The sequence below is a fragment of the Castor canadensis genome, chromosome 8 (assembly GCF_047511655.1).
Source record: "Castor canadensis chromosome 8, mCasCan1.hap1v2, whole genome shotgun sequence".
Taxonomy (NCBI): domain Eukaryota; kingdom Metazoa; phylum Chordata; class Mammalia; order Rodentia; family Castoridae; genus Castor; species Castor canadensis.
In genome coordinates, this window is record NC_133393.1 from 14,749,973 (window position 1) to 14,990,085 (window position 240,113).

Below are 240,113 nucleotides of genomic sequence, written 5' to 3' on the forward strand. Positions count from 1 at the left end.
CAGGCTGTTTCTGGGGTTGGGTTTTCCTGGGGTGGGGGAAGATACCCATCTAAACTTCAGCAGAGGGTAGTGCCAACATATGGAACAAAGGCCAAGAGCACAGCCCTCCTACATCTCCTTTCTCCCTCCCACTCAAACATCTGTTCTTACTAACACTTCCTGTTCCTGTTTGTCACTTTCGCCCTCAGGATGTGTGCTTGGTCCAAAGCCAGCCCCTATCCACCCACCAGGTAACCACATCTCTGGGGAAGGGAGGTGACTCACCTGGGAATAATGTCAACACCAGCCACAAGTGTCACACTTATCAGCTACTGTCACACCTCTCAATGACACCACTGGGATATTATTAGCCCTCTTTACCATAGATGAAGAGGTTAGACTCAGAGCAATTCAGTCACTGGCAGCAACTTGAGTTGGGGTCAAGCCACAGACCTGCCAGGCTCCAAAAGATGTCAGTCATCTTTCCACTCAGCACTCAGGGTATGGGGGCCAGAAAAAGGGGAAGAATCTCAGGGGAGTGAAAAGAAAACCAGGAAAACTTAACCAGAAGAACCAAAATACACAACATGGCACCTGATAGGCCACCACCTGTGTAACCACGAAGAAATCATACATACCCATGTGCTCAGCTATTCAAGAAGAGCTCTGAAGGGGCATGGACCAGCAAGAGTTGTTTCTGGGATGGAAAAGACATGACTGGAGAAGTGGCATGAGGAGGATGACTTAGCTTTCACTGCGTACCCATGTTCCCGTTCGGCACTGTCCTCTTATTGTATGAAGTATTTAAAACAGTATCCAGCACATAGGTAAGTGTTACATAAATGTAAGCATTATTCTCAGGAGCCAAGACAGGGATGATCACAAATGTGAGGCCTACCTGGGCCCTGTCTCAAGTAAAATTTTAAAAAGGCCTGGACAAGGGGAGGGGGGCTGGGGGCATGATTCAAGTTGTACAGCATCTGCCTAGCAAGCGTGAGTTCAATCCCTGGTACCACAAAATAAATAAATAAATAAATAAAGGCCTGGGGTATAGTTCAGGAATACTGTATTTGCCTAGCATGCATAAGGCCCTGGGTTTAATCCCCTGTACCACAAAAATAAATAAACAAGCAAGCAAACAAAAACAAAAACCACTACCAAACCAAAAAAGAAGTAACCACTATATAAATGTAAACTAGATTTTTATTACTTTTTATTTATTTTTTTGTTTCCTTTTGAAGGACTGAAGGACGGACTGCAGGAGGTCCCAAAAGGTGGTAAGTGGTCAAGGAGACACTTCTCCTCCCTGGGAAACGCCCATTTGCATCTGAAAGGCATCTCTGCCATCAGGCAATGCAAAAAGGCTATAAAACCCCACTCCCCATCCTAGCCCACAGGATCACAGGTTTCCGGGTCCCCCTGCATTCCCCAATATGCAGTCTTTCTCTTCTCTTTTCTCCAACTAAATTCTCTACAAATAAAATCTTTCTGACCTCCGCTGTTAGAATTTGTCTGTGCTTTCATTCTCAGAGCAGGCTCAAGAACCCTGAGCACCTGAAATTCCTGCACGTGTCATCTACGGACATGGCTGGAGGGGTCTGACACTTAGCCGCCTTTGGAGCCTCAGGGCGGGTCAGGAAGTTGCATCTCCAGCCTTTGGGTGACACCGGGGAGTACCCTGGCCAGAACACCTTTTTCGGCTTGAAGACAAACATTCCTTTCCACTGGCTGTTTTTGGACCTCCCCTTCAGCTTGTCAGATCTTGAAAGAGAGAGTTAGCGTTTAAGGAGAGGAAAAAAGAAAAAGCCTCGGTGCACTGAAGTTGGGTTCCGCCCACATAGCATTGGCAGTGTGGCATAATTCCCCACCTGGCGTCCGAGTTTCCTCAGATTGCCTGCCATACAGCTGTAGTAGGCTCAGAGCTTTTCCTCAGTTTCCCAAAGGAGAAACCCTCCTTAACAAGACAGAGAGAGAGGGAGAAAAGGTCGACCTGAGAGTTCCACAGTAGCTAGGCCGTGGTGGGGGGGCTCTCCTGGAAAATAGACTCGACTGGAGTGCTGGACGATCATGGTCACATTCCTAGGCAACCTTTCCCAGTTTGGCACAACCTATACCGACCTCAGGTGACGGCTGGTCCCTTTGTGCGTCGCCAAATATGATGCACAGATGACATGCGCAAGAATTTCAGGTGCTCAGGGTTCTTGAGTCTGCTCTGAGAATGAACACACAGACAGACTCTAACAGCAGAGGTCAGAAAGATTTTATTTGTAGAGAATTTAGTTGGAGAAAAGAGAAGAGAAAGACTGCATATTGGAGAATGCAGGGGGACCCGGAAACCGGTGATCCCGTGGGCCAGGGTGGGGAGTGGGTTTTATAGCCTTTTTGCATTGCCTGATGGCAGAGATGCCTTTCAGATGCAAACAGGCGTTTCCCAGGGAGGAGAAGTGTCTCCTTGACCACTTATCACCTTTTGGGACCTCCTGCAGTCCGTCCTTCAGTCCCTCACTTTTTTTTTGTTTGTACTGGGGTTTGAACTCAGGGCCTTGTACTTGCTAAGCAGTTGCTCTACCACCCCAGCCTTTTTTTTTTTTTTTTTTGAGACAGACTTTTGCTATGTAGCTCAAACTGGCCTAGAACTCATGATCCTCTTGCCTCTGTCCCCTGAGTGCTGGGATTACAGATGTGAGCCATCAGGCCTGACTAGATTATTATTTAATAATCACATAAAATTGTTTTGGGGGTGAGATCCTGGGAGGGAGGGAGGGAGGGAGAGAGAGAGAGCTGAGCTAGGGGACATGGAATTGCCAGTGGGTCCAACACAGTCCAGGTGCTTGGGCAAGATGGCTGTGTAGGCAGGACTTGTCCAGGAGAGACTGCTGGACGTTGCTGGCCAGCTGGGCGCTCCCAGGATCTCAAGAGGGTGCAGGCCTCCCTGGATAACTGGGAGCACACTCTGACAAGACCCCGGAGTCCCAGACCATTCCGTGAAGCCAGAGGAAGACTTCATGCGAGGTCACATCCTGCCACACAATCCCACAGTGCAGGAGGACACACTAGGAGACAGTGTTTCAGAGAGCAGAGCAGGACCAGCATTAGGCTTATCCAGGGTAGGTCCACGTCCTCGTCCTCTGGGTTGGCTGAATGACCTCCCAGAGAGCTGCAGCTGGCCTTGTCACCGGGGTGATCAAGACAAGGCTCAGGTACCACTGTCTCTGATGACTCTGGGGGCAGAATTGTGCACTAGTGGAGGCTGGAAGGAGTAAAATTCAGGCTTGCTTATGATGTGTGTCTCTTTTGGCCTTTGGTACTGTTCCATGGAGACGGACCTCCACTTAGGACAGAATGTAGCACCTGTGGAAGGTACTGAAGGAAAAGTGCTTTGCTTCTTGTCTTTGGGTTGTGAGGAGAGGGTGACTGAGGGAGGAGACAGCTTCTGGCACTAGAGAGGGGATGATAGGGCACAGATAGGGGGAGCAGTTAGATGGTTTTCTCCTCCCTGTGAGACCTGTGAAGCCCTGAGTTTCAGAAGTCGCTCACTTTGCATACATGCACACTAGGGCAATTTCCGACGGGAAGGACCAGTTGGTTCCAGGCCCTCTCCAGGTGAGTCAGATAAGAGACCCAACTTTCTCCAAAGGTACTTGGTTAAGAGTAAGGCACTGTTAAAGCTTTGTGGAACGTTGTTAGAGCACTGCTGAATGTTGCTTAATCACTGTTAACGATAAGCCTACTATAAGCAGCCCCTTTTAATATTTATTTTTCCCTTAAGAAGCTAAGATGAAGCCTGCACTTGTGGCTCACATCTGTAATCCTAGCTACTTGGGAGGCTGAGGTCAGAAGGATCTTGGTTCAAGGCCAGGGTAAATAGTTTGAGAGACCCCCATGTCCAAAAAAATAATCAAATAAAATGGAATGGAGATGTGGCCCAAGCGGTAGAGTGCCTGTTTTGCAAGTATGAAGCCCTGAGTTCATACCCCATGGGAAAAAAACAAAACAAAACACTGTGTCAGGGGCCAGGATGAACTGACCCCCTAATTGACGGCCTGGTGTTCTGGCTGCCTTGAGCAAAGGGCTGGTGTACTGCCCTCATGCCAGCAACGGCTGCTTTGAACACTCCACAAATGACATGAGGAAGTTCCATGGCAAGTAGGGCTGTTTGCTGTGACAAGGACAGTGGAGAAAGCTGTGTTCAGGAAACATCTTGGCTCACTCCTCAGCAGGGCTGCAATGTTGGGGTCCTTGTATCACACCATGGGAAAGCTCACCTCTGTCATACTTACAAAAATGCAAAATAAAGCTATTCTGAAATAACATTTTTTACTTACCAGATTGGCAAAAGTTTAAGACACATTGATGTTGGCTGCAGTGTGGGGAAACAGGCTCTTTTCTCTGCTGGAAGGAGGCTGACTTGATATAACCCCTACAGAGGGCATTTGGCAATAGCTGCCATCTTACTCCATTCAGGCTGCTAGAACAAAGTGCCACACACTGGGTGGCCTGCAGACAACAGAAATTGACTTCTCACAGTTCTGGAGGCTGAGAAGCCCAAGATCAAGGTGGACTCAGTGTTTAGTGAGGACTTGCTTTCTGCTTCATAGACGGTGCCATTTCTCTGTGTCCTATATGGGAGAAGAAGCTGAGCACTTCTTAGGAGCATTTTTTTCTCCGTGCTGGGGATTGAACTCAAGGTGTCACACATTTTAGGCAAGTGCTTCCTGTGGGTTTTTTTACTGTTACTGTTGTTTTGAGACAGTGTCTTGCTATATAGTCCAGGCTAACCTGGAACTCACTACATAGCTCAGGCTGGCCTAGAACTCATGATCCTTCTGCTTCTGCCCTCCAAGTGTTGGGATTGGAGGAGGGTACCACTAGGTCTGTCTGGGGCCTTTTTCATAACGACACTAACATCATTCATGAAGGCACTAATCTCCTGACCTAATCACCTCCCAAAAGGCCCTATCTCCTAATACCATCACCATGGCATTTAGGATCTTAACTCAGATTTGGGGGAACACAAACATTTAGACATATACATGTTACGTATATGATGGGCTAGGAATTCTGCATCTAAGGAGTTGACCTCCAGATGGTGTCATGTCATTACAGCAATATTCGTGGGAAATATTTCAATTTCTCTAAATAGAGAGCGGGTAATAAATTAGGACAAGACATAGAATGCGCTACTCACAAGCCACTAAAACAGGTGAAGACGGCCTCGATTTCCTAGGAATGACCTCCAAGGGATAGTAAGTACAGAGAAAGCAAGTGCAAAGAGTGTATGCATAAATGCTAACATTTATGTAAAACAAAGAAAAAAATGTAGGCATGCCCAGAATGCTTCTGGAGGACACTTCAGAAACTGGTGTCGCAGGTCACATGTCACCTTTCTCTCTGAGAAAGGCTTTGTCTCCTCAAGGCCCGGGGAGGAGACCCATGCAAGGCCTGAGCCATGCAAGAAGCTTGTCACTTTGGCCTACTGTGCTCTGTTAGGGGAGAGCAGGGCCATGCCCTTGGAAGTTTGGTCACCTCACTCAAGTTGCTTAGTTTCTAAGTCTCTATTTCTTCTTCTGTTCAGCAACAACAATAATGGTACTACTAAGAAGTGAGGTGGTCCATGTGCAGTGGGGTAACCGCACTGAGCTCATGAGGCTACTGTGAGGATGGAGTTGTGTGAAGCCCTTAGCACAGTGCGTGGCACACAGCAAGTGCTTTGTAAATGGATTCGTTCCAAAGTACATCTTGGTTTCGGATCAAATCACCAACTCCTCAGTGAGGCAAATGAGACCCTTGGATCTCTCTTGAGCTTTCATTCCCATTCAGACCTCACCACTCCTGTCTACTCTAAGTTCTCTCTTCTCCCTGCTTACAAAGCCCTTCCTTTGCTTGGTTTGGTTAACTTCAAGTTCAAATTGTCACTAGCCCTGAAATGCTCTACATGAGGTCCCAGGCAAGAAACAGTCTGTGCTTCTTCCTCTAAGGTGCTGCAGCACGTGGGTGCACCTCTGTGGGGGTCATCACTTGTTCACATGGTGAATTTGACCCATCCAGCACATGCACACACTTGTTTTAAAAAGAGGAGTAAGAGAAGACATTCAACTCCACTCAAAAAAAAAAAAAAAAAAGCACAACAAAATACCATTTTCTACCTATCAGACTAGCACAGTTCCACAAGTCCCACGACACTGAGGTGGCAAGGAAGCAGGCACTTGGCGGGAGTGCAAACTGGAACATACAATGAGAACTGGGTGATGTTGGTCCACACTTAGTAGGCACAGATAGAAAATGATGTCTGCACAGAGCTGCTCATTACACCGAAGGCTAGAACTAGCAGCAGGCTGGGAACCACTAAGTTAGAGACTAATAGGTAAGTTAGAGTAGACCCTGCACTGCAGCACTGTGCACCCATGAAACAGACAGAAATTCTTTATTGTTGACATGGAAGACACACTGGCCAGTGGGGAAAAGCACAGTGAGTTTATATAGTATCTATCATGGTGTGCAAAGAGGAGGAAATATAAGCATTTGCATTTGGTGCACAGAACACATACAACCCCATTGATGGGCACATACCTGTGGCCACCAGACACAAGGCCTGAGATTCTAAGAAACAGGGGAGGAGGGAGATGCTCAGTTTTTGCTTATATCTTTTCTGTCTTTTAAATTTTACACTATGTACATTTATTACCTATTGAAAATTAAATAATCACTATATACATATATTATCTACTCAAAATTAAATAAAGTAACTTTTTAACGAAGAAGAGTATAACAGCTAGTCATCAAACAGAGATGAGGGATAGCACTGAGAGTGGGGGAAATACCTTGACTTTGTTTCCAGGAGTGAGAGGGTCCATGAAAATCTTTACCCTCAGGCCAGCTGCCCACCCAAGTGTTAAACACTTGTTTCAGTATGAGCCTGAATAAAACAGAATGATAAACCTGCTGTCAGTGGCCAAGGAAAATTCATGAGTGAAAGCATAATAAAATCCAAAAGAAATAGATTAGAATTTGGGGCCCCAAGGGAATCTTTCACCACAGCAAATAACTGACAAGGCTCAGGCTGCTCCTCTTCTACCCACAAAGCTACTATGAAGAGCCTCTGAGGCTCTGACCTCTGGGCTGGGGGTATAGCTCAGTGGTACAGCACACACCTAGTGTGCATGAGGCCCTGGGTTCCATCGCAAGCACCACAAAATGGAAAAATAATTAGGAAAAGCCTCTGGAAGCTGGGTGTAGTGACACTCACCTGTAATCCCAATACATCGGAGGTTGAAGCAGGGGGATCGTGAGTTCTAGGCCAGCTTGGGCTACATAGCAAGAGCCTGTTTCAAAATAACAAAACAGGCAGGGCAAGGTGGCTCGTGCCTATAATCCCAGCTACTCAGAGGCAAGATCAAGAGGATCATGGATCAAGGCCAACCTAGGCAAAAACTTTGTAAGACCCCAAATAAACCCAGCGTGGTGGTGTGCACCTGTTACGAGAGAGACACTGGTAGGAGGATCACGGTCTGAGGCTGGCCCTGAGCAAAAAATGTGGGACCCAGCTGAGGGCCAGTGACTCATTCTTACAGTCCTAGCTTCTTGGGAGCTAAGTCCTGGAGGATCATGGTTCCAGACCACCCCAGGGCAAAAAAAAAAAAAAAAATTCTTGCGGACTGGAGGTGTAGCTCAAGGGGCAGAGCGCCTGTTTTGCAGGCATGTAGCCCTGAGTTCAAACCCTAGTACAGCTAAAAAGAAAAAAAAGCTTCTGGACACCATCATGACCCCTCCCAGTAAAGGAGGGTGAAGGGGGTCCTGAACCAGACTGACCAGAGAAAGCTGCAGGAAGGCCCACCAGCTCCAACCACCACTTTCCTGGAGCAACACTGATTCAGAGCTGGCAGAAACATCACGAACCCCTGCCTTAGCTGGAGTACAACCTGAGGACCAATGACACTGAGAGAAGCTCCAGCCTTTCAAGGGAGAAGGCTGGCCACAGCTGACACCACATTGGCCTCAAAAGAGATGTTACAGGAAGGATCCAAGAGCCACAGGGTCCAAGGCAGAGTCCTCTGGGCTGGCCAGCGTCAACCTCACCCCTCCTGCCCCACCTCTGTTACTCACCTTTTTCCAGCCTCACTTGCTAACCCCACCCATGTAGCTCAGCACTGGCCTCAGGCTGGAGTCCTGCAGACCAGCCCTCTATTGAGAGCTGCCTCCCTCTATCTTGCTCAGTGAGTCAGAACAGGTTCCTGTGTTTGTCTGTCTCCCTGACTACCAGCTGCCTCCTGGGGGAAGGGCGAGGGTGGCATCCAGGTATTCTGAGCTCGGGTTTCCTCTCCTTGGTATAGGGCTCAGGCTGTGGTGAGTTATCACACTCAGCTGGCTGTCTAGGGCCAAAACCAATCTCCCCCAGTTTCAGGATGGCTAAGTGCCCCTCTGACAAGTCGCCATCGCCATATGCTAAATTATAGGCAGAACTGACTGTAAGGGAAACAGTGGCACCCATACCCCCTTCCAGCCAGAATCCTCCAAAGCTCACTCCCGTCAGTCCCTTGCTACCCAGCTCCCTCTGAGAGACATCCAAAGCCCCTGTCCTTTGGAGGAAATCCCTTTATTAAGTCTTCCTTAAACTACCCAGCCCACTTACACTATCACTTTCCTTTCAGGGCTTAAAGTCACCACCTGACATTCCATGTCCGTTATGAGCTGTCTGTACCAAACAGACCACAAGCACAGGAGGACAGGGACTTGCCACACTCCCACTCTGTCTCACTATCTGCATCAGCACCCGCATCAGCACAAGTTGAGTGTTAGTTGAATTAGTGACTGGAGAAGGGAAGGGAGGAGGATGCAGGGGCTGGAAGGATGGGCAAGATGTTGGCTGCTCAAGTGCAGGCCTGGGGAGCAGTGCAAGGCAGGAAGCCCCTGCTGTCGTCCCACCTGGGCACCTGTAATGGTTTGGATTTTGCTTTCTTTGTATGGCTTCCCAGTGGAATGGATTCTCTGGAGGCCTGGACCGTGTTTGTCTTGTTCTCTATGGTATCCTTTGAGTTGGCACAGTGCCTGGCATACACAGAAGGCACAAAATCCGTATTTGTTGAAGTAATGAAAGGAAAATGAGTTATCCAAAAGCAACAGTGATTTGGCAGAGGACCTCGACAGCCAGGTTGGGCAGTCTGAATGTGGAGTGGAAAGCAGTGGGAAGGACCTGTGGGTCCTACAGCAGGGAAGAGAATGGAAAAATGAGAGCTCACAAGAGGACAAAGCTGGCAACAAATACAGACTAGGGCAGAGCAGGGAGGCCATGTAGCCATTTAGGCGAGGCAGCATCAGACCAGGGAGGAAGAAGAGGGAGGGGACAGAATTTGGCAGCTGTCTACATACAGATGAATAAGACCACCCTGAGTGTTTTGTCCAGGGGATGGGAGGGGGAGAGGATGCTGTCAAGCCTGTCCTGGCCCAAGGAAAGAACTTGAGGAGTGGCTGCTGTCATCCTGTTTCTAACCTCTGTTTGAAGTGGGAAAGTTATGGAGTGGAAGTGGTTGACAGGAAAGGTTAAGCAAATTAAGTCCGGCCATGTTGTTTTGAGAGTATAACCAGAGAGCTCGGTGCAGAGCGAACTACAGACAGCTGCATGCCAAGGCCTCCTGGGATGTGATGGCTAGAGGCAGAGGAGCAGAGGAACCATCTTCCGGGCAGAGATGGGAGTGGTTGGGACCCTCCACAGCTGAACGGACTAGAGGCAAGAGCCAGCAAGGAAAAGGAACAAAAGGAAGGAGTACAACAATAAGAAAAGGTGGGCAGTGCCATGGAAGCCAGGAAAAACCTTGAAGAAGGAAAGGGCAGCCAACACATTCATATGGCAGAGGCATAAGCTGGGTTGGACCCCACTGAGGGACCAGATCCCTGACTGTGGGTCTCCGGGACTGACTTCAGAGCCAATGATGCCGAAGTCGGGCGGTTCAGTGTGGGTGCAGGGCCTGGCTGCCTGTCCTAACGAGGCATTCCTGGGCACATGCCCTCAAACTCATTTATGACAGATTGCCAATTGTCTCACAAATCCATTCTTTCCTTCTTTTTTCTCTCCTTTAATCATTTTTACATTTACTTATATGTGTATACCTTGTTTGTGCCAACCTCCCGTCCTCCCCCATTTCCTTCTTTCCATGGTGAAAAAGCTCCCAAATTTTACCTAGACCCAGAGCCACTCAGCTGAAGGCCACGTTTCTTTGCTTCCCTAGGCAGCGCCCCATGACCAGGGTGATAGTTTCTAGGTCTTGCTCTCAGGAGGAAGGTCGAAGTTCTCCTTTACACACAGCTCTGGTCTCCCTCTTCCCCATGGCTGAAATGTGTACCCAGCAGATGGTAACTTCCACCTTCTACCCTGTGAATTCAAGCAGCACCGCAGTGATAGAGGTAAAAGTCACCATGCCAGCCTGCACCGTTCAAAGAGGCACACATTTCTGACTTAAGCCACCCTACACTGGGGTATGCAGTCTCTTATGTGAGCATGTTGTTTAAGCCAGTAGAGAGGCCACCTTACATCAGCTCAACAGTGGCTCAGCACTCCCTGCCAGGGAGGCCCCTGGCTTTTCCCTTGACATGGTTCTCACTCTTCATGTACCAGGCAATGTTAGTTTCCTTAATTATCTGTCATAAATGGGTCTAAATCCTCCATGAAAGAATGAGTAAGAGCCAAGTTACTGACTGCCCTGGACTTCTGGGTCCTCACCTATAACTGGGTTCAATGAGAACCCTGACTTTTAGGGTATCTGTGAGGGTTCCCGGAGTTGGTATGTATAAAACAGAACAGTGGCTGGAACCAGTATCAGCCTTTATGAGGCTGGTTGTGTGGTTCAGTGTTAGGGTCCTTACCTAGCATGCATGAGACCCTGAGTTCCATCCCTAGCTAAATACACAGACCCTGAGTTCCATCCCTAGCTAAATACACACACACACACACACACACACACACACACACCCGTCAACCCGTACAAATGTAATTCAGTGAAGGAAGTGTAGCTTGTCAACAACTAGGGCTGGATCAATTGACATCCACAGGGAAAAAAACTAACTCAAATGGATCAGAAATAAAAGCAAAACACAGATCAATAAAAACTTTAGAAAAGAATACAGAAGAAAATCTCTAAGACCTAGGGCTTGGTGAAGAAATTTTAGATAATACCAAAAACACAATCCATCAGACTCATCAAATTTAAAAGGTTTTGCTCTGCAAAAGACCTTGTGAGGAAGAATAAGACAAGCTATGGGTTGTGAGAAAGTAATTGCAAAAAAAAAAAAAAATATATATATATATATATCCAACAGGGTTCTTGAATATGGAATGAAAAATCTCAAAACAATCCATTGGGAGGCTGAGGCAAGAGGATTGCGTGAGCCCAGGAGTCTGAGGATAGGCTGGGACCCTAGAGGGGAGAGGAAGAGGGGAAGGGGGGGGAAGAGGAGAGGGGAAAATAAAAGGAAAAAATGGGTAAAACAACAAAAACCCACAAACAGATGTCACCCGGAGGATATACAGATAGCAAATAAGCACCCAGAAAGATGCCCAATATCATTAGCCATTAGCAAAAAGCAAACTAAGATCATAAGATATTGCTACATACCTATCAGAATGACTAAAATAAAAAAGTCAACTCCAGATCTTGGTGAGGATGTGGAAAAACTGGGTCACTCAGACACTGCTGGTGGGCAGATGCTCCAGAAAAATAGTTCATCAATTTCTTATAAAACTAAACATGCAGCCACCATAGGATGCAAGTGCATTCTTGGGTAATTGTACAGAGAAAAGAAAACTTATGTTCACGTAGCACCTGCACACAAGTGTCCACAGCAGTTTTATTCATAAAAGCCCCAAGCTGGAAACATGTGAGTGATGACACAAATTGTGTCAAACTGTGGTGCGCCCACACCATGGGATGCTGCTGCAATATAAAGAACCGAACAATTGATAGAACGACCTAGATGGATTTCAAGTGAGTTATATGGAGTGAAAAAAGTCAAGCTCAAAAGGTCACATACTTTATGATTCCACTTGTAAGACATTCTTTAAGTAGGAGAGCCAAGAAGTTACTAGGAGTTAGGAAGAGGGGGCAGATGTGGTTATAAAGAGAAAGTGTGAGGGAGAACTATGGTGATGTAATTGTTCTGCCTTGTGATGGTGGCTACAGGAATGTGTGACAAAACTGTACACACACGCGTGCCTCAAGGAGTGAAATCTGAATGAGTTCTGTGGATTGTACCAATGCCATTATCCTGGCTTTGATTATTGTACTCGTTATGTAGGACACCATCACTGGGGGAAGCTGGGTGACAGGTACAAAGGACCTCTCCATACATTATTCTGTGAATCTGTAATTATTTCAAAATTAAAATTTAAAGATCTATCAGAGCTGTATACTGATATACTTATAGATTAAATGACGCAAGACTGGGATTTGCTTTGAAAAATACTCCAAGGGTCTAAGACGTAGCTAAGTTGTAAAGTACTGCTTCTGCCTGCTCATATGGTCAGTATGCACGAAGCACAAAGCCCTGGGTTTGATCCCTAGCACCAGAAAAGAGAGAAAAAGAAAAATATAAAGAAAAAAAAAAAGGGAGAAGAAAACTACTCCAAGGAAGAAGAAATAAAGGGGGAGAAGCTGAAATAGAACTAACAAAATGGTATGTGTTGAAGCTGAGTGAGGGATGTAGAGGGTTCACATACGTCCTAATTTTGTGTTTAATAATTTCTAATATAAAAGTTCCTAGGAACTTAGTTCAACAGAACGACTAAATCTGTTTATCTGCAGGTGGTCTTATGTATTGCTGTAATTTTTTTTAACACAAATTAAGTTCAAAGCTTACAAAGTTTTTATTATGAATTTTTATTATGGGCCTTTCATAAATCACACTTTTAACTAAGTCTGTTTGCTACTTTTTCCCTCCAAGAAGTCCCCCAAAATTATAAAAAATAGAAATTTATAAATACACACTGAGAGTTATGCAGTTTCTATACAATGACAGCAGTCAGGTCACTGTTCCAAGTTGTCCATTTCCCAGCGCCTCCATGCAGAACAGAGCCACAGCCATGCAGCCTCCGAGAATCAAGGGCACTTGTCCCTGGGCACAAGGCAGTTGATGGCGTTTGCTTTGGATAGTGATGGTGACTGAGGAGTGATGACTGCTCCAGTGGCAGTGAGAGCTATCTGTCATACAGGACCCTGGGACTGTATTTCAACTGAACCGGCCACAAAATCTCCAAGAGCAATCACAACTCTGGGGGTCCACACAAGTCAGTCTTCCTGCTTTTAACTGGAAGTTTAATGTTACTATAAACCCAAGAAACTCCCATTTGGTCCAGAGTTGGGGAATCCAATTTTCTTATGAACACCTGCTCTGCAGCTCCCAACATGCAGCTTTTTTCTTTCAGGCAATGGCACTTAGTGTCCTAGAGAATAGAGAAGCCAGAGGAACACAGAGCCTCCTGCCAAGTCACCTACTTTTTCCAGTTTCCAAGTTTACCAAGGGAACAGAAGAGTATGAGGTGACCATGGTAGCCCAATGTGGGTGAAGAACAGTTAAGGGCTGGTGGAGTGACTCAAGTGGTAAAGCGCCTGCCTAGCAAGCAAGCAAGAGGCTGGGTTCAACCTCCAGTGCTGCCAAAAAAAAGTTAAATATGGATCTCAGAATTCCAGCTCAGGGAGCAACTTTGCTCATCCTGTGTCAACTTCCAGGTGTTGCTGTTCTTTTCTTCCTTGGATTTGGTTTTAAAATCTCTTCCTTCCAAGACCAGCCAAAGGGTAACAGCTTGCCTGACATCTTCCTTTAAAAACTCACTTCCTGGTTTGCTGGACACATCAAGAACAAAGTCTTCTCTATCAAGAGGTGAAGAGGTGGGACAGATTGAGACCTGCTGCTTCGAGGATACTCAGCTCAGCCCGCCGGCTCCTCTCAGCCCACTTCTGCCAGCAGGTGGGAACATGGCTTGTACCCATCCAAGTCTTCCAGCACACCAACCAGGATGCTCAGCCCTGAAGGTCCCACCCATAACCCACCACGTCCTTTTCATACTCTATCAAGTCACGGCTCAATGAATCCAACATTCCAGGTTCTTGTCAGGGAAAACCTGTTTCCCCAGATGGAGGCAAGTCTTGGTAGATCGAAACACATTTCACAGAGGGATGATAAATAATAAATCTCATTCCCTGCTTTGGGAAGCTTTTATCAAATGCTTGTCAAGAGAATCAGCACTACCTGACATGACACTGTCCTACACATGAACAAGCTGTTCCTGCCAGTCCAGATCAAAGCTGCTTGGTGTGGGCCTCCTGTTTCCTACATGATTAGGGAGTACAAAGTAACTTTCCATCAGTTCAACAGAGCCTGGAATCCGGAAGGAGAAAAATAAGGAGGTTCTGGGTTGATAAATCAGTGCCACAATTGTTTGAGAGTCAATAAAAGGGATCCGACAGCTTGAAAGGTATTTCACTGAGCAAAGCAGAAAAGAACGCTTTTTCCTGCCACCTTCCCTAGTCTTCCAGATTTCAAAGGAATCCATTTTGTGATTAAAAAAAAAAAGTCACCAGTGACCCACACCCTAGTCTACAGCAATGTAGCCTGGTTGATTAAGAAAGTCTCATCATTAGCATCATATCTTCCTCAGCCCACACATCCAGGCAAAATAAGTAATCTTAATAGAAGGTTTGCTATAAAATCATGCTGGATCACACACTGCAGCCCGGGCTTGGCCACAGGAGATCACGCTTTCCTCTTCCCTCCAGTGGCTTTAACTCTCCCAGGAGGGTTGTGCCCACGTCCCTTATGGGCCAAGCTGCTTTCTCAGCTCACGAGAGGGACCTAGAAAGAAGAACCACGGAGGCTGCCTATGGGTCCCCGCCTGCTCTCCTCCTAGGAGAGGCCAGCTCCAGGGCTGGGAAGGTTGCCCCTGGGCTGCAGGATACTCATGCACCAAGAAACTTGAGGTGTGTGTGAGAGCCAAGTAAGGAGAGGCAAAAGGAAAATGCTTCCTCTCACCAGAGCAGTGCTCCCCCGGGTTCACCCCCATGGGTGAGCCTCTCCTGCCAAGCAGCAGACGAGTTGGCTGGAGCAGGCTCTGGACCCTAGGCTCCACTCACTTCTTCCTGCGGATCTTGGGCTTTTTCACTGGTCGCAGGTAGGGGTTATCGATGATGCTCTCCTCCCCGTTCCGGCTTCCTGACAAGGAGGGGTTCTGCTGCAGGACAGAAGTATTCTCCTTCTCAGCTCCAGAATCATCCTTTGAGCAAAAGCCGAAATAAAGCAAAATACCAACAGCATGAGGCAAGAGATGGTGCCCTTAATAAGAAGTACCATTAGCATCTCTTTCACTGAGAAATTGGAAGGTGGGAGCCACCTTCTTCCCAGTGTTCCTATCTTTGCCCCAGATGCAATGAGGCCCAGGCAGTGGCTGGCCATGGCTGGAAGATGAGAGTGTCAGCTTTGATAAATGGAGGACAGAACAGAGTTCTTAGGCTTTTGATAGTGGGACATGCAGAGTTAAAAATAATGGAGACCTGGGAATGGCAGGGAGGAAACCTTGTCCAATGGGAGAGAAAGAAGGGAGGTAACCCTGGATGCCTTGCAGGACAGAGAGACACAGGGCCAAAACAAATCACTGGCACAGTTCACAGACCTAAACTAACATAAATCCTAACATATTCTTCCCAAAGTCTCTCATTTCTGGTACCTGCAATAAAAGTACCAGCAACCAAATTCTAGCCTAGATCAGAAACTTCCTGCATCCTGAGGTCCCAGTAGGGCAAAGCAGAGTCTGCAGGTACCAAACTGTGCACGTCACCTCTACTGCCTATCGTCAAACCCGAAATAAGAGTCTTTCTTCTTTATTTTTGAGGAAAATGTAATTTTGAAGAAATGCTCAGTTCACATATATTCAGTATGATCCTAATTTTCTTAAAATCATAACTGTGTGCATAAAAAAAAAGCAGTATGTCAAAAAATTTAAAACTGTCCTGGGAGTGTGAGCAACTGGTTTTCCTTTTCTCATTGATATGCTTCTCTATTTTCCAAGTTCCTTAAAGCAAATAGCGAGCAGTGGCCACAGGGGCCAGGGCTATCACACCAAAAACAACACAGAAGCTCAGGCTCAGTGGTCATGGGTGGTGCCCCTTGTGACCACTTGTGACGTACCAGCGGTTCCATCAGGGGACGAAGACATTGAGATTCCCCTTCTGCGACTGGTGGCAAAGGAGGATGCATTGTCCCCAACCAGGAGCTGCTGCTGTTACCACAGGCAGGATGAGGGGAACAGCTGGCACAAAATGAATGGCAGATTCCCCCCAAGGGACAGCTGGCCTAGGGTGTGCAGTAGTCTCCCACTGACTGGATCCATTGTTTGCCTGCCCTGGGATCATCCAGAAAGGTACCAAGGGTCCCTCCATTCAACAACTTAAGTCCCACAAAGTAGGATGACAGGTTTCTCTTACAAAAAGTGCTTGTGGAAATGCCATTTTCTTGTCCTCTCAGCAACAGGCAGCCTTGAGATGGGGAATAGCAGCGGGGAGCAGATGGAAGCAAAACATCTAGCTGACCCAGAGATTTACAGAAAGGGAGCAGCAGAGTCTGCAGCAGTTACTTGGGCCTGCAAAGGCCGGACCCAGGCAAAGCCCATGAGTGCTACCAACCCCTCCAGCCTCATGGCTGTCAATACCAGTAACCCTGAGTCCATTTCCAGCCCTCACCTTTCCTGACCTCTAGCTCATGCAGCTAACTTGACACCTTGACATCTCCATACAGGCAGCTCACACTTAATGTATGTACCTCAGCTGAACACAGGCCTGCCAGCTTTTCCCCAAGCCCACTGCATCTCAGGTGACACAATGCCATCCCGCCAGTGGACTGAGCCTTCGAACTCAGCAGCCCTGCTTGCTTCTTTTCTTTCTGACACCCACTCCATTCTGTTAGGACATCTTCTTGTCCTTACCTTCAAAATCAGCAGAATCTGATCACTTCCACCACCCAACTGTGACCATTCCAATGGGACCCACTGCCATCTCTTGCCTGGACTACAGCTTCTTAGTGGATTTCCCTCTCTGGTCCATTCCCATCACAGCAATCAAAATGAAGCTTTCAGAAGTTCAGAAATGTCTCTCCTAGTTCAGAAATGTCTCTCCTTGGCTCCACACCTCCTATGACTCCCACCTCACCTAGCAGACAAGACCCTATGTGGATTGGCCCTTCTTCCCTCCTCTCCTCCCTCCCTCCATCCCAGCCACTTGCTGTTCCTCAGGCCCTATGTACTGGCCACTCCCTCTGTCTGAACACTCTTCCCCAGATATCCACACAGCTCACCCCATCTCCTTCAAGTCGTGCTCTGGTATGACCTCAGTGTGACCTACCCTCAGCGTTCTATTCAAAACCAAAACCTACTGGGTTTTTCTGGTTTTTGTTTTTTGTTCTTTTTCTTTTTTGGTGAGACTGGGGTTTGAACTGAAGGCTTTCGCACTTATAAAGCAGGTGCTCTACCCCTTGAGCCACACCTCCAGTCCTGAAACCTTCTGTTTCTGCCCCTAGCAGTAATGACTCATTTATATATTATGTCTGTTTCCTTTCTTCACTGCCAGGTAGAAGCTCCTGAAAGACAAAGGTTTTGTTTTGTTCTCTGTTTTATCCCACACATCCAGATCAGTATCTGGAATATACCAGGTGCTAAATAAGCATCTGTTGAGTGAAGGATTTATGTATTTTTCATAAAAGAATCAAAGTTTAGACACTTAGATTGTCGCACAAGGCAGATAGTTCAAATCAACGAGGAAACTTCTATTATACACTAATTCAAAATGAGCTCCTTTATGTTCAAGTACAAGGAGAAACTAGAACTAAGTTAAATGAAGTACTCCTAGCAACAGTTTCTGAGAGATGCATTGTCATCAATAGATAAAAGAATAATTTAAAATATAGATCATTTAATTTACTGTAACAATATCTGTAAATGCCAGAGACAGAAAACAACCCAAGTGTCCCCAGGGGACTAGTTAAATCACTCCATTCACACAGGGAGTACTACGAGGCTGTGAGGAGTGCAGAAGTTCGTTATATACAGATGTAGAGTGATCGCCAGGATATGGACAGCCGTAAGGAGAAAGAACAAGGAGAGGACCTTTGTGACTTTCTATGTTTAGAACAATAAAACCTCCTATGTCTCTAGAAGGATACACAAAAGACTGCTGAGACAGTTGCTCTGTGGGAGGGAAAGTGGATGACAGGGAGCAAGACGGGAGACAGAACTGTCATCACACATCTTTTTGCATAATCTGAATTTTAAAACATACAATTATATTTCCCAGGCCAACAAAATAACATTAACAAGATCGAAAGGCTGGATATAAACTATTGTTAGAGTCTTTGTCTTGGAGTGTTTTTATTTCACTTTGTACAGAAGAGCATGTGGTCACACAGCCTGCAACAGCAAGGGAGGGAAAAATGAGTGCTGTCAGCTGCCTGCTTCCAGGCACCTGATGTACATAGGCTCATTTTATCTCAGGCTCTCCTATTCCCATGCCCAGTGTTCCTACCTGATCTGTGCTTGTGCAGACCCAGGCTCAGATGGTAGGTGATTCAGTCATATAAAACAGCTGGCAAGAAGCACAGCCCGCATTTGAAGCCAGGCCAGTTTGACTCCAAGGGTCAGGTCTTCTCACTTTTGCTGTCTATAAACCTGGGACAACTTCTTATATCCAGGGGTCCTTAAGGAGCCTTGATGTACTTACCAACATGACCTCGCCTTACACCATTACCTGGATCATTAGGTGACACATCCATGATTGAGTTCTCTGACTATTCTGTCCTTACAAAGGTCTGGTGATGTTTGCTTAGCGTAGAAGATTCATCCTTCTCTTTTCATGCTTTTTTTTTTTTTTTTGTGGTGGTGCTGGGTTTGAACTCAGGGCCTCATACTTGCTAGGTAGGCATTCTATCACTTGAGCTATGCCCCCAGCCCTAATTCATCTTTCTCACAGGTGTACATCAACTTCATCCATAACCCAATCATCACATCTGAGTCCAAAACAGAAGTGTAGAATGACAACCTCCTCTGCATTAAGGCCATGTGCTCCCAGACTAATTCTGGAAGGACTAATTCAATAGTCAGGCATGGGGGTACAGGCCTATAATCCCAGCCATTAGGAGGCTGAGACAGGAGGATCATGAGTTGGAAACCAGTCTGGGAGTTCCAGGCCAGCCTGAGCTACATAGTGAGACCCTATCTCAAAGAAACATGTGTGTTCAAGCAAGGAAGGCCTTTAGCAAATGCTGGAGACACATGGTGTGGGCATGCTCCACCTGCAAACTAAAATGCTATCTTGTCATCACAGGATGACAAGAGGACACTCAGTTCAACTTCAGCCACTAAAGCACTGTCCAGCCAGGGCTGATTTTAAAGGAGGCTGAATATAAGAGCCTGACTCTAAGGACCTTGGGAGCCTTAAGGCAGTACAGCTTCCAGCAGCTCAGGATTCTTTCTCTCAAGACACAGGAACAGGGTGGGGTTTTATCCTTTCACTTGCTGAGCATGACACTGCCATAACCAGAAAAGAACGTTGAGCCTAAAACTAGCTCCAACCTACATATCACACACCCACCTCTGTCTCTGAGTACACCATACACAGGGTATGGAAAAGCTCACAATACAGCAGTCCCCCAATTCAGGCACTGGATCTCATTCCTTCTCACCTACCAAAGGACATAATTCCAAAATATTTCGTCTCTCCCGCATTAGTTTCCCTGAGTACCAGATCACTCCCATCAACACAGACACATTATTTCTTTCATCTTAAAAAGTTAAAAAACAAAACCCATTAAAATACCTCTCCAAATTCCTCAGTGCCCCCCTGCTTTGGTCACTGCTCCATCTCTCTCCTCTTTTTACAGAAAAGCTCCTTGAAATAATTGTCCATACAAGTGCTGTTCAACAGAACATTCTTCATGGTGGAAATGTTCTGTGTCTGCGTGGCCCAGTAGAGTGGCCACCAGCCCTAGGTGGCTAAGGAGACTCAGGAACTGGCTTTTAGTTTTACTTCAGTTAACGTAAATTTAAAGAGTCACTCATGGCTAGGGGCTACTGTAATGGCCAGCACAAGTCCATACTCACGAGCTCTCTACTGCCATTCTGAGATTTCACTCCTGGCCCTGGCCCTCGTTCCTATTGGAACTTCTCTCATCAAGGTCACAAGTTACATTTATGCTACCAAATATAAAGTCCATTTCTCAGTCTTCCTATTACTGGAACTAACTGCGGCTTAGGACACTATCGAGGGCTCTCTTGAAGTCCTCCCTTTCTTCGACCCCGGAACACGCCTCTCCCACTTCTCCCTCTCTGGCTGAGCCTTCTTGTCTCTTCCACGTCCACACAGTGCACCTCTTTTCTTTAATCCTCACTCCCTCCTGGGAGGGTTCATCCTCTCAGGGTCTCAAGTACTATCTGCATGCTGAGGATTCCCTCTAGCCCTAACTGATCCTCAAAGACCAACTAGTGGACCCAGTATTCCCTATGTGGTGAAGGCAACTTCATCTTCCCTGCTGTTCAGGCGAAGAACCTTGCAGTTACCTCATTCAGTCTCCCACACATCTCATGCCTGCTCCATCAGTTGGTTCTGCTCTGAGAGAACCTAGAATCTGACCAAATAATCTTTGCTCCTACTCCATCTCTCAGCTTAGCTACAGTCTCCTAGTTGGTGTCTGCTTCTGCTTCTGCCCTGCCCTCCGTGATCTATCCTCAACATGCCAGCCTCACTGATCCTATGAAGGCTACATCAGGGCCTGACTCTTCACTGCTCAACATCTCCCTGGCTTCCACCTTCCCACGCAGAAGCCAAGGTGTTTTACGTAAGTCATGGGACCTGTAAGGTCTGGCTTCCTATGAGCTCTCTGACTCTGTTACTCTCTCCATTGTGCATGCTACTCTGGCCATGCTGGTGTCCTGGGTGTTCTTCAACACAATAGACGAGCTCCCACCTTGGGTCTTTGCACCTCCTGTTTCCACTCCCTGGAAAGCACTACTCCCAGGTATGTGCAGGCCTTGGTCCGTTCAGGTCTTTACTCAAATATCACCTTCTAATCTTGCTTCTCTTTAGCCCCATCCGACTCCTATCTAGGAGAATTCTAGGGAATTTTATCTATTACTAGCTCCCTAGCACCTGGAACTATGCCTGGCACTGGAAGGTGACAATTCAACATCTGTTGAATGAATGAGTGAATCCCTAGATCACAAATGTGTCTTTCAAGCTGGAGATAATACCTGGGTCTTCATGGGCCCATCATGCAAGTACCTAACATACAGCCAGAGACCTGGTGTAGGTCATTCCAATTTCCAGGAGGAGGAGCAGAGGGCAGGGTGGGCTAGCACTGGGGTGCTGGGATAGGCAGAAGGGGCACCCACCGTGCTGATATGAAGAGCAAGGTTCTCCGTGTCCGTCTGCTCATCCTGCTCTGAGGAATCCGTCTCTTCCATTTGTTGCATCTCCAGCTCAGAGGGAAGAAGGGCTGTGAGGTAGGGGATGGTGAAGGGTCTAGCAGCGATCACTGGGGAGTTGGAAGAGAGGTGTGATTCCACTGTCACGGAGTCCTCGAAGCTGCCCTAGAACCTTATGGCAATCAGAAAGCAGTTCCCAAAGACGACAGTGGCCCATGTGCTTCAAGTACTTACACCACGGGCCTGGCGAGGTCTAAGTGATCTAAAGCACAGGCTTACCTGTGCTCTCCTCAATCCTCACTCCACCCTGCTAAGTATGCACAAGTATCTCCCCCATGTGACACAGGAGGAAACTGAGGCACAGAGGGCTGGCTTTCTCAAGCACATAGGGATTTCTCAAGCACAGTGGGATTTGAACTCAGGCAATTAGACTTCAGAGACCCCTTTAGTAAGTAAGACTGAAATCAGATGGAACTGGGGCTATACAGAATCCCAGCAATGCATTGGCTTTGTTAAGGTCTATTAATACCTCAAGCCTCATTTCTACAGTAGGGATACTGATCTTCTCAGCTTGAAGAACTTAAGCCCAGAAGGGCACCAGTGGCTCACACTTGTAATGCTAACTTCTCAGAAGGCCGAGATCAAGAGGATTGCAGTTCAAAGTCAGCCCTGGGCAAGTGGTTCATAAGACCCAACACAAAAAATGGCTGGTGGAGTGAGTCAAGCAAGGATGAGGTCCTGCCTAGCAAGGATGAGGCCCTGAGTTCAAACTCCAGTACCACCAAAAAGAAAAAAAAGCCAAAAGGCTGAACAGTTCTAGTAAATGAGAGTTTCAGCTCTTCCAAAGAATGATGAGGATAAGAAGAAATCATTTAAAAACAATAATAATTAGTATGCTAGGCTCGGTGGGCATCCACAGAGCCAGCTAGAGTCCAGGAGTTTGAAGCCAGCCTGAGGAACACAGAGAGGCCCCATCTCTAAATAAATACTTAAAAAATAATAGCAATCAAATGACAGTCTCAATGGTACTTCTATGGCCAAATGGAATTGTTGGAAGATACTTTTTTTTTTTTTTTTGCAGTACTCGGGGTTGAACTCAGGGCCTTAAGCTTAATGCTGTGCTACTTGAGCCACTCTGCCAGCCCCTTTCTGAGATAGGGTCTTGCTGTATGCCTGGGCCAGCCTAGACCACAGTCCTCCTATCTATGCTTCCCATGTTGCTGAGATGACAGGCACATACCACTGTATCCAGACACTGACAAGGGGTCTCACCAACTTTTTGCCTAGTCTAGCCTCAAACTGTGATCCTCCTGATCTCTACCTCTCAAGTAGCTACAATTATAAGCTGAGCCACCATTCTTGACCTAAAATTATTTTCAGTATAGTCAGGCAGCCAGAAGGAGCTAGATTTGAATTCTGCGCATGACCTCAAGCTAGCTGCTTCATTTCTCTTATGAGCCTCAGCTTCCTGCAAAGGTGGTGATGATGACAGGTCCTACCTCACAGGCTCCTGAAAAGACTGAATGAATTGATATATGGGAAGTGATTAGCATGGGGCCTGGCACTTGGTGACTAAAGGCTGCTATCATTCAAGGGCTAGGCACACAGACGGGCATCGGGTAGGGGCTTGCTGAACAGACTCACTACCCAAACCAACCTCCCTGTTCGCCTCTGCATGACCTGAGATGGGGAGATGAGTAACTTGGTCAGCACTGTGCAACACTGTTGAGATGCAAAGTTAAATAAGACATGACCTGTGAAAGGACTTGGTGATTAGCAACTGGCCCTAGATGCCCATGTCAATGTCCCTTCTGACCTGAGCTGCCACTTTTGTAGGATATTCTCTGATGCTGAGGGTTCGGTCACCTTTGAGGTAACCTAAATTCCGTGTGGCTAGAGCAGCCGATCCCACAAAGGTCATTTGTGCTTTAATATCATTACTTAGGGACTGGCTCCCTAAGTAATTTGGATTTGGAAAAAGAGCCAGGAATCCAAAGAATAAGTGAAAATAAGAGGAAAAACAAAGGCTTATTCACCTCTCCCTCCAGGCTGAGAGAAAGGGAAGATTGTGTGATTATCACAAGTGCAAGACAGAGTCCCCAGAGGCAGACAACTCACGTGGGAATGTGCTGACGTCATCCTTAAAGAGACTTTGGGTCTCCCCTGTTTTGGCCATGAATCTAGTGAGTGCCCGCTCCACGTCACGCCTCTGGGATGCAGCCTTCTCCCGCAGGACCTGGTAGTTGGACACAGGCTCTCGGTATGTCTAGGAAGGAAACAGTGAAGACACTTGGGTGAGCAGAGGCACCCTTCTGCTTTCCTCAGGTCCCTGCTTTGCTGTAGCTGGGTCCTCCCACCCACTAACATGACTTACTACCATTATGTAGCTTTGAGATCTCCAAAGAGCAGCAGAAGGGCAGAAAGAAGGGCCAGGCGTGGAGGCTCATACCTGTAATCCTAGCTACTTGGGAGGCGGAGACCAGGAAATCATAATTGGATGCCAGCCCAGGCAAAAAGTTTATCAAGACCCTGTCTCAATTAATAAGCAAGGTATGGCGGTCAGTGTGCCTGTCCCAGTTATGAAGGAGGCTGTGGATAGGAGGATTTCAATGTGAGGATGACCCTCAGCAAAAACTTGAGACCATACCTGAAAAAACTAAAGCGAAAAGGGTTGGGGGGCATGGCTCTCAAGTGGTAGAGATTCTGCCCAGAAGTTCCAGGCCCTGAATTCAATTCCTAGTACCACCCCAAAAAAATGACGTAAGTACAAAAATATTTATTTTTAATCATAAAAATTAAGAAATGAGCCAAGTGCTGGTGGCTCATAGCATCACACCTGCAATCCTAGCTACTCCTAGCAGAGATCAGGAGGATCATGGTTCAAAGCCAGCCCCAGGCAAATAGTTCACAAGACCCTATCTCAAAAAAACCCACCACAAAAAAAGGGCTGGAAGAGTGGCTCAAGTGGTAAGAGTGCCTGCCTAGCAATCGAGAGGCCCTGAGTTCAAACCCCAGTACAGTCAGAAAGAAAAAAAATTTTTAAATGTGCGAAGATTTCTAAAATTGACCCTGGCCTTTGTTCCACTCCCATAACGGTTGATCTCAGGTGTGAGATACACCCTCAAGGAAGATGGGAGTCCCCCAGGGAACCATGACAGGGACCTCTGGTTCCATCTGTATAGTGTGATATTGCAGAATATACCATCTGGTTTTCCTAAATTAAACCTCTCCAAATGGACACACTGTTCCAAAACACAAATATAAACTAAAGATAATATTGTAAGTGTAAGCAAACCAAAAATGACAGGATGTCACCCCTCCTTCTAATTATGAGCTTGGTGACAATCATGTTATCGAGTGAAAAACAACTGAGATTTAATCAGAATGAGAAGTTAAGTCAACTTTTTTTGCAATACCAGGAATTGAACCCAGGGTTTTGCATGTGCTAGGCAACAGCTCTACATCCCCAGTCCTAGTCAAAACATTTTAAACTGAAATAGCAAAGATGACATTTTAATAATGAACAAAAAAGTAACAATTCTCATGATAAAGAGACAGAGTTTTTAAAGGAGGCACTCGGAAACATGCCCACTGTTGTCACTGTCAACTGAATTGTGTCACCTATACAGTCCCTATATCTACACTTACACATAGAAACAGAATGTTCTGAAATGTCTAAAATCTTCTCAAAATGAAAATTGGATTTTGAACATACTTGTTAAAAACATTAAAAGGCAAGGTTCTGTAATTATTTCTATGACATGTGACATTCAGTAACTTGGAAATTTAATAGAAATTCTCAATGAAATAACTTGAATAACTGGTAAAAAAGAATTTGAAAATCTTAGTTTTTTTAAATTTGCTTTTTTTTTGCAGTACTGGGGATCAAACCCAGGGTCTCACACATGCCTGGCAAATGCTCTGAGTTATATTCCCAAACCCCAGATTTTTCATTTATTAAGGGCAGTCAATGATGTTACAAGTCTTTGTAATGTACCTTTTTCAACTATGAGAGCCATTAAAGAATCAAAATAAACCATCTCAGAATCAAACCTCCAACTCACTATTTCACTAAGTATTAAACCAAGATTTCAAAAGGAAAAGGAGAGGCAATAACAAGGCTCCCACTAAAAAGGTTACAGGTTTCCTGAGCTTTTAATAAGGGTGAAACTATCTTTTAATGTACATTATTTTGCACAAGGTTAAATTGTAACATCCATATAAACAAGCAAACATAAACAGGCTATTTTTACTGCCAGGATACACTACAAAGAGAAAATGTTCTGGGTTGAACTGTATCTCCATGAGAACTCTTAGATATGGTGAAGTTTCAGCCCCTAGCACCTCTCAGTATGACCATATTTGGAAACAGGGTCATTGCAGATGTAAGAAGTTATAATGAAGTCATGCTGGAGTAAGGTAGGTTCCTAAGGTAGGTTCCTAATCCAATAGAATTGGTGTCCTTATAGGGAAAAAGAGCTTCAGAGAGCACACTATGTGAGGACACAAGACTTTAGCATTGCATCTACAAGCCAAGAGATGCTCAGGAATGCTGGCAAACTCTAGGAAGCTCAGAAGACGCAAGGAAAAGGGCTGGCAGAGTGGCTCAAGTGGTAGAGCGCCTACCTAACAAGCAGGAGGTCCTGAGTTCAAAGTCCAGCACCACAAAAAAAATTAATAAAATGTTAAAAGAGGCAAGGAAGGATCCCCTACAGGTGTCAGGGGAGCACAACCCTGCTGCACCTTGATTTGGACTTCTGGCTTCTAGAGCTGAGGCAATACATTCTGTTGCTCTTTTTTGGGGGGGAGGGGGAGGCAGTGCTGGGGATTAAACCCATGGCTTCTACCAGTTAGGCCATGCCCAACCCCATTTCTGTAGTTTAAAGTCACCTAGTTTGTAGCACTTTGCTGTGGCACTCCCAGGACAGTATGAGAGACTGTAAGTCCAGGGCAATGGAGGGCTGTGTTTATTAGACAGGCAGTCATGTGTTCCTTTTTTTTGAGACAAGGTCTTGATATGTAGCTCCGCTGATCTCAAACTTGTAATTCTACTACCTCAGTCTAGCAAATGCTGGGATTACAGGCATGCTCTGCCATGCCTGGCCTTCCTAAGTATATTTTAAGAAAATTGGGGGAGATATTTAAATTTTCTCCCCAATTTCAAAAATAACTCTTTGAGCTGGGGATATAGCTCAGTGGTAGAGTGCTTGCCTAGCATATGCAAGGCCTTGGGTTCAATCCCCAGCACTCAGGAAAAAAATGCAAAACTTTTTCTATTATGGAAAAACCAAGAAAACACACACAAAGTAGCTATGACTACCAACCATCTCACCAAGGATTACCATGAGGGAAAAAAAAAAGAATTATTATGAACATGTTGTAAAATATCTTTCCAGGTTTATTTCTGTGTAGCTAAGTACTTTTGTGTCTTGGTGGAACAGGCAATTTCTGGCTTCAATTTCTTTGTTAACTATATTTTTGTTGACAAGCTTGAGAACATAATTCTCACTTGTCAAACTGCTTCTCAACAGGGAAAGATACTTGTGAGTTCTGAACTACCCTTTAACTAAGAACCTTCTGGACTCCAGTCTGATGGTCAGTAGCAACAGGCTGTGCTTTACAGCAGTCACAGTCCCTAGGGTGGCCCCATCACTCACCGGAGTTTTGATATAAGTGTGGGGATCCGGGAACTCAGGAAAATGGCTGGGGATGTGTGGTGGGTGGGGTCGGTTCTGCCCTGCAGTGAGGGCCTTGGGGGTCACTGGTTGATTGGTCACTGGAGCTGCAACAGAATCACAACTGGTTACTTGTCCACCAAGGCCCTGGTTTCTACAGATTCTCCTTTTCTCACTGAAACACAATTTTATAAATGGCAGGCACTTCGTATTTCTGGCAATAAAAAGCCTTCGATGGCATAAGGGCCTAAAGAGGTCATCCTCACAATGTCCAGCCCTGATGGATGACCTTGACTGATGTTCCCATCTATAATAATCTACCCACAATCCTCCAAGGAGGGTGTCTGTGACCAAGGTCACTACATAAAAGAGCACACTAAAGAACTGAGGATGGCAGATGGGCTGCTAAATCTCTTTTTAGAGACTCCAGGGCCTGCATAGAGCATATACTCAGCATGCAGAAGGCCCTGTGTTCAATCCCCAACACACACACACACACACACAAATTGTTCAGAGACTCCACATAATAAAAAGATTGAGGGGGAAGTGAGGGCTTACCAATTACAAGAAGAGATTGAAAATGGCACCTTTCACTGCTACTCTAAGAAGGGAGTTCTTTAAGAGATGGCAATGTGAAAAAATGACTTTAAAAAAAATATCCAGTGAATTCTTTTCAAGTCCTACACACCCAAACTAGTTAGCCTTGCTCACCTTAAGGATGTTTTATCTAAGGCAGTCAAAGTTTTCAGGTGAAGGGCTACACAGTAAATATTTCAGATTTTGCAAGCCACACAGTATCTGCCACAACTAAATTCTGCCATCATAACAGAAAAGCAATCATAGATAATAAGTAAATATGGCTGTGTTCCAATGAAACTTTATTTACAAAATAAAAAAACTTTATTTACAGTGGGCCGCATTTGGCTCATAGGGTTTAGCAACCCTTGATCTAAAGAAGAACAAGAACTTTCATGTTCTTCAGGCAGTGCCATTTGTTCTTCAGGGCTTAAGCACAAAAACCACAGCAGTGTCTCAGAGCTGGTTTACTTTCCTAGTAACTGCACTGCTCATACTAATTCTCTCAGCCAGATAAAGATTAGACTATAGGAAGCCCCAAAGATTGGAAGGGAACCTGCAACAAGAAAATAGCTGCCAATCTGATCCTTGCCCAATTCAACCACTAATTCACTCTACCAGCATTAACTGAGCACTTTCTGAGTGCCTCAGTGCAATGTCACTTACGGGCAGTGATAACCATCCTCTGAGACCGTTTTGCATAAGCAGGGAGAGTGTCCACGTTAAAACCTAAGAAACAAGAAAGCAGAACACTGGACATTGAACATGGAAAGGGGAGTTATAGTGTGGAAAAAGAGCTTAACCTCCCAACTCAGCCACCACACTGCCCCTCAAAAAAAGCCCCACCAGAATCCCCCAACAGGGAATTAGGAGGTCTCTGAAATGGGCTCAGAGTCACCGTGTTCTGATAACTCCCTCCCAAAAGGGGTTCAGGAACACTCAGCAGACATGGCTAGTCCCTCAGGACCCTATCTTGGCTGCATGGAAGAACTAGAAATTAGAGGTATACTTACCCATCTCAACCAGTGTGACCACAATATCCGACAGTGTGGGCTGGGTCCTGGCTGTGTGCTCACAGTAAGACTTGGCACTTCTCCCAATTTCTGAAATGTCTACGAGGGGATCAAAGGCATAGGGTCTTACTCACAGTTCCTCAAGAGTTAAACACAGAATAACCATGGGAGCCAGCAATTCCATTCTATATGAATTGAAAGCAGAGACTCAGACAGATACTTGTACACTCATGTTTGCCACAGCATTATCTGCAAAAGGTGGAAACAAGGGTTCAGTGGCAGAAAGCTTGTTGAGCATGCACCAGGCCCTGGATTCAATCAGCAGCCCTTCCAATTTTGTTTTTGATTAAGTGGAAACAAACTACTGTCCACTGACAGATGTTTGTTTGTTTTTGCAGTACTAGGGTTTGAACTCAGGGCCTCGAACTTGCTAGACAGGCATTCTACCACATAAGCCACACCCCAGCCCTATCCACTGATAGAAGAGTAAACAAATTGTGGCATAGACATATACAATGGAGTATTACTCGGCCTTCAAAAGAAACGAAATTCTTCAAAAGGAAATCCACATGAGTGAACTCTGAAACATTAGGCTAAGTGAAATAAAGTAGACACAAAAAGACAAATATTTTAAAATGCCACTTATATGAGGTACCCAGAAAAAGCAAATTCATAGAGGCAGAAAGTAGATTAGCAATTTCTAGGGACTGGGGGGAAGACAAAATGGGGAGTTACTGTTTATGGGTACAAAGTTTCTACCTGGAACTATGAAAAGGTTCTGGGTGTGGGTAGTGTGCAATGCTTGCACACACTGTGACTGTACTTAACAGGCACTTTGAATTGTGCACTAAAATTGGTTAAGGTGAAAATGTTGTTATGTGTACCTCCCCCCGCCACGCGCGCGCGCGCGCACGCGCGCACACACACACACACACACCAAAAAGTCTTATTCTGTGGTGGGCAATTTTTGATTCTTCTGCCTACAGCTGAGCCTCTACTACTCAGTCCTCCAGGAAAAAGGACAGTATTTAAGATGAAGTTTATAAAGTGTGCATGAGGCCCAGAGTTCCAGCCCAACACAACAAAAGGCCTAAGTATAAAGATAGGACCCTTTCAGGTTGATGGGCAATAACTGGTCCAGGGTGACTTGGCCAGTTCTTTGGTGGATGTGCATTGCAGTTCAACATCTCCCTCTGTCCAAGCCTTTCTGCTTCTTCCTTTTGTAAGTGTTGATCCAGAGAACAGATGATTTACTTAGCTCACACTCTCAGAAGCTTCATTCATCAAAGCAGGGAGGGCATGGCAGAGAAGAGCAGTTCACATTATGGCAAGCAGGAAACTAAGAAAAGGTCTTGCTTGTTTTTCTTTCTCCCTCCCTCTCTCCTTCCTTTCTTTCTGAGACAGTCTCACCTAGGCTAGCCTCAATCAATCTGCCTTAGCCTCCCAAATGCTGTAATTACAGGTATGTACCACCATGCTCAGAAGACATTTTAGATTATTTTTGGCAGTATTGGGGTTTGAACTCAGGGCCTTGTACTTGCTAGGCAGGCAGTCTACCACTTGAGACACACCCTAAGCCCGCCAATATTTTCTTTTCAATGTGTTTTTTTCTCTTCTATAAAACTTAGTCACCTTCATATTTTGTATCACACGATATAGCATTTCCTTACGCAATGGGATATCATCTATTTCATGAGAATTAGTCTTGAAACTTCTATAGAAGCATAAGTCCTTTGAGAAAAAAGCAGAACTGCGGTAAGAGCACCAATGAAGTCAAGCGCTTACAACCTCCCCCGCATATACTTTTACATATACTTCTCTTACTCACATCCACCAGGAACAAATTATTATTCTATTTCACAACTGAGTGACTGGTCTAGGCCATTAAATGTCAGAGCAATGATTTATCATAACCCAGGGCTGTTGATTCTAAAGGCTGTAAATTACTTTCCTATGCTCATTTTTGTTGTTGTTGTCAATTCTCTCTAACATCACACACAGAGCAGTAACGGATGTCGGGGCTGACTCTAGGAAGGCCAAGTGTTTCCTGTACTCACAGCTCTGCAGCATCTCTGTCAGCGTTTCCACGGATGCCTTCTCAGCGCTCTCAAACCCCGCCTCCGTCAACAAGGAGCTCACAACCACTTGCAGGGTTCTCCTCCGTGCTAGATGGTAGTTATCGGCAGGGTTGGTAGACTGTTTACTTCCTGATCTCTGTCAACCAGAAGCCCGGAGAGGAAAAAAAGACTTTCAGCCACAGGACAAGGAGGAGATCACAGAGCTAACACATCACGAATGGCAAGCAAAACTTCTTTTGCTAGACTGCATAAGGAAGTTTTTCATCACTGCATAATGTTTAGACTTACAGATATCAGCCAACTGGAAATAACTGAGCACCCAGGATTGCCTAAATAGACATTTCTGCAGACCTAAAACGCTCCAACAGGATAAATGGCTGTTTTCTCACTTTCTACTTTAGCAGATTCTCAGAATGCATAGCTGAAGAAACAAGCATAATGGGATTGAACTAATACATTTACTTTTCAGGAAAAAAAAGGCTCTCTCGTTCCTCCCATCTCCACACCATTCACTAATAACGAAAATTAAAACTAACAACACACGATGCCTAGAGCAAAAGACAAACACCACGGAAATATAGAGAAGCTAAATATTTTGAAACGGGAATCCCTCCCAACTTTGGACGACCAATAAGAGGGTAAAAAAGGCCTATTCGGACCAATGAGAAGGTGTTCCGGGTTCCCACCCCAACAAGGAACGAACCAATCAGGTCACAGGTCCACCAACTTAGAGGAGGCCGCCGCCAAGTCCCTGGGGGGGGTGGGGGGAGCGTATGGTTTGAAGGACCTTCTTCCACTCGGAGCTTATGGTGGGTATAGATTTCTGGGTATGAGCTCATTGCCCAGGCTAAAGGAAAGTTAAAGAATGCCCAAACTTGGTTTTGGCCCCGCGCCTCACGCCCTTACCGTTCCGGAGCCGCTGGCCCCAGCCGTCGTGTCGGCCATCTTGCTCTGTCGTAGTGCGCGTGAGCGCGGGGCAGGGTGGGACTTGTAGTCGCGGGGCGGAGAGGCGGCGAGGGGTGGGGCGACGCGTTTTGGACCGGGTTTCCGAAGCCCAGCGGGGTTGGTGGTGGGACGTAGGCTGACCCGCTTCACGTGATCTTTTGTGTGCTAAGTTTTGTTGAAGTTTTCGGTGCAGTTGGGAATGGGCTAGGAAAGTGCAATGTCGGTTTCACTGAATTAAAAGAAACCTAGTTTGACGCGAAATCCTTTCTCATAAAGAGCGCACTCCTGGAAGGACCCTGGAGGTCGTCTACATTCGCAGAGGTTTGGAAACTTGTCTGATTATTTCTCACACCTGGCTGAGCCAGCTCAGTCACAGTGACCTCAGTCTCTGAGAGAGGGGCTTGATACTGTTAACAAGTTCCCGGGTGATTCCTCTGAGCGGGTAATTTGGGGAAACCCTGGAGCATCCAACCTCTTGATTTTGTGCGGATGGCCCCGCATCGATGGCCTACTTGGCCACCTGGTCGGGTCTCCCAGTGCATTTTTCTTCAATCCGCCAGTGTCTGCAAGGTGAGCGTGAGGCTTGTCTATTGCGTCTGCCGGGCTGCCTGCGGTTTTGTCACTTGCCCATCAGCCCATTTGAACTAGGGACTCCACGGGGACCGCGAAGAGGTGGGGGTGGGGTGTGCCTGGCAGGACGCAATCGCGGGGTTTGAATCCTTAACACTTGCCAGCTGTAGGACTTTGGACACATTGCCTGTTCTCACCGTGCCTCGGTTTTCCCTCGTGGTAATGGGAAATGAGATAGCCCAGTCTGTTATGGTGCCTGACGTGTTGTAGTTTAAATCACGCCTGGTGTTGTTTACTTCCTAGTAGCGCGTGCAAGAGTAGCAGCAGCCCTCGTGCGCACACCTGAGTCCCCGCAGGTCCCCACCAGCTCACCTGGGGGACCTGGGGCGGGGTCTGCAGGCGGCGGGTGGGGTGGGGTGGGGTGACTCCCAAGGAGCCGCTCGGCCACGCCAAGGGGTGTCCGGGACCAGACCTGGGCTGAGCCCAGCAGCCAGCCCCTTTGTCTCCCCCGCCCCTTCTTCCCCACTTCCTGCCCAGCTTTCAGCTCCGGTCCGCGGCGCGGCGCCGACTTTGTAAACACGTCGCGCCTGCGGGGGTGGACACTGCTCTGTTTGGGAGCCTGGGGAGGGATGCATTTGGCTCCCCACGGCTGGTGGTCGCGACCACCCGCGCTACCCCAAGACCGAAGCCCAGGCGGCAGACAGAGCGTCTGCGGCCACGATCCGTGCTCCGGGGACTCGCCTGCCAAGAGGTAGGCTTGGGGGCTGGAGAAGCCAGGCTGGACGGGCTGTCGGCGCCCCCGCCCCCTTTGTCTTCAGTTTAGTCAAAGCCCAGGCTGGAGACCTGGAGTTGGGGGTCAGAAGTGGGTGGGTTAAGCGGGTCGCCGCGTCCTCATCACCTCACCGCTGGCCCCCCAAGCTCAAGTTTACTTTCTCCCCGAGTGTGCTTTTCCACCTGGAGTTAAAGGACGGAGAAGTCACCCAAAGCCTGGGGCTCTCTAAGCGTGTACACATCAGCACAGCCTACCCCCAAAAGCTGACGTGGAAGCCGGAGGGGTCTTCACTTGTTATCTCAGCCATAAGATGGGAGGCAAGGAGCCGAGCTGACCAGCGTGGGGTTCAGCTGCCAGCCAGGGCCCAGGAGAGAGGCCAGAGAACAGGGCTCGGCGTTGTCCCTCTGCAGAGTCTGCTGGTACACAAGTGATGGTCTTCACCTCCTGTGTCTCTTAAGTGTGGACAAGGGAAGTAAATGAAGAAGTTGAGTGCTGTTACTAAGTATTCTTTTGCGTTGATTGAGCGTTAACTAAGTGCTTGGTTGGCGCTGTGTGGGATGCTGAGAGTACAGGTAGCGGGTCACAACCAGACAGACAGAGATAAGGTGCTAAGGGCTCTGGCTGGAGAGGCTTCAGAGAGAAAGAGACATCTGGGCTGGGTTCTGGAGGATCCATAGTTCACCAGGCAGAGAAGTTGGTGGGAAGTCTCTGGGAGCACTTACTCCTCTCAGCTGGACTGAACACCAACTGTTAGCTGGACACTGGAATCTGTGGGTGACCCAGAAACAATTGCTGTTCTCTTTCACCTACTGACTAGAGGTGGGAATGAGCAGGATGAATTCTGGGAAAGATGTGTTGTTGTTGCACTGGTTCCCAACATCCCAGGAGTTCCCACTTGAGTGCAGCTGGGAAGGTCCACTTGGGAGTAATGTGACAGTCTACACCATCGTGGATGCCCACTTCCCATCCAGGACTCTGGGACTGTTTTCTCTACTCATCACCTCAGATGGGTTTGGGACCAGAGGTGAGTGGAGAAGTGGCTCTGCCATTGGGTCCCAAAGGTTCTTCTGTAGTTTTCTCTCTGGCTCCTTTGGAGACATGATTAGTGACAGTGTATGAACTCATTTAACACTGTTCGCCCTGGTCATACTCTTATCTGTAGATGTTGGGAACATAATGGCATGAACAAGTCAGAGCTTCTTCCCCCCGTGACTTGAAGTTGAAAGCATCTCTGATTATCCCAGCAGTCTCACAGTCTGTGCTCAGTACTTGAACATGACCCTCCGTGGTCTCAAGCCTTCTCCTTCCTGTTCTCTTCCATAAAGGCTTGGAAGGCTGACTGATGGTTATATAGCACTGCTAAGTGATTTATATGTAGCATCTCCCTTAATCCTCCTGATAGCGCTGTGAAATACCAGTCGGATCACCTCCATTTTATAGGCGAGGATATTTCCTAAAGAGAGAGCAAGACGTACTGGCAGAGCTGAGATCTAAACCCAGCTCACTTGACTTAGGAGGCCCTGTTTATTCTTGTGGTGGTGGTGGTGGTAGTGTGCCAGGCTGCAGAGTGTGGACTTTAGTCTAAGAATAAGGGGAGACTATTGAGTTTCAGCAAAATAGTAACATGGTTAGTCGTGCTTCTCAAGAAGGTGGCTCCAACAGCAGTGTAGGCGGGTGAGGTGGCAGGAGAGACTGGCACTCTGGAGACAAGGTAGGAAGCACGTGGTAAGAAATGCAACAGTAGCCAGGCACCTGTGGCTTACACCTGTGATCCTAGCTACTCAGGAGGCAGAGATCAGGAGGCTGACAGTTCAAAGCCAGCCTCGGTAAGACCCTATCTGGAAAATACCCAACACAAAAAAGGGGCTGGTGGAGTGGCTCAAGAGGTAGAGCGCCTGTCTAGCAAGCACGAGGCCCTGAGTTCAAACCCCAGTACCACCAAAAAACCCAAAAATACTAAAGAGAGTTCATGGGCCTCATGATACTGTGTCTTGGATGTTGCAGATGGAGTTAGGGGAGCTTGGGCGCTGGGCGCTGTATTGTTTACAGAGACCCCAGCAGGCTTTCTCAGGATTGTAGGGACTGCACAGAGCTGGTACCTTTTCCTGAGCCTGAGGGTCATGTGTGCGTGTGTGTGTGTTCAGAACAAACCAAGGTTAGATGTGAGAAATACCTTCTCATCGTGGATGGGAAGGGCTTGGATCTGGGGGTGTGGGAAATTAAGACACCCATTTTGTTGTGCAGATGGGCTAAAGGTGTGCCTTAAGTGGTAGAGTACCTGGTTTGCAAGCGGGCAGCCCTGAGTTCAAACATCAGCACCACTAAAAAAAAAAAAATAATAATAAAAATGTTTAAACCCCACAAGATTAGCAGAGACCTCACATTCTAGATTGCAAGAGGAACATCCCAGCTTGGTTGCTGAGTAAACAAGCTAGTCTAGGAGTGGGAACAAGTTGAAGGTGGTCACCACCTGCTTTGTCCAAAGCTGCCCTGCCCTGGGGCCTGCAGGCAGGCTAGGACAATGCCTGTGATGTGAGCCAGCCTTAGGACAGTTCCCCTGAACTCCAGCAATTTTTCTACCTCCTTTCTGAAACTCTCAGTTGCTCTCAGAGGCCCTCTGCACAGGTTTGGGGAGGCCCCAGGCAGGTCCCTCTGCCTACCTGTCTTTGAGAGAGAGGTGTGTTGTTGATGCTGGAGATTGAGGGGGAAAGAAAGAACAGTGCACCAGGTACATAGCAGGTTAGCAGGATGTGAAAGTTCAGAACTATACAGACAGCCATCAGGCTGCCCCTCTGCTCTCACCCCACACCTTCTTCCCTGCTTCTAGGTTGGGGTACTGTGGAACTTTTGGCATGCCCCCTGTCCCCTTCCTTGGCTGTGAAGAACAGGTTGTACTCTACAGAAACCACAAGAGGAAGTTCAGAGAGGGTTAGGGGTGGGGGAAGTTCTGGGGCTGCAGCCAAGTTTCCCTCTCCCTGCAGAGTGGTAGATTTGTTTATCTTGCACACAAAGACATTTAAATTTTAAATCCTCTGAGTTTCAAAGAGCTGGCATTGCCAGAGCCAGTACTGCTGTGGCCAAGTGCCCCCTGCCAGTTGTGGGACTGATTTTCCCAATTGGGAAAAGGGAATCCCAGAAAGGTTCCGGTTCCTTTTCTGTCTCTCTCTCTCTCTCTCTCTCTCTCTCTCTCTCTCTCTCTCTGTCTCTTCACCTTTCTCTTCCCCAAAGTACTCCCTTTAAACTCAGAGAAATGTGGCTATAATGGCCACTTAGGAGTTGACCAGTGCTGCCAGGAACTGTCTTAAGTGTTTCATCCTCCGTAACCTCATTTGGTACTCACCATAACTCCAGGTAGTAAATACTTCTATCTCCAGTTTACCAGATGAAGAAACTGAAGTTCAGAAAGGCTAAGAAACTTGCCCAAGATCACACAGCTAGAAAGTGATGGCATTCAAAATTGAACATGGATCTATCTGAATTCAAAGTCTGATCTTTACTTCTAAATTAACTCCCAATAATGGAGGCTGAGAGCTGAAGATGTTCTTAAAGCAGTGCTGCAGTGTAGGAAGAGATTCCTTGGAAGTGAATATATTGGAGGGAGGGAGGGAGGTAGGGGGGGAGAGAGAGAGAGAGAGAGAGAGAGAGAGAGAGAGAGAGAGAGAGAGACACCAAAATCCCAAGTGAAAAAAAAAAAAAAGAAATAGATGCAGTGAGTGAAAGGTTGAGGTCAGGCTCTGGAGGGCTCAAGGAAAAGAGCAGATGTTGTCTTCAAATATTTGAGAGGTTGCTCCAAGAGACCCTGAGGAAGGGAGTGGGGAGACTGGTGGGAGCAGATTTCTAAAAAGCATTAGAACTTTCTAACGAATAACTGCCTAATCCCTGTCTGAAGAAAGGAGTCCCAACTAGAGCATGTTCTAAGAGGGGCCTCTGCCAGCTAGAAGAACTCAGAGCACCTTCTGGAAACTTCTGCTGTAACCTTTTACCTACTGTCCTCTTGGTCCCTCAGTGCCCTTCAGTCCCTGGCCCACGATGGTCCCTGTCTGTCCACCAGGTGGAGTTGTTGCCCAAGATGTCAGCTCCAGAGCCCTGGACTGGGTGAAGAACACCAGCTGGTCTTTCCACCCTGTTCCTAGCTGTTTACACACCAGGGCCCAGCAGCGCCTCCATAAAATGTGTTCTTAGCACTTGGGCCAGTGTGTGCAGGCCTCCGCTTCTTTCCTTGGGACATGGCCCTCCCATTCCTCTTTCCCCTCCTGACCTTCCTTTGCCCTTGTGACAGAAGGCAAGGGCAGTGTCCTTGTGGGCACCACAGGGCACCTAATGTGGAGTGGCATTTCCTACCTTCAAAGGGCACAGCACCTGTGCCGTCGCCTGTAAGGGACCTCAGAAGTCCCACCTCTCTGACCAGTTCTCCCTCCCTGGGCCTCTTGAGATTAGAGAGCAGAGGCTCCTGGATGTCTAGAAATGTGTATGTGAGAGTATGTGTGTGTGGGGGTGTGTGTGTTGGTGAATGTGTGTGTGTGTGTGTGTGAGTGTGGTGTGTGTGTGGTGTTTGTGTGTGTGTGTGTGTGTGGTGTGAGTGTGGTGTGTGTGATGTGTGTGTGTGTGTGTGTGTGTGTGTGGTGTTTGTGTGTGTGTGTGTGTGGTGTGAGTGTGGTGTGTGTGTGTGTGTGTGTGTGATGTGTGTGAGTGTGGTGTGTGTGATGTGTGTGAGTGTGATGTGTGTGTGTGTGTGTGTGTGTGTGTGTGTGTGTGTGTTTGCTGGTTCCTCCTTTGTTGACCCAGATCTCATTGCTGCCCTTCAGACTCTTAGGAAGAGATCGCAGAGCCAGTGGGCTACAGGGCCACAGCAGACAGAACCTAGAATGAGCAAAGACAGAGAGTACCACAAACCTTTGGCCATAGGGCATCAGAGAGAGGCTATAACTAATAGTTGGAAGAACTTAGTAATACACGGGATCTCCTGAAGAGCCTTAGGTGGCAGGACACCCACTTTACAGATGAGCAAACCAAGGCACTGCGAGGGTAAGCAGCTTGCTTCCATTCACACAACTGAGCTCAAAGTCTCACTTGGCCATTCAGCTGTAACGTTTGTGCACCTAGCCACTCACCTGCGCCCTCACGTGGAGTGATAGAGAGCCTGTGCTCTCTACCCTACTTTGTCCTGGCTCGGCTCCTTTCCGACCATGGGAAGCAATTTCTTCATCTGGAGTCCCTCCCTCACCAGGTCACTGTGAGAATTCACAATGGCTAATATTAGTTGAACGCCTAATGCCTACTGTATAATAAATAGCATTTTTCCTCACAGCCTAACAAGGAAAACTTTTTTTTTTCCCCAGTGCTGGAGATCAAGCTCAGGGTCTTACATGTGCCAAGCAAATGCTCTACCACTGAGCTACACCCCCAGCAAGAGGGCGCCTTTATAGATGAGGAAACTGAGGCACTAGGAGGTTGCACAACGTCTAAGGGGCTGAGGTTTCAGAGCCTACCTGGCACTTGACTTACAGTACAAGGCCCTGCCGAGTGCCAGACAGGTCACAAGTCCTTACGAATGACAGCTGCTGTCGCCATCACCACCATCGTTATATTTCTTTGGTGTGAGCATGGGGCTATCCAAAACCAAAGGGGTCTGGTTTATTTCTTCACCCTCCCACCTGTGATTCCATTTCACCCTGTTTCTTCTAGAGTAAAAATAGGCCCACAAGTTCTGGCCTGTGGTGAGACAGTTGGACAGAATCGTGGAAGTTGGGGCAGTCCCAGAAACTCCCGGTTCTGGCCCCAGTGTTTTCTGCTCCAAGTCACCCTCCCTCTTGTTCTCTGTTCTCCTTCCTCTCAGCTGCTCCTCCCTGCCCCTCCCCTGGGCTCCCTTAGTTCTGGGAAAGGAATTTGGGCCAGGGGCCTCAGACAGATGCAGACCTTCAGCTCCAACTTGGGCTCCAGCTGGAGGAGGAGAGGGCTGGCCAGGGGAAGGGAGGATGGGCACCTGTGCCCCCTTCCTGGGGTCCGCCTGTCCCAGGAAGGCATCTGTCTGTTAGTCACAGAATCTTTCTTAAGCTTCAGTGTGTTAAGCTCACTGTGCTGGGAGCCTGGAATCCACCGTGAATAAACCCAGGGGAGGTTTTATTCTTCTCTGGCAAGTGGATAGCTCCAAGCTGGCTTTGGGTGATGGAGGGGAGTGCTGTGTCCTCCTAGCAATGGCCCCTGAGATTCAAGGCAGCCTCTTCCTTCCTCCCAGCTCCATTCTCTCTTCCCAAGTGGTGTCTACCATAACCCCATGGACTTGGAGTCTCTTCAAATGTTGTCTGTTCTTTCCACAGTGGGATGGGTCTTGGGCTCACAGACTTTCAGATGTATTGGGTGGCAGAGCATAGACCAGGGCACAGAACATTCTTGCTTCTGCAGACCCTCTCTTCTTTCCTTCCTTCTTACCTTCTTTCTTTCTTTCCCTCCCTCCTTCCTTCTTTCCCTCCCTCCTTCCTTCCTTCTTTTCTCCCTCTCTTGTTCCCTTCCTGCCTCCCTCCCACCCATCCTCCCTCCCTCCCTTCTTTCCTTGTTTCCTTCCTTCCTATCAGCTGGTACCTGCTGGTTGTAGGGGCAGCTCCATCTTTTCTGTGAACTGACTTGGCTTCTACCTCTAAGACCAGATAAATTTTTCTCTCGGATCTCTTGACCTCCAAGGAGACAAGGTATTTCAGCCTGGGCCAAATTGGGTTCCAGTGCAAAACTCTGTACAACCACTAGACTTGAGCTTGGGTGGTCCTGCCCTGCCTCTTCCCTGACGTGGCTGCTGGGAGTCACGCTTGGCATAACTTCTGGGAATCCACTGTATGGATTTTTCTCTCAACTCTCATTTCTCCCGAGATACATGGCAGCCAAGGTGTCACTGAAATAGCAAATCTTTGTACAATGCTTCTCTGTGTTATACGTGTCTCCTTATCCTGTACACCACTTCTTAGCTCATTCCTCACAAGAATCCCGGGGTTTCCTTACTTTACAAATGGAGAAACTGAGGCACTGAGATGAAGTAATTTGCCCAAGTCCTATAGCTGGTCAGTGTTGAGAGCATGGTGGCTGCAAGACCTCTGGCTGTCCTGTGGCCGACTCTTCGTGTACATAGCGTGTACACACGGTGTGTGTTTGTACCCACCCACCAGGGGAAGTGGGAGTTGACAGCAGGTTCACAGACTGGTAGGGCCCCGACCTGTGTCTATGAGTGACACACACATATCCCTAGACTTATGATGGGTGTAGACGCCAAGTCCCCACAGGCGTCCCAAGGCATCCTTGGGTCTTAGCATTCCTGGCCAGAGCTTCAGGATTGCCCACTCAGTCAAGCAAGATGGAAGGGAAGGAGCAAAGATGGGCCAGCCCTGCCCCAGCAGGCAGGTCAGGACCCAGGAAGCAGGGGTGGGTAGTGGTGAGTGTGAGCTTTGCTAGGTGGGGCTAGGGTGCTGACCAATCTGCGGAGCCCAGGATGAATCAGCCCGACCACAGCCTCCCAACTGCAGCGATGGCACAAATGAGCTTTTCCTCCACCTCCCATCCAATGCTTATTTTCTTTTCCTTGCTGTCCCCCAAGACAGCTTTGGCAGGGCTGTGGCCCCAGGGTAGTAGCCAAGGGTCCAACTCTGGAACTGGTGGGTAAGTGGGATCCTGGAGCTGGACCAGTGACCTTGGCCTTCAAGATGTGCAACAGCCTTGCCCAGAGTGGATGCCTCTATCCTGTCCAGAGGACAGGAATGCATAGGACTAGGTGTACACAACTGGTACAGTCATCCAACAACACCTGTATGCTCTTGTCTATTCTTCATGTACAGGAGGGTTATGTTTTATGCAGTATTGGATTCGAAGTCAGTGTAAAAACAAACCAGACATTAAAACCACTACTAAAAGCCTCCTTAAGCTGCCCATACGCCACTGTGTACGTGTCTGATGCCCCCATCTCTAAGGATCTCCAGCATGGCCAGTTTTCACGGGGACAGGTGGCGCGGTCTTTGGTTGAGCATTAAGTCAAGCCCAGGCCTAGGGAGCACATTGCATGAATGCTGCACCCATTTCTATGGCTGCCTAGCATCTCCTGTGGTTGCATCTGTGACATGAAGTGTGCACATTTGGGAATTCGGTATGTATGCTCTCAAGGTCCAGCTGGGCCACCGGAAAGGTTTGTGTGACAGTTCTGTGTGACTCTAGAGGAAGGAGAGGTTACTTTGGGACAATATTGGACAGGTTAACCAGGAATTTCCTCTCAAAGGTGCCATTTGAAGAAACAGAGGATGTCTTTTCTTTTCTTTTTTCTTTCTGTTGGTGCTAGTGGAGTTTGAGCTCAGGACTTCGCTCTTGCTAGGCAGGCGCTCTGCCACTTGAGCCATTCTATCGGCCCCGTACTGGAGTTTTGACCTTGGCCTTGTGCCATCCCACTTGAGCCACACTCCCCAGCCCTTTCTGCTATCATTATTTTTGGGATAGGCTGTCACATTTATGCCCCGGCTGATGTGGACCTTGATCCTCCTATTTCTGCTTCCTGTATAACTGGGATGGCAGGCATCCACTACCATACCCGGATATTGGTTGATATGAGGTCTCACAAACTTTTTGCCTGGGCTGGCTTTGAACTGCAATCTTCTTGATCTCTGCCTCCCAGGTAGCTAAGATTACAGGTGTAAGCCATCATGCCCAGCTTCTCACTTTTTGAAATAGTTTGCAAAAGCCCAGCAGAGAGGTAAAACATGAGGAAGGTAAGGAAAGATAAAAGGACAAAGAGACCTTTAACATCCTTAAAAATTACTGAGGTTGGCTGGCAGAGTGGCTCAAGGGGTGGAGCAGCTGCCTAGCAAGCACAAGGCTCTGAGTTCAAACTCTTGTACTACCAAAAAAAAAAAATTACTGGGATTCCCAAAGAAATTTTGATTTTTTTAGGCTATATCTATTGGTATTAAATTTCTCTTAAAAATTAAGTATGAAAAAAATTAAAATATTTATTAATTCCTTTAAAATAACAATAAGAAACTCACTGCTTGTTAACCTAAGCAGCATATTTTTAAAATAAAACAATAACTATTTAAAAAAAATAATGAGACGTGTAGCCTTGGTTTACATTTTTCCAAATCTGTTTAAATGCCTGATTTAATTGACGGCAGCTGGGTGGCCATAGCTGCTTCTGCTTCAGCCTGTGGCACTATGTGGTTTTGGTTGTTGTAGACAAAGAAAATCTGGTCTCAGATATGTCATTGGAAAAGGCTGGGCTTGTGGACTGGGCTGGAGGACAGCTGACCCAGTGGGACATAAAAGTGGAAAGAAGCTGAGTGGAGCCAGGTGCTGGTGGCTCACACCTGTAATCCCAGCTACTTGGGAGGCTGAGATCAGGAGGATCAAGGTTCAAGGCCAGCCTGGGTAAATAGTTCACAAAACCACCTCTTCAAAATAATCAGAGCAAAATGAACTAGAGGCATGGCACAAGTGGTAGAGTGCCTGCTTTGCAAGCTTGGAGCCCTGAGTTCAAATCCCAGTCCCACCAAAAAGAGGGGGGAGCAGTGAGAGAGAAGAAACTGAGCAGGGGAGTTTGGACTTTAGTAGGTAATAGGGAGCCATTGAAGGCTTTTGAGCAAACAAGTGGCATGATCAGAGCTGTTCAAAGATGATTGCTAGGGCAGGAGTAGAATAATACAGCTGGCAAGGGAAAATCAACATGAAATTATGAAAAGGAACAACACTGGTAGAAGTAGAAACAAGGGGGTGATTTGGCACGGTATTGGAGGTAGAGGCAAGGAACTTAGAAACTGGTCGGAGTGGGAAGAGCCCTCTGCCCTCCCCTCCGGGAGGCACCGTGCATACTTGTGCAGTGAAGTGTATGGCCTGTATACTTCGAGGCTCGCATTCCTCTTCCCCTGCTAGGCTGTGTGCTCCGGAGGTGCTTGGCAAATGTATGCACAGGAAGCAGGGGTGACCACTGAGCTTTTCGGCATGGGGGCCTGGAGAGTGTGGGGAGCGGTCACAGAAACTCCTGAAGCAGGAGGAGCAGATAAGCAGTCTTCATTAAGTAAAGGATAGAGAAAGGAGTGGTGTTGTCATCATGGGAGGATCTGGAAATACACCATTCTCTTTGGCAGGAAAGTGTGGTTTTCTAGGTACTAAAGATTCAGGGAGAAGAATCAAAAACAGCTAGGAGACATGGCTTCATTCTTTAGTCCCAAGTAACTCAAGTTCAATTTTCAAAACTAGAAATGTTTTAACCCGTCTCATCCACACACATACAGATGCACATATATAAACCAAACAAGGGCTGAGGTGTGCCTCAAGAAAATAGGGCTTGCCTAGCAAGTGAGACCTTGGATTCAATCCCCAAGACCACAAAATAAATAAAAATAAACCAAACAAGTTCACTAAGCATACTTACTCTTGCTACAGAGGATGTATTTTGTTTTTTTAAAGACAGGGTCTCATAGCTCAAGCTAGCCTTGAACTCACTCATGATCATCCTGCCTCAGCCTCCCGAGTAGCTGGGATTACATGTATGTGTGCCACCACACTCCAAATGTACTTTTCATATTGTAGAATCTACTCTGTGGTTTCATTGTAAAACTTATTGGTCAAGATTAGCTTGGCCAGCCAGGCGCTGGTGGCTCACGCCTATAATCCCAGCTACTCAGGAGGCAGTGATCAGGAGGATCTTGGTTCAAAGCCAGCCCAGGAAAACAGTTTGTGAGACCCTATCTTAAAAAGCCATCACAAAAAGGGCCAGTAGAGTGGCTCAAGGTGCAGGCCATAAGTTCATCCCCAGTACTAAAACAAACAAACAAACAAACAAAAGATTAGCTTGCTGTTTTCATGAGCCAGGAAAGCATCCTGACGTGCAATTTGAAAGAGAGTAAGTTGGGGAGGAAGCAGTAACTCAAGGGTCTGTTAGCCACAGAATGGACTGTGTGATGTAAAGTGAAGGGAGTTCACTGGGAGATGATGGGGAACTCAGAGGCTCTTCAGGAAGGCTGGAGAAGGTGGCTCAGAAGTGGTCAGAAACTGGCAGTGCTGGAGGGTGGAGAGAGCGACTTCCCAGGAGGTGAGAGCACTTGACCCATCACCTCTGCCCCGCTGGGCTTGGTGGGAACAGATGGGTATGCATGGTCAGGTCAGGGAGCATGGCTCGTAGATTTATAGCAAAGGAGAGGGATGCCCCCAGGAGAAAGTGGCAGTGCAGTTGGAGAGGTGACTGGACCCTCAGCCAAAAAAAGGAAGAGTTTACCAAAGGCAACAGGATGTAGGCACGTCAAAAGAAAATCTAACTTGAGTGGTGATGTTATACTGCAGTGAATCCCAATGGGCATGTTTGTGGAAAGCTCTCCCTTCAGGAAATAGTTTGGCCATGGATATCAAAATCTAAAATCCAGTGCCTTAGGGATTCCACTTTCCAGGCTCTGACCTAACTAAAAGATTCTAGCAGGGCATTGTGGTACATGCCTGTAATTCCAGCAGTCAGGAGGTGGAAGCAGAATAATCATGAAGCCAACCTGGGCAGCACATAGTGAGATACTGTTTCCAAAAACCAAGGGCTGGGAGCCTAGTGGTATGGCTTGAGTAATAGAGCACCTGTCTAGCAAGCTTGAGGCCCTGAGTTCAACTCCCAGTACCACCAAAAACTAAACTCAATGGCAGAGTGCTTATTTAGCATGCACAAGGCCGTGGGTTCAGTCTCAATGCTGCAAAAAAGAAAGAAAAGGGGTCCTTCATGTAGCAAAAGCTTAATCCATGATGATTTGCATCAACTTTATTTTTTTGTGTGTGATGCTGGGGGTTCATCGATGTTTTCTGTGACAATCAGCTGTGGAACAACTGCAGCACCTTACAACAGAGCATGGTTAAGCAAACTGCAACATATATATATACACACACATACATATATATGTGTGCCTATGTATATACACACACATATATAGTATACATATATGATGGAATATTAGACAGCCATTAAAAATGTCAGACCAGGCCACATAGTGAGAACCTTGCCTCAAAAAAAGTCAGTTGCAAAAATGTATGGTAAAGTGAAATACTTCTGTGGAATGTTAAGTGAGAGATCAGGATGCAGAATTGCATATATAATATGTTTATGACGAGATATTTTGTATACGCCACAGAGAGAAAGAAAAGACTAGAAGGAAATGTGCCAAAATGTTGACAGTGATTGTTTTTTTTGGAGTAATAAAACTAAGGAAGATTTTTCCCCATATTTTTCTCCCTTGTTTAATATGTTCCGGTTGTATAAGAAACTGGAAACCAGAAAACCTCTGGTACATCACATTTCCATGGGTTACAGAACAGCAGTGTCACTACTTTGGTGGCGTCTCTTCAGAGAAAACAGTACTAAGCACAAAGCTGACAGTGAGGGCACCACTAGGTCCCAGGACAGAGCCTGGTGGGGCCTGGAGGTCACAGCTGCCTCTGCCCCAAGCTATCATCTGAACCAGCACTATCTGTCAGCTCTTGAAATCCTGTGGCACCAGTAAAACTGTGACCTACCCAGGCAACTCTGGGGTGACCAACTTAAGTGTCATGGCACGTGGGGTGGTGGAGTCGCCCCGTGAGGACCAGCTCGGGTGAGGACCAGCTGGGCTGAGGACCAGCTTGCCTATGGAGGGTACAGAGTGGGACTGAGGGGACAACCATTGCTCCATGAGTTGTGGGTTCCCTTGTCTCTTTGAGCAGCCTGGAGCGGGAAGGGTGGGGGGCTGAGCGGGGAGAGCAGGAAGCTGCGTCCCACAATGTCTGCCTCCTCAGCTCAGCAACAGAGGAGAAGGTGGAGTCTGGATTGGGTCCCGAGATAAGGAACATGCAGCAGCTGATGGGAGATCAAAATAAGCAGCTGTGCCCCCAGGAGAACGACTCCACATTCCGTTCTCTGATCCCACCCCAATTCCCACTTCTCCCCAGTGCGCCCCACCCCCACACGTGCGCACTCAGCATCCCCATCAGCTGTGGGGCCTCCCCTCTGGCCTTGGCTTGGCTGCCTTAGGCTGCCTTCCTACACACCAGGCCCTCTAATCAGAGGCTCCGAGGCTGCTCTCCAGCTGTCTGGAAGGAGTGAGGACTCTAGACAGGTGGCCGGAGGTAGATGGAAACGGACCTCTTCCACGGCCAGCCTCCACCTGCCAGGCTGGGCCACCCTCAGACTGTCCCCAGGGTTAACCAGAAAGGCCTGGGAATGGAGAATGGCCAGGCTGCTGTGATGAGTCTGGGGAAACGGAGGCAGGTCCTGGGGCGTGGTCGAGGAGAAGGTTGGAGTGGTCCTGAAGGCTGGGTCTGCAAACATCTGGCCAGTTCACTGTGAGTGGGCCCTGTCTTCCAGGACCTCATGGTCCAGTAGGGAAAACAGCAGGTCGAAGCTGTGCCTCCTGAGCTGGCTTATGGAGGCTTGTTCTCCAGCATAGTGTCTAAAGGCACCCCAGCTTCAGGGAGCCCTGCATGGTTCCAGGTCTCCTGGGGGTCCCCATCCGTGCCCAAGGTGCCCTGACTATCTTCTATATCTGCCAGCCTGGAGTTTAAAGCCTAAGAGCTAGAAAGACCAAATGCTCGCCTGGGGCTGGCCCAGCCGGAGGCCACCAGGGATAGTAATGAGCACCCCTTCTTCTGTGCCACCCCCGTACCAGTTCCAACTGAGCAGCAAGCCTCAACCAGACCTGGGCACTGAGGGCCTTGCGCTGGGTTGCACCGTGGAGGGGCTCCATGTCCTGGAGGTGTGGAGACTCCAGGGATGGGACTCTCTCTTCCTAAGTTTGTGCATGGCCTCCGGCCCAGTACACAGGATCAAATCCACGGGGCAGAGCCTGGGTGTTTGCCCTGAGGTACATTGGGCATCTTTGCCCTTGGTGAGAGGACGGTTGAAAGAAGGAGCCCCCCCATCCCCAGTGCTGGGTGAGAGGATTGTGGGGGTCTCAGTAACCCCATAGTCTGTAACTGCTGGCAACCTGGCATAGGCCTATGTCGTGGTAATTAAATGACTCGCTTGAGGCCCCCAAGGCCCTCTAATGTCCCACACCTCCAGCATTCTGCTGAACATGTCCTCACTTATATAGCACCCCGCCCCCCTCCAGCCGGCAGACTCCATAAATGAATGCTCAGAGCAGTCAGGACTATCTACTCAATTTGCAAGCCTCTGTTCAAAAATCAAGAATTTCAAAGCTGTTGAGAAATAGGGGTACAGGTCAATAGAGAGAGGTGTCCTCTATTTACTCTTTCTCTTTAATCTGATGAAAGAGTGAGAGATCATAGTGGAAACCCCTTTTTAAAAAAATTTTTATGTCTTAGTTAAATTCACTCCCTCCACCATTTTCCTTTGTCTCCCTCTTCCCCTCCCCCCAGTGAAATCCCCTTGAACAATCAATATACACGTTAAAAAAGAAGGACAGGGAGGTAAAGCAGGTCCTGCCTGAGGGTGGGGACTGGGTGGGGAGGGTAAACAAGAGAGTGAATATGGGGGGTGTACTTCGTGTATGTGTATGTGTGGAAAAGGAATAATGAAACCTGTTGAAATTGTTCTAAGAAGAGTGGGGGGAGGAGACCGGAGAATCATGGGATGAATCTAATTAAAATACATTGAAAACACATATGTAAATGTCACAATGAAACTCTATGCAACTACTATATATGCTAATTAGAATGTAAAAAAGTAAGAATTTCAAGATGGCTGTGACACAGCATTGAGTCAAGTGTGAGATCCTTTTGAGTATGGGGCCTAAGGAGACTGCACAGGTCACAGGCCCATGAAGCCATCCCTGGGGACAACTAACACTTGCTGTATCACAGACACTGGTCTTTCTTTACCCGCCTTTGGCAGTACTGGGGTTTGAACTTAGGGTCTCCTGCTTGCTTAGGCAGGAGCACTACAACTTGGGTCACTCTGCCAGCACTTTTTGTGTTAGTTATTTTTGAGACAGGTCTTGTTTCTGCTCCTGCCACCAGGGACCTTGATCCTTGTATCTGTCCTTCCCCAAATAGGTGAGAAGTCAGATGTGTGTCACTGAGCCCACATTGGTTGAGAACTTTTTGCCCAGGCTGACCTCAAGCCTCAATCCTCCAGATCTGTGCCTCCCAAGTAGCTAGGATTGCAGGCGTGGGCCATGATGTCTGGCCTCATTTCTTCTTAACAGCCTTAGTATCCCTACTGTGTAGACAAGGAAGCAGAGACTTGAGTCACCTAGCTTGCTGGGGATAGAAGCCAGTCTGCCTGTCTCCAGAGCCAGAGATTCCTCTCACCCTCTACCCCAGGACAACTCCATCCTGTAGGGGCAGAGAAGCAGCTGCTCTCCGCAGCAACTTCTCTGCCAACTTCTTCTGCCATCTCAGTGGCAGGAAGGAAGATGAGGCAAGAAGCAGCAGCTGCCAGTGTGGCAACAGGGTTGTGGTGGTGGTGAAAGTGGCCAACACAGGCAGAAGCCCTGGGCGGGGACAAGAGTGAGATGGGCTCAGGGATTGTCAGAGCTGCAGGCAGCTGATAGACAACACAGCTGTGTCCTCCACCCTCTCACCCAGTGTGGGCATCGCTGAACCCTCTCCTGTCCTCTCCCTCCCCTGATGTCACCTCCAGCTCTGCCTTTCTCTTCCTCTTTATGGTCACAGTTTCCTCTCTCCAACTCTCTGTCCCACTCCCTTCCTGGCCACTTTCTATTGGGGAAATCGTTCAGGTCTCTTCTGCAGCTGTGTGTGTCACATTTCCAAAAGTTGTTTCCAGGGTAAGAAAATGGCAGTAGTTCAGTGAGCACCTACTGTGTGCAGGGCACGCAGCTAGGGGTTTAACAATGTGTAATTTTAATTCTTTCTGCAAGCCTGGTAACAGTTACTGTTACCTCCATTTTATAAAGGAGGGAACCAGAGATGGGAAAAGCTAAAAGATTTGCTCAGAGTTACATGGCTGATGAGTCGTGGGGAGGAGTCTTGGGCTCAGATCTGAAGCCCAGTTCTCTGCCCTGTGTCCCTCACCTCCTTCCCCATAAGACAGGGTTGGCCTAACCAAGTGCACTAGTTTCCTGAGCAAGAAAGAGAGAGTTTGTGAAAAGATCTATTTTAAGGAAGGATAATTGCATTTTGGGAGGGAGGGAGAGATTCGCCTCTGGCTCAGTTTGATGTTAGGTGGGGTGGGGATGGACAGTGTCTTGTCTACCTGGCAGGTTCTGGCTGGCACTTGGGAAGCAGACGTGATGGTGTCAGAAAGGGACATGGGTGAGGAAGAAGGCCCCTCTCACATTCCTGTACTGTCATCTTGACACCAGAGAATGGACTGAGGGCTTGGGGTGGGGCTCAGCAGTAGATTGTGTGCTTAGCAGGCGTGCGTGAGGCTCTGGGTTCAATTCCCAGCACCAGAATTACAATAAATCCACTGGAACAGGCCTTAGGGGGAAGCTGAGCTGCTGTAACAGAGATCCCAAGGTTAGTTTAACAAAATGGAAATTTGCGGCTGGTGGCTCACACCTGTAATCCTAGCTATTTAAGAGGCAAAGATCAGGAGGATCATGGTTCGAAGCTGTATCTCAAAAATACCCAACACAGAAAGGCTGGCAGAATGGCTTAAGGGGTACAGTACCTGTGTAGCACGCATGAGGCACTGAGTTCAAACCCCAGTACCACCAAAAAAAAAAAAAAAAAAGTAAATTTTCCACATGCAAGTTCTGCAGGTGACCTGACCCCTTAACAGTGCAAGGATCCAACTTCTCCTGTGGCCTGGTATGAAAGGGCCGCATCCCACTGTCCCCTGAGGCCACCTTGCAACCATAGGGAAAGGGGAAGGAAGAAGAAAGAAGAGGCACCCCCAAGTAGGGGTAATGGATTTTTTTGGGGGGTAGCAATGTTTGCCATGGTATCTAGACGGGAAGGGGCCAGGGGAGCCCATATCACGTGGTATGGAACCTCTGGGGCAAGCCTGTTCTTGAATGGACTCCCTTAGGGCAGTGTGGCCAAAATCCTATCTTCTAATGCCCTTTCCCTGTGGACTTCCTCCTCTCTGGTCAAAGGTAAAGGGTTTGAGTCTCCTTTGCCCTGACCAGAGGTCCCTCACAGGTCATTATGGAGCACCTGTCCTAGGAGGAACAACCTCACACTCAAGGTCCATCCTGAGGAGTCCCTGCTGTCCTGGGGTGTTGCAGATGCTGACAGGCCGTGTTCTGGGTCCAGCCCTGAGCCATTCACACACTCAGTCAACCACGCGGTGTCTGTTTATTGAATACCTACCATGGGTGTGGGCACAAAGGAAAGAACAAGACAGGCGTGCTCCCTTACATCATGGAACTTATGAGCCCTCAGTTTTCCCTGTCCCCTCCCTCTCTGCCAAGAGGACAAACCAGGCCATCATAGCTCTGAGAGAGCTATGTGGCTCAGAGCTGGACAGGTCCAAAGGGAGCCTAGGAGAGCAGGTATCCAGCTCCAAGCTGAGGGCCTGTCATCCTGTAGCACAGTGTGGGACAATGCTGGTGGGGTGGCTATTGGAATGAGTGTTGGAGTTGTGGCGTTGCATTTTTCTCCTACTAGACGTAGGACCTGATTTTCCTTGCAGTGAGGTTTGTGACCTCGTATGGGCCTAGGGGAGAAAGCCCTCTCTAACCCATCCAACCCTATCTGTCCTCCAGTGTCCCAGGCTGGGTGGGATCCCCCATAACTCCAGGGTACCAACTGCACCTCTATATTTTAGGGTGGAAAGGGGAAATCTGTGAGGGACCTTCTGTGAGGATTTTGGGCCTCAGCTTCCTGGGCCCTTCTTGACTTTGCTGAAAGAGAGGCCCCACACCCTCCCCTCCTCAGAGAGCTGCCCCAGCTCTCCATTTTCTCTCACAGAATATTCCAGACCCTCCTTCTGCTTGTGTGCCTTGACCCCTCTCACACAACCCTCACTCTGTTCCTGAGACTCAGGCTCTGCCTGCCTCCCGCTTGGACTTCTGAGTGGCCTTCCAGGATCACTTCCCGCTCTCTTGCTACTGAGTAGCGCCATTGGTGCAGCTAAGGAGAAAGGCCTTCCTCAAGCTTCTTTGGTTCTGCCACATGGCAGTCCTGTGATCCAGCCTGCTTCCCTGTGGCTCAGTGCCCTTATGGGTGGAATAGTAGGTAGCTTCTACCCTACAGGGCCATCAGGAGAGTTGCGTGAGTCGTTGGGAAGCTTCACACACCCAGCTCACCACAGTGCCTGGCCCAGAGCACTGTCACGGAAGTCTTAGGTTATTGTCATGGTATAGGTGTTTGCCATTGTGGTGAAGACCTTGGCAACAGTTTTATGCCCTACTCCCTAAACCCTAGGAATCCAGGCAAAATACGTAAGAAAAACCTTCGACATACGCATGTCATCTCTGCAGCTAAAATGGTCAGTAGGAGGCTTGGGCCCTCACTTTTAGCGCTGGACTTCACACCTGGCAGGTGTACAGTACAGCAGATGGTGGGTGGTAGGCTGGTGAATAGATACAGATGGTCACTCACAAGTATCTAGACAGGGTTGTCCAAGCTATTCTGATACACAAGCACAGCCCAGTTCTCATTGTGTGCTGTAGTCTTGTTTTGCACAGTCACCAGGACACTGAGCTGGGGAATACTGAACCATGGCTCCTAGGCCACATGCAGGGCTGGGATCCTGTGAGCTTCTGGTCACAGCATTGTCATCGAGTGATAATAATCATCTTGCTTTTTGTGTGTTTTTGTTTAGACACCTTGCTTAAAATGTGTTGTTGACTCCCTAATATTGAACTCATGGCCAAAGAACTATAATGCTTCCTGAACAAAGCTCATTAGACATATTTTCCCTGGAAGGTACATACAGTCATCTTGCTTGTAGAAACCTAAACTAGCTCATCCTCTGTGCTTGGGGGCCATTTTCACCAAAGAAGTCTAGAAAGGCCACACGTGCAGAAGAGGTGGCACTCACCAGACTGGGCAAAGGACACTTGTTCAACACGAGGGCTGAGCTCAGCCTCTGCTGGGAGCATGTGTGTTGTATGACTCCAGTTCTGTGCATGTCTGCAAATGACCATGAAGCACCTCAAGTATTGATTTGGGGGTTACAAGTAAATTTTAACAATTAGGTGAATTTGCAAATGTAACCAGGATCAATTGTACATCACATGGGTGGAGTCCTTGCTGCCTACGGATGTTCCTCCCCCCAGTCCTACCCCAGTTCAGAAATCTTAAGGATTGACTGCCCAGCCCAGCAGGGGGCTCCCCTCCACAGTGCTCCTGCCATGCCACTGATTGACTCTTTGCATATTTCCCCCAGTGGGATGGGCGGTAAATATTGCTGGCCAGGCCTGCGCTGGAGGAGGTGTGAGGAACCCTTGTCCTGCCTCTCCTCTGCACCCTCCCCCCCGCCCCCTGCTTCCCCACTGCACACAGGGCCTCCCTAGTAAGTCAGACCCACACATGCGTAAAGGGAGGTGGGGATGACACGAGCAGGCAGCCACCTGTGACTTCTTTAGGTCAAGTGCACCTGGGGAAGACCCCCCCCAGCGGTTTGGGGCAGCCTGTTTTGGTCTGATTTTTATTTACCCCTCACAGAGGAAGTAAATAAATAGCTCTTTGTGTGTCTTGGTGGATATGCATGTGCCAGACCGTATGTGCCTGTTGTACGCCGTTAAAAACCATGACCCAGCCCTAGAGGAAGTGGTAACAAAACGATTGTTTGTTTTATTTTCCACTTACTCTTAAATCTCTTTCCCACCTCCACCTTTTTTTTTTTTTTTTTTAATGTGTTCTGAGAGGTTTTCTTTGCCAGCCTGGGATCTGCTTGTTTCGTCACTCACTCACTGTGGTATGCACTGAACCATCATAGTGTTAGATGTGAGTGAACATAGAAGATATACTAAAAGAAAATAAGCCAGGGGAAGGGGGCTTTGGCCTTTGGATTCAGGCTGACTCAGTTGGAATCCTCAGAACTGCTAACTAACTAGATGACCATGGGTACCTCACTCTAGCTTGTGAGACTCAGGCTAAGTGTCGCATCTCACAGAATTGTTTCAGGGGCAAAAGATGGTAGGATGATGATTTGCTTAGGGTCAGCACTCAGTACTTATTACTTTCATTCTTTAAGAGAGCATTGGGGGCCAGGGAGAGGTACAGCTCATGGTAGAGTGCATGCTTAGCATGCATGAGGCCCTAGGTTCAATTCCCAGTACCAGGAAAAAAGAAAAAAGATGGTAATGTGGCATACGGTTTGAGATTCTCTTCTGCCTCTCCTCCCTCTCCCTCCTCCCTGCTCCAGTGACTGCCAGCCAACCTAAGCCCATGTGAAATACCTGCTTGGATTTAAATGTATTTCCATAGCTCAGAAGCCTCCTGGGACCTGTCTAATAAGTTCAACTTCTTCTAGTGTTCTAGTTCTCCTAGGATCTGGGCTTAACCTACCTTACTGGGCATTTTTCCCACTATAAACCAGAGTACCTGATAGATCTTCCTGCCTCCATGACTTTGTGTTTGTCCCCGCTGCCAGGGGTGCCCTTTATCCAGCCCTGTCCATTCCTATCCATCCAAACATGACCACTCTTCAAAAGTCGGGCTGAAATCCATTTAGCTGCTCCCCCCACATATCCCACCTCCTTGGTGACAGTTCCTGGTGTGTATTATTGTCCTTCCTGGACTGAGCTGCTGGAGGACAGGTACCTGGTAGGAAGGATGACTGCCCTATGCCTGACTCCTTTGGGCCCAGCCCTTGTTCCAATACAGTCCATCACTGTGTGTGATGGTCCCTCAATAAATGTCTTCTCAGAAGAGAAGACAGCAAACACGAGGTCTTGGACTACAAAGGGGAACAAGGAAAGTAAGGGTGGGACAGGAAGGATGCAAGAGGCTTCATGGAGAGTTGAATGGTGTTTGGAGGTGAGTAGGTGAAGCTGGGAATATTGGGAGACAGAGACAGACGCAGAGCAGGAGCCATGACCATTCTGACAGAGCAGGGACTCTCACTCCACCTCCCCACCATGTATGTGTCTAGATCTGGGAGGACATGGAGGATGGAGGCCTGAAGTAGGTACAGCTGTGGACAAGGTCCCTCTGGATAGGAGCAAGGGAAGACAGAGAGCAGCCAAGATGCTTCAGAGGCTGGAAGAGTAGAGCTGGAGAAACTTGTGTTTCATTCTTTAAGTTTTTTTTAATCATAGAAATGGGCTGGGGATGTCGCTCAGTGACAGAATGCTTTCCTAGGGTGTTTGAGACCCTGGGTTCAATCCCTAGCATTGCAAACAGAAAAGAAAAAAGAAAAACATAAGACAAATACCTACTCATTATAGAAATTTGGACCATTGGGAAAAATTAGAAAAATCATTCAGCACTCTTACCACTCAAGGACAGACCTGGTTTGCCTTTGTGTTTTTCTTCTGGCCTTACTTGTTTACTTTCTCTTTTTTGGGGCACTGAGGTTTGAACTCAGAGCCTTGAGCTTGCTAGCAGGTATTCTACCACTTGAGCTATGCCCCTTGCCCCTGGCCTTATATTTTTATTTTTTAAATAATTGTTAATTTTTAAATTAATTAAATTGCATAACAAAATGATAATTATAAAAGCAAAGCAAACTTTTTGTTTGTGGTACTGAGTTTGAACTTAGGGCTTCACGCTGGCTAGGCAGTGGCTACCAGTTGAGCCACTCTGCCAGCAATACAAACTTCTTTTTGTAAAAACACATTAAAGAAAAGTGAAAATTTTGCATAACCTCCAAGTCCCAACCCCCAGGGAAAACCAGTAGTTAAGACCTGGTATAGGTTCTTCTGAACTCTTTTTTTTTTTTTTTTTTTGCTGTGTATATACACTCATCATTCTATTCCTTTAAAAATTTTTTATTAGCACCTGTTAGTTGTACAGGGTGATTTCATTGTGACACTTACATATATGCTTACAATGTATTTTAATAAATTTGCCCCCTCCATCATTCTCTCTAACCCCGCCCCTCACCGTTTTATTCTTTTAAAACAGAGTTGCAGAATACTGTTCACATGCAATCATTTTTCTTTTTATAGAGTTAGGATTAGTTTGCATATCCAATGTTACATTTCCCTTTTTTAAACATAGCTCTTTAAATGCTACGTAAATTTACTTAAGTATCTGACCTTATGCAAAATGGATCCATACAAGTCATGCACGATACACATATGCTTATAGACTGCAATTTATAACAGCTATTTGAAAATGTGATTTGCCTGGAAACACAAAAATATATTATTTGTACATTTTAGAACATAACTGAGATGTCACATTGATTAATCAAAATGATTTGAAAACCTTAGCATAGTGGTAAAGTGATTGCCTAGCATGTCCAGCATTGCAAAACAAATGGATAAATAAATAAAAATTAACCTTAGAACTGGACTCATGGTGACTCATACCTATAATCCTAGAACTCAGAGGATCAAGCATTCCAAGCCAGCAAGGGGTATATAGATATATGTATATATATATATATATAATATATATATAGTGAGTTCAAGGCCAGCCTGACCTACATGGTAAGACCTGTCTCGAAAAACTAAGCACTAGTGATGTAGCTCAGTGGTAGGGCATTTACGTAGTACACACAAGGTCTAAGGTTCAATCCCCAGAGCTGCAAAACAAACAAACAAAAAAAACCCTTAATATTTAAATATCTATTTATAGTAGTAAGTAGTGGAACTACCTTTTCAAATTTTGTTTTGGGTAAATAAAACTACAGGAAAAAGGATTCTTAGATCTCTTAAGTGAAATAAAAATGGCCATTCAAGTAAACATTTCACTGTTCACTATAAAATGCTAGTTATTTTTGAAAAAAAAATTCCAAGCTTTTGTATTCTATCTGCATAATACTTTAATAAATTGGCTTTTAGATTTTTTTTAAGCTTGTGTAATATTCTGGACATTTTGTTCCATCATTGCACTTTCCACAGATATTTCCTAAGTCTTGTGCTAGGCCCAAGAGACAAAATGCCTGACTTCTGGAGCTCCCAGGCTGCTTGGGTCCCTGACACCTGACCAGTGTCCACTTCAAGTGATGCACAGCAGTAATGATCTGTGCTGAGTGGTGGAAGCTCTGGGGACTTGGGGCAATTGGGAGTACAGTCAGGGAAGGCTTTGAAGCACACACATTTGTGCTGGAGCTACAAGGACAAGCAGGAGCTCCCGGATGTAGAGGCTGGAGGACAGTGTGTAGGGCAGCCAGCCACAATGTGACTCATTATCAGCCGTCCCCCTGGCTCTGGTGGTTTGTTTCTGCTTTGCCTTCAGAGATGACAGATTCTGCAAACAAGGCCTCCAGCTGTTTATCAGGGGCCCTCCCAGGCCCAAGTGCCAGGGGCGCCCACCACTCCCTGTTAGAAAGACTGTAGGGCCCTGATTAGGTTGACAGCTGAGGCAAGGGACCCGGGCGGGGGTGGGGGAACTGGAAACCACAGAGAGGAGCAGAGGTGGAGAAGAGGTGGCCTGCAGGGGAGAACCCAGGCAAGAGACAGAAACAGACCTGGCCCCTGTGGGCTGCCAGGGCGTGTCCTGCCCTTCTCTGTCTGGTGAGTCCCCGTGACTCCTCTCATTCATCTGACATTTCCTGACAGCATCGCTCAGGATTAATTTCTCTCCTTTGCTCACTCTGTAAGTCAACAGGATGTACTTGAAAGAACGTGAACTTTGGAGTCAAGAATAGTAGGTAGCTAACATTTACCAAGCATTTAACCGTGCTAAGTACCATGATGAATGTTTTGAATCTGTTTTCTCACTTAATATCTCCCAACTGTCAATGAGTTGTAGAGGAGGAAACGGAAGGGAAGAGGGATTAGTAAACTTGATGTATCATAACAGATTCAAACCCCTAGGCTCAGTTCCCTCACTTATATCACAGTATTGGAAATATCTTTTTATGTTGATCAAAGGATACAAAATTTCAGTTGTGCAGCTGGTAACTATAGTTAATAACAATGTATAGTGTACTCAAAGGTTGCTAAGAAAGCCGAGTGCAGGTGGCTCATGCCTTTTATCAATCCCTAGCTACTCAGGAGGCAGAGATCGGAGGATTGCAGGTTCAAAGCCACCTTTGGGCAAATAGTTCTGAAGACCCCCCACCACAAAAAAAAAAAAAAACCAAAAAACTCAAAAAACCAACTCAAAAACAATTGCTAAGAGTAGATTTTAAATGTTCTCACTACAAAAAAACAATGTGCTGGTGGCCTAGCTCAAATGGCAGAGTGCCTGCTTCCAGAGTAAGGCTCTGAGCTAAAACCCTGGTATTGCCAATGTGAGGTAAGGTATGTGTTAATTAGCTCGATTTAACTATGCCACCACATTTGCATATTTTAAAACATGTTATAAACCATATTATATATGATTTTGTCAGTTACAAAATAAACGATCATTTTATAAGAACAGAAGATAATATCTGTTTCCAGGGAAGTTGTGGGAACTAGTGAGGTCATGGCCATTAAGCACCTGGCTCATAGTAATTAGTCAATAAATGTCACCTCTTCCCCCGGTCCCCATTGTGGCCCACTCCACCTCTCTTGCTCGCTCTGTATCACCGTTTTTTTGGGTGGAGCTGCTTTGAATTTCTGACGCACAACAGAGTAGTTAAAGGCACATGGGCTAGACTGCCTGGGTTCAAAATGCTGGCTCAGATCCATACTAAGTTTGTGGCCTCGAGCCAGTTTCTTAATCTCTCTGGGCTTTACTTTCTCCACTTCCAGTATGGGGATCACATTCCCCTCTCTGAAGGATGATGGTAGGATTAAAATGAGTATGTGTGTGTGTGTTTCTACTGATTGTAACTGGTCTGGGGACTTTTTCAGGGCACAGTCAATTTTAGGAAGGGGTCTCACCTGGGTTCCCACTGATCTCATAAGACCATGTGTAGTTGAGTGGTCCCAGTAATGATATGGTAACAAGGATGACCAGTACCCATATATACTAGGATTCTTCTTACTGCAAGAGAAATCCTTGCTTACAGAAACTTTGAAAAATATAAAGAAGAGGATTGGGGGAGTGTCTTAAGTAGCGTGTGAGGCCACGAGTTCAATCTGTAGTATTGAAAAAAAATTATATACATATATGTGAAAATGAACCACAGTTTCACTACTCAATCAATCACTGTTGACATTGTGGAATTTTCTCTCTGCTATTTTTCTTTTCTTTTTAGTGGTGGGACTGGGGTTTGGAATCATGGCTTCATGTTTGCAAAGGAGGCACCCCTCCACTTGAGCCACACCTCCAGTCCATTTTTCTCTGGTCATTTTGAAGATGGGATTTCTTGATTGGGCTAGCCTTGAATCATGAACCTCTCAATCTCAGCCTCCCAAGTAGCTAGGATTACACACATGAGCCACCAGCACCTGGCTCCCTCTGGTATTTTCCTATGTAGACAGCTTTTCTCCTATTTGTGGGATCCTGTGCTGTAGTACAGTTTTATATCCCCCACTGCCCTGCATGCACATGAGATGAGCGATTTCCAGTGCCATTAAAATGGCCTTTTAAAAGGAAGTTAGAGATGAGCTAGTGGCGTGATTCAAGCTGTAGAACGCCTGCCTAGCAAGCATGCAAGCCCTGAATTCAAACCCACTACCTCCACGTGCACACCAACAGAAAGAGGGTTAGAGTGGCAGGCACCATGGCTCATGCCTATAATCCTAGCTACTCAGGAGGCAGAGATTGGGAGGACTGAGGTTTGAGGCCAGCCCAGTCAAATAGTTGACAAGACCCTATCTTGAAAGTACCCAACATAAAAAAGGGCTGGCGGACTGTTTCAAGTGGTAAGAGTGCCTGCCTAGCAAACACAAGGCCCTGAGTTCAAACCCCAGTACTGCTAATATATATGTAGCTTATTAATAGGTAATAAGAACTATGGATAAAACAAAATACAGAACTGGGCAAGGAGAATTGTACTGAGAAAGGAACAATTTGATTTTTAAATAAGGTGACCAATGTCAACTCCAGTGAGAAGGCAGGGGACTGGAAGGGTGTGGTTCTCTGGGAGTGTGTGTGACAAAGAGCCCAGCAAAGATCCTGGGGAAAGTGCCGAGCATACATCGTCTTTGTACGAACGGCTTGGCACTGGGAGCAGACATGTTGGTGGAGAGAGCCAGGAATTAGACCCCAATAGGCAGAAGCAAGGATGAAAATTTAATATAAAACCCAATAAGAACAAAGCTTGCTCTGAAGTCAATAAAAAGTCTTCTGCAAAGCAAGTCGCCTCACATTCCCTGTTAGTGAACTGAGTGTGAATGGTGAATAAATGGCACACATACACAATAGGTGAGATGTGGTTTCACAGTACTCAGTTTTTCAGCATTTGTTTAGGGAATGTCTAAGCTGTGCCCCAAAGTCTTAATTCCGCCCTAGGCCATGTGAACAGCTCCTCCTGTTCCTCTCCCCTGTGCTCTCCGGGTGTCAGGCTGGAGGGACATTGGCAATCTGGCACATGTTCAGGGAACAGTAACTAAGATCACTGGGGCCAGGTGATGTAATCAGAAGACAGGACAGAAAGATGGGCCTTAGCTCCGTACGTGAAGGGATGTTCTCGTGGTCTGAACTGACCGGTGATGGAAGGTTGTGAGAGGGGTCGCTTTTCCATCTCCAAAGTGATTAAGAAGAGCCTGGATTCACTTGTGAGGATTCAGTGACCCTAAGAGACTTGGGGTAAGCCTGGGAGAGACTTGAATTAATGACATGTACAGTTCTTTCCAATGCTCATACCGTACCTGAAAGGAAAGAAAAAGGACTTTCCGTGAATAACATATAATGTACACAATTCCACATTGGACACATTTTTTTTTGGCAGTACTGGGGTTTGAACTCAGGGCCTCATGTGTGCTAGGCAGGCGCTCTGCCAGCCCTCAACGCATTTTTATAGCCAATAACCACCAAGGACATAGGTAGAATCCCAGCATACAGAAATCAGAATTGTCAGAACTCCTTCCCGCCTTGGGATCCAGACCTGGGCTGCCCCAGCAACATCAGAGAGTTAAAGAAGAAGGTTCAGCAGGAGAGCCACAGGCCTGAAACAGAGACCTCTTCCTTTTTATTTGACATAATTCAGCCTTAGAGAAAATCTATAAGGATTATACAAAAAATTCTCATCTAGTCTCTATCCAGGTTACCCAAATGATAGCATTTTTATCACAGTTGCTTCATCAGTCTTTCTAATGCACATGCACACGTGTGCACACACACAAACACACACACGCACACACACACACACATGCACACACACACACACACACACACACACACACATTGTTTGATGTAATTTGCCACCATTACACCATTTAGGTGTAATGTTCCTTACACCTAAATAGGATATAGTCTTAGAACAAAGTCTTTTCATATGTAATTCCAGCAAAATGATTTAAAAAAACCAGGATATTAACATCGCTAATGCCAGTGTCTAATCAAAGGCCCAGACTGCATATTGTTTTCAGCTGTCCTGTCTCTGTAATTCTCCTTTAACCTGGAATGTTTCCTTCATTTTTCCTTCTCTTTTATGACGTCCACATTTTTGATGAGTGGGCAAGGAAATATTTAGCAAAATCTCCTAAGAAGGGAGCTACAGCCAGGAGAAGGTTTTGCTGTGGATCCAGTTTCTTTGGTTTATTCACCCAGCATGGTCTCCCTGTCGGAGCGGGTGTGGCTCAGTGCCACTCATCATGCAGAAGTAGAAAGCCCTGTGCTTTTTTCCTAGGGCCACCATAACACAGACACCCACAAACTGGGTGTCTTCGAACGACAGAAATGTGTTTTGTCAGTTCTGGAAACCAGCAGTCCAAAAGCAAAGTGTCAGCAGGGCCACGCTCAAGAAGGATCCTTCTTGTCTCTTTCATCTCCAGGTAGCCTCCGGTGTTCCTGGGCTTGTAGCTGGGTCACTCCACTCTCTGCCTCTGGCTTCAGGGGTCATCTTCCCTGTGTGTCTTACACCGGTCATATCAGATGTAAGGCCTCCCTACTCCAGTATGACCTCAACTCAACTAATTACATCTGCACTGACCCTATTTCCAAAGAAGGTAGCACTCTGAGATCCTAACCATGAGAACATCAGCCTATCTTTTGGGGGACACAATTCAATCTATAACACCCCTCATTCTATCTTTCCAGCTTGATCCTGCATTTCTTCAGATGTGGCCCCTCTGCTCCAGCCACACCTATTACCCTCAAGGGGACACCTGCTTTCTCCCAGCCTGGGCTGTGTTCCTGCCCTCAATCCCCTCTTCCCCTCGGGCTCCTCCCTTCCCAGCAGTGATGGTAATGCTAGCCTCCACTTACCTGGGGCTTCTTACATGCTGGGTCCTGTTCTAAACTCTCTCTTAGCAGCACTCTTTTAGCCCTGTTTGTCAGGGACCATAAGGCTCCCCATGTGACAGGTAACCAACCCGAGGCACTGAAAGGATACCTTGCTCAAGACTTCACAAGGAGATGGTCCTTAACGTTATTTCTTCTTTGCTAGTTGCTGTAGAAGGGACCTCAGCATTCGTGAGCCTTGTAGTCAGTGGTCTTCCCTCAAGAGTTTTAGGCCTGTGAGCGCCCCTTGTCCCTCACTGCCTCAGTTTACACTGAGGCCTTCTCAGCCTTCTGTCTGTGCAGAGGGAGGGCTTGGTGATGTCCTTTTAGGGTCTGCACTCTGAGTCCTCAGTTCTGAGGTGGTAGAAGGATTCAGGTCCCCGAGGTTCATTGCTTCTCCCTTCCAACCAGAGCCCTGGAACCCAACCCCAATTTTGAATTTCTCAAGTAGGACCCCTTGTGCCCAGTGTATCAACATCTGGACAGTGTGTCAAAAATACACGATCCTACCTGGGTGCCAGGTGGCTCATGCCTGTAATCCTAGCTAGCTACTCAGAGATCAGGAGGATTGTGGTTCGAAGCCAGGCTAGGCCAATAGTTCTTAAGACTCTATCTCAAAAATACCCAGCTCAGAGAAGGGCTGGTGGAGTAGCTCAAGGTGGAGTAGCTTAAGGTGTAAGTCCTGAGTTCAAACCTCAGTACCACAAAAAATAAATAATTAAAAATATATGATCCTGGGCCCTACCCTACACCCCAGACCTCCTGAATCAAAATCTCTGGTGGAGAGGCCTGGGGCTTGTCTGATTAGTAAGTCTCAGTGGTAGCCTGACATCTATAATCCCAGCTACTGGGGAGGCTAAGGCATGAGGATCACTGGAGCCCAAAGGCAAAATAGGGAGACCTCCTCTCAAAAAACAAAACCCCTCCCCCCTAAAAAACCCTACACATATCCCAGTGATTTTTAAAAGTTTGAGAATCGAGGTGTAAAACCATCATTGGATATTTATAAAACAATCCATCAACTGACCAGTTGACAGTTTGGATGGACTCCGGCGGTGTTTCCATGAAGGACGACAGAGAGGAAACTTAACATTTTAAGCTCAATTTTGTTGTGAACCTAAAACTGCTCCAAAAAATAAAGTCCATTGGAAAAGAAGGAAGGTTAGTGCTTGTAGAGTAACTAAAGAACATTGCGCAATGTGCAAGGAGCTTAACAACCAGGAACCTCCTCTTCTGATGACAGTGATGTCCCTTTTCAGTATCTGAAGGAGATAGGCAGACCTCTGAGCAGGTCTCCACCCATATAACTACTGGTGACTTTGCCTAAAGGAAGCTCTAAAAGCCTGAGGTGACCCAAGACAGTTGCTTCCCCTGCCACCCCCAGAGGAGCCCAGCTGTCTTGGCCTGGCCTTCATTGAGCCACCTGAAATCATTCAGTTTTCCTGTCAGTTAGCCCGGGCTGCAGTGTGGGAAGGGGCCCCTCTGGGCGAGGAGGGGCCGTGTTTCATTTGCTTTGGGGCTTGGTGCCTTTCCTGGGCCTCAGCAGAACAGGTGCAGGCAGACCAGCTGGGTGAAATGAGGACACCTTCCTTCCTTCCCTTCCCTCCTCTCCCCTCCCCCCAACCCAGCCACACCAAAGCCACATCCCATTTCCTCCCCCTCATTCAGAAGCTTCCCTCCCCCCCCTTCTCCATCCTGCAAAGGACAGCGCCCCAGAGGAGGAGACAAGGGAAAGTGGAAGGCCAGTGTTTCTGTGCTTTTCAGAGGGGATGGAGAGATGGAATGGGGTGTCCTCGGGAGGGAGGGGACTATCAGTTATGAGGCTGGCTAACCATTCCCTCCGGGCTGACTCCTTGTCTCCCAAGAGAATGGGCATATAGGTGGAGGGTGAAGGAGTCAGACTCAGAGCCACATTCTAGAACAAAGGTTCTGTCTGCATTCCCTGCAGGGCCTGTTAAACCCTGATTGCCTGCTGTCCCCACTCCCGGAGGTGTGACTCCCTGGGACTGAGGTGGAGCCCTCTTTTGCATTTCTAGTTAAAAGTTTCCAGTTGATGCTGCTCTTCCTGGTCTAGGGATCTCATTGAGAGCACCCCTATTCTAGGACTTGCCTTAAAGCCTAGGCCCAACTGGGGGAAAAACAGGCCACTCAAAGAAATGGGGCCCCCAGCAGTGGCCTTCTCACTCAGGTTCCACTCACAGGCCACCCCTTGCAGTTGTGTGTGTTTTGCCTGTACCTGAAGGAGGCTCTGACTTAAGAAGGCAGAAAGGAGACCCTCACTGTGTTCACCTTCTTCTCTTGGCCTGCCCTTCCCAAGCAATGCCACCTGCCCTCCTCTCCTGCCAGTCCTAGGGAGAGATGGCTCTGTGTTCTCTCTGGTCTACCTTTCTGTGTGTACCATAGAATATCAGCAGTTCGGCAAAGCATGAGGTTAATCCTGGTGTGGTGGCTTGGGAGGAATCCACTGTGAAACTTCAAGCATCGGAGAGGAAAACTGCTCAACTGCAGGTAGAAAATGTCCCTGATTTTGTGCAAACAAGCAGAATTAAAAATGAGTATATATTTACGTGCAAATAGACAAAAAGCCTCATAGAACCCTTTCCAGACTCCCACCACTAGCTCTGTTGGGAGAATCCAGCAGGATCAACAGATTCAAGGTTTTAGGGCAGGGGATGTAGCACAGTAGCCTAGCATTTTTGAGACCCAGGTTCGAGTCCCAGCACGATTAAAAACAGAAGGGGAGGTTTCGCTGTTCGCTTTCTGTAAATTGCACATTTTAAACTTTTTTTGGTGGCACTGGGGTTTGAACTCAGGGCCTCACAATTGCTAGGCAGGTGCTGTACTGCTTGAGCCACACATCCAGTTTGTGGTCTCATATTTTAATAAGCCCATCCTACTTTGTAATTAAAAAATCAATGAACAAAGAGTAATTAAAAAAACAGTGCCAGCTTCAGAAAGCTACAGTCTGAAATGCTACAGCAGGAGGAGGAGGTGAAGTGGGGGGGTTGGTCACTTTGTATTTACCAAAACTATTTGAATTACCAAAAGTGGTCTGTTTGAATTTGTCTCAAGGAAGATACGCATTTTTTAATTTGTAAAGATAGAAACGATACAGTCAGTATAGGAAACAGAACGGCCTCCTCTCTCTTCCTCCTTCCTCTCTAGTCCCTGTCTCGCACCAGCCTTCACACTCCTCTAGCTGCTCTGACATCTCATGTCTTCCTGTCACCTCAGATTCTCCACTGAGTGGCCTTCACTTGCTGCCTCCATTTCTTCAACAGCTATTCTCTTTATTTTAAAGAAACATTGCATGTTTTTGTTTGCTGATCGCCACCATTTGGCAAAAGAAAATCCTGAGGCTTCAGTAGAACAGCATCCGTGAGCATCACTTGATCTTGTTGTGCCCCTGCTGCTTCTCAAAGCACACGCGTGTTCTTTCACAATTGTAGTCTGCACAAATGCCATTTTGTGTCTTGAGGTTTTTTACGTCACCTTATTTTGTAAGCCTTTCTATGTATGGACACAGTGTCATTTCTTCTATGAATGGTACTATGGTTGCTTAGCCAGGCCCTGATTGTTAGGCCTTTGGGTGGGTTCCAATTTTTTGATATTTATTCATTCACCATGGGACTCCCTGCATTTGGGCTCCGCCTCCTACCAGTCTATAAAAACTGTCCCCCTAAAGGTCACTGGCACTGGTCTTCCCTCCAGTTCCAGCAGCCTCTTCTCAGTCTACTTGCCCTGACTTTAATCGGACTTGACCTTTTCAGCCACCCTCATGGCCATTCACCAGCACATCTAACTCTGAGAAATTCCAACCTCCTTTCCTTTTGTTTATCTCTTTAAGAATTTTTCTTTTCAAATACAGATATTTTTACATTACCATTGTAAAATAATAAAATAACTAATAATGAAAATAAATTACATTTTGTTTTCAGTTATGAAGTACATGATATATGCAAAAGAATATAAATGCACAGATTGAATATAGATTATATTATATACATATGTATATATAATGAAGCAGAAAACAAAAATTAACCTGTAGTGTTCCTCCCTGTTCCTTTTTTTTTTTTGGTAGGGCTAGGGCTTGATAGGCTTTGATAGGCTTCATACTTGCAAAGCAGGTGCTCTACAGCTTGAGGCCAACCTCCAGTCCAATTTGCCCTGGTTATTTTGGAGATGAGGCCAGCCTTGAGCTTCAGTCCTCCAGATCTCAGTCTTGCAAGTAGCTAGGATGGCAGGTGTCAGCCACTGGCACGCAGCTCTCCCTGTTACTTAAATACAACATTGGGCTGGTAGAGTAGCTCAAGAAGAAGAAAGAAAGAAAGAAAGGGAGGGGGAGGGGAGGGAAGACAACATCACTAATTCCATGGAAACTTTCTGGGCCATCCCTGTAACAGAGCCCACTGAGCCATTCTGTATTTTATCACTTTATCATTATTCCCCAAGTTAATTTTCTTCAGCCAAGCTCTATCCCCAGCCCCTCCCCTAATTAATGTTAATGATCGGTGACTGTGAAGGGTTCCCTGTAGATCATCTACCAATAATAACATTTCTTTCCAACCCTTCATTTTCCACTGATTTTCCTTTTCTTTCTGCTTTGCTGGGGCCTCCAATTTAATGTCAACTGGAAGCAGGCCAGCAGTCATCCTGAATTTAATTTTATTTTTGGTGGTGAAGTGTGAACCAGGGCTGAGCTACACCCCTGTCCCTGCATTTAAGGGAACCGCTTCTGATGGCCTCCCACTAGTAGCAAGGATGCTGGAGGCTCAGGGTAGATGCTCTTTAACAGGTGAAAAGTTTCTTTGCCTTTCTACCTTGTTGTTAAGTTTTATCAAGTGTTTCTTCCACATCTGTTGAGATGATATGAGTTTTCTTATTTCATCTATGAATGCTATAAATTATATTAATTTTTTTTGTACTACTGGGATTTGAACTCAGGGCCTACACCTTGAGCCACTCCACAAGCCCTTTTTTGTGATGGTGTTTTTCGAGATAGAGTCTCGTGGACTGTTTGCTTGTGTTGGCTTTGAACTACCATCCTCCTGATCTCTGCCTTCCTGAGTAGCTAGGATTACAGGCGTGAGCCACTGACACCCAGTGTATTAATTTTTAATGATAACTTTTCTCTGCACTTCTGGAATATTACAATTAGGACATGATATTTATCTGTTATGAACTGCTAAGTTTGGTTTGCTGAGCGACGTATCAACATCTATGTTTATGTTATTTTTCCTTACCATTGACTTGCTTGGAATTAAGATGATCCTAATCTAACTGAATAAGTTTGGAGTACGTTCGTTTTGAATATCTGAGAAAAGTGACACAAAATTGAAAATGGTGCTTTCTTTTTTTCCCCTTCCTTTTGGTGGGACTGTGGTTTGAACTCAGGGCTTCATACTTGTAAAGCAGGTGATCTGCCTCTTGAGCCACACCTCCAGTCCATTTTGCTTTGGTTATTTTGGAGATGGGGGGGGGGTCTTGAAATCTAGTTGCCCAGGCTGGCCTTGAACCTCAATCCTCGTGATCTCAGCCTCCCAGGTATGAGCCCCAGCACCAGCAGTTGGTGTTTTCTTGAATGTTTGGCAGAATGTTCCTGTAAAGCCTTCTGGGTTCAGTATCATCTTTGTAGGAAGATTTTAAGTTGTTGATTTAGTTTTTGGTTTTGGCCACTGACCTATACCTCCAGAATTAATTTTTACTTAAATTTTACTTTTTTAGTATTCTGCAGGGGGTTTTGTTTTGCTTATTTTGTTTGTTTGTTTTGTGGTACTAGGACTTGAACTCAGGGCCTCATGCTTGCTAGGCAGGCTCTCTAACACTTGAGCCACTCCACCAGCCCTGTTTTGCTTTGTTTTTAATGAGAGAGGGTCTTGCTGTGTTGTTGAGACTGGTCTTGAACTCCTGGACTCAAGTGACATGCACCAGAAGTCCCAGCTACTCAGGAGGGAGACTGAGGAAGGAAGATTGCTTGAGCCCAGGAGTTTGAGGCCAGCCTGGGTATAATGAAACTGTCTCACAATACACAAAATAAAAATGAATAAATAAATAAAATAAAACTCATGAGATCTCTACATTAGACCAGCCATTCCACTTCTAGCTATCCACCCAACAAAAATGAAACCTTCCGTGCACAAAAGACTCCTTCCTACGAGGATGTCATAGATGCTGGTAGCCAAAAACTGAAAACAATCCAAATGTCCACAACGAGAGAACGGATAAACAAACCGTGTATATACATCCATACGATGGAATGCGACTTGGCTCTAGAAAGGAACAAAGTGCCACTGCACACCACGTACACTGAGGGAAAGAAGCTGGCCTCCAAAGAGAACGTGCTGAATGATTCAAGTGACCCTCTAACTTTAGCCTCCCCAGTAGCTAGGACTATAAGTCAGGGGCTACCATCTGTAATGCTGTTTTTGTTTTTTTTCTTTTTTAAACCTTCCTAAGTTATGTGCTTGACTTACCAATTTTGAGTCGTTTTTCTTTTCTGTTTTTCTTTTTGCAGGGCTGGGGTTTGGACTCAGAGCCTATACATTGAGCCATTCCACCAGTCCTATTTTTGTGATGAGTTTTTTTCAAGATAGGGTCTCACAAACTATTTGCCCAGGGCTGGCTTCCAACTGCGATCCTCCTGATCTCTACCTCCTGAGTAGCTAGGATCACGCCTGGCTCGTTTTTCTTTTCTAATACATGCACTTAAGTCTCTATAAGTGTTGCTTTTAAATTAAAAATTGTCTTACAAGGTTTTCTTTATTGAATCTCCATGTCATAAGATGCACAGGTCTTAAAACTACAGTTTTTTTTTTTTTGTGGTGGGACTGGAGTTTGAACTCAGGGCTTCCCACTTGCAAAGCAGGTACTCTACTGCTTCAGCCACATTTCCAGTCCTTTATGCTCTGGTTATTTTGGAGGTTGGGGCGGGGGTCTCTTGATATATGCCCTGGCTGGCCTTGAATCTTGATCCTCCCAATCTCAGCCTCCTAAATAGCTAGGATTATAGGTGCTCAGCTAAATCTACAGTTTTTTGAGTCTTAACAAACTTAAATACCTATGTTACCATCATCCAAATCAAAGTAGAGGACATTTCCATGATCCTAGACCGTCTCATGGGAGGAGTCTGGGAGGCATGGCTCACATGGTAGAGCGCTTGCTTAATATGTGTGACACCCTGGGTTCAATCCTCAGTACCACAAAAAAGAAAAGAAGGAAAGTTCCATGGCTTCCTTTTTGGATCAATCTCCCCTTGACCTCAGAGTTAGCCACAGTTAGAACTTTTACTTGTGTAGAATCTCATGTAAACAGAATCATTCAGCACGTTCTCTTTGGAGGCCAGCTTCTTTCCCTCAGTGTACGTGATGTGCAGTGGCACTTTGTTCCTTTCTAGAGCCAAGTCGCATTCCATCGTATGGATGTATATACACGGTTTGTTTATCCATTCTCTCGTTGTGGACATTTGGATTGTTTTCAGTTTTTGGCTACCAGCATCTATGAACATCCTCATAGAAAGGAGTCTTCTGTGCATAGAAGGTTTCATTTTTGTTGGGTGGATAGCTAGAAGTGGAATGGCTGGTCTAATGTAGAGATCTCATGAGTTTTATTTTGTTTATTTTACCTTAATTTTATTTTTTTGTGAAATAGAGTCTCACTGTATTAGCCAGGCTGGCCTCAAACTCTTGGGTTCAAGCAATCCTTCTGCCTCAGCTTTCCTCCAGAGTAGCTGGGACTACAGACATGTGTCATGGCACCTAGCCTCTTCATAAGTTTTAATGTGGCATTTTCATTATTTTTTACTTGGTCCATAAGCTATTTGAAAGGATGTTTAAAATTCCGCATGTGTGGGAGCTGTTGTTGAATCCCAGTTTAACTGCATTTGGTCAGCTGATATGGTCATTACAGCACCAATTTTTTTTTTCTTGTTTTTGGTGCTGGGGCCAGCGTTGCTGTTTTGAGAGTTTCTGTATCGTCTAATATGTAGTTACTGTGTGTGCTTAAAAAGAATGGGCGTGTTCCAATACACACATCCACATATGTCAGGTTTGTTAATGATACATTGTTCAAGTCATCAAAGTCCTTTTTGATTTTTGTTTACTCTATCAATGACTAAAACAGAGTGTATGGAAATCTCCTTTGATGGTGGATTTCTTGATTTCACCTTACAATTTTATTAAAGCTTTATGTGTTTTCAATTTCTGTTAGTTGGGATATCCAAGTTTAGGATTATCATATTATCCAGGCAAATAATAACTTATTATTGTAGCAAATTTGCCAGCCATCAGAGAGTGGCTATCTCTCTCTTTTCTTTTTTTGTGGTGTTGGGGTTTGAACTCAAGACCTCACACTTGTTAGGCAGGCGCTCTCTCACTTGAGCCACTCCACCATTTTTGTGTTGGATATTTTTGAGATAGGATCTGGAGAACCCTTTGCTGAGGCTGGCCATGAACCACAATCCTCCTGATCTCAGCCTCTGGATAGCTAGGATTACAGCTGTGAGCTGCTGCTGCCTGACATGAAATAATTTTTCAAACAGTAAAATGTTTTGCAAATTATTATTTTTTATTCCACTTCTCAGTCAGTGTCCTCCAAGCTTGCTTACAGCCACAGTGACTAAAGCGCCGACTTCCTTGGTTCATGGAGTTGTGCAAATGCTGTTTCACAGGGTGGCTGCAAGGGGTAGACGTATTAAAAGTACAAGACTATCTGGGACATCGCAAGTGTTCATTTAATAGTAACTCAGTGTCTTTTATGCTTCTGCTCGGTGGCTATTATTTTTATCTGAATTCTAGTTCCTTCGCTTCCCAGTGTGTGACCATAGGCAAATTCCTTAACCTACCTACACTTCAGTTTCCTCATCTTTGACACTGGAATAACAACTACTTTGCAGGGTTGTTCTGGGGTAAAATATTGGTGAGGAGAACTAGGCACAGGTCCCAGCTACAAGCGTTTGATCTCTTCCACTGTTGGAATCACAAATGTTGACACTTTCCTGACATCCCAGATCACCTCTAACCTCTCACCTGAGCTCAAAGTCCTTACTCACCATGCAGAGTAGGACCTCATGGATGTCATTCCATCAATTTAGAGCATTCTGTACAAAGCGAGATTCTGCATTCTTTCTCCCCAGAAAACCATTTTAGCTTCTACAGCTCCTGAGGCATCCATCAGTCCTGCCCTCTGAAGGAAGATGGGCCGGTAACATCTACTCAAAGCAAAGTGCCTCAGGACCCGTAGAAGAGAAGCGCCCTGCAGGGAGGAGGGTGGCCAAGCTGGGCAAGCATCCCCATTTCCACCAAACAGCAGAACCATTGTCTGCCATTTGTCCAAAGACAGCAGACTGGATTATATCAAATTAAACAGGTTTTTTTCACCATCTCTGAGCAGTGTCTCAGAGAACTAAGTTCCTTATGTCTCCTGTGACAGTGTCTACATCCTGTGTTAGCTGCCTCAGCATCCAGCTCACTGATGAGCTGAGAGACTGAGGGTAAGTAGCTACATCACTGTTGCCCAGAGACATGGCTCCAGCCCAACTGCAGGGGATGCTGGGAAGTGTAGTTTTCTTGTATATCCTGGGAGAGGAACAGGGACTGGTGGACTTCCAGCTGGTCTCATCCATGACTGTCTCAGGGACATTTTTGCTGGAGGGGGTGGAGACAAGGCATCCGGGGTGGGTAAAACTTGTCCCTGCCTTCAAGGAGTAAGAAAAGCAATGAATATACAATAAGTAAGTGTGCACAGTAAACTGACAAGTGCACGAGAGACTTCAGTCAGACAATGCACAAAGATGAGGGGTCCATATAACCTGAATGGTTCAGAAGTTCCATAGGGAGGCTGATGGCAGCTTTGGAGCCAACATCTGAGGATTTTTCCAACGTACAGTACATACCCCTGGGGGATGTCTGAAATCGCAGGTAGTACCAAGCCATATTTTTTTCCAGTACATACTTACACAAATGGAATGCCTCTTCCATCATTTATTTATTTATTTATTTAGAATTTTTTTTTGAGACAGGATTTTGCAATGTAGCCAAGGCTGGCCTTGAACTCTTGCTCTTCCTGCCTTAGCTGGCAGAGTGCTGGGATTACAGGCATGTACCACCATGCTAGCCACCTTTTCCATTGTAACTAAGCACTTGTCATGCACTATTGCAGTTTGAGGTGTGGCAGCAAACATAGCACAAGTTTCTTTTTCCTTCTTCACAATTCTCTGCATGCAGCTTACCCTAGATCTTAGCAACCTCTGCATATTTTTATCTTTCCTTACTAAGTTGAGAACTTTGTCTTTTCTCTTAAAGGAAGCACTTCATGGCTTCTTTTTGGTATATCAAAATTGCCAGCATCACTACTCTTGTACTTTGGGGCCTAATATTATTAAGTAATGTAATGATTACTTGAACATCAGCACTATTTTAATGACATAGTAGTGAACTGATGACCAAGATGGCCACTGAGTGACTAGTAGATGGATAGTGTGTGCAGCATGAAGACTCTGCATGGTGATACTAGGGCTTGAGCTCAGGGCCTCACGCTTGCTAGACAGGTAGTCTACCACTTGAGCCACTCCACCAACTGTACAGCATGGAGACTCTGGATAAGGGAATGATTCATGTCCTGGTCAGGATAAAACTGGATGGCATGAGATTTCTTCATGCTTCTCAGAATGACACGCATTTTAAAACTTATGAATTGTTTATTTCTGGAATTTTCCATTAATATTTTCAGACCACAGTTGACTGAGGGTAACTGAAACCACAGAAAAGGAAATTGCAAATAAGGAAGGAACTGCTATATGTTATGTTATGGACACATCAATTAGCATGATTGTGGTAATCACATATATGTATCTCTATATGTATACATGCAGATATAAAAAAATTACACAATATGCCATTAATAGATACAATTTTTTGGTCGGTTTACCTCAGTAAGGCGTGGGAAGGTCATTACCATACCTATCATAATCTAGCTTTTCCTCTATGTTATCTTTTGTACGTATTGTAGTTTTGCATTTTACAAAATGCAAATTCATTCTAATTCATTTTTTGCATGTGGATGTCAAGTTATTACAGCACCATTTGTTGAAGAACCACCTCTGCTCCTTTGTCAAAAATCAGTTGAGGCCAGACACGGGCAGCTCACTCCTGTAATCCTAGCTACCCAGGAGGCAGAAATCAGGAGGATTGAGTTTGAAGCTAGCCCCAGGCAAATAGTTTGAGATACCCTATCTCGAAAGGGCTGGTGGAGTGGCTCAAGTGGTAAGACCACTGAGTTCAAACCCTGCAAAAAAAAAAAAAAGAGGTCAGTTTAGTAAATTTCTGTGCGTCTATTTAGACACTATTCTGTTCCACTGATCTACGTATTCCTTTACCAAAACCACGCCGCCTGGTTACTGTGGTTTTACATTAACCTTTACAGTCTGACAGTGTCCGTCTTCCAACTTTGTTCTTCTCTCTGATATTATGTCGGTCATTCTGATTTTCGCTGTTTTGTTTTTGACAGTACTGGGGTTTGAACTCAGGGTCTTGCGTTTGTGTTCTGCAGCTTTAGCCACACCTCCAGCCTTGTTCTTTGTCTTTTGCCACACCACATAAACTTTATAATCAGTTTGTCAAGGTCAGCAAAATAAGCTGCTGAGATTTTGGTGGGGATCGCATTGATGGTGGGTGAAGAACTGACCCCTTGACGGTACTGAGTCTTCCTATCCGTGGATGTGGATATGCGATATATCACCATTTATTTAGTTCTTCTCTGATCATTTTCACCAGAGGTGTTTTGGGGGTGGTGTGGTAGTTTTTTTCGGTAGTTCGGGGATTGAATAAGCCATAACCCAGACCATTTCACTAAAGTTTTGTAATTTTCCTCATGTAAGTTTTATACATATTTTACTCCTTTGTACATGGATGTTTAATGTTTTTAGTGTTAATGTAAATGGTAGTGGCTTTTTGTTTTAGGGTTTTTTTGTTTTTTGTTTTTTTTGCAGTACTTGAGCTTGCTGGGCAGGTGCTCTACCACCTAAGCCGTGCCCCATCTCAATACTGTGCTTTGCATTTTAAGTTCCACTGATTTGTTTCTGGTGTATAGGAAAGTGATTGACTTTTGTGTCTTCACCTTATTTCCCTCAATCTTGTTATAATTGTTTATCAACTCCAGGAGTAATTTTGTAGATTCTTTCAGATTTCCTACATAGATAATTATTTTATTTCAGACAAAAATGACTTTATTTCTTCTGTCCCAACCTATATACTTGTTTCCTTTTCTTGTTTTATTGCATTAGCTAAGACAAGACACCCCAATCTTGGTCCTGGTCTTAATAGAAAAGCTTCTACTTTCTCACCATTAAATAAGATGCTGGGTATAGGCTTTTTATGCATGTTCCTTACCAAGCTGAAGACATGTCTATCTTTCTGTTTTTTTGGGACTGGGGTTCGAACTCAGGGCTTCACACTTGCAAAGCAGGTGCTCTACTGCTTGAGCCACAACTCCGGTCCATTTCACTCTGATTATTTTTATTTATTTCATTTTATATTTTAATTTTTTTTGGCAGTACTGGGGTTTGAACTTACGGCCTCCTGCTTGCTAGGCAGGGGCTCTACCTCTTGAGCACTCTACCAGTGCCTGCCCTGGTTATTTTTAGAAGTGGGGGAGGTCTCTCATTTGCTTGGGCTGGCTTTGAACTTTGATCCTGCCCTATCTCAGCCTGTAACTAGAATCACAGCCTGTAGCTAGAATCACAGGCATGAGCCACCAGCACCGGTTGCCCTCTATTCTTAGTTTTCTGTGTATTTATACCATGAATGGGTGCAAGGTTTTGTCAAATCCCTTTTCTGAACCTTTTGATATGATCATATGACTTTTTTGATATGATCATGTGTGATGGATTATAGTAAATGATTTTTGGGGGAGTGCAGTACAGGGGTTTGATACAGGCTCTCACTATGTAGCCCAAGCTGGCATTTAAGCCACAATCTTGCTGCTGGAGCTGGGATTACAGACATGCAATCCTAAAAACAAAACAATAACAATCATAATTTTTAAAAATTTAAAAACAGAAAACACTGAGCCCAGATTGGTCTCATCCTTGCTAGTCAGGGATCTACAACTTAAGCCACCCTGACAGCCCTTTTTGTGGTTTTTTTTTTTTTCAGTACTGGGGTTTGAACTCAAGGCCTACACCTTGAGCCACTCCACCTTTTTTGTGATGGGTTTTTTCAAGATAGGGTCTTATGAACTATTTGCCCATGGCTGGCTTCAAACCTTAATACTCCTGAGTAGCTAGGATTACAGGTATGAGCCACTGGCACCTGGCTATGTTGGTTATTTTTGAGATGAGATCTTACTTTATGCTCAGGCTGGCCTTGAACCAAGATCCTCCTGATCTCTTCTGTGCAAGTAGCTAGGGGTGAGCCACTGCGCCTGGCCATCCATAGTAAATGAGTTTTGAATGTCGAGCTGATCTTGTATACCTGGGATAAATACCATGTGGCCATGGTGTATGAGTCACTTTATACATTGGGAGGGTCACTTTGCTCATATTTTTTTAAAGATTTTGCATCTATGTTCACGGGAGATATTGGTATGTTGTTTTCCTGTATTATTTTTGTCTGGTGGTATGATCAACTGATGCTGGATTTAGAGGATGAAAATGAGTGAGGAAGTATTCCCTTGGTTGCTGTCTTCTGAAAGAAATTATAGAAAATTGCTATAGTTAGCTGGACGCCAGTGGCTCATTCATATAATTCTAGCTACTTGGGAGGCTGAGAACAGGAGGATCGGGGTTTGAGGCCACACTGGACAAATAGTTCTCAAAGACCCCATCTCCAAAATAACCAGAGCAAAAGGGACTGGAGGTGTGACTCAAGCAGTAGAGTCACACCTGCTTTGCAAGCCTGAAGCCCTTGAGTTCCATCAGAAGGAAGGGAGGGAAGGAGGGAGGGAGGGAGGTTGGGAGGAAGGGAGGCAGGAAGGAAGGAAGGAAGATATCAGGTAGAATTCACCCGTGAATTCTGTTATTAAGGGTTTTTTTTTAAATTATTGTTGTTATTGTTTTTGTTTTTAGGATAGATGGAGAAAGAGAGAACTATTCTGAGGCCAGTGTGGTGGTGCACATCTGTAATCCCATACTTAGGAGGTTGAGGCAGGAGGATTGTGACTTAAATGCCAATCTAGGTTACATAGTGAGAGTCTGTATCAAAAAAACAAATGAGAGAGAGAGAGAGAGAAGTTCTGAAAGTAGCACATGCTGATTGTTAAATAAACTGTACAGAAATACAGCAAGAAGTGAAGGTTTCCTGACACCCCTTTCTCCAGACACATTCTACAGAAGTGACTGCTGTTAGGGGTCTGCTGTGGATTTTTCCTGGTTGAATACTCTTAAAGATTTTGATAAATAGATTTCCAAAAGACCTGTGACAAGATCATTTCTAATGGGAATGAGATTAATTTTTTACTCTTTTATAATTATAGAAATAAAACATCACTATAAAAAATAACATTTTAAAGAAAAAAAATTAATTGCCCATAATCCCACTCTACAGAGATGCCAAGTAGCTACATTTCAGAGTTCTTCTGTCTGGGTGTGAAACAGGTGCACAGATCACAGATGTCACAGACAGGGAGATGTCAGTACCCCTGCTGTGCTGGCTCCTCCCTGCACACAGGGCTCCACGCTTGCAAAGCAGGCACTCTTCCACTTGAGTGACACCTCCAGTCCATTTTGCTCTGTTTATCTGGAGATGGGGTCTTTTGAACTATTTGCCCCGATTGGCCTCGAACCATGATCCTCCCAATGTCACCCTCCTAAGTAGCTACCATTACAGGTATGAGCCACTGGCACTCAGGCTAGTCTCAAACTCATGATGAGTAGAAGGGGCTGTAGTGCAGCTCAGTTGTAGAGCCCATGTATGAGGCTCTGGGTTTAATCCCCAAAACTGGAAAAAAAAAAAAAAAAGAAATCTGTGGGGAGGTTTTAAAGAAAAATCCCAGTGGACATACTCCAGTACTCTAGGTCAATTAAATCAGAATATCTAGAGGCAGACCTCGAGCTAAGTTACTTAGGTGATTTCTGTGTGCAACCAGGGTGGAGGGCCAGTGGCCCAGGGCATCTCTGTCCAATAAAGAAAAAATAAGGGCTGGTGGAGTGGCTCAAGTGGTAGAGCGCCTGCCTAGCAAATGTGAGGCCCTGAGTTCAAACCCCAGTTCTACCAAAAACAAAAGCCATATAGATAATTTTAAATATTCTAGCGGCCACACTTAAAAAAAATGAAAAGAAACTGTGATATTAGCTTTATAAAATATATTTTACCTAATTCGGTGCATTTAAAATTAATTTCATTATGTCATCAATGTAAAAATTCTTAATGTACTATCTTACATCTTTTGTATTACTTTTCTATTTTGGTGGGATTGGAGTTTGAACTCAGGGCTTTATGTTTGCAGAGCAGGTGCTGTGCTATTTGAGCCACACCTCTGGTTTTTTTGGAGATGGGGATCTTATGAACTATTTGCCAAGGCAGGCCTCAAACTGAAATCCTCCTGACCTCAGCCTCCCAAGTAGCTAGGATTATAGGTGTAAGCCACCAGCATGTGGCTGTGCTGTTCTTTGAAATCTGGCATATACTTTACATTCGCAAGCACAGCTGAATTAAGACCACGCCCATCACAAGTGCATAGTAGACACCATATTGGATATTGTACACAGAGGAAAGAGCAGGTACAAAGGTGTCAAGACACAAAAAGATCCTTGAACCTGAAGTCCCACTGGGGCAAGCATGGCTGGAGGGGAATGAGGGAAAGTGGGAGGTGGGAGAGGGAGGAAGTGGGTCAACCAGATGGCCAGGGTTGCCGTTTTTGGATTTTATTGTAAATGTGATAGGAAGCCATTGACTGTTAAGGTGAGAAATGGTTTATTTTAATGTATTTTTTTTTATTTGTTCATTTATTTTGGAAGTACTGGGGTTTAAACTGAGGGCCTTGAGCTTGAGGCATGTCCATTGGGATTTTTTTTATACAATGTTGGGGATCAACCTCAGGGCATACCATTTGAGCCACACCCCCAGCCCTTTTTTGCTTTAGTTATTTTTCAAGTAGGGTCTTGGATTTTTGCCTGGGGCTAGTCTTGGACCATGATCCTCCTAGCTATGCCTCCCCATAGCTGGGACCACAGGCTCATGCCACCATGCTGGGTTGCATGGTTGAGATGAGGTCTCAAAACATGATCCTTCCAATCTCTACCTCCGAAGTAGCTGGGATAATAGACTTGAGTCACCACACTCAGCTTAATGTATCTTTTAAAAGAGACCTCAGTGGAAGTGTGGCTCAGGAATAGAGTGCCTGCTTTACAAGTGCGAAGGCTTGAGTTTAAACCCAGTCCCACCAAAAAAAAAGAGAGAGAGAGAGAAAGAGAGGAGTGAAAAATGATGCCAAGGTTTTTGCCCAGAAAGAATGGTAAAGAGTTGAGTTGCTGGGCACCAGTGGCTCACATCTTTAAATCCTAGCTACTCAAGAGACAGAGGTTAGGATTGTGGTTTGAAGCCAGCCCTGGGCAAATAGTTCCTGAGACCCTATCTCAAAAGTACCCATCATAAAAAAGGGCTGGTGGAGTGGCTCAAGTAGTAAGAGGGCCTGCCTAGCAAGTGTGAGGCCCTGAGTTCAAACTCCAGTACCACCAAAACAAGAAAAAGAATGATAAAGGAGCTTGGGCTTGGGCAGAGGGCAGAAATAGGTTTGGGAAGGAAGTCAGAGTTCCACTTAGGCATAGACCACTCAAAACTGCATGTGTCCTCTAAAATCAAGAACATGTGTGGCCGCAGAAGTCCAGGGAGAGTGGAAAAAGTACAGGAAATATGACAGCAAAAGTCCAGGGACTGTGGAAAAGTACGGGAGTGTTCAGGCAATGATGATCCCATAAGGTAAGAATGCATGTTGGGGCAGAGGCCAGTGTGTGGAAGAGGAGAGGAAAACACCCTACGGTAGAGTATAAAAGGCCTTGAACACCAAACTCAGAAATTAAAATTTATTTGATAGGTATAGGAAAGCCACAAGGAAATTTTTCTCTTTCTCTTTTTTTAAAATTGTACTGGAACTTGAACTCAGAGCCTTGTGCTTGGTAGGCAAATGCTTTATCACTTGGAGCCATGCCTCCAGCCTGCCACAAGGAAATTTTTGAGCAATAACTAATATGATCAGAGCTTAACTTCATACTGACAGCAATGTTTAAAAGCATAAAAACTGTCTGTGAGATAATTGTCACTAAAATTTTAGATACAGCTTGAAGAGTCTTTTTTTTTTAAATCTCGTGTCTAAAAGAAGAGAAACCCTCATTTATTTAAAAAGTCCTCATGTAGTAAAAAAGAAAAAAAGATTGTATCAAGTAAGGTGGTGCACAGAATCTCAAATGTTATAATAGGAGCGGTTTGGATGATTGGTAAGACTTGGTGGGTTGGATTTTTTTTCTTTTTATTTCTCTGTTTCCAAATGCTCCTTAATTGAAGATAATTATTTGCATAATGAAAACAGATTTAAACTAATAACTGAAATGACTGTGTTGTTGGAGGAGGGAGTAGATTGGATGGGGAGGGTGGAGGCGAAGAAATGGGTTAGGTCATTGGAATAGTCTGGAAAAAGGAAAGGAGCCAAAGGATGGGGCCAAGGAGTCAGAAGGAAGTAGGAAGTGAGCCCACTACCAAGGAGTGTGGTGGTAAGAGGATGGGCTCTGGGGCCAGGCTGCTTGGTCCTTATGTGGACAAATTAATTGCTGTGCTTTAAAAAAAAATCTGTAAACAGACTGAAGGGTAGTGTGGGACCCTGGTTCCATCCACAACCCCACCAAGAAGAAAAGCAAAACCTAATTGTCCCTAGTCCTGAGACTGTTCTAAAGGGTAAGTGAGCAAATACCTGTTAACCACTCAGAACTGAACTCAGCTCAGAACAGGCCCTCACTATCTCAGCTGCTGTCCTTGTTAACTGTCAGGAACCTGGCCTCAGGGGATTCGGTGCTGACGGTGGACCATCTCACCTGGAATGGTTCAGGTGAAAGCTCCCATGGGTCTGTGCCTGGAATGGAATGGGTCTCCCTGTGCCAAACTAGCACACACGTGCTTGTCACTGCACCACCAGTATCTCCACTGGGTGGAGAGGGTTCAACTCAATGAGAGCCATTTGGCTCATCCAGCTCCTCCCCTCAGTTATCACATGAGGCGGGTTTGTGCTTTGGGTAAGGAGTGGACAGGGGCCTCCTAAGACAGCCTCTACCTCCCTCAGTGGAGGAGCTGGAGCCAGAGAGAAGGGCTCCACATTGAAAACAGCACAGCAACTTCTGGGAATGGTTCAGCCATTTTAAAAGACAATATAAAAATAACTATTCAAAGTAAAAATATGGGCTGGTGGAGTGGCTCAGCTGGTAAGAGCACCTGCCTAGCAAGCATGAGGCCCTGAGTTCAAATCCCAGTGCTGTCAAACATTTTTTTAAAAAAGTAAAGCAAAATAAAAATACTTCAGTGGTCTTCATTAAAAGTAAAACTCTGGACTGGGGGTGCACCTCAGTGAGAGCACTTGATTAGCATATGCAAGGCCTTGGATTCAATCCCCAGCACCAAAATAAATAAACAAGTAATTAAAAAAGCCCATACCTACAATTCAACAATTCGTCAGCATTCAGTATCTCTCCTGAAGGGCCAGGCGCCATGGATCACAGCTGTAATCTTAGCTACTCAGGAGGTAGCGATCAGGAGCATCAAGGTTCAAAGCCAGCCCAGGCAAATAGTTCCAGAACCCCTATCTCAAAAATACTTAACACAAAAAGGACTGGTGGAGTGGCTTAATGTGTAGGCCCTGAGTTCAAGCCCCAGCACTGCCAAAAAAAAAAAACAACAAAAAACTCTCCTAGAGAAACAATTCCTGCTACATGCATATATGGATTGCTTGCATTATTGTTTGCAATGGCAAAGTGTGTGTGTGTGTGTGTGTGTGTGTGTGTGTGTGTGTGTGTGAGATTGTGGAGGCCATTGGAACATCTAAATAAAAGCAAGGTGTAGCTTGTGCTGCAGAATGCCAGCAGCATATGGGTTAACTATCTCTGTAAAGATATTAATAAGATCTTACTGAGAGAGGAAAGAGGAAGTAAGATGCACAATCTGTGATGGAGTGAATAAACAAATGTTATTAAAGCATTAACTCTAACAATTTTTTTTTCCAGTATTGGGGATTGAACTCAGGGACGCTTGCTCAAGCATTGTCACCTTGAGGCATGCTCCCAGCACTTTGGTTTTTATTTCATCTCTGAGATAGGGTCTCAATACCTTTGCCTGGGCTAGACTTGACCTTGTAGTCCTCTTGCTTCTGCCTCCTGAGTAGCTGGGATTATAGATGTGAACCACAGTGCTGGCTGTATTTTTGAGATAAGGTCTGGCTAACTTTGCCTAGGCTGGCTTTGAATCTCGATCCTTCTGCTTCTGCCTCCCAAGTAGCTGGAATTACAAGTGTGTACCACAACACCTCGCTTAACTTTCTAATAAGAAGAATATTCTTGTTTTCAATAAACTATGCCTGCTAAGATTTCTTAAATTTATTATAAACAAATTGGCCCATCTTTAAAATTGTGAGTTCTGCATCAGTGAAGTGCAAACAAGGGCCTCATGGACCGTTGTATTTGGGGGACTGGTGCAGGACTGAGAGTCCAAGTTAGTTTTCATCAGACCAGATGTCCCAAGCTTTTTATCTTAAAGTTCTGTCCTTGGTTCTGGGTCTCCTCTAAGTGCTGATGTTCAGGTATTCTTTATTTTATGAACTATAGTATATCTAAAAACCCTAGGTTCTTTCCCTAGGCAATGATCTTACTTTTGGGTCTCCAAAATTTTGGGGGAAATTTTATTGGTCTTTGAAGTGCACATTTCTGGGAACTGGGGTTGTAGGGGAAAGTGATTAATTTGGTTAGGCTCAAGTAGGTCCTCTGAGAATCTCTCATTTTAGGGTCACAGGCTGGACCCCTCATCCCAGTGAGTCATCTGCAGATGAGCTTTTGGCAAGGACTCAGTCAAGAGGGGGATGTGTGAGTGCAGCCCCAGTACTGCCATTACCAGACCGGCTGTGAGTCTGTCTGTTTTAGGGACTGCTGTCCTGTGGCCCTGAACAGCCAGCAACCTCAAGCATCCTCACATTCAAACTAGCAAGCACATGCTCATAGAAGCTGTGTTCTGGCCAGGCGCCAGTGGCTCATGCCTGTAATCCGAGCTACTCAGGAGGCAGAGATCAGGAGGATCTCATTTTGAGGCCAGCTGGGACCCTACCTCAAATACCCAACACAAAAAAGTGCCGTCGGATTGGCTGAAGTGGTAGAGTGCCTGCCTAGACCTGAATTCAAACCCCTGTCTGCCAAAAAAAAAAAAGGAGCTGTGTTGTGTGCCACCAAGGTGTTACTGAGGGAAGTCTGCCAGGTTGACCACCACCCCCAAGGCGCCTGTAGTCTGATCTCCTTCATAAACAAAAGACAGTTTTGTCAGTACAACTTCTCAGAGCCTCAGTTTCCTCATATGTAAAATAGCAATACGGGTAGAATATCCCTAATCCGAAAATCCAAAATCCAATTTTTTTTTTTGGCAGTGCTGGGGCTTGAACTCAGGACCTACACCTTGAGCCACTCCACCAGTTCTTTTTTGTGATGGGTTTTTTTGAGATAGGGTCTCACAAACTATTTGCCTGGGCTGACTTCGAACCGAGATCCTCCTGATCTCTGGCTCTTGAGTTGCTAGGATTACAGGCGTGAGCCTCCAGCACCCAACCACAATTTTTAAATTGTCATATCTCACCTCTATCTGAGCTGGAAAGAAGAATCAGACTATGAGAAATAGACGATGCGATTAGAATGGATGGAACGGAGGTGTGCAAAAGTGACCTTAAAGAGACAGATGGCTTCAAGACCGAGGTCTAATTGTCACTGGGCCAGAAAATAACATATCTGACCCAGCTTTGTAGGCCAAGCTGGTGTCATCTTTGGCCTTCCCTTCCCCTGGTTTGAATTTCTCCATCTTGCAGCTCCCAGTGTGGTTGTAAAGATGATATAATTTAGCGAAGAGAAAGTACTTTCTAAAATGGTTAAGCAAAGCCAGGTGAATGGCAGGAGGCTGAGGCAAAGGAATGGCTTGAGTCCAGGAGTTCAAGACCAGTGTAGGCAAAATAGGGAGATGAGCCCTCCCATCGCTCAAAACAATAGAAAGTAAGGACTGGCAGAGTGGCTCAAGTGGTAGAGCACCTGCTTTGCAAACACAAAGCCCTGAATTCAAATTCTAGTCCCACCAAAAAAGAAAAGAAAAAATAGAGAGTAAATCAATAAAAATTAATGGTTAAGCATTATACATAAAATTATGATGGTCATATATGTATAAACTCTGAAAAAAGTAATGTTTGTTTTTGCAGTACTGGGGTTTTGAACCCAGGGCCTACACCTTGAGCCACTCCACCAACCCTTTTTTGTGAAGGGTTTTTTGAGATAGGGTCTCATGAACTATTCGCTCAGGCTGGCTTCACCCTTCCATCCTCCGATCTCTGCCTCCTGAGTCTCTAGGATTACAGGTGTGAGCCACCGGCACCCAGCTTGAAAAAAGTAACGTGCCATATGTATTTCCCTAATTCTGTTGTAAGCAGAGAATTGTGGGAAATTGACAGTTAGACTCAAGAGAAATACCAGATTGTCTGCCGCCACCCCATACCTCTTTCTGCCTTAAACTGATAATGGTTCCAGAGTTTACCCAGAGGAAAGACTAAGATGGGAACTGAACCGTGCTGTGGTTCAACAGGTGACTGCCTCTCTGTGACCCTGCCTACGCTGGGCTGTTAACAGGGGCACTTGGGACCCTCCATCACAGAGAGCTGCTGAGTTTCCCGACAAGCTGACGGGCAACGATCACATGGCTCCATCACCATAAGCAGAGCTCGGCCTGTTGTTTTTCCACCAGACCTAAGTGAGCCCCAGCCACCCCACCACTCCTGGTAACGCCTGGTTAACCAGGTCTGCCGTCATGCCCACCTGCGCTAGCTATGTGCTGCTGCCTGTGGCAGCACAGTGTCCCTTTGCAAGGTGACTTGGATGTGCAGCTATATTTAGAAAGCACTTGGGGGTTAGAATAGTGATCATGTCCTGTGCGCTGTGCTGAGCACTGCGTAAAAGGTTTTCCGTGTGCTAGCTCACTCCTAAATCCTTGTGCAGTCTAGCCTGGGTACAGGTGAGAAAATGGGGAAGCAGAAGGTCTAATTAGCTCTCCATATTGGACAGTGATTAGAGAGTGATAGAACCAGGATTTAAACCAGCTAGATGCTGGGGCTGTAGCTTAGAGTGCTTGCCTGGCATGTGCAAGGCCCTGGGTTCGATCCCTAGTGTTGCACACACACAAACACAAACCAGGCAGGAAGTCTGTGCAGTCAGAGTGCTTTTATGCCTGTTGTCATTTTTCTGACACACAGCTAAGGCAGAGATATGTCAAGGTCACACCGCTGGTACTCTCAGCATCAAACCTGGTCCAACTCCAGGACTTGCAGCAGTCGCTGTCATGCTAGTCTGTATCCATGGTGGCTTTCATATACTTGTTTATCTGTTCATTTTTGGTGCTGGGGATGGAAGCTGGGGCCTCGTGGGTGGTCAGCACCCTCTGCTACTGAGCTGCTCCTCAGCCTTGTGATTTACTCTTAATATTTTATCATAAGTAGAGTGCCTGCCAGCAAGGGGAAGGCCCGAAGTTCAAACCCTAGTACCGCCAAAAAGAGAAAAAAACGAGTTAATCCTAGTGTATAATATTACACTTTTGTAGTCTCGACAGCAGCGTTGTATTCAGTAAGCATTCTAATTTGATAACATCCCATTACAAGGTTGCCATTTATTTCGTGAATCTGCTACAGTTGCTTGGGTTTTTTCAAAACAGGGTCCTCGAACTATTTGTCTTGGCTGGTTTTAAACCACAATCCTCCTGGTCTCTGCCTCCTGAGTAGTAAGGATTATAGGCGGGAGCCACCAGTGCCCGGCTCTTTTCTTTTTTCTTTTTTTTACTATTACAAATAAATGCCATGATTTTAAAAAAGATAGAGAAAAATGGTAGGAAAGTGGTTTTATCAGTTTAGGACAGGAGGCAAGTGGTAGAATACCTGCTTAGCATGCATGAAGCCCTGAGTTCAAACCCCAGTCCTACCAAAAACCAGAAGAGGCTTTAGGGCAGATGAGCCGAGCTGTCAGCCACCTTGAGTACAGAATGAATGAAATTCTGATTAGTAGTGGCGCCAGCATGGAAAGAAAGGAAGAGCAGCGTCCGTGCTGTCCAGGAGGGACTTGGCCTGGCCTGCTGAGATAGAAGATTCGGGAAGTACTACAGAACTGTCCATCCTTCCCACTTTGGATCGTGTGGCGCTCTCTGCATCTCAATGACATCGCCCAGACACACCGGCAAGGCCACTTGTCCCCAGCATAGCCATGTGCGGCCATCTGCAGTCCCCACATCTGAGCATCCGTGTCCTTTCCTACTTCTCAACAACTCTGGCTCCCTCTGAAGCATCCTTTCAAGGTTCTGCACCCCAGGTCCAAAACCGAGGAAGCCTGCAGGCGTGACACTGCAGTGACAGCACGCCTCTCCTCGGTTGAGTTCGCAGCATGGCACGGTACTGAGCATTGCCCGGGCCTGTCTGTCTGTCTGTCTGCCCTTACAGCAACTGTATGTGATGGGGACATTACACAGCCAGAATTTTGAAGAGGAAGAAAAGGAGGCTTCCAGATGCTAAGGACTTGCCCAAGCCACACGCCCTAGGGCCTGAAGAGCTGGGGCCGTCTGAACTCCATGTCATCTTAGCATGACTCCAGCGTCATGCCGTACGATTGCACAGGACCCTGAAGTTCTGGGGAAAATGTGTGGAAAGTCTGCAGGAGCACGTCCCATTACCTGAATTATGTACACTGCACAAGCTCCTTACAGAGACTGCAGCCCGGAAACTCTCTTTCCTACCTTCTTATTTACTTATTTCTCAAGTGAGACAAGGCCTTGCTCTGTGGCCCAGGCTGGCCTCAAACTTGCAATCCTCTTGCCTCAGCCTCCAGAGTGCTGGGATTACAGGCAGGAACCACTGTACCTGGTTACCTTCTTTTTTAAATTGTTGCAAATGAGATCCAGAGTGATCAACTGACTTGCTTAGGGGCAAGATGGTGGCCCATTCAGATTAGAACCAGGGTCTTCTGACACCCACCCAGTGGTTCCTTGAGAGAAAAGCAACTTGTAGTAATACTCGGCAGGGAACACTGGCAGCAGAAGCGTGAAGCAGTAGGGCAGGCTTAAGGGAAGCAGGAGCAGTTTAGAGCGGCTGGGCCATGCCAGGGCTCAAGGGAGAGATACGGAACCACAAGGATCTTGTTGTTCTTCTCTAAAAGGGTAAGAGAATGAGAGGAAGTAAGATTTTTTTTTTTTAACTCAGGGCCTCACACATGCTAGGCAGGCACTCTGCCACTTGAGCCACACTCCAGCCAAAGTTGTCAACATAAACTTGAAATCCAGATTTTTCCTGAAGGACATCCCTTTGCCTATAGGACCTTCAGTGAACCTCTCACTGTCACAATTGCCTCTTTACTACATGCTCACTGAGATGGCCATCTAATAGGTACTTGATACACAGTATCTTATTTAAGAGCCTGCAGTAATCACCAACCCACTTTTGATAGAGGAAAACTCTGGGGCTCATGGCCAGCGAGTGGTAGGTCTGTGATTGAAACCTAGATTCCAAAGCCCACAGGCATTCAGGGACATACGGAGTAGACTCGTGTTTTAGGGGGCATACAGTTCATACAGTTTGGGGACCCTCTTCAAGCAAAAATACAAAAACAATACAAGGTCACAAAAGATTAAAGAAGATGAAAAATTAAAAAGTGAATAATTATTTAGATTTTGAAATCACATTTTAGAATAAAAAAATGGAAAGCCGAAACTTATCCCAAACAACAAATACAGAAAAGCAACCTACTATCTGTCTAACTGGGTGACAGTCCTCTACAGGATCTTTTTCCTACTCCTTCAGGTGCATCCTCTTTGCTTATATCTTCGTATGACAGTGACTTTGTGACATTTTCCACAAAGAGGTGTGTTACGTGGGGCTTTTGGATCATTGTGACCCAATACCCAAGAAAAGCAACTTAAGGGGTGAGAGATTTATTTTGGTGTATGGTTTCCGTGGGTTCAGTCCATCAAGGTGAGGAGGACATGGTGCAGCAAAAGAGGCCACATCTGGCTGCCAGGAAGCAGAGAAAGGGACTTCAGGAAGGGGTCAGGGCAAGCTATGGCTCCCAAGACACTTCCCAGTGACCTACTTCCTCCACCCACTACTTGTCACCTCCCCACAATGCCCCTTATTATAACCCATCAAGGGGTTGATCCGTTGATTGGGTCAGAGCCCTCAGGATTCAATCACTTCAACTGGCAACCATGTCCCCAACACAGGAGCCTGTGGGGGACGCTTCATATTCAAACAATAACAAGAGAATAAAAAAGGTAACACTGCATTCCTTTAACATGATTGACTATTAATTTATGATCAATGAGATTTAGAAAAAGTTTATTTCAAGCAGCATATGGTGGGACACTCCTATAATCCCAGCACCTGAGAGGCAGAGACAGGAAGATCTCCAGTTAGAGACCAGCTTCAACTACATAAGACCCTGCCTTAAGAAAACCAAAAAACAGGGCTGATGGAGTGGCTCCAAGTGGCAGAGCACCTGCCTAGCAAGTGCAAGGTCCCGAGTTCAAACCCTAGTACTGCAAACAACCAAACACACAAAGAAAACCAAAAACCAAACAAACAAAACCCAATTATTTTAGCTTCTCAAGTCATTATTGGTAATGCCATATAAATATTAGGTTAGTTGTCAGATTTGGGGATACCTCCATCAGAGTTTCTTCCGAATATGTGCTGTGGATTTTAGGGCAGTTCACGTTTTTTGGTGCAGTGATTCATGTAAAATTATCTTCAATTTGGTGACATTTTGTACCCTGTTTGCTGTCACCTGAATGTAATCTTATTTGATATCAACATTTTGTGACAAACCAGCAAGAAATTCAAATCTTTTCCAATAAGGCTTGCCTTCTCCTGCATTAGACAGAACGAAGATGGTTTACGTTAATAAAAGACTTCCAGTTATATTCGTTTCTCATAAATGCCTCGTTACAAAATACCAATGAGAAAACACTGGAAGAGTCTGGAATGAGTCAGTCCAGAAAAGAGGAGGCTGGGGTAAGCAGCACACCCCACGTTCAAGGCTGTGGCCATCTGTGGCTGCTGAAATCAGTAGGGTGTGTCTGAGACTTTGACTCTGGGGCCCCGAGTGGCACTGGCGTAGCTGCACAGTTAACACATCCAGAGAGGCACCTGGACACAGCGTGACCTGAAGTGGAAGTAAAGGATGCTAGAGGAATGGGTAAGGGGGCTGCAGGTCATCTCCACGTGGCCTCCAGGTGTGACCCTCACTGCTCTAAGAATGACCCATGGTGCTGCAGCCCCCAAGCTGGGTACAAATGCAGGCTGTCTGGCCCCTGCAGAACTCCTGTTTGGCCTCTGGGTTTCACAGATCTGTGGCTTGAGTGCCAGCTCTTCTCAGAGAAGTCTGGACTAGACTTGTGCTGGAACTACTCTAGCCTGGCACCTGTCTGTTTTTCTCTGTGTCCGTGGCCTTGAGAACTGGCCTCCTCTGTAGCAATCATCTCATTGTGTTGATTCATTACATCTCTATGGATGTAATGTGCCACCATGAAGGGCTGACATGGTTGTCGAGGGGAGTCATTGAACTCCACCTCTCACTGTGCCTGGCACACGGGAGCTGCCATCTGTGGAAGGCCCACTGTGTGCCAAGATCCCGGCCTTTCTTGCCTCACTCAGCCTTTGCCTCAAGCTTGCAAGCTAAAATGAATAGCCCCATTTTACAGATGAAGAAACTGAGGTTCACTCCCTTGCCCAGAGTCTTAAGTTCTGGAGCTCGGAATCAAATCCAGGGGTGTCAGATTCCAAAGCCTTCAGTAGGCGATGAGTAAATGTCAAGGAATTGCTTATATACTTAATTTTTTCATTCATTAATGTCATTATGTATTCATTGAACAAGCACAGGGTGAGATGAAGAAGGTGGGGTTAGCTACTTTGGGAAATTCTTTTTTTTTAAATTTTTTGGCAGTACTGGGGTTTGAATGCAGGGCCTCAGGCAGGCGCTCTACCATGGGAGCCACTCCACCAGTCCTTTTATGTATTGGAGTTTTTCAAGATAGGGCCTCACAAACTTGTTTGCTGGGGCTGGCTTCGAACTGCGATCCTCCTGATCTCTGCCTCCTGAGTAGCTAGAATTACAGGCCTGAGCCTGCAAGTTCCCTCTCCAGCTTTGGTGACTTGGCTGCCTGGGAGTGGAGATGAGGACCACCCCTCCGCCTCCTCCAGCTTTCAGGATGTTCTCTGTGACTCAGCAAAGACACACCACGCGGCTGAAGTCAGACGTGAGGCAAAAACCCTCAAAAATGTGTTCTCTTCCTGAAAGAATTTCCCTTTCATGTCATTCTTTCCTCCGCCAAGTGATCCAGGAAGTCCTCAGCCTGTGGTCAGCTGTGTCCTGCAGTCTGGCTTCTCTGGGACTTGCTCCCTGTTCTTCCTGGCTCCTCACTGTGCAGAGGGACAGTATCAGACTGCCTTCCTCCATAATGCCTGCTTCTGGGACTGGCTGAGTGACTCAAGCAGTCAGAGTGCCCCAAGTTCAAACCCCAGTGCTGCTTAAGAAAAAAATTAAATTTCGTAATTCCTGCTTCCAGACTGAAGGGGATTCAGCCCCGATCTACTTAGTTTGACGATTAAATCCTGATCCTGGACTCAGATGAACTGGGTTCAAATTCTACCACCATCTCTTACTAGCAGTGTGAACTTGGTAGGTCATTTCACCTCTCTGTGCCTTAGTATCCTCATCTGTAAAGTGGGGATAAAAGATAAATGTGAGAATTAAAATAATTTATATGTATCAAGCAAGCACTTAGAACAATGCTGATACAAAGTAATGCTATATAATCATCCTCACTATTAATTATAGAGCAGTTACTTTTAAAATTCACTTTTGGCAGCACTGGAGTTTGAACTCAGGGCCTCATGCTTGCTAGGCATGCCCTCTTACTGCTTGAGCCCCTTTTTGTGATGGGTTTTTTCAAGATAGAGTCTCTAGAACTATTTGCCTAGGGCTGGCTTTGAACCTCGATCTTCCTGATCTTTGCCTCCTGACTAGAGGACCCTGGAGGAGACTTGGGTGGACTGAGGCTATCTCTAACTCTCATTTGTTCTCCTCTCTCCCCAGAATTTTCATGAATTCTCAATTTTTCACGCTCCCAGGGCTTAGGGGACAATTGCCAGTGAGTGAATAAATTAATAAATTAGAAAACTTGGGCTGCCCTCTGAAAATGAGATTATTGTTCTAGATGATTGTTGGTGTGGGAATCATGACATGCAGCCTAGGAGGGGCTGGCCCTCTAACAATTCCAATCATGGGGCAGATAGAGAGACCTACAAGAGACAGTTTGCTGAAGGAGTGTGATCAGTTGTATATGAAGAGACACAGATGGCAGGAAGAAGGACCAGAGGGAGGCCTGTGGTTCTTAGCTCTGTGTGCATTTCCGAGTCACCTGGGGGTAAACACACAGAACCTGGGCTCCATGCCTGGAGATTCCGATTTCTGGTTCTGGGAGTGAGACGGAATCCTTAACAAGCTCACTGAGGTGATCAGAGCATGAAGTGGAGCTGCAACCACAGTAATCACAGCACAGACTATAAACTGGACATTTTAGACACACTTTCTCTCGCCCTCATCACCATCTCCACCAGGCAATTCGATTATTCCCATTGTATAGACAAGAACACTGAGGTTGAAGTGATTTGACCCACGTCACACAGCAGAGCTCCTATGTGAATCTAGCTGTGAGTTTTAAAGTCTAATTTAGTTTGCTAAATCCTACCCTGTAGGAAGTTACCCTGGAGGAATCTTCCCAGAAATTGAAATTAAGGTAATGGACTCAGATGTAAATTATAAAAGGAGTACATAAGAGGTCAGAGCCAAGATAGGCAACTCATTAAAGACACACAAGGGCTCAGAGCCAGTGAAAGTCCTAACCTTTACCCTTTGGTTCTGTTAGCACATCTGAAGGAAGGAAGGATGTGAGCTGGGAGTGCTGGTGACTGACTGATTTACACCTGTAATCCTAGTACCTAGGAGGGCAGGGATCTGGAGAGCAGCCTAGGCAAATAGTGCTTGAGACCCTATCTCAAAAAAATCTGTCATATAAAAGGGCTGGTGGAGTGGCTCAAGGTGTAGGCTCTGAGCTCAAGCCCCAGTACCATAAATAAGTACATAAATAAAAATAAAAAATAAAGGAAGAATGTGTCCTTGGGGGTGGGTCCTGCAGGTCCATTTAGTCTCATACTTGGGATCTGAGGGAGGGGACCTGGCCCAGCCCACTCGGATGGCTTGTGAGCTGGCATTAACTCTTTCCCTTGGCTTCTGGTCTCCCCTGACCTCCCTGGCTGTTCTGTTTCCTCCCACGGCTCCTTTTTCTTCACCTGGTATTGGCCACATTCTGCTCTCCTACACTCCCTAAGTGGCAGTGTCCACTCTGGGGCTCAGCTGCCTGTTCTTGGGACTTCTGAGGGGCATACTTTCAAGTCCTGATTTGTGACATCGAGACTAATGGAGGTGAGAGAGCTGTCTTCAGGGAAGACTGGACCTCACATCCCAACTGGGACCTTAGAAGTTATTTGACATTGTTTTGTTTGTTTGTTTTGAGACAAGGTCTTGCTGTGTAACCAAGGCTGGGCTCGACCTATTGACTCTCCTGCCTCAGTTCCGGAGTGTTGAGATTACAGGTGTGCACCACCATGCCCGGTTTGATGGTTCTTTTAGTCCCAGGTTCCTTATCTGTGAAGTGGGATGGTAATGCCTACTTTAAATGATTGTTGTGAGGGTGACAACAGATAATAGACATTCCAAGTGTAGTAAGAACTCTATACATGGTACCAGTGTGTGATGTCCAACTGGTGTGGAGAGTCACTTGACTGCAGGCATTTTAAAAGCAACATGTGAAATACGGAACCTTTCCCTAAATCTGTTCTTGCATTTGGGTTCCTACCAGAGGAAATACGAACACCTTCCATGAAATTGCCAGAACCACAAACCATAGCTGGCCCTGGCCTGTCCTGCCACCACCATCTACATGGGCATGGAATCCCAGTGATTCAGTTTGTGGCATTTATTCTTCTGTCACAAGCTTTGTTTTTTGTTGTTGTTTGCATGTTCGTTATTTTTGTTTCTGAGACTGGATCTGTTGTGTTGCTCAGGCTGGTCTCAAACTCCTAGACTGTAGCAATCCTCGTTCCTCAGTCTCCAGAGTTACAAACTACAGTTACCACGATCATACCTGGCTTTTTTTTGGGTCTTATACTTTGTCTAGTTGGCCTTTTACTGCCTGGCTCCAGTGATCCCCCTGGAGGCTTGGAGTAGAGATGTTACCAACAGGGCATCTTGCTGCCTTAGAATTTTTCCTGAGGCTATGCACAAACTTAACAGCTCCCAATTTACTCCTTCCTAAACCCCAAATGCTTGGTACTTAGGTTCTGGTTCCAATGAAAACCCTTTAGTCTGCGGCCGTACCACCCTGAATGCACCGGTCTTCTCTGATCTCCGTAGCTGGGAGGGATGGGGCCTGCTTAGTACTTGGATGGGAAAACCTTTAGCAAGTCAGAAGTATTCATTAAATTATTGTTAACTCTTGTTACCCTACTGTGTTACAGAGCACTAGACCTTAGTGCATTTCTTCACTACCCATCGTATACATGTATTGATATTATAATATACCCCAAAAGTACAAGCAGTTATATACATTAATTAAAAAGAAAAATAAAAGCCCAGTGATGCTGGCTCACTCCTGTAATCCTAGCTACTTGAGAGGCAGAGATTAGGAGGGTCATGGTTTGAAGCTAGCCTGGGCAAATAGTTCTTGAGACCCTATCTCAAAAATACCCAACACCGGCTGGTGGAGTAGCTCAGGTAGTAGAGCACCTGTCTAGCAAGCATGAGGCCCTGAATTCAAACCCCAGCACCACCAAAAAAAAAAAAAAGAAAAAGAAAGCCCTTTAATAGCTCTCATTGCTTTTGGGGCACAACTCAAATCTTCCTACAGGCATAGAAACTTCCTGATCTGCCCTGCCTTTCTGTGCAGGCCTTGCCCTGCTCCTGCCTGAGTCCTGTTTTATCTTGGAAGCTCACCACACCACTTGGGGTTCAGGTTCACTTGTGGCTTTTTCTGTTTTGTGTATCTGTTTCTGTGTCCCTTATTAGACAAATTGTTTTGAGTCTCCAGGCAGCCACACAAAGTGCATTTCTCCTGTGAAGCTGAGAACCCGCCCCTGAAATGTGGGGACCTGACCAAGGCCAGTTCTTCCTCATTGGTGAGTCATCAGGGTAACCCTGTGACAACCACTGTATCTCACCTTCTTTCAAACTTCAGCAGAGGGAATTGAGGCTTTTTGCAAGTAGTGCTCTCGCTGACCTGGAAGGACATGGAGAATTTCAGGAGAGGTGGAGATGGGGAAGGGTTAGGTAGAGAGAAATACACTAGCTGAGCAGCCCGACCAATGCTTTTGCACTAATGACTCAGTGGACCTGAGTCTAGGTGCTTCCATGTTGGGGAAGCGAAGATAAGGCTAGAGAGAGAATTTAGCCTAAGATCATTGCCCTCTTAATTGGCCTGCTTTGCAGGTTTCAGGTTGGATTTCCATGGGTTCTGAAAGTTTGCAAAGTTTCAGATAAATGGTCTGGATTTTCTCCTGGAGACCTAGGGGTTCTGAGGTTTTTAAGAAGCAAAGAACGCACGTGTGCATTCCTGAAGGTTTTGAAAGACCTCTTGTCCCAGTGAGGAGCCCAGGTTAGACAGGGTGAGTGCAGACAGAGAGACTGCTGCATCAGTCCAAGCGTCAGATAGGAATGCCTGAGCATGAGTGAAGGACCAGATTCCAGACACATTTTGGAAGACTGGAGACAGGACTTTCTTGCAGGTTGATCTAGAGACTGTTGGCTCAGGAATAGCTGAGGAAGAATGAGGTCAGCATTTTGAGCTTGGGTGACTTAGCAGATCATGGTTATCTAACGCACAATACGAAAGATGAGTGACAGGTTTTGGACATCTGGAGTTCAAAACATTGGTGTGACATCCAGCTAGGGGTGTGGGCTGTGAATTTGGGGTGAAGGAGAAAGTGAGACTGCAGGATCAGAGGGAGGTCTCCCAGGGGTGTGTGAGGAGAGAATTCAGGACCTCCAAGCAGGAGGAGGAAGAGGAGTGGAGGAGGGGTCCTCGGAGCCAAAAGAAAGTGAAGAATGTGTTACTTGACGCATTGCTGGGGCTGTTTGATTTGCCTCAGCACCTGATAGTAGGTTATGGGAGGCTGCATGTTGGGGGAGTGCAGAGTTGCCTCACCTGGTCAACCTGGGCTTGCTTACATGGCCTTTGTATGGCTGTCCTCCCTGCCAGCCTCCTGCTGGGGGCTGAAAGCGGGGGTTCTGACCTTGCTTCATATTCTCCAGCAAGCTCAGCCCATGGCTGCACACACTTGGGGACTTGACACACTAGCAGGGGCCTGAAGGCCCAAGAAGAATGGATAGCAGTGTGACTTTGGACCTTGCTTTACCTGGATTGTGAGGCTACTCCTTTTTGAAGGGGAACATCTCATTTTAAGAATGGGTGTTGGGCTGGTGGAGTGACTCAGGCGGTCACAGTGCCTGCCTAGCAAGTGTGAGGCCCTGAGTTCAAACCCCAGTGACGATTGCTCTCTGAATCTTGACTTGCTTCAAATCTGCTCCATCCTTTGGTCCCTCTGCATGTCAGTCCATCCATCTACCCTTCTGTCTGTCTGTCTGTCCATCCATTCATCCTTCAATCTATCTATGCACTTTCAGCATGGAAGCTGGGATCTTCTAGAACTCTGCCTGTGTTATGCCCATCACGTAGACAATCCTACCTTGTATTACGGATATAGAATCAGACCTCTTCTCCATCACACATGAATAAATGACGGAAGTGATTCAGACCCAAGTGTGTCTAACCCAAAAGTTCCTGTGCTCCCAATCACTCATGTTAAGACCTCCCTAGAGAGAAGGTGACCATCAAATTTCTTATCCAAAGTGACACACTTTTTCTAAAAAGCTTTTACTGGGTTTTAATGTACATAGCATAGACTTCATCTGCTTAAAGTGTACAGTTTTAGTTTTTAGCATATTTACAGAGTTGTGCAATTGTCACCATAATCTTATGTTCATTACCCCCAAAAGAAACTCAGTATGAGCAGTCAGTCCCCACTACCATGACCGCCCCAACCCTGGGCGACCATGAAACTTTTTCCTTTCTCTACAGTTTTCCCATTCTAGACATTTCATATCAATGGAGTCATGTAGTATGTGCTTGGATTCTTTCACTAAGAATAATATTCACAGGGTTCATCCACATTGTAGCATCTATCAGTACTACATTCCTTTTTCATGGGCAAGTAGTATTCCACCGCGTGGCTATACCTCATGTTCATTTGTTCATATGTTGGTAATGTTTGATGGTTTCTGCTTTTTGGCTACTATGAATAATGGTGCTCTTCTGACATCTGTATGACATCTTATTACAGGTGTATATTTTTATTCATACATTCCATAGAAGCAGAAGTGCTAAGTTAGGTGGTAAGTCTGTGATTATCACTTTGAGGAACTGCCAAATGATTTTCTGGAGTGGCTGCACCATTTTCTATCCCCACAAGCAGGGTATGAGGGTCCCAGTTTCTGCACATCACCAGCACTTGTTTCCACACTGGGACATTTTGAGACAGAAAGGGTGTGCATTAATAATTACACATAACTGGTAGTAACTACATGTATTCTTACTGTATCTCGATACCAAAAAGCCAGACAATTCACTTCCTGATTTCAGGGAACTGATTGGGCACATTATGACTCAAAGCCCGAAACCCACAAACTTGATTCAATTGAGGAATGAAGTGGAGACAGGACTTAGTGGCACAAGCCTGTAAGCCCAGTACACAGGTGGCAGAGGCAGGAGGATCCTTGAGTTTGAGGCCAACCTGGGCTACAAAGAGAAACCCTGTCTCAAAAAAAAAGAAAATTTAGTGAAGGAAATGATTAAGAAGGAAAGCACAGTGCATCTTAATCCCTCAAGGACAATGTATTCTTCAGGTGAAAGAACTGAGCCGTGGGTGGGAATGGGCCTGTAATCTCAAGCAGGGGAATCCCTTGAGCCCAAGAGTTCGAGGCCAGCCTAGGCAACATAGTGAGGCCCTGTATCAAAAAAAAAAAAGGAGTTTCTTTATTTATCTTTGCATTGTTCATGACCCCAGGAGTATCTTGCGTTTGATGGGACATCAATGGAGATCTGTGGAATGAGTGAATGAATGGGAGAATGAATGCTACCCCCTGTCCTGGATGAGTCACCTGGCATAGGCTCAGGTGTTGGGGGAAGCCTGGATCTTTTCTGAAAATGCATTATTTTTTCCTGTGTTGTAACAGCTCTAATGACGAGTGATATAACTCACTAATGACTAATTTTAAAATGAAAAAATAAATAACCTGCAATTAGGGGAGTCTTAAGCTGAATTTTGCAAGTATGAATGGCTGAAATCAGGTAGAAAAATGACCATCCAAGAAAGGGAGCTGCCTGAGCGGGAGCCAAAGTCCACATCCTTACGTGGTGTACCTCCTCCCTCAGCTTCGCTCCCTTTGCCACTTAAACTGCCCCCAGTCTTTGAGGGAAAAGTGGATTTATTTACAGAAAACAATGAAAATAGTTTAGCTCAACCATTGACCAGCTATTCATGATCTTGAATCTTTAATCCTACAACCCTGGAAGCTTCATGGAAGAGGTGGGCCAGAGCGAGGCCTTGAGGGACGAGCCTGGATTTGCAGAAAAGCAGGACGCCAGTGGAGTGTGCTAAGGCCCTGCGGTGGGCTGAGGATGAGATAAAATTGAACCGGGCAGCTGGGGCCTCTAGAAGGAGGACTTAAAAAGCCGGGCCGATTGACTTTTAAATTTGACCTGCTAAGCAGGATCTCGGACTGTAGATGAAAGGAGTGTCTGTGAGAGATAATCTGATGGCTTTGGGCCATTGATCTGGATCTGTCTGGGAGCAGTGTGAAGATGGGGTGCTCTGGGGGCTTTTGTAAGAGCAATGTGGGTTCAGCCTTTCAAACCAAGGTCTGAAAACCCCCTAGTAAAATGCCTTCTGCCAATTGGAGTTCACATTTCCTTAACTATAAATAATTGAAACCATTATTTTTGTATTACAACAATTATAGTCATATTACGGACCAGAGTCCAAGTGAAATGTGTGTGTACATACGTGTACATAAATATTTTTACAGTACTGGAATTTGAACCCAGAGCCTCGAGCTTGCTAGCTAGGCAGGTGCTCTACCACTTGAGCCACTCCGCCAGCCCTTTTTTGTGATGGGTGTTTTAGAGATAGGGTCTCATGAACTATTTGCCTGGGGCTGACTTCGAACCCAATCCTCCTGATCTCTGCCTCCTGAGCAGCTAGGATTATAGGCGTGAGCCACTGGCTCCAGACTCATATTTTTTCTAAGATTGCAAAGATTCTAAATAAATTTCAGCTTTCCTAGGGTAAGTGTAGACTGGGCTATCAGATTCCTCAGGGAGATGCAAATCTTGAGATATTTGCAAAAAGACAAATAGGTAGATTAGGCTGTAAGGGAGTTTAGGGGGAAAAATTTTATTGCCCCAGATAACTCACTGGACCAGGAAATCAAAGAAAAGAAGAAATCCAAGATAGCACCAGGGTTTAAAGTCTGAGGACACTGAGGAAAGATGGTGGCACAAGTTGAGAGATGGGTGGGAAGATGGTGGCTGGCCTTTAGAACATTGAGAACAGGTGGCCTTGCTGGGCCCAGGCAAGACTGGTCAGGCTGGTCACAGAGGAGGAACCAGCACACTTCGGTCTTTCCCAGACTCTGCTGAGGCTCTAGAAGTTCTGCCAACTGGCCTGGCACATTTGGGGCTTTGCCTAGTTCTCTTTTGATGTATCACCATTAAGATGTGTGTGACCGGATTTTAGTAAATGCCCTATGTAAGACTAAGGAAGTTCCCATCCATCCATGCTTGGCCAAGAGTTTTTTCTCATGAATGAATGTTGACTTGGGTCAAATGCTTTCCTGGTATCTGTTGATGTGATCATAGGATTCCCCCTTAAATATGGTAATGTGATGAATCATATTGATTTTTTTTTCAAAATAAACTAAATACATTTTAGTATAAAGTTAGTTTAATCACAGTACATTATCCTTTTATATGTTGCTAGAATCAGTTTGCTAATATCCCTTTTTGTGTGTGTGGTATTGGGGCTTGAACTCAGGGCCTACACCTTGAGCCACTCCACAAGCCCTATTTGTTGTGGGTATTTTTCGAGATAGGGTTCCCTTGAACTGTTTGTCTGAGCTGGCTTCGAATTTTGATTCTCCTGATCTCTGCCTCCTGAGTAGGTGGGATTACAGGCATCACAGCACAGTAGTGAAGAGTGTGACTTTGGGTTGGTTGTGTAGTTTGGTGGATTTGATTTGGAATAACTTAAGATTGAAGTTGGACCAGGGTCACACTTGTAATCCTAGCCACTCAGGAGTCAGATATCAGGAGGATCACAATTTGAGGCCAGCCTGGGCAAATAGTTTTCAAAACCCGATCTCAAAAATACCCAACACAAAAAAGGGCTGGTGAAGTGGGTCAAGTGGTAGAGCACCTGCCTAGCAAGTGTGAGTCCCTGAGTTCAAACTCCAGTACCACTAAAAAAAAAAAAAAAAAAAAAAAAAAGATCCAAGTTGGAGTCAAAGGAGTGCCTGACTTCTCTAAAACCTAAGACCATCTGTACAGAGTCTGGGTTCTGTTCATAGGGAAGAAGTTGGGGTAGTGATGGCAGGAGTCTGTAGGGTCACATAAGAAGGGGCATGTTCTCCGTAGGAGTCCTTGGATGCTCAGAAAACTCATCTCTGTAATTTGCTCAGCATTTCACAGCTTACCTGTGCCTTTGAACTCACATGACATCTCATCTGGTCCCAACTACCCTCTGGTCCCAGCTTTTTGGTCATCTTGTTAACTCTCCCTCCCCGCTTACAGACTGAGACCAGGCTCCAGAGTCAAGGCAATAGCCCAACTGTATGTGTACAGTTGGAACAGAGCCAGGTCCTAGAACTCAAGTTGAGATCTTCAACTCAAAATTCTCCCCTGTTACTCTGCTTCCATAAATTGCCAGTTGTCTTTTAACGCCTACCTTCACAACTGTCAATTCCATGTGCTCCCTCTGCTGTTATCTACTCAAGATTTAAAGTATATGCCGGGCACCAATGGCTCATGCCTGTAATCTCAGCTACTCAGGGGGCAGAGATCAGGAGAATCGAAGTTCGAAGCCAACCCAGCCAAACAGTTCTTAAGACCCTGTGTTGACAAAACCCTTCACAAAAAAGAGCTGGTAGAGTGGCTCAAGGTGTAGGCCCTGAGTTCAAACTCTAATACTGCAGAAAAAAAAATATAAATATATACATATATATATATAAAACAGCTTTTCATTAAACAGATTTAATGTCTCTCTCTCTCTCTCACACACACACACACACACACACACACACACACACAAATGAGCACAGATTTTTGTTCAGGCCTAAAATGTGGGCTCTGGAACCTGGGTGTGAGGCCAGCTCTGCCAGTGTGTCATGTGCACTTGATCTCCCCTAAGGTGTTCATGGCCCCTGCCATTCCAGAGGTGGAGTTAATAAGCCATAGGAAAAGAATGAATGCAGTTTCAAGTCCCAGAATGTAGGTTAGGGCCTTAACTAAAATCCCAGCATGCCTTCCTAGGTTCGTGGGCAGCCTCGCTTCTGATGACCAGCACTGAGACTCTACCTGCCGGTTTGCTGTGATTATCTGAGTCCATTGTGTCCTTCCTTAGGAAACATTCGTCCCCAGCAGCTCAAACCAACAGCTCTTGGGAATTGATGGAGAAATACCCCAGCTCCCTTACACTCATCTAGTCACTTGATGGCATGAGCTTTTTGTTCCTTGTCTCCTGGGTTTCTGAGGCAGGATTGAGCTCCATTTGTCCCCTGTGGTTATTTAGTAATGCACTGTGTCCCTTCTGTCCCTTGCCAACTCATTCTCTACTCCCCTTTGGATGCTTCCTGGAATCAGCTCTCAGGTAAATCACCTGTAAGGTGCATGACTTCACTTGAATCCTTGTCTTAGGATCTGCTTCTGAGGAGTGCAAAGTCAGCCACTTGCTGGCTGTGTGACTGCCACTGGGGCTTTGCCTGGCTCTTTGGGTCTCTCATTTCCCTTCTGTGTCTCAGGTACTGACAGACAGCACGTAACAGCACTGAACAGATGTGCCGAAGCGCTCAGTGGCTGGTTTGGAGAAGGTGTTCTGCGAGTGGAATCCATTATTATGACTATTACCTTGCATGCTCAGTCTGCAGCTGGGTCATCCTGCACAGTGCCCACCACTCAGACTGTCTCCAGGTGGCCTCTTTCTTCCTGCCTCTCCTGTCTTCCTCCCACTCACTTTTTGAGCTCCTGTAGTCTCAGTCCTGCCACCATGGCTCCTGGAGTTCATTCAGATGACCAGGATCACCCAACCCCAGCCCCTCCCAGGGCAGCCCACTCTTCCCATCTTGCAAGAACCATCCTGTGTACTTCAGGCATCTGTGAACCCGGCACCATTCAGGTTTTGTTGTTGTTTTTGCTTTTTGTGGTACTGGGGTTTGAACTCATGGCCTAAACCTTGAGCCACTCCATCAGCCCTTTTTTTTTTTTTTTTTTGCGATGGGTTCTTTTGAGATAGGGTCTCATAAACTATTTGCATGGGCTGGCTTTGAACCACGATCCTCCTGATCTCTACCTCCTTTTTTTTCCCTACTTCCTAAGTAGCTGGGATTACAGGCGTGAGCCACCAGTGCCCGGTGGTGGGGTGGTGAGGAAGCAGATACATTGTGAACAGAATAACTAAGTAAAGTACATAGTATTTTTAGTGGTCTGTGATAAACAGAAAACAAAGAGGTAGAAGGATATAGGAAGAATCACAGCTGCTAGGGGCATTAAACATTTAGGTAGGATGGCCAGGAAAGGCTGTAAGAGGAATAGGGTTTTGGAGTTGCTTGAAGGAAGTGGAGGAGCGGGCCTTGTGGGTATCCAGAGGTAGACCGTTCCAGGCAGAGGGAACACGTATGCCTGGTAAGCGCCAGGAAGTGTGGCCAGAGCAGGTGGGAGAGAGAAGTGGAAGGTGCTGATCACGTGGGGTCTTTGGCAGTCACTCCAAATTTCATGGAGTGCCTGAACGGGCTGCTGGCTTGAGACTGGACTGGAGGGGCAAGGGTAGATCAGGGAGGCCCATCGGGAAGCCATCACTGAAAACCATGTGAGAAGTGATGCCACTCAGGCCAGGGTGGTAGCAGTGACGATAGAAGACAGAAGAGAACTGGCAAATGCATTTTGGACATAGAGTCAAGTAGAAATCGGTACTGGGTACCAGAAATGGTCTCTCAGGTTGGCTGTGGGAGACCAGTAAGGTCAAAGGAGGGGTGAGTTTGCACCAGGAGGAGAAGGAAGGAGGGTAGAGTCTGGAAATTTTTCAAAGTAGCTCCTCTATGATCTGCAGGTGGAGGAATATGGCTTTGAGAGAGGAGTCAGGAAAGCCACCAAGTGTCCCGACTGAGCTGGGAGTTTTTTGAGATGGGGAGCTGGAGAAGAGCAGGTTTATTGGCGGAAGGTTAGGATTTCCGTTTTGGCAAAATTAAATGTAACATGCCATTGGCCTTCCATATGAGGTTGCCAAGAAGCCAGTGTCCCATGTGAAACAGAAACAGAGCAAACAGGTCAACTCACACCCAGTTCTGACTTGATAGTACTGCCTGAAGGGCTGTGTGGGGAAGGTGGCCCAGTAGGACTGAGTCTTAATCAATAGGGAAGTTTGAGAGGTGGATGGTAAATCTGGTGCACTCTGAGCAGGAGACACTCCTTTGTCAAATGGGAAGGAAGCGCAAACAATTGTATGTGTGTGTGTTTTTGTCTTATTCTTTTAATATTTCTTTGAGTGATCTGCAATGTATATAATACATTAGAGTAGCTGGTATGGTCACAGTTTATAAATAGAGTATTTTGTAGACATTGGAAGTAGTTCAGTGTTTACTGATAGCAATGAATAAGCAAGAAGTAAAGATTACTGATATGAAATACTGAACAAGTGGGCTTGGGGTGTGGTTCAAGTGGTATAGCAGAACTTTTGAACTCAGGCCTAGCAAGCACAAAGCCCTGAGTTCAAAAACCAGTACTACCAAATGTAATCCTAGCTACTTAGGGGGCTGAGATTGGGAGGATTGAGCTTCACTGTCAGCCCAGCCAAATAGTTTGAGAGACCCCCATCTCTAAAATAACCAGAGCCAAATGGACTGTAAGTGTGGCTCAAATGGTAGCGTACCTGCTTTGCAAGTGCGAAGCCCTGAATTCAAACCCCAGACATACAAAGAGAACACTGTAAGCACTCAGGTGTCTCCTGAATCTGCAAAGAAAATGTTAAATTATGTTCAGTTTGATATGTTTAATTTTTTTCACAATGCAAATATATTTAAACATATCACCTATGGAATATCACTACCAAAAATGCTTAGCCCATGTCTAATCAGGAGAAAACAATAGCAAAACCAATTGGAGCACACGTGGAGCAATGGAGGAACTCTGTAGTTACATGTTTACGGTATTGCATTCATGTCAATGCATATTAATGCATATTAATAACCGGAGGCCCAGCTGGGGCTGGGGGGGGTGTCCTTGGCATACAGAAGACCCTGGGTTCAATACTAGCCTCTGTATTATGTTTATTGTTGTGAATTGCCCGTATGTACATATGGATGAAGAAGTTTAGCTTCTCAGTCCCATCGTCACAATGGGATGCTGGGGATTGAACCCAGGTCCTCCTGCTGGCAAGCTCTCTATCACTTGAGCCACAGCCCCAGCCCTTTTGTTTGCATTTCGTTTTTGAGACAGGGTTTCATTACTTTTGCCAGAGCTCACCTCGAACTTGTAATCCTCCTGCCTCCACCTCCCAAGTGCTGGAATTACATCCAGCTGACAAAGCTTTTTGGGAAAGGGAATAACAACAATTATTATTACAGAAGCTACCATTTTTAAGTGTTTGCTTTGTGCCAGACATGGGAACATGTTTTCTGCTGGTTCTGTCCTCAGGGCACCCCTAGAGGGTAAGGCCCTTATTATCTTGACTGGACAAAAAGAGAAACAGCCAAGAGAGAGGCTCCAATAATTGCCTCAACATCTTAGGTGAGGAGCCAGTTTTTGAACTAAAAGCGGCTTGATTCCCGAGCCTTGCTCACCTTCTCCCCAGCCCCACACTTGGCTCAGGGCTGCCTGACATCTCATTGGGCCTGAAGGTATCTGAGTCATAGATGGTGGACTGTGGGGGACAGGCTTCAGTGTCACCTTATTCCTCCTTCTAATTCTCAGATGGAGCCATTTCAATGGTGAAGAGGAGGAAGAAAGCGTTGTGTCCTTGGTCCTCAGGCTTCCCCTCTGGCCTGTGACATTCCATTCCAGCCTTCCTCTAATTGGCCATTTTACTGAGTAACTTTTTCTAATTGAATGCACCTGGCCAGAAGCTCCTCCCCATTCTGACCCAGGTCATTGCTCTGTTTTGTTTTGTTTTTTTGGGGGGTTGAACTCAGGGCTTCTACCACTTGAGCCATGCCCACAGCCCACTCTGTCTTTTTTCCTTTCTTGTTCCTCTTGAGGGGAGGCAATGGAAAAGTTCCAGGGAGATCAACCCACTTCCCAGGAGTCCCTTTGCCCTGGTTCTCCATGGAGCCATCTTCCATGTCATCGGCCAACCCAAGTGTGGCTGGCCAGCTCTTTGGCCCCAAAGGGCCAGGACAGAGTGGCTTTGAAATGCCTGTCCAAGCTGGAAGGAAGCAGAGTGACTGTCACAAAGGTCTGAACACCAGGCACTCCCTTCCCCAGTGTGCAGCGCAGGAGCCCGCTCCAGCTTTCAGGATTAGACAGTTTCTTCTTCAGTTACTGTATCAATAACTAATAATCGATACCCACACACCCACAGGATGGCACAAGAGACAGGAAAATGAAGTGAACACGAACCTCTGCCTGGGCATGGTGGTGCGTGTCTCTAATTCTGGCACTTGGGAGACTAAGGCAAGAGGACTGTGAGTTTGAGGCCAGCTTGGGTTTAAAAAAAAAAGACAAAACAATAGAGCATGAACTTTGGAGGCAGACTACTGGTTGAATTTCATCTCTACCACTTACTATGTGACCTTGAGCTGGCTTCTGTTAAAAGGGAACCAAATAATAGTAAACTTCCTATCAGGTCGTTATGGAGATAAAATGATTCCATATGGACCAGGTATGTGCAGTGCCTGGAACGTATTGAGTTTGCACCAAGGGCTGTTACTGTTGCTGGTGGTCACAGCACGGGGCTGACTGAGGAAAGACAGCAGGGCCAGGACCAGACAGCCAATTCCCAGCACTTGCGGTGGGATCTGCAGGAGTGTGGAGGCCAGAGGGCTGGTTGCTGTCGCCAGGCCGTTCTAGGAAGGCTGTCTGGAGCAGGTGGACCTCAGCTGGGCCTGGGAAGATGAGTGAGTGAACTGAGAGGCTACTTCGGGTGGAGGAAGTGAGATGAACAGGGATACAGGAAGGCTGAGGAGCGGGGGAGGGCAGCCAGGGGCCCTGGCCTGTTTTTAGAGGCCTGCTAGAAGGAGATGCTGTGCCCTCCTTCTCTGCCCATCTCAGTTTCCTTCCTTCTTTCTTTTTTTGTTTTTTTTGCAGACTGGGGTTTGAACTCTGGACCGACACCTTGAGCCACTCTGCCAGCCCTTTATTTTTTTTTTTTTTGTCATGGGTTTTTTTGAGGAGGGTCTCACGAAGTATTTGTCCAGGTTGACTTCAAATCTTGATCCTCCTGATCTCTGCCTCCTGGGTAGACAGGATTACAGGTGTGAGCCACTGGTGCCCAGCTCCCATCTTAGTTTCGAATTGGATTTTTACCTAATTTATACATCTCTTACTGTAGTTACAGGCCAGTTCTCTCTGGGATATTTCAGAGTGATGAACTTTGAATGCCCAATATTGGAGTAAAGACCAGATGAGGGTTCTGTGTGAGAATGTGTGACACTGGGGATTGAATTTACGGCCTCATGCATGCTTAGGCACGTGCTCTCTTGAACCACATTCGCACAGCCTCATGGATGAGGGTTCTTAGACAAAAGCAGTAGGAATTCTGAGGACCAGTTCCTACTGCAAGTATTTTCGGTAAGTGACCGAAATGAGGCACCGTGTAAAATTCAAAAACCAGGAAGGGGTACTTACGGCAGGGAAGTGAGTGGGGTACAGGACAGGTGGTTGAATCAGCACAGTGGGACACACTGGCCCATCATTTGGGAGCAAGGAAGCTAGAGACACTCCTTAGTATTTATTTAGGGGCTGGAGGGTAATTCAGTGGTAGGTCACGGGCCTAGTGCTCAGTGCTGGGTCCAGTCCCCAGTATGGCACATAAAAAGCAAAACAAAGAAAAACAAAACTTTGCATATATACTCTTAAAAATGCAGATTTTGGGGTTTCCTCATGAACACACTTGAAGAATGAGAAGCTCTGAGGCAGGACAGAGGCATCTATCTGCTTTCTCCAGAGCTCCCTGGTAGTTAAAATTCGTTAATAAATATTCCTTGGATTTCTTTAGTATTTCTATAATTTTAGGTCAGGGAAGGTACTATTCAATTCAGAAATCATTGAAGAAAATATTGGTAAATAGGGCTACATAAAACTAAGCTATTTAAAAAGTCTATTAAAAAAAAATCCTTTGAGGAGCCAGTCAATAGTGGCTCACGCCTGTAATCCTAGCTATTTGGGAGGCTGAGATCTGGAGGATTGAGGTTCAGGGCCAGCCCAGGCAAATAGCTTGCGAGACCCCCCCCCATCTCCAAAATGGACTGAAGGTGTGGTTCAAGTAGTAGAGTTTACAAGTTCAAACCGCAGTCTCACAAAATAAAAAAAAAAAGAAGAAAAACTAAAAAAAGCTAGTGTTACTTCTGCAGTGAAGTTTGGTAACAAGAACTGTATCAAAAGGTTTAGAATGTTTCATAACCTTAGATTGGGAAACTCTGCTTCTAGACATTAATTCACTCTTAGAAATGATGGTGAGTGTGCACGGCGCTATTACCACAAAAATGTTTTACAGTGTTCTTTGTGATAGGGAAGACCTAGAATGCCATTTGGTGGCACTGGGGTTTGGACTCAGAGCCTTGGGCTTGGTACACAGTGCTCTACCACTTGAGCCCTGCCCCCAGCTGGGATACAGGTTTGGTAACATACATTATGATACGTTCACCCACTGGTATACTCTGCAGCCACTGAAAAGGTGCCACAGGGTTCATCTTTTTTCCCATATCCATGAGGGTATGGCAGAGTGTTTAACAGTATTTTTTTTTAGTCGAAAAAAATTGTGTTAGTACCATTAACACGTGGCTATTCATACAATAAAAGTTAGAAAAATAAACATTGACATTTTAAAGAGTTATCTCAAGATATTCAAAATTGCAAGCAGTTTTCTATAGTGTAAGCGAATGTTTTCGTGATACGAGAACTATAATAAAATTTATTATGGTAAAAGAGGACAATTCATTGAGAAAATGGCGTAGAGCGTGCACCTTCTGTTACACAAGACCATTTCTCCAGCTACTTCCTTTGCGTCTCTTACAATTGGAGCGCCCTGGAGGGTCCCCAAAGCTTCCTCCCGTTTGGAACACTTTTAAATGCCTGAGCTCTGCTACTTGGTCACCTGAGGTCCATGGTGGGGGGGGGGGGGAGACACTACAAAGTAACCCAAAGTTTGGGATGTGGAAGAAATGGCAGCTGGTAGGTCTTCACAAAGTCTGCGCAAGAAATTCCTTCAGCAGGCGTCTCGTTCCCCCGACAGAACTGAGTCCACACAAGGAGCTGATGACAAGGGGAGGCCTTGAATCCGTGGTCTTTCTGCCCGGTGTATTTCTGTAATAAGCTGGTGTAGACCAAAGCTGGTCGTACTTCGAGTGCACAGGGAGCTAGCTAAAAATGCAGATTTGGATTCACCAGGCCTGAGAATCGACCTTTCTAGGCAGCTAGGCTCCCAGCCCGCGCAGAGTCGATGGTCTGGGGAACTCAGTTTAAGAAGAAAGAGTGGCGAACGAAGACTCTGGAGCCAGATGGCCAGATTCCCAATGCCTCAGTTTCCTCATCTGTAAAACAAGTATAATACCTAACTCAGAGCTTTCGTGAAAATTTGATGCTATACACGTGTGCTTTAGAACGCCGTTCACTAAAAACTAGCTATCATCACATTCCTTTAGAGCCAAGCGGCTGGTAAGGTGGGGTTTGACGAGTGAATACTCGAATGAATGAATCATCTTTGGAGAAAAGTTCTTTGCTGGGTGAGTCTAGGAGTCAGGGAAGCTTACTTGGGAGGGCCCACTGATGGGGAAGAAGACACCTCCCAGAAAGTTCTCTCCACCCCATCGATCGGGGTGCCCCAAGGGCCCGGAAGCCCGGCGGCCTGAGCCCTGCGGACCAATGGGGCCGCGGGGAGGGAGGGGCGAGCGCCGCCAGCCCTTTCCGTCTGGGCGCCGGCCGCCCCGCCCCTTGGAACGTTGCGACGTCGGAGCATTCCACGGTTGCTACATCGTCGCGAGGGGCGGGGCGCCTGTCAGGGAAGCGGCGCGCGCGCGGGTGGCGGGCGGGCTGGGGCTTCTCCGCACAGTGCCAGCGCCAGCGCCCGCGCCCGCGCCAGACCCGCCCGCCGCCTGTGCTCTGCCTCGCCGGCCCGCACGCCCGCCCTGCCCCGTGCGCTGATCATGGAGTTGCTGTGTTGCGAGGGCACCCGGCACGCGCCCCGGGCCGGCCCGGACCCGCGGCTGCTGGGGGACCAGCGTGTCCTGCAGAGCTTGCTCCGCCTGGAGGAGCGCTACGTGCCCCGCGCCTCCTACTTCCAGTGCGTGCAGAAGGAGATCAAGCCGCACATGCGGAAGATGCTGGCATACTGGATGCTGGAGGTACGCGTCTCCCTCTGTCCCCACGCCGATCCCCGCTCTGCACACACCGAGGCCACCCTGTCGGGACACCATGATCCCAGTTAGCGTCTGCGAGATGATCCGGTGGCCCGATCTCCGGGGCCTGGCCTTTTTCACTTGGGCACCCTACCCAGCTGCCTCCGTGTTGTTCCCTTCTCTAAGCCAATCCCAGTCGGCTCCTCTGTGACTGCCAGTCATTTGGCACCCTAACTAAGCTTGTCTTCGGGCCGGGAAAACGGGCCAAGGGCCACCCTCCCCTTCCCCCCCCCCCCCACTCCGGCTTCTCTTAGCGTCTCCTGCTTCTCTCCCCCTCCCGATCTTCTCTGGAGAGCTTGCTTGGAAAAACCTTGGGCTTGGCCGCCCCCGCCCCAGGCTGGTTCCTGTGTCTGTCGCGGGGGTTCTGGCGGGGAAGCCGGTGGGGGTGGCGCGCGCGCTGTTCCGGCCGACAGGAAAATGAAAAGTGCGGGAGACAGAGGCAGGCGTCCCCTCCCTTCCCCTTGGGTGTGTGCAGTGGTAATGGGGGTAAGGTCCCAGCTCTCCGGCTACTGTGGGTGACCCTTCCACCCTCCTTCCCCTCGCTGTGGGGGAGGGGAATCTGGAATCCTTGGTAAGGAGGGGCGCCTCTGCTTCCCCCCCCCCCCCGCACACACGCCGGGGTAGCGGGGAGGAGGCAAAGCAGAGGAAGTGGGGGGGCGTCACCTTGAGGAGGACGCATCCTCTGTTATTGGTCTTTGTCACTGTAAGTAGCTTACCCCCGTCTCAATTTTGCTACCCAATCCACCTCCCTTCCGCACGCACCCCCGCCCCCGCAAGTGTTTCCCCCGCTCTTGCCCTAGTAATGACCGTGCGCCATCCCCCAGGTGTGCGAGGAGCAGCGCTGTGAGGAGGAAGTCTTCCCCCTGGCCATGAACTATCTGGATCGCTACCTGTCCTGCGTCCCCACCAGAAAGGCACAGTTGCAACTCCTAGGTTCGGTCTGCCTGTTGCTGGCCTCCAAGCTGCGGGAGACCACGCCCCTGACTATCGAGAAACTGTGCATCTACACTGACCAAGCCGTGTCTCCCTGGCAGTTGCGGGTGCGTATGTAACCACCCCCCCCCATCTCCCCCACCCTCCCCATCCCAACACAAACTGTCACCGGATTTCCCAGGAAAAGGAAAGCCAAGACCTGAGGCTTTCTGCCCACTGGGAAGGGGTTCAGGCAAGCTGAGGGTTGTGTTTTGTTTTTTAAAGAACTGGGGTAGGACAAAGATGGAACAATGTGGGGTGTGACGGTGCAGTGTGATGGTCCAGCTTGAGTCACAGGCTTAAACTAAATCGGTCTCCTTGTGACCTCAGGGGGGTGCCACTCCTTCCTGGTCTTTCCCCCAGATAGCAACAAGTCGAACTGCATGTCTGTACCCTAGCACTCTGCCTCTGAGTTTTACACCACCACTATGCGTTATTTATCAGCGGCAGAAGTAGGGCATGCCTGCACACCCCACACCGAAGTTGGGGGACTGGAATGTGCTACAAGTCGGGGAGGGGGCTGCCTTGGTTGAGTCTGTCCCTACGTGGACTTTGTGATAGAAAAGTCTCCCAGAGCCGATTAAAGCCGGGCTCTGATTGCTCTAAGGAAGTGCTGAGGTCTTTCCTGCATCCCGTTAGTCTTTCCTTCCCCTTCCCTTCTCACCCCAAAGACACAGCTCCTTCCTAATCCTCCCTTCCTTGTCCTCATTCTGAAAAAGTGGAGCAGCTGCTTTAGGCCAGTGGAAAAGACACCTTTTCCCTCTTAGCCAAAGGCCCCCAGCTGGGAGCTGAGCTGCTGCTGCTTCCGAAGTGATAATGATGCCCCCTCCCCTGGCCCGCCCACTCTTACCCAGGGCTTTCATAACCCTGTGGGGAGCTGCTGTCACTCCTGTGGTTTGGGAAGTGGCTCCTTGGGCCTCTTGCTGGGAACTTGGGCTGGGCTCCTCCAGGCAGGGCAGGACAGTCAGGGTTCTGCCCTGCCTCTGAGGAGTCTGGGGGAGGAGGTGGGAAGCTGCTTGGATCTGGAAGAGGGTATTTAGGGCCTGCACATCATCTCCCAAGGGACCTGGTGATTGAGCTGGCACCTCCCTTCACCTTGCTCTGTGGCAGGCCAAGACTCCTGACCCTGAGAGGAGTCTCTGGGCCCCATCTCCCAGGGAGGAGGGCAGCAAGCAGGCGGCTGTGATTGGCTGGCTGGGAAGCTAGGGTACTGGGGCCTCTGACTGCTGTGAGTGGGGAACTGGATTCCTTTTCCTGCCAAGTTGCTTTCAGAGATGGGAGTAGGAGGCCAGAGTTGGGAATCCGGGAGGCCCCACAGCTCTCTGTGATGAGTCTGGTAGTTTTGGGCCAGTGTGTAGGTGCAGCTGGTTTCCAGGGCCAGGAAGCAAGATGTGTTTTTGGTGGGTTGAGGCTGGAAGGTAGAAGAGGACTTCCTCTTTGTGAGAAGATTGGGGTAGGGTATGTGCTGGTGGGGGTGGAGCTTTTTTAGCCCGAGCTGGGGGTATACAGACACTTTCTTAAAAGGTCAGAGTTGGGAGGGTCCACTGAGAACTCCAGTAGTCTAAGATCTTGTGCAGCAGAGAGGGTTGGGGCCCAGGGAAGAAGGGAGAGGTCCAGGTCAGCATTGCACTGAGCCTTGAATTTGGCCATGGATGTATGTGATGGATGCTGCCTGCCCTACAGCTAATCCCTCCCATGAGTTCTCCAAGCAGGACTTTGATTCTCAGGGATCACCTTGATTCAGGGGAGGGTGGCTACTTTCCCTCCCCCAGGATTCCAGCCTCCCACTGGGAGAGCCCCACCTCAGGTTACCTTCTGGATGTTCCTTTGGTGGCTGAGTGTTCTCTGTTTACCTTGTGTGGGGAGTCTGGCCACTGGGGCGAGCCTGGGAGCTGAAACCTGGCTCCAGCTTGGGCTGTTTCTAATGGGGCCCTGTGAGAATCTTGGGGCTGACACCTAGGTGGGGGCCAAGAGAGGGACTGCTGTGGCTGGGGACCTGGAAGAGTTTGGGTGGGGCTGCTATTTCTGCCTCAGTAAGGAGTCAAACCCACTAGTTCCTTCCTGAGATAAAACAATGAAGAAATCCTCATGTGTGAGATTCAGAAATGGGCCAGGTCAGGGAACCCCAGATGAGTGGACTGGAGTGGGGTGCCAACCTACCTCTAAAGACCTGGTATTGGTATATAGGCTTGGCAGGTGGGGACAGGGCTTGGTTCCTTGGGGGGGGAGGGCGTCATCTGGATCCATCCTGTCTGATTTGGCCTCTCCCTCTTCTCTTGAGAGTCAAGTGACACCAGACATTGTAGGTTCCAGTTAAAGGGAATGGGGTGGGGTGTTACACCCCAGAACCCACCCCTTATGTCCCACCAAGGGGATGTGGGTTGGGTTGGGCAACCTCCCCTTTGAGGAACCTCAGAGTGTCATAGGAAGAGTGGCCTCATGTTTACTCCTGTTTCTTTAAGAGGTGGAGGTTTATTGAGATAAGAGTTGGGCAGGGGGAAGCTAGAGGTGACATCCCCTTTCTCAAGTCCTTGAGAAGCCTCCAAATTCATGCTCATGTCAGGATTAAAAGGGATAATTCATGTAGTCCTGATAACTAGTAAGTGATCAATAGTTGCTCAGAGCAAATGCCTCCCAGCTCTTCCTACCCTGTACTCTTCTGTTGTACCAGTCCCAGAAGCCAGAAGCAGAACTGAGGTCTTGAGTTTCAAGTTTGTTGGGCTTCCTTCTCTGTGAGTGTCCTGCTATGTCCCTCCCATCCCGTTTCTCTGGCCACTGACTCCACCCTCCTTCCTCACCCCCAGGAATGGGAGGTGCTGGTCCTGGGGAAGCTCAAGTGGGACCTGGCTGCTGTAATTGCACATGACTTCCTGGCCCTGATTCTGCATCGGCTTTCTCTGCCCAGTGACCGGCAGGCCTTAGTCAGAAAGCATGCCCAGACTTTTCTGGCCCTCTGTGCTACAGGTAAGAGCCGGGCACACATTTTTTTGCCAAATCAGAAAATCAGAAGGGTAAGAGGTAACTAGGAAATTCTAGTTTATAGTCCTCTCAAAATTCACTCATGAAAATTGTAAATGCTTCAAGCTCCTATTTTCAGTAATCAGAGTTATATGGGATTGGAGACGAGTATGTAGGTGAGACACTGAGAGTGTAGTGAGAAGTGACTTGCCCAAGGTCTCACAGTGAACAAGTTGTTGGCTTTCCACACCAGGGAAGGTTTTGTGTATTCTCTAGTCCCTGGCTAGGCCCACCCTGGATGGATGGAATTTTGCTGTTCACTTTCATCATCTCAGGCTTGAGATATAGCTCAGTGGCCCTCCCTGCTTGCCTACCATGCTGAGGCCCTGGGTTGCATCCCCAGCACTACAAAAACAAAAAACAAACTCAACCCTAACACACATCCTGATCCTCTCTTAAGAAAGTGGCTCTTTTCAGCCTTTCTCCCTTACCCATATCTCATTCGCCCACTCCTGGGGGGTCTATCCTTTGCCCCCTGGCACGAAGGAGTAGGAAGTCAGCTGATGGCCATATCAAGGTTTCCTGTCTCATGGTTTCCTCTCCTTTCCAAGATTACACCTTTGCCATGTATCCGCCATCCATGATTGCAACAGGCAGCATTGGGGCTGCAGTGCAAGGCCTGGGTGCCTGCTCCACATCCGGGGATGAGCTCACGGAGCTGCTGGCAGGAATCACAGGCACTGAAGTGGTGAGTGTTACCAGCTGGGCAGGGAGCAGTGTGCCCCTTCACAAAGCAGTGCTATTCCCTGGGCCCCCAGTAGAGGGAGGCATACCTTTCCCACCCCACCCCCCAACCCTGGGGCCTAACTTCTGGTTTCACACTCCATGCCTGTTTCAGTGGCCTTTCATGTCCTGCCCTTGTGGTCTGGAGAGGAGCAAGTGTCCTGGGTGGGGTAAGGACACTGGCCCTAGGCGCCCTTTTTTTGCCAAGTGGTGTGCGGTGTTAAGGGGGTTGGGGATTTGGTGTCGGATGCAGTGCTGCTCTCACACCCTCTTGCCACATCCTCTTGCCAGTTTCTGAGAACTGTAGACCAGATTCCTGGGCTGGGCTGTGGCCTAACCTCCCCAGACTCCCTGTGTGCCTGGAGGTGAGGCATCCTTTCCCTGCACCTGCTGCCAGATGCCAGGGACTCCTCAATGTTCTGTTGTTCCCAGGACTGCCTGCGGGCCTGTCAGGAGCAGATTGAAGCTGCGCTCAGGGAGAGCCTGAGAGAAGCCTCCCAGACCACCCCCAGTCCGGCACCCAAAGCCCCCCGGGGCGCCAGCAGCCAGGGACCCAGCCAGACCAGCACGCCCACAGATGTCACAGCCATCCACCTGTAGCCCCGGACAGGCCCCCTCGAGTGGCCACTAAGCAGGGGAGGGGCCATTGGTACACCTTCTCTGCCTCTAGGAACAATCCATGCCACGTCTGAAGCAAGAGGGGGCTCCTTCTTTCCCCTCACAAAGCCCAAGGGGCCAGGTCCTGCCTATCCCCGCAGTGTGCACTAAGGGGCCTAGCCAGCTATGTTGTCTGCATGGCCAGTCAGCTCCTCTTTCTCCTGCCTCTGACCAGCTCACCTCCTTCCGTCTATAGCTGAGGCTGGGCCAGGCTGGTCAGACAAAGTACAAACAATAAAATTCATGCACCAGCATTCCTTTTTTGAGGCCCCCTTTATCTGGGGCTCTCATGCCAAAATGCCCCAGTGCCTTCCAAAGGTGTTGCCCCTTCTAGGGTTATTGCATTTGGATTGGGGTCCTTCAAGCATCTTGAAAACAGTTGAGATGGCTCCTCTCAGCACTTTGGAGGCCCCTATATAATCCATGCTCCCAGCTGCTCCTAGAGGGAAGGGCCTAGGCCTTGGTCAGAGGGGCATGAACCAACAAATTCCTCCTTGCTTTGCTTTCTGCTCAGCTTCTCCTGTGTGATTGAGGGGTTTGGTGCTGAAGGATGAAGTCATTTTAATTTATTAATTGCTTGAGTACAACTGTAAGAGGGTGCAGTGGGGCCTATACCCCACAAGTGGTGGTAACCCTGGTGGTTGCTGTTTCCCTCCCCTCTGCTGCCAGCTACAGAATCTTTGTGGCCCAGGAGCTGCTACAGCCTGGGGTGGGGCTGTGCCCTCCTCTCCCCTTGGCTCTCTGTTCCACCCTCCAGTGAGGAGGATGAAGCAGGGATGCCTTGGAGGTGATAGCCCCTGTCTGGAGAGGGAGGCAAGCCCTGTTGACACAGGTCTTTCCTAAGGCCACAAGGTTTAGGCTGGTAGCCCAGGACCATCATGCTGCCTTAATAAAGATTCTGGAATAAAACCGGCTTTGGCTTCTTGGATTCCATGGTGTTGACCTCTTTGTAAACTGAATGAGTGAAGAGGCAGAGTCAAATGTTTAAAGCATAGAACACCTTTTTCTACACAGGGCCTATATGGATTTGGGGGCCAGTCTCTGCCCACCAGTTCTGCCTTATGTGACCTAAGCATTCCAAAAAAATCACTGCACCATGAGAATTGCATGGCAAACCCCAGAAGGCTTATGGGAAAATGGGGCTTGAGGTGCAATCACCAAAAACATGATGTCACCAAATGAGGCATAGGCCTGTAATCTCAGCACTTGTAAGGTAGAGCCAGCCTGGGCTACGTGGCAAGGCCCTGTCTTTATTTATTTATGCAGTACTGGGGTTTGAACTCAGGACCTACACCTTGAACCACTCTGCCAGTCCTTTTTTTCTGTTAGATATTTTTGAGATAGTCTCCAGAACTGTTTGCCCAGGCTGGCTTCAAACAGTGATCCTCTGATCTCTGCCTCCTGAATAGCTAGGATTACAGATGTGAGCCACCAGCACCTGACAAGGCCCTCTCTTAAAAAAAACCGAGTGGAGCTGGGTGGGGGTCAGCGGTATAGCTCTTCCTTGGCACACAGGAGGCCCCAGCACTGTAGGAAAGAAAATCCTAAATGTGTTTTTTGTTTGGGGGTGTTACTGGGGGGCTTGAACTCAGGGCAGGCACTCATCACTTGAGCCACTCCACCAGCCCCCCCCTTTTTTTTTTAAAAGAAAAAGCATACTTTTACATGTTAATGGGTAAGAAACAACCTATAATAAATATGGCCCCTGCTTGTGGAAGTGGACCTTACACCTTGTTCTGATGCAGTGGTGGAACAGCAGCAATACCTCCCAGACATGGGTGAGCTGAGGGCACTGGTAGTTTTGGGTTGTCATTTGTCTTGGTTCAGCTGGGAACAGTTTTCTGCACTCAAGTAAACCTGTTTCCAAACATTAATCGGGCAGCAACAAACACATTTTCAAAAGCGAGTAACAAGTGTCTACAGGAGGGTGACACCCAGCTCTGCTATGGTGGCATAAAGGCACCCACAGTAAGCAAAATGGATGGGGCATGGCTGTGCTCCAAGAAAACTTTATGGACACTAAGAATTTAATTTCATGTAATTCTCCCATGTCACAAAATACTGTCCTTTTAACTTCCCCTCAAACATTTCAAAATGTAAAAATCATTTTTTGGTTCACCAGCTACATAAAAATAGGCATTTGGCCCTAATTCACTAACCACTGGTCAGAAAGCTAGGAAGAAACCCTTACTGGTGCTGACTTGGATCTACTCATTCCTGGGCCTGACCTTCCTTGTCTCTGTCCTTGAGGAGAGGCTTCATCCACAGCTCTGCCCTGACTAGCTTCCCAACAACCTGCTGGTACTGCCAAAGCAGTGGTGTCCTGTCAGGAGCAGGAGACAATGCACCCACTGGGGCGAACAAATTTAGTACAGCCTAGAGAAACAAATTGAGAACAGGAAAGCTAGAGGGAAGTAGGAAGGCCTCCATGGACCACGCCAAAACCCAGAGCTCCAATAAATACCTGCCTTTGTTTAATCAGCATCCCAGTGACATGACACAATAGCTGGGAAGGAAGGACTTATGCCAAGCCCCAGCCTGGGTGTGGAAATGCTGGGGTGTGGAACCTCAGGTCCCAGAAGTGAGCAGAGACCAAAGTCTAGAATGGGAGGAGCCAACCAAACTCAGTTCCCCTGCCCAAGACTGGGAGCCACAGATGCCCCAGTGCCCTGATTTAGGTCTTTAGCCATGAAGTGTCACCCTCTGTCACCAACAGATCCCATGCTCCTTGGGCCATTCTCACTCCATAGTGACGGGAACATCTTCCACATCTCTGGGGACTGCACCCTGAAGCTCACGCCTAATCTCAGGGGACAGCTGTGGATGGGGCTGCAGCCGGAGCAGTTCCAGGAGGGCCTCCTTCTGTTCTGTGGCCAAGTCTGCCTTGTAGCGCTGGGCCAATGTTAGGAGGCACTGGTGCCAGAGCACTGGCAGCTGGCGCTTCTCCGTTCGGAAGCCCAGAAAGTGGAAGACTAGGGCATCCAGCACTCGGTAGGGCAGTGCGTACTTCTTGTCCAGCAGCAGTCGTAGGAATATGCTGTTGGCACCGCTGTATTCCATCTCTGCAATTTTCAGCATGGCTGCACTGGTGGGGTGGGAAAGTCATGAGGGAGATGCTGGAGAAAGGAGTCTTTTTCTTTCCCTCTGCTGACCCCCACTGCAGGCACTCCTCACCTATACAACTTTATTGTACTCTCTGGATCCTAGTTACCACCTCTACACACATCAATCCCATACCTTCGCCTTAGACTACAAGTCCCTAAATCAAAATGCCTCGCCATGCCCACCCTTACCTACTTCCCAGGTTCCTATTCATTTATTCATCCATTTACTGTGCACCATATTCCAGTGGACACCCCCCCACACCCCAACTTAAACAATTCACAAACTCAAGGTATTTCTAGCTCTTCCTCCATTCTGCCCCCATGCCCAAGTCCTGGCAATTCCACTATGTGGCCATTCACTGCCATCTGCTCCGCTCTTCCAACAATACCTGGAGTGCAACACAGGGATGGAGCACTTGGTGATGATGCTACCCACAATGATGGCTTCCCGGAGGGTACAAGTGCCAGACTCGCACAGTGGAATCAGAATTCCTGGGGAGGGCCAGAAGGCAGTCACTTCAAGTCTGAGGTGAGAAGAGGTGAGAAGAAGACTCCCCAGCCATCCCACCCCAGGGATCACTGCAGACATGTGGCCTCGGAGAGAGTCATTCCCCAAGTTAGGTCTGCCTCTGTCACCTCCAGAAGCTCTTGCTCATCCTTTCCCAACTCGCAGCTCTGGGGCTCTCACCTTTGAACCAGGCTCCGGGCTTGAACAGGGCTTTCTTGAGGGCCATGTAGAGGTGGAAATTGAGTCGTTTGTACTCAGCAATATCATCTCGCACCCGGGGAAGCAGGACGAGGTTATAGAAGCGCTGGGCCATACGTTCCTTCAGGTTAGAGGCAAAGATCCTAGTGGGGTGGGAATTCTCAAGTCACGTGACAGTCTGAATCTGCCCTTTAAACACCACTGTGGACGGTGCATATGAGATTTTATACTAAGATATGGAGACATCTTTACAGAGAGGGCTGTGGAGGAGCTGTGTTAAGTACCACACCCAGGTCAGCTTAGAGAGGAACAGGAGGAGCAAGAGGATGTACCCAAAATAGGGTGCATGCTGTCTGTCTGGTGTGTTCCAAGAGCTGGGAACTGAGCAGGGCCTCAGGCATGCTGGGCAAGTACACCCCCAGTTCAGTCTTTGGAGGTTATTCAGTGACTCACCCTCCTTTCCTATCATGGCTTCCCTCTACCTTGCTGTCACAAAGAACCTGAGCAAGCCTGGCAAACCACAGACTTCTGAGGCCACTGACACACCAGGGTTGTATCCCAGTAGCTATAAACCTCTTCCCTAGAAGCTCATGACAGAGGGTTTTCAACCCAAAACGAAAGAGGAAAAGCCAGGAAAATGGTCCTAGGAAGAAGCACATGATGGAACTGTGGGCAAAGCGCCAGCGTGAGGGTGGCCCACACCCTCCCTGCCGACGACCATGGTAACCCATTTACACCACCTGGTGGCTTGGTACATGGCAGCTGCAGTCCAGGCCTCAGGCTCTGTGACATAGAGAATCTGCTCCCAGTTAGACAATGCAGGGATGATCTTGAAAGCTTTGGGCAGTTTCCCGCTGCGGTACTTAGACAACACCTGGGGACGAGGGAGGCAAAATCATCACCATTACCACCTACATCACCGGGCCCCGTGCCAGGGTCTCAGCCAGGTGCTCTACACATGCTAACTTGTTTGTTCTCACAATTGTAGGGTGGTGCTATTACTATCCTCTTTCTTCAGAAGACCAGAGTTGGGGAATTTACCCAGAGGTCGCTGGGAGGCAGAGCAAGAATCTCAACCCCCACGCACTGCCTCCAGCCTAGCCTACCCTCGGTCATCACAGCTTGTTTTTTTATTTTATGTTTTGCAGTATTGGGGTTTGAACTCAGGGCCTTCACCTTGAGCCACTCTGCCAGCCCTTTTTGTGTTAGGTATTTTTGAGATAGAGTCTCGTGAACTAGTTGCCTGGGCTGGCTTCAAACCACGATCCTCCTCATCTCTGCCTCCTGAGTAGTCATGAGCCACTGGCACCTGGCTACGCCTTACTTGTTATAAGACGAGATGTAGGCCCCAATACCTGAGACAGTAACTCCCATAAGTATATCCCACCATGGCTGCCCTCTCAGGTTGTACCTCCCGGACCCCTCTGTAGACCTCTAGGACCCGGGGGTCCAGCTGTGGCATAGGGAAGCCCGACACTTCTGACATGACCGTCTCAACTTCGGTTTGCTTCTCAGTCAGCTTCTCCATGATGATGTCAGCCAGGGTGCACCTAGGAGAGGAATGGAGGAAGAAAAGCTGTGATTACTGTCCAGGAAGCTCCAGACTTCCCTCACAGTCCCTTGTGAGTGCTGACAAGCTGTGATCCTGCAGAGAGTACAGCCTTGGCCCCCCTGAAGCCCATCTGCCCACCATGAGTCACTGCTGAGCGCAAAAGACTCAAGTCATTCCACTTAGGACAAAGTTGGCAGTCATGCAGGGGTTAAGAACCTGGACTCTGAACTCATCTGCTCAGGTTTACATTGTGGCTTTTGCATGCCTTGTCTGGCCTTGGGCCTGTGACTTTACCAATCCATGCCTCAGCTTTCCTTAGATGTAAAACATATGACTAACTTAAGGATTAAATAAGGGAATGCCCACACACTACTTGGAACTATCAGTGCAAAGCAAATGTGCAGTGAATGCTGCTTACTTCAAACACACCAGCCAAAAGCTGGCACAACAGGGAGGATGTTCCAGTTACAAACTTCTAGGATCTGACATGTCTCAATTACTTGCCAAGATTTCAAGCACCTTCCATCATTAAGGAGACACTGGCACAAACTCTCCCCCATTTGAATTTACTAAAATCTGTGGAAATACTCCTAAGACTAGTTTCATTTTTCTTAGCCTTTTTAAACAGAGGATACCCAACACAGTCCTGCCTTCACAGAATCACCATCAACTTGGGCTATGGTCTGATAGCAGTGTTGGCAGAGGCTGCTGATGCATTATTTAAAGTTGCCCCTGGGCTGAGGGTATAGCTCAGTGGTAGAGCATTTTCTTAACACGCTTAAGGTCCAAGATTCAATTCCTAGCATCATCAGGGAAAAAAAGCAAAAAACAAAAACCCAAACTGCAGGTTCTCTGAGTCCCAGGAAGCACTCAGAGTTTGGGACATTCCAGATATTGTGTCAGTCTTTGTGACTCTTTAATGGAGGTGCTTTTATTCCCTTTATACAAAGGAACTGAGATTCAGGCCAGTAACTCACCTGAAGCCTCACGGCTAAGTGGGGGGGAGAAGAGTGAAACTTTGGTCTTTCAATTTCTCCTTTTTTGGGGCAGTACTGGGAATTGAACTCAGGGCCTTGTGCTTGCTAGGCAAGCATTCTACCACCTGAGCCACACCTTATGTTTTTACTCTGGCCAGCCTCAGACTGTGATTCTCCTACCTATGTCTCCAATGTAGCTGGCATGCACCAAAACGCCCAGCTAACTTTCTCCAGGGTGGCATCATACCAAGATTCTCCAGATCTCTGCATATGGAATAGCTGGGATTACAGGCATGAGCCACCTCACCTGGCTAGGTGCCCTGAAATTTGCTCCCAGACTACAACGGGCCTCTGACTGGTGAGTTCATGTGGTTCTAAAGATGCCAGCTGTCACTTCTCAAGACTACCAGAAGTCCCCCTGCCCCACACACTTTTTTGGTGGTACTGGGATTTGAACTCAGGGACTCATGCTTGCTAGGCAAGCACTCTACTGCTTGAGTCATTCTGCGAGCCCTTTTTTATGTTGGGCATTTTTGAGAGGGTTTTGCAAACCATTTGCCCAGGGTGGCTTCAAACAACAATCCTCCTAATCTCTGCCTCCCAAGTAGCTTGGATTACAGGCATAAGCCACTGTCGCCCAGCTAGGAATCCCTTTTCTAGATGTCTCTTCTATTTATTGCAAGCTGGAAAACCATTCTGTTAGTCTTCAGAATTATCTGTGAAGCACCAGTTACAAGGCACTGAGTGAGAACTGGACAGCCTCTTTGGGGAGCCAGGTGCATAACCCAAGCCCACACCTTGTTACACATACTGCAGCTTCCAGGCATCCATCTGGGGGAGGAGCTTATTCCTTCATTCTGTGCCCTCAAGCTGCCTGCCACAGAACTTGTCATTCAGTCCCCCTGTCTTTTATAGTATCATTAGCAGGAAGAGTTGTATTAACCCTAACCATCTTGAAGAACCAAGGGCCCTGTGTTACTATCACAGGGACAGAATGAACTGTTTGAGGGCCTTTGCCCTAGACTCCTCTCCCCAGGGCCAAATGAATAGGCTTAAGAATGTGACCACAGACAGTAAAAATGCCCGTATTTTGAAGACAGCATTTACTACAGATGGGAATAAATTAGTGGTTCTAAACTGAGATTCTAACTGGGGCAATTTTGCCCCTCAGTGGACATTTGGCAATGTCTGGAGTCATTTTAGGTTATTAGACCTAGAGGGAACATCACCACTGGCATATGGAGGGTAGATGTCACATGTATCTGCTAAACATCCTTGTGTTCTAGCCACCAAAAAGAGTTTCCCAGCCCCAGATGCCTGCCTATAGGGCTGAGGTTGAAAGTCTTGGATTAAATGAAGCTTAGGGTATGGAAGAGATATGTCTAAGGAAATTGACCTTCCCACTAGAAAACTGAGCATGCCAAGACCAAATGCAATGGCTGGGTCACCTACGACTGTTTCCCTGAATAATCCAGGCAGTTTTGGAATGAAAGGATGGAAGAAGAGATGTTTTGAGTCTGGGTCTTTCCCTTTCAGGAAGATCCTTGGAGAATGGGCCAGTTTGGTCAAGATGGGCCCCCCAACTGGCAATGCTTAGGCAGGAGCAGAAAATTCACCAGGGCACTTGCTGCCCTATGGGAACTCTGCATCAGGATCTACCATCCCGAATCCCCAGCCCTACCTGGCAGGAGGGTTCTTGTTCATGAAAATTTCAATGGCACGCTCATCCTCTGGGTCCACGACCACCTCTGCTGGGTGGCATACCCCTGTCATTTTGGCTGCCTTCTCCAGGGTGGGCCACTCCTCGTCCTCATCATCTGATCCATCCTGTGGCACTCTGGGCCCTAGAAGTGGGAAGAGGAAAGGGATGAGTATGGCAAGGGGTGGGCCTTCTGAGTCAATTTAACTGCAACTGTGGCGCAGGCCGCAGGTGCTTGCCATAGATACAGATGTGTGCAAGGGAAGACATGAGACACATACTACCTTTCTGTCCCCAGGGGCTTGCAATCTTGCTTGGGAAACAAAATGTAACATATGAAATAATGAGATAGCAATGTCTGCAAAAATGGCAGCACACCACTCTCAGCTACGCAGTAGGAACTGTCCTGCATCCGAATGCCTTACCTGCTTAACCCCGCCAACCGCAGGAAGTAGGCACTATCTTATACCCAATTCAATAGGGACAAGGAAGCACGGGAAAGCTGATTTGCCCATGGGTCCTGACTGTGCACCCATTTTTTTTTTTTGCAATACTGGGGCTTGAACTCAGGGCCTAAACCTTGAGCCACTCCACCAGCCCTTTTTTTGTGTAGGTTTTTTTCGAGATAGGGTCTCAAGAACTATTTGCCAGGGCTGGCTTTGAACAACGATCCTCCTGATCTCTGCCTCATGAGTAGCTGGGATTATAACGCATGAGCCACCAGTGCCTGGCCTGACTGTGCATTCTTCTTCACCACTATGCTACTCACACAGCAAGGATGGATCACGTGCTAACGTGAGTAGTAGAGACAATATATATCACGGGAATTTAGAAGATGGGTGTGGAGGATGGGCAAGCTCTGGGCAGACAGTCTGGGAGCAAGAGCATATGTTCCAGACTTGGAAAAAAGACTTATCAGAGTTGGATGTTGGGCATTAAATAGCCAAAAATAGGGTCATAAGGTAGGCCTGGTGGTAAATGCCACAATCCCAGCTATTCAGAAAGAGATGTGGAGGACCCCAGTTTGAGGCTAGCAAGGGCAAAAAGTTAGCCAGACTCCATCTCAACAAATAAGCAATGTGTGGTGGTAAACACCAGTACTCCCAACTATGATGGACATAAAAGTAGGAGGATCATGGTCTAAGGCTGATCCCAGGCAAAAAGGGTGACACCCTATATGAAAAATAACTAGAGTAGCAAAGGGCTGGAGGTATGGCTCATGTGGCAGAGCACCTCTCTAGCAAGTGTGAGGCCCTGGGTTCAAACCCAGCATGGTGAAAAAAAAAAAGAAGAAATAGGAAATAGGGTTAGATGAGAAAAGCCAAGCTAGTCTACAGAGCCTCAAAGGCCAAAGGATGGAGTTCAGATTCTAAATCACTAATACATTTGAATAACTGAGTTTTGGAAGGCGACAAGTGGCTGGGCATCAGGAAAGGGATCTACAACAGAGGTGGGCTGGGGTTATAGCTCAGAAGAGTGCATGCTTAGCATGAGTGACCCTGAGGCTAATTCCTAGCACCCCACCACTACCAGTAAAAAAAAAAAAAAAAAAGAAAAAGAGGTAGTGTGTGATAAAAAGCTGAACGTGCCAATAATTTCTAAGTCTGTACTTGTAGGGGCAATCTCCCCCATTGGCTCAGATCCAGTTCCAGGTGTTCCTTGTACAGCTGTCCTTGGATGACTCATAGGTACTTCAAACTTCCACAGCTCAGTAAGCAGCACCACCATCCCTCCAGTGCTAAACCTAGGACGTGGTTGTCTTGTCCTCTGTCCTAACCCTCCGCATCCAGTCACTTACTAAATCGTATTTGATTTGACCCAGATGGTCCCTCAAAGCCTTCACAGCCCTGTCTATGCCCACATCAGCATCACCTCTGGCCTAGATTAATCTGACCATCTCCTAACTGGTCTCCATGTTTCTGACCTCACTTCTTTCCAACTCATTCTCCATTCTTCAGCCACAGTAAGCTTTCAGAAACACACAATTGATTTGGCCAGTCCTATACTCTAGGACTTCTCCAACAGCTTCCCATTGTTGTGAGGATGGCTCTAAATACTGGTCTAGCCTCCAAGACTTTTGCAGGCCTGACTCCTACTATTGTCACCACCTTCAGTAATCCATCCATTTTGCAAACACTGTGCTACTCTATGTGGGGCACTGCTGTGGGTGCTGGGAAGAGATGAGATCAACAAACGAGAGCAACAAAAATTTCTGTACTTACCTGAGTTTATATTCCAATTGGTGGAGAAAACAAATAAATTTGGTGTTTCTCCCTCCCCCCGACCCAACTATGTAGGAATGGAACACAGGGCCTCAGACATGCAGAAAAGTGCTCCACCGTTGAGCCATACCACCAGACCCCTTGCTCCCTTTTTTTAAGTGGTGCTGGGGATTGAACCTAGAGAATAAATAACTACATTGGTTTAAAAGAGGACAAGGGCTATCAAATGAAGAGGGCAAAGAAATCAGGAGGATGCAGACAGGTGTGGATGGTGCAATTTGAAATGGCATGGCTAGGACAAGCTTGAGAAGGTATAAAGAACTGAGGAAGCAAACCTGCAGGTTTGTGAACAGAATACTCCAGGAAGAAGGAACAACTGGTGCAAAGGCCCTGACTTTCCACACTTAAGGAATGGATATTGGTGGGGTGGAGAGGGCAAAAGAGAAAGTAGTAGAAGAGGGCAGACTGGCCTTGGAAGCAGGTCACACAGGACATTGTAGATCTCTAGCTGTTGAGTGGACTACAGAGGTTACAGGATATTAATTAGGAGGCTACTGTAATAATCCAGGTGAGAGATTATGGCAACTCCAACAGGATGGTGGCTCAATGTGGTGAACAGTGGTCTGGTTCTAGGTGTATTTTAAAGGCAGAGTCATCAGGACTTCCTGACAAATCAGATGTGGAATGAGAGAGACAAGTCCAAGGTTTCCGCCTTAAGCAAATGGAAGGCGATCATTCTAAGAGACACCACAATGCAGCAGGAGGAGCAGGTTTGGTGAGAAGGTCAGGATTTCTGTTTCCAACATGTTAAATTTGAGATAAATATTAAACTTTAATTTGGAAATACCAAATAGACAGCTGGTTATAAGAATCTAGGTTTCATGAAGAAATCAGGTCTGTCTGGGCACCAGTGGCTCACACCTGTAATCCTAGCTACTCAGCAGAACAGATCAGGAAGACTGAGGTTCAAAGTCAGTCTGGGCCAGTTCAGGCAAATAGCTCTCAAGACCTTATCTCAAAAATACCCTACTCTACACAAGGTTGGAGGAGTGGTTCAAATGGTAAGAGCTCCTGCCTAGGAAACCTGAAGCCCTCAGTTCAAATCCCAGTACTGCCAAAAAAAAAAAAAAAAGAAGAAGAAGAAGAAATCAGGTCTGGCTGGTGCTGGTAGCTCATACTTATAATCTTAGGTTCTTGGGAGGTTGAGACTGGGAGGACTGAGGTTCAAATACTGAGACCCAATCTCCAAAATAATCTGAGCAAAATGGACTGGTGTGTGATTCAAGTGGTAGAGTGCCTGCTTTGCAAGTTCAAAGCCCTGAGTTCAAACTCCATTCCCCCTCCCCCCTCCAAAAAAAAAATCAGGTCTGGAACATAAAATTGCTAATAGTTACCAAATAGATGATTTTAAACAATGAAATGCTCTGATGACAGCAACAGAGAAAAGAATGCATTTGAAAGAGTTCTGAGGACTGAGTCCCATGGCACATCAATAAGAGGTTGGGGACAAGAGAAGAGATCAATAAAAGATACTGAGAAGTGAGGTGGCAGTAAAACAGGTGTGTGATGTCTTAGAAACTAAGTAACCAGCCTGGTGTGATGATGCTGTAATCCCAGCAGTCAGCAGGCTGAGGCAGGAGGATGTGCAGTTCAAAGCCAATCTCATCTACATAGTGACATACTACCTCAAAAACAAAACAACTACAGCCACGAGGCCATATTCAATTGTGTCAAATACTACTTTTAGGACAAATAAGATGAGGCTGGAAGATCAAAAACTCAGAAGTCAACACTTCCTCCCTAATGAGGAAAAGATGGAACATCTTTCAATCCATCTCTTTCCCTCTTTAGCCCCTAAATAACACTGTATTTTGCTGACTGGAACACTTCCCATTCAAGACTCCAAGTCTCAGCTTGAAGGTGTGCAAACTGCGAAGCCTGATCTCTAAGATTAATGCTATTTTTATCAGAGAAGTGATACTTTATCATGGAATATATTTATTTTAATTGTCTGTTTTTCTAGCATTTTTTTTCTTTTTGGTGGTGGTACTGAAGTTTGAACTCAGGGCCTCCTGTTAGGCATACACTCTACCACTTAAGTCACGCCTCCAGCCCTTTAATTGTCTATTGTTTAGAATAGTATGTTATTCTAATTGTCTCTCTTCAGGATTACACTTCAGCCCTGAAGTCAGCCGCCTGTCTACTTTATCTCTACTCTAATCATTTTTTTTAAGGTATTTCCATAGTTGATATTGTGATTTTTTTAAACTTTTTTTTTCTTTTTGCTTAACATTTATCACTTTTGAAACAAAACAGTATTTTTTTTTCTTTTACAGGGGTAGAGTTGGAGCCTTTTTTTTTTCATTTTTCGTTTATTATTCATATGTGCATACAAGGGTTGGTTCATTTCTCCCCCCTGCCATCTCTACTCTAATCATGCAAACTCTTACCATGCTACAAGGCACGACGCAGGTATCCCACATACACTTAACCAGTGGATCTGACTTGGGGGCGTAGCTAAGTGGTGGAGCGCCTGCCTGTCAAGTACAAGGCCCTGAGTTCACACCCTAATACCACCAAACAAACAAAAACTAGTGAATAAATACTCTGGCCAGGGTTTTCTCTCATCTCATTAATCCTACAAGGGCGTAATGTGCCCCAACATCAATTTCAAACTTCTCTCCTCACGGACTCCTTTAAACCGGCCCATCCCATCCAGCGGCACTCACCCAGCCGCGTGGCGCGCTCCAGCGGCTTGGCCGGCCGGTCCCCGGTTCCGTACTCGGCCTCGAGCTCCTCCTGTTGCTGCCGGGCTTGTTGCAAAATCCGTCGGGTCAATCGGGGCCCTACATACTCTTCCTCCTCTTCGGTCCCGCGACCCCGTCGCTTTTCTCGGGCCCCTGGCCGTACTGTGTACCCAGCCAGGATCTGCTCGGCCAGCGGCGCATGCTTCTCCTGACTCCCAGCTGCACGGGCCGCCTTGAATTTGGGCATTTTTTTTTTGTAAAAGTTGCCAAGAAGATTTCGCACGTGGGGACGACGAAAAGCCCAAAGTGCGCTTGCGCAGTGACTTCCAGTGCCGCACAAGACACGCAGAGATCACAGCTCCCCCAAGCGTTCGGAGGCTAGAAGTGCCACAGGCGCCGCCCCACCCATCAAAGAGCTCCCGGGTCCTGGAGATGCGCTCTCCGGAGTCCCAGATAAACTCAGTGCCTTTAATTTTGGCTTCTCTAAGTAGCAGCAGTCCGAGAAACGCTCACCAGAATTCATAGATATAGGCCTAGGATACCCGGCCAGATGGGAACTTCCCGAGTTGCAAGTTTCGGGGCGGACCCGGGACGATGACGTCACTGGAGTCGCCGCCGGACCCGCTCCATTCCTGTGGGCGGGTCTACGCGGCGCTCTGTTTTTACGCACTTCCGGAATCCCTTCCGCGACCGCGGCTAGTACTTGGGGGCTTCAGAGCCTGTGGGCTTTCAGAGTGCTCTGTGTGGGGCTATCTGCTCGTGCCATCCTCCTGGTCCAGCGCCATGGGAGTGACTTGGTAAGACTGTAGGGGATTTTGTATGGCGGGGCTTGGAGTCCTCAAGGGTTCTTCCGAATCTGTGGCCCCGGGAGGAGGATCCGGACCGAGGTCCTCCGTCCCCTGGAATGTCCAGAATCAGATGTCCTCTGGTTGTGGAGATGAGTGGACACTGTGAGGGCCGCAGGTTCTCTAGGCCTGTTTCCTCGGAAACCAGGAAGGCTGCAGGGCGAAGCTTTCCTCCTAGGAACTCATCAGCGGTTATGTACCTCCTTCCTTTTTTCTTGGTAACATTTTTCTGCCTGTGAGGCCATAGTCCTGTCGCGAGTGGGACTTCAGGGCTGGAAATAGGATTTGCGGACTACGACCCATCTGCAGACAAGGGATAGAGGGGGCGAAGGGTAGGCTACGAGGAGACAGTATTCTTTTCGTTCTCTTTCTTTCCTTTTTTTAAAAAAACAAAACATTTTTGCTTGCGCTTCCCTAGAGCCAGCATATGCAGTTAGAGCAGCCTAGTTCTTATTTGGGCACTTTAAGATCTTGGGTCTAGAGAGAAGGAAAAAAAAAGAGGTTATTGGGAACTAGGAGGTCGGGCCTCCAGGCATTTTACCTATGCAGGGCCTGATTCCTACAGTGTTGAATTACATGGTTGGGCCAGTTTCAATTGACTTTATATGTCTAACATGTTATCAATCTCAGTGAAGAAACCAGGTGGGAAAGGCATGGGCCCAGTGCTCTTGGGGACAGTAGTTCCAAAGTGCTAGGTCTTGGGAGGGACTTAAAAAAAAAAAAAAGAAATTTCGGCAGGTTTGACTGTCTTTAGTTAAAGAGCACTGGAGGCCAGTTATCTGAAGTCAAGGGCTGTAACCTTGTCCTATGAAAGGGAGCATATGGGAGGTACTTCTGCAGCCCAGGCTCTTACAGTTTTCTCAGTGGTTGCATGTGTCTTCCCCACAGGTGCCATAAGCCTCCTGTTAGTCCTCTAGTGTGCGGAGTGTGTGTGAGCGATGGAAATGGAAAGGTTGCAGCACAGTGGGGCATGGTGGTTCACATCTGTAATCCCAGCTACTTGGGAGAATCAAGATTTGAAGCCAGCCTGGACAAAAAGCGAGAACTTACCCCCCCCACCCCCAACACACTTCAATCAGTAGCTGGTCGTGGTGGCAGGTGCCTGTCATCCTGCTTGTTGGGGGCTTAAATAAGAGGATCTCAGTCCAGGAGGGCTGGCCCAAAAACTTAAGACTCTTTTCCAAAAATAATCAAAGCAAAAAGGGCTGGAGGTGTGGCTCAAGTGGAACCCTGGAATCCCCTGTTCTTTTTTTTTTTGGTCTTGTGAGACAAGGTCTTGCTGTATACCTCAGGCTGGCCTGAAACTTGTGATTCTCCTGCCTCAGCCTCCCAATTGCTGGATTACAATTTGGTTGTTTTCTTTTTATAGAGAAGGCAGCTCCAGGGAAAGAGGCTCTGATGGGATTTTTTCAACTTTTTCAGAATCCCAGAATTTCTGTCATTTACAGCATCAGTTTAGGGATTCTCTTCTGGTTCTCAGAGGAAATAGGGATTGTGGGCCCCTATTTCCCTGGGCTTAAGGGGTTGGTGTTGCCTAAGGTGGCACCCGGACCTGCTGAGCTGTTATTCTGTGGGGGAGTGAGTGGCTCAACTAGTGCATGGGTCTCTCTGTATACTGCTGACTTCATGTTCTCCTTTCTAGTGTGTCCCAGATGCCTGTGGCTGAGGGCAAGAGTGTCCAGCAGACGGTGGAGCTCCTCACCCGGAAATTGGAAATGCTTGGGGCAGAGAAGCAAGGAACTTTTTGTGTGGACTGTGAGACTTACCACACAGCTGCCTCTACCCTGGGCAACCAAGGTCAGTAGATGGTTCTGGGGGATGGCTGGAACCTGGCTTGGAATTTGTATGTTTATGACTCCTGTCTACTTTTCTGGCAGTATGTGTTTGTGAATTCTTTAATTCTTGGTCCACCATCTATTAGACTGAAACTATTTTAAACGGTCAGTTTGTACTTTTTTTGCTGGGGATGGACAGTAGGGCTCTACCATTAAGTTACACCCTAACCCTTGAGTTTTGAGAAAGGGTCTGTGCAGCTCAGACTGGCCTCCCAACTCAAGATCCTCCTGTCTCTGCTTCTTGAGTGCTGGGATTGCCTAGTGCTGGTTTTCTGAGTTTTGTTTGTTGTTTTTTTGTGGTACTGGGACTTGAATTTAGGGCCTTGATTTTGCTAGGCAAGCACTCTGCCACTCAGCCAAGCTTCCAGCCCATTTCGCTTTTAGGTTATTTTTCAGGTAGGGTCCCCAATTTTTTCCCAAATAAGGCCTGGACCTTGATTCACTTACCTGTGGCCTCCCACATAGACAGTACCACAGATATATGCCTCCACACCTGGCTCATTTGTTGAGATGGGGTCTTGTTAACTTTTTCTTGGGCTAGCCTCAAACAGTAATCCTCCCAAATTCTGCCTCCTGAGAAGGTATTGGACTTTTTTTTTAATTTAAGAAGCTTTATTAAGGTGTAATTAACATACAAACGATTCCACATTCAATACAGGACCTTTTTTTCCTGGTACTAGGGATTGAACCCGGAGTTTCTGGCATTCTGTGTGAGTGCTCTACTACTTGAGCCTTGACCCCGGCCCTTTTTTTTTTCTTTGTATTTTGTTTTTGAAATAGGATCTTCCTGCCTTTTGCCTGGGGTGGTCTTGAACGCAAGGTATGCCGGCGTTGGCTTCCTGAGTAGCTGGGATTGCAGACATACTACATCTTGATGAGTTTGGACACAGCATACATGCATGCTACCACTGTCAGAACCAAGACACTAAACATCCACCACTTCCAAAAGTTTTTGTGGTGGTTTTGTTTTGTGCAGTTCGGATTTTTTTTTCTTTTTCTTTTTTTTTTTTCCGGTAGTACTGGGGCTTGAACTCAGGGCCTCATGCTTGCGAGGCATGGGCTATACTACTTGAACCATTCTACCAACAGCTTGGACTCTTAATGCCATGTTTCTCAGAGGGTTGGTTGCTGAGGAACTATGTCAAATCACTGAAGTTACTTGCAAATGTGTATTTTTGGCCCTGCTTACCCATTGACTGTGTTGCAGCCCTCATAATCTGTACTTTAACAGGCTCCCCAGTTGGTTCTTATGGTCTCTGAAGTTTGAGAAAAGAATCGTTTTTGATCCAAAAGTCTTAATATAGAATTCTTTTAGAGCCTTAGAATTTATAGGACCTTCTGTGTAAAGTCTTCCTATTTTGCACACCTAGACGGTGACCTTGGTCACCTTGTTCATATAACCTTGATTAGTGAATCAACTTTTGTCAATTCTGACTGTTGAGTGGTGAAATGGAGTGTGGATGGTGATAGTGATGGTAGAGAGGGAATGAGGATCTTTGAATATGAGTTAGGGAGCCTGGTTCCTGCTAGGCAGCCCTCATTCCTGACTCTGCTAACAGCACATCTTTCTCCTTCCAGCCCTTGGGGTGGAAGGATTTTCCTGTGTTATTATCTGGTTTGATTTTTTTTTTTGATAGGACTGGGGTTTGAACTCAGGGCTTCACACTTGGAAAGCAGGTGCTTTACTGCTTGAGGTATACCTCCAGTCCATTTTGCTGTGGTTATTTTGGAGATGTGGGGGGGGAGTCTCATGAACTATCTGCCTGGGCTGGCCTTGAACCTCAATTTTCCTGATCTCAGCCTTCCAAGTAGCTAAGGTGTAGAGCCACTGGCACCTGGCTAGTTTTTCCATTCTTCCTACTCCTATATTTGGTCCTTGTATAAGTGCCCTCTGCTGAAACTATCTGGCATGGGCTCTGATTTTGGACTCTTCCCAATACAGTTCTCTCATTGTAAAATGAAGATATATATACTACTTATCTCCTAGTGTTGTACTAATTACATAAGTTAGTGCATGCAAAACACAACTGAAGTTATCATGTTATAATTAGTAGGTAGTAGCTGAGAGCTGTACTGTTTCATCTTAATAAAGTTGCAGTGGTTATCATTTGTTTTGCCTTCAGTAGGAAGGGCGAAAGAATGGAGATAAGGATGATGAAAGCGTTTGAGGAAGAAAACGTTTGTATGTGCATATAAGATGGCATACTACTTCAAGAAAAACTACCTAGTGTGGGCTGTGCTCTCCTGATCAGGCCTTTTCTTTTAAGAAGCTACCATCTACTTGGGGAGCCAAAACACATTTGTGGCAGGCAGTGGTATAGAAAGAAATGAGCAATCGACTTGGAGTTCTACTTCTGCTGCCTTACTGGCTCTGTGCCTCTGGGTCCATGGTTCTCATATGGCCAACATTAACATCACCTGGAAGGCTTGGTAATGCCTTATTTTTTGTGTTTCTTGGATATGAACTCAGGGCCCACATCTTGACTCACTCTACCAACTAGCCATGGTGATATATGTAATCCCAGCACTCAGGAAGATGGCAAGATTGAGGAGAGTTTGGTCTACATAGTGAGATCCTATATGAAAAAAACAAAACAAACAAACAAAAAATCTATAACAAACAGAAGTGCCTTTTTCATTAAGAAATATCAACTTAGTTGCTTTTAAAATATTTCTATGACTATAAAAACACTTGCAGACTCAGTAATATGACTTAAGCATGTAACTAGAATTAAGTAGACCTGAGATCAGAATGGTGAAATTAGTTTTGAGTAACTTATTTGAGCCTCGTGATACTGAACTGGATTTAGAAGGAGGTGAAGGTGTGAGTTGGCAGTGCACAGGCAGGAGGAATATGGGCTGGAGGTTCTATATAGAGCCTGTTGTATTTAGGAGGTGAAGACAGGTGGAGTATAGAGAAGTCTCACTGCTCCTTGCTTTTCCAACCCCTGCTGTCTTGTCTTTCTTTTTTTTTTTTTTAGTACTGGGGCTTGAACTCAGGGCCTACACCTTGAGCCACTCCACCAGCCTTTTTGTGAAGGGATTTTTGGAACTAGGGTCTCACTATTTGCCTAGGCTGGCTTTGAACCGCAATCCTCCTGATCTCTGCCTCTTGAGTAGCTAGGATTACAGGCATGAGCACCTGGCCCTTTTGTGTTTTTGTTTTTTCGAGATAGGGCCTCTCAAACTATTTGCCCTGGTTGGCTTCAAACCTCGATTGTCCTGATTGCTGCTTCCTGAGTAGCTAGGATCCCAGGGCCAGCAACCCCTGCTTTCTTTTCCTCCTTCCATTGCTACATTCTTACCCCAGCTAGAATATCGTACTACTGGGCTATGTGGCAGAACCCTACCTTCTCAATATCCCACTTGAAGTCCTGTTTTTCTTAGTTTTTCCTGTTGACTCTTGCCTACTTTGATCTTTTTCTGTCCTGAAGTTCCAAAAGACCTCTGGTCTTTCTCTAGTAATTACTTTTATTTTTGGACTTTTGATCTTTTTTGTCTATTAACTCTTGTAGTATATTAAAGAGAGTCTTTTTTTCTATTTTCTCTTTAACCTTAGCGCTTCCTCCTTGCAGAAATCAGTGAGAGGGCTGGGCTGTGTGGCTCAGTGGAGAGCACTTGCCTACCATAGTCAAAGAGGTGGGTTCCGTCCCCAAACCTGACCCCCCCCCAAAAAAAAAATCAATGAGAAAACACATTTCTCAGAGATGGAAAAGGTGAACTGGTGCTTGAAACTTGATCTTCAGGTCCTAGATCCTGAGTTCTTTCTGCTATACTGTGCCTCTTGCTTCCCAGGTCAGCTAAACTTAAAATTTTCCAGGCATTTAACCTTCCCTTCAGGATAATCCCAACTTCTTCAGATAGGGCAGACAAGGTTTATCACCGCTTGGCTCTGGCTTACTGTTCCATCCTGTGCTGACAGACTTCCTGTTCCTGCTTCTGTGAGACCATTTCCTAGGTGTTAAAGGAGTTAGTCAAGGTAGGTAGGGACTTGCCCAAATGCTGTTACTTTTTTTTTTTGAGGTGCTGGGGATTGAATCCAGGGCCTCCCACATGCCATATGATAGGCAAGCACTCTTGCCTAGCCTGAGCTACATCCCCAGCCCTTACTTTTACTTATTATATAATGTATGGTAATAAAAGATTATGTATTAACAACTCTCTGAGTTGGTAATCATCATAATTAAGCATCGGTGAACCTACCACAGAACAACTAAATTAAAGGATTATCAACATTCTCAGAGTTCTCTGGGTGCCCCTCACCTTTTTCTGTAGAGTGGGGTGGTTTTAGCCCATGCCACCTGGCCTACTGTTGCTCTCTTAACATTCTGGAAAAGACTATAAGTTAGGTGACCTCTCTGCCCCTTCCCAGACTGACAACTTAGCAGACAGATTGTTGTCTGGCCTGTTCTGTGCATGGGAGTCTATCCTGGGGTGTGTTGACAAAAGGCTGGATGGTAAGTGAGATGTCTGTCCCTTGTAGGTCAGTCCGGAAAGCTGATGTATGTGATGCATAACTCTGAGTACCCTCTAAGCTGTTTCGCCCTCTTTGAGAATGGTCCTTGCCTTATCGCTGACACCAACTTTGATGTGCTCATGGTGAAGCTTAAGGGCTTTTTCCAGAGTGCCAAGGCCAGCAAGATTGAGACCCGGGGCACCCGATACCAATACTGTGACTTCCTGGTGAAGGTGGGCACAGTCACCATGGGGCCCAGTGCCCGGGGCATCTCTGTGGAGGTAAGACCTTGGTGAATTAGGAGCAGGATGTGTTGCAGGGCTGCTCAGCAGAGGTCTCTGATGATCTCCCAATCCTGCTCAGTTCACATTGACTCCTGAGCACTGGTGCTTCCTCTCCAGGGATCTTTTATCCTTTTTTTTAACCATCCACTCAATCTGAAGCTCAGGATTGGAAGCAGAAAGCAGGTAGACAGCAAGCAGAAAGCTTAGGAAGGCTGGTTTGCTGGAGAAGGGCAGAGATAGTCAGTGAAGGCAGGTGAATTATGATGTAGAGGGACCAATCACCTCTCCCAAGAAGGACTGGAACACACAGGACAACTTTTGGAGCAACTTTTGGGAGGTGGGCTCTCAATCGTGTCCACACAGCTCTCCTTAGTATGCTTTAAGAAAAGTTTCCAAAGTTGTGGACAAAAATGTGGTTTTTTTTGCTGGTATTGGAGTTTGAAGTCAGGGCCTTATGCTTGTACTTGAGACACACTGTCTGCCTTTTTTTTTTTTTTTTTTTTTTGCTTTAGTTTACATTTTTAGATAGTATCTCACCCTTTTGCCCAACCTAGCATTGAACTTCCATCCTCCTACCTCTTCCTCTTAAGTAGTTGGGATCTCAGGTATGTGCACCACACTCCAGCGCTTTGCTGTCTGCTTTCTTTCATGGGGGAAAAGGGTGTATATGTGAGATAGCTTTCATCTTTGAGCCTAAATATATTGTATATATATTGGAAATGGCAAACAGGAAGCATAGTAGTAGCTGACTTTGGAGCAGTGAAAGTCCACAACCTGCCATGTGCCCATCACCCTATGAGATTTAAACGTGTACAAACACTCTCACTCTCTCTTGCACAGCTTGTCATTTGGAATTTTATCATTTAGTAAGAAGGTTGAAACACACAAACTGTTTTTGAAGTTAGTCTTAAGATATGCCATAAAAGAAGCACAATTGAGAATTCAGGCGAGTGAGAGCATTGCCTACAATAGTTGTTATGGTTCCTGGAAGAGCAGTGTAGTTATGGACTTAAAATGTAGACACCCTTGGGCACAGTGGTTCATGCCTGTAATCCCAGCACTCAGGAGGCAGAGGTAGGAGGATTGTAAATTAGAGGCCAACCTGGGCAACATAGGGAGATCCTGTCTCAAACAACCCACCCCCCTATACACACGGAAAAAAATGTAAAGACCTGGGGAGAGGTGAGTCTAGGAGCATCCCAGGTAGGAAAAGGGGACCTAGTGGGAGTTTCTGCTTAGGAACCTCAAGGGTGAAGATTTCTTAACTCTCTTCTTAGCTCATGATATGTCCTGACTTGCTAAGCCGCTCTGGGATCCCACTGGATATCCTCCACATTTCCAACCTCGTAGTACACACACCCAGCTGTTTCCTTACTTATTTCTCCGTGATTTCCCCCTGCTTCAGTGAAAAATTCTAAGAAAAATGAGAAAACCTGAGATAATTATCCTTTGGTCCCTGCCACATTGGCTGGGTCTACCTTAGGAGTTGTTTGGTCTAGAACATACATGCCTACTCTACTCTTTACTTACCCCTCATTCATCTCCCACCCTCCATATTTTCTCTCTCCCTCCTTACCTCCCTTCCTCCTTTCTTTCTCTCTCTTTCTTTTCCTTCCTTTTCCCTTTCCCCTTTATCTCTCAGAATTTTCCTGGGCTTTCCCTGAGTTATCACCCAGCAGAGCAGGGACTTCATGAACCTGAAATAATCAACAGGGGCAGGAGCCTATATTTTCTCTAGGGCTTGTGGGCAGGGTTGTGGGTTGGCATAACTTCAGAATAAGAATGTCAGAGGCACTCAATAGGAATACTACTGGGTGTGTAGAATCCCTGGTGTTTGGGTTAAGTATTTCCTGTAGATCAACTGTGTGATAAAAGGTCTGTGTCTTCAGCTTACTTCTTTGTTCTTTGGTCCCAGGTGGAGTATGGCCCCTGTGTGGTGGCTACTGACTGCTGGAGCTTGTTGCTTGAATTCCTACAGAGTTTTCTAGGCAGCCACACACCAGGGGCCCCTTCAGTGTTTGGGAACAGGCACGATGCGGTCTATGGCCCAGCAGATACCATGGTCCAGTACATGGAACTCTTCAACAAGATCCGCAAGCAGCAGCAGGTTCCAGTGGCTGGGATTCGTTAATGACTGGCAGCTGTGGGCTCAGCTGTCACCATGGGTTCTGCCCAGGAAAAGCAGGTGCTGCATTCTGGGCCCTGTGTTCCAGAAACCCATGGCAAACATGGAGGCTTCTCTCCCTCTGGCTCCCAGCTGTGGCTATTATTCTGGGGCTCTGGACTTCCCTTCCCTGACTTCCACATGCAGCCCCCCAACAACTGTTTTACCCCATGGCTTACTGGATTTGGCCCATCCTCAAGAATGGTAATTATGAAGAATGAAGAAGCTTGGACCTTTCGGACTGTAGGGAAAAGGTAGGACAGGGGTGCCCCTGCCTAGCATTGAAGGGGAAAACTGTGTCCTCAGCTCCTGAAGATTTTTCCAAGACCCCCCAGTGGCCATGCTATGCTCTATTTGTGGGCTATGCTATACTGAAGCCCCTCCTCTGCTCAAGGATGTGGCTGGTCACTCTCCTGGAGATGCAGGGGTGACACAACTGGCTACTTCTCCCTTTCTGACCTGTTTGCCAAAGTGATTTGTGAACCTACTCCTAGGTCCTTTGCCTAAGTCCTTTGAACTCTTTCTGACATTTTTCCCTTCTGTTGTAAATTACGTGAAGCCACAGGCTAATCTACTGTACAGAGAACCAAAAGGACAGGGACTCTTACAAGACAGTTTATTTTTCTCTCACCTAATAGTTCAGAGGTAATCTAAGGCAGACTTAACTCTACAAGGTTACTGGGAACCAGGTGTCCTTAGGTCTTGTGCAGCCACCCCCAGAGTGTTGTTCTTAACCACAAGATCCAAGCAGACTCATTGGCTCCATGTCCACATTGCAGTGAGGGGAGAGAGAGACAGAAATGCAGTTTCTTTTTTAAAAGCCATGATCTGGGGTTGCCCAAATCCCTTTGGTCACACTTTGGTGAAAGGGATGCTGGGATATAGATCCTCTTACCAGGGCAGTCATGCCTCAGTTAAAAGTCAGAGTTCTATAATTAAAAGATGGAGGAGAATATGGATGCTGGGCTCAGTTACTGACCTGCACTACACTGAGCCCAGTGGACATGCCTAGGAATGTTCTTGGCAGTTAATGGCAGTTGGTGCCATTGTAACTGAGGCATTTGTTTATGAGTTAGATTGAGATAAGGACTGATCCCAGGGCCACTTTGAGCTCAGCTGGTTTAGTCATGCTGGGAAGTCTTAGCATCAAAACCTGAGTTTTGATGATACTCATGGCCTGAGACTTAGAGCCAAGACTTCTCCAGCTCTCAGAATTCAGATTCGGAACAGCTGATTGAGTGCTTGCACCATGTTTCGTGAATTCTTTCTTATCTCATTTGAGCCTCCAGGCTCCTCCTCTGACATACATTGCTTTCTTGCCACACTCCTGCTGCAGAAATGTTCAGGCAGGCTAGCATCAAGGATGTACACTGAAGGCTTCTGAAGAGCACACTTCTGCAACAGGAGTCAAGAATTGGTCATGTTTCCTTTCTGGCTTTGGATGAGTTTATCTTCCTTATACAGAAAATTTGCATTTTTCATTCTCATCCCCCTGCTTTTATTGTCACTTATTTATTATTTTTGCTTTTAAAAAATTGAGGTATGTTTTAAATGTCATTTACACACAACAAAATACCCAGATCTGTTGGGTATGGTAGTTCATGCCTGTAATCCTAGCTACTTGAGAGGTGGAGGTAGAAGGATCGCTGTCTGAGGACTGTTGGGGCAAAAGTACAAGACCTTGTCTAAAAAACAGGTTAACCCCAAAAGGTATGGCTAAAGTGGTAGAGCGTTTACCTAGAGGCCCTGAGTTCAAGCCCCACTATTGCCCAAATAAATGAATAAACAGAACTTTTTTTTGGCCTTCTGATTTATGTTTGCTTTTGTCCAGATCTATTTGTACTTTTCTGTAAGCTGTCTCAAATCTTTTATGGAATGAGACAGTGTACTGACAGGATTTTGAACATAATGTGTTCTGAAAACACACAGATGTTGAATGTGGTAAATATGGACTCTAGACTTATGCATAAGAAGGGGCTTGGTTCCCTGAAAGCTAAAAATGGTATGGAGTCCCTTATTGTACTTTAACCTTTCGATGTAGTCTTGGCTTATACATGTCTAGCAGTCTCCACTTCTGTTCTTTCTCTTGCGTTTGGGCACACATTTGACCAGCTCTAAACTGAGTGAACACCAGATCAAGCTTTAAGAACTATCACTTGGGTGCTTTTATCCATCTTTGCCTTTCGTGTCAATTAAGGGAATTTACCACGACGAGAGGAAGGGATGCAGTGCCTTAAATAACGTAAAAATAATATCTCCACTACAGGTTCTAAAACTCACAGCTGGTGGGAAGGGCCTGGATGGCATCTGGCTTTTGTGTTCAAGTCTGGATGGGACTTTGAAGATAATTTAGGACATAGTTGTCAGTATATAATTTTTGAAAGTTCAGGTTGAATGAAAGTTGGGACTATTTGTATAAAGTTAAGAGCAAAAGGGATGGCTATCCATATTTTATAAATAAGCCTTAAACTTAGCTAGTAAGTGAAGATGCCACATTTTTGGGTTCAAATCTGATGTTCTTCCTTCTACACTAGACTGTCTTCTCTTACTTCCTTTGCTTCTAGGTGCTTTGTCCCTTTCTCCTTGTATAACACCCAAAAGAACAGAAACTGGGAAACTTCTAGGATTCTGCCACCCTTGGCTGTCAGAGCTGTGCAGGGCAGCTTTAGAGTTCATCTCAGTCTTTCTTACTTAAAGTAGGGAGACTGTGGCTCTGAGAGGCCATACAGACAGATGAGGGTGGAGTCAGTTCCAAACATCAGGCTCAGGACTCCTGGCTAGCAGAATGTGCCAAAGTGTGTCATGTCTTATGAGAATAGTGGGGGAAGGCAAATGCTGGGAGGGAACCACTGTCCTTTATTCTGTGTCTCCTGCATTTCCTGAGTCCATTGATGGCTCCTGCTCTGGCTGTGTTTCCTGTTGCCTTTTTTGTTCTGCTGTAATTCTCCGTCCCTGTTCCCATGCTGCCTCCTGCTGGCTTTCCTTAGGTATTGAGTACCAAGCAATCATATCCATCATATTCTCCCCCAACCCTCCTCCCAGTCTATTGATCTTGCTGCTCAGCTGAAGGATGTACCTAGAGACCAACCACTCCTCCCTGCCTGAGCCTCTGGGGGAGGCAGTTAGTGAAAATTGTCTCATTTCCTGGATGGTAAGAGGAGTGGTTACACATTTCCACCTAAGCATATGCTCAAGACGTCAGAAGTTGAGGCTCTTAACATACAAGTAACAAGGGCTGGGGGTGTTAGCACAAGTGGTCATGCACCTGTCTAGCATGTGCAAGAACCTGGGTTCAATACCCCGCACCACAAAAATAATACAAGTGCGGTATATAGAAAGCCAAAAGGCTGGACATTTTGACATTCACAGTTTTGATAGAGAATCAGACAGGACAGATGTATGACCTTGCTGTCTCCAAGCCCATGCCTGTAACTCCCAACAGTGCCGTTTCCTTGCTATATCCTCCCTCTCCATGTGTGTTACAGTCTGGACACTGGGCTGCAGGCCCCAATCACAGGCATGTGGAATGGCTGAAACCAGTTGTATTACAAGTTCTGCCTCTCAGGAGTTTGGGGTATGCCCCCTGAGCCCTCACTTCTGGGGGTTAGATTCTCTCCTGGGTGGAGTTTTTGCCTTTGTGTAGAGCATTCCCAAATCAGTCTTTTACAACACTCAGCTCTACCTTACGCCATCCCTCCCAGAGGCTGTGCAGCCTTGGTGTAGCCTTGTCTAGGGAAATCCCTTCCCTGTGTATTTAATTCTTTTCTCATTAACTCAGACAAACAAGCCAAAACAAAACAAAATACACTTGGTCTTCTGTCCCATATTGTGGAAACTGGACTTTGCTTAATGAGGGATTGTGAGAGGACTGTGACCCTAAGCAGGGTTCAGTGTGTGTGTGTCTCTGCAGATTGAAACCAGGGCCTTGTTCACGCTAAGCAAGTACTCCACTGAACTATACCCTAGACCTAAAGAAAGGGGTTTTTTGAGCTATGTTACCCATGCTCAACCTGGACTCTTGGGCTCAAGTGATCTTTCTGTCTCAGTCTCCCAAGTATCGGGGACTATAGGTACCAGCATGTAGTGCTAAACTGGTTCTTTTTGGTGGTGGTACTGACATTTGAACTCAGGGTTAGGCATGCGCTCTACCACTTGAGCCATCCTTCCAGCCCTAAACTGAGTTCTTAGTGTAACTGCAGGCTTTTAAAAAGTGCCCTGAAACCAAACACAGGTTTTTATGTATCTGTGCAGTTTTTTGAGAATAGGATTTAGAAGTTTCATTTCTCAGCTATCTGTGATTTTTTTTTTTTTAAATCCCTCCAGTAAAGACAGATCCTGAAGGGGCAATGACAAAGACAAAGTGAAGCAAGTTTGAGAAAGGGCCAGCTGGCATTGTGTGACCAAGCTATCCCAATGTCTGTTTTTTTTCTTTCTCTAGTGCTGGGTATAAAACCTAGGGCCTCCTATGTGCCTGTCAAGCACTCTGCCTCTGAACCACACCCCCAGCCCTTGGTTCTGTGAGGTAGGGACTCCTTGTTTAACCAGGCTAGCCTGGAACGATATCCTCCTGCCTCCCGAGTGCTGGGATTACAGGTGTGCTCTTGGTGACCTGCCTTTTAAACTACACATCTGGGCTGCTGACTGGGAGAGCTTTTAATTTTATTTAATTTTTTATTCTTTTATCGTTTTTACATTTACTCATATGTGTATATATTGTTTGGGCCATCTTCTTACTCCCCCACCCCGAGATCTTACCTCTTCATTTTAGTCAGCCCTTCAGGTGGTTCAGACAGTCTCTGGGAAAGGTGCACTGTGTTCATGTAGGTTTCCTATAACTACTTTTAGAAGCAGATAGGAGGAAATGTATATGAAATGATCCTTATAGCTCTCTTTGTGGCTGCAGAGTTCCTTTCCTTTATAACACAGTGTGTGGGATTTGAAAAGTATTATGCAGCAGAATGAGTATTTATTTTCATTTTTCAGAATGAGGCAATTGATGAGGCAGAGAAATAGTTCCTGCTCTCTGTGATGACAGTAGCAAGAAAAAACAGTTCTTGGGGGCTGGGCATCCTGCAGCTTCAGGCTTGAGCACTTGCTTAGCATGTTTAAGGCTTTGGGTTTGATTCCCAGCACAACCACCAAACAAAAGACACAGCTGAGCATAGTGGTGCATGCCTGTGATCCTAGTACGTGGGAGGAACATGGAGTTCAAGGTCGGCATGAATATTGAGACCCTGTCTCGAAAAACTCCAACCCCTCCTGGCCCAACAATAATAATGACAAAAATTTGGAACCATTAGTTCCATTTCCCAACATACTCCAGCCCCATCATGTAGCATAAGCCAATTTTTAAGGTTAATATGAATTCTACTGAATTTTTCTTTGGAGGCTTTAAAAAAGAATTTAGGGTTGAGTGTGTGGCTCAAGTGGTATAGTGCTGTCCAGAAAATATGAGGCCCTGAGTTCAAAATCCAGTATCGTACAAAAAAAATTAGAAACCTATTTTTTTTATTTTTATTTTTGTGTTACTGGGGTTTGAACTCAGGACGTACATCTTAAGCCATTCCACCAGCCCCATTTTGTGTTGGGTGTTTTCGAGATAGGGTCTCAAGACCTATTTGTCCAGGCTGGCTTTTAACTGTGATCCTCCTGATCTCTATCTTTTGACTAGCTAGCATTACAGGTGAGAGCCATTGGCGCCCAGCTAAGGACCACATTTGTATAGCCTAACTTGTCCTGATGCCTAAATTCAGTACTGAAAATCTTTGGTCATATATGAAAGGTAAAGGCATGGAAGTGGAGGTGACAGGTATCCTGAAGAGGCCTGCTAAAGGACTGAGAACTCTGCTTTAGGGGACAGGTGGCTGGGAGTTAGCTAGCCAAAGCACCATCCTAGCTTGCCAGGTAACTCATCAAGTTGGTCTCTCTGGGTCCAACCTATGCGCTGGAAATAATGATGCCTACTTTCCATGTTTCATGGGGTTGTTGAGAAGCTCAGAGGAGCAAAGAGATGCTGTCACTGTTCTTTTTAATGATACTGATGTTGGTATTTAGGATATTCAAAAATGGAGGTCATGGGGTCATTGCTGCTTAACAGCAGTGCATAATTCTCTCAACAGTGTTTTGTAATAGGGAATGGGCAGTCGTGGAGAGAGGGTCCAGGTCAGCTGGAGTGGCTCAAGTGGTAGAGTGCCTGCCTAGCAAGAGTGAGGCCCTGAGTTCAAATCCCAGTACTGCCAAAACTTAAAAAAAAGAGAGGATCCAGAAAAAGTATTTGTTATACAGGTGTACATTGTGTCATCAGATCGATGAGCACAATTGTATGGACCATCTGTAGAATGTGGAAATGTGATTTTTCCTTCCTCCGGAACGGCTCAAGTGGAAGAAAGGCAAGTTTAAAACAAAAAAAAAGAGGGCTGAGGCATGGCTCAAGTAGCAGCGTGCTTGCCTAGCAAGCACATGGTCCTCAGTTCACACCCCAGTACCGCCAAGAGAAAGAAATACGTTTTTAATACTTGCTGTAGTGATGAGGTTTTATTTGTTCTACAACCTAGAGGAAAAGAGACTGTCATAAACAAAGAGTAGCGCAGAAATGACGTGTCTTTAATGTATAAGACGTCCACCTTCCATTTCTTCTCAGCCCCCAAGCCTTAGTTATGACAGTCTCTGAACTTTTGGCGGCACTGGGGTTTGACCCTAGGGCCTCAAGCTTGCTAGACAGACAGTCGCTCTTACCGCTTGAGCCTCTCCGTCTCATCGGCCCACTTTTCTTTTCTTTTTTTTTTTTTAAGTGCCCAAGTTTAGTTGCCTTTGGAAATACCTTCACAGTAACTGAGCTTGGCTCCAGGCAGTGTCTCCTCCGTCCCTTTCTTTGGTTGTTCTCGTCATTTTTGCTTCTCTGTTTCTTACTTATAGATGTGATGCCTTGAACTACAGTAGCTAATAATGCATGTTTATTTCTTTTACTTGTCTTTATAGTAAATGCAAGTCTTTACCTGCCTTAGCCTCATCTTAGGTGTTCTGATATTTTGGGTGACACCCGCCCACCCCACTCGTCCGCAGTGTTTGTCAGGACAGTGCGTCCGGGAGACTGCGGAACAAGTAGAACTAGCAGGAGTTTCCCGGTGGCCTCCACCCCCATTCCTTTAGAAGTCCTTAGGGCCACAGCCATCTCAGTCTCGTTTATTTCCAAGCCCCACGATCTGCTGAACTTAAGGGCGGCGATCCTCTTACTTGGGGGGATTTCTGTAAAGCAGCTGAATCCCGCCTAGGTCATCGGTGGCAAAAGTCAAACACGTGTGCTCGTCTGGGAGCCAATACTAACTTTTGCAAATGCTGCCTCCGGAACGACAGTTAAAGATGAGGACAAAACAAAAACAAACGGGATAGTGAGAGAGGCTGTGCCTCTTTGCGGTGACGGGAGATGTTAAAGGTGAGAACTCACGTAAAATTCCTTTACGGTTCCCAGGGTTGTAGGGCTGGGGAGAAGGGGGCGGAGAAGGGCTTGGGGGAGTTTCTGGCCCTTTAAGGAGGAGGGGCAGACAGTAGACTCTGTACCTTTAAGAGTCTCTTTGTCTGGAAACCTTCCTATTTACCCTCCTGTGCGTCAACCAAACTTCGACTGGCGATTCACAGCGCCCCTTTACGCCGCCGCCTCGTACTCCAGGCTCGAGTCCGAGGCGCGTTCGTGGCTGACCCTAAACTTTGCGCCCGCGGCGCGAACCAGCGGAGAGGGCGCGGGTGTGCGGGTCGCGGCCCAGCGCTGCGCCGTTGGCGCAATGCGGGGCTCGGGGGGCGTGGCTCCGGCAGGCGGGCCAATGGGCGGGCAGGGGGCGGGGCCGGGTTCGGTTGTCTCGCGCCCTGGTGACAGCTCGCGCGTGCTGATGATGGCGGTAAATAGAGGGGGGCCGGGGAGGGAGCAGGGGGAGGCAGCATAGGGGGTTAGCTCCGGGGGGGTGGGGACCCGAGGGCCGGGAGACCGCGACGGCCACTCTGAGACTCGGAGGCGGGGACAGCCGTACCCGGCACACTGGCCCTCCCCTTTAAAGAAGCCAAATCCTCACACACCGGGTGAGGGGCGACAAAGGCGGCGCGCGCCTCGCCGGCGGGAGGAGCGGCGACAGGGGGCGGGACCGCAGCGCCGGCGGGCTGGGGGCGCCCCGGGCGGGAGCCGGCGGGAGGCGAGAGCCGGAGCCTGGGCGCGCGGGTGCTGCATTTTGGCGGAATGGGCGACGACTGGGTTTGGAGTAAAAAGCCTTGAGCGCAGAGGGGAAGGAAGGCTATGGGGCCGTCCAGGGGGACCTGCTAAGAAGCAGATGAGGAGGATTAAGAGGAGAAAGGGTTAGAAGCCAGGGAGAGGGGAGGAGAGTGAGAAAAAGCCAGCCAAGGAGGCAAAACCCGGGGTGGGTGAGGAAGCCGGGCAGGGAAAGAGGCTAGGAAGACCAGGGCTGGGTGAAGGATCCTGGGGTTAGTAGGAGCAGGGATTTGAAGGGGAAGGCTTTGCAGGGGCGGTATTAGGGTGAGGGGTACTGGGGTGACAGTTGAAAGTGGGAGACCGGGAGGGGCAGAGCTGGGGTAGTAGTTGCGAGAAGGGGGAGAGAGTGATTAAGAGCGAGACGTGACAAGGGTGTGAACTAGTGCAGAGCGAGATGAGCTGAAGGACTAGGACCCGCGCTGGGGTGGGAACGGGCGCTTCTGAGAAAGGTGGGCGATGGGTGTACATTCAGGAAAGTGAGGGAGGATGTATGAGACCCTGGACTGCAACCAGGTGGAGTCGTAAATAAGAGCGCAGTGGAAGGGTAAAAGGAATAGAGGGATAAGAGATGGGCGTTTGTAGGACAATTCTGGGATCAGAAGAGCTGAAAGGAGACCACATAGAGTAAGGCTGTACGAAGTGATAGCGATCTGGGGCAGAGAGACTGGGGAATTGTGTTAATTGACGAGATTCAACAAGATACAAGGTGAAACAGTGAGGCAAAAAGACAGTGCTGAAAGCAGACGGTGAGCGAGCAAGGAAGAAATGGGCCCCAGGACTTAAAGGTTGGGATGGGGAGCAAGGGAATAGAGGAGGTTAAGGGAAGCTGGGGGAGCCCTGGTGGATGAAGAACGGGGATAGCTTGCACAGGGTGGGAACGGAATGTGCATGTGGCACTGAGATGCTTCAGAAGGTCTGCAAGGGTCAAGACACCTATGCTGTAGTGAAGGGTCCAGTATAGGGGCCTTTGGTGCAGAAGAGGAACCATGGTGAGTGGATGGGGGAAAGGGAAAAGTAAAGGCCGAAGTGGGGGTGCAGGAAAGGAATTCTTTGTTGAGGAGAGAAAATGTAAATGTGTTGAAATTGTGACTCCTTTTGTCCCTAAAAGTAGGAAATTCCAGAAGCCTCTTTTTGTCTTCAAGGAATCTTGAATCCACTTCCACCTTTCATTGCTTTTAATTCGACTTTCACATCCACTTTGAAAAGATGAGCCCATATGATTTCGATTTTGTTCTTATATGAAAGATAGTCATTCTGGGTGCTGAAAACCTCTGCCTTTCACTGATGTTGTGGTAATGGGCAAATGGATTGCATTTATTACAGTGTGCCTGTGTAATGTGATAGTTTGGGTGTTGGAGCAGGGTTGTACTGGCAAGTGCTGGGCAGGGTGCTTTTATTGCCAGCATTTTTATTTTCAATGCAGAGTGCACTGTGGTTGGGGTAGAGAAAAAGGAGAATCTTTTTGTTTCCACAAATCAACCAGGTTGCTGCTTAGTTGTTTTCAGTGAGTGGACAATACTGAGAACCATTTCAGAGAAAGCAAATAACCAACCAGCAAAGTTCACTGGGGTAGAGATTTAAACCAGGGTTTAGAGGGCAGTGAGTTCCTAGGCCTGTAGCTTTGTGTGGGACATTTCATAGCAGCAGGTAACTCACCAGTTTTACCAAATGGAATGAAGAAAAGGAGAATTGTAGAGTTGTGGAGGGTTTTAGAGTGGCGACTTCCCTTTTAGGTTAAATAATGAATTTATGAACAGTTTTTATGAAAAACTCTGGAGGATTATATTGGAAGCTGGAGTCTTGGACAGCTCCACTGCCTCTCGTGTTTTATGATCGTGACTACAGAAAGTCATATTAGCATTGATTTTCTAGAAGCTTTTGATTTGGAAAGACACTTTTGGATATTAAAGGAAGATAAGAAATTTTGAGACAAAACTTACGTTATTTCTTGGTATTTTGTTTTAATGGTTTTTATCCTGAAGCATTTACATTTAACTAAGAATATGAATGAATATTTACTTTGCATTTGATGGTGCCAAAGGATAGTGTATAATTTACTTAAGAAAAAATGCAGAGTCTTTGCACTCATTTCCTGTGTGGGGAACAGGAAATGTTTCTTTCTCTCCCCCCACCGTTTGTCTTTACTTTATCCTGTTATACTAAAATAAATCCTTTCTAAAACTTAAAAAAAAAAAAAGTGTGTGTGTCTGTGTGGTACTAGGGACTGAACCCACGGTCTTGCACATGCTAGATAAACATTCTACCTCTTGAGCTAAGCCTCAGCCCTTTTGTTTTTGAGATAGAGCTTTGCTGCCTTTGCCCAGGCTAGTCTCGAATTCATGATCCTTCTGCTTCAGTCTCTGAGTTGGGATCACAGGGATGACTACCATGCCTGGTTCAAATGTTCTTGAGAATCTTATTCAGGTTTATTTCACAAGCATACATTCAGATACACAAAGATACTTCTTTTCTGAAGTTCTGTACGGGTTGGGGGCTATACCTCTGGTAGAGTGCTTGTCTAGCATGTGCAAGGCCCTGGGTTCAGTCCTCAGCATCCTAAACAAACAACCTTATTCCAAGGCTGTGTAAATTTTGGATTGCAACTATTTTGTGGGTGTTTCTATAAATAGCAAGAATTAGGTTTATGTGATTTGAAAGAGTTAGCAAAGATTTTGATTTGTGGATGTGAGAAACACTGGTTATTAATACATATGAATAATTTAGAATCTTAACTTTTTCTGAATTTAGTGTTGGCTGTGTTGAGGCATAGTATGTAGGTCCTGGCTTGCTTTCTGGATTCTGTTAGGCAGGTGTTCAAGGTAAGTAGATTTATTTAGCAATTCAGCAGGAGTTACTATTTTTACTGCTGAGTTTTGAGGTTAGTCTGGAAAGGTTACCTTTCTAAGGTAAAGAGTAACTTTGATGTGAGGCTCCTGTTTCTGGGAGGCGTGTGTGTATATTCTTTTCCTTTGTAGATGTTTTTAGGCTGGTGTTAATAGGTTGTACTGGGTATGGTATTGTCATTTTTAAATGTAATTGTTTTAAATTTGGTGTCTTTATATAAGTTATTTTTTCACTTATATTTGATATTGGTAGAGTAGAAAGTATAAACTATAAGATCAATCAAAACAAAGAGTTTTTTGGGGTCCTGCCTTTTATTTCTGTATGTTTCTATAGTTTGGTAAACCTCTGATTTGTATTGTGAATAGTGATTTCCCAGTTGATATTTCTTTTTTCTTTTCAGTGTTAGGGATTGAACTCGGCCTCACACTTGCTAGGCAAGCACTGTACTACTTGACTACACCCCTAGCCTCTCAGTTGATATTTCTAAAACTAAAAATGAATAATCTTTTAATTCAGATGATATTATTTATCAGTAAGGATTCTAATCATAAATTTAAGCTATACTTTCTTTTGTTCATCAAGTAGAATTCTACTCAACTTTATTTTGGCTATAATCTTAATTGCTAAGCCAAAAAACTTTTCAGTTTATTTTCAGATTTGAATAAGTAGGTTGTACATAATTAAATATGTTTCTGGTTAATTGTAGAGACTTTGGATGGGAAGAGACCTTGAAAGAACCTCTGGTTAATCCTGCAGCTTCAGTCAGTATCCCACTTAAATCATCCCAGGTAGAACAAAGTTTATTCTATTTTCTTATAAATGTTCAGTGGGAAGGTGGCAACCTTTGTAGATTATCCATTCCAACATTTAATTATTTTCTCTTTCAGGAACATCTTTCTTCTAACTAGCACACACTTAATGATACATTCATATTTGTTTCCTCAACTTTTGATTTAAAACGTCTTACAGTAAAACCTTAGTTCTTTTTTTTTTTTTTTTTTTTCCTGGTGTGTGTGGGGTGTGGGACTAGGGTTTGAACTCAGGGCTTCATGCTTGCAAAGCAGGTACTTTACCACTTGAGCCACTCCTCCAGTCCAAAACTTTAGTTCTTAATAAACTTAATAATAGTAACTAGCCCACATATAATCCTTTAGTACCAGGCCCTGTTTTAGGAGCTTATCAAATTGCAACTCATTTATTCTCACAGCAATCCTGTGAGGTAGCTACTACTACTACTATTTTCATTTTATCTGAGATGAAGTAGAAAGTCCTTGAGATGAAATGATTTGCCCAAGGTTACACCTAAAACAGTTTTACACTGACTTGTTTGGTAGCTGATAATCTTTTAATCCAAATATTATTTATTTATTTATTGCAGTATTGCGGTTTGAACTCAGGGCCTACAACTTGAGCCACTTAAGATACCACCCTTTTTTTGTGGTGGGTTTTTTTGAGATAGGGTCTTGCAAACTGCTTGCCTAGGCTGGCTTCAAACTTCAATCCTCCTAATCTCTGCCTCCTGAGTAGCTAGGATTACAGGCCTGAGCCATGGTTCACTGAGTACTTTTAAACAAGTCAAATAGAAAGTGCATATGATGGACTCAATTCTCACAAGGAAAGGCTTGTTGTGAATACTGTGTATCAAAAAGTTTGGTGTATGTTTGATTTTAGTCAAAGCATTTAAAGCAAATGAATGTCAAGAGATGTAGAATAGATTGTGTGGTTGTTTGGTCTGTTTCCTTTGGTACATTCTGAAGAAGATTCTTTGACATGTGAGTGACACATTCATCATTTACATGTCAAAGAAGCTTTTTGCCCTCCCAACAGCAAAAATTGCTTTGTCTGTACTCCTATGTTGGGAACCTTCTTATCACCTGGACTGGTGCATCCTTAAGACATGCTAGCTATTAGGTGATCATTGTGTGAGAAGCAGGAGTCAGAGGACCTCTCAACACCGTGACCAAGAAATCTTTAGGTGAAGCACATATTTTGAAGATCTTTGTGTAGCTTCCAGGAGCTGAAAATGGTAAAAATGCAAAATGTACTGCATTCAGAATGTTGGTTGGGATTAAGACAAATAGGTTTGCCTTATGATATAGGATCAATAGAATTATCTTCACATTCTATTCCCTCACCCTGAAATAAACCTAAATTTTGAGTCTTTTCAGTTGTTGTCATTTAAAGAAATTAACTGACCCTTCCTCATCTCGTCATCACCAATTTTCATTTAAAAAATGGCCTATCCATTTGATAAAGGAATAATCTGCAGAAAGTCCTGTCCAATTTACTTATTTTTTTTACTTATTTATTTTTTGGCCTGTCCAATTTAAGTGAAAGAAATGTTAGCTTTACTCTGACAGATGTAAAATACAGTACTTGTAGACTGCTCCCCCAACCCCTGCTTTAAAACTATTATCAAAGCTATGAAATATGGCTCCTTATTAAAGCTGATAGTAATAATTAAAAACACTTCCCTTTCATAAGGATGAGAAAATTACAAATTATTTGGAAAGCATTGTTTCTAGTCATGCATTGTTGTTTCTGAGACATGGACAGTTTTTAAAGACTGTAATACTCTTCATTTTCCATTCACATGTTAATAGAAGTCTGGAAAGTAAGGCGCTCCTCTGAAATGTTCAGGGCTGTTTTTATTATATGTCAAATTGTAAACAGCATTCTGTGACAGGTATTTTTTCTCTTTGTCTTCCTTTGAGCTAATTAGTAATTTACACTCTAGTAGCATCTCGCTCAGCCTTACTGTGTGAAAATGCCTGCTACTTCGTGTCTTCCGTGCAGCCAGGACTGGCAAATGATTGGGGGCAGATGTTGGTTAGCACATCAGAAGGATCAGGAATACAATTCATTTTTATGTTGTGTTTTTAAAGGCTTTTGTGTGGATCTTTCTCCCTCTTCACCATCCCCTCATCAAATACAGGAATGTTGGACCATGTGTAACCTAGAGCTATTGCCCTTAATTCAGTTTGATTTTTCTGTTCTGTCCCCCACCCCCACCCCTATGTTGTAGGATTTGGGGAGGATTAGCAGGGCAGTCTGGCATAGTTTAGAGCCCAGGACTCAGGTCTTCACTGCTCCCTCCCATTATCAGAATAGAAGCTTCCTGGCATTGTCTTCAGAAGCCACCCAGCAGAGCTTCTCTTGCTGGGCAAGTAATGTGAAGGGTGGGAGGGCAGCACTGTGACTGCTGAGTTAGGAAGATGCTTTTATCTGCGCTCCTATTGCCCAAGGAAGGACAACCCTACCTTTGTATCAGCTTTTTCAAAAGGCAGCCGAGAGTGACCAAAAGATAATTTATAGCTTGGTTTTAGCATTTTGTCACATCAGGGTCCTGCTCTTTCCTGCCTTCTGTTCTTTCTCTCTCTCTCTCTTTTCATTCTCTGACATGGGAAAGAAGATGTGTAGGACCTGCATGTGTTCCCTTGGATGGGCCCCATAGGAATGTATTAAAGCAGCAAGAGCATTTGACTTTGAAACAGACTTAAGGATTAGTTGATTTTGTGACTATAAATTTTAGTTGAAAGTTAACTGAAGGGTAAATAGAGGTTTACTGATTTATCATTTTCAGCTAAAACCTTTCTAGAATGCCAGATAATTTGTGGTACTTATTTTTGTAGCTATGGCTACTAATTTATCAGGATAATAAGGTCAAAATCCTTGCTTGAGTTAATTAGATTCTCCTTGGCAAAAATTGTTACCTGGAAGTAGCCACAAAGAAAATCAGGTAAGAAAATATGTGAATAGCTCAGTTGAGCCGTCATTGTTAATAACATTACAGTCATAGACATTTTGCCAGTGAGTGGGCACTTTGTGAGCAGAGGGCAGATCATTTGTGTATGCGTTCATAGAGTGTGTGGGGCTGTATTACTGTCTTGTTTTTATAAACCAGAATGGATGGCCACTGCTAACATTTAATTCTTTTACTCGCCTGTTTCTGTGTTCTAATGCAGTCACCTATATCTTAATTTTATTGGAGCTCATGGCTAGATACTAATTGCACCTTTGACATCTAGATGAGGTCAAAGATCACATTAATAATATTGCATGTAAAAAAATAAAATATCCTCAAAGTTAATTGACAGAGGATGTTCAAAATAAAGATGAGAAAGTGAATCTGCAACAGAATTGAATAAACTCTTAAATGTTTATACTAAAATGTGGGGCATAGCTTATAGCCTTGCATTTTGAGTGAAAGGTATATGTGTGTTAGTGAAGACAGATGTGTGTATTGTGATTGCATCATCAGATATTCCATGCTAAAATCCCAGCTTGGTCAATATTACCCATCTCTCCAGGTACACTGTTAAAGTGGGTCTTGAATTCTTTTCTCCATAGGCAATTTAGCTTAGCCTACAAGTAATAAAAAATTCTAAGTTTACCTAAGCTGTAAATTCAGTAATCCTAGTCACTTAAATAAATACAAAATGAAACATAATTATTACCTTTTGACTGTCAGATTGACAGAGATTTAAAAAGTTGATGAGTGAATGGGGATGTGGGAAAGTTGAAAAATCTCATTGGCAGGAATGTAAATTTTCTTGGAGGTAAGTTTGGCAGTGTCTATCAGAATTTAAAATGTGTGTATCTACCTCTAGCAATTTGTATATTGCTCATATATTATAGATATATTCATACACTTGCATGGAAAATATGAGTACAGAGTTTTTCAGTCAGGTCTGGTTAAACAATGTATGATGGGTCCACACAATGGAATATCATTTAGTTGTTAAGAATGCATAGATCTCTGCTCATGTGGAAAGATGTCCACAGTTAAGTTATTAAAAAGAGTCACCTTTAGGATAATATACAATATTCCTATTTTTTAAATGCAAGGGCTAGAATTAAAGTATTCCCTTTTTGAGGGAAAGTGTTCACTTTTTACTCTATATGCTTCGGTGATTAGTTTGAACAAGTATGTGAGGATAGGTTAATTAACATTTTCAGGAAGGAACTTCCTGTAGTGTGGGGGAAGAAGGTTCTCAGAGAAAAGAACTTTTCCATTCACATGAATTACATTGGTCAAGGTTTTGAGTCAGAACTAAGGACTGAAATGGCAGAATAAGGGCATATAGTAGAAGTTGAGGCCAACTGGTGGAGAGGAGACTGTAAAGGCAGTGATAAAGAGCCTGCAGGTTTTTTTTTAGAGGTATTGGAGTTTGAACTCACGACTTTGTGCTTGCTAGCCAGGCACTCTACCACTGAGCCACACCTCCAGCCTAACAGCCACCATTTGATTTGAAAAATGGTCTGTAAAAATCATATGATGATAATACCTAATCCACTGGGTGGCTGTGAGGACTAAATTAAATATATTTATAAAATACGAAGACCAGTTTCTGCCCATTGTTAGCTGTTATTGGTGAATGAAAAGATGCATTACCTTTTGTAAGCCTGGGTAAATTACTGTTATCTTTTATTATGTGTAGTGAAGATTTCACTGACTCCTGACAGATCATGAAGTTTGTAATATTTGTAGTTGGCCTAAACATTTTCATTCTTCACCTTTGGCTCCTCCTACTGACATTAGTGTCAAACTGAAATACTGAGGTATTACAATATCAGAGCCTTATTAGGCAGATGATGTCCTACACATTGCTATGAGCTTTCTTTGGCAGTATCTCCACATACACTAGTGAACATTTGGGATTTGGGTCATTTTGAGACATTAAAAAAAGTGGGGGTGCTGGACATGGTGGAGGACATTTATAATCATGAGTACAAGGCCAGCCTGGGCTGCATAGCTTAGCCCTGTTTCCAAAAACAAAACAAAAACAAAACCAGAAAAGCCAAAAAGCAAAAACCCAACAACCAGAAAAGGTGGGGGAAAGTAACATCTATCTATCTGTCTGTCTGTCTATATCTGTCTATATTTTGTAAAATGTAATTTTCCATGCCCAGGGGACACAGGGTAGATATGTCACTTTGCACTGAACATGTTAATCAGCTTTTGTTGACAGTGAAGCGTAATTGAGCATATTAGCTACAACACCTACATTGGCAGCCAGCAGTCTGCTTGCGAAATCTCTTAAACAGAAATCTGCTGAGAAGGTTCCTAAGCAGTTGAAATCTCTTTGTGAGGAAATTAAATAGAACAAACAAAGTAGAAATTTTCTCTCTGCCCAAAAGTAACTGTTTCACCATTGAAAGCCATGAGAAAAGGTGTCTTACCTGTGGACTGAGAGGTGGCAGGGTCTCTTATGTAAAACTTTAGAGTTCTTTATGTAACCTCGCTTATCCTTTAAAGAACGTCAAGTGTATTGCTATTTGATAAAAAAAAAAAAAAAAAAAAAAAACTTTGTAGTACTGGGAATGTAGCTCAGGAGTAGAGCACTTGCCTAATCATGTGCAAGAGCCTGATTCAATCCCTCAGGGTGGATGCACATGCATACACACACCACATGCACACACATAAACATACACGATTATAAAACTAAGTTAAAAATGATGAATGTAAGTTATTTTCCCCATCTAGGTAAAGATTATCTTTTTTGAGTTTCACAAAGGCCATTAAAAATAAGAAGTTACAGCTGGGCACTGGTGGCTCACATCTGTAATCCTAGCTACTAGGGAGGTAGATAAAGATCAGGAGGATTGTGATTTGAGGCCAGCCAGGGCAAATAGTTTGAGAGACCTCATCTCCAAAATACCCAACACCAGAAAGGGCTGGCAGAGTGGTTTAAGTGCTAAAGTGCCTGCCTTGCAAGGATGAAGCCCTGAGTTCAAACCCCAGTGCCCTCCCCCCCAAATAATAAATAAGAAGTTACTATTTAAATGCAGTTTTTGCCATGTAAGAGCTATACAATAAGTTTTTATTGAATTTATTAGTATATGCATGAGTAAAAAGTGTTTTTCTGAATTTGGACTTCATATTCCTGTCATTTGGGCTCCATCTAAACAAAGATATTCTGTTCAACCTTCATTCACATACCCCTTTTTCTCCCCCATCCCACAGACACTCTAGTGTGCTTTATATATGTCCTTGATTCTATACACATCTTCGTAAAATATTTAGAGATTTTTTAAATATATTTGTGTGTGGCTGTAAAATTTTCTCTGTAAAAACACTGTAGATCTTACTCCTGTTTTTACCTTTTCACTCAGCACTATGTCTTAAGATCTATTTATGCTAGATGTAGACTTAGCTAATTGGTCCTGACTGCAGCACGGATTCCATGGTGTGCATCTATTCCCATAGTAATGGGTGCCTAGGCTCCCATAAACAATGCTGCCAGGAACAGTCTTGCACATGTCTATTGTGAATATGTTTGAGGATTTCTGGGATACAGATGCATTATCATAAGTACTGTTAGGTACTGAATGGTTGCATCACTTTATATTCCACAAGCATTGTGTTCCTATCCTCCCCAATATGTTAGGTATTGTCTAATTTTGCCATTCGGTAATGTCTCATTTTAACTTATATATCTAATTACTGGTGAGTTTGAGTATTTCTTCATAATCTAGTTAGCTATTTCCTTTCTGTAAGTTGCCTCTTCATATTCTTTATTTCCTGTATTTTCTTGTTGAACTACAGAAATCAGAAATACTATATAATTGTAATATGTAATATAATTTTAATATACATAAATTTATTTATTTATTTATATAATCCTGGTTGGTAGTGAGCCATACAAATATTGTCTCCTGGGGTATCAATTTTTTCTGTGGTGTTCTTTTGAATACAAATGCTTGTTTTTCACGTAGAAAATCATCATTTTTTAGCCTTAATACATTTGCCTTATTAGTTCTTCTTGGATTTAGTCTCCCAGATTGTCTCCCCAGATTTCTTTCTTTTGGCTTTATGGCTTTACTTTCCCCATTATATTGGTTCTGTGTAGCTTTGACCAAAGGACCTGAGAGAACAACTTAAGGGAAGAACTATTCATTTTGGCTCCAGTTTTGGAGATTTCAGCCTATAGTTCTGGGGTCCGTTGATTCTGGACCCATGGTGAGGCAGAGCATCATGGTGATGGGAGCATATAGAGGAAGAGGCAGTTCACTTTCTGGCAGACAGGAAGGAGAGGGTGAGACAGGAAGGGACTGGGGACCTGGTATAACCTCCAAAGGCATGCCACCAGTGACTTCTTCCAGCCAAGCTCTACCACCTAAAGTTTTCACTACCTCCCCAAATAGTACCACCAGCTAAGGACCAAGCATACACATGAGCTTGTGGGAGACATTTCCTTTTTCAGCCATTCCCCCGCCCCATGTTAGGGCTCAGACCCAGGGCCTTGAGCATGCTAGGCAAGCACTCTATCACTGAGGTAATTTTGATTGAGATTATACTTAACTTTTAAATTAATTTAGCAAGAGTTGTTGCTCCATCCATGAACATGAAAGAATGAACATAATATTTTATACAGAAACTTAAAGTATAATTTTCTTCCAGATCTAGGAGACTGTGAAACAACAACAACAAAAATTTAACATTCTACTTAAAAACTGGGGTATGCTGTAGTTAAGCCACCTTGCTACTAATCTGTTCTTGTCTTCGTTAATGCTGAACAATGAGAGCAAGTGTTTTTCCCAGCGTAGATTTGATTTGGTTTAAAGAAATCTCCAATGGTCAAAAAAGTCTATAGATTATCAAAAAATATCATAATCAGCTATTTTCTTGTTTGCAGTTTCCTTAGATGTCAGAAAACTATGTGAATAACAAGCACCACCTTCTACCTGCCTGTTCATAAAGAACCTTACACTTGACCAATAAGTATGGTCTTAACACTCCTTGATTATTAGTAGATAATATTAAGTCTCATAAATGCCATATGATATCACTGTTTTGCTGTGAAAGGGCAATAGGTGCTTTGGCTCAGTGTGGTGACACGTGTCTGTAATCCTAACTACTCAGGAGGCCGAGACAAGACCATTGCAAGTTCAAGACCAGCCTGAGTATTTAGTGAGTCCCTGTCTCCCAAAAAACAAAAAAAAAAAAAAAGGAAGAAAAAATGCTAAGGTGTAGAATTTCCCAAATACCTTCATTTAGCTCTGCCTTGAAAGCTAGGTAATTGTTTTGTTTGTTTTGAGACAGGGTCTTGCTGTGTACCCCAGGCTGGCCTGGAACTCATTGTGTAACCCAGGCTGGTCTCAAACTGGTAACCTTTTTGCATCAGCCTCCTGAGTGCTGGGATTACAGGTTTGTACCCTCATGTTTGTCTTAGACATTTTCTTTGATTCTTCCCCTGCTCAGAAATCTTGTTTGGAAAGGGCATTTTTAGAGCTGGTTTTGTTTATTTATTTTGATGTGGAGGTATTTTTAGAATATAACATTACATTTAAAAGTACTATAAATATTATATATACTAATGCTGCAGTTCTCCAAGTGTGGTCCAGGACATCACATAAGCATCACCTGGGAATTTATGAGAAATGCACATTCTTGCTCTCAAACTATTTGTGGGAAATGTGGTTCCAGGACGTCACATGAGCATCACCTGGGAACTTATGAGAAATGCACGTTCTTGCTCCCAAACCATGTGTGGGAAATTAACAGTAGAACTGATTTTAAAGCATTCATTTTAGCTTTTTCAATTTTTTTTTTTTTTTTTTTTTTTTGTGGTACTGGGGCTTGAACTCAGGGCCTTCATCCTGAGCCACTCCACCAGCCCTTTTTGTGAAGGGTATTTGCAAGATAGGTCTTATGAACTGTATGCCCAGACTGGCTTCAAACCCCAGTCCTTTTGATCTCTGCCTCTTGAGTAGCTAGTATTATAGGCCTGAGCCACTGGTGCCCAGCTTTTTTCAATAATCTTTTAAGATTTAATTTTTGTTAATGCTAGGCATGTACGTAGCGTAAAAGGTGTAATACCTACCTTCTTGCCCAATCTTCTGCCTTTCCAGGGACCTCCATTTTCTCTACTTCTAGCTGTTTGTTTGGTACTCAACATCATATTTCTAAAGAGTAAGCTTATCCTGCTGTTTAAAAACTCTGTGTAGGTTGTTCTCTAGACCTGCACAGCTTTCAGCCTGGATCTCCTTTCCCCTGGGCATTCTCCTCCTCCTTGTGTTTGACCTCTGCTTCTTGGATGCTGTGTCTCCACCTCTGTTCATACTTTCTTGTGAGCACCTTCTCTAGAAGCTCCCGAGGAAAGGCCCTGGGATGTACATTTGTTTGAGAATCTTCGGAAATTTTATTGTCTTCATTTTCTCTAATCTTGATTCATGGTTTACCTGCATACAGAATTCTGGGTTGGAGACTATTTTCTCTGAGTTCGACAGGCATTGCTCTGTCAACCTCTAGCTTCTGTTGGGAATGAGAAGTCTAATGCTGTTCTGTCTCTTTTCTCCTCCTTGAAGATGTTCTGAAATTTTATGATAATCTGCCTCACTCTGACCTTGTTTTATCTGTTATGTTGGGCACTCTGAAGGCCTTTTCAATTTGGAAACAGATTTTTTCAGTTCTGGGAGATCTTCTCGAATTTTAAAATTTGAGCAGCCTTTCCCTCAGTTTCCTCTATTCTTTTTCTCTGAAAATGTTATTATTTGTGGGATTTTTGGACTGATGGGTTCTTTAAGAATTTTGTATCTTTTCCCCCCTTGCAGTGCCTTGTGCATACTAGGCAAGTGCTCTATCACTAAGCTACACTCCTAGCCCCTATAAGCCATTCACCCACAGGTCATCTCCCAAATACCCTTTTAATTTAGTGCAGGGTTTAGGTCATAATTTGTTGTGGGATTTAAATTTCATAAACTATTCTTCCTTATTTGGAGTCTAGTTTTATTTTGGTGAACTTTAAAACTTGAGAAAATTTATGTCTCACCATTTAAAGATGTTTATGTCATACATTTAAAAGATTTTTCCTACTACTATTCCCTTTTGGGTTCTAAAAGTTCCTGTGGGAGAGGGTAGGAACTCTTTCCTGAGTATAATTATATTCTACATGTAGAATTATGTAGAACAAATTAATAAACCTATAAAATGTCATTAGGTTTCAAACTCATTATATGTCAGCAGAGAATTCTATGGATGGTTTTATTTGTATATAAAATCCTTGTTGGGCAGAAACTTTACTATATACTTTTGAACAAATGAATATACACACCTATTTATGGAGTGCCTTCTTTGAGGCACTGGGCTTCTTATAAATGCTGGCATCTCTTGGGGTACCTTTTGGGTCTTTAACAGATTCTGATGGTTGATAGAAAATTTACCTTTCTAGTTATTATGAGACAGCTGAAGAATGGGCCCAGCTTCTCCCTTGTGTCACAGTGATGACTAGGAATAGCATCTGGGAGTGAATGGGAAAACCTGGTTTTTAGAAACTAGGGGTCTCAGGTTCCCTTATCTGGAGAGTGAACATGTTGGGAAAGAAGCTCTCTGAGATCCCTTACAACATCCTGATTTTGTAGCCATAAAGTGGTGTTCCCATGAAGCAAACTCTTTGTAACAACCACCCACAAAGAAAAATACCTCTTAGTATTGAGTGGAGTCTAATGCAAATTTTTCTTGGCTAAGCTAAGCTGTTGGAACTATAATCTGAAGTAACAAGGACACTGAGAATCATTAAGCATTGTTTTTTTATTCTCCCTTGCCTCTAAGGTTAAACAGTATGTTCTCATTAGTATATTTTGGAATGTATTCCTTTTTATTTTTATTGTAAAATATATGTGAAATATATTTTTGACATGTATTAATGACTACTGAAATAAAATCTGGCAGTACATTTATACATATAGAAGTCCCTGTGTGGGGCTGGAGAGATAGCTCAGTGGTAGAGTGCTTGCCTAGCATACAGAGGCCTGAGTTTCAACCCCCAGTACAAAAAAAAAGTGCTATTTTCCCTATGCTCCACACTATCTGACTAGATGGGATTTTGCTTCTCTTTTTCATGTTTTATGTTCTAAATATGAAATAAGAGTAGCTCAATAACAAAAAGCCTTTGGTCTTTAACACATGGTATCACTGAAAAATTTGGGTAACTTACCCCATGCCATTGACTCTCCTGAGCACTTTTCACATCATAATTCCTTAACAACTGTATGAGATAGGTGAGGAAACTGAGGCACAGAACATTTAAACAGCTAGTAATCTGAGCCTCCTGGAATTCTACTGCAGCCAATATGGCTCCTAAGTATCCCTCCCTCTCTCATTCTCTCTCTCTTTCTCCAGTTCTGGGAATTGAACCCAGGGCCTTGCACACACTAGGCAGGTGCTCTACCACTGAGCTCTGTACCCAGCCCTAGAATTAACTTATTTTAATGTTAAAGAAAGAGCTGTGATTATAGGAAGCATTTTTTGAAATACATTATTTAGAATCTGAGGCAGGAGGTTTGTAAGTTCCAGGCCAGGTTGCGCTACATAGCAAGAGCCTGTCTCATAAACAAATAAACAAACAAACAAAAAAAGCACTTCCAAAAATATAGCATTAAGCTGGGCGTGGTGGTACACATCTGCAATTCCAGCTACTTGGGAGGAAAAGGCAGGAGAATCGAAAGAGTTCAAGGTCAGCCCAAGCAAAATTACCAAGACCCTCCTTCAAAAACAAGATACAAACAAAAGATCTGGGGTTATTCAAGCAGTAAAGCATTTGCCTAGCATGAGTGAGGCCCTGTGTTTAATCCCCAGTACTAAAATAAATAAATATATATATAAAATTTTTAAATTCTTATTTGAAATATTTTCAATTTATAAGACACATGTAATTTTTCATACTTGTTTAGAAATTATCTCCAACAGATAATTTATTTTATAAAAGTTATTCATTCTACTTAGTGAATTAATGTTTTTTTGGTTAGGTTTTCTGTAGTGACAAGTATTTATGTTTAAGTTTGAAAGCTAGAAACTCATTTTTGTAGGCATGTAGAGTCATAGTTTAGTAACTTCTCACAAGACTGCTTAAATAAACCTCGTGTTCCTTGCACTGATGTAGAGATACTGGAACTGCACCAGTTCAAAGCACCTATGTTGAGCCCAAGTACTGCTGTCTCCTTGGCTGTGTGATCCTGGCTAGTCATTTCATTTGCTACCCATTCTGACCCCTCATTCTGCATCTGTAAATGCCACTGACACCCGTCTCATAGTGAGAATTAACTGAGCAAATGTATATGAAACACCTCCACTAGCCTGTTGTGGTGTGAAGGGGTATAATAAATGCTCATAATGTCCTCTCTTCATTATGCTGCTGTTTGCGGACAAAATTGTTGTATGGTATTTAGAAGTGCTTGGTAATGACAGAATTAACATTTTTAAAGTGGTTTGAACGTATGCTGGCAGACCGAACTGTCGATTAATAATATTTATTATATGTAGAGCATATAAAAAGCAGGATTGGACTTAAACAGAGTGATGAAATAGGAATCCTTGTGTATGCTATGTGGAAGGTGATTTTTTTTTTTTTAATTTATTTACTTATTTATTTATTTATTTTTATTCATATGTGCATACAATGTTTGGGTCATTTCTCCCCCCTTCCCCCACCCCCTCCCTTACCACCCACTCCATCCTCTCCCTCTTCCCCCCACCCCCTCGATACCTGGCAGAAACTATTTTGCCCTTATTTCTAATTTTGTTGAAGAGAGAGTATAAGCAATAATAGGAAGGAACAAGGGGTTTTGCTAGTTGAGATAAGGATAGTTATACAGGGAGTTGACTCACATTGATTGTGGAAGGTGATTTTTGTGGCTGACCTCTGCTTTTCAAACTAAATGAAATTTGGTATTGTTTTTTTTTGCACTTATCTTGGTTGTTTGGGTAGAATGAAAGCATATTAAGCCAGTCTCTTAGGTCATTTTATTTTGGGGCAAGAAGGCATTCACATTCTACCTAAGATCTTATGTCTTTTAGTCCTTATTAAGCTGTTAATTAAGACTAGTTGTTACTTAACTAAAATAAATAACAAACACATTTTAGAATTCTTTGCATTCTACCTGGATGATCTGGCTCTTTTATCCCAGCCTGCCCCAGGACTCCTGGAATGTATCTCTTCTTATCAGAATAATGATCTTAAAATCTTTGTTTTCATCCCAGGACCCTGGAGGCTGAAATGGGAGAATTGCAAGTTTGAGGCTACATAGTACATTTCAGGCTAGCCTTGGCTACATAGTGAGACCCCATCTCAAAAACAAAACAAAAACCCTCTTTGCTTTTGGTAGCAAGGAAAGAATAACTTAATACATGAACACCTTTTGCCAGTTCATGATGCACTTACACACATTCTCTTACTTGATCTTTGCAGCACCTTTGGAAGGGAGTAGAACTAATCTCATAGCCATCTACAAGTGGGGAAGTCCTAGGATGAGTTGCCCAAAGCCATACAGTAGGTAACCTGGGCCTTAAAGTCCAGTCTTTTGATCCTAAACCTAAGGCTTTTTCACTCTTCCATGCTTTTGTACTCTTTATAAATGAACAGATCCTTACTAGGTATGAGAGTCAGTCAACAGGGCAGGTAGATTCCAAGAGCCTTTTTGATCCTAAGTACCTATAGGCATTAGGGAAGAAAATTTATAATGTGGGTCTTGACCATATTTTAGTCTGAGACTGGATCTCTTGCACATCATTGCATTGATCCCAAATTGTTTGCTAAAACAGTATGAAATATTTTGTTCCAATGCAACAGTGTATATAGAGAGATAATAAAATTCCAATTTGCAGTGGTAAGAGCTACATGAGGTTTTAAATTCAAAATAGGTACTTTATAAAAACATTTTGTATAAGAAACCAATTTAAGATAAATATAGTAATAGAGTTCTCTCCCAGTGACTCATTTGACTAACAATATATATTAATATATCATTTGTGCCTTTACTATGCTGTGTCTACCAGACACATTGAATGAGAAGCAATCCCTGCCCACAGGAAGGTCACAGTCTAGGCTACCATTCCATACACACTGTATAACACAACTTCATAAACCTATGGGCCACATTTGTGTTTATGGTGAAGACATATTTTAGTAAATAGCTCTTAAGAAACCAACCCATTTGCAAGTGAACAGCATTATTACCACCTAGATTATTCTGAACCATGGTCATTTAGAGTGTGTACATGCAATCCTTGTACACTTTGTGTTTCACAGGAATTTATCAATCTGTTCTGCAGTTTCTGTGCAGAGGTCCTGAATTTGAATTTAAACCATTATTGAAAGCCATTAGTGGGTAAAATCCATGAAAAATTAATAACTTTGAATTTTAAAATAGTAAAATCGGATCTTGAGCCTTTTGTTCATGTTGTGCACTGAAATGTAAAAGGTTACATTTCTTTTTGCATTATTTGTACAAAGTTTAAAATTTTAAACTTGAGTGCAATTGGAGATCACATAGCAGAGTGTAACTGGAAATCCAGGCTCCTGATATCCAGTCTAGTCTTCTTCCCTCTAGTTTATGCTGGGCTTCCTGATTTAGCAGCCAAGAGAGATTTAACTCTAATTGCAGGTTGTGGTCTTCTTTAATTTTCATATGAGGTTTCCTTATTTAGCAGTGGTGCTTAGAACTTTTTTTTTATTTGTGTGATTTCCTCTGCCTTTGTATTTTCCAAGACTTTTGGCCTGTTTTAACTTTTTGTTGTTTTGGTGGAGCTGGGGGGGTTTGAGCTCAGGGTTTTACCCTTGCAGGGCAGGCACTCTAGTGTTTGAGCTACACCTCCAGTCCATTTTGCTCTGGTTATTTTGGAGATGGGAGTCTCAAGAACTACTTGCCCAGGCCGGCCTTAAACCTTGATCCTCCCAGTCTTAGTCTACCAAGTAGCGAGGATTACAGGTGTCAGCCTCTGGCACCCTAATTTTTTTGTTTTGGCAGTACTGGGATTTGAACTCAGGGTCTCATGCTTGCTAGGCAAATGCTGTACTATTTGCCTACCATTGAGCCACTCCACCAGCCCTGGTGACTGATCATTTATGACTTAAAAATCATATATGACATTGACTTAAAAATATTTCATTCTTGTAGACATTCTACCCAAATGTAGAAGAAGCATCTAACTCAGATTTTGAACTATTGGGGCCAGGTACAGTGGCTATCATCCTAGCTACTTGGGAGGCAGAAAGCAGGAGGATTGTAATTTGAAGCTAGCCTGGGCAAAAAGTCAGTGAGACCACATCTCAACCAATAGCCAGGCACAGTGGTACTCACCTGTCACCCCAGTTACAGTGGGAAGCATAAATAAGAAGATTGCAGTCCAGGCTGACCTGGGCAAAAATATGAGACCCTGTTTTAAAAACAACTAAAAGATTTTGAGCCATTGGTTTTTGGTGACAAAGAGAAAGTTTCCATTCAAAAACAGTCAGCATTATGTATGGCTTCCTAGATTATCACATCTGCTTTGTCCACTCTCAAGACTGGCTTGAAGTACCCAAGAGAATGTGTGGAAATACTTTGAAAAACATAGAGTATCATATCATTGTGTTTTGCTCTTATGCATACATGAATCTCCTAACTGCATACTTGAGACTTTTTGTCATAAGACATTTTGTTATGTGAATATATAGATTGGCATAGAAAAAAAAAAAAGTGGCTGGGCCAAGTAACGAACTTGAATCCAAGGCCTTGCTGACAGATGATGGAGTGGCTGGGTAGTGGGAGATCATCTGGTGTCTTAGAGCCTTAAACTGGAAGTTGACATAATAGGCTCACTCGAGACTCTTCTGTGTTTCACCCCCAGCCTCTCCATTCCTGTGCCAATATTAATGAAGCACTTATAAGGACTAGACACCGTGCTAGACATTAATGATGTTCACAGTAAGAGAGATGGGATGCTATTTCTGTCGTCCGGCAGCTCACAGGGGAGGCAGTCACAGACAGCAGTGTGGGCTACTAAATGTATTTTGGACTGTGCCAACAGACTGAGTTTGCTGAAAAAAATGTGTAATTTTTTTTTTTTTTTTGGCAGTACTGGGGGTTGAACTCAGGGCTTCCCACTTGCTAGGCAAATACTGTACTGCTTGAGCTACACCTCCAGCCTGAAAAAGGTGTAATCTTGGATAAATTTATTTTCTGGTTTAAATATATTAGTATTCTCTTAGCCAACTTTCTTAAACTTTTAAAAATATATGATAAAATATATGTTAATATTTTGTGATCTATGAAATATTTTAGTATAGGCTATATTTAAAAATATATAGATTACATATATATTCATATATATTTTTTTTGGCAGGACTGGGCTTTGAACTTATGGCTTCACATTTGCAAAGCAGGAGTTTCACTGCTTGAGCCATACCTCCAGTCTCATATGTATATGTAATTTTAGGATAACTGATCTGTTCTACTTAGTAAGCCATCTGAACACTCCCTGTCGTACTACATTAATGTTAGCATTCAGAAAGGACATTGCTGCTGTCGCTTTGACATTAGTCCTTCATTGTTTATTTTTAGTTTTTGTGGTGCTATGTATTAAACCCAAGACCTTGGGCAATAGGTAAGGCAAGTGCTCTCCCTTTAAACTACATCCCAGGCTAAGCACTAGTAACTCTTAAGAGCAGAAACCTAGATTTGAATACTACCTGTGCCTCTTTTTTTGAATCTGTGGAACTTATTTGTGCCTCAGTTTCCTTTTCTGGAAATGGGAATAAAAATAATGGCTAACTCAGTTGCAAATATTGGATGAGCTCATATACATAAAAGTACTCAGATAGTGTCTGCATACATTAAAGGCTATATAAATATTAATAGTTATCATTATTATTATTTGGCAGAATAAGAGTAAGTTGGGTAAGGTTTCAAGAATTGATTTTCTCCTTTTCAAGCCCTCAGAATTACTCTAAACTAAAGGTAGGAAGATAAAGAAGACCCAGCAACACACATACCCACACACAGAAAAGTAAGAAAGCTAAACCTTTGCTGTCCATCAGCTACATGTCAGACAGTGCACTGGCATTTTAGCTGCTTCTCATTTGATCATTACACCAGTGCTATGAAGTCAATTAGAAACAGGCTGAGAGAAGTTAAGTTAGGGCTCCTGCTACGAAATGGAATGGACGCCATGATGATAATCAGTCCCTGCACTCCACAACCTGGACTCCTGCCTTGCATGACTCCAGACAACCTGAGAGTTCAATAGGTCTTACTAATAGGTAAGCCTATAATATGCCTTCCTGATTGTTGGGTACTTTATTTCTAACAATCATTTTTTTTTGCTGTCACTGGAATTTGAACTCAAGACATTGCACTTTCTAGGCAAGTACTCTACCACTTGGGTCATACCCCAGCCCTCTTTCCTTTAGTTATTTTTCGGATAGGGTCTCTTACTTTTTGCTGGGGCTGACTTGAGACTGTGATCCTTCTACTTATTTATGCCTCCTTAGTAGCTGGAATACAGTTATGCACCACCACTCCTGACTTATTTGTTGAGATAGGGTTCTCACTAACTTTTTGTCTGGACTGCCCTCAGACCTCAATCTTCCCAATTGCTGACACCCCCCCTTCCCCAGGAAGCCATGCCCACCATGCCTAGCCCTCTAATGAGCATTTAAAAGGATGTGGTCTACATCTTTTAGTTTGTTACTACTGTAGTGATTTGTTTTATTTATCTGAAATTCCATCCTTCTCCCATTCAAAAGTATATTACAGTTGTTGAGATGGTATAAGTGGGACCTACATGGCAAACATTTGAATGTGTGAAGTCTTTGTAATAGTTTAATTTACTATAATTTCCCAACTTTCAAGTTCATCATCATAATTATGGAAGTCATTTTTCAAATTAATAACTATTTCAGAGGGCATTAATCATAAACTCCATGTGGTTACATGTCCTTTGTGCTATTTAGTATAGAAGCTATTCTTGTAGTTAGCTTTTGGGGATCATCCAAAATTTATGAAAATAAATCATAACTAAGTTAATCTTTTCCTGTTCTTACATTGAAAGGTGGGTCATCTGGATAGGGAAGAGCGGCACTGCGTGGATGAGACCCTGTCCATACAGCGTCAGCTTAGTTTTCCTAGAGCAGTTTGCTTTAAACCCTCAACCTAAATGTGTGAAAAATATAAACGCTCCCTACAAAAAATTGTGTGTTTCCTGAGTTTCATAGTCTTGCAACCTCTTCTGCTTCCTTGTGCCACTGATTTGCACCCAGAAGTGAAAGCTGGCTACATCTCTGATTTTCAGAAAATCCCTATTCCACAGGGCATTTGTGGGTTTTGCATACCTAACTGAAGAAAGGGGGCAAAGCAGAGGTGGGGTGAGCCCTGCTTTGCATTAATGCAGGCAACTTTCCTAGCAAGGCATCCCCATTCTTAAAATGTTTTCAGCTCTCCCTTGACCTGACAGCTTCACCCCCACCTAATCCCAGCTTTGCTCCATTATGCTAACTCTTCTTTTCTCCCTCTCCTCATTCTTCTCTCCGTTACCTTTCAGAGATAAAACAACAAACTCTTCCCCTTGTCTAATACCAAGCAATTTCCCTTTCTTGACAGCCCTTCTGCAGGAACCACCCACACCAGGGGGACTGGACATGAGAGGTGGCGGGCCCATATGGAGAGAACATTTTTTCACAAAGAAAGTTTCTTCTAAGAGGAATTCTTGTGTTGGCTGTGAGGGTGACAAAACAGAATTTGGTATCCCGTATGTGGCAGCCAAGCTTACCAACCTTAAACTTTATCGAATCCTGAATAAAGTGTCAGAAATCTAAAACTGATTCATGTGTAATGCAGCCAAGTCATAAACTCTAGATATTTTTGATTACAGAACACCCTTGCTTGTAGGATATATACTGCTTTTAAAGAACCCACTTAGCATGAAAGGATCTCCATGTGCCCTCTAGGATTATTAAGTACTTCACTTACACAGAAGTCATTTTAGCTTTTGATTTCTTGACTTTTTGTTACCACAATTTTTCTTCCTGACAGTTTTAGGTTATATGCAAAGACAACAGGTGATCTATAAAACCTAAAACAGCTGAGGGATGACTCAAGTGGTAGAGCACCTGCCTAGCAAGCCTGAGGCCCTGAGTTCAAAGCCCAGCACCACCAAATAAAAAAATAAAAGAGCAAGGGTAGCAGTGACATCATCAAGATGGCAGACTAGGAAGCTCCAGGCAGGCTGTTCCAGAAACATTAAATGAACAACTAGAATAAAATAACTTTATATTAAAAGAAAGAAAAAAATCTCAGTACCACCAAAAACAAACAAAACAAAAACATAAAATAAAACCTAAAACAAATGTAGAAGTGTATTTTTTCAGGGAGTAAACCTTTAATACTTTGCACTTATGGCTCGGGTACCCCCATAAGTGACTTAATCTGTGATTGTTCTTAGCTAATAAAAGAACCCAAAAGGGTCATGGGTTTTTGGGTTTTGTTTTGTTTTGTTTTTTCCATTCTTTTATATCAGTCTTGAGGACTTATAGGGAAGGTCACTGAATTGTGATACTTTTCTGAATTTATGAATGTAATTGCTTTTTTCTTGCCATTATTAGCCTTGGCTTACAGGTTGTTTTCCCTCATAGGTAATAGAGAAGAGGAAACCTGAGCAACAATTGTGGAATATTATGGAAGAAGATGGAAAAAACTTAATGGGTAAGAAATAAAACTGTAATAAAGCATTATTAATGAAAACTTCATAACAGTATCATGTGTGGCCAATCCATAATATTACAGTCCTATTATGGGAAAGTAATCGTCACGATATGTGTGGTCTTTTCACTTTTCTGAACTTTTACTACCTGATTCCATCTTAATGTTGTAAAATTTTCAATACCATCACTTAAGTTAAGCTCTGAGGCAGACACAGCTATAGTTGAAGATAAATGGGACCTGGAGACCAGCAAACATATTAAAACAAGTCTGGGATAGGTCTTGAAGTTTATTGGTGGTAGGATAGTCATGGTGTCTGCCATGACCTGTCAAGAGTAATTATTCACCCCTTCTTTTTCTCTAAATACTGCCAGCTGCTGTGATATTAGGCTCACCATAGGGGTCTTGTTTATTTGAGTTGGTGCAGTGTGTCAGGTGGTAATCAAATAGAATTCCATTGAAAGCCCAATAAAAAGTGTGACTAAAGTTATGAAATATAAAAAGTTTTTAATTTCAGAAATCCATACATTCTTATTGTCAAAAATTCAAATGTTAAAGATAACCAAGACTCTACCTGAAGGTTGGTCCCCTCCCAGAGTCTGTTAGTGTATGATATGTATTTGTTCAACCTTCTTTTTTGTCTAGTGATTAAAAACAGCTTTTATTGGTTGGGAGGGCATCTCACAAACTTTTTGCTCAGGCTGGCCTTGAACTGAGATTCTCCTAATCTCTGCTTCATGAGTAGCTAGGATTACAGGCATGAGCCACCTCACCTGACTTGCGTCTTTTTAAGTACAGGGAAAAATGATGATGTGAGAGGATTAGTTATGAATAATTCTTTCTCTTGACCATACTTGAATAAAGGTATTTTGCTTCATTACAAATTGCTTGTAATGGATAGAAATCACCTGAACTAGCTAAAGAACAACACCTATTTAGAAGCGAGTAGAGCGTGCTGATTTGTAGATTACCATTTAGCTGCTATGCATAGAAACATGCAGACTGGAAGATTGAACAGGCAGTAGTTGGAACTGATTGGTAATGGGAAACTGCCCTTTTGTCCTGTTAAATAATATTTGAATGACAGCAGAAAGTTGTGCAAGAGAAGAAAATCCAGGAGAAAGGTGACTTATGGGTCTTATAATTAGGATGTCACTTAAAAGTGATGGTCTAAAAAGTAAATGTACAGTAACATTTGACATTTATACATGAACTGGCAGGAGTTACAGTGCGTGGTTTTTGTTCTGGGGTCCATCTTGTCAGAGAGAAGTACTGATTTTTCTTTTCTTTAAATAGCAATGCTCTTCCTGTTGAAATTAATGTTAAAGGATAAAGAGTGATTGATATTTAATGTAACAACTATGCTGATAAAATGTCTTGGCCTTCAAGTGTGGCTACATGAAGGGAGTGATGTTTTCTGACTCTTTTTCTCCCATCTTTTTTTTTTTTTACCCCCTTCCATTGTTTGGGAATCACTTCTGAATGCTGATCAAAGTTATGGCTCTTAGCATGAATGTCATTTAAAGTAGTGTCTTACAGGGCAGACCAGGGACCACTGGGATCTCTCAGGGGCTGATGAGGTCAGAATGATTTTCATAACAATACTGAAATGTTATTTGCTTTTCCCACCCTCCTCCACTCTAGTGTGTGCAATGAGTTTTCCAACTGACTAGGACAGAATGTGAAACTGACCATGACAGAATGGCTTGATATTTTGTGGTTTTTAAATTATTTTTAAAAATGGTATCAAATAATTTAAGATTTTTCATATCTTACCTGGACCCCAATAAAGATAGGTCTATTCAGCACTCATGTTACAGTTGATTTTATCTTTTTTTGTTTTCAAAGTTAGCGGAAGTTTTGTCAAGAAATTTAACTTTAATAAAAACTACCAACTGATTTTAAATTTATTGCTTTTGCTTTTATTCTAATTGTTTTTATTTTATTTAATATTTGCAAAAAAATGTTTTTATATGTGTGAGATTTTCCTTGCCTGGTGAGTTGCTCCCAAGACCCTGTAATTTCTTTAAAGAGACTTTTATTAGAAAGAGAATTACTTGGCTCATTAGACTGAGTCATTTAATAATGACTTGAAGGTTAATACAGCCGTCAGAATCCTGCTCACAGGCTTCATGTCTATCTTGTCACTCACTAACTTCAGCCATTTCTAAGTGCAGACAGTTGGGAATGCCATTAGAATATTAGTGGAAAAATAAACTGATACTCAAAATGTGAATGACTAAAAGTTTTCTCTAAGATTATTTTAATCTTAAGATACACTTTAATAGAAACTTTCTAATTTGGACATTTTAGTCTTCCTTTCATTGAAGGTATGAAAGGAGCTTTTTCATCAAAACCATCTATGGCTGTTTTCCATTCAGCATTGCTCTCTGCCAGGTGCCCCATTCTCAGCTGGGCCTGGTGTGCCAAAGACCAGAATGTCCCGGGTTAGGATACAGTCCCAGGCTTTGGCCTGTTGAGAAAGGCCATCATTTGCCTGCTGAGGGAAGGAGGAACTTGAAGGCATCAAACCAAACTTTTTTGTTGTTGTTGTTACACACCTTACCCCCACCTTCAGAGGTATGTGGAGCCTCCAGGTCCTAAGCCTTTCTGTGCTCTGAAGTTCTAGCCAGCTTTTTTCTTGTTTATTTTACCATGGTGTAGGTAGCATTTAAGTTTTACTGTGCTTTTGTCTCTTGTAGTTTCCATTCCTTCATTTTCTGGCTTCCAAAATTTTCATGAAACCCCTCATCTGCTGTTGCTTCATCTTCTCCTTTCTGTTCTTGTGAATTTATGCCCCTTTTTACTCCTTTATTGTGATTTTACTAGGGTTTCAAGAAGGAAAGGAGGTGCATGTGTATTTATTCTGCCTTGTTTTACTGGGGAGGCCAAGGTTTAGCATATATTATTGAGTGCTTACAACATACCAGGGATTGTGTTAGAGATTTGGGTTTTTTCCTTTAATTTAAAATCCCTTCAAGCTGGGCTTGGTAGCAAGTCCTGTAGTTCCAGCTACTGAGAGATTGAGGTGGGAGTTAAACCCAGGAGTTTGAGACCAGCGTGGGCAACATAGTAAGACCCAGTCCAAAAAAAAAAAACAAAAACAAAAAATCCCTTCAGATTTTATTGAGGATTAGAAAATTCATTCCCATTAGTGTTAGTCACCTAAGTTTTGATACTATCATAAACTATCAATCATTACATCAATCTGTAAGATAATTATATTCAATTTTAATGAATATGGAAACAAATTTAGAAAACTTAGTAACAAGTTTAAACTCAGTGGAAAGTGATGCCAGATTTGAGAGGGGTTTCTAAAACAATATTTAAGACTCGTAGTAGATACAGAAAGATAGGCATCAAGATCAGCTAGCAGTTTAAGCAGACATGCAGTGGTAGGAATCAGGGATTGCAGTGAAGATGGGGGGCAGAGAGTGGGTTCAAGAAGGTAGAGGGCATTTAAATCCATTCTCTTAGATAAGAGCTAATGTAGCAAAGAATCTATACCAGGGTATGACATTCCTCATTTTAGTTTTGAAACAGGGTCCTCCTGAGTGTTGGGATTACAGGTGTTTGCCACCATGCCTAGCTTTGACACTTCTATTTTGCAAAAGCAAATTAGTAGCCCTTGGTAATGAACTTATGATATAAATAAGAAGCTAAAGAGAATGACAGGCTTTTAAGTCAGGAGTGGAATAACCAGGATTGGGGAAAGGTGGGAAGAAGTGCTGAATTAAGGGGAAATTAGGGATTTCTTTTCTTTTTTTTTTTGGTCGTGATACTGGGGTTTGAACTCAGGGCTTTGTGCTTGGTAGGTAGGTAGGTGCTGTACCACTTGAACCTCACCTCCAGCAATATTAGTAAATTTAAACATTATGTATGAATTTCATGCTTGCTTGAAAATATGAGCATATGACATGTCTTCTATGTCTTTTTTTTTGACATTTATCTGAATATCCTGTAAGTTGAGTTCATTAAGTCACATTGTTTCCTGATAGATAATATGTAATCTTATTTTTAAATCTGTCATTTGAGGTCCATTATTTTTTCCTTTTTTTTTAAATATGGAATGCTTCATGAATTTGCATGTCATCCTTGTGCAGGGGCCATGCTAATCTTCTCTGTGTTGTTCCAATTTTAGGATAAGTGAGCATCATCTTTTTATCCTTGCAAAAGAAAGTAGTCTGATTTCAAAAGACAAGTGTTTTTTGGTAGTACTAGGGTTTGAACTCAGGCTTTGGATGTTTTTTAAATAGGGTGTCCTATTCACACTCTGTCAGACCTGGAATGTGATTGTCCTCTTTAAGCCTCCCACTTAGCTGGGATGACAGGCACACACCACCACACCCAGCTTTTATTGGTTAAAATGGGGTGTCACAGACTTTTGCATGGACAGACCTCAAACCATGATCTTCTTTTTTTTTTTTTTTCATTTTTCTTTTATTATTCATATGTGCATACAAGGCTTGGTTCATTTCTCCCCCCTGCCCCCACCCCCTCCCTTACCACCCACTCCGCCCCCTCCCTCTCCCTGCGCCCAATACCCAGCAGAAACTATTTTGCCCTTATTTCTAATTTTGTTGTAGAGAGAGTATAAGCAATAATAGGAAGGAACAAGGGTTTTTGCTGGTTGAGATAAGGATAGCTATACAGGGCATTGACTCACATTGATTTCCTGTGCATGAGTGTTACCTTCTAGGTTAATTCTTTTTGATCTCACCTTTTCTCTAGTACCTGTTCCCCTTTTCCTATTGGCCTCAGTTGCTTTAAGGTATCTGCTTTAGTTTCTCTGCGTTAAGGGCAACAAATGCTAGCTAGTTTTTTAGGTGTCTTACCTATCCTCACCCCTCCCTTGTGTGCTCTCGCTTTTATCATGTGCTCATAGTCCAATCCCCTTGTTGTGTTTGCCCTTGATCTAATGTCCACATATGAGGGAGAACATACGATTTTTGGTCTTTTGAGCCAGGCTAACCTCACTCAGAATGATGTTCTCCAATTCCATCCATTTACCAGTGAATGATAACATTTCGTTCTTCTTCATGGCTGCATCAAATTCCATTGTGTATAGATACCACATTTTCTTAATCCATTCATCAGTGCTGGGGCATCTTGGCTGTTTCCATAACTTGGCTATTGTGAATAGTGCCGCAATAAACATGGATGTGCAGGTGCCTCTGGAGTAACAGTCTTTTGGGTATATCCCCAAGAGTGGTATTGCTGGATCAAATGGTAGATCGATGTCCAGCTTTTTAAGTAGCCTCCAAATTTTTTTCCAGAGTGGTTGTACTAGTCTACATTCCCACCAACAGTGTAAGAGGGTTCCTTTTTCCCCGCATCCTCGCCAACACCTGTTGTTGGTGGTGTTGCTGATGATGGCTATTCTAACAGGGGTGAGGTGGAATCTTAGCACAAACCATGATCTTCTTGAATCCACTTCCCAAGTGACTAGGATTGTAGGTATGAGCCACCGTGCCTGACTTACAAAGTGTTTTATAAATCAACTTTATAAGACCAAGAACCCAGTAGGAAAGACATGAATTGACAGTTCACATGAAAAGAAAAAAAAGATCAATATTTACCATAATTAAAGTCATATAAGTGAACAAAATATGTGTGTGTATAATTTTTCAAATTTTTCATGTTGAAACTTTTTTTTTAAAATTGGGACTGGGGTTTGAACTCAGGGCTTCAAGCTTGCAAAGCAGGCACTCTACTGCCCATTTTGCTTGCTCTTGTTATTTTGGAGATGCGGTCCTGTGAACTATTTGCCCAGGCTGGCCTCGATCCGTAGCCTCCACATCTCAGCCTCCCAAATTGCTAGGATTACAGGTAGGTGTGAGCCACCAGCACCCAGCTTGAAACATTTTAAAGACATGTGAATCCCTACTGTTAGGGAAACATGCACTGTCAAATACTGCTGATGGAGTACATGATGGGAGGGAAGAGAGTATAAGCTAGTGTAACCTTTTTAGAAGGCAGGTTAATAATATCTGACCAAAGTTTTAAGTGTGTATATTCCTTGACAAAACAACTCATCTTATATAAATTATATCACAGACATACTTACATAAGCATGCCAAGATATGTGTCCAACCAAATCCATAGTGTATTGTGATAATGAAACACTGGAAACTGCGTAATTCTCTCTTAGGAGGCTAGTTAAATGAATTATGAAATACTTCTCACAGAATATGCTAGTGTTTTATTTTTATTTTATTGCTTTTTGAGACAGGGTCTCACTCTGTTCCCCAGGTTGGCCTCAAACTCCTGGAGACAAGCAATTCTCTTGCCTAAGCCATTCAAGTAGCTCAAGTAGCTGGGATTTCAGGTCTACACCACTGTACCTAGCTCATGCTACAGTTTTTAGAGTGTGGTAAAACCAGATATGTGGAACAGTGTCTAAGATATATTAAGTTTAAAAAAGTAAGGTGCAGAATGCTCAATTGTTGTGTGTGTGTGTGTGTGTGTGTGTGTGTGTGTGTGTGTTTTGGCAGTACTGGGGTTTGAACTCAGGACCTTGTCCTTGCCAGACAGACACTCTATCACTCATTCCTCGCCCCCAACCCTTTCTGCTTTAGTGATTTTTGAATAGACTGATCCTCCTATTTATGCTTCCCACTGTAGCTGGGATTAGGTGCACACCACCATGTCCAGCTTTTATTGGTTGAGAGGGGGGTCTTTGGAACTTTTGCCTGGGCTGGCCTTGACCTGTGATCCTCTAGATCTTTTCCTCCACAGTAGCTAGGATTGCAAGTATGAGCCACCAAACCTGGCTTCAGGTTTTTGGGTTTTTTTTTAAGTGTATAAGATTAATAGGAAACAATAAGGATTCCAGCTGTCTTTTGTGTATAATGGAACCCTGTTTTCCATAATTTTTAAAAAGGCATTTTATTATGGAAAATTTCAAACTTTATATTCTCTCCCCCTTCCTTACCCTACTCCTGGATTATTTGGAAGCAAACAGACAAAGTAGACATTATATTATTTAATTTAAAGGCATTTTGTTATATGTCTCTGGAAGATGAATTCTTTTAAAGAAACCTAATTGCAATCAACATCACATATGTAAGAACTGATACTAATTCCTTAATATCATTGAATTTCTAGTAGTCAGTGTCCAAATTTCCCCCAGTTATCTAATTTTTAAATGTAATTTGATGGTTTAAATCAGGATTCAAATAAAGTTCAAATGGTGCAATTATTTGATTACTGTTTCTTCCTGGAAACAATTTTTATTTTTCCTTCTTGGCAATACTGGGGTTTGGAATTATTTTTTTTTGTTGGGAGTGACGTTTGAACTAGGGCTAGTACTGGGGTTTGAACTCAGGGCATCCTCCTTGCTAGACAGGTGCTCTACCACCTGAGTCACACTTCCAGCTCTTTTTGCTTTTAGGTATTTTTCTAATAGGGTCTCATGTTTTTTGCCCAGACCAACCTGGGTCAATATCCTCCTATTTATACCTCCCACTTGACTGAAATGATAGGCATGCACCACCACACCCAGCTTATTAGTTGAGATGGGGGTCTCCCTAACTTTTTGCCTGGGCTGGCCTCAAATTATAATCCTCCTGATCTCTGCCTCCTGAGTAGCTGGGATTATAGGTGTGAGCCACTGCATCCTTTCTTGGAAACTATTAAAGAACCCAAGTCATTTGTCCTGGAAGAGTTTCCTTCAGTTGGAATATTGGTGACTATATCCCAGTAGTGTCAGTTAACTTTCATGATATCCTTTACTGTATCATCTTTAAATTGGTAGTTAAATGTAGTATCTGTGATTATTTTGAAGATGGAGTCTCATGAGCTATTTGCCCAGGCTGGCCTTGAAACACGATCCTCCTGATCTCAGCCTTCTTAGTAGCTAGGATTATAGGCTTGAGCCACCAGCACCTGCTTTAGGTTCTTCTTCTTTTTTTTTAAAGAGATAATTAGTAAGTGTTGGTGTATATTTCCAGTATATTTCTGTCAGGAGGTACATAATGTATGAATATCTAGTGTTTCTCTCTCTCTCTCTCTCTCTCTCTCTCTCTCTGTGTGTGTGTGTGTGTGTGTGTGTGTGTGTGTGTGTAATACTGATGGTCATGGCTAGGTCCACTGATTAATGAGTCTTCCATAAGTAGAACTATTAGCTGGTGGCTGTGGTCAGTGTATTAAGCATTCTAGTGTGTACAACATTTAGGTACAAATTATTTTAAATACTTTGTTTTTATATTGTCTGCAACTGTTTTCATTGGTATTCTAATTTATTCTTTCATTTTGGTTTAAAGTTCTCTGTTTGATCAGAAAGACTTGGTTTTAAACCTCAATATACAAATTACTTTTGTTTTGCTTTCTTTTTTTTTTTTTTGTTTCTTTTCTTTGATACTAGGGTTTGAACTCAGAACCTACACTTGAGCCACTCCACCAGCCCTATTTTGTGAAGGGTTTTTTCAAGATAGGGTCTTTCGAACTATTTGCCTGGCTGGCTTTGATCTGCAGTCCTCCTGATCTCTGCCTCCTAAGTAGCTAGGATTATAGGCACCTGGCTACTTTTGTTTTCTTGATTTTTTTTCTTTTTATTGACACATTATATTTGTACATATTTATAGGGTACAACATGAACATGTATACAATGTGTATTGATTAACATTTCCATCTCGTCAAACGTTGATCATTTCTATGTGTTGAGAACCTTCTAACTCTTCTAGTTATTTTGAAATATATCCTAGGTTTTCGTAGGCTATAGTTACCCTACTATGCTGAATGCCAGAACCTTCTAACTTTATTTTGGTACTATTTATCTAACTTCTTTCTGATTCTCCTCCCTGCTTTTTCAGTTTTTGTGAGGCCATTTTTTCCTCTTCTGAGGATATGTAAAAGGAATCTTAGATGTAACAGTAATTTGTCAGAGAAGAGATTGAAATAGCAAGTTATGTTTATTTGATTCAGTCTTTTGTTCAACAAATCTTAACAAGTACCTGCTATGTGCATGACACTGTTTGCCTCAGGCTCATTATAGTTGGGATACAAATAGGCAATTATAGTACAACATGGTAGACGAGGAGTAAGGGAAAGTACACATGCTGCTGAGAACACATAGAATTACTAACCCAGTAGGGGAAAGATGGCCAGAGGCTACACAGCATTCCATACTTTTCTGAAGAGGGGGTTTTCCAAGAATCCTCCCCCAACCCCCATGAATGCCTGAAACTGCAGAAAGTATCAAACCATTTATGTTAATCCTCCCTACACCCCCCACAGCCAAAGTCTGTAGATGCTCAAGTCTCTTATATAGGAAAATGTGGTATTTGCACAGAGTTTTTGCATGCCCATATACTTTAAATCATCTCTGGATTATTTTTAAGGCCTTATAAGATGTAAATGCTCTGTAAATATTTAGTGTAATTTTTTTTGCTTTGTGACAAAGAGAAGAGTGTACATGTTCAGTACAGATGCAGTTTTTCTCAAATGTTTTTGGTCCACAGTTAGTGAACCTGTAGATGCAGAAACCATGCATATAGAGAGCTGAGTGTACTGTTTTTCCTGTTACTATGCTTTTCATATTTATTCACAATTGTGATGAAGTTCAATTTATAAATTAGGCACAGTAAGACTGGGGGGCGAGGCTCAAGTGATAGAGTGCTTGCCTAGTAAGCACAAGGCCCTGAGTTCAAACTCCGGTTTCACAAAAAAAAAAGCCCAATAAGAGCTGAATAATAATAACTAATGATAAAATTAGACAATTATAGCTATATTATAATAAAAATTATGTGAATGTGGTCTCTCTGTCTCAAAATATCTCATTGTACTATACTCACCCTTTTTTTGGTGGCACTAGGGTTTGAACTCAGGACCTCATGCATGCTAGGCAGGCACTCTAACACTTGAGCCACTCCACCAGTCCTATACTCACCTTTCTTGTGATGATGTGAGATTACTCGGTGCCTATGTGATGAGATAAAATGAGGAGAATGATGTAGACATTGTGATACAGTGCGACCTTCTGACGATCATCAAGCCATGATATACTCATACAGGTAACTGATACTTTGGAAAACGAAACCATAGATGGGGGTGGTGCACTGTACTAAGATGTGAAGTATAAATAAGAATCAGGGTAAGAAGGAGATGATGAAAATGTTCTGGATAAGGAAGCAGCTGTGTGGGAATACTCAGAGATAAGAGCAGTTTCTTTGGGGAGCTGAAAATAATTGAGAACTGCTGGGGCATAGTCATCATGTAAGGGGAGGCCTGGGCTAGAGGGGTGTGCAGGATAGGACCGCCAAAGTCTTGATGAACCATGTTGAGGAGTTTGGACTTTACCCATAGGTAGCAAGAGTGACCCATTTGGGCTTTAGGCTGAATGCAGAAGACCTGTTAAAAGGCAGTTATAGTCATGTAGGCTAGTGATACGGCTGATGGTAAACTAGATCAGATTAGAAGCAATAGGGATGGAGGTGGTTTTGTTCATGCTTTTAGAAAATAATCACTGAGCCCGTTTTCTGCTAGGTGCTGTTCCAGACACTAGGGATACAACTGTGACCAACATAGATGGATTTCCCTACCCTCCTAGAGCCTCTAGTGTAGTGGGGAAAAGACAATTTTTATACTATCTTTAGATAGTAGTAATTGCCAACAAGAAAACAAAGCAGGATATGAGTTAAGGGAAGCTTAAGTGGGGGACAGTTTTACATGGAGTGGCCAGGGAAGGTGTCAGGAGAAAGTGACATCGAGCACACATTTGAATGAAGTGAGGAAGGAGGCGCCATGCAGATAATGAGGGAAGAGCATCTGGGAAGCCAATGCAGAGTGCACAGGTCTTGAGATGAGAACATTCCTGGAGTTATAAGGGGCCAAATGTGGCTGATGAGGACTCTGTGATGGGAGGATGATGGGAGCCGAGGGAGAGGTAAGGGAGTTGGAGCATGTGGAGCTTGGTCACTGGTCACTGTGAAGATGTGATGGAGGGAAAAAGAGCCCAGGTTCATAAGGAAAACAAATAAGATTTGCGGACTGATGAAATAGGGGAGGTGCAGAGGAAGAAGTCTTGATCACTGAGGGCACACAGTGAACTCAGAATGTGAACACTGGGACTTCATTTAAGAGAATATAGCAGCTGGAACAGGCAAGCCTAGATCCCATGATCATGGAAATCTCTCTTATTACATACTTCAGGAAGAGGTAGTATTGATTATACCCACTATGAAGGGGGAAATTCTCTTATACAGAATGGGTTTTCCTTGCCTTTTGGTCAGTCTGTAATTAGGGGCAGACTTGACTTTTCAGGAGCCAGGAGGATGCCTGAGTGATGGGGCAGCACTGAGAGCCCTCAGGATGCCGAAAACTATTCTCTGACACATAGCATGTACTACACACACACACACACACACACACACACGGCTGCTAAACTGATTGACATTCACATAGTTGATAGGATAGCAGCTGCTTCTGCCAAGAGAGAAGTCATTATGACTGCATCTGTACTAAACATGATTTTCAGGAGACTCATCCATCCATTGAATCTTCACTTACTGGGGACTGACTATAAATCTCTGTGTGAAGTCTAGGTTACAAAATGACAATGATATGGTTATTATTCCAAGGCCTCAAGGACTTCAAATCAAGGACAGCTGTGGTGGTGACATCTGTAATCCTAGCACTTGGCAGTTCCAGGCTAGTCTGGACTACATAGTGAGACCCTCTCTCCAAATAAATAAATAAATAAAATCAGATTTATTTTTAAAACCCAGGGATTAAAATTAGGTATGCCATCGTATTGGGTGTAAAGAAGGCCATAGGACACCAAGGAAGAATTCCTTGTACTCTGGGCTAAGGCAGGGAAACTTGTAAAAGAAGAGGATAACTTCTGAATCCATGGCCTTTTTCATTTCTTTCTTTACAAAGCAGGTGCTCTACTGCTTGAGCCATATCTCCAGTCCATTTTGCTGTGGTTTATTTTGGAGATGAGGTATCCTGAGCTGGCCTTGAACCCCGATTCTCCCAATCTCATCTTCCCAAGTAGCTAGGATTACAGGTATAAGCCACCTGCACCTGGCCCATGCCCTTTTCATTCACTGCCTAATGTGTATAGTATTCTCTTCCACCTTCCATCTTCTGCCTGCCTCCCTCTTTTTCTTCTTTCCTTCCCCACCCCTTCCTTCCTTTGCTGGAGATGAACCTAGGGCCTCTTGAAAGCTAAACATGTTTTCTACCAATGAGCTACAACCCAGCCCCCTTCTGTCCTTCTAAGCCCCTCAGAGTCATTTTCCTGAGGAAAATTCTTTCACAGGTCCCCAAATATCCTCCTCCATTCTTTCCCAGTATTCTGTAGGCAGTCCTAGCGGAAGGTAAATAACCACATAATCACTTAACAGAAGGCAAATCGTATAAACAGGTTCATATGGAATTTATTTTATGTTAAATTGATAATTAAAATTAATGCTATTACAAAAATAAAGCTTTAAAAATAAAGTGGCTTTTATCCTGTAGAACAGCATTTCTCAGAGTTCTGTCACTTGCATCTCACTTTCATGACTTTACCACATTCCAGTAATACCTGTAGTGTTACTTAGGTTTTTTCTGCGAGCCAAATTACTTTACTTTTTAACTTAAGTCTACTTGAATCTCATCCTAAAAAATATCCATGGGATTATGGATTTAACACATTAAAACAATATATGACTTCTAAATTAAAAAAAAAAGTTACTCCCGGAGGGTTCCAGTTCTGAACAAGACAGACTAAGCTGGTTCTGCACAGTCTCTTTCACTGAACATAGCCAAAAACCTGGACAGAATTCATGAAGCAGCCATTTGAGGACTTTTAAAAGTAAATAGTAGCAAGTATATTAGAAAAGACCAGGATTTGAAGTACCATCCATCAAGCTGAGAAGTTCTTGTTTTGTCTCCAGTATCCCCTTGGCCTAGACTCAAGACCTGGAAGTGGGCATCAGACATGAGAGAGCACTCCAGCTGAAACCTCTGATTCTGAGGAGTGGGAAGGGAGACTTGCAGTGGGAAACTTGCAAGTGAGAAACTCCCCACTTTGAAACCTGCTTCTCCCTTTCTCCTGCCCTGCCTTCAGGCAATCTGCTGCTGCCATTGTTGGTAGGGATAGCAGCAGGGGCCACAGCTTCCTGAAAGTCCCCAGGAAGCCCCTCCAGTTGGAGGGGCTGTAGTCAAACTTTTCTCCCTTTTTTTGTCTGTTCTGCTACTTTGTCCCTGTTATACATTGTAAATTGGTTAATCAGAGCCCCATCCTCTGGCTGGAAGACAGGAAAGGGGAGCCCCAAAGAAGAGGAAAGTACCTGGAAGAAGATGGAGAGAGAGGGACTTGGGAAAGAGACCCTATAAAGTTGTTTATGAATGCCTGAGCCCACCCCTAAACAACATATGCATAGCTCTGATCCTAAACAGCAGTGTCAAAAGACAGAATTCCACTATGAGCTGGATCACTGCCTCGGTCCTAGACTGGCCACTGGGTAGTGCTTATGCCAGATAAAGCCAAATAGCTTTGCAAAGCTTTGAATATGAAACTGATGTTTAAATTACATCCACAGGAGGTTGGTTGAAACCATGACCTGAATCCAAGCAGGCTGATTGCTTACTTAAAAAAAATCCACATTCTTTGGAGAATGTAAATAAGACACAGTCTGATAATATTTAACATACCCAGGACACAAAATTAGTCAACCTACAAAGACGCAGGATAGTTTCAATGCATGTGGAAAAGACAACCAAGATGCCATCCCTGAGACAACTCTGCTGCACATGCATTATGCCCTATCTGTTTGATTAACAAGTCTTAGCCACGTGTCCTCTGCTGGACCTGTGCCCACTGCCAAGCAGAACCATGCAGAGACTGACTTAGACATCCCAGGACCCACTTGAGCAACTGTGAGGTCACCTTCTGAACCACAGAGCTCTGTACAGGAAGAGTGGATATTCAGGGTGAAAAACAAAACTCCTGCTTTCAGACTTCATAAAACTTCCCTTTCTAACTAGGACTATTACTTAGGTTTCAAGAGTCTTTTGATAGTGAGTACACAGAGGGTTGAAAGAAGATTACATATCAGATGGCTCAATGCAAATTTTATTAAGCCCTTTATGTGTTTTCCCTTTGCATATCATTCTCTCCATTTTTATTTTTTAGGCAGGTGGGTAAATATGCCTTGAGGCCACCTGTCACTTTAGCTCTAAGATAAATAACTAGATGCAGAATGCAGCTATAGAGAGCCACACCTGATCTTTGTAGTTGAAGATGACAGTCACTGACCAGCACTTGTAGCAGATCCCAACCAGCCACACACCTGGTCTGTGATTTATAGCACAAACTCCATGTTCAGAACTTGAAACAGTGTGTACCTGCCATCCTTTCTTCACAAATACTCCAGGTGCTCACCAAGGCCCCTATGTTCATCTGCCACTGTGATTCTCTGAGTCCCCAGTGGTGTGCTATGATTTGAAGCTGCACTTTATTGTGTCTTCAAAGTGTTTCTTTGGCAAATTCTGCTTGATTTATCTCTGTTCAACTTACCACCCAGCAACTACTTGGGAATGCAAAGCACAGAATTTCAGAAACTATGCTTGAGAGAGAGGTTGCTGAAGTGTCATGGCTTATTAATATTACAAGTTCTTAAAGTCTTAAACGTGTCAAGTTTACAGTTGTGAAAGAAGATAGTTTAAAATCATAAACCCATAGCACTTAAATGGTGTGATCGGGTTGTGTGGAACTGAACAGTTGGTTTTTATTTGAAGAGAACTCATAAGAGCCTAGAGTAATAATTTGCACAGAAGAGCCATGTACATTAGCTTATAACATCTGACCAGTAGGAAGGGGAGGTTGTAGCATCTGCTGGAAGGAGCTCAGCAAGAAGCAAACTAGTGACAATCTCAGCTGTGTTAGCTTTGTCATCTTGTGGTCTGGAGGTAGTCAAAGGATCACTCTATGGAGTAACTTTCATTTCCTTACTCCCTTCCTCCCTTCCCTCCCCTCTCTTTCCTACCCCCTCCCCTTCCCTCCCCCCCTTCCGTTTTCCCTCCTTTCCTCCTTTTTCGTGGCATTCAGAGCCTTGTACATGCTAGGCAGACACTAAACCACTGAGTTACATCTCCAGCCCCAACTTTCATTTCTTGAGCTCTATGTGCCAGGCATTGATTTAAGCATTTTATATCTATTAACTAATTTAGTCCTTACAGCAACCCTATGCAGTAGAAGTATTATTTCTGTTTTATGGATGAAGAAGCTGAGGCCCAGAGAGATCACTTCCAGTCATGTACAGCTAATAAGGAGAGTTAAAATTATGACACAGGCAGCTTGGCTGCCTCTGAGTTTACTTGTAAATGACAGATTAAAATTTTCTACCTTAACATTTTACTGAGCTGTAGGGAGCAGAAAGTTAATAAACACTTTTAATGAGAAACAGAACTATACAAAAGAAAACCATAGCAGGAAAGCCCAACATTAATGCTGCAACTTACCATGAGAAGCTCTCTAGAGAGTTGTGATGTTTAGAATCATAGAACTATATGGTAAAAAGACCCCCAAGACTTTGTTCTAAGAAGGTTTAATCTGAAACAGTGATTCCCAGATATTTTTGATGTGGATCTTTAAAATATACACACTCCCATAACACCAACCTAAACTACAATCTATTTCTTCATTATAAAAAAGAACATTTTAATGCCAAGAATGTTGGAGAGATATAATCTCTTAAAAAACGGTCTTTCCCAAGAACAAAGCAGGTAAGAATCTCATTTTGACCAGTGAAATTATTGTTCTGAAGATTAGTGGTTAGGGAACTCATTCATTTGGACTGGTAGGTTAGATTCTGTTTTGGGTTAGGATAAATTCCCTTGGGATCAAAAGAACTTTCAAATGATAGCATTATCCTGTCAGTAGGAAACGAGCAGGGAAATGCTAGTTGAACTGTAGCTTGCCTCCTGGTGAAGCTCTTAGTTGTTGCCTTAGCACCCTCAATGGCCTTTCCCATCCAGATTGTCTGTTTTTATTTTTCATCTTCTATATGAGACTGAAAACTCCAAGGTCATAGGCTTATTTGTGTTAGCTAAAATGTTTAAATGCTCTCTTTTTTTTATTATGGAAAATCCAAGTGTACAGTTCACTAATTCGCATTGTTGTGAAGTAGATCTTCAGAACTTTTTTATTTTGACAACCTGAAACCCATCAATCTCTAAACCCATTAAACAACTCCCCTGGACCCCCTCTACTCATGGCAACTGCCATTCTACTTTCTGTTTCTATGAATTTGACTACTTAAGGTATGTAATATGTCTTAGTCTGTTTTCTGCTGCTATAATACAATACCTGAGATGGAGTAATTTTTAAAGAATAGTTTTGTTTAGCTCATAATTCTGGAGGCTGGCAAGTTCAAGAGCATGTGCCTACATCTTCTTCCCATACCATAACATGGCAGGGGACATCACATGTTGAGACAGAGCAAGCCTACTGGGTCAAGTCTGTCTTCCTTCTCTTTATAGCCACTAATACCATTTTAGGGGCCCACTCTAATGACCTTATCTAATCCTAATTACCTCCCCAAATTTCCTCCACCATATACCATTAACATGCAACTTTGGCAATTAAGTTTTCAACACATGAATTCCAGAGAGAAATCATCCAAACCTTAGCATCATATGAATGGGATGTTTGTCTTTTTGTGACTGGCTTATTTCACTTAGCATAGTATTCTGAAGGTTCATTTATGTTATTGTGTATGTCAGAATCCTTCCTTTTCAAGGCTGAATAATATTCTAGTGTGTGTATGTATTGAATTTTGTTTAGCCATCAATTCATCCATTGATGGATATTTTGGTTGCTTTCACTTCTGTTTTCAGTGGCTTCCAAACAGTTCCCTGCCTCCTCTGTGTCCCTGTTGGGGAAGGACCTATAATTCCCTGGTCCACCATCTTGCTCATATCATTCCTTCTATTGATTTGTATTTTAAAAGCATTTTGCATGGCATTGGATGTTTGAGGAAATAGTACTCTCTTCAAGTAACTTTCCTTCTGACTGGGAAGACTGGGAAGACTTTTTTTTTTTTTTTTGGTATAGGGGTTTGAACTCAGAGCTTTGCACTTGCTTAGCAGGTGCTCTACCTCTTGAGCCATGAGACTTTGATAGGCTAATTAGTGAGCAAATTACCTGTAAATGTAATAGGAACTCAGTAGGACTTCATAAGTAGAAGGGCCTTGAACTTAGAAGTGAAGAAAAAAAATAAGCTTCTCTAGATGGTAATAAGATGCTCCTGGAAGGCAGTTATTGAATGAAGGTATTTAGGTAAGATTGGGTGGAGATTATTTTCCTTTTAAGATGAGGCAGAACATTTCACTCCCAGGTTAGTGGAGAGTCATGGAGCTACTCATGGAAATGGGAAGGCCAGGGAATGCAAGTGTTTCTGTTTTTTAACAAGACAGATTTCATATTTATTTCTAAAGGTGTCTTACTTCAGGGCCTCTGAGTACTGTTTTATGAAGAAAGACTTTTAGTGTTCCCTATGAGCCAAAAGAAATACCTTCTTTCATAGCTGCCTCCCAGCTTCCTCTACCTACTCCTGTTAACTTCCTTCTTACCTACTCAGTTTCTATGGTTGCATAAACTTGTCTTTTACCAACCTTACCTTAGTTTGTATTCTTTGCTTCTTCAAACAACAGTTGTGTTTTTATCTCAGTGCCTTTCATTTTCCATACTTGAGAAACCTAGCAAAGCTAAATTGCAATCAAGTTGTCTCATGACTGCATTTCAGACCTTGTAGTGGGAATGTTAATAGTACAAGCATTCCTTTAAGTTAGCTAAAGCCTCCTTTGCATGCTAAATATGTGTTTGTCATCCTTCCGTCTACTCTTCCACCTATCCAAAAGGCATTACTAAGTCTGCCATTCTGGGAAATATCGAATAAATGTAACACACAGCAGCCCCATAATGAACTGTGTTCTCTAACTTAGGATTGCCAAGTAATGGTGGGCAGAAACTCAGACCGAAGGCTTTTGTGGTGTTTGGGGCTTAAAATGATGCCTCTTCTCAAGAATTACCACCACTTTTCTTCTTTCCTTTGCTACCATCTCTTCATTTCTGTTATTTTTTTCCTTCCTATTTCTTAAATACAACCAAGTACAGATAGTTTCCAACTTAAAATGGTTAACTTATGATGTTTTGACTTTATAATGGTTCAAAAGCAATGCACATTATTAGTAACCATACCTCAAATTTTGAAGAGTGGTGTTTTCTAGGGTAGCAATATGCAGTACAGTCTTCTCTCTCAATGCTGGCAGTGGCATCCAGCCGCAGCTCCTAGTCAGCCACTCAATCACAAGGGTAAATAGCCCCTACTCTACAGTATACTGTGTTCCTAAGATAGGATGTTCAATCAGTAGGTTAGGTGAATCTAATGCAGTTGGAATACCACATAGTCTGAGCTTAAGTTAGTAACTAGGAACTGTCATCACTTGGCTCTTTTTAGGGCATAGAAATCTTGCTACTGTATTTCACACTTCCCTTACACCTATACTGAGTAAAGCTGTCCACCTCTGCCTGTTTTGAGCCTGGATTCTCACCTGTGATGTGGGACAGATATAAGAAAATTCTTATCCATACCAATGAGAACTAGTGAGAGAAAAGCTATTTCACATGGAACTTTCTTCACTTCTTTTTGGGTTTTAAACTGGAATCACATTGTTAGCATGGAAGACCTCATTGGAGCACTGTTAAAAGTCAATGCTTAAACCTTTTATCACCTATTATAATTCTCAAATTATTAATCACTTATTTCAACTATGAGACTTAATGGGTAAGCATATTGAATGAGCAACCACAAAAATTTATTTTCCTAAATGTTGGCCTGAATTTTTCATTAACTAGAATTTAAATCAAAGCTCCCCCTCATCCCCCCAAACAAAAAGACAGAAAAGGTAGCTTTAAGAATCACGGGGCAGGTGCAGGTGGCTCATATCTGTAATCCTGGCTACTCAGAAGGCAAAGATCAGGAGGATCATGGTTCAAAGCCAGCTGGGCAAATAGTTCTCAAGACCCTAGCTCAGAAAAACCCTTCACAAAAATAGGGCTGGTAGAGTGGCTCAGGTGAAGGCACTGAGTTCAAGCCCCAGTACCGAAAAAAAAAAAATTAGCAAATTGAATGTAATATTGTATTGAAAACAAAACATCAAGACCTTTTATTTATTTATTTATTTTTGGAGACAGGATCTGTGTGTAGCCTAATCTGGCCTCGAACTTGTGATCCTCCTGCCTTAGCCTCCTGAATGCTGGCATTACAGATGTGTACCATCCTGCCTGGCTGCAAATTATTATTATTATTATATGCAAGGATGACTGACCATCAGAAAATCCAATAATTAATATAAGCCAACATGTTAATTTTAAAGAAGGAAGGTAAAATGATTTTCTTAATAGGTCCCAAAGAGAACATTAAATGAAATTTAATATTTAGTCTGGTTAATTTTTAGCAAACTAGAAATAAAAAGAGAACTTCCCTTAACTTAAAGGTAGACATCATACTTAATGGTGAAACTATAGTCCTATTCCCTCTGTAGTTAAAAGCAGAATATGTGTCCACTGCATCACCCTTGCTATTTTTTTTATTTTAATTTTTTTATTATTCATATGTGCATACAATGCTTGGGTCATTTCTCCCCGCTGCCCCTACCCCCTCCCTTTCCATCCACCCCGCCCCCTCCCTCTCCCCCCCCACCCCCTCGCTACCCGGCAGAAACTGTTTTGCCCTTATCTCTAATTTTGTTGAAGAGAGAGTATAAGCAATAATAGGAAGGAACAAGGGTTTTTGCTAGTTGAGATAAGGAAAGCTATACAGGGAGTTGACTCACATTGATTGCTTGTGCATGGGTGTTACCTTCTAGATTAATTCTTTTTGATCTAACCTTTTCTCTAGTTCCTGGTCCCCTTCTCCTATTGGCCTCAGTTGCTTTTCACCCTTGCTATTTACCAATGAACTGGAGTTCCTAGCTAATGCCAGAAGACAAGAAAAAAGAAGAGGACAAAGTTGTCTATATTTGAAGATTTTGTGGTCATCCATAGAAAATTCAAGAGAATCTACAAATTATTAGAGCTATTAACAGTTCAGTAAGACTAGTGAGTAGCAGGGCTGGTGGAGTGGCTCAAGTGGTAGAGCATCTTCCTAGCAACCTTGAGGCCCTGAGTTCAACCCCCAGTACCACCAAAAAAAAAAAACCAAAAAAAAAAAACAAAACTGAAGATTGCTGAGTATCAGCAATCATATAGTTGAACTATATGAAGTTATAATTTTGTAGATCAAAATTATCAAGTATTAGCATTTTATATTATTCAACCTAATATTAAAATCAACATTTCTGCATAATAGTAATAACCATTTAGTAAATGTATATTTTTAAGGAGTTTATTCACAAAAAGCCCTCACAAACTAAAGATATCCAGGAAATACCTAAGCATAGATATGGATAGGAAGACTATCAGAGAAGTTAGTTACCTCCCAAAATAAGTGTATAAATTCAGTACAATGCCAATCAACTTTCAAAAGGATATTTTGGACAGAATTTTGCAAATTCATCCTAGGTAAAGAGGCAAAAATGAACATAGCTACTTTAGTAAAGAACAGGTGGAGGACACTGACGAATGGATTAAGAAAATGTGGTATCTATACACAATGGAATTTTATGCAGCCATGAAGAAGAACGAAATGTTATCATTCGCTGGTAAATGGATGGAATTGGAGAACATCATTCTGAGTGAGGTTAGCCTGGCTCAAAAAACCAAAAATCGTATGTTCTCCCTCATATGTGGACATTAGATCAAGGGCAAACACAACAAGGGGATTGGACTATGAGCACATGATAAAAGCAAGAGCACACAAGGGAGGGGTGAGGATAGGTAAGACACCTAAAAAACTAGCTAGCATTTGTTGCCCTTAATGCAGAGAAACTAAAGCAGATACCTTAAAGCAACTGAGGCCAATAGGAAAAGGGGACCAGGTACTAGAGAAAAGGTTAGATCAAAAAGAATTAACCTAGAAGGTAACACCCACGCACAGGAAATCAATGTGAGTCAATGCCCTGTATAGCTATCTTTATCTCAACCAGCAAAACCCCTTGTTCCTTCCTACTATTGCTTATACTCTCTCTACAACAAAATTAGAGATAAGGGCAAAATAGTTTCTGCTGGGTATTGAGGTGGGGAGAGGGAGGGGGTGGAGTGGGTGGTAAGGGAGGGGGTGGGGGCAGGGGGGAGAAATGAACCAAGCCTTGTATGCACATATGAATAATAAAAGAAAAATGAAAAAAAAAAAAAAAAAAGAACAGGTGGAGGAGAGGTGGTATGGGTCAGCATGATTTGCAAAAATTCTCTTTGGTAATCCTAGTAGTGCGGTAATAGGAAAACGGCTAGTCTAACAGGTCAATAGAACAGGGAAAGACCAGATAGATATATTAACAATCTAAGTGTAAGCTTTAAAACTTTTAGAAGATTGGCAGCACACGCCTGTATTTCTAGCACTCAGGAGGGTCAGGAGCAAAGATTACAAATTCGAGGCCAGCTTGGACAACCTAGCATTTCAAGACCAGTCTGGGCTACGTAGTGAAACTCTGTCTCCAAAACAAACAAACAAAAAAACATGCCATAGACAGAGGAAAAAAGAAAAGATACACCTCACTGATACTATAATTCGATGGTTATGTACAGCATTCAGCACAGTTACCAGTCAACCTCATTGGTTATTACAACCTTAAAGCTTAGGTGAATCTTCAGTGAGATCTCAGGCAGTGACTCATTGATTCATCCTTCTCCCTCCCTCTTTGGTCTCTTTCTCACTGTCAGCATTTGCTTATGCAGTATCCCATCCCTCAGAACTTTCCTTTCCGCTTCCTGCTATGGCAAATGACCCTGCACTTGGTTATTAGTAGTTGATTGGCTTAGTAGTGGGGACTTTGATGTCTTAATTCAAATGGTGGGACTCCTTGGCAGGCCAAGAAGGTTGACATTTTAAAATAGTAGCAGAGGTGCTATGATTAGTAAGACTAAACTACATGAAGTGTAAGTACCTTGCCTGGGCATCCACTGGCTCTCTTTGTCAGTGAGCCTGTTCTGTTCTTGCACGGGTTCGGGCCGGGTCCCTCACCTCTTGCGCTTGCTCACTACAGTTGAGTTCCCAGAAGTATTTCTGCTTTATCCTTATACAAGAGACGAGGGTTCACACACAGTTCACAGCTTTGAAATGCCTTCTATGCCTTATTTGAAAGAAGGCCTCTTTTATGTATTTTCCACACAGCACATTCTATTGGACCTGTAAGTGTTCAATGGCATAACCCCATTGGAGACTAAGCTGAAGCTAATTCTGCTTCTTTAACTCAACTGCATTTTATTATAACAGTGGGTTTGCTTTTAAAATCTTAATTGGACTTTTGCTAGCCTTGTTCTGTGTTGCTATCAGTTTTTAAAGAACTAAGAAAAAAGGTAACATTAGATTAAAACCCTTTAAATTGTTTTGAAAAGAGTGCTTTTTTGTTTTTTTTAAGAATATCTTAATTGCCTTATTAGATGAAACTCTCTGGATAAAATCAAGACCAGTATGAATTATTAGATGGTGCTCAATTAACCAGCCTGACTGTAGGCCCTATGGAGGCAAAAATAAGCGGCCCGAGGAGCCAGCCAACCTACTTTCAGAGCATAGGAAGGACATGGACACCTTATGTGAGCCTCCCTCACCATTCAGCTGGGGAGGATTCCCTTCACCATTGCGCACACGCACACACACACACACACACACACACACACACACTCACACTCTCTCTCTCTCTCTCTCTCTCTCTCTCTCTCTCTCTCTCCTTCAGAGGAGTTTGGTTCAGTGATGAGAGATAAATTTTACTGACCAGAAGTCTGGAATAATGTGTGAGCTGTTCCATGAAAGAAAGTAAGATCTTTTGAGAGTTGTTGGTGGGGAGAGTCTGCCCACAAATTTACTTCTATGGACAATTTCCAGGAGTGGCCCCTGAGAAGACTAGTAGAAATTACCTTCGTACCTTGGTTGATGTGAAATGTCAGATGACTGACACTTGACTGACAGAGGCTCTGCTGTATTAGCACTCTGCAGTAAGCAAAGAGGTCTGCACTTTGCCCATTGTAAGCTTACAGAGGAGGGGTGAGAGAGGGTTCTTTTGGAAATGACTAGTGCTATTAGAATACAATTCTTTAGATGCTGAATATACCATAAATGTACACCAGAAATGTCATCAGACTGCCTATCCTGAAACTTTTATTTCCTAATGAAAACATACTTACTCTTTGCTTAACTTCATCTTGCAAATGCCTAGATTTTTAAGACCGTTGCAACACTGAGTTTTATCAGTGCCTTAGCCCTTTTGAAATAGGTAACATGCGCAGTGTCCTTTCCATCTTCACCCCAGCTTCCCACAGGGCATATGGTGCTACTAGTTTTCTTTCTTTCTTTTTCTTTTTCTTACTAGTTTCTTTTTTATTTTCTAAGTTGCATTGAGTTGTGTGTCTTTTTCTTTTTATACTCATGACCCATTACACTGTTCTGCTTTTTTCACATACTGTATTTTGAATTGTGCAATCCTGCCTCTCTCCATTTATTCACAGTCCACCCCCCTCCCCTTTCAACTGCTGTTTTCCATCATATGGGTTGATTTCTAATTTTTTTAACTTGTTCACTGTTAAAGTACCTGAATGTTCTCCTTGTAGTTTCCAGTCTTCTCCTTTACTGTACATGTAACAAACACTCCTGTATATTTGGCTCATCTTTGGCATTTATCATCCTTGTTCTTAAAATCAAGTGTTTAAAAGTTGTTTCTCCCCTATATACAATTAATATACACTAATAAAACGTAGAAGGGTAAAAGAAAAAAAAAGTTGTGTCTGTACTCATGCAAAATATGATGGGTCTCTCTCTGTCCTGCAGATTTGCTTTGGTGTGCTGAGTGGGAGACACAGGACTAAAGCGTCCTGCTGGCTTTGAAATGTAGCACATGAGGAAGACGGGGTTCCCATTTCGTAGGACAGCCACCAAAATAACCAACACTGGCATCTGGGCCTGAGGATTCATCTGTAAACTTTAGTCAGATTTACTTTCTATTCACAGAAATTGTTCCTTTTTTTCTCCACAGGCAGTTTCTAATGTATAGCTGTGTCTTCCATATAAATGGAAGCCATCTTCAGCCGTGTGGAGAAAGGAAGAGATGGGAGATTCCCAAATCCACTGCTTAGGCTGCAGCTGGGAAAGCATGTCTGTTTAATTGCAAGTCTGAATTAATTTTCTCAGAGAAAATTCATTTGGTAGTTAGCTTCCATAGTGATAGTACTAGTTTGCTTGTCCTCTATTAGAGACGTATTCTGGGTTTTAACTAGACCAAGGGCTGTTCATCACATCATGAGAAAATACACTCCAAAGTCCCAACAAATAACCTGTTGGCTGTGTTAATGAGAATAGCGTTGCATCCATGTGGCCATATTTTGTCAAACCAAACATCATGTGAGACCAAGAGTAACCTTAATCTGAGTAGGGTCAGAGAAACAAAATCTATGAACTTTTGAAAGTATAATTTTTGTGCTACTGTTTGCTGAGACTCATACTGCGGGAAGACTTACGAAGGTTTAAGATGAACTGCTTCCCGTTTGGATGACTAGAGTTAGTGAGGAAGGAGCAGACTTGTGAAAAGGTGGGGTTTTCCTTTCCCAGTGAAGGAAGAAGTTTCAGAATGAGGCAACATTAGATTAAGCAAAGGGAGTTTCAGCAGACTGACTGAAATGGCTCTTTATCCAAAAGAGAGAGATATGCATGCAATATTGTGGACAAAATTGTGGATAAAAATCCGCAATTGTGGTGAGGTTACTGAAAAAAGTTTTGGAGGGGAGCTGCAAAGAAGTGGCCATCTGAATCTGAAAGATAGACTGGGGGCCCAGACTAAAGGCCCATACAGGCATTTCTGTGACTCACACTTCCTGGAAAGCTGCACTACACTGATCTCCTGTGTGCACTGGGCTGGGCAGGTGAATTGCAAAGTCAAGAAGGTAAAATGATGACAGAAATGAAGGGATCTCATAACCTGGCTAATTTGTGAGTGAGTGGCTTATATCCTAAAGCTTTCTCTTACTGTCAGAGAGGATAATGTTTGCATTTTGTCCTTAAAGATATTTTCATGGAACTTTTCAAGCATACACAAAAGTAAAGAGAGTAGTCTAATGGATCCCATGCAACCATCAACAACCTCCACAATTGTAAATGTTTTGACAATCTTATTTTGTCTTCCTGCCACTTTTTTCCCTCTGAGTATTTTAAAGCAAATTCCATGTGTCATGATATTTTACCTATAAACACTTCAGAGCTATTGCTACCAAACAAATATTTCAAAAATATAACCACAGTACTATTATATTGTACTAATAATTGTTTAATGTCATTTAATACTTGCTCTATGTTCTAATTTCTCCAACTGTAAACTGGGGGTAGTGGAAAGGGAGGCTGAGGAAGGAGCTGCAAAGGGGGTCACTAATAAACTTTAGGGATGTTGGATGCCTGCTTGCCTTCCTTCCTTTCTTCCTTCCTTCCTTCTTCCCTCCCTCCCTCCTTTTGCTTCCTCCTTCACTTCTTCCTTCTCTCCCTTCTTTCTCCCTCCTTTCTCTTCTCTCTTCCTTTCTTCCTTTTCTCTCATCTTGCTATTGTTGTCTTCACCTCCCATGTGCTGGTATGTTCCACCACACCTCAAATACTTACTATTTTAATTGTAGTGATTTCACAAGTATATCCCATATGTCAAAATTTATCCAGTTGTACACTTCAAACAGTTTATTGTATGTCATACCTCAATAAGGCTGTTTTTTTTTTTTTAATTCTACTGGTAGGGCTAGAGACATTAAAAACATTTTCTCAATTATCTAAAAAATCTCTCTTTATAGTTGACTTGCTCTGAGCAAACCAAAGGATCTCAATAAGCACGCATTGTATTTGGTTGAAAGGCCTCTAGGTTTCTGGTCATCTGTAGGCAGATCCACTTTCCCCACCTCCCTTTTTAATGCCATTTATTTGTTACAGAATTCAGACCATTGACCCAATAGCATTTTCCACTTGTGTTTTGATGATTCAGTTAATTGCAGCCTGTGGTAGAATGTTCCTGTCTCCTGTATTTCCCATAACCTGGTAGTTGGATGTTATGGCTTCACTGGGCTCAGGCTTGATAGGTGATGCTACCGTGAATCTCTTACTGCCTCACACCAGAGAAGTCTGATTGTTCTGCTTTTAGTGCACAGGTGTTGTCAATCTTATAAGAAAACTTACAAAGTTCCCTGTCAATTTTTAACTAATTGTTTAACGAGCTGCTTCCTGGATCTGTTATTTCCTTAGGAGAAAATTACTAGTGTGTGTGTATATACAATTTTTAACAGCTACATTGAGATGTAATTTACATACAGTAAACCACATATATTTAAAGGGCACAATTCAAGAAGGCTTGACATATGTATATACTTTGACACCGGTATATACATATGTATACATTTTTTATGATTGCCTTGCTGCTGTGGAGAACATGGTGTTGGGACAAACCATGATTCCTATGGTCATATTTTTTTGAGGGTAAACCCTGATTTTCTCAGTGATAGCAACAGGATTTTTCTATGTGGCAAGAGAGAACAGTTTGGAATTTGCTTTATTACCAGTCATGGAGATCATGCTAAAATAAAACAAAACAAAAAACTGTGAGTGCTCCTGGTTTCCCCTTACAGATGTTATTACAAAGATATCTTAAATACCAGCTTACAGATATGCACATACTGCTCTGGGTTTATTATAAACCCAGTCCTGTTTTTGACTCCCCTACTTAACTGAGTTCCTGTTCCACTTCAGAAACATAAAATACCAATCTCAAAAAAATATGTTTAATAGGGAAATCTTTTCATTCTTACACAATCTTTTCTCTTGCCTTTAGAGAAACTCTTTTAATAGTAATGGTAGTGATCCTAGGCAGAATGAAACACAGGAAGTAGTTTGAGTTGTCTGAGTTATATACCCGTTTGAAGTGGTTTCTGCCAATCTGTCTGTATGCCAGTAGGCCATATGTATAACAGAGTACAATGCATATCTTCAATAAAAAGAAGTAGCAAATTGACAGAGGAGGATTCTGTTGCATAGAGTAATTTTTCTTGGCTCAAGGAAAATCTTGACCTGTGATGCCATGTTTCTTCCATAGGTTGGAGCATTCATATGTTGGGATGCATAGGGAAGTTAGGTTAGCTGACTGAGGTGTGGACGGAGCTAATTCCCCGGACTGGTGAGAGGACTGATAATCGCAGGACTTGAGCAGTGGGATAGATCAGGGACAGGCTATTGGGGTGGTTCACAGTGTACACAGTGCCTGTTTTAACGTCAGCACCATCGACGGCTTCCACGTAGATCCAACACCTGGTTGTTGCAAGTAAGTCCCTTTGATCTGGGAACAACAAAACTACTAAACTTCTCTGTCTGTTTGTTTTTGCGGTGCTGTGGATGGAACCCAGGACCTTGAGGATGCTAGACAAGTGTTCCACCCAACAAACTCCTAAGCTTGAAGCAGACCTGCATAATCAGTACACAGGCAACCTGTTTTTCTACTTTTGGTTTCCACCGCTCTGCACCAGTCAGGGATGTCATTTCTAAGAGCGAGTATATGTGTGCATGTATGGATGTATCTGGTCTCCCAGTATATTTTCAGAATTCCTCTGAACTTCGTAAAAGCAGTCTTCTTTGCCACCTTGCCCTCAGTCTACTACTGTTCTGGAAAAAAAAGTTAAATTTTAGGCACAGATGTCATTGGCAAGAGTCTTGAGTTAATGGATCAAGAAGTCTAGTCCCTTAAAGGCCATTAGTTTAGCTTTGTTTTCAGATGGCATCTTCTTATCCCCCACCAGTCATTTTACTGATCTTGCTCACCAGGAGCCCTGGATGAAACAGGGTGTTGTAGTACAGAGTATGATCATCACTGAAACAGAAAAGCACAAAACATGTGCCAGAGCTTCATCCTGCAAGAATCACTAATAGTAGTGTACTACAATGCAGGTGGTAGGATGTGAAAATCAATCTGAGACTAAGTTACTGCAATGAAATGGAAGCATTTTATATTCCAAAATATGTGTGGGACTCTGTGTATACTAAAAATTTAATTGTCTGCTTTATTAGTAGGTAAGTTTTACACTATGTAGATTATAGCTCAGTTTTTTAAATACTTGTGGGAATTAAAAAACATAATCCTAGCTGGGCACTGGTGGCTCATGCCTGTAAGCCTAGCTGAGATCTAGGAGGATTGCAGTTTTAGGTTAGCCCTGGCAAATAGTTCTCAAGACCCCATCTCCAAAATAACCAGAGCAAAAATGAATTGGAGGTGTGGCTCAAGCAGTAGAACACCTGTTTTGTAAGTGTGAAGTCCTGAATTCAAACCCCAGTCCCACCAAAAGCCCGCACATAATCCTGTATTGAAATGATCCTTGAGGTTTTAGGAATAGATGAAATTGAGAGCTGAAGACAAAAGCTTAAGGAAAGCCTACCTGTCAAGGAAGGGGGAAGACATGTGAAAACGAGGACTGATTAGAGAGAGGAAGAAACCACATGGGAACAGTAGCCTAAAGTTCAGGAAAGAGGTGGGTATGAAGGCCTCACATCTATAATACTAGCACTTGGGAACCTAAGGCAGGAGGATCGTGAGTTTGAGCCCAGTCCGGGCTTATATTGACACTACATAGTGAGACCCTATTTCAAAACAACAACAAAAAAGTTCAGGAGAAAATTCAGTGCCCAAATACAGAATAAATGTGGGTGGAGAATTACAGAAGGCTAATGAATTTAGCTGTAAGGAAACTGCCAGTGACTGTGGAGAAAATAGCTCTCTTGAAATAGAGGCATTAAGAAGTAAGCTGTAAGGGAGAGGAGGGTGCATATTACTTTTTTTGTTTGTTTTATCTTTTAGACAGGGTTTCGCTTTGTAGCCCAGGCTGGCCTTGAATCCTGATCCTCCTGCTCAGCCTCCCAAGTGCTGGGATTACAGGCATGTACCACCATGCCGGGTCTGCACATTACTCTTGGCAAAGAAGAAAGAGCCTAAACAGAGTGTCACAGATAATCTAGAGGCAAGGCAAATTTGTGTCTCTCTGACTCCATCTCTGTCTCTCCTTAGATGGAAGAAACTTGGGAGTATTTGTAGCAAGAGGAAGGAGGCAAACAAATGAGAGCAGAGAACGATAGTATGGATGTCTGAGACCCAGTTCTGGCTCAGATGGTATTTGGTGCACAGCAAAGCACTTGTACTTATTTGCTGTCAGATGACAAGTGCTGAACAATCAATCTTTGTCATTATCCTACATCATGGCAGGATGGCCTCTTCCCATGGGCAAACCAGTGCTGTGTGCTGGGCCCAGTCCCTAGATGAACTCTATCTACTCCTTTTACTTTTTGAAGAAAACAGATCCTAATGCAAATGACACCCTACCACTTTGGCATGACCCCAAATGTGCAGAGACCCAGGATGAGACTCATTCTTGAACATCAGTGTTTGAGTACTGACAGCAACTGAGTGAGAGCACATTCAGTGCCCACCACCTGTGGCCAAGAACCACCGTTTAAATTGATGTTCCAGTTCTCTGGTCCAAGAGTCAAAGAACATATTTCATCAGAGCTTCTGAACTCTGAGAAAGAATAGTAATGATGGGCAAAGGAGAGGCCCAGCAGCCTTGAGGCCACTCCACCATTCAGCAGACTCTACCTACCCCACACTGCCCCTTCAGACCACCCCATCCCTACTCTTCTTATTGTCTGTGCCTACTTTTAGTCTCTGTTTTAGCCATAAATACAACAATTCAGGCTGGGCACCAGTGGCTCACACCTGTAATCCTGGCTACTCAGGAGTCTCAGAGATCAGGAGGATCACAGTTCAAAAAGCCAGCCAAGAACCCTTTCTGGGTCACCATGAAAAAAAAAAAAAGCCAGCCAAGGCAAATAGTTCATGAGACCCTATCTTGAAAAAACTCATCACAAAAAAAGGGCTGATGAAGTGGCTCAAGGTGTAGGCCGTGAGTTCAAATTCCAGTACCACAAATAAAATAAATAAATATATTCAGGCTACTGTCATCATTGAACTTAAAGACCTTTAAAGTCCTAAGTAACACTGTGGCATTCTTCCCTTTGGGTTATTAACTAAATTTTTTTCTTTTTTGCAGTACTGGGGTAGTACTAATTCTTAATGTGGTTTCTGCCTTGTTTGTTTTGTTTTGTTTCGTTTTTTCCTTTTGTTTTGTTTTTTGGTGGTACTGGGGTTTGAACTCAGGGCTTCATGCTTGCTAGGCAGGTGCTCTACCACTTGAGCCACTCCACCAGCCATCTACCTTGTTTTTTTAAATACTTTTTCTCAATTATATATTGGTAGTAAATTATATTTTCTCATATCTCTTGGAAATAAAAAGTTAGTAAAGAATTCATTTTTAAAATTATTATTGAAAGAATTTCTTTACCATGTCTCTTCAAGTGGTCTTTGTAGGTTTTGTGGTAGATGCAATTCTGGGTACTTTTAGTGAGTGGAAGGGTTAAAATACCCAGTGCTGTCACATATGGCAGTGAACAGAAGCACAGATGTTGATGATACCACGTAATTAGTATTCTTTTATGTAAATGAAGGCTGTCAGCATGTTACCATAGCGTCTACTCTCTCTGAAGCAGGAATTTATGCCACTTGGTCTCAACAAGATCAAGCAGGATTACTCCATGGTCCTTAGTTAAGAACTGAGAAAAAAAAATATGAGAGAGACGGAAAATAGAAACCTCCTCCATATTGTAGATTCCCCCTTTTTCCTATTTTGTTTTTGTTGAAATTTTATTTCTGATGATAGTTATTAATTCAAGATGTGATAAGAAATTTGCTGTTTCAGACTAATTAGAATAATCCAACTGAAAATCGTATTTTCAAGCCTATAGATTTTTTTTACAGTGATAATAATGTTCATACAGAGACTTTTAAAAATGATGGGATAAATCTGGAAGTTCCTCATCATAAGAAAAGTCAAAAGTTGAAAAGATTTCATTATCTTCCCATTTAATACTTAGTGATTTTTATAACAGAATTATTTAAAATAGTGATTATGATTTTTAGCTCCAGTTTTTCAGATTTTTTAAATAAAACTATGGTAATTAAAAAAGCAAATGCTAATATTTTGTCACGTTTACTTTCCCCATATGCAAATCAATTCAGGGTGTGCAGGGCATTTATAAATAAAGGGCTGATCTATTTAAAATGTAGAACTATTCAGCCAAATCCTGTTCTTTCCCAATTACACTTCATTGCTGTCTCTTTTGAATACTGGGTACCTGTCACACTGGATGGTGTATGTTTTAAGTGGAATGTTAGAATTATCATGACCTTTGAGGATATGCAGGGAAATTGTACAGGTCAGAAATATACAATAGAATTCCTCTTTCTGTTAGCAGGCATGAGGCCTTGTTCTGAAATAATGTGGTCAGAGCATGTATGGGAGGTGAGTTAAACCTGTTCTTTCTTGAACTGAGCCTATCTGAGATATGTTCTTTTTGTTCTTTATCTTACATATTGGTTAAGGTAGTGTTTTTCTTTTGTGTCACTTTTGGGAGATTTCCATTTCATGATCCGATATCATTTTTCCTCTAGAGAAGCCAGTCTGCCTAGCTTAGATCATTGGTGAGGTGCAAAGTAGCCCTGTGTTTTACTGAATGGATTTACTCTGCCATATGGCAGGTTAGTGAGTCACCAGGACAGATATGTAATGAGAAAAGGAAATGTGCAGGAAAGGATGTGCATGATCAGCAGATTTATAGATCAGAAAATGAAATCAGAAGAATTTCCAAAGTTCCGTTTCTGTTTGACAGGTCTGCACAGAGAGGGTGTGGGTTGGCTTTTTAGTGTTTTTCCAATTTGGCTTTTGGGCATTGCAGAATATTTTCTCTAGCACAGGAGGTGATTCTGTAAGGCATCAGTGCTCTGGTGTTGTATTGCTATATTCCTGTTTACAGAAATACTCCCTCTTTGTAGGATGTGACTCTCTGCTGTATTTCACAGGATAAGATCTTGGTGGCAATTAAATTCTGGAAGATCCACCAAGGCAAAAATGGATTTGCCACACATAAGGTTTTGAGTTATAAGAAGAGTCTATTCAGCAAGTACTAACTCTTTCAAAGGAAAGAAAAACAGAAGAGCAGAGTGAGCTAAAGACAGTATGTGCTGTGTCTTAAAACCACAGCCACTAGCCACATTTCAAATGCCTGGTGATTACATATTACTAGTTACTGTGATATTGGACAGCAGAGATAGGGAATATTGCATCATTGCAGAAATTTCGATTAGACAGCTGGGAGGAATTTGAGAAATAAAATTCTTTTTTTTTGGCAGCACTGGGGTTTGAACTCAGGGCCTCACACTTGCTAGGCAGGTGCTCTACCACTTGAGCCACTCCACCATCCTGAAATAAAGTTTTCTTTGATTTCTGAGTTTGTCATCCCTAACTTACTGGATTAATGCAGTGGTTCTAGGGTTTTGGTGGGACTTAGGCCTTAGTGCTTACAAAGCCGGCACTCTACCACTTACGTCATGCTTCCAGCCCATTTTCTTCTAGTTATTTTGGAGATGGGGGGGTCTCAGGAACTATTTGCCCAGGCTGGCCTTGAACCATGATCCTTCCGATCTCCGCCTCCCAAGTAGCTAGGATTACAGGTGTGAGCCTGGTCTATTCCATCTTTTTAATGTATATGTGTTTTGATTTTCCTGTGCCATAAGAAAAATAAGCAAAAATAGTTGAGTTCTGTTTCTGACTGTATGTCAGGGTAATTGTTTGGTACTGGAGATTAAGTCCATGTGCTCTATCAGAGCTATATCCCCAGCTCTTTGGGAGAGAATTCTGATAATATTTTTTCCTTTTTCTTTTCTTTTTTCTTTCTGTGGTGCTGGGGCTTGAACTCAGGGCCTACACCTTGAGCCACTCCACCTGTCCTTTTTTTGTGATGGATTTTTAGAGATAGGTTTGCCTGGGGCTGGGTTCGAACCTCTATCTTCCTGATCTTTCCCTCCTGAGCAGCTAGGATTACAGGTGTGAGCCACTGGTGCACAGCCTGATAATACTTTTTGATCACTAAGAGTTGAGCACTCATAGGTCTTGGCATTATAAGAGAATAAAACAAATATAACACGTGATTTCTCAGAAGGAGATTATATCTAGTCAGAAAATGGATAAACACATCCAGAGAAATTAGTGATTTGTGTGTTACCACTGTTTAAAAAAGCATCTTCATATATGCCATCTGGCAAACCTCTTGCTTTTTTTCTTTTGTCTTGGTAGCTAAGTTAAATACAAAAATTCCAGTAGTCACTCCACCTCTTGTCCTAATTCCTTTCTTACCTATCTTTAGTAAAGAAGGTGAAATTTTCCCCATTCTTTCTATAAGATGTAAATGTTCCCCTGGCACCAGTGGCTCACGCCTGTAATCCTAGCTACTTGGGAGGCTGATATCCATAGGATCATGAGACCCCATCTACAAAATAACTAGAGCAAATGGACTGAAGGTGTGTCTCATGTGGTAGAGCACCTGCTTTGCAAGGGCCAAGTTCAAAACCCCAGTCCCACCACACACTCAAATATGTAAATGTTCTTTTCAGAAGGACACATTTAAAGTGGTATTTAAATTGAGGCTCAAGGTATACCTCCTTAGTTGTCATAAAAGTGATATTTTGTAGAAAACGCTTGTCTTACCTTTACCTTACCCTGTATCTCTGCTTTGAATTACATTGTAATCAACCTGAGATTGCCCTTTTGTTTGAGTTTCTTCATCTCTCCTACTGGTATTTGAAACACCAGAAAACTTCAGCTTTCAAAAGGAACCAACTTTGAATCAAAAACTAATGAGTTTTGAGTTGAAATGCCCTCTCTATAGGAGAATATTTTGCTCAAAGTATTTTTTTCTTTGGGGGGGTGGTGTGGTGCCAGGTTAGGAGAGTGGCGACCGCTCTGAGACATGGATAGATGCAAACATGTGGGGCGGTTACGACTCGCCCAGGACCACTCCATCCTGAACCCTCAGAAGTGGTGCTGCCTGGACTGCGGCACCACCGAGTCGGTGTGGGCCTGCCTCAAGTGCTCGCACGTGGCCTGCGGCCGCTACATTGAGGACCACGCGCTGAAACACTTTGACGAGACGGGGCACCCGCTGGCCATGGAGGTCCGGGATCTCTACGTGTTCTGTTACCTGTGCAAGGACTACGTGCTCAATGACAACCCGGAGGGGGACCTGAAGCTGCTGAGAAGCTCCCTCCTGGCGGTCCGGGGCCAGAAGCAGGACCAGCCGGTGAGACGCGGACGGACGCTGCGATCTATGGCTTCGGGGGAGGACGTGGTCCCGCCGCAGCGCACTCCTCAGGGACAGCCGCAGATGCTCACGGCTCTGTGGCACCGGCGCCAGCGCTTGCTGGCCAGGACGCTGCGACTGTGGTTCGAGAAGAGCTCGCGGGGCCGGGCGAAGGTGGAGCAGCGGCGGCGGGAGGAGGCGCTGGAGCGCAAGAAGGAGGCGGCGCGGCAGCGGCGGCGCGAGGTGAAGCGGCGGCTGCTGGAGGAGCTGGCCAGCGCCCCTCCGCGCAAGAGCGCGCGCCTGCTGCTGCACGCGCCCCGCGCCGGGCCCGCCCCGCGCCCCGCCGCCCTCGCCGCGCCTCGCCGCGCGCCCGCCAGCGCCAGCGCCGCCCCGCTCAAGCCGCGCCGCCTGCCCACCGTGGCCCCCGGCGTCACGGGCCTGCGCAACCTGGGCAACACCTGCTACATGAACTCCATCCTCCAGGTGCTCAGCCACCTCCAGAAGTTCCGGGAATGCTTCCTGAACCTCGACCCTTCCACCTCCGAGCACCTGTTTCCCCAAGCCACCAACGGGAAGCCTCAGCTCTCGGGCAGGCCGCCCAGCGGCTGCGCCTCCGCCCCCGAGCTGTCAGCCAGAAATGACAGGGCCGACGCGTGCGAGCGGGAGGGCCTCTGCTGGAACGGGGCCTCCATCAGCAGGAGCCTGGAGCTCATCCAGAACAAGGAACCCAGCTCCAAGCACATTTCCCTCTGCCACGAACTGCACACCCTCTTCCGAGTCATGTGGTCCGGGAAGTGGGCCCTGGTGTCGCCCTTTGCCATGCTTCACTCGGTGTGGAGCCTGATCCCTGCCTTCCGCGGCTACGACCAGCAGGACGCACAGGAATTTCTCTGCGAGCTCCTGCACAAAGTGCAGCAGGAACTCGAGGCCGAGGGCTCCACTCGTCGAATCCTCATCCCCTTCTCCCAGAAGAGGCTCACCAAGCAGGTCTTAAAGGTGGTCAACACCATATTCCACGGACAGCTGCTCAGTCAGGTGAGTGTCGGCCCGCCCCACCCTGGCCCCACCCCGCCCCCGGAGGGAGACTCGGGTGGCAGTTGGGCTCCCTGTGAAGGCCTCGAGGGATTCCTGGGCTGGTGGGATAACCAACATTTTCTGGGATTGTGCAGGTTTGAGGGTGGCCGCTGTACCTGTTGTTATACACTGTGATGGTTGGTGAACTTGCTTACTCTTCCTGGGCAGGTTTTTAGTGTGCCTGGTCATAGCACCTTATTTTCAGTGAATGTCTTTTAACTGTTACTGAAGATATGGGTAATACAGTATTCTCATTGTTAGAATTGCCCATTGTTGCCATCCCGTCCTTTAACTAGATTGGGAAACTGAACAGTTTACCTGTAAGCTTGCTTATAGTAGTTTGAAAGAGCATTCTTCCTTTTGCACCTGCAAGGAAGGGCGTTGGCTGGGAGCATGGTACAGGTCTAAGCAAGGCTCTTTCCTGTTCCCTAGCACCTTTCATTCCCTGGATCTTTAGCCGTGTTGGGAAAGATTCTTAGGTAAGGACTTAGGAGAATGTGCAGAATGGGAATTTTTATAGATTTTAGGAGATGTGTAAAACCACTACACTGAAATACTGAGGTTTTGCTTTGGCTTTTTGCTTTTTTGAAAGACTGATGAGTAGAATGGAAAAAGAAAGTTTATTGAGGCTTAAAAAAAAGTACGAAGTCTAATCACAGCACTTTGAGTCTGCAGATAGAGGGATAAGGGTAGGGGTACTGCAAGAATGAAGGGCAAAAAGAGGCCCATTGATTGCAGAGAATGGCCATGGCAAGAGGAGGAATTCCAGGGTGAGAGAAGCAGCCACCTGGCAGCTCTCTCCGACTGACTCCTTGAATGCCTCCACTGTAACTGGCAGTCCCTGCTGCTGCAGCCTTTGGTGGGAGAGCAGGCTTTGGTAATGGAGAAGAGAGAGCACCCTGGGTGTAATGTCTGTGCTCTCCAATATGTAACTAGTTTTACATAGTTAGAAATGTGCACCAGATGTAATATGCTACAGTTCTCTTAATTAAAGTTCTGTCTCATTTTTAAAGTTAATTTTTCATGTTTTGTTTTTTGAGACAGGGTCTTTCTATATAGCTCAGGCTGGCTTCAAACTCCAGATCTTTCTGGCTCAGCCTCTCAAATAGTGGGATTACAGGTGTGCACTACCAGTGCCCTGTTTGTTATTTTAATATGATGTTTTTTTTAAAATTATATACCTACTTTTGGTAAAGTGATGTGTCCTATATAAAGCAAGCAAAATTGCATGTGGGAAGCAATGGAAACTACATAATCTTCAAACCAATCTCTTCGTTCTAGGTCACGTGTATATCATGCAATTACAAGTCCAATACCATTGAGCCCTTTTGGGATCTGTCCCTGGAATTCCCTGAACGCTATCACTGCATAGAAAAGGGGTTTGCTCCTTTGAATCAGACAGAGTGCCTGCTCACGGAGATGTTGGCCAAGTTCACTGAGACAGAGGCCCTGGAAGGGAGAATCTATGCTTGTGACCAGTGTAACAGTGAGTACTATGTGGAAAATTGGGCATGGGGAGGCAGGGTTACACCTGTAAGATAATTGAAGGTGCTGCTTTGGCCCCAAAAGTAACACTGAATAAATTGTTTAAACCATCTTTTAAAGAGCTTTTCTTCCCCACTTTCTGAAAATAAGCAATATGAACTTTTTGTATTAAAACAAAGGCCTAGGGCTCAGGAAGTAGCTCAGCAGTAGAGCACTTGCCTAGCATGCACAGGGTCCTAGGTTTGATCCCCAGCAAAAAAAGGAAAAGGCCTAGGAGGTATGCCTCCTTTGAACCCTTCTGATTGACATTAGTTGTTACTAGGTGTGAAGTATGTGAAAGTGGCTCCTGAAACATGGGCTCCGAGAATGTTTGTACTTAGCTCCATAGTGCTGCTGGAGCCCTGCTTAAGTTCGTGAATGTAGAGCCTGACAATTCTTATTTGATCTACATTCAGGTGGCACAGCCTGCTTGCTATAGAATCAGAAAAGTGTGTTTTTGTATTGAGTCAGTAGATTTAAAGTCTATCACAAGTGATGCTCATGATTGGTACACTAGGACCAAGCAACAGATTCAGGTGCTCAGGGTAGTCTCATGAACATTCTCTGCATTGTTTTTTCCTCACAAGCATTTGCATTTCAGAGAAAAATCACAAGTAAGAATTTCTGTGTCATTGCTTTAATTTTAAGTTGGGTTGCATGGCTACCTGAGTGTCTTACGCAGGGCTCTTCTGTCTTGCCATGTTAACAGTTAATGCTTCTGCTAAGCCAGCATGATCAGAGAACATACAGAGCAAATACGTGGAAAGTCATGTTTGGTTTTAATGGCATATAAAGATTCAGGAACTAAAAATGTAAAATTAATGGATGGTGCAAGGACCATTCAAAGCCATGAAACAGTTTGGATTATAAGTTTTGGAAAAATCGTTATTATTAATGCAGTGCTAGGGATCAAATTCAGGGTCTCACATATGTTTGGCAGGTACTAAACCACTGAGCTACATCCCCAGTCCTGAAAAAAAAATCTTACAGTAGCACTTAATATATTTTCCACATGGTTTTTTAAAATAGTAACCTGTAGGAAACCTGTTCTTTGAAGAATCATGATAAAAGTCAGGCAAGAAATACTCTTCTTTGTTTTTATGAAAAAGGATTGCTTTTCTGGTTGCCTGATGTAGCAATTTATCAGGATTGCTAATAATAGCAGGGAAACAAAACCATGGTGAAAGAATGAGATACATTGATCTGTTACTTGCAAAGTTTCCAAGTCATCAGTCTTCTGTGTGTCTGTGAGGCTACCTTAATCAAATAGAGACAGAACTGGCCAATCCCAATTGAATCAGTAATTTCTTTTTCTTTGTGGATTTCATTTTAGGGAAACAAAGCCGGATTCTACATTGTCTTCATCTTAGCTCACATACTCCCTCTGCTGAGGGTGGCAGTCACTGCCAGGTTCCCAAGCAGAGCTGCAGTCATTTTCAAAAATCTGGTGATCAGGAATGGAAAACAGGGCCAGGTCCCTCTTTGACACTCCTTCTGTCTGTGCCCTGACATGTCATGAGTGCGTGCCCTGGGCAGATTCTCTGCGTGCATACATCTTCTGATGCAATCCATTACGAGCAGCAATATCCCCACCTCCTGTTGTCACAGAAAACTATGATATGCCATCAGGACACTGAGACCGTGGTAGCAACAGCTCAGACACAATTAGCAGGCACCTCAGTAGAGCACTATTTTATATTCCCATCCATTCACCTTTTATCAGCAAATAGTTATAGAGAAGGCTTCAGGTGCAAATTAAGAACACTTCATTTCCTCTGTTTATTTACTAAAAAATTTAGAAATGCATTTCCCCTTTAGAAATAAAATTAGAATCAGAGCGCTGGTTCTGACTTAGCTGTCCTGCACGTCTAGTACGTATGCTTTTATCCAAGAAGCATGTTTCATAAATGAGGGATAGCGTAAAAACATAGAACCAGCAAAGTTTTATTTTCTGAACATTTGTATGTGCCCCCAAGCACATACTGAAAAAAATCTGTTCAAATATTCTGTCTCTAAGCCAGATGTGATGGCACATAGCTGTAATCCCAGCACTCAGGAGGCAGAGGCGAGAGGATCACAGGTTGGTGACCAGCCTGGGCTCCATAGTGAGACCCTGTCTCAAAAAAAAAAGAAAAGAAAAAACACAAGGGAGAGAAAGTATACAAATATTCTGTCTTTTAGTAAGCTTATCCTTTTTATCTTTGCTCCTACGCCTTAAATATATGCAGTATTGGCCTATTTACTGGTGAGAGAACTGAGGTTTAGAGTTTTAGATAACTTGCTCATTTAGCAAACAACTAGCTATGAGCAGGAAATGAGTTAGGCCTGTCTGGCAAAAACAAAAGGCCTTTTAAAAGTTATATTATACTACATCATAATGTAAGTGATAAATATATTAAAGGCTTGGCACCCTAGTATGTTCAACTCTTTGTGCACACTGTTCAGTGACCATCCATTATAAGCCATCAGTAAATCCATCCATCGATAACTCCGTAGCATCTGGAGTATACCAACCCAATTGCTGATGGCAAAAATTTGAAAATAGATATATTGGGATTAGATTTGGTTGCTTGTAACAGTCAACCCAAACATCAGTAAATTAAAATGAGATAAAATTTTATTTTTCTGTTATTAAAAGAAGTCTGGAGGACATCTAGGAGCTGTCATGTAGCTGAATGCTCATTAGGGACCCATGTTTCTTTTTTCTGTTTTAATATCCTAGTACAAGGCTTCCATCCTCATTCAAGGTTACTTTGTGGCCCCAGAGGAACTCTGGAATTCTAGCAAACTGTGGAAAGAACAAAGGGATGAATCTTCAGCTGAGTCAGTCCCTTTTTTTTTTTTAAATGGTACTGGGATTTGAACTCAGGGCCTTGCTAGGCAAGTGCTCTATCACTTGAGCCATGCTTCCAACCCCTTAAGTATTTCAGATAGTTCTTACACTTTTTGCCCCAGTCAGCTTCAGACCACAGTCCTCCTATCTTTGCCTTCCAAGTAGCTGAGATTACAGGAGTGTACCACTGTACCTGGCCTTGAGTCAGCCGTCTTTAAGCAGCCATCCCCAGTGCCACACAGTCCTTTCAGTCTTAGCCAGAAGTCCAGAGCTGGACCATGCAGAAATGTGAGGCTAGGAAAAGCAGTCTTGGAAAGGGTCACATTGCTACCCACCCCTAAATGGAAGATCAAGTATTGAGAAATAAGAATGTATATTTATTTAGTGTCAAGTCACTGTCTCTGTCATAGCTAGGAAAGAATGAGTTTCCTCATACTCAGCCTATGTCTTATACCTTCCCAAATCATGTAGGCAAACGACGAAAATCCAATCCAAAACCCCTTGTTCTGAGTGAAGCTAGAAAGCAGTTGATGATCTACAGACTACCTCAGGTCCTCCGGCTGCATCTTAAAAGATTCAGGTGAGCTTGCTTTGAGAGTTGCAGGTGACTCTGAGCTGTGGGACTAACTGCCTCAAAGGCTTGGAGAGGACAACTGTCATCTTTAGTGTTGGGAGGATGTTAAATATTTCATGGGGAGTAAGGCAAGCTGATGTTGAGGACAACAGGACTGGGCTTCTGCTCTGTGGCCCTGTTTCATTGTCAAGCCTGCACTGGGTGTCTGTGCTTGAAGCTCATCTACCCTTGTTTGGACTTAGGAGCTCATCTTCAGGATGAAGTGTAAAATAATCTATGGAAAGGGCAGGGCGGAAACGTAAACAGACTGTTGCCTGAATTGCTTGTTTGGGCATTTCTAGGTGTGAGTACTTGGTAGAACATTCACAGAAAATGTATGTGGACATTGATTATTACCATTTTATTGATGGGAACACCAAAGCTGAAAGGTTACGTTTTCTCACTTCTCTGATTACCTAGTTCTACCCATGGTCACATATACCAGTCTTCGCTAGTAAGAAATTTGTGTTCATGTTCTAGGTGGTCTGGCCGTAATCATCGAGAGAAGATTGGGGTCCATGTCGTCTTTGACCAGGTATTAACCATGGAACCTTACTGCTGCAGGGACATGCTCTCCTCTCTTGACAAAGAAACCTTTGCCTATGATCTCTCCGCAGTGGTCATGCATCACGGGAAGGGGTTTGGCTCAGGACACTACACAGCCTATTGCTACAACACAGAGGGAGGTGCGTGCGCTTTACTCTGTGGGGTGGGGGACACGGAAAAGGGTTTGTTTGTTCACATTTTTTTGCTTTCCTTTTATTTCCATCCCCTGGGTCACCTAGGGGGAAATTATATACATTAAATCCAGTGGAAAGAATTATGATAGTTGGATTAGTTTTGGCTATATACTAAGTAACAACATAAGGTTGTTCTAAGGATCAAAAGGAACTGACTCTTGTAGAAGTGCTTACATCAGTGCCTAGCACATTACTGTTGCTATGGTAGTGCTACTGCAGACCTCAGCCTCCTTCTTGGTTAGGCTGTGAATCTCACTAGCCTTGCTCAGAATAAAGGTGAGAACATTATTCAGCCCTTTCAGTGTCTCACTGCCTCCCTTACCCTGGGAAGTGTGGGGGGAGCATAGGCTCCTCCACAGGAGCTTTCAGTCCTTGTCCCCTCCCAGCTACTGTCCTGAGTCAAAGTTGCTGCAGATGAGTTTTCAGTAGTGCCCTGGGGGCAGCCAGAGCCTGTGAACAAATACCTTTCTTTCCTGTTAGTTTACATTATCACTCCTTTCTATTTCCAGTTCTCCTCCTCTTCCCCTTGCTTAGTCCCCAGTATCTTGGCTGGCTTTGTGGAAGGTTCTAAGGGACAATGAAAAAGGCCAAGCAAAACAGGGACAAAATTTACACTCATTTGATACTATGAGCAGTCTTTGTGGTTGAATTTGATGGAGATAAAGCCAGTGGTTACAGGGAATTTGGCTTCATTCACTTGACCCTTCCCTCCCCACCAGTAATCAAAGGGTGGCTCTATTCCAAATTCCTCTGTCCCTTTCTTCATCTCCTGGTTTTGCTGCTGACTGGAAATATAAATTGAGTAGTCATTTTCTCTCTCTTTCCTTCGATTTCCTAGGTTTTTGGGTCCACTGCAATGACTCAAAGCTGAATGTATGCAGTGTCGAGGAAGTGTGCAAAACCCAGGCCTACATTCTTTTTTACACTCAAAGAACAGTGCAGGGCAATGCAAGAATCTCAGAACCCCAACTTCGAGCTCAGGTGCAGTCCAGCAACAAGGATGAAAGCAAACCACAGCCGTTCCCCTGACGGAGGCACATGTCAAAGACTGGCTTGCTTTGAATCTATTGATGCCCATACATCTTTCCTCTCATAGGAAAGAAGACTTACTGCAGGAACAGATTACTGGGTTTGCCTCACTGGGTCTAGAATAGAAGGTGCTAGGTGATTCCTGTCCTGTCATAAAATTTGTAGTCACTTTGTTTTGAATGCATTTGGAAATTCCCTCCTTTCATAAAACGAATCAAAAGGAGTAACTTCTATGAAGATTCTTTTGTCAGTTGCTTGTGAATATAGAGGGATCTGGGTGGAGGAAAGGGGAAGAGCAGGCATGTCTTCTCTTTGTTATGTGAGCCCCTACTAACAGGACCTCCTTGTAGCACCACAAGAATGCTCTCAATGTGAGCAGTGCTGGACAGAGCCCATGAGGTAGGGCCTTTGGCTGGCAGCTTGCTAGATGGGATGGTTCCAAGGTGTGATTTATTCCCACAAAGGAAGTGAACTTCAAGGGTCGAAAACTTGCATACTTCCTTTTTTAAGGGATAGCAATTGAAGAGTAGAATGAGATGCATGAAGCGATTTCCCCATGTAGAATGGGAGGGCTTTCATATGTCGTCCCCTCCCTGGCTGCTGCTGCTATTCAGTCAACAGTTCAAGTAAGGAAGCTATAGAGTAGCACATGTTCTTTGTTGTATGCTAAGCCAAAGGGCACTCCTGGCTCTTCCAGTTCTGTAGCAGATCCCTGGTTCAGGTCAAGGACAAGCTTGTGGTTTGCCTTAGGTTGGTCTGTGGGTCAGTTGTCTGAGGTTTTCTCAGGATGAGCAGGGCTTACTGCCCATTCTTGATGTACAGGCAGGTTCTTTGCCTGCAGCTTCTTTCTCACACCTGGAGAATGAGCAGAGCATTGGTGGTCACAAGGTATGGGAACTTTTGCTCTCCTAGGGTGTGGTTATTGCTTAGGAATCTACTTCTGTGTGTCCAGTTCATTGCTGATGGCCCTGACCTGTTCCTTTCCATTCTGCTACCCTCAACTGTTGCTTTCACCCACCTGTCCTCAGTTCATCAGACAGAAAAGCAAAAGTGCCCTGTACTTTTCTCTGGTGCTAGTGAAATATATCTTTCTTTTTTAACTGGTTGAGTTTCTAAATGGAATGAGACTGTCTGGACAAACCCTTCCTCCCTATCAGGCACCAGTTTCCCTTCTCAGTGCTTCACTCACACTTGCCAGTGCAGCTGAAGGCAAGCCCCAGCTCTCATTGCAGTGACTGCCACAGTGAGCCCCAACCTGTTCTTGTGGGTACTTATCTTTTGACTGAGTATCTCCTATTAAGGTTTGAACTCTGGTAGAAGTACAGTTGTCACTTGAAGGGAGTAGGTGTGGAGGGAGTTTGGGGAGGGTGGGAAGTGGGGAAAGTGAGGCTGAAGGAGGTCTTAGCTTTAGCAGTTATCATGAGCCACATTCCCAAACACAAGGGTAGCATTCACCATTGACCTCATTTGGGATGGATGCTCCTGTAGGACTGACACGTGGAGGACATTCAGACGGAAAATGGCTCACCCTGATAGGGAAGGAGTGACTATATTTTTAAACTTGCTTTTTCCAACACTGTGAGGTTTCTGTAATACTTAGCTTTTATTTGGAAGCGATAGCGTATGGCATTTTTATGCTATTTGGTTTATATTGTCTACTGCATGCTTCTCTGTACAAGCTCTGCCTGGGCTCCCCTTCTCCTGGACACTGTTTTAAAGTGTCCCAGCTGCCCATGGTGCCAGAGGCTCTGATAGGAAGCTGTACTCTTGAGGCCCACCTTTCTAAGTTGGCATGACTAGTAATGATTTGTTGTGGCAATTGGAAATTATAAGTACATGCCTGTAATTCTACTCAGGAGGTAGAAGCAAGAAGATTGCAAGTTCGAGGTCAGCCTGAGCTATATAGTGAGACCCTGTCTCAAAAACAAGCACAAAAAGAAAAAGCTACGGAGAATAAAACTGAAAGGAAATTGAATCGTGCCTCATTTTGAATCCTATGTTTATTATTCTAGAAAGAGAACTTCAAGATAGAGAAGGAATAATAGAGCATCTGCTTCACCCCTCCGACTGTCCAGAGGGTAATACTTATTTAAAAACATAAAAATGTAATGGAAAGTTAAAAGATCTTCAAATTTAACTTTTAAAAATAGTTTTATGCCAAATACTATAAAAATTGTTAAGCAGATTAAGGACTTTGTTTAAAAAAAATGCTTAACTTAGCTGAGCACCCATATATCAAGTTAATGAAAATCACTTAAAATGAGTTGGAACAGAAACCAGCATCAGAGTCTCCACTGAGCTACACACGAAGGGCCCCACTATCGTCAGACACCTCAGGTATCAGAAGCAGCAGCACTAGACGCTGTAATCAAATTAGTATTTAGGGAGATTATTACAGAAGAAAGTTCGTCACTGCATAAACCAAGGACTTTTGTGAGGGAAATGTCCCTTTGCCTTTCACTTATTTACAGGTTGGAAGTAGATGACTATCTCAGTTGCATCTTACATGAATTGAAACATTCTAAAGAGCAGAAAAGAACAGGTAGAGAAGTTAAGTAGCTCCTGCCAAATTAAACCCAAGATCTCCCTGAATCTTCATAGGCCTGCTTCTCTCCCAGGGCAAGTAGGTGAGAGTCTCATTCCAGGAGCCCTTTGTAGTCGGTTGGCGTGTTTACTTGCTGCTGTAGCCAGCCAAGATGAATGCACCCTGGCCCTCAAAAAAGATTTCTTACCTCAATTTAACCTGACCCACATACTTGTGGTTGATTGCCTCTGAAACCAGTACCCATACTAGTGTAACAATATTAAGGATGCCCTCTGCAGCCAGTAACTGAAGCGCTTATTAAATGGTGGCTAGAGCTCTCGCCAGCATTGATACAGCCCCTCTTGCCCTCTTGGACCAAGATTGGAGCATTGGAGGTGGGGGTGGATGGTGAAGAGCAGTGCACAAGGTAAAGGATTTCCAGATGTCTCTTAAAATGTCATGAGTAAATTGGAAACTGTAGAAGTGTTAATGTGTCCTATGGACTCAATAGCAGAGTTTATTTTTGTTTTTAATTGCAAGGCTTCTAGAGTCAATGATTGTATGAGTTCCCTTACTCTAGCTATGCCTGCAGCTCCATCCAAGTACAAAGGAAAAACTGATGAGGTGGATTGGCTGTCAGTGCGGCATGCCCTAGCATAGTGCAGAACGAAAACTTGGGTGGGAGATGGAGGTGGGAGGTGGGAGGTGGGTGGAGGGTGGATGAGGGAGAAAGGGACTTTGTTTTACTTACTGATAAAGCTTTGTGAACTAATTTTATACAATTCATAAAATTTGGTGCCTTGTACTCAATTATGGTTTGCATGAAATTGAAAAGATTAAAGGAAAGGATTCCTTCTTGTCATGTCAAGTGGCAAATGGGTCTTATGTAGTGTTTAAAGAACTTTTGGTCTTACAGATTTTTAAAAAGCATTTCATATCTCTTGTATGTGAATGCAAATTATTCTTACCAGCAAGTTCCAAAATGTTATTGTTAATGTCCAAACTGTTTGTATTTGTAGTAATTTATCAAATGGCTGTCTTTCTAGATGGACTATATATGCCATTGTTGTTCACTACCCCTTGTATGTTCCAAACATTAACTCCGGCCTTTTTGGGCTAGGAAAAAAGTCCAAGTTGCCCTCCCTGAATGTGTTAGTATTCCCTAGCTGGGGTTATAGCTTATGAATGGAAGGGTTGCTTTTCCAGCTGGTCAGGAGAGCACAAATGATCAAGAAAGGCTTTTTCAGTCTTTATTAATACCATGACTGAGGCTGGAGGTATGGTTCAAGCAATCGAACACCTACCTGGCAAGCTCGAAGCCCTGAGTTCAAATCCCAGTGCTGCAAAAAAAGAAAATGATGCTGGGCAACCTATGGTAGAGGCCAAACAAAAATGATTCCTCCTGAAGTGGTACCCTCACTGATTCTGACATTCTTTTGCACAAAATATCAGGAAGCAGTATAGATAACAATCCCCTATATGTGAACCTTTAGATTTAAGGCAAGTCAGTGCACTGTGTAATACACAAAGGGAATGAGGCAAAAGCGAAGCCCCCATCCTGCCCCCTCACACGATTTTCTAGGCAGGTGCTGAGTGGGATGTGCTGAATGGCTGTGGAAGGTAGGAAGACCCAGCTTGCTCGATGCAAGGCAGTTCACAGCCTGTTTTTTTTTCACTCCAGCCTAAGGTTTCCACTGAACTCATCAGACTTCATCAAAAGATGGTTAAAAGCTTGCCATTCAAAGCACATTTAATAACGGGGTTCCTCAGCCTAGTTAAGTAGGTGGAGAGTTGTATCTTTGGGGTAAAACTTCCTAGAGCCACTTAGTTTTTACCAGGTAAGTATATACATCTCCCTAGTGATTTATTCTTTTTGTTAGGACTAAAATGGAAAAGCGCCCTCTGAATAGGACTGCAAATTTCGTTTGTATCCTTCATGTTTAATAGCTGTTCTCTTGGTCTAGGGCTGTGACTACTATGTGCTTTTTCAACCCACATATTGCTACTATAGCATTGAACCACACAGTTGTTTTTGTGGGTTATCTGTTTGTACTTATCCTGGCATATTTCATCTAAAACCCAACTAACTCCTGGGGATGTGGCTCAGTGGTAGAGTGCTTGCCTAGTATGCTTGAAGTCCTGGGTTCAGTCCTCAGCACTGCAAAAAATAAAATCCAATTAGCTATAGCTAGATATTTTGAAGTACTATATGTTAACTAGCCAGGACTGAAAAGTGTGTCAGGATCTAAAAACGACTTTCCCTAGGGAGAATGTTGTATTGGCAGTGGTGAAAGCCAGAATTGTCATTCACAGAAATAAGGATTATCTCTCAAAACTTTTGAAAATTGTAGATTTGGAAGCTTTATTTACTAAAGTCTTATCACTTTGAATAATTAAGCCAGTTTAAATGAAACTTTACCCAATCTACATTATGGCTTTAAAAGCCAATCAACAGGACTGGAGGCATGGCACAAGTGGCAGAGCACTTGGCTAGCAAGTGCAAAGTCCTGAGTTCAATACCCTGTACCGAAAAAAAATTCTTTTTAACAAAAGCCAATATAGTAAATACTGTTACTTGACAATAACCATTAAATTTTGAGTGAATTTTGAATTATGCTTTTGAAAGTTGCCATGTGTTAATTCTTGCCGGATTTTGATTGTCTACTCAGTTGTGAGTAGATTAGGTAGCAAGTTTTAAGGATCTAAATTTCATTCCTAAATTTTTATGAAATAAAACTGTTCAGTTGTGAGTAGATCAAGTAGTAAATTTTAAGGATGTAAGTTTCAGTCCTATAAAGATCAGGAGGTGCTAGTATTTTTCATTTTAGCAGTGGTCTGAAGGGGTTCAGTATCTATGCTGTGGCTTACAAATTTCCTTCTGGTCACCACTTACGGAGAGGTGATAGCTTCAAATTTAAGTACTGCTCTCATATTCATGACCATCCTTCATCTTAATAAGATATACACCCCTCAGAGCACCTATTATCCCAGCATAGACTTTAAAAAAGTTTTGTTTAATATTAAACCAACTCCAGGCATGAATTCACACAAGCTCATAGTTTGTTCCTCCTATCAGGATCTATGAGTATTCACGAGAATGGTGTGCCCCTCCCACCCCATCTCACCACCTTTCCAACACAGAAGAAAAGAAATCTCAACAGCTGTCCTCTTCTTTCCTTTTTTGTCCTGGGCATCAAACCCAGGGCTTTGTGCATGCAAAGCAAACGCTTTGTCACTGAGTTACACCTCCAGTCCTCAAACAGCTTACCGAGATTCCTGCCAGCAAGATCAAAAAGGCTGTTTTGTCCTGTTCACCTTTAGTGGTAGAGGTACTAAGCACTAAATTACTAATGGCAACATGTGTAACAATTACTGCATTGTCGTTCGGTTATACTGATCCACCTTTCTAATTTATGTCTGTTAATCCCACACCAGTTCCATAGGAGACCTGGCACATAAACTCACTATTTCTAAAAATGCCTAGTAGAGTAAGTCAACTAGAAACCAGTTACCATGGAGAACTACCTATCTGTCTCCACCTCTCTATAGCTACATGAGTCTTTCCATGCCAATTCTTTCCATATACCATTCCAAAGAACCCCAAGCCCCTGGACAGTGGCACTAGCATGAATTTTAGGGTCAGAAAGCTTCTATTTCCCTATGAAAGAAGCAAGCAGCTTCCTTCCACCTTGCCTCCACATCTGCCCTCTTGCTACCACCAAACCTCACTCTGTTCCAAAAACAATGCCTCCCTGGTGCCTGGAAAACCCACCTGGTGCACTGAAATGCTATGCAACACCAAATGGCTTTTCCCAAGTACTACTCAACAGTGGAAATGCCTCAGTGATAAGCTTCATGTTATGTTAGCATCGACGTGTAGTGGGTGGTTGCAGTCTCCACCTCTCTGTCTTTTAAAATGAGGCCAACAACCTCCATTACAATCCATGTTTGGGACTTGTTCCTGTCTCTTTTGAGCGTGAAATAGAAATCATGTTTTTATGATTTTTGTAAATCTTGACTTTTTACACCTTGTTTTGTAAGCGGAAGTTTCTTATTAAAAGAATAAAATGCCTGTCTCAGTGTGTAGTCTTTATTTCAAATATTTGTTAAAACACCACTATTACTCCTTAGGACATGAACAAGGATCACCCCTGCAGAAACTTGGGAACTATGTACAGAACTTTATAGAACAGAGGCAACACTTCAGCTAAAGCTGACTGCTGACCAGAGAAGGGAGTTAAGGAAGGAGAAATTTCAGCTGCCATCCAGCCTTATCTTGTGGTGGTCACAGATGGTAGGCTCTGTTTTTGGAAGGTGTGGATACAGCACAGGAACTCCATTTGTCTACAATCAGATGAAAGGTGGCATTAGAAATGGAAAAACACAGGAGGAAAAGAGGGATTCAAGTCTCTCAAATATCTAGAAACACACTGGGGCTGGTGGTGCAGCTCAGGTGATAGAGGGCCTGCCTAGAAAGCGCAAGGCCCTGAGTTTAAACCCCAGGATCACCAAAAAAAAAAGTAACACATTTAACTAGGAATAGCCAAGGATTTTACATCCTCTCTTTCCTACATTTCATGAATAGCTGATATAAATCACTGCTTCTCCGCCTTCTCTCGAACTCCTAAGATTGGCAGAGAGGTGCTTACCTACTTGGCCATTAGGTCAATGTCACTGAGGTTCCTAGCCAGCCAAACTCCGGCAGCAAAGAGTCCCAAATTGAGGATCAAGTTCCTGGATAGAGAACACAGATTAATCCTGTGGTCACTGAATCACTACCATGGTTAAAGAAAAATACTGTGAGAAAGGTTTCCCGTCACTTCTTATGGCTGACAAATGGTTGTTACAGGGTACGCTGCTCAACACCCGTACGGGAATGTGGCGTTCATTTCTGAGTCCAATAGGGGCAAGGCCAAACGAAAGGCCTTAGGCACTCTACCAGGGCCGAGAAGCCGGTTGTGTTCGAGCCGCCTCTTCCCCAGACCCCAGGGTCACGATGACACCCTATACACAGTCTGCCACATGACATCGATTTTGCCACACGGGAATTCTCCCGGTCAAAGATCTAAGCCAAGAACACGAAGAGGCCACTGAAGCTAACGTACAAAAAACTCCGGCGATGCCGGTGTCGCCAGGAAGGGAGATGAAGGAGGTGCACACGAGCGAGGGCCCACGCTCCCCGAGATCGGTTACCTCCGGAAGTCATTCCTGTCGGTGGCAAAGCGGTAGACGCCCCGGAGCCAGTCTCCCACATTGTCCGGAATCTCTGGGGCTTCATTTGCCGGGCCAGCAGCGTTCACCGTCACGCCGCTGGAAGCCATGATAGCACCTCCGATCTCCGCTCGGGTCCCGGACCGCGAGCAGTACAGGCGCCGGCTGTCGCGCAACTTCCGGCCTCCGGCACTTCCGGTCTCCGGCAGAGGGCGCAGCCTCTCACTTTGCGCTCCACGCTCTGAGAGGCCGGCCCGCTGCTGCGCGTCCACCCGCTCCACGCGGGGTCGCGCGCCGCCCAGCTCTACGGTCGCCTGCCTCAGGTCCAGCCTCCAGGTCCCTCCCGGCTTCGGGCTCTGCAGCCGGTCACCGTCACACGTGCTGAGTAACCATTGCGTTAGCACAGGAGCTGGGGGCGGGGCCTGTGGGGGACAACTCTACAGGGAAGCGTAGCTTTGGGGAACAGGGTTCCCAAGTGTCCATGAAGTCATAGGACGCGTGGTGCCGAAGGGGACACACAACAAGTCTGTCGTCGCCCTGCCTTTCCCAGGTTGCCCCCTAATTGAGTTCATCCTAAGAATTTTATAGAGGTTGGAGAGCCTTGGTCTCCCGCCTTACAGATCCTCCGCCCCACATTCCCAGGCTGCGCCACTAGCAAAGGGTGCAGTGCTTCCTGGAGGTGTCGCTGTCATCTGCCTGAAGGTTTCCGGGGGTCTTCCAGGCCAGGGGAAGGCGCTGACCTAAGAAAAAGCCTTCGGGTTCCGAGTCAGAGGAAGAAGAGCAGGTGGGGCAGGAGGCGTCCTCCGTGAGATTATGGGGCGTCTCCAGGCGCTCTTGCTCCCGCCCTTCGGGTGGCCCACTCTGAATCCCCAGGCTGGAGCCGGCGGCAGCGGCGGGAAGAGCTGCTCGGGAGATGGTCCCGGCCTCCAAGGAGGCGCGGTCCTGTGCTTCGGTTCGGTGGCGTCCTGACTCCCCGGTTCCTGGCCGGGTCAGAAACGCCTGTCTCAGACCTGCACCAGGCTTGCACAGCGAGCGGCTGGAGCTTAAGCCAGGGTTGGGCTCAGCCTCCCGCCCCGCCCCGCCCCGGGCCATTTGCGCCGCCGCCGCGAGTCCACTCCAGGGGCCCCCGCCTGTCCCCGCCTTCGTCCACCAGTGGGAGGCCTCGTCCCCCGCCCGGGAGCGAGTCCGGCGCCGCAGCCCCGACCGTGGCGCGGGGTGGGCTCCGGAGGCCCTTGGAGCGCTCCGGCCAGGGACGCGCGGTGAGAGCTGCGGGCCCCGATGCTCGGGTCTGGGGGTTGCGGTGGGAGGACGGGGCGCTGCTGGAGGGATGGAACGGCGTGGGCCCGGGGCGAGGGGCCGGCCCTCTGCTCTGCCCAGCCTAAGCCGCCACCCCCTCCTTCTTTGATCTGTACCTTCTCCTCCCTTACCAAGGGACGCCTGTCCCTCCAATGCCGCCGCTGGGCTAGCGTTCCCATCGGAGTAGCGGCTCTCGAAGCAGCTGGGGCAGCAGGGGCTGCCCCCAGGCAGGGCATAACGTCCCCCACCCAGAGGCTCAGCGCAGTCCTGGCAGCAGAAGTGGTTCTCGTGCCAGCGCTGTCCCTCTGCCTCCGTGCAGCGCAGGGAGAAAATCAGCTGGGAGAGGGAGAGGGTTCATTCATTCATTCATTCGTTCACTCATTCATTCATACAATAACCACGCCTTACACCCAGTTAGCACTAAAGCATGTCCACGCACTCCCATTTGGTCTTCTCCGACACTCTTGGACATAGGGAGGACTGATTGGTTTAGCCAGGATCCCCCAGCTAGCAGGTGGCACAGCCAGAAGCTGAACCCTGGCCTCCTGGACTCCCAACCCAGGGCTCTGCGTTGTCTCTTATGCTGACATCAAGAGTCTTTCTAGCATGATTAGGCACAGCACTGAGCATCTTTCATACTGAGGTGAACATCTGTCCAAGAGTCCCTGTTCCAGAGAAATTCTGAGTCCAAAAAAATTTGAGAGACTTGGCTTTCAATGAGGAGAAGTTAAGGGGGCTAGTTCCTATCCTACCCCTTCCTGCAATACTGGAAGAGGCTGAAACCCAGGAGTGGGCCCCCTTGTACCTTGTCATGCTGGACCCTGGGCAGCCCCTGCCACCAAGCCCCTCTCTTGGGTGCTATACCTGGTCACAAGCAGGGCAGCGTGGCCGCAGCAACTCAGCATGATGACGGCCACAGTAGAGATGCCCCTCGTGGTAGAAATAGATGAGGTTTATCAGGGCCTGGCCACAGGCCTGGCAAGAAAAACAAGGCCGGTGCCAGCAGCGCTGCTTGCCTGCCCTGGCTGCGAACACTCCGTACTCTCCTGGCTTCAGCGGCAACCTGCACTGCAGGGCAAGAGATTAGGCTAGTCAGAGTCCCAGCCATCCTTCTAGCTTCCTTTCTGGCTCTTCCATGGCAACTGCAACCTAATCGTTGTCTCATGCTTTGGCAGACCCACCCTCACTGCAGCCCCCACCAAGAACTCCCAAACTTAGTTTTCCTTTGTTCCTAACATTTGCCAAATCACCAATCTCTAAATCCCGTTTCTCCATCAGAGTCCCAGAAGCCAGCCCCTTCTTCAGAAATGAGAGGGCAAGGAGTGGGGATGAGGGGCTACATACCTTCTCACAGGTGTGTCCTTCAAGCTTGGGAGGTAGCAGGCATGCCACCCCTTGTCCCAGGGCCTTCTGCTTCCTCTGGGCACAGAAGAGCCGCAGCTCCACCAGCTCTTCCTCCCCAAGAGCCAGGCAGTAGCGTTCCTGCAGACACAGGCCTCTACTATGCTGCTGGAGTAGCCCCAGCAGGCAAAATATCCCACACAGCCCAGAACTCAAGTCATGAATCGTCCAATGAACTAGATGAAGATTCTAGAAGGCTTAGCTGCTGGGAGAGGTCATAGAACCACAAGCGATAGCAGCACATATGCAGTGAGGAAGGGAAAAGGACCACAAAAAACACCTCAGTCTCACTCTACTGCCCCTAGAAATGGTCACCACCTAGGGCCTAATGGCCCTAACCACACTTAGCCTTGTCACCATATATCTGGGGCCTTGCTCCCAATGGGCCAGAGCTCACCATCTCTCCTGTTTGTGTTTTCTCTAATTTATTTAATATTCTCCTGCTTCCCCCATTGAATTGTAAGCCTTTAGGCTGGGTACACATAGGGCCTCAATAAATACTAAGCCATGCTCTCTACACTTGTACATTCCATTATTGGTTTCAAAAGTTGTTCATGTCCATTTCTCATTTGTTCTTGAACTAAGCATTGTGCTAGGCAAAACAGATATTATGGCAACCATTATGTAGATGTGAAAACTCAGGGAAATGGTTTCCCCCAGCTAGTGGCAGAGCTGGGCCTTAACCATGTTCCCTGACTTCTGGACCCAGGCTCTTTCCACAGTAAGTAGTGGGGGCAGGGGGGGGGGAGGCAGCGACCTACATCACTGTCCTGTGGAGGGAGCTGCTGCAAGAGGCTCCGAAGCTCAGGCCACTTGGAGGTTTGGTTGGTGTCCAGGCGAGGCAGGCCCAAGCTCAGCATGGCAGGACCCTGAGGAGACAGAAGGGAAAGTGTGAACTTAGGTTTTTCCTTCCTTTCCTTCTCCTCCAATCTAGAAAAACTTCTAGCATCCCTCTACTTGGAGGACATTCCTTCCAGATTGAGCATAAGGACAGCAGATCCTCTACTTTCTGCGGCCTGCCTTGAGGGCACACCCAAACGGCAGCCCTTGTACTCGGAGCCCTCTTCACTCCTTGGGGCTTTGCCCTTGGAGTCACCCCCTTTACTCCTTAGAGTCAACGCCTGCCTGTATGCTTTGGCCACACCAACCTCCTAATATACATTCTTGTGTGAATGAATTTAAAATCAAACCCCAATGTCCTGAGGAGGAGACAGGAATTCTGGAAAGAGAAAGGGGACACAAGAAGTTAGGCACAACCAGGTATGGTGTTACATGTCAGCTGCTCAGGAGGCTGAGGCAGAAGGATGGAAAGTTCAAGGCCAACCTGAGCTATATAGTAAGACTCTGTCTCAAAAAAAAAAAAAAAAAAAAAAAAAACAGAGCTGGGAATGTAACTCAGCAGTAGAGTGCTTGTCATGCTTGTCTAGCATGTGTAAGGCCCTAGGCTCAATCCCCAGTATTAAGAAAAGGAAGGAAAGAGAAGGGAGGGGAAGGAGGAAAGAAGGAAGAAAAGGGAAAGGGAAGGAAGGAAAAGAAAAAAGAAAATTACCTCCCAGTTGGTGGAAAGGGAAGCAGAGCCAAAGGACAGAAGGCATTTTGGTCTCAGGGAAGGGCAGGACTCTTCCTACCTGAGCAGAGGTATCTCCAAGGTCTTCCTCTGGCAGGTGGCTTGAGTCACTGTCTGAGTTTGTTGATGTTCCTGGCTCCTTTGTTGGTGTTCCTGGCTTCCTGGAGATGGGACTGTCCTCTTGGTGGGACCAGCCAGACCTCGGCACTAACATTGGTGACAAAGTCTTCCCCAAAACAATAAAAACACTTAATTCACTAGGCCCTCACAGTGCAGTAGGCAGTGCTAGTGTTTTACAGGTATCGTCTCACTCAATCCTACCAACAAAAATGTGACTTAGATAGTATGTCTCCATTTACAGATGTACAAACTGAGGGTCAGTGAGCATGAATAGTATGTATCCACGGTCAAACAGCTAGTTAGGAGCAGTCAGAGCTTAAGGCCAGGCCTTTCAGGATTTGAGTTTTTGAAGTTCAAACTCTGAGGTTTTCCAGGATTGGGATAGAGAGAAAAGGAGGCCCACAGTGGAAGGAGAAGGCATTTTGCTTTCTGGTGAGCCTTGGGCAGGCTGGTCCTTTCCTCTTCTCCCCAACCTTAACTCCCACCATGGCTCAGTGTACCCGCTGCCCAGGAGTCTGGCTCCTCCCCATTCCCTCCCCAAGCCCCACTTTCCAGCTGTGTAACTTTAGGCCTGGTTAACAAACCAGAACTCTTCGCAGTTTCTCTGATCCATACCAGTTCTCCTTTCCCTGAGCTGTAGAAGGAAGCATGGTCAATGCCCCCAAGATATAGCACCTGATGCTTCTCCTTGTTTACTGCATCTTTCAGTTCCTCATCTAGCCTATGAGTTTCTCAAGGACAGAGGAAAACTGTGCTATGTATAGCGCAATTTCTTTCTTTCTCTTTTTCTTTTAAGGTGCTGGGGATTGAACCCAGGGCCTTGTGCAAGATAGGCAAGTGCTCTACCAATCAGCAACATCTTCAGCCTCTATAGCAGCAATTTCATTGGATAATCTTAGTGCATCTCTTTAGCCTTCCTCTCAGCTAGCCCTGATGTGATCAAGGTGTCTTGGAGGTGGAGAGTAACTACTGAAGTAGAGAAGAGTTGGGCCCTAGCATCGAGGAGCTCATAGGCTAGTGAATGAGGCAGGCGAAATGAAACAGAACTGGAGCAGAGCTCTAGTTAGATATACACACACTGGAGAAAAAAAATATCAGTGCAAACTTTTGTTTACTCTGTGCCAGACACTATTCTAGAATTTTACACAGTATGGTCCAACTTCACAATGATCCTATGAGATAGTTTCCATTATCAAATTTTATTGATGAAACATTTGCTTAACTAACATGCCCCAGATCATGCTAGAAGGCTAAGTGAACTCAGGAGGTGTTATTCTCTGAGAGCTGGGATGGAGTTGCAGCTGAGCACAGGGAGGCCATCCTCAAATCTCCGGCCTCTGTAAGACCTGGTTTTGGGGTTGAACTATATCAGTTAGAGTGCTTCCCAGCCCTGAACGGGCCTCATCCCCTGCCCCCCCTTTCAAATGTCCTGTGCCACCCTTCCCTATTTCCTGGTTCCACACCCACCTGCTTCCTTCCTGCTCTGTCCCTCAGGTCAGGTTTCCTGTGGAAGGTGGCCAGGATGAGCTGTCCACACTGAGGGCCAGGAGTAGCCACTTCCCCTAACAGTGCTTCAGGCAACAAGGGAGGAGGCGGATGAGGCCCCAGGAGGGGACTTGCACCCTCTTCCATGTTGGCTGTACTTTGCATGGAACTGTCTGACACAGAAACAACCATCAGAAGTTCAGCCCTCTACCCATCACCTTCTCTTCCCCCACGGTGGCCTACTTCACCTCCAGCTAGCACTAGACCCCACCTTACGAACTTGTGGGTTTCCTCCCTCCTCCCTCCTGCGGATAAGGGATAGGGCTGAACCCTCGCTCCCACCTCCACGCAGGTGCAAACAGGATGAGGGGCGCGGATCTCCCCAACCCACACCTGCCCTGAAAGGCAGAGACGGAGAGCCCGAGAGACGGAAAGGTTTTCCGGGACTATAGGAAGGAAAAGAGAGGGGAGTGTCAGTCCCGCCAAGTGCCTTCCTGACAGATCGCCAAAGTTTTCCTAGGACTTCGCGGGGTCCACACGCGGGGCGGGGACACGGTGTCGTTCCCGAGTCCGCCGGGGCTCCCTGCCTGGCGGCTGGTTTGGGGGAGGGCTGGGGGACTCCGCTGGGGCCTCACCGTAGCCACGCGCCCGCGTCCGCGCAGTTCTGGATCTACCCGCCGCAGGACCCCGCCCCGAGGCCGCAGCGCCCGCGTCTGCCCGCCGGGACAGAGCTGCCCTTCCTCCCCCACACCCCCTGCCCGCCCCGCCCAGGCGGGTGGAGAGGGTGGACTCCGGGAGGGGCCTGGGGCTGCGGACTGAAGGAAAGCATTTGTGGATGTCGTGATGCAAAGGGTACCGGCTGCAGGTGCACCCACCACCGGTGGGCTTTGCGCCACCACTGCGTCCCTGCGGGAGCCGCGTGTACGCCAGGGTCTCAGCCACTCGCTGAATGGAAGTTCTTGACCGGGACCGCAGCGCCCTCGGGTCCCCTACCTCGGGCCTCAGCCCAGTCCTCGCAAGAGTTTACCTCCAGCTCCCTCCCCATTGTCCCCAGAGGTCCCCCAGATCCTTCAACAGCCCTCCTCCTGGATCCCTGGTCTGGATCTTCTCCCTCGCTCGCCTCAGACTTTCTCCCCTACACTTCGTCTTTTCTTTCTGCTGGGCGGAGTGCCCCCTACCTGCCCGGCAGTTCCACCCCGCCCCAAGGTTCCGCCCCACCGCCCAAGGCCACGCCCCTCTCCCGTCAGGATTCCCCGTCGCGGGCCGGGAGCGCCCTCTGGCGTCTGCGCATGCTCCCTGCTCCCGACCGCAAAGTCCTCCAAAGGGACCTTCTAGGCTGCGCGCCGGTCGCCCCCGCTCGGGTCCGCCCGCCCGCAGCGTCTCGTTGGTGCTGCCGGCGACCTCCGACCCCGCGGGCGCGGGGCGGGGCGGGGCGGGGAGGCCTTAGCTCCGGGCGGGCGGCGGCTGCTGCAGCGGGACCCGGGAGCGGGGCCCGGCGCCGCCCGGGCTGCGGGGCGATGTGAGTCCGGGCGCAGCGGGGCGGGGACGAGGCAGCTCCACCGAGGCCGCGCCGCACCGCAGTCTCCGCTCCCTCCCTAGGAAGCCCCGGGCGGGCGGGCGGTGAAGCCCCGGGGCTGGGGGCGGGGATCCAGGCACGACGAGCGGCCCCAGTCTCCCCCTTCCTTTCTGGTGTCTAGAAATTCCCCCTGACAGCCCTGCAGCTAGATCTACCTCGCAGTCCCCAAACCCCACCTTCTTCCCCTCCCCCCTGGGCTCACCTTCGCCTTTCCTGGAGCCCTCAGAACCCTCTCACTCACTCTATGAATCCCCTGAACGCCCACAGACCCACCATTCATCCTGGATTCCCCCAGATGCTTCCGGGGTCCTGAAATTCCTCTGATCCTTTATATCCCCCCATTCTGTACACTATTGCCCAAATCCAGAATTCTTGCCTACCTTCTCCCAAGACTTCGCATATATTTTCAGTCCCCATAACCTCATCTAACTCCTGCCCCCAAATCCATACCTACCCTAGGCCAGAGCCCCCTCCCCTGTCCGACCCAATGCAATCCACCCTTAATGGATTATCTGGCGATATGTCCAATATTTTAAAGAGAAAGAGATGGAAACAGGAAAGGTGCAACCCCTCCCCCATCTTGCACCTTACAGTTCTTGTTTTCCCCACTCCCTGTTGGTAGTTTAAGCCCCAGTATTTTACCGAGCACCTATCTTTTACTAGGCACTTGTGCACACCGCCTTCAGCCTGTTTCCTCCTTCCAGAGGATAAAAGACCCAAGAGGATAGGGGGTCCAGGAAGCCTAGGAAGATTGTTTTTCTGAAGCAGAAGGGTGGAATTTCAAGGGTCTACAGAGACTTGGTTTGTTGACTGTCTACCTGGGGCTGAGATGCCCTCAAATTTTGGCTTGTTAACGTTTATGTTAAAGCCTTTCAGAGCTTGGGGAATAGAAAATCTGTCCAGCTTCCAAATGTGAGACTGAAGGAGCTGTCCTGGAAGAGGAAACCCTTCCTTAGGGATGTTGGTCTTACATACTTACCTCTAGAAGTTTTTTCAGCTAGAAACTCCACTGTTTACAGATGTTTCCCCTAAAAACTAAGGAATTGGGGTGGGGGAGTCGACATGATGGAGTCTCCCAGATGCTTAGTAACAACAGACAGATTAGAATATTGGTTTTCTGAGTCTTAAGCTCATACTCTTTTTCAGTACATCATAGTGTTCTTTTGTGAAAGCTCTGTGTAGAGGTAAAATTCTCTGCAAATTTAAGGTGGGGTTTGGGATATTGCTTGTAACATCATCCAGTGGAGGACCTAAAGGTGACTCAGAAGACCTTGGGCTGCCTCAGAGTTCAAACTCATTGATGCTAGGGAGTGTCTCCCTCTGAGAGCCCATGGAGCTTAGAATTTATGGTCCTTTCGCCCTTGATCTTGCTTTTTTCCTTACTGTTTCTGACTCATTAGGACCTGGAACATATATCCAAGTGGAATGGACTGACAACAGGTCAGTTTCATTTCACATTTTGGGGCAAGGGTAGAAGGTTTCCATGAATCTGTGGTCTCTTATCTCCTATGCTAGGTGAGCCCTAGGTGTGACCCAGAGGGATCCAGGTGACTTCTCTGCAGACTGTTTGCCATGACACCCCACCAAGGACGGAGGGACTAAAGTGGGAGGCCTTCCCCATGCCCGTCCCATGGGCAGCTCCCCGATGGCCTGGGTGAGGTAAGAGATAGGAGTCGGTTTTCTGGGAGTTTTGCAAGTTGGGAAGAATGAAGGGTACAGGTCACTGGAATGTTCAGTAGAAGTTCTAGAAGGATAACTAATTCTACTGACTGACTCATTTTTTTTTTCAGTACTGGGGTGTGAACTCAGGACTTAACGCTTTGAGTCACTCCACCAATCCTTTTTTGTGATGGGTTTTTTTGAGATAGGGTCTCACGAACTATTTGCCTAGGCTGGCTTTGAACCACAATCCTCCTGATCTCAACTTCCTGAATAGCTAGGATTACAGGCGCCTGGTTCCAATGATTCATTTCTTGCTGAAACTTTCAATCCCTTCAAACTTCTGGGTGGAAGTTAGTGCTAGAATGCTTGTCTAGCAAGCATGAGGCCCTGGATTGGCTCCCTAGCACCAAAACCCAGAACAACAACACAAACCTTCTGGTTGGGATTGGTCCATGTGTTTCTTGTTCCCTTAGGTCACAGGCCTGACAATTGTGACATACAAGTACCAGTACCCTGGAGGGAAAAACCACCTAGGTCTCTGGGCTCCCTTTTGATCAGTAGGGAACAATTGCAGCATTTTGTCTTTAGTACTGGAATCAAATTCAGAGCTCTATGCATGCAAAACATACACTCTACCCCTCAGCTACATCCCCAGCCCCAGCATTTTGGGTTTGTTACTGTTTTGTTTTTTTAATGGTACTCACACTTGCTAGGCAGGCACTCCACCAACTTTTTTTTTTTTGTGATGGGTTTTTTCAAGGAAGGGCCTTTGAGCCCTGATCCTCCTGATCTCTGCCTCTGCCTCCTATGTAGCTAGGATTATAGGTATGAGCCACCAGTGCTGGACTCCCAGCATTTTTTTTTAAATGAAGAAATACCCAGTCAAGCTTATACAGATTGTGCTGCTTTTAAATGTATCTTTATGATGATAATATAATAATGCATTTGAAGAGAACAAAAAGATAAATTTCAGTTGGATGTTGGGATGGTGGTGAGGGAGAAAAAGAGAGAACTTGGATAGAGTGGAATCGGCAAGGTAAAAAAGGAGGAAAAAGAGAAAGGGGCAGGCCAGAGTATCTGGGATTCCCTAGTGACAGTGTCTTTGCTGAATGTGAATGAGGGCCTTGGACCAGTGCCCAACTCCTGAGGTCACTTCTGGGGCCTTATTATATCCAGGCATTTCTTCCAGCCAGGTCTCCTTCCCTACCATCCCATGGGTAAAACTCCTGCATGCTTCTTAAGGTCCAGATGGAATATTACCTCAGAGAAGCTCTCTCCATCCCCCTCCCCACCCAGCCCCCAAGCACAGATCCTTGACACACTGTAACTTGAATTAACATTTATCCCAGGTGTGTCTGGCCCTGGGTTGAAAGCAAATTCCCTGAGGGGGTGTCTGTGTCATATATTCTCTGTGAGAATAGGTGCTCACAGTGCAGTGGTTCTGCCTAGAGCAAGGCATTTTGGAGTTGCTGCTGGTGACCTGCTTCTCTTATGTTTTCCCCTAGGGCGGGTTGGCTGCTCTAACACCATGGGGAGCTGTTGTAGCTGCCTGAACAGAGACAGTGTCCCAGACAACCACCCCACCAAGTTCAAGGTATCCAGAGCCCCCTCTTCCCTTGAGTTTCCCAAGAAACAAGCTGAGGTTATGGGTTTATTAAGGCTCTCTGCTCTCACGGCCTCTCAGGGGCCTGAGGAAAAAAGGCCCAGGCCGCTGCTATTTTTTGCTTTTCTTGATACTACCAAGAATAAGGGAGTTCTGTAATGCTGTAACAAAATCAATGCTTAGAATGTTCACTCTTATTAAGTGTATTTTTGCAACTTTATACACACCTTTTTTTGAAGAAAACAGCAAAAGTTTGTATTTGTGAGTTAATGTGTGTAAAGTGTTGGTTTTTTTCTGGTGGTACCAGGGCTTGAACTCAGGGCCTACACCTTGAGTCACTCCACCAGCCCTATTTTTGTGATGGATTTTTTCGAGATGGGGTTTCTCGAACTGTTTGCCCAGGGTTGGCTTTGAACTGCCATCCTGATCTCTGCTTCCTGAGTAGCTAGGATTACAGGCATGAGCCACCAGCACCCAGCTTTAACGTATTTTAAATAGTGCTTATTGGTGTTGCCTGTTTGCCTTGGGAAACCCAGGCCAGGCCCCATGAACCTATGCTTCCCACCCAACCTCCATCTCTGTAGGGGCACCTCCTGCTTCTTGCACTGGGGCATGTTGAGGCACAGGGTTCTACTCCAACCAACCAGTAGAGGGCGCCCACAGCAAGGCCATACAGTTACGGAGGTGGAGGCAGGATTTATGTGTTCTGCCTTGGGCCTGACTTTCCCAGGATCTTCAGATTTTGAATTCACAGTTGAACCCCATCCTCATTGACATCTGTCCCTTGGATACTAAGCCATAGCCTTCTTCCCTCTCTGTCCAAATGACAAAGAGGTCCATAGGAGAGGGATCTGCCCAGGGCACTGCTGTGTGTCCTGCAGTGATCATGTGGTGTTCAGCAGTGTGGGTGGCAAACCCGGTGAGACTCTCAGGCTCTCAGCTCTAGCCCTTCATGGATCTGCCTTCCAGTGGCTCAGGGACCCTCACAAACTCCTATGGACACACTTACTGACTCTCTCCCCTTCCTTCCAGGTGACCAATGTGGACGATGAAGGGGTGGAGCTGGGCTCGGGGGTGATGGAGCTGACGCAGAGCGAGCTGCTGCTGCACCTGCATCGGCGGGAGGCCGTCCGCTGGCCCTACCTCTGCCTGCGGCGCTACGGCTACGACTCCAACCTCTTCTCCTTTGAGAGTGGCCGCCGCTGTCAGACAGGCCAGGGTGCGTACCAGCCCTGCCTCACCAGGATGGGGGCTGTGCACCTGGCCAGCCTCTGGGGTGGAAAGTACAGCTGAGGAGATTTTGGAAGTTACTTTGGGAGTTTAAGAATGGGCTTGTTTAAGCCCATTCAACCTGGCCATCACACTTGGCAGATGTTGCCCAGAGAGGGGAAGGGTCTTGGCCAAGGGCACACAGCATGTTATTGCAGAACTATGTGAACTCCCAGGCCAGTGCTCTGTCTCTCTTCAGTCATTGGGGTTCTGCCTTTTTTTTTTTGGTGGGTACTGGGGTTTGAACTCAGGGCCTCATGCTTGCTAGGCAGGTGCTCTACCACTTGAGCCATTCCACCAGCTCTGGTTTTTGTTGGTTTTTTGAGATAAGGTCTCATGAACTATTTACCTGGGCTGACTTTTGAACTGTGATCCTCCTGATCTCTGCCTCCTGAGTAGCTAGGATTGCAAGCATGAGCCACTGGCACCTAGCTCAGTCATTTGGGTTCTGTCCTGCGTCTTTTTGTGGGGACAGTTATTGTACAGCCCATGGGAAAAAGGCAGTGCTCCCAAGTCAGAACCTGCCTAGCAAAAGTGCACAACTCTTCCCGTTGTTACTACAGTTTCAAGGAACCCTATTGACCCTCAGTAGGAACACATTTTTTCCTGAGCCCCCAAGTCATACACCCTGGACCTGGTACATAAAGAAAGGTCAGGCGGACACTCTGGCTGCTGTGGGGCTGAGTGGTTTGCAAATGAGATTTGAGGAGGCTGAATGCTTGGGTCATGTACAGATTAATCCTCAAGAGGTTAATCTTTGTCCCCATCACCTGTGGGCAGTGGAGAGTACTATATTCTCCCTCCCCTCTCCCTGCAGTCAGAGGTCAGGGGCTGGTGGGTTGTTCCACGAGGTCAAGGCATGACAGGATCTAGGATTGTCCCTTAGGACTCAGAGCTCTGCAAAGGATCCTGGGCAGGATTGTGTTGCACACAGGCTCAGCACATGGCTGCAGAGGTGGAGTAAACGAGCAGCTCTGCTGAGACAGCAACATGGGCCTGAGTCTCCGAGGTTGTTTGCTGGAGGGACCTTTCCCTTCACACATGTCATCCCTACTGCTCATGGGCAGACACGGGCAATGGCCAAAGAGCAGACAGAAAGGAAAAGGCTTCCCTGCTCCCAGTGAGTGATGGTCTGCCCCAGCTCCCCATGCAGGGTTCTTCCTCAACTCCAGGCTTTCCTGGTCTTTTCTAGCCCTTGACATATCTTGCCAGAGTAGCCCTTTTTCTTCCTGTGCCATCCCATCCCATTTTTACAAAGTACAGTTATCCTATACTGTGCCTGGTTGTATTAATAGTAATAGAATGTTAAGTATTTTCCATATCCCAGGCTAATTGTATTTATCTTCATTGTGAATATGTGCACATACACACTGCAAGTAGCTTCCCCTGAGTCCCAAGTCCCACTGTTGAGGAATCACAGGCTGGCCCATCCTCCAGGGCATCTTTGGATCCCCTAAGCTGGGTATCAGCTCAGCCCTGCTCTTCTCAGGGCGTTGACTTGCTGTGTTGGACTTGGAAAGACTGTAAGGCCAGCTGCACCAGGGAGCCACACAACTGCCTCACCAGATCTGCCTTTAGCTCTGCTCATCTTTTTATGCTCCCTGAGAGATCAGGGACCTATACTCAGGAAACATCCACTCTCTGGCCAGGGCACTGGGCTAATTATCCATTGAATGAGCGTGAACAGGACAGACCATCCTGCTCTCAGAGTACTGTACAGCAGAGCGTATTGAGCTGAGGGCTGGGGCCAGGACTGGAGCTTATCTTTGAGGTGGTGGTAGGCAGAGGACCATGGGTGAAACTTGTAAGCTTCTATGCATGGTTTTCCCCTCTTCCCCTCACCCCAGAACACATATCCCTAGGGGAATGATTGCACCCCAGAGGAATATAACTGCAGTGTTTGGTGGATGGGAGTGGGTAGTGTGGGATGCATTGGGGTCGGCCCCTGAAGCTCTGGGATTGTGGAGTGCACTGGGAAGAATGCCCTGAATGGGGAGAGGCACTCCTGCCCCCTGCAGGCCTGGAGCTGAGGGACAGTTCCTGCACCTTGTGCATCTGTTAAGCCCCTTCCCTAACAGCCCAGGGTCAAAGGAGCCTCTTTTCTTCCTCTACTTCTCCAGGGATATTTGCATTCAAGTGCTCCCGGGCCGAGGAAATCTTCAACCTCCTTCAGGATCTGATGCAGTGCAACAGCATCAACGTAATGGAAGAGCCAGTCATCATTACCCGCAATAGCCATCCCACTGAGCTTGACCTCTCTCGGGGCCCCCAGCAGCCCAACGGTGAGAAGACCCCTTCCTGGGTACCCTGGTGGGCACACACATACAAGCACAGGCCAGGGAAGTATGAATCTAGGAGGCATGCACCAAGCTGTCAGATGGGGGGTGGCTGGGTGAGGCAGCCTTCAGGACAGTCATCTATCATCAGAACAAATCTTGAGGATGGATAAGTCCTGGGCTGGGCCAATCAGGTGACACTGAGGCTGTGGAATCCTGGGCCTTGTGTCAACTAATGGTTGGGAAGCAGACAGGAAGTTGGGTTTCCATGGAAACGGCAGTCTGGAGCTTTTTGGCTCCTTCCTCCGTCTACTGGGTCACACATATGCACCTCCTGCTGTATGCTGGTGCTGGAATCTCTGGCCATCATTTGTGGAAGGTCCCATGGTTTCTGCTTGTTCACTCCCTGAGATCAAGTCTCTGCCCCCTGTTCTGTACTCTCTGACTGACCTGGTGGGGCAGAAGGAATGGAACAGCCCCGTGTTTGAAGGGTTTCACTGGAGCTTACTAACAGAGCTAGAACAAGGTCAAGGGGTACCAGGTGTGTCTTAGGCATTACTAGTTGCAATGGAGAAAGTAGGAAGTTGGCTTCAGGCTGGCTTTGAGAGGCAGGGCTGGGTTTTGGGAATGGAGAGAAGGTGAAGAGCATTGGGGAGCCACCAGTTCAGTGGGCCTCCTGCAGTGGGAGCCCTGAGAGTGTCTGCCTTGCCATTGGAGAGGTCCAAGATGCACACACAAGTGACTGCAAGTGGTTGTCAAGTGGTTGAAGTCCTCCTCACCTGAGCTTGTCTCCCCGGGCCCAGCTCCAGGCTACTCTGTCTCCAGTTTCTCCAATGGCTTCCCTGGCTGCCCTGGCGAAGGCCCACGATTCTCTGCTCCCCGGCGCTCCTCAGCAAGCAGCCTGCGACACGCCTCACTTGGGGAAGAGTCCACCCACGTCCTCATTGCTCCTGATGAACAGGTGAGCACACAGCCAGCCCATACCCAGCTGCTCATCAACTTCCAGGAAGATCATGGGAAGGGGAAGAAACTTGAAAAGGGTCCCTTATCTGTCTGCAGAAGGAGGTAGCATCTCCAGAAGGGCTGGAGGACAAGGCAGAAGGACTCCAGCTCTTTTCTCATGTACCGCTCTCCTCGGATTCCATTCCTCTTTCTTCCCCTTCCTCCCAGCCCTTGAACCCTCCTGCTTCACTTGGTCTCTTTCCTTCACAGTCCCACACCTATGTGAACACACCGGCTGGTGACGAGGACCACCGCAGGAGCCGCCACTGCCTGCAGCCTCTGCCTGAGGGCCGGGCACCCCCGCAGGTCCGGGGACCTGACCAGCGGGACCCACAGGTGTTCTTGCAGCCGGGTCAGGTGAAGTTCGTGTTGGGCCCCACTCCTGCTCGGCAGCACGTGATGAAGTGCCAGGGCCTCTGCCCCAGTCTGCATGACCCTCCCCACCACAACAATAACGAGGGCCCCTCTGAGTGCCAAGCCCAGCCCAAGTGCACCTACGAGAACGTCAGCGGGGGGCTGCGGAGAGGGACTGGCTGGAGACTGAGCCCAGAGGAGCCAGGCTGGAGTGGCCTGGCTCACCGCCGGGCTGCCCTGTTGCACTATGAGAACCTGCCCCCGCTGCCCCCTGTGTGGGAGAGCCAAGCCCAGCAGCTGACCGGGGAGGCTGGGGATGATGGGGACTCGAGGGATGGGCTCACACCCTCCTCCAATGGTTTCCCTGATGGTGAGGAGGATGAGACTCCCCTGCAGAAGCCCACCAGCACCCGGGCTACCGCCCGCAGCCACAGCAGCTTCCCTGTGCCACTGACCCGCCGCCGTGGCTCCCCAAGGGTCTTCAACTTTGACTTCCGTCGGCCAGGCCCCGAGCCCCCAAGGCAGCTCAACTACATCCAGGTGGAGCTCAAGGGCTGGGGTGGAGACCACCCCAAGGGGCCTCAGAACCCCTCAATTTCCCGAGCCCCTGTACCTGCCACACACCCTGCCCGCAGCTCAGACTCCTACGCCGTGATTGACCTCAAGAAGACCGTGGCCATGTCCAACCTGCAGAGGGCTCTGCCCCGAGACGACGGCACCGCCAGGAAGACCCGGCACAACAGCACTGACCTGCCTCTGTAAACGCCCGGTCCTCCACCTCTTTGCACTGTGGCCCAGCCTCTGCCTCCCACTCCATTCTCTGCCCCACCCAGCCCAGGGCTCAGGGCTGCGCTGCAGAAGGCATCGAGGTGGGACCAGATGCTTCCCTATGCTGCTGGAGTCCCCAAAGATGTCAGCCACTGAGTGTCCAGGTCCCCAAGCTGGGAGAGGAAAGGGTGACTGGGTGAGAAGGGAGCCACGATGTAAGCTGTGAAGGCCTCCCGTGGTTGCATCTCACACCCTCCTCTTGTGTCCGTCCATCTGTCTTGTTTGTCCGCTATCTGTGTATGGTTTTTTTGGTTGGAATTTTGAAACATTTTGTACCTGTTGATTTTATTTATCAGTTTATTTTTCTATTTATTGTTTTAAATGTAATTTAACATATTTATTATTAATATAATTATTTTTAAATTCTGGTTCAGTGGGTGATATCTTCTTGTGGAATCTTTTCTGGCATGGATCTGGGAAGGGTGTAAGGCAGGCCTAATAGAGGCAGGGGCTTAACTCACGGTGGTTGTAGGTTTTGTGACAAGTCTGAGGTCTTTTTTTTTTTTTTTTTTTTTTCCGTACTGGGGTTTGAACTCGGGGTCTACACCATGAGCCACTCCACCAGACCTTTTTGTGATGTGTTTTTTTCAAGATAGGGTCTCAAGAACTATTTGCCTGGGCTGTCTTTCAACCTGGATCCTCCTGATCTCTGCCTCCTGAGTAGCTAGGATCACAGGCGTGAGCCACTGGTTCTCGGCCTGAGGTCATTTCTCTATCTCCTTCAAGAAGCTCTGACCCAGAACTTAAAGTTGCCAGGGACAGATGTTCTGTTGAAGTAAAATGACCAGATGGCTGGAGCCTAGATACAGAAGGAGACTTGTGAGGGAAACGAGCCTAATGAGATAAGATGTACAACTCCGGGTTAGCAGTGGACTAGGGAGATATGGAGCGGGGAGGGTGCTACACAGATTCCCCTTCTTTGGAACAGGCCTTGGGAGTCGGTGCTCTCCTAAAGGTGGATCCAGGGTTCTTCTAAGCTGCCTTTAGCATAGCCAAGTCCAGGTCAGAACTTGAAACAGGATGTTACTGAAAGCCCAGGAATAGCAGAAGGAAAACACAGTATAATGTGTAACTAGGTTTCTGGCTTATACCGGAGAGCTTTCCCAGAACACTGCTGCAGGAGGACCATTCAGGGGTCTCTGCCTCACCACAGGCCCAACAGAGCCACCACAGTGGGACTTCCCGTGCCTTCCTGTAGCAGGAGCCCCCTTCCTGTCTCCTCGGGCTACTTTTTCTGCTTTCCTTCTCCAGCCTCCCTTCCTTACACACCATTTCTATCTAAACCCCTGTGTGATTAAAGGATTCCAGGCAAGAAGCAAGAGTAGGGTTTGTCAAGACTTAGGGATAGGCCTTGTCTCTGGTTACTGTTTGTGTCCTGGCTCCCAGTCCTGTAGCGCAAGCAGACAGATCCTCTTCCTCACTGGGGGCAATAGGCCAGGGTGGGGCTTGGCCCTCCATTTCCCTCCCCTGCCATCCAAAAGACACTGTCCAGAATCTCATTTCCTGGAGCCCCCTCCCCTGTGTGAGGATTGGACTGACGAGACCGTCCTGACCTTGGGTGTCACTTTCCACTTTGTCACTGAAATGGGCAGGGAGGACTGGCCATAACAGGATTGAGAGAGGCCCTTCAAATGGGGCCCAGCAGGGCTTAAGGGTGCAGGTGCTACCCCCTGGAGCTGGCACCAGACCCTCCTCGCCTTTCCATCCTTTTGATCTCTGCACTGGAGTGATCCTTTGCTGTGGGCTGGATCCATGGTGCCTCTTCCACACTGCAACAGGGCCGTGTTGGCCTCTGCAGCTTCTTGGGCAGCTCAGCTCTCCTGTGATGTTCCTACATGAACCCCTGTTCCTCTGAGTATCCTCCAGAGTCAGGAGGGGTGGTCTTTGCAAACAGGAGAGCCAAGCCACTCCAGGACCTAGGCCTATGGGTCCTGGCCACACTTGCAAGCCATGGGTTGTGCAGGCTTCCCTGACTTGTGGTGCTGGGGACCGAACCCAGGGCTTCATTCGTGCTAGGCAAGCACTCTACCACTGAGCTACCTCTGTAGCCCCCTGAGCTCCTCGGTTCTGAAGGACAGACACAGTCACGGGATGGCCTGAAGCTGGCTTAAGTAAAGAAACCAGGTTCTGGCCCTGATTCAGCAAGTGTCTGTGTTGTCTTAAGCATTTGGTTACCTCAACTGGGCCTCACTCTTTGCACCTGGAAGACATGGAGTAGTGTGACACTGCTTTGAAAGTAGACAGAGTTGCCCAGCACGATGAGAATCCAGCTGTTGAACTGGTAGAGTGGCTAAAGTGGCAGAGCACCTGCCTAACAAGCACGAGGCCCTGAGTTCAATCCCTAGTACCGCAAAATAATAATAATAATAGGAAAACAACAGCAGCGCCCCCTCTTGGAGCCCCCAAACTTCAGGCTCACCGCTGCTCCTTCGTGGAATACTCAGGAAGGAGCAGGCACCTGATTCTCTGACTCCGCAGAGCATGGACTCACACATACCCTCCACCCAGAGCAAATCACCACTGTTTCAGTGACCGTGTCTGTTGAGCTTGAGAGAGTCGAACAGTTAGGCCTCGGGAAATGGCTCCCAGGCCAGTGTGCTCCCTAACCATCCCCGTGCCCTCCCCTGGTCACTGCAGGAATTTTCCTCTCACGGGGAGGGCAAGGTGTGAGTGGACAGCTTTCCTGGCGGGAAGGGGCGGATGGCGCGATGCCCAGGAGGGCGACTGCTGCCCCTGTGCTGGAGCCTGGCCTGCCGACGTAAGGGTGTGGTGCACAGATGAAATCAGCCATCCTGGCCCAAAGATCATCACCAGCATCAGTGTGCATTTGCTGAGTGCTCCCTTCTCTGCTTTAGACGGGGGCCCTGCCCACCCCCTGGGCTGCCCTCAGGAAAGGACAGGATCTGGTATCCTGTCTGGGAGTGACATTTCAGGTCAGACCAGGCGGGCCCTCCGCAAGCCCACCCCTAGGTAATAACAGCACTTCACCAGGGTATAAACACCAGCGGCTTTTTCACAGAGACTCAGGCCATTTATCTCTGTCAGGCCTCTCTGTGCAGGATCGTTATCACCCTGTACAGAAGAGGAAACAGGCCAGGAGGTGAAGTGACTCGCCTCAGGCCAAGAGTTAATTAGTGGCTTGCAGCTGGGGCTGGATGCCAGTCGTGTGTCTCCCCCTGCCCCTGCTCCCGGCCTCGCCTGAAGGAGCTTTCGGCCCTCAGGTGTGCTGTAGACTGGGGGGGGGGGCGCCCCCCTACCCCCCCCCCCCCCCCCCCGCACAAGTGGGACCGGTCTCAGCAGGGTCACATTCCAGGGCTCCCACTCAGGAATCCCTTTGAATTCCAAGCCAGGGCCTTGCCCAGTTAACTACAGGGCGACCCTGCTCCTCCCCAGACCTGCAGGGCCCCCACTGGTCCACCCAGCCCTTCTGCACTCAGTCAGTGGGAGGAGGCCTGACCTCACCTGCTTTGCTCTCTCCTCTGCAGCAGACATCTGGGCTTCAGGGGAGGCTTTTCCAGGTGGGCTCAGGTCCGGGAGCCCTGAGCTCTGGGTGCTTTGACTAGTGCCTTAAATAGGAGTCCTGTTCAGGGTGGAGTCTCATAATGAGAGGCCATGGGAGGCCTGAGGTGCAGGGAGAGCTAGGCAGGGTAGCAGGGCCTGTACTTAGAGAATCACCAAGGATAGCGTTCCAAAGTTTGAGCCAGGACCCAACCAAGGGGACCTTCAACAGTTCCAGGAGGGTGGGCATCATGGGTCACACCTGTAATCCCAGGTACTCAGGAGGTGCAGATTAGGAGGAGTGAGGTTTGAGCCCAGATAAACATTACAGAGACCCTTCTCAAGCAACAAGCCAGGTACAGTTAGTGAGGCCTATGATCTCAGCTATGAGGGAGGTGTAGGTAGGCCCCAGGCAAAACACAAGACCCTATCTGAAAAATAACTAAAGCGAAAAGAGCTGAGGGCGTGGCTCAAGGTGTAGAGCTCCTGCCTAGTGAGCAGGAGGCCCTGAGTTCAAACCCCACCCAGTACTGCAAAGAAAAAAAAAAAAAAACAGTTTCTGGAGATGTTTATCCAGTCTGCACACACCCTTACCATCTCAGAAGCCCTGTCTCCCTCAGGCCACTTCCTCCACTGTATACTGACTGCTCCTGGACCCACACAAAGCCAAGGCTAGCCGCTCCAAGTATGCTGATCTTGAAACTCGGCGTCATCATTTAGTCACTTAGCAGCTACTGACAACTTGACCTGGTTGAGCTTTGGTTTGCTCATCTGTTGCACAGGGATGATAACAGTCCCTCCCTCATGGAATTGCTGGGAGGGTCAAATAAGAGAATGGCGACTGGCCTGAACCATGGCGACTGGCCCCCAGCAAGCACTCAGTGAATGGTGGGTGTTATTTTCACTTGCACTTGCATCTCTCTACATCGCTAGCTGTTCACCCACCTGTGCTCTCATTTGACCCAGCACAGAGTGCAATACAACCTGACCTGCACCTCTGTGCAGCCCAGCACGTAGGTGTCTTCCCTGTTCTAGACATTATTACTCCTGCTAATGCAGCCCGAGTTAGTATTCGCTACACTGGCCCCGATGGCTATTGGGACCTTAAACCTGACCAGACTCCCCAGGTCTTTTCCATATGAGCAAACACCTGAGCGTTCCTCACCTCCTCCCCCTCGAACGTTGGAGTCCTTGGCTTATTCAAATCGAATGACCTAATGATCCTGGTGCCATTTCCTCTTGGCACTCCAGACTGTCTTGGAACTGAGAGGCGCCAGCTCCTGCTGGGGACCTGGAGGTGGTAGTAGACTAGGGATGGGGGCCCGGGTGACAGGGAGAACAGCTGGGAAGAGGTCTCCACTGGGCTGGCTGTGGTCTCTGGGCACTCAGCCTAGCGTTTCCAGGCCTCACTGTGTGTAGTGGTTGACAGGACACCTCCCTGGCCCCTCTGGCGTCTTCTCAGCCTTGCGTCTTGCTCACCAGGTAGACTTGTCTCTGGGCCTCTGTGGGCCAGTATCTCTGGGATGGACATTCCTGGAGAGGAGCTGGGAGATGAGGTGAGCAAGTATCACTCGTACCAGTTGTCACTGCACTGTCCCTAAGGAATTACTAGTGTAATGACAGTGTTGAGAGTGGACCATGATTAAGGCGCTGACTCCTCAGCCCTCTGCTCTGCTTCTTTAGCCAGAAGCTGTGGTCCCTTGGATACCCTCTCTGCTGCCTCCTTCCACCTCCCCCTACCCTGCCCCCTTCAACCTGGCCTGGTTCTCCTCTGGGTGAGAGGAGAATGGGAACAGGGAGGAGATGGGAACTGGGGTCTCTGGCTCCCTGGGGAGAGGAATTTAAGGTAGTTGAATGGCTTATCTCCTGTGGCCTGTGTGTGTCTTGGGCTAGGGGAGCTGGGCGGAGCTTGGAGGAGATTGGAGCGGCCATGGCCACCTGGGGAGGGCATCCGGTTAAAGGTAGGGGCAGGGAAGAGGTACCAGGTGTTCTTGGAGGCTGCTTGTCTCTCTTTGCCTAGGAACATATCAGCGTATTGATACATGGTAAGGGGCACAATGTACACAAGCAGAGTGGCCTTGCTTCCCCAAGTAAACATTGGACAAGGCACGTCCAGGATACAAGATCTGAGTTGTGTGGGCTGAGTCCTAGCAAGGCCCCAACTCCCCGGATCTTTTAGCCTGGTTGGAGAAATGAGACTCACAGGATTAGGGGACATGTGCCTCAGCCATCTGATATCTGTGCAACCTCAGGCAGAACGCTCAACCTGTCTTCATCTGTTAAGGGGAGCTAATGCTACTGATGCAGACTGTAGTTGTGAGTTACACAAGAAAGTGACATAGTTAACACACAGCTCAAGTTTACTTTCCTTACGGTGGTCACAGCAATAGCCTGGTGGTGTGAAGAAGCTTCCTAAAGCAGGTGGACCATGAAGATGAGGGTTCGGGAAAGGAAAGGGGAAAAGGGATTGTGGGAGAAAGACTGGGCTGCCGGGAACAGAGCACTAATGGTGTGGGATGGGTGAACTGGGGTGGGCAGGGAAGGTAGTCTCGACTCCCCTTTGTGGACTATGGAACAGGTGGACCGTGTGCCCCCGTGTGAACTGCAGGGTCAGGCCGTGGGTCAGGAGGAGGCTTATGGCTCAGGCCAGGTGGCGCATTCATCCACTTGCTCACCCGACAAATATTTATAGCATTTGCTAATGTGCCAGGCCCTGTGCTAGGGACCCAGCAGTGATGAGGACAGATAAGGGCACACCCTCATGAAGTTACATCCTACTGAGTGTTGGATGATGGCGTAGCAAATATTAAATTGGCAGGTTAAGTTCAAAGAAGAGAGAACGTTGAAGAAAATGCAGAGGGGTTGTGGACATGGGACAAGGGAAACAGGTAGATTTTCATTTAAGGGTAGTAGGAAGCTGTTGGAAGGTCCTGAGGAGATGTGTTAGGGTGTATCAGGATGGCTGGAGACCAAGGGGTGAGGAGGAGAGTGAAAAGGGGGGGCAGAAATGGGGAGACCCTTTGGGAGGTGTTATGAATTAAATGTATCCCCTAACTTTTATATGCTGAAACCTAACCCTGATTGTTTTGGTAGTAGGGAGTGGGGCCCTCGGGAGATGATTGACGGAGCCTTCTGGAATGGGATTGGTGCCTTTCCATGAGACCCTCTCTGCTCTCCATCATGTGAGGACACAAAAAGATGGCTGTCTGCAGACCCAGAAATGGCCCTCACCAGATCTGCTGGCATCATTTTTTTCCCTTTTTCTTTTTTTGGGGGTAC

At 45.5% G+C, this 240,113-nt stretch overlaps 8 protein-coding genes, 1 non-coding gene and 1 pseudogene across 39 annotated transcripts; 5 read left to right on the top strand and 5 right to left on the bottom strand.

Annotated features, from left to right (window-relative positions):
- Positions 1-2,730: 2,730 nt before the first annotated feature.
- Taf8 (TATA-box binding protein associated factor 8) lies at positions 2,731-31,777 on the bottom strand. 5 transcript variants are annotated; one of them, XR_012450645.1, is made up of 9 exons: positions 31,673-31,777; positions 30,746-30,902; positions 28,689-28,787; positions 28,342-28,404; positions 27,082-27,206; positions 23,543-23,690; positions 21,392-21,534; positions 6,801-6,895; positions 2,731-3,418 (listed from the first exon to the last, which is right to left on the bottom strand). XR_012450645.1 is itself a non-coding variant. In XM_020157266.2 (9 exons), the coding sequence occupies exons 1-9, from the start codon at positions 31,709-31,711 to the stop codon at positions 14,805-14,807; spliced, it is 927 nt and encodes a 308-aa protein (XP_020012855.1). In that variant the 5' UTR covers positions 31,712-31,777; the 3' UTR covers positions 12,826-14,804. The 5 variants fall into 5 exon arrangements, 4 of the variants coding, with proteins under 4 accessions (XP_073938310.1, XP_020012855.1, XP_020012857.1 ...); XM_020157266.2 differs by lacking the exons at positions 2,731-3,418; positions 6,801-6,895 and adding exons at positions 12,826-14,817; positions 15,096-15,235; XM_020157268.2 differs by lacking the exons at positions 2,731-3,418; positions 6,801-6,895; positions 31,673-31,777 and adding exons at positions 12,826-14,817; positions 15,096-15,235; positions 31,055-31,483.
- Positions 31,778-31,876: 99 nt separating this feature from the next.
- On the top strand, positions 31,877-113,797 carry Ccnd3 (cyclin D3). Of its 4 annotated transcripts, none has more exons than XM_020157271.2 (5): positions 31,877-32,032; positions 108,324-108,539; positions 111,276-111,435; positions 112,041-112,177; positions 112,645-113,797. In XM_020157271.2, exons 2-5 carry the CDS (start codon positions 108,369-108,371, stop codon positions 112,810-112,812), a joined length of 636 nt encoding a protein of 211 aa, XP_020012860.1. In that variant the 5' UTR covers positions 31,877-32,032; positions 108,324-108,368; the 3' UTR covers positions 112,813-113,797. The 4 variants fall into 4 exon arrangements, with proteins under 4 accessions (XP_020012860.1, XP_073938312.1, XP_020012861.1 ...); XM_074082211.1 differs by lacking the exon at positions 31,877-32,032 and adding an exon at positions 32,137-32,281; XM_020157272.2 differs by lacking the exon at positions 31,877-32,032 and adding an exon at positions 32,809-33,032.
- On the top strand, positions 79,657-79,730 carry Trnaa-agc (transfer RNA alanine (anticodon AGC)). The gene has a single exon. It is a non-coding gene; the product is annotated as a tRNA-Ala (tRNA).
- Positions 113,798-115,321: 1,524 nt separating the features above from the next.
- Bysl (bystin like) lies at positions 115,322-126,487 on the bottom strand. 4 transcript variants are annotated; one of them, XM_074082207.1, is made up of 7 exons: positions 125,859-126,487; positions 120,890-121,052; positions 118,067-118,229; positions 117,420-117,553; positions 116,662-116,822; positions 116,363-116,465; positions 115,322-115,949 (listed from the first exon to the last, which is right to left on the bottom strand). In XM_074082207.1, the coding sequence occupies exons 1-7, from the start codon at positions 126,121-126,123 to the stop codon at positions 115,676-115,678; spliced, it is 1,263 nt and encodes a 420-aa protein (XP_073938308.1). In that variant the 5' UTR covers positions 126,124-126,487; the 3' UTR covers positions 115,322-115,675. The 4 variants fall into 4 exon arrangements, with proteins under 4 accessions (XP_073938308.1, XP_020012863.1, XP_020012862.1 ...); XM_020157274.2 differs by having other exon boundaries at positions 115,322-115,954; positions 118,112-118,229; positions 125,859-126,486; XM_020157273.2 differs by having other exon boundaries at positions 115,322-115,954; positions 118,091-118,229; positions 125,859-126,486.
- Positions 126,488-126,514: 27 nt separating this feature from the next.
- On the top strand, positions 126,515-137,270 carry Med20 (mediator complex subunit 20). The gene is made up of 4 exons (XM_020157277.2): positions 126,515-126,673; positions 128,364-128,518; positions 133,040-133,293; positions 135,212-137,270. Exons 1-4 carry the CDS (start codon positions 126,660-126,662, stop codon positions 135,425-135,427), a joined length of 639 nt encoding a protein of 212 aa, XP_020012866.1. The 5' UTR covers positions 126,515-126,659; the 3' UTR covers positions 135,428-137,270.
- On the top strand, positions 135,581-210,519 carry Usp49 (ubiquitin specific peptidase 49). 13 transcript variants are annotated; one of them, XM_074082189.1, is made up of 10 exons: positions 143,644-144,703; positions 147,265-147,346; positions 160,748-160,828; positions 163,663-164,578; positions 166,949-167,018; positions 200,992-202,384; positions 203,705-203,909; positions 207,252-207,360; positions 207,874-208,079; positions 208,972-210,519. In XM_074082189.1, exons 6-10 carry the CDS (start codon positions 201,020-201,022, stop codon positions 209,160-209,162), a joined length of 2,076 nt encoding a protein of 691 aa, XP_073938290.1. In that variant the 5' UTR covers positions 143,644-144,703; positions 147,265-147,346; positions 160,748-160,828; positions 163,663-164,578; positions 166,949-167,018; positions 200,992-201,019; the 3' UTR covers positions 209,163-210,519. The 13 variants fall into 13 exon arrangements, with proteins under 13 accessions (XP_073938294.1, XP_020012864.2, XP_073938295.1 ...); XM_074082188.1 differs by lacking the exon at positions 163,663-164,578 and adding an exon at positions 198,467-198,516; XM_074082193.1 differs by lacking the exons at positions 143,644-144,703; positions 160,748-160,828; positions 163,663-164,578 and adding exons at positions 135,581-135,714; positions 198,467-198,516.
- LOC141426027 (U6 spliceosomal RNA) lies at positions 171,074-171,172 on the bottom strand (annotated as a pseudogene).
- Positions 210,520-216,335: 5,816 nt separating the features above from the next.
- Positions 216,336-217,088, bottom strand: Tomm6 (translocase of outer mitochondrial membrane 6). Its single transcript, XM_020157280.2, has 2 exons — positions 216,880-217,088; positions 216,336-216,420 (listed from the first exon to the last, which is right to left on the bottom strand). Exons 1-2 carry the CDS (start codon positions 217,005-217,007, stop codon positions 216,336-216,338), a joined length of 213 nt encoding a protein of 70 aa, XP_020012869.2. The 5' UTR covers positions 217,008-217,088.
- A 102-nt stretch (positions 217,089-217,190) lies between these two features.
- Prickle4 (prickle planar cell polarity protein 4) lies at positions 217,191-223,954 on the bottom strand. Of its 7 annotated transcripts, XM_074082205.1 has the most exons (9): positions 223,794-223,947; positions 223,109-223,212; positions 222,749-222,935; positions 221,223-221,387; positions 220,356-220,463; positions 219,538-219,675; positions 219,058-219,261; positions 218,325-218,529; positions 217,191-217,877 (listed from the first exon to the last, which is right to left on the bottom strand). In XM_074082205.1, exons 1-9 carry the CDS (start codon positions 223,809-223,811, stop codon positions 217,549-217,551), a joined length of 1,458 nt encoding a protein of 485 aa, XP_073938306.1. In that variant the 5' UTR covers positions 223,812-223,947; the 3' UTR covers positions 217,191-217,548. The 7 variants fall into 7 exon arrangements, with proteins under 7 accessions (XP_073938306.1, XP_073938300.1, XP_073938302.1 ...); XM_074082199.1 differs by having other exon boundaries at positions 217,191-218,529; positions 223,794-223,954; XM_074082201.1 differs by lacking the exon at positions 223,794-223,947 and adding an exon at positions 223,402-223,502 and having other exon boundaries at positions 217,191-218,529; positions 222,749-222,939.
- Positions 223,955-224,192: 238 nt separating this feature from the next.
- Frs3 (fibroblast growth factor receptor substrate 3) lies at positions 224,193-233,704 on the top strand. Of its 3 annotated transcripts, XM_074082212.1 has the most exons (8): positions 224,202-224,285; positions 225,743-225,782; positions 225,858-226,001; positions 227,510-227,598; positions 228,640-228,826; positions 230,997-231,158; positions 231,956-232,113; positions 232,365-233,704. In XM_074082212.1, the coding sequence occupies exons 4-8, from the start codon at positions 227,533-227,535 to the stop codon at positions 233,268-233,270; spliced, it is 1,479 nt and encodes a 492-aa protein (XP_073938313.1). In that variant the 5' UTR covers positions 224,202-224,285; positions 225,743-225,782; positions 225,858-226,001; positions 227,510-227,532; the 3' UTR covers positions 233,271-233,704. The 3 variants fall into 3 exon arrangements, with proteins under 3 accessions (XP_020012690.2, XP_073938313.1, XP_073938314.1); XM_020157101.2 differs by lacking the exon at positions 225,743-225,782 and having other exon boundaries at positions 224,193-224,285; XM_074082213.1 differs by lacking the exon at positions 224,202-224,285 and having other exon boundaries at positions 224,344-225,782.
- The last annotated feature ends 6,409 nt before the right edge of the window (positions 233,705-240,113 follow it).

Excerpts from the sequence above, each read along its gene's own strand:
- Prickle4 (XM_074082199.1), bottom strand. Across the intron at positions 220,464-221,222 it reads TTGGAGATACCTCTGCTCAG|GGTCCTGCCATGCTGAGCTT; the intron begins GTAGGAAGAGTC and ends CTGTCTCCTCAG. Across the intron at positions 219,262-219,537 it reads AAGGACACACCTGTGAGAAG|TGCAGGTTGCCGCTGAAGCC; the intron begins GTATGTAGCCCC and ends CTTGCCCTGCAG.
- Bysl (XM_074082206.1), bottom strand. The coding sequence starts at position 126,123 with ATGCCCAAATTCAAGGCGGCCCGTGCAGCTGGGAGTCAGGAGAAGCAT. Across the intron at positions 121,053-125,858 it reads GGAGCGCGCCACGCGGCTGG|GGCCCAGAGTGCCACAGGAT; the intron begins GTGAGTGCCGCT and ends TCCCACTTCTAG. Across the intron at positions 117,554-118,066 it reads AACCTGAGAGGGCAGCCATG|GTGTTGTCTAAGTACCGCAG; the intron begins GTGGGATATACT and ends CCTCGTCCCCAG.
- Frs3 (XM_020157101.2), top strand. The coding sequence starts at position 227,533 with ATGGGGAGCTGTTGTAGCTGCCTGAACAGAGACAGTGTCCCAGACAAC. Across the intron at positions 228,827-230,996 it reads CCGCTGTCAGACAGGCCAGG|GGATATTTGCATTCAAGTGC; the intron begins GTGCGTACCAGC and ends CTACTTCTCCAG. Across the intron at positions 232,114-232,364 it reads TCATTGCTCCTGATGAACAG|TCCCACACCTATGTGAACAC; the intron begins GTGAGCACACAG and ends TTTCCTTCACAG.
- Tomm6 (XM_020157280.2), bottom strand. The coding sequence starts at position 217,007 with ATGGCTTCCAGCGGCGTGACGGTGAACGCTGCTGGCCCGGCAAATGAA. Across the intron at positions 216,421-216,879 it reads GACAGGAATGACTTCCGGAG|GAACTTGATCCTCAATTTGG; the intron begins GTAACCGATCTC and ends TTCTCTATCCAG.
- Taf8 (XM_020157266.2), bottom strand. The coding sequence starts at position 31,711 with ATGGCCGACACGACGGCTGGGGCCAGCGGCTCCGGAACG. Across the intron at positions 30,903-31,672 it reads GGGCCAGCGGCTCCGGAACG|AGATCAGGAAGTAAACAGTC; the intron begins GTAAGGGCGTGA and ends TCTGGTTGACAG. Across the intron at positions 15,236-21,391 it reads TTGCTCTTCATATCAGCACG|GATGATTCTGGAGCTGAGAA; the intron begins GTGGGTGCCCCT and ends TTTTGCTCAAAG.
- Med20 (XM_020157277.2), top strand. Across the intron at positions 128,519-133,039 it reads CTCTACCCTGGGCAACCAAG|GTCAGTCCGGAAAGCTGATG; the intron begins GTCAGTAGATGG and ends TGTCCCTTGTAG. Across the intron at positions 133,294-135,211 it reads CCCGGGGCATCTCTGTGGAG|GTGGAGTATGGCCCCTGTGT; the intron begins GTAAGACCTTGG and ends CTTTGGTCCCAG.
- Usp49 (XM_074082193.1), top strand. The coding sequence starts at position 201,020 with ATGGATAGATGCAAACATGTGGGGCGGTTACGACTCGCCCAGGACCAC. Across the intron at positions 202,385-203,704 it reads ACGGACAGCTGCTCAGTCAG|GTCACGTGTATATCATGCAA; the intron begins GTGAGTGTCGGC and ends TCTTCGTTCTAG. Across the intron at positions 207,361-207,873 it reads CTGCATCTTAAAAGATTCAG|GTGGTCTGGCCGTAATCATC; the intron begins GTGAGCTTGCTT and ends TTCATGTTCTAG.
- Ccnd3 (XM_020157270.2), top strand. The coding sequence starts at position 107,248 with ATGGAGTTGCTGTGTTGCGAGGGCACCCGGCACGCGCCCCGGGCCGGC. Across the intron at positions 108,540-111,275 it reads TGTCTCCCTGGCAGTTGCGG|GAATGGGAGGTGCTGGTCCT; the intron begins GTGCGTATGTAA and ends CCTCACCCCCAG. Across the intron at positions 112,178-112,644 it reads GAATCACAGGCACTGAAGTG|GACTGCCTGCGGGCCTGTCA; the intron begins GTGAGTGTTACC and ends TGTTGTTCCCAG.